This window comes from Oryctolagus cuniculus, chromosome 7 (assembly GCF_964237555.1).
Source record: "Oryctolagus cuniculus chromosome 7, mOryCun1.1, whole genome shotgun sequence".
Taxonomy (NCBI): Eukaryota; Metazoa; Chordata; class Mammalia; order Lagomorpha; family Leporidae; genus Oryctolagus; species Oryctolagus cuniculus.
In genome coordinates this window covers 9,184,799-9,455,918 of record NC_091438.1, presented here as the reverse complement: position 1 = coordinate 9,455,918, position 271,120 = coordinate 9,184,799, and the positions used below count along the sequence as shown (strand labels likewise).

At 49.7% G+C, this 271,120-nt stretch overlaps 1 protein-coding gene and 1 pseudogene across 1 annotated transcript; both read right to left on the bottom strand.

Annotated features, from left to right (window-relative positions):
• Positions 1-100,545: 100,545 nt before the first annotated feature.
• VIPR2 (vasoactive intestinal peptide receptor 2) lies at positions 100,546-202,682 on the bottom strand. Its single transcript, XM_002715014.5, has 13 exons — positions 202,378-202,682; positions 200,054-200,153; positions 164,447-164,554; positions 160,456-160,553; positions 130,074-130,171; positions 114,703-114,844; positions 110,065-110,215; positions 109,174-109,234; positions 107,757-107,826; positions 107,306-107,397; positions 103,669-103,798; positions 103,547-103,588; positions 100,546-102,761 (listed from the first exon to the last, which is right to left on the bottom strand). The coding sequence occupies exons 1-13, from the start codon at positions 202,423-202,425 to the stop codon at positions 102,588-102,590; spliced, it is 1,314 nt and encodes a 437-aa protein (XP_002715060.1). The 5' UTR covers positions 202,426-202,682; the 3' UTR covers positions 100,546-102,587.
• An 8,140-nt stretch (positions 202,683-210,822) lies between these two features.
• On the bottom strand, positions 210,823-223,531 carry LOC127493519 (hepatitis A virus cellular receptor 1-like; annotated as a pseudogene).
• Positions 223,532-271,120: the final 47,589 nt, after the last annotated feature.

Below are 271,120 nucleotides of genomic sequence, written 5' to 3'. Positions count from 1 at the left end.
GAGGCAGAGAGAGAGAGGGAAGGAGGCAGAGAGAGGGAGGGAGGCAGAGAGAGAGAGAGGGAGGCAGAGAGAGAGAGAGAGGGAGGCAGAGAGAGAGAGAGAGAGGGAGGCAGAGAGGGGGGAGATGGGGGGGAGGCAGAGAGAGAGAGGAGAGAGGGAGAGGCACAGAGAGAGAGAGGTGTCTTCCATCCGCTGGTTCACTCTCCAGCTGGCTGCACGGCTCTGCAGTGGCTGTGGGTGCTTTCAGGCTGTACTGGTGGAGCTGGATTGCTGCAACACGGCGTGGCCCATGAGGCTACAGTCGTTCACATCTGGCCTTGAGCAGAAAAGGTGTCTTCACCCCTGGTCTACCAGGAACTCCAGTGCCAGGGACTCAGGCCTCTTCCATGGTGGGGACTGGGCTCCACCACTCTGAGGGACACATTCCTGGACTGTGGCTCATCACCATGCCCGCGTTTAAAGCAGTCAGGAAGACACGGAAGGAACGTGGAGGAGAATGGTAGATGCTCTCCCAAAGGGGCAGAACCTTAGTAGCCGGACCCTTCTAGCTGCAAGGGAGGCTGGGAAATGAGCCTGCCTAAAACCTGGAGACCTGCTACTCCTGTGGACGGGAACCTGTGCCGGGAATCTTCAGGAAAGCCAGAACTGAGTCTCCCACACTCTGAGAGAATCGTGTATTCCTTCTCTTTGCTTCGACTTTTGTGCCACACAGCACAAATGGTGAGAGGTTTTGGAGTCAGAAGACTGAAGCTTGACTCCCAGCTGCTTGCCCAGTCGCTTGCTGGCTTTGGACAGGTCAACCCCAGTCCTCGCTTATAAAATGGGGGGAGCGCTTGCCTTACAGGTTGTTGTGAGTGCCTGTGAGTTTAAGAAGTGGACAATACAGCGTGAGCTGTAAAGTGTTAGTAATGTGGGAGGGGTGGCTGTTAGGGTCACGGGCAGCTGCTCCGTTTCTCATCAGATGATGGACGCATGCGTCTCTCTCAGCTGGAGTCTCTGCTGGAGATCACGCTCACTGGAGACCAGGAGGGGACAAGTGAGGATCACCTGACTTCATACCAGGTGTCCTGAGATTGGACTTTTTTTAAAATATAGGTGAAGGTGTATATACTTTGTGTGTGTGTGTTTTTTTTTTTAAAAGATTTATTTATCTATTTGAAAGACAGTTAAAGAGAGGGCAGAGGTTGGGGGAGGGAGGGAGGGAGAGGAGGCAGGGGGAGAGGGGAGAGAAGAGACAGATCTTCCATCCACTGGTTTATACCCCAAATTGCCGCAAAGGCTGGAGCTGAACTGACCTGAAGCCAGGAGCTTCTTCCAGGTCTCCCACGTGGGTGCAGGGGCCCAAGGACTTGGGCCATCTTCTACTGCTTTCCCAGGTCTTAGCAGAGAGCTGGATTGGAAGTAGAGCAGCCAGGCCTTGAACTGGCACCCACATGGGATGCCGGCGCTTCAGGCAGCGGCTTTACCCACTACACCACAGCTCCAGCCCCAAGGGCTTCTTGACTACGACAGATTTCCTTGTTCATTTCCTCCTGTACTCTGAACCTTGGTCTGGGACCTCACCATACTCGTGTCTGTTTCTCAGGTTCACTGCAAACTCGGGCCTTCCTCCAGGCCCTATTCTGAGCTTGTCCCATTCTGGGCCCCGGAACATCTGCCCCTCCCTGACTCGGGTCCTGTCCTCCGTGCTCCATATCAGTCATACTCGGTTGAGTTTTTACCATCTTCTCAATCTAGGAAATGTATGCTTTTGTAAATAGACCATCCAAAATTCATATCATCTTATGATATGATCCAAGCTTTAATTGCACATTTTGTTTTTGAAAATAACTTCCTTTTTAAATCCTGTTTCCCATGGTATTGACCTAAGGCTCAAATCACTTGCAGAATGGAGATCAGAAATATTTATTCTCTCTTCTGCTCCTTGGCTATGCACTGCGGTGAGTGGGCCTGGGAGGATGACGTCCAGGGAGGTGCACAGGACGCAAGGGATCCATGGCCCCAGGAAAACTGAGCAAAAGAAGGGGTTTTGGACAAGCCACCCCACCTGCCCCTTCCAGCCTTATTTCCTACCCACCACCTCCACATGCAAACTCCGTTCCCACTTCCCATCCTCACCCCCAAGCTGTCTTTCCTTCAAATGACATTCCCACCTCCATCTCCCATAGAAATCACCTAATCGTGGGAATTCTCCATTTTCAAGTAATACATTCAATGCCAATGAGGTTCTTCATTCTTTTACCCAACGTTTTAGTAGGGATGAGTCAGAAAAGGGGTGGTTCACCATTCATAGTGGTGAAGAAATGGATCTGAAATCTCACACGACATGTTTAATGAAGATTTAGAACAATCCATTCATAAAGACAGGAGCATTTGTATAAAAATAAATGCATACTTAATTCAGGAGAAAAGAGGCTTTATTTGTGATTAATGAAGAAAAACACCTCTCTCTCTCTCTCTCTCTCTCTCTATATATATATATATAATTAGATGACTGAAGTTAACAAATATATATATATGTGTTGGATGTTTACTTATATATGTAAAATACTTCATTCATGGCTTATGTTTTAGATTGTTTCAATATGTTCCTTGAATCAAAATGTAGAGTGCCCATCAAAGTAAGCTTTCTCTTGATTTTCTCTGAATTCCAAATATTTTTTTAAACTGAAAAGGGATTCATAGTGAGTATTTCGCAAGTTACCAAATCAGAAGAATGCTACAGAGAAGATGTGGGCAAGCAGGCAGGAGCCAGGGGAGCCTGGGGCAGGGGCACTTTGACCAGGGCATTACGGCTAGGTCTTATTTTTAGATGTCTACTTCTGCCTCTGGGTACTGAACAATTCCACACCACCGGATCCTGGACACCAACTGTGTACCTGAAAATTGGCCATCCTTCCTCTGCTTCATGGGCAGTGCCAACCATCCCCCACAGAAGGATACAAATGACTGATTCCAGGTCACATGACAGCTGACTGGGGGCCGGAAGACCGGGAGAGGGACCACCTGGCCCCTCCCCCTAACCTAGCCCTGTGGTTTGGGAGGAAGACTTCAATGCACAATCTTGACTGGGGAGGTGATCTGCCACGTCTTGAATATTTTAGGTTTCTGATGGATGAGCCAAGGATTAAAGGTTCTGTTGGGTCTCTTCCCAGGCCATTTTTTTGGTGTGGTGTTTGCAGGGAGCGGCCCTGGGGGAAAAACGATACTGTCTCCCTTTGGGCAGAGAGCAGGCCACCGACAGCTCCCTCTGCACACCTTGGCTTCTCCAAGCTCCGTGCATCTCAGCTGCAGCGCGGTGCCCTGTGTGTGCCATGTCCTGCCTGCGGGGCTTGGGGGCGTGGGGCCAGCCAGTGTCCATAGGGTGCTCACCCTATTTGTGCACCGTGAGTGATAAAGTCCTTTGTCTCTGATTGAGGCGTCTCACGTCTTCCACCCGTGTCCGAGAAACAGTCATAGGTTAGAACGCGGGCTCCTAAGTTAGGGTGAGCCTGAACTCTGAGTGCCCTTTGGTAGATCTCAAGTTTAAACAGCCTACTTGCTTGTCTTATCCGTTTCTCAGGACTGTAGGCTCGGTTGAGCCTATTTAAATACTCACTTGTTATATCCATTGCTAAGTACTATAGGTTCAGTTGAGCCTATTTAAATACTCGCTTGTCTTATGTATTTGTCAGGACTGTAGGCTCAGTTGAGCCTAAGATCTTCTAGTTTTCCTGGCGATTTTTTAACCTTGAATGTGTGCAGTGTGAAGAGGCACCTTAAGAAAAAACCATGAGGTTCAGTGCAGAAGGATGAACACAGCCCTCCCACCGCTGAGAGCCTGTCGCTTTACAGTAGGACTGTGCCACTCCTCTAACCAGGAGAAGTCTCCAGGGCAAGTCGAGCGGTTTGCCTTAGCAGATGTGATTTTTGACTGATATATCCTAAGCAAAGCAGAGGCTTCAAAAATGCCAGCACATTGAGGCCTCCCCTCCTCGGGCTTCGTCTGGAGCCCTGAGCCCACGCTGTGAGAATCGTGAGTCTGTCTCCTGGGGGGGCACACGGAGAGCTACAGCTCCTCCCAGCTTCCTGCCGGGCTTCACTGACAGTGGTCTCCAGCTGAGCTGAGTCTGTCCGCAGAATGTGAGAATGGTTTAGGCCAGAGTGCAAATGAACCGCACAGTTGAGCCCAGCGCTTGATTGGTGATCTGCAGAATTAGAAGACAAGTAATGGTTGTCCTGTTTTTTTGCAACAATGCATAACCAAGGCATGTGGTGAATTAACATCTCAGTAGATTCTAAGGTGCTCCTTGGAACATTTAATAGTTCTAAAGTCATAACGTGTCCTAAAATTCCATGGTGTGTTGTAGTGTCAACAGCCATGACTGTTTGCTTGTTGTTACTTGGCTCACAAAATAGTCATGTATGTTCTAGCCAATGGCTTCTTAGCGTCGATGAAATACAATGGGCTTTGGAAGTAGTGGGCTAGAGATAAAGAGCTTATTGTATTGTAGGTCTCAGAGACCTTAGTAGGTTAATGTGACGTGTGAGTCTCTAAAAATAAATAGTCATAAAGTAATAAATACTATGAAACATATATGCACATTACATAGGTGCATGCTTTGTGTAAACAGCGCTAAAGTGAATAAGATGATTAAAATGCCTCAGATCACACGCGCCCCCCCCCCCCCCCCGCCCTCTCCTGTATATCATTCTGACTCAGCAGAGACATTCAGGTCAGGAAATAAGGACCTAATATTTGTTCTCCTGTGCCACTCCTCTAACCAGGAGAAGTCTCCAGGGCAAGTCGAGTGGTTTGCCTTAGCAGATGTGATTTTTGACTAATATATCCTAAGCAAAGCAGAGGCTTGAAAAATGCAGTTATACTGGTTTTTTGACTGGGCTTAAAATGTCAGACAACACATTCTGAAAACAAGGAGCAGTAAAAAAAAAAAAAAAAAAAAAAAAAAAAGGAAAGAAAAGAAATCAAACTTGAAATGGGAAGGCCACGCCTTCCTTGCTTAGAGCTAAGATATCAATATACAATGTTTAGAAAATATTTACTTATTTTAAAGTCAAAGTTAGAAGGAGACACACACACACACACACACACACACACGAGGACAGAGGAATCTTCCATCTGCTGGTTCACTCCCCAGGTGGCTGCAATGGCCAGAGCAGGCTCCAGGCGGAAACCAGGACCCAGGAGTTTTGTCCAGGCCTCCCGCGTGGGTGCAGGGGCTCAAGCACTTGGCCATCCTCTGCTGCTTTCCTAGGAACATTCTGGGAGCTGAATTGGTGGTGGAGCAGCCAGGAATTTTTTTTTTTTTTAAGATTTATTTGTTTATTTGAAAGGAAGAGTTACAGAGAGAGAGAGAGAGAGAGAGACAGAGACAGAGAGACAGAGAGAGTGGTCTTCCATCTTCACTTCTCAGATGGCCGCAATGGCTGGAGCTGTGCTGATCTGAAGCCAGAAGCCAGGAGCTTCTTCCAGATCTCCTACGTGGATGTGGGGGCCCAAGCACTTGGGCCATCTTCTGCTGCTTTCCCAGGCCATAGCAGAGAGCTGGATGGGAAGTGGAGCAGCCAGGACTTGAACCGGCGCTCATATGGGATGCCAGCACTGCATGCGGCAGCTTTACCCGCTACATCACAGCAGCCAGGACTTGAAGTGGTGCCCATATGGGATGCTGGCGTCACAGGTGGCAGTTTTACCTGCTATGCTGCAAAGCTGGCTCCAATATATGAATTTTAAGGGGGGGAATACAAATGGTTAGTGATTTTTGTTGCTAATGTTCTAAAATATGCTCCCTTCTGCAAACAAAAACCTAGACTTCTATATTAAAAATGGCACCAAAACTCCTACATTATCTCTAGCTCCTCAGAATTCTGAGATGAAGCCTTTACTGTCAGTTAATAATAAATAAGGCCGGCGCCGCGGCTCACTTCGCTAATCCTCCACCTGCGGTGCTGGCACTCGGGGTTCTAGTCCCGGTCGGGGCGCCAGTTCTGTCCTGGTTGCTTCTCTTCCAGTCCAGCTCTCTGCTGTGGTCCGGGAAGGCAGTGGAGGATGGCCCAAGTGCTTGGGTCCTGCACCCGCATGGGAGACCAGGAAGAAGCACCTGGCTCCTGGCTTCGGATTGGTGCAGTGCCGGTCGTGGCAGCCATTTGGGGGGTGAACCAACGGAAGGAAGACCTTTCTCTCTGTCTCTCTCTCTCACTGTCTAACTCTGCCTGTCAAAATAATAATAATAACAATAACAATAACAACAATAATAATAAATATAAACTATCCATAAGGCAAATGTTTATTTTTACAGTAGGAGAAAATTCAAATTGGTTGCTAGAAGACAAATTCCAAATTAAAAGCATTTTTATTGCAGAGGAGTAAAACCTAAATGATGTCCCCAATTATTTTTGCTATGGGCCAGAAACATTATTTCTAATTTACAGAGTCCTATTCGTTAAACACCAAATATCCTTATGATAATGGAAAATAACATATATTAAATTTCAGGATATTAGTAGTGGAAGGCATCTACTAGCTGGCTAATCTGACTAAACCCTCAGGTGGCTCTCATTGACCCTTCTGGGATGAGAAACCCAGCATTTCCTTGTGTAACAAAGTCATCTTTATCTAGTTGATTTTTTTTCTCTTCATAATTTCAACTTATTTTTTGAATGACTGTTTGCTTTTGCATTATAAAAGTGAACGTGGTCATCATTACAGAAGGTTTACAGTGGCAGGAAAGGGGTGGGCATTTAGCCCAGCCGTTAAGATGCCTGGGTCCCGTATTGGGAGAATCTGGTTCAAGTTCCAGCTCTGCCCCCTATTCCAGCTTCCTGCTCATGCAGACCTTGGAAGGCAGCAGGTGATGGCTCAAGTGATTGGGTCCGTCACCCACCTGGGAGACTTGAATTGAGTTCCTGGATCTCAATTTTGGCCTGACCCATCCCGGCCCTGGCCAGTGTGGGCATTTGGTAAGTGAGCCAGAGGATGGGAGTTCTCTGTCAATCTTTCTCCTTCCCACGTCCTCCATACCCCCCCGAAAAATGAATGACAGCTCCCTGGTGGCCTCGGTCTGCAGCTTGGCAGGCTGTTCCCAGCCGTGTTTTCCAGCTCAGCTTCCCTGCGACGAGCTGACGGCTGCCCTCCGGGTGCAGCTGTGTGCACTGAGCTGTCTTCACACTTGATCCGGGGCTTCCATGCTTGCTCTGCACTCGCCTGCGTCAGCTCCACACGGGCTTCCCAAGGAGCCTGGAAACCTGCAGCCCCGATCCGTGGGAGTGTGGGTCATTCCCTTCCAGCACGTTTGAGGGTGATGACGGTCATTATTTCAGCACCCTAGCTTCTCTGTGCGCAGTCTGAGCAGGAGATGGTCAAATTAACATCTACTGTGCTCCTGCTGAGACGCCCTCCGCCGAAATCTCCCTGGGGGGTGAGCCCGTCCACTGCCCGGGCCCTGGGACTTGGGAAGGCTGCACGGTTGTGCAGGGAGAGCCAAGATCCTTGTCCGGCTCTGTCTGGATTTGGACTCCGCCACCCTCGCTTCCTTGCACAGCCCCACGGCCCCATAGATAGTGAGGCCCCTTCCTGAGGGTTCCCTTCGGCCTCTTTGATCAGAGATGGCTGGAGTGCACGAGCCACAGGAAGGGTCCTTTTCTTGCTCCCTACGGCCCAGGCTGCGGGGTACCCGTGTGCGCACTCATCCCGCCTGACCCACAGCAAGCGTCCCAAGCACCCCGGCAGCTGCTTTACTCGGAACACCTGCACTTTGGGGGCGGTCTCTGCTAGTTTCCACGCGTGCCAGACTGGCTGGCTGGCTGGTTTCATTCCCACGGACGCTGGGCCGTTTTGGTGCCGACGCCGGGTTGCCTCGCTGGGGGAGCTGCCCTGGGCTGATCAAAGGGGGAACAGAACACCTCTCCAACACTGAATATTAGCTCCCAAATACCTTTCGTAGACACCTGAGGCTTCCCGTAGAATCGCCTCATGGGACAAATCAGCTCACAGAGTAAACGGGACCCCAGCACTCAGTCTTCCCTATGGCTGTTTTATGCAAATACAGTGATAAGTAGAGAAGGAGTGGCTGCAAACGGACCTCATGCTGATGAGAAGACTCACTGTGAGAGCTGCAGGGGCGTGTGAGTGAGGCAGCAGTCACTGGTTCCACTTCTGAGTCGCAGCAGAAGTGCACCAGGTCCTCGGTCCCCCACTGTAGACACTGCTGGGACTGAGGCCCTTGGAGTCAGCGGCTTTGGCTTCCGGCAGGTTTGGCTGCTGGACCACACCGCAGAGGCGGCCTGGTGGTCTCTCTCTGTCTCTCTCTCTCTGTCTCTCTCTCTATCTCTGTCTCTCTGTCTCTGTCTCTCTCTGTCTCTGTCTCTCTGTCTCTCTCTGTCTCTCTCTCTGTCTCTCTGTCTCTCTCTGTCTCTGTCTCTCTGTCTCTCTCTGTCTCTGTCTCTCTGTCTCTGTCTCTCTCTGTCTCTGTCTCTCTCCCTCTCTCTCCCCCTCTCTGTCTCTCTCTGTCTCTCTGTCTCTCTCTGTCTCTGTCTCTCTCTGTCTCTCTCTCTCTGTCTCTCTCTGTCTCTCCCTCTCTCTCCCCCTCTCTGTCTCTGTCTCTCTCTGTCTCTCTGTCTCTCTCTTCTCTCTCTCTGTCTTTGTCTCTCTCTGTCTCTGTCTCTCTGTCTCTGTCTCTGTCTCTCTGTATCTGTCTCTCTCTCTGTCTCTGTCTCTCTCTGTCTCTCTGTCTCTGTATCTCTCTGTCTCTCTGTCTCTGTCTCTGTCTCTCTCTGTCTCTGTCTCTCTCTGTCTCTCTCTGTCTCTCTGTCTCTCTCTGTCTCTCTCTCCCTCTCTCCCCCCTCTGACTGCATTGCCTCCCCATGGTGACTTCTCCTTCCTTTCTCACCTGGCAGGGCTCAGTCCTGTCGGGCTCCTGGAGCTGCTGCCGCAGGTTATGCAGAACAAAAGGCCCTTTGCTATTAGCAGGTGATTTCTGGCAGTAAGAGAGGGCAAGAGAATAAAATGATGGAAACGCATGCTTTGCCCACGTTCGTTCATCCTTTCCTGGCTGTCACTTTAAATCCCCTGCACCCCCTGCTCCAGCACCAGCAGCAGCTTCTGGGCTGATGGAGGAGCTGTTTCAATCGCAGGGGCTCATGGCCCAGGGCTGGTGTGGGCAGGAGCGCGTCTCTGCTGAGGGAGCACCTGGAGGCGGACGCCTGGCCCCGGCAGCTGTGCACTGCACTCTGCTTCTGGAGCAAGCTTCCAGCCTCTCTGCTCAGGGATGCCGCTCTTCCTGCTTCCCAGGGTCTTTGTGAGCATCAAAGCAGTGATGCTGGGGAGTCTGAGTGATGTGGTCTCTGTGTGGACTCCATGGTGTCCACACCACAGGGATTCAGATTTGGGGAAGGCCAGGGGCTCCCAGCATGGGCTCCACATTCACTAAATGCCAGTCTGTGTGTTCCCCTTCTTTATGTCTCAGCCCAGTCCTGCAGGAGAACCCCCAAGACCCCCACATGGCACGAGGCTGTGATGGAGGTGTAACGGCTACTCCATTTCTCAGCAAAGACACTGGAGCTGCAGGTCGTGTTCCTTGTCCCAGGATTGCACTTCCCAACAGCTGGGGGAGTCAGGTTGCCCTTCCTCACTCACTCACTCTCCCAAGTTGGAGCCAAGATAAACACAGGTAAAAGTGGGTGCACTGGAAACGTGGGGCCCTTTGCTGGCGTGTTTGATCAGCAATGAGCCAAGCATCCGCAAAGCAAGGGCTGGGCCTGGGCAGCACTTGGGGGTAGAAACCTGCTCCCCAGGGACCCTGCCCTGGGAGTACCCCTAGCACTTCCCCCTCTCTACGAAAACCTCCTTGCTTTGGGCTCCTTTGAGACTGCTGATCTGAGAAATTGAGTCATTACTAACAAATAAGCAGCTGTTAACAGGTTGATGTGTGATACATTAGATGATGCACATTTTTTTTATTTGTTTATTTGAGAGTGGAGTTATAGACAGAGGGAAACACAGAGAGAAAGGTCTTCCATCCACTGGTTCACTCCCTAAAATGGCCACAATAGTCAGAGCTGGGCTGATCTGAAACCAGGAGCCAGGAGCTTCTTCCGGGTCTCCTACACAGCAGAGAGCTGGATCAGAAGAGGAGGAGCCAGGACAAGAACCGGTGCCCATATGGGATGCCAGCGCCACAGTTCCCAGTTGCTCCTCTTCCAGGCCAGCTCTCTGCTGTGGCCTGGGAAGGCAGTGGAGGATGGCCCAAGTGCTTGGGCCCTGCACCCGCATGGGAGACCAGGAGGAAGCACCTGGCTCCTGGCTTTGGATCCGCGCAGCTTCAGCCTTTGTGGCCATTGGAGAGTGAACCAATGGAAGGAGGACCTTTCTCTCTGTCTCTCTCTCTACTCTGTCAAATAAAAACAATCCATTCCTTAGTCCCAGGCCTTTAACATTTTAGGCCCATCCTTTTTATTCTGCTTGGAGTCCCCCTCATCATGAACACACATAAGCACATAAACATGCATACCTATGCACAATGGGCACACATGGACATGTGCTCACATTGATATATGCACATACCCACACAGATGCACACATGCACACACATGTAAATGAACAAATACACATGCAGATACTCATGCAGGTGTATGTTTGCATATACAATCATAAACATGAACACACACCCAAAACAGCACATGCCCAAACTTGCAAGGCATGTGTAAGCACATATATGCACTTACCTGCAATGCATGCACAGCAGGCACACATGCCCATACAAGGACATACATGTGCACAACACACACACATATGCAAGCATAAGGCACATATGCACACACAGAAGAACAGGCCTGCACACATTTGCACACAAGCACAAATGCACACACATGCAATAAGACACACATGCACATATGCACACACAGGCACACACAAAATCCTATGCATGTGATCACAGGCACATATCACACACATGCATGCATGCATACACAGAGGACACATCTTGTTTGCAAGACTGGTTCCTTGGCCTCCGTCAGCTCTCAGCTCATCACCTCACATGACTCTCTTTCCCCGGTCACTCTGTCCTGTTCATTTTTCTATCCGTTTTCTGTAACTTCACAGTCCTCACCACAACCTGTAAGCTCATATTTGGTCAGCTCTGGCGTGGCACTGTTCCCTGCTCTTGGTGCCGTAAGCCCTGTGAGGTGGAGCAGGGTCTGGGTCTCTGCTCTTGTTGACTCAGCACCTTGGTGCCCCAGCACACAGGAGAGTCTCAGTGTTGATTGCTTGAGAGCTCAGCATGCAGAAGGCAGACGGTTGTACCAACAGCAGTAAAAATCATGCAACAGGCAGGCAGCTGGGCTTTGTCTGTAAACGATAGGTCCCAGCAACAGCTAACACGCAATTTCATTCTCAGGGACCGTGATTGCAGGATGAGAACTGCCCTTTGCGAGCGCAGTCAGAAGCCCTCGCTGACCGCCACGTTCCTGCTGTTATTACTTGTCGCTCCCCCTCTTTGTGGAGGAACGACACAGGACCCTGCGCTGTTCTTTCGTCTGCTCGGCCCTCCCTGGGTTTGCTGCTGGTTCTTCCCGGGTTGGCTACCGACCCTTCCACCTCCGTGGAAGGGCGGTTCCCCCTGCCACATTCCCCACTTCTGCGGGGGAGCGGCACACCGCCGGCCGGCTCTCTCGGGGGCTGCACAGGTGTTCCTTCAGATAGATGTTCCCCTTAGATGTTCCTGGTGCATGTTGTCTCTCTCCTCCTTTATAGTCCTCCTCCACCAATCGCAACTCTGCTACCCACACGCCGAGTACGCTGCTCTCCTCCAATCAGGAGTAAGTCTACAGTTTATTGGTTGAACTGGAGGCAGCTGTGTAGAAGCTGTTTCTCCCTTCTCAGCGCCATATTGTGGGAGAGCAGATGCATAGAATAAGTCTTAATTCCAGTAACTTAGTCTAGTCCGAGTTGCTCCCCACAATTACTGACTGCTCACTGCGGGTTCCGGGCAGCTGTACCCTTTTCCAAGCCATCTGGTCTTAGTCTAAATGTCTTTTCAGGTCTATTTTTTTTTAACACTTTAGATTAATTGCAAACACAAAGTTTGGCTTTTCGTAAGTCTGAAGAGCCCCTGAAAATAACAGATAGAAATTTGGATCCAAGGGAGTCAACATTTTATAAGGCTTTCAGGGTCAGGTGCACCTTGTCCTTGATGGGTGAGCTGGAAGTGACGAGGACACTCCGAGGGCGTGGCTGTTAGCATGGAGCCCAGTGACAGCACAGCCAATGCTCATTGGGTTATTAGGAGGCCCTTGCATGATTGAGTCTTTGAAGGGAAACAAAGGTGTGTATCTGGAAAACAGGTGTTGTTTTATTATTTTTTTGACTTCTGCTTTTCATTATTGTCCTGCTATCAACATTGATCTACAAGTCCTGGAGTCCTTGGTGAATTGTTGAGTTGTATGGTAATTTTATCTTTAAGGCATTGTTAAACTATTTTTATAATAGCTGCACCATTTTCCGTTACTACCAATAATGCACAAGGCTTTTAATTCCCTCAGATCCTTGCCAATACTTGCCACTTTCTATTTCAAAAATACTATGTATTCTGATAGATGTGAGGTAGTATCTCATCAGAGCTTGATATGCACGTTTCTTTTCTTTTGTTTTTCAAAGATTTATTTGAAAGGCAGAGAGAGAGATCAAGAGATCTTCCATCCACTGGTTCACTCCCCAAATGGCCGCAACAGCTGGGACTGGGCTGATCTGAAGCCAGGAGTCCCATCTGGGCCTCCCATATGGGTGCCATCTTCTGCTACTTTCCCATGCACTAGTAGGGAGCTGGATTGGAAGTAGAACAACTAGGATTCTGACACCCATATGGGATGCCGACATGGCAGGATGTGGCTTTACCCACTGTGCCATAGTGCCAGCCCCGTGATTTGGGATTTTCTAATGTGCATATGTTTTAATGTGTTTATGGGCCATTTGTATATCTGTGTTGAAGACATTATCTATTCAGGTCTTTTGGCTACTTTTGAGCTGGGCTGTTTTTGTTGTTGTTGAGTTGTAGGAGTTCTTTATCCATTCCTAAAGGCTTATTTTTTTTAAAGATTTTATTTATTTACCCGAGAGGCAGAGTTATAGACAGAGAGGGAGGGAGACAGAGAAAGGTCTTCCAATTGCTGGTTCACTCCTTAAATGACCACAATGGCTGGAGATGGGCTGATGCAAAGCCAGGAGCCAGGAGCTTCTTCCGGGTCTCCCATGAGGGTGCAAGAGCCCAAGCACTTGGGCCATCTTCCAGAGCTTTCCCAGGCCATAGCAGAGAGCTGGATCGGAAGAGGAGCAGCTGGGACATGAACCGGCACCCATATGGGATGCCGGACGCCTTGGGTGGAGGCTTAGCCCACTTTGCTAGGTTTATTTTTTATGGTCCAACATTTGTTCCAGTACTAGGCACTAACTAAGGTGATGCTAGGATTGCAGTGGGCAGCGTCACTGCCAAGGGTGAAGCATGTCCCTATTTGATGGCTTAACCGATGCCTCTCGGTCCAGTAACCTGAGTTCATCTTTTTAAAGGCCAGAAGATTGACTTTACTCTTCCTATGGAAGATTCCAAAACTTCAGTCAAATCTCCAGCCTTAGTGTTTCCAGGGCTAAGCACTGTCCCCCGGTGCAGCGGTCAAGCTCAGTGAGAAATCCACAGATCTAGAGATTTCAAAGGCTGGACCCCTGGCAATGGCAGAGTAACAGTGTCGCGGGTGACAGCACTGTGTTATATAGTTGATAGATCCAGTACATATTTGCTAAAAGCCAGGAAAACCCCCTCAGTGACAGGAGAAATGATGTTCATCAAAATGACAGCAGGGCTGGCGCTGTGGCGTAGCGGGTAAAACCGCCGTCTGCAGTGCCGGCATCCCATATGGGCGCTGGTTCTAGTCCCAGCTGCTCCTCTTCTATCCAGCTCTCTGCTGTGGCCTGGGAAAGCAATAGAAGATGGCCCAAGTCCTTGGGCCCCTGCACCCTTGTGGGAGACCTGGAAGAAGCGCCTGGCTCCTGGCTTCCAACTGGTGTAGCTCCAGCCTTTGTGGCCAACCGGAGAGTGAACCAGCAGATGGAAGACCTCTCTCTCTCTCTCTCTGCCTCTCCTTCTGTCTCTGCATAACTCTGACTTTCAAATAAGTAAATACATCTAAAAGAGGAAAATGGCAGCTGTTTGCTCTGTAATTAAGCATTGTTAGCAAAGAGATCGACACTTGCACGTGCTCTCAAGGCAGAGCCACGCAGCGTAGAGTCGACCCGAGAAGTTCAGGCTGCCCCGACATCCATAGGAAACTCAAGCTGCAAAGTGCTGATGGCCCTAAAGCCTCCACACATGAGGTGCCCAAGGCCCGGAAGCCCGTGGAAGATGCATATTCACGGTCCCGTTTAGGGGCATGCCGAACCAGACCCTTTCCATTCTGCTGTAGTCAAAGTCAACACGGAAGGTTTTCAATGCTGTTCTCTGAGAGTCGTCTTGGAACATTCCCTAAACCCAGTCAACGTGCAGAGAAGTTGTTCTCCCTTCTGCCACCAGAGGCTCCATGGCTCAGTGCTCTCTTGCCTCTCCCGGGAGCAGAGTCCTCGCCTGGGCTTCCTTCCACCCAAGGTGCCTGTACCCAGTCTGTCTGATCCTTGGTTTTCAGCCTTTTCAAGCCCCTGTCCCTTTTCACTTATCAAAGCCTCCCCAGAAGCTATGCAGAAGAGAGAGACACTTTAGTGATCTGGAGACACCCCCATCTACCTTCTCTTGGTGCTTAAAGATTTTGAAAGGATGGTTCATAAATTGGAAGATGCTATGATGCTTTTTTTTTCGGGCTCCTGTGGAATGACTCAGGTCTCTCTCTCTCTGTCTCTCTCTCTCTCTGTCTCTGCCTCTCTCTGCTGTTGCTCCCTGGGTCCTTCCTTCATCCAAAAAAACCAAAACAGGAGCCAATGCACCCTTTGCCTGACGACCCTTGCTGGGCTGGGCAGCTGAGACCTCTCCGTCTCCTCTCGATCAGAAGCGGTGGCATTTCAGCCTGCCTGGGTCCTTGTTATGAACCCTGTGACTCTCTTAGGCCAAAATTTACATCATTTTTTCTAAAAAGGGCTGCTGGATGCCAACCGATAGAAAGATCATTTAGGATCAGCCCCGTGATCTGATGTTTTTATTTGCAAATTCAAATGAAAGCCATGAGTGAGTATTCCAGAATCCTTATCCCAGTTCCAGGCAGGGAATCATGTATTTGAGAGTGAAGATACCAAAGAGAAAATAAAGGAGCGTAAAGAGGTACCCATCAAGGTCACAGGGAGACCCTCTCCTTTTGTGTTCTTAGAATACAGATCAGGCATGAGAATCAGAGTCCCCAAACCCTGCCTCTCGAGTGGGCTTGTCGATGGGGTGAGGGACCAGGCCGGGGCCCTGAGAGCCTGCAGATCAAAGGTTGCCCTCCATTCAGACCCTCCCAGAGCCATATGCTTTGCTTGAAGGTCACGGGCATTGACCTTCCCACATTCATTCAGTGCACTGAATAAAGACTTACTGTTGACCTACAGGCACTCTGCTGGGCTCCACGAAAACGAGATGAGACTTGTAGAGGTCCAAGCAGGCTTGCCTGTTGGATGACCCTGCACACTCTGTTGGGGTGGCTTGGCAATGGGCAATTTGGGCTTTTGTCTAGCCAGAGGCATTAGTCTAATTTCCTGCAGGACGCCCAGGGATTCACCTGAGCTGGTGCCTCAAGCCTCCGTCTGGGTCACCTGCATCTCCCTCTGTGAGGCTGTGACCGTGCTGCCTGCCCCAGGGAGCAGCCCTGCACCTCCTCTGGGAGATGGTGAGGGCACAGACCCTGGGCCTTACCTTCCTCACCTCTGCTCCTAGGCTCCTCCCATAAAACTCTCATCCTAGCCCATGATGGGTGGGCACTGTCTGCCTCCTGTTCTCCATACACCATAGTGGAGGTTCTCCAAAGGATGGTCATCACGAGGAGGAGGCGGACAGAAGCAAAAACACAGCAGGGCTTCTGGGTGCTGGGGAGACGGCAGCATCGGGTGAGGCGCGGGGTGCAGTGGGTTTGAGCTCTGTGCCGGGGAGACACTTCTGAAAGTGAAGTGAGACCCTGGAGTTTCTGGAGCCAAGCGCCTGTGAGGAGGCAGGGGAGGGTGAGGGGCACCTGGCTAGGCTCAGGGCCACCGTGTTATCCTGTCAAGAGAAGGGGGCCGGCCAGCGCCACGGCTTACTAGGCTAATCCTCCGCCTTGCGGCACCGGCACACCGGGTTCTAGTCCTGGTCGGGGCTCCAGATTCTGTCCCGGTTGCCCCTCTTCCAGGCCAGCTCTCTGCTGTGGCCCGGGAGTGCAGTGGAGGATGGCCCACGTGCTTGGGCCCTGCACCCCATGGGAGACCAGGATAAGTACCTGGCTCCTGGCTTCGGATCAGCGCGGTGTGCCGGCCGCGGCGGCCATTGGAGGGTGAACCAACGGCAAAGGAAGACCTTTCTCTCTGTCTCTCTCTCTCACTGTCCACTCTGCCTGTCAAAAAAAAAAAAAAAAAGAGAGAGAGAGGGAGAAGGGGGCCACAGAAGATGCTAATATTGGGCAATACTGTGGCCTGACGTGTGTTTGTCTTGAGCCGCAAGAAGGAAGGGTCCCGCCTTCATTGCCGGGGAGTTGCTTGGGGAGGAGTCTCCGGTATAGACGGTATAGACGTGTGGGTCGGCCATCCGGGAGGGCATTATTGGCTAGGGTGATGATAACTGAGCCCCAAATGCGCTAGAAGTCTTGGAGCACAACAGCCGGGCTGCCACTTTTGTGATGGTAACTAATGTAAAGGCAGCTACTGCACAATGCTTTGTACTCCTGTTTACAAAGCTGTTTGCTGTAAGATAGGGCATCTTGCTGACACAGTTTACCTCCTGGCTGTGTGGAGAGGCCTCATGGAGGGGCTGCCTGGACTGTCTAGGTGTGGACGAGGGCACTCTGTGACGCTCTGGGATGACAGACTTGCCCAGTGTCGATGGCATCGCCATCGTTAAGGGACACAAGACCACACTTCCACGTACGAGAGAGGAGCTTTCCTTCTGGGAGACCTGTAGCCTGGGTGACACCTGTCTCCCCTCCTCAGAGTATTGAAGGGGGAGGTGGGCACTGGTGGCAAAGCTCAGGCAGCTCTGGGGCCTGCTGGGCCCCTTTGGTGTGTTGGGTGTCAGGGACCCGGGGGGCCAGGGAAGAGGCTGAGCACAGACCATCGGCCTGAGCATGTCCCAGGGCCATGTCCTCTGGATTCTGTGCAGGAGTTAACGATGGTTTTGGACAGCTCCTGGCTGCAGAGCCCCAGGACAGAAGAGAGTTTTGAACAGTGGTCCACGTAGCTGATTTTTTCTAGCGAGGAAACTGAAGCCAGATCCGTGGCCAACTCTGAGGCCAGGTCCACCCACTCAGGGCCAACCAAGGCTGCCCCACAACTCTCCAGCTGCCCTAAAGAACCCCAAGTCCCACTTGAAGACATTGACAGCTGCCTGGTTTATCCCAGTGAAGCTGAGGACAGAGTGAAATGCTGGCGCCTCTCTCTGTGAGGTATGCCTCAGGCCCTGATGTCGGTGGGAGCACACCAAGGAAAAAGGCCTGTTTGCTTGTAGACACAGCCCACATGCCTCACACAGACTGCCTGCTCGGGAGAGCTGCTCAGGGGATAGTCACTCAGATGATGTTGGGAGAAACTCTCTGGGTACTGCATCTCCCTGCCTCCCTCCCTCCCTCCCTCCCTCCCTCCCTTCCTGATTTATTTATTAGAGAGAGAGCAAGAGAGATCTTCCAGCCACTGATTCATTCTCCAAATGGCCACAACAGCCAGGTCTGGGACAAGCTGATGCCAGAAGCCAAGAACCTCCATCTGGGTCTCCCATGTGGGCAGCAGGGACTCAAGCACTTGGGCCGTCTTCCGCTGCTCTCCCAGGTGCATTAGTGGGGAACCGGCTCAGAAGCAGAGCAGCTGATCTGATGGCAGGAGCCAGGTGCTTCTCCTGGTCTCCCATGGGGTGCAGGGCCCAAGTACTTGGGCCATCCTCCACTGCACTCCTGGGCCACAGCAGAGAGCTGGCCTGGAAGAGGGACAACCGGGACAGAATCCGGCGCCCCGACCGGGACTAGAACCTGGTGTGCCAGTGCCTCAAGGCGGAGGATTAGTCTAGTGAGCCGCGGCGCCGGCTAATTTTTAATGAATTCTGTCAGGTTGATCATGTTGACAATACAAGGCATTATTTGTCCAGGGCCTTAGAAGCAGAGGCCAGCACCAAGTGGCAGATGGGTCTGTGTGGGGGCTGTGAGGGGTCAAACCCCAACCGGGCACTGCCTGAGAGGTCTCCAAGTGGAGCCCATCTCTTGCCAGGCACAGAAAGGTTCTTGGTTCCTTGTATGTCATGTCACTGTCAGGATTGTCCTGTCTCATTCTGTCTATAGACTGCATTGCATCCTTGCGGGCAAGGGCCAGATTTTAATTACTTGAGGCTATGTGCACATGGCTGCCCAGGCACCAAAACCTTAATGTGCTCCTCTAATTAAAAATTAATGCTACAAGTTTAATTATGGATTCACAATGAATATGCAATTAGAGAAGCTCTTGGCGCGTTTGCGGAGCCTTGGCTCAGAGTCCCATGCTCCGGCGCCTCCTGCGCTCCCTCTGAGCCATGGGGGTGGGCGGTTCAGAGTTCACGGTCTTCCAGTAGCCAGCGAACTGCTCTGGTGGTTTCAGAAATGACCTTCAGCTGTTTCCTCGGCAAAGGCGACATCGATTGAGTCGAGCTGCATCCTTTCACAAGAAGAATCGTGATTACGCTGGAGCCACCGTCTCTGTTAAAGGGCTTAACTACGTTTAAATTAACTTGGTGAGAGTTTGAAATTGTTGGCTAGTAATGTTCTGAGGGATTATTTGGACTCTGGTTGGGGTAAGAGGCTTTGCCTTCGGTATACAGCTTAGAAATAGACACGATCCGTTTACAGAGAGGCGAGGCACCGTCGTCCAGCCAGCCAGTCCACAAATCTTTAAGGCCACAGCAAGACAGGAGGACTAAACCCTGCCGTCCCGGAACGTGCCTTCTAGCAGTAGCAGCTGGACGATTATAAGACAAATAAGTTGGTGGCTGGAATGGGGAGGGTGAGGCAGGAAGCAGGCTGGGAGGGCTCGGAGAAGACCTCCCGCGAAGATGTCTGAGTTGAGAGCTGCAGACAGCGAGGGCATTCGTGCATGAGGGTCTCTCTCTCCCTGGCGAAGTGGGCAAAAGCCAGCCGAAGGGACGGCAGAGCCCGGGCACTCAACGCAGTCCGCTCCTTGGGGTTGGGTGTCAGGTCGCACCGAGCAGGGAAGGTTCCAGCCGCCTCCAAACCTAGGGCGGTTAGGAGGCTCCGCCAGCTCCCTGGGCAGCCGTTCTCCCTGTCTCTGCTGCAGACTCGGTGCCTGGAAACGCAGCTCCAGGTGCAGCCCCGGGGTGGGCACCTGGGGTCTGCAGCATGTGTGTGCCGGCCACGACTCGAGGTGACGAGGAGGCGTTGGGGCTGGAGCGGAAAGGATTGCATGGGATGGAGAGTGGGTCAGGACATGTCGCTGAGAGTGTGAGCCCAGGAGCAGCAATACACAGAACCTACTCCAACAACAGAGTTCGTAAAGAGGGGAAATGTGTGAGTGGTACAGATAGTCACTGACTCTTTGGAGCTCCTTCCATCGGCAAAAGGGAGTCCAGTGTGTGGAAAAGACCAGCTGCCCGCAGCCATTGGGGAGAGGCGTTGTCTTTGATGCTGGTGGTGGGAGAATCTCTCTGGAAACAATCTAGCGATGTCTCTTGAGAAAAAGAACACACACATTTTGTGGGGTGGGCTTTTGAAGCAGTGGTTAAAACAACACTTGGGATGCTTGTATCCCTCATCAGAGTGCCTGGCTCTGGGTCCAATTCAGCTCTCTGCTAGTGTGAATCCTGGGAGGCAGCATATGAAGTCTGGACTAATTGGGTCCCTGCCACCCACGCGGGAAACCTGGATCATGCTCTGGGCTCCTTTTTTTTTTTTTACAGGCAGAGTGGACAGTGAGAGAGAGAGACAGAGAGAAAGGTCTACCTTTGCCATTGGTTCACCCTCCAATGGCTGCCACGGCCAGCGCTGCGGCCGGCACACCGCACTGATCTGATGGCAGGAGCCAGGTGCTTCTCCTGGTCTCCCATGGGGTGCAGGGCCCAAGCACTTGGGCCATCCTCCACTGCACTCCCTGGCCACAGCAGAGAGCTGGCCTGGAAGAGGGGCAACCGGGACAGAATCCGGCGCCCCGACCGGGACTAGAACCCAGTGTGCCGGCGCCACTAGGTGGAGGATCAGCCTATTGAGCCGCGGCGCCGGCCGCTCTGGGCTCTTGGCTTTGGACTGGCTCAGCCCTGGCAGTTAGAGCAGGCATTTGGGAAGTAAATCAGCAGATGGAAGAATTCCCCCACCCCCTTTCATATAAAATGGAAACAAAATACATTTTTGACCTATCAGTCTCACTTCTGGGAACTTGTACCATAGAACAGAAAGTACCAATGTACAAAAAATAAAGTCTAGGAAGAAAAACCTGACATGCAAGATATAATACGATTTATATAAAATTATGTGTGTATTGGGAAGGTCTCTGGCTCTAGAAATGATGTAGTTCAGTTTCTCAGGAGAAAGGTTTGCTAACAAATCATAAGCATCACACCCACACACACCTGGCTGGATTCCAAAACCCCCACAGAGAGCACCAGTCTGAGCCCTGTTCAGGGATCTTGCCTTCCACACGTGAGGACAGCATGACCCGGAAAGAGGTGGGAGTTCGTTACATCCTGTAGAGGCGCTGTTTTCTTTTCTGTGTTTTTTTTATATCCTTTTTTTTTTTTTTAAGATTTATTTTATTTATTTGAAAGAGTTACAGAGAAAGGTACAGACAGAGAGGTCTTCCATCTGATGGTTCACTCCCCAATTGGCCGCAACAGCCGGAGCTGTGCAAATCCAAAGCCAGGAGCCAGGAGCTTCTTCCTGGTCTCCCACAGTGGTGCAGGGGCCCAAGCACTTGGGCCATCCTCTGCTGCTTTCCCAGGCCACAGCAGAGAGCTGGCCTGGAAGAGGAGCAGCTGGAACTTGAGCCAGTGCCCATATGGGATGCTGGTGCTTCAGGCCAGGTCATTAACCTGCTGAGCCTCAGCGCCGGCCCTGGGTAGCCCACTTTCAAGGATGCTCGCTTTCTTTGTCCTGGCTAAGCTGGTGTGTTAAGAACTCACGCCAAGAGTGTCGAAGGAAGCCCCCGGTGTTACTGCTCTCCTCGTGCTACAAACGCCTTCACTCGGCTGAAATCCACTCCATCCTCTGCAGTCCTCGCCGCCCACCGAGGGCGAACACTCTCTCTGCCTGCAGGAGAAATCTCTTTAAAATGTCCACAAGTGTAAACCGTCTCGCTCAAAGCAGCCCCTTGGATCTGTTTCAGGGGCTTATGGGGATCAAATGAATACTTCAAGGCTTTGCTGTTAGCATCCAAGAGCTGTGTCTGCCTCATTTATTTACTGCCTATGAGCTGCGAGAGCCAACTGCTCCTCCCAGCCCTGCCTGCCTTCTGTGAGGTCCACTGCTGTCCACTTGCAGGTGCTTGCTGAGTGACGGAGGAGCCCCTGGGTTCTGCAAAGACCCAGGCAGAAGGTGGGGCGCTGTCAGGCACTTCCTGTTCCCCATGGCTTCTGCTCTGCGGCTTCCGCAGAGCCCGCCCAAGCCCCCAGACCTTGGTCCTTTCAACCCCACACAGTCTCTCAGATCCCTCTTATGAGGCAGTGGTAGCCAAACTTTCCTGAGCACATTGCCCGTTAGTTAAAAAAAAAAAAAAAAAAAAAAAAAAAAAAGGGCTGGGGCAGGCGCCGTGGCGCAGTGGGTTAATCTTCCACCTGCAGCGCCGGCATCCCATATGGACACCAGTTCTAGTCCTGGCAGCTCCTCTTCCAGTCCAGCTCTCTGCTGTGGCCTGGGAAAGCAGTAGAAGATGGCCCAAGTCCTTGGGTCCCTGCACCCACGTGGGAGACCAGGAAGAAGCTCCTGGCTCCTGGCTTTAGATTGGCACAGCCCTGGCTGTTGTAGCCATCTGGGGAGTGAACCAGTGGACAGAAGACCTTTCTCTCTGTCTCTACCTCTCACTGTCTGTAGCTCTACCTCTCAAATAAATAAATAAAAATCTTTAAAAAAAATTGAGGCATATATCTCCCCAACAGACATAAATTTATTTATAAATTATTAATTGGTACTACTGTATGATATCTACTATAAGTGTAATATCTACATATGTTCTGGATTTGTTATTGATGGGATAATTACTTGCTATGCCAAAGACAATTTGTTGTGCTGTCTTCTTCCCGGGGAGCTTTGGGAAGGGGGAGGAATGTCCAGACCTGCAGGGCAAGAGCCCTTTGCTGCCTGTACCGATGAGCTGTTGGGTGTGGGCTCTACACCACGTAGGCAGGAACAGGCAGAGGAATTGGCTGATCGGCGGGAACACGTGAACATACAGTTGGGCTCAGGGAGAGAGTTGGGAGAGCGGGAAGAGGACATGGATGAAAGCACAGGGCTGCTGTTGGCCTCCTTCAGAGAGACAACGTGAAGAGCCGTGTTCTGTTGCAGAACAGGCTCCAGTCTGGCAGCAAAGAGGAACCAAATGAGGAGTAATGCGAAAGGCCGAGAGCTACTTACTGCAAAAACCAGGGTTCCAAGGGAAAGGGGCTTTTCAGAGATACGAGCAGCAGGCAGAGGCACAGAGGGAAATCATTTTTCTGAAGACTTCCATGGCCCGTGTGTACCCCAACGTGCTTCTCACCCACCCCTCGGGATATGCCCCCTGCCTCTCCTTCCCACCCCCTACCCCTCATGCCTTAAAAGCCCCATCCACGCTCAGCCTCTGGGAGCGTCATCTGCTGAGGCCGTAGCCCGAGGGCTAGAGTTGGGAGGCAGACCGTGCACAGGAGTGTGGCTTCCCCCTGGGGTGGACAGACCCCAGTGTGTCCCCCTGCTCCCCACCTTTCTCAAACCCTATCCTCTTGACTGTGCACAGGACTTGGGACTATGCATGCGGTGAAGGGATGGCACATTGCTCCCGGGGTGGCGGCACCTCCCAAGAACTCCATCTCGCCAGCAGTCTCGCGCCACAGCCCCCCGCAGCAGCTCTGTTGCCAGCTTTGAAGAAGCAACCCCTGCAGGAGCAAGGAGATGGATTCGGCTCCAAACCAAGTAAACAGGGGGCAGGTGCTTCCCAGCCCTGCCCCCAGGTGGATGCGCAGACTGGCTGGCACTCTGACTGTGGGTTTGTAGGACCCAGGGGAGCCACGCCTGTACTCCCGACCCACAGAAAGTGTGGGCTATTAAATACGTGTTACTTTGAGCCACTAAGCCTGTGGAAATTTGCTGAGCCATGCATACTTGCACATACATGTTCCACGTGGCTTCTGGGCTTGTGCCTCATTCCCTTCCCCCCTCTCTGATGCTAGGCACACCCAGCTCCCCAAAGTGCGTTCTGGATACTAAATGTGGCTTTGCTGGAACTTTCCCACCTCCGTGTGCTTCCTGAACCACCACCTGTATGCTTTCCCATAAAAACCCAAACAACAAGTCTCGTTCAACAAGGATCTGCTTCTCATCCAGTTGCTGGTTTGCAGAGTTTCTTAAACATGTGTTTAGATGAGAATACTGACACGTGATAGATTCAATTTGCTGCACTTGCCAAGGGTATTGGCACTGTAAAGAATATTCTACTCAAAATCGCGGTTCTAGACGGGAACGTCCGTGCTCCATGACAGTAGCTAACCTCGGGCCGTTGCTCTCCCTGGTGCTCAGACCCTGCACCTTGCTGGACAGCTGCCTGCTTCCAGGCAGAGCAACCCTTCCAAGTGCCTTCTCCCCTCAGCCTCTGCTGCCCCCCAGGGAAGAAAACAAGAGCTGAAAGAGGCTATAAATAATTCCACCCACTAGGAAATGCCAGGGAGGCAGAGAATGGGTTGGGCAACTGTTGGGTCTGTTTAGAAACAGTGTTTTGCACCATCTAGTAGCTGGCTGGAATAGAAGCTGGGAGACCAAAGTTTTATTGTATCTCAAGGATAACTTTTACAATAAGCAGGTTTATCAGGAGAGTGTGGAGGGCATGTACCTGCAATGATTTAATCAAAGAAATGGTTAAGAAAGATGTCAAACACTTCAGCCAGCTCCTTGTTTGTTGTTGGGGGTGGGTGGTGGCCCGCCAGGCCAGGTCAAACGCCACCTTGGAAGTGGGTGGGTAAGCTCACACCCCAGACTTCACACAGAACACAGCAAACACTCTCGTTCTCCCTAGTGAGATTAATGAGATGGGACATGTGAGTGGGCCCAGGCAGGATTTTGCTGTCCGCCTTCTTTCTGCAGACATGCCTTCATACCTCTGGATGTCTAGCTCTCTGGGCAACTTGTCCTCTTGGACTTACTCGTGGGCGGGCATGATTCGGGGTCCCGTTTTAGACTAAGCTGTCCAGCACATGACCATGGTTCCATGAAGCCCTGCCCGGTTGAGGTCCATAAGATCCCGCTCCAGGGGCATCGGGCATGGCACCCTCAGGACTTCTAGCCCGCTCTGCTTCCTGGATGGCCTGATTGCTCTCTGTCACGTCACTGCGCCCCCACGAGGATAAGGACTGTAGCCGCATTGTCGGAATGGGAATCATGTTGCGTGCAACTTCAGGTAGTAAGGCTTTGCCCTCACAGTCATAGTGGGCACAGATTTTGTGGGATCTCCCCTTCTTCCTTTGATGCATGCTTCCCCCCTCTCATTTCCTCTCCCTCCTCTTCTCCTCTCTCCTAAGCTCCAGACCAACAAGGAGACTTTAAAAAGTTCATGGAAAATGTCTATGATGCAAAAACTATGCATGGATTTCATTTTTTTTTTTTGGTACCGGAATAAGCATCTTTTAATTCCATTTTCCATGAGTTTTTTTTAAGTACCCTCATATATTTTCCATTGCTAGCTGTACAATTTCATTAAATGTTCCAACGGCTCCCCAAACTCAATTTGCCCCAGGAGAGCCAATGAGCTCCTCCGGTACTGGGTTCTTGCTCTAAGATTCCCAGGCTTGGGGAATGGCGCTCGTTAGCCCAGTCTAAAGGGCAGGAGCGGTCCTACATGACGTCTTTCTTCTCACCTATGCCGAGCCTTGCTGATTCTACGTGCTCACTTTCCAAGTCTGCCTTCCCCGGGGCCGTGTCTGAGCCCTCATTGATCCTAGAAGTCCTGAAGCAGCTTCTGTTATGTTACTCACCTTGCCCCAAATCTCCAATGGTCGCCAGCATGAAATCCAGACGCCTTGGCACGGGTCTAAGTTGCTTCGTGAACTTGACTCCCTGTGTACCGACAGCTTCAATTCTCACCACCTGTGCACACATTCCATGATCCATTCATTCGCCTCTCAACAAACGTGTTTTGAGTCCAGGCACTCCACAGTGAGCATCAATGAACAAGAGTACCCCTTCCTACTAAGGGGTCACCATCCAAGATTGAGCTGCTGTGTTTCTCAAATATCCCTTGGCGTTTTCTGCCACGTGTTCCTGGGACCCTTTCTTTCCATTTTCCTTTGTGTAGCTTCTGCTTGTCTTTTTAAAAAATATTTATTTATTATTTAATTGAGAGGCAGAGTTAGAGAGTGGAGGAGAGAGACAGGGAGAGAGATAAAGAGAGCGATATCTTCCATCCATTGGTTCACTCCCCCAAAATGGCCACTATGGCTGGGGCTGTGCCAGGCCAAAGCCAGGAGCCAGGAGCTTCTTCTGGGACTCCCACATAGGTGCAGGGGCCCAAGGACTTGTGTTTTCCTCTGCTGCTTTCCCAAGTGCATTAGCAGGGAAGCTGGGTTGGACCGGGTCTTGAACTGGCACTCATACAGGATGCTGGTGTTGCAGGCAGAGACTTAATCTGCTGTGCCACAATGCTGGCTCCCTGCTTGTCTTTTAAGATTCAGTTTCACATTCCCTTTTTCGGCATGTTAGCTGCAGTTCTTGTTGCTCCTATGACCTTGTGCACATCTGATTCCCATAGCACATAAATCCCCAATATTGACATTCGGAGTTGTTTTTTGTTGTTGTTGTTGTTGTTAAAGATTCATTTATTTATTTGAAAGGCAGAGTTACAGAGAGGCAGAGAGAGAGAGAGAGAGAGAGAGAGAGAGAGGTCTTCCATCCACTGGTTCACTCCGCAATTGGCTGCAACTGCAGGAGCTGCACCGATCCAAAGCCAGGAGCTTCCTCCAGGTCTCCCACCCGGGTGCAGGGACCTAAGCACTTGGGCCATCTTCTACTGCTTTCCCAGGCCATAGCAGAGAGCTGGATTGGAAGTGGAGCAACTGGGACATGAACCAGCGCCCATATGAGATACCGGCACTGCAGGCAGCAGCTTTACCCACTATGCCACAGTGCCAGCTCCCTGAATTTATGTTTATTAGATCATATCAGGACATGGCTCCTCTTGTGAGGGAAGCTGCTGGCCCACTAAGATTTAACTGGAAACCTGTCTTAGAGTGGCTCAGGACAAAGATATACCAAGTGACTTCAGAGACAGAATGTCCCCAGCAAAGATTTGACGGTAACTTGATTAAAGTGGATATCCTCAACTAAAAAGCTCACCTGTTAGAAGAGGGAAGAGGCAAGAGGCAAGAAAAGAGAGGTGTCCCTGGTGCCCTGCACCAGCCTTGGAGAGGGGCTGTGTCTGCCAACCTGGCCCATGGTTCTTGGATCTAGTGTGTCCCTTGAGGGGCTGGGGTCTGCAGGCTGCTGCAGCCGTGCCATCAGTCATCAGTCATCTGCTGGTCCAGGCTGACCATCCTTGTCCACCATCCTCAACCCACACTGCCTTCCTGGAGGAAGGGGGTGTCCTGATGAGAAACGCAGAGTTCTTGGCCCCTGGCATTTTCATTAAGGCATCGGTGGCCTGGTTTGTGAATAAGTCTCTTGTGTGCATGATCTGGTAACCTCCCTTGGAGGGCAAAAGCCAACGAGTGAATGTTTTGGAGTTGCCAGTTCAAGCTGGATGGTCCTAGTTTGGGAGCTGCCCACTTCATGTGTTCTCCACATGTCTCCCTACTGCGTTCCCCTCGGGTCTGGTGTTAGGCTCAGGAGCATCGCAGATGCCCCAGGTCCTCCTAAGACTCACCCAAGTGCTTAGCACTTTTCCTCGGCTCTTATCTATAGCACCTGGTAACTTCCCGCCCATCAATAATACACACAGAGTCACTTTTGCTTTCAGGAGTCCATCAGGGGCCTGCCATGACTCGTTGGTGTGGGCTCCTCTCGTGGGAAGGGCATTCCGTGTTTCCTAGACCAGCAAAGGTATTTGTTTCCCCACATTTTTCTTAAGTCCTCATGAAAAATTCAAGCCTTCAACTTGGCTTTCTGCTAGTAACAGAAAGAACAAATTCGCTCAGTATTTAAGACACTTGCCTGCTTGCTAGCCTACAAAGTCTTTCCAAACACATACACATGAAAGGAAAACTCTTCTTTGGCTTGGGATCACAGAGCAGTTAAGCTGCCTGACATTTCAGGTCGCCAGTCACGTGTGAAAAGTTGTCTTCCCATCCAACAGTGGTCCCCGCTCCCTCCTATATTTGGCTTATTAGCGGGTCATCTGCTGTGTGTCTTCTACCACTGCGTGTGCTGTGAACGTCATGAGCCTTAGAGTTGTGTTGTCTGCCTTTGGGAAATTTGTAGGAAAATTTCCAGGCTCTGGAACCACACTGTTGGAACTCACCTTCCATCAGGCAGTGTTCTGTGGCTGTGCCTGGTCTCCCCATCCTTAAAGTCAGGATGATAGTAGACCTTCTCCACGATATGATTGTAAGCCAGAGTTGTCTCTGCTGGCTTTTTAAAATGATATTGGCAAACCAAGGACTGTGAAATTTCAGTCCATTCAACTCTCCCTGTCTTGTCTTCATCGACAGCAACCAAAACCTTTTGTCCTGCAGAGTCAATCCCGAGGTGGACTTGTTGCTATAGGTTTCTGATTATTTCATGTTTTTAGATGAAAACTAAGAGACACTCCTTTTCCTGCCTGGCAAGCTCATGAATCATATTTTTCAAATGGACTCTTGGGAGAACGTAACTCCTGGGAAAATTTTTTGCTGAGCTCAAATGTCTCACTTGGATTCTTGTCCGTTCACATTTCAAGTTTTGGGAGCTATTATTTTTCTGATTTTACTTCCAGCAGCTTGATCCTCTGTCTTACAAACATTTGTTGAGAATTTACTATGTGACAAGTGCTGTGGATAGACACTGTGTTAGGAAACAGAGGAGCAAGATAGAATCTCAGGGGTCTTGAGGGTTCAGGGAACAGAGTTTGGAGTTGGTGATCATGACACTTGCTATGGTTTGGTTGATTAAGAAAGGGTCCAAGAAGGGCTGGCTCCTTGGGCACATGAGAGTGCGGGGTAGACAGGACACTGAGAGGCCCAGCCCCTCAGCTGACAGAAGGTGGAGGTGGGACAGCCGCTTTCTCTGAGGTTAGGGTTAAAATGCCCAAATCTGCGTGGGTGCACACCACAGACAGCAGAAACTGACTGTTGACCAGCCCTAGCCATTGTAGCTATTTGGAGAGTGAACCAGTGCATGGAAGATCTCTTTCTCTCTCTGTCTCTCCTTCTCTGTCTCTATAACTCTGCCTTTTTTTTCTTTTTTAAGATTTTATTTATTTATTTGAAAGTCAGAATTACACAGAGAGAGAAGGAGAGGCAGAGAGGGAGAGGGAGATGGAGATGGAGAGAGAGAGAGAGAGAGAGAGAGAGAGAGGTTTTCCGTCTGCTGGTTCACTCCCCAAGTGGCTGCAATGGATGGAGCTGTGCCAATCTGAAGCCAGGAGCCAGGAGCTTCTTCCAGGTCTCCCACGCGGGTGCAGGAGCCCAAGGACTTGGGCCTCCTCCAATGCTTTCCCAGGCTACAGCAGAGAGCTGGATTGGAAGAGGAGCAGCCAGGACTAGAACCGGTGCCCATATGGGATGCCAGTGCTTCAGGCCAGGGCTTTAACCCACTGCACCACAGCACTGGCCCCAACAATAATTGTTTAAAGATTTTAAAAATTAACTTGAAAGGCAGAGTTAAAGAGAGAAGGGAAGAGACAGACAGCCAGAGAGAGAGATCGTTTGCTGCTGGTTCATTCCCCCAATGGCTGCAAAAGCGTGGCTGGGTCAAGTCAAACCCAGGAGCTGGAAACTACCTCTGCGTCTTCTATGTGGGTGTCTGGGAACCAAGCACTTGGGCCATCCTCTGCTGCTTTCCCAAGTGCATTAGCAGGGAGCTGGATCAGAAGTGGAGCAGCTGGGACTCGAACTGGTGCTCATATGGGACGCACCAGGGGCTCTTCCTGGGACCTCCTGGAGAGTTTTGTGAGTTGATCTAAACTTAAGCCATCTCATCACATATGTAAAAGAATAAAATCAACATTGAACAAATGTTTCAATGCAAAAAGTGAAACCAAAAAGAAAACGAGGGTAATTAAATTTTGTGGCAAAATAATTTCTTCTGAAAATGACAAAACTTCTGAAGCCCCCAAACACCCATCCCGGTCAAATTTATTTATTTATTTATTTATTTATTTTATTATTTTTTTTTGACAGGCAGAGTGGACAGTGAGAGAGAGAGACAGAGAGAGAAAGGTCTTCCTTTTGCCGTTGGTTCACCCTCCAATGGCCGCCGCTGCAGCCGGCGCACCGCGCTGATCGATGGCAGGAGCCAGGATCCAGGTGCTTTTCCTGGTCTCCCATGGGGTGCAGGGCCCAAGCACCTGGGCCATCCTCCACTGCACTCCCTGGCCATAGCAGAGAGCTGGCCTGGAAGAGGGGCAACCGGGACAGAATCCGGCGCCCCAACCGGGACTAGAACCCGGTGTGCCGGCGCTGCTAGGCGGAGGATTAGCCTATTGAGCCACAGCGCCGGCCAAATTTATTTATTTTTAAAGATTTATTTATTTATTTGAAAGAGTTGCAGAGAGGCAGAGGCAGAGGCAGAGACAGAGAGAGAGAGAGAGGTCTTCCATGTGCTGGTTCACTCCCCAGATGGCCACAACAGCCGGAGCTGCACTGATCTGAAGCCAGGAGCTTCTTCCAGGTCTCCCACAAGGGTGCAGGGGCCCAAGGACTTGGGCCATCTTCTACTGCTTTCCCAGGCCATAGCAGAGAGCTGGATCAGAAGTGGAGCAGCCAGGTCTCGAACCAGCGACCATAAGGGATGCCAGCACTGCAGGTGGAGGTTTTATCCACTATGCCACAGTGCCGGCCCTGTATTTATTCTTTAAACAATAAACTTGGCTAGAGTGAGCATTTGATCTAGTGGTTACAATACTAGTCGAGACTCCTGTGTCTCGTATCAGGGTGCCTGAGTTCCGTGTCTGGCTCTGGCAGCCATTTCCCGCTTCTTGTCCGTGTAGAACCTGGGAGGAAGCAGGTGAGGACTCAAGTATTGGGGTTCCTGACACCCACATGGAAGCTCAGATTGAATTCCCAGCTCCTGGCTTCAGGCTGGCCCAGTTCTGGCCATTGCTGACTCCTGGGGAGTGAAGCAGTAAATGGACACTCTTTCTACCTTTGGAATAAATTTATTTTATTTTAAAGATTTATTTATTTATTTGAAAGAGTTGCAGAGAGAGGGACACACACACACACACATCTTCCATTTGCTGGTTCACTCCCCACATGACCACTAAAACTGGGGCTGGGCCAGGCTGAAGCCAGGAGCCTGGAACTCCACCTGGGTCTCCTCTGTGGGTGCAGGGGTCCAAGCACTTGGGCCATCTTCCACTGCTTTCCCAGGTGCATTAGCAGGGAGCTGGATTGGAATTGGAGCAGCTGGGGCTTGAACAGGTGCCCATATGAGATGCTGGTATTGTAGACAGTGGCTTAACTTGCTGCTCAACAATGCTGGCCCCTTTTTTGAGTATATTTGAAAATTAAATTTGGCTAATAAAGATAGAAAATTCTGCATAACAATACCTTAAAGAAAACGAAACAGTGAAGTTCAAGAAGAAAAATCTTAAAACACAAAAGACAAAAGTGTAACTTCCTTAAAGTATATAAAGAGTGCATTCAGATCTGTAAGAAAACTTGTAAAGCTGTAAAAACTGTAAAAAAACAACTCAGTCTAAAACCAGTGGGCACAGAAGAGACAGTTCAGGGAAAGAAATACTGATGGCCCATACACATGCCAAAATTTACAGCTTCATGCATAATTTGATGAATGTTTATCAAAGAGTATTGATATGCCATTTTTAGCCATCTGATTGGCAAAAAAAAATGCTAATGTTTGATAAAATCTATTGTTGGAAGCAGGGTGAGGAACAAGCTCTCAAATTATGCCATCAGTGGGCCGGCGCCGCGGCTCAACAGGCTAATCCTCCGCCTAGCTGCGCCGGCACATTGGGTTCTAGTCCCGGTCGGGGCGCCGGATTCTGTCCCGGTTGCCCCTCTTCCAGGCCAGCTCTCTGCTGTGGCCAGGGAGTGCAGTGGAGGATGGCCCAAGTGCCTGGGCTCCTGCACCCCATGGGAGACCTGGCTCCTGCCTTTGGATCAGCGCGGTGCGGCCATTGGAGGTGAACCAACAGCAAAGGAAGACCTTTCTCTCTCTCTCTCTCTCTCTCTCTGTCCACTCTGTCTGTCAAAAAAAAAAAAAATATGCCATCGGTGTGAGTCTAAATTACTTCAGTTCTTTGAATGTCAGTTTGACATCAAAACTGAAGTTAGTATTTCCCCTGATGGAGTCTGTGGACTCAAGAGGCTTCCATAGCCTTGACACTCATGACAAGAGCCTCGGGTGATCACTGACGTCATAAATAATAGTGTCAGTTGTTAAATCAGCAACAGGAGTCACTGTGCACTTGCTTCCCATGTAGGACCTCTTTCCTTATTGTGTTGTACTATGAGAATTAATGGTAAAATTTGTCTTCAAACAGTACTTTACACTTTGTGTGTCTGTGTGGGTACAAACTATTGAAATCTTTACTTAGTATAGAGTTGGTCTTCTGTATATAAAGATAATTAAAAATGAATCTTAATAAAGAGTAGGATGGGAGAGGGAGGAGGAGGTGGGATGGGAGTGGAGGGGGGAGGGCGGGTATCGGGGGAAGAACTACTATATTCCAAGAGCTGTACCTATGACATTTGTATTTATTAAATAAAAGCTAAATTTTTTTTAAAAAGTCAGTATTTCAAGGGACAGTCCTCTGTTAGGATTTGTTTTTAAAGATTTATTTATTTTAAAGTCAGAGTTACATGGAGAGAGAAGGAAAGGCAGAGAGAGGTCTTCCATCTGCTGGTTCACTCCCCAGTTGGCCACAACAGCTGGAGCTGTGCTGATCTGAAGCCAGGAGCCAGGAGCTTCTTCCAGGTCTCCCACTTGGGTGCAGGGGCCCAAGGACCTGGGCCATCTTCTACTGCTTTCCCAGGCCACAGCAGAGAGCTGGGTCAGAAGTAGAGCAACCAGGGCATAAACCTGGGGTCCATATGGGATGCTGGCACTGCAGGCGGCAGCTTTACCAGCTACACCACTGCACTGGCCCTCTCTGTTAGGATTTTATCCCACGGCTGTACTCTGACGTTGTGCAGAGATGTTCATGTGATATGCACGTTGTGCAGGCCTAGTTAAATATCAGGATTTTAGTGGCACCCTTTCTCTGGCTCAGGAGCTGATCCAGGACCCTGCATTGCATTTAGTTGTTCAATCTCCTTGGTCTCCTCCGAGCTGTCACATTCTTCCATCTTTCCTTTGTGGCACCGATGCTTTTTCAAATAGTGCTGACCAAATAATTTGTAGGCCCTCCTTCAATGTGGGTTTGTCTGCTACTTGCTGAAGATTAGACTACATTAGTATTTAAAAATTTTTTTAAAAAATTTTATTTGAGAGGTAAAGTTACAGTGACAGGGAGAAACAGAGAGAAAGGTCTTCCATCTGCTGGTTCACTCCCCAGATGGCCACAATGGCTGGAGCTGGGCTGATCTGAAGCCAGGAGCCAGGAGCTTCTTCCAGGTCTCCCACACAAGTGATATTTTGTGTAACAGCAATTTAAGTGTCTACGAGTGGAGGACCCATGGCAAACATTTTTGCATGACATTGTAGCCATTTACAAGTGCTTTAGATGAAAGAAGCTCCACAAATATCACATGAAAATAGCAGATTAGATTGCAGTGGTATTATGTGACCTTGTTTGTGTTTTAAAAAATTCAAACCTGGGCCGGCGTTGTGGCGCAGCTGGTTAACGCCCTGGCCTGAAGCATCAGCATCCCATATGGGCCCCTGTTCAAGACCTGGCTGCTCCACTTCCAATCCAGCTCTCTGCTATGACTTGGGATAGTAGTAGAAGATGGCCCAAGTCCTTGGGCCCTGCACCCGCATGGGAGACCCAGAGGAAGCTCCTGGCTTCAGATCGGTGCAGCTCTGGCCGTCGTGGCCAACTGGGGAGTGAGCCATTGGATGGAAGACCTCTTTCTCTTTCTCTCTGCCTTTCCTCATTCTGTGTAACTCTGACTTTCAAGTAAATAAATAAATCTTTAAAAAAAAATAAAAACAAAAAAATTCAAACCCTGTAATTCCATCAACATCAGTGCCCTTGCTGGGTGGGCTTCTTGATGGATGGTGGTAGGAATGCTTGCTTTTCTCATCTACATACATTTTTTAAAAAATAAGAATGTATTCTGTCATTTAAAACTCCACATTTTTGGTTTTGTTTTGGACGGATTATAATCTCCAAACAGAATCTGAAGCAAATACAGAGGAACACCACCAACCCTAATGAATTACAGACCATGCTTAGTGGGTCAGAGGTTTCTAACAGCTGAGTCTGGTATCGATTGGTTTTGTGCCATGTGGCTAGCATGTCCTGATCAACCAGATGATAAAGATGCACGGAACAAACACAAGGAAAACCAAGAAACCCAGCTTCTCTCTGGTCCTTTTTCTTATTTTTTATTCCTCCTCCTCCTCCTCTTCCTCCTCCTCCTCTTCCTCCTCCCCCTCTTCCTCCTCCCCCTCTTCCTCCTCCTCCTCTTCCTCCTCTTCCTCCTCCCCCTCTTCCTCCTCCTCCTCTTCCTCCTCTTCCTCCTCCCCCTCTTCCTCCTCCTCCTCTTCCTCCTCCTCCTCTTCCTCCTCTTCCTCCTCCTCCTCCTCTTCCTCCTCCTCCTCTTCCTCCTCTTCCTCCTCCTCCTCTTCCTCCTCTTCCTCCTCCTCCTCTTCCTCCTCTTCCTCTTCTTCTTCTTCCTCTTCCTCCTCCTCCTCCTCACTCTTCCTTCTCCTCCTCTTCCTCCTCCTCCTCTTCCTCCTCCTCCTCTTCCTCCCCTTCCTCCTCTTCCTCCTCTTTTTCCTCCTCCTCTTCCTCCTCCTCCTCTTCCTCCTCCTCCTCTTCTTTTTTCAGATGAATCTGAGGAGGATTGTTATCTAGGGTAATGCCTGTGTGGCCTAGCTAAGTTTCCTCCCCAACTCGCACAGTGTTTATCTTTGCAAACAGAAAGCTTTGCAGTCAGAAGCTCCTCTTCAGGCTAACTGGCCAGCACCAGCTGATCTAAGATGACCACCTCAGCGACCTCCAACAGAGCTCAGAGTGCATTGTAATGTAATTTCCTTGCTAAATAGCACACCCACTCTCTGCCAGGACTGGAAACATCAGACCATAAAAGGACAAAAAAAAAAAAAAAATGGCACCCAAGTTCTGAGACAGCCCCACCTATTCCAAGAAACAATGTTTCGTTAGCATGTTCCACTCTCCACGTCCTTTTGCCCTATGTCTACATCTCCTCTACCCTCAGTGAGCTGAGATGTTGATTTGTGAGCTAAGCTCCCACTTCCCCATCCTTTGGCTATTGAATAAGCGTGTTTTCTCTCTGACCCTGAGCGGATAAAGAAGCTTCCCCTTTGAGAGTCTTCCCCCACACAGGGGACTAGCACCGTGCTAGTAACAGAGCGATTTTTGAAAACTCTGAAATAATTTTAGATTGACAGAAAAGTTACAGAAACAATGCAGAGAATCCGCATACACTTGAATGTTAACATCTTACATAAGCATCACGCAATGATCTAGACCAGAACTTAGGAGGGCTACAACACTGTTAACTAAGCTACAGGCCTATTTAAATATCATCAGGATTTTAGTGGCACCCTTTCTCTGGCTCAGGAGCTGATCCAGGACCCTGCATTGCATTTAGTTGTTCAATCTCCTTGGTCTCCTCCGAGCTGTCACATTCTTCCATCTTTCCTTTATGGCACCGCTGCTTTTTCAAATAATGCTGACCAAATAATTTGTATGCCCTCCTTCAATGTGGGTTTGTCTGCTACTTGCTGAGGATTAGACTACATTAGCATTTTTAAAATTTTTTTAAAAATTTTATTTGAGAGGTAAAGTTACAGTGACAGGGAGAAACAGAGAGAAAGGTCTTCCATCTGCTGGTTCACTCCCCAGATGGCCACAATGGCCAGAGCTGGGCTGATCTGAAGCCAGGAGCCAGGAGTTTCTTCCAGGTCTCCCATGCAGGTGCAGGGGCCCAAGGACTTGGGCCATCCTCCACTGCTTTTCCAGGTCACAGCAGAGAGCTGGATCAGAAGAGGAGCATCCAGGACTAGAACCGGCACCCATTTGGGATGAGGACACTGCACGCAGAGGATTAACCTACTGCGCCACAGCACCGGCCCCCATTAGATTTGTTTTAGGAAGAGTACTTGGTGGGGCTGTTTCTTTCCTAACATATCAGTGCTCCGTGTGTGGAGCTGAACTTACATCCTCTAGGTATCGGCAGTTAGGTTGCTGTCAGGATTTTGCAGTTCAGATGGTTCTTTAATCAATTTTTTTGTGCTGATGGAGGCATATTTGAAGGGTGGATTCTTAGAAGTGGAATGACTGAGTCCAAAGGTCATAGGGTGAGTGAATTTGTTCGGTGTTGACAAGACTCCCTCCTGAGGGGTTGATCCAATTCACATCTCCACAGGCCTCAGCAACAGCGTGTGTCACCACATGTTTTAAACACACATCTCTTTGGCAAATTGTTTGTCTTGTCCCATGTTTCTGCTGGATATTAGGTCCTTCAGTCTTTTGTTTTTAAGTTCTCGATATGTTAGATTATCAGCCCTTCATCTGTATTGAATGTTGAAAATATTTTTTCCTTGGTTGTCTGTTGCCTTTTGATTATTTGATTAAATAAATTAAATAAATAAATAAAAATAAATAAATTAAAAAATCAAATTCCATTTGATTAAATGGAATTCTTGCCATTCAAATAGAAAAGGATTTTTTTTTTCCTAGTCAAGTTTCTCTCTCTTTTCTTACATCGCTTCTGGTTTTTGAGTCATAGTTACAAAATCCTTTCTCCATGGCTAAAGAGGAACTCACTCACATTTTTTCTGGGATTTGTATGACATTTTTGTTCACATTTGAGTCTATCCTTGTGTATGGTATGAAATATGTTATGAGTTATTTATCTCCTGGCTGACTAGTTGTTACAGCGTCTTTTATGGGAAAGTTTATCTTCGTTCCAGTGATTGGACAACCACCTTTGTCATATACTAAATTTCCATGTCTGCCTGGGTCTATCTCTGGGACTTTTCATCTATTCCACTGGTCTTTTTTTCTAGTCATGTGCCAGTTGGACACTGTTCTAATGTTAGAAGCTTTAAAGTATCTTTAAGATATTTTCTAGTGTATGACTGGGTGAGAGTTTGGCATGATGGTGTTTGCATGTTTGTGTAGTATCAACTTCTCTGACTTTGGAAGGTGATTTTTTTTTTTTTGGAATTGCATTAAATTTCTAAATTAAGAGAGCTGACATCGTTATGTTGTTGAATGATCCTGTCCAAGAAGAGGGAATACTTTTCCATGTGCTAATACCACCATTTTTTAAATTAGCAAATAGGATGATTTTACTTCTTCTTGACTCATTCCTATGCCTCTAGTTGATTTATTTCATTGGTTAATAGTAGTAGAGACTGTGGACATCACTGATTTAAAGGATGGATTTTTACAGAGCTAAATTCTGTGTTATTATTGTATTGAGTTCAGACATATTTGGTTAGGCACTGCAAATTTTCACAAGATGCAATGCAATGCAAATAGTAATAGTCACACGGCAGTAGAAATTAGGAACGTTTTTAGAGTGATAGTTCACTGTGGCCCTGATTGGTCAGATAAAGCTAGATGAAGTATATGGAGGAAATGAGAATGTGAAATAATGGAATTCTTGCTTTGGAAGAGGACTTTAAACTCAGTTCATCTAAAGGTCTGCCTGAGGCACATATTCCCATCCATCTTTTAGGAGTAAATACTCAAGAGTGCTCCTAGCTCCATAAGAGGATGTTGGAGAATTATTAAGGAAAATACAAACTCAGTGGTATGATGGTATCAGGTTGGCAACGCTCAATAATTGGGAAAGAATCTGAGTATTTGAGAGTTGAAGGGCAAACTTATTTCAGAAGCAGCATTTTTGTTTTGAATTTATTATAGTATACATTGTTAAAATTTACATAATTCTATATCACAATGTCAGCTTTACTGTATAAATTAAAGGTTATTAAAAATGAATATACAGAACAATATGTTTTAAAATGTATTAAAACTTTCATAGGTTTGTCCAGATCATGTGTATGTCTTTGTATATGAATTAAATCATTAACTGAGCTTGATTATCTTTGGAGAATGGCACTATGAAGGACTCGTGATTCTTCTTATTAAAATTTTTATATTATTTGAGTTAAGCAGGCACTACCAGTAAACACAGAGTAACAAGTTAAAACTTAACTAAGAGCTGGAAGCTGCCTGACCTAACAGCCTTTGGGAATGGTGTCACTCGCCCACCAGCAGGGCTTGAGTTCTGAGTCATCGTGTTCCCATTGTGTTGCAGGTTGGCTTCCACCCGTCTACAAACTCTTATCTCTGCTACCTTATAATGCACAACTGCCTGCCATTGCATGTAAGAGTTGTATGCAGACAGGGAACCATTTCCACCTGTCAATATGGAGTGCACAAGGCCACGGTGGTCACAGGGTAGACCTAGGTTTGTCTTAGGACCTGTGTTTTACTAGGCATGGTTATTTGGGCTTTTAAACGAGTAGGCTCATATAGGTGTTTGGAGTATGTGTTCATTTGCAAATAGCTCACCTATCCTCTGGAAATTAAAAAACAAAAACAAAACAACCCAAAAAACAAAAAACCAAATCTCCCAAACCAAAAAACAAGATGAGGCAGGTGCCGCGGCTCAGTAGGCTAATCCTCCGCCTTGCGGCGCCGGCACACCAGATTCTGTCCCGGTTGCCCCCTTCCAGGCCAGCTCTCTGCTGTGGCCAGGGAGTGCAGTGGAGGATGGCCCAAGTGCTTGGGCCCTGCACCCCATGGGAGACCAGGAGAAGCACCTGGCTCCTGTCATCGGATAGGCACCATGCGCCGACAGCAGTGCGCTGGTCACGGTGGCCATTGGAGGGTGAACCAACGGCAAAGGAAGACCTTTCTCTCTGTCTCTCTCTCTCACTGTCCACTCTGCCTGTCAAAAAAAAAAAAAAAAAAAAAGATGAAAACTCAAGCCACAAAACCTTAGTAACCAATGTCTGTGTTGATTTTGGGGTAGGATGAAGAACTAAACTCTATCAGGTGTCTCACAGTTCCTGCCCGCTGAGTGACATCAGCAGCTTACAATCGTGGTGGTATACTGATCTGTATATATTCTCTTTCACAAGTGAACCCAAATAGTTAGAATCACGTTGTAATCCTTGAATAGTAACCAATTAAAAAAAAGCACTTGAAAAGTGTAGAACTTAACATCACACAATGGCAGCCAAATATTGATATGATTACGAGTTTACCATGCACTGCTTACTGTGTTCCAAACTCTGTTTTTCAAAATTTTACTTATTTATTTTATTTTGAGACACAGAGAAAACAGGCAGAGACAGAGAAAGAGATCTCCTATCCTCTGCTGGTTCATTCCCCAAACGCCTGCAGCAGTCGAGGCTGGGCCAGGCCGAAGCCAGGAGCCAGGAACTCCAACCGGGTCTCCCACATGGGTGGCAGGGACCCACATACTTGAACCATCACCCACTGTCTCCCAGAGTGCACCTTGGCAGGGAGCTAGAATCGGAAGCAGAGCCAGGACTCAGAGTAGGCACTCCAGTATGGGCTGCAAATATCCAGTGGATCGTAACTGCTCTAACATACCGTGTTCCAAGTTCTTAAGAGACTTCTCTGAATGCTGTCACCCTGAACCTCATGGGCATCCTTCCCACCACAGAGGTGTTTGGGTGACAATTGATTTTGTCCTAGTTCTCCCTAAGAAGAAATGTAAGCACTGCGTTAAACTATGGAAAGTGCCTCTCTACTGTAGAGCAGGGCTGTGTGGCTGTGGACCAGCGATGGGTCCAGGAAGCTGGGTCTGTGCAGCACAGCCCCTGCAGGGAAACACAGGAAGCTCATGGAGGGAGGGAGGAACGTGGGTGCTCCTGAATGACCTTGACCACAGAGGGACACAAATTGTGGTTTACATAATTTAAAAATAATGCCCTTTGAATGTTTTTTTTTTAAAGAGAGAATAATGTTATTTGTATTCAAAATTAATAACAATGAAAGGCTAATCTGCTCGATAGAACCCATCTCCTTTCCAAAGCAAGGAGAGAAAGAGTAAATAAGAAAGTGAACAAGGGAAGAGAGAGGCATGAAAACAGAAAGGAAGAGATAGATACAGAGCAGCCAGGTGGGGGAGAGGTGGACGAGCGTTCTTGGGCCCCTGCACCCTTGTGGGACATCTGGAAGAAGCTCCTGGCTCCTGGCTTTGGATCAGCCCAGCTCCAGCCGTTGCAGCTGTTTGGGGAGAGAACCATCAGGTGGAAGACCTCTCTCTCTCTCTCTCTCTCTCTTACTCTCTCTGTAACTCTGCCTCTCTAACTCTGCCTTTCAAATAAATAATTTTTTTTAAACAAGATTTACATCCTTAATCTTTCCCTTAGCTCCTGGGGACAAATGCATGCTGTTGAGAGGGCAGAAGGACTTCGCTAACACTGTTGCAGGACACAGATGTCAGGATAGCTGGGCAATGGCACAGGGCCCGGAAGAGTTAGGACAATGGGTAGGCAAATCATGGTGCAAACGTTGGGAGTGGAATAGAGGTGAGATAAAGGCACACACTGGGCCTGTATGCCATTTTCTAGGGTGCACCAAGTGCAGGCATTACAGGTGAGATGGGAACTGGAAGTTGGTGCTGGTTTTCTTAGGATCAAGGAACCAACTTAAGGCACATGGTTGTAAACGTAAAGATGCCTATTAAAAATTTCTTGATTTTTAAAATTAGAGAAATCTAGACACTTGGAAGGTCTTCCCTGTATAAATTGTTGTGGGCTTGGGGGCCGGCGCTGTGGCTCACTTGGTTAATCCTCCGCCTGCGGTGCTGCCATCCCATTGGGGTGCCGGATTCTGTCCCAGTTGCTCCTCTTCCAGTCCAGCTCTCTGCTGTGGCCCGGGAGAGCAGTGGAGGATGGCCCAAGTATTTGGACCCTGCACCCCATGGGAGACCAGGAGAAGCACCTGGCTCCTGTCTTCAGATCAGCACAGCGCCAGCCGTAGCAGCCATTTGGGGGCTGAACCAATGGAAGGAAGACCTTTCTCTCTGTCTTTCTCTCACTATCTAACTCTATCTGTCAAATAAAAATTGTTGTAGCCTTGTCCTGCGAGGCCCACATGCTGTCAGGATGGTGGGGAGACAGTTTTAGTGAACATATCCACTTACTAACAGTCAGGCACAAGCTTTTATAGGGCAGGCAAAGGGGAGGAGCTAGCTCAGGGTAGCAACATTAATTCTATAAGACAAAGCCGACACTGGCACCACTATGCTTCTCCAATCAGCTTGAAGGTCACATAGCCTAGGCAGCCTGCCAGGTGGTCTTACAGGTCTGGGCCATACCCGGGAGCTATTTCACAAGGCTCCTCAACAGGAAGTGCCTGGAGATGTGCCTGGGGTCCCTGCTGCCTGCCAGCAGCCAGGTCGTGTGTGGGTCTCAGTGTGCTGAGCCCCCGACCAGGGTCTTTACTGGGAGGCATGGTGTGCCATGCCCTCTTAACCTCTGGCATGGGTTAGGCAGTCTCCCAGCCAGGCATCGGATCACCCACAAATTGTTATGACAATAGAAATGCAACTAGGAAAGGAAAAATTTGTGGAACTGTTGAAGGAAAGAATTGTTTGCAGCAATCCAGATCTCCAGTGTGAAGTGGAGGCAGAGTGTTAAAAATCTACCCAGTGCATCCCAAGACTTAAATTGTTTCATACTCTTCTTCTTTTTTTTTTTTTTTTAGTGCCATCAGAAACTGAAAATGTGTGTTTGTACTTCAGTGTTGTGTTAGCAGCTGGGGATTTGGAGCAGGAATTCCTGAAGTCAGATGTTGGTGGTGTGCAAAAAAATGCACCTGCTCAGAGCACTTGCCAGGGGGAGCAGGTGCCTTTGTGTGCTGGAGCGTGGCCTCTGTGTGCACCGTGACCAAGCAGCTCAGCTATACCCCTTCACTCCTGTCCCTTCCAGCCTCGCAGAAGATGGGCTTTTCTGCTCTGCTAGCTCCACAGAGGGCAGTGTTTTCTAGGCTGTTCTTATGTGTCTAGACCCATTACATCTTCCTCATCACCACCACACAGCCTGCTGCAGACCTATAATTTCATCCAAGGATACTGCAACTTTTCCTGTTGAGCTTACATAGAAGAGGAAAGAATTTTTTTTTTTCTTTGACAGGCAGAGTTAGAGAGAGAGAGAGAGAAAGGTCTTCCTTCTGTTGGGTCACCGCCCAAATGGCCTCTACCGCCGGCGCTGCGCCGATCCGAAGCCAGGAGCCAGGTGTTTCCTCCTGGTCTCCCATGCGGGTGCAGGGCCCAAGCACTTGGGCCATCCTCCACTGCCTTCCCGGGCCACAGCAGAGAGCTGGACTGGAAGAGGAACAACCAGGACAGAATCCAGCGCCCCAACCAGGACTAGAACCCGGGGTACCGGCGCCACAGGCGGAAGATTAGCCTAGCGAGCCACGGCGCCGGCCAGAACAGGAAAGAATCTTGGAGGGAGTGGGCTGAGCGTGTGATTTGCTTGATCTTCATAATCAGGCACACTCAGAACATGCCATATCTCTAAATGTTGGGGGGTGGTGACAGTGTCATGGATGTAATGCATTAGCGGTCTCAGGACATTTGTCCTTTCACTTAAAAGCTTATGCTTTTATGAAAATATTTTAAAACTCACCAGTCCTAAAAGGCCAGGACTATTTTTCAGAAGATAGCAGCTACTGCTTAACAATATCAAACCAAACCAATATTTCAGAAATAACTTGTGATGGAGACAGGAATGATTATTTCCTGCCAAGAAAGTGAACCCTGGACGCCTTCATGGTGAGAGATGAAGGGCATCTTTTATTCCATGACCTTATGACTTGGCTTTCAGTGGAATGCAACGTCATCCTACCTAATTACAGAGGAGTCCAGCGTCCTCAGTTATTAAAGGACGATTGTTAGACATGACCCAGTCTGGTGATCAGCACACTGGAGTACACACTTCAATAAATCGGTGACTGTGCAATCACAGTTCTCCTTACAGACGTTCGGAAGCAGACACTCTCATCACTGATTCACTTTCAGGCCAGTGGGCGAAAAAACCTCTGTGGAGAAAGGGCTGTCCATGGAAACTTGTGTTTCTCAGACACCATCTTATTTGAGGGACCCCCACCCCCACCCCCACTCCATAGTTATATTGTTTGAGGTTGATTTTCACAAAATCATAGGATGAGGTTTTGAGGTTCCACAGTCTTTAGATCTGAGATGTGGGTTCCTAGATACAAAATGTATTTGCTTATGTCATTTTTTTTTTGACAGGCAGAGTGGACAGTGAGAGAGAGACAGAGAGAAAGGTCTTCCTTTGCCGTTGGTTCACCCTCCAATGGCCGCCGCGGCTGGCGCTGCGGCGGGCACACCGCGCTGATCCGATGGCAGGAGCCAGGTACTTCTCCTGGTCTCCCATGGGGTGCAGGGCCCATGGACTTGGGCCATCCTCCACTGCACTCCCTGGCCACAGCAGAGAGCTGGCTTGGAAGAGGGGCAGCCGGGACAGACTCCTGCGCCCGGACCGGGACTAGAACCCGGTGTGCTGGCGCCGCAAGGCGGAGGATTAGCCTAGTGAGCCGCGGCGCTGACCTGCTTATGTCATGTAGCTTGATGCCTTCCGTAATGGGGAACTCACTCGCGAGACAGCCCACTGAGTTTTGTTCAGTCCTAATTGCAGGGAATATCTGCTATTTTCTATGCCAGAATCTTTCTCCCTGAGAGAGGCCCCAATTCCTCCTCTGCTTGTAGGACAAAAACATTGATAATCTCTATACATTTGAATATAATTGATATGACCTGTTCCTCATTATTTCTCCTAAGAAAGACCTTAAAACTCTTTTCTTTCCTGTCTAGGATTCCCCAGTTTCACCAGGTACTCTTCGCAGGTGTTGCTTTCCCATCCTGGCACTGTCTTGTCTTGGTTTTTCTGCTCTGTGATTTGGTCAATGCAAATAATCTCATAATGTGGTGAAACCGACACATTCACGGAGGCCACAAATTAAGTGCAATGGGAGACATCATGCTTCCTCTCTGCTTAACCATCCCTTCTCCTCATCAGTCCAGCTCACTTATTCTCCTCCAGATTTATAGCCATTACTGTCTGCATCTTATATCAAAACTTGGACCACATGGAGTCTTCCGACCCAGCTACGCTAGGATGCCAAGTCCAAACACCATCTTGCAGATTACTGCAGGAATCTCCTGCTGCTTGCCTGTCTCAGCTCTGTCCTGTCCTCTGGATCAATCCATCCATCATACTGAAACACAAACCAGGCCGTTTCTCTTCTCTGCTTTGCACCTCACAGTGGAGGGCAGAGGCTGGGGTCAATCCTCTTGGTTCCTCCTCCCCTCTTCACCCTGCTGGCCCCAACTGCTCTGCACACATGCCCATGTCACTGTAAGAACTCCCCCGACATCCAACTGAAATCAGCCCTCCCAGCGCTGGGTGTCTCTCCTCCATTTCATTTTGTTTTCCTTGGCACTCAACACGGTCTACATCCTCAATTATTTATCTTATTTGTTGCCTGCTATAAAGTAGGGATCTGTGTCTTTTGGGGTCAGTGTTGTTTCTATAGCACCCGGGGCCGTGTCTCACACACAGGATTCAAAAAATGTGATATGAATGAGATGATTGTTGAGGCACTGATTTGCATGGCTATTTGTTTCTTGAATTGGTATTTGAGGTTTTCTGTATTGGCACAACACAACAGTGACCTTTCTGTGGCTAGAAAGATCTCTCCCTGGACACTCACCACCCCTGGCCACATCCTACATGAACTCAGGTCCAGTGACTTAATGAAGAAACCATCTTTTATGGGACTAGACTGGAAAAGGATGAGCCGAGAGGGTTGGTAGACCACAATGAGACGTATGCCAGAAAAACAAGCTAAGGAAGCAGTTCCTTGTGGAGCCCACATGAATGAGATAATCAGAGGTGGAGACTCCAAAAAACCTCCCCTGAGGAGAAGTTTGACCATGGAAAGGTGGGGAGTTAGCAGGTGGAAACTGCAGGTGCACAGGGCAGTGCGTGCAAGGTACAGAGAAAGGATTAAGTACTTGTGTGATGGAAAATGTACCACTATGCATGTGAAAGACTTAGGGAAAGACACATGTTAGCAGGGAGAGGGTAACAGGTTGGCTGGAGGTGTGAACGCAGCTACCAGTTTGTATTGTCCCTGACTTGGGAAGCAGATGGCTGAACGTTTGTTGTGAACACTGGGGAGCTCTGTAGAAGGAAGGCAGATGTTCCGTCACTGGAGTGTGTCTCAGAGGCCCAGGTCCTAGGTGAAGGGGTCCAGGCCAGGATGACTGATGGAAAGAGGAGGCAGATAGGAGAGGCCGCAGGGTGGAAAGCGCGTGGATTGCAAAGCCAGAGGAAAGAGCAAGGAATCATTGGCAGCCCAGGAGGACAGTGGCTGTTCCCAGACGCATGAGCACAGGGAAGAGGGGAGTGGAACACAGCTTCTGGGGGAGCAGAGTCAGTGCACCAGGCAGGCACAGTATCAGGACGGCAGATGGAGAGATCTTCAAAGCAGCAAGCTGATTTTGAAGTGGGTTGGAACAATTTCCTTTTTAAACTGCCTTCTATCCAACAAGTGTTCTGGTTCTGGTGTTCAGTGAAACGCAAGAGATGGATGATCCATAACACAGAAGGTTGTTTTTAAAAGAAAAGTGGACGGAATGTGTAGTGTGTGTCCAGTCAGGACAGCCTGTCACCAGCAAGGTCTGTGAGCTTCACAGGGCTGAACACCTAATCTGAACCACCAAACATCTCCAGTTGCCACCCACAATCCCAGCATTTAACAAAGACCAGGGATTTTAGGTCGCTTTCTTTAATATCAGATAAGTACGTGAAAAATCAAAGCTCCGGTATGAGAATGCAATCCCAACACTCACTACATTTCATTGTTCATCACAATTCGCAAGCTATTGAGTGTTTTCTTAACAGCAGAACATCACTGTTGCTACTATTAGAGAAGCCTAACATGAAATGGAGAAAAACCTGTGTAGAATTAGTAAGTAGTGCACCTTTGCTATTTCAGTTTCATGCAGAAAGTCAAATTGGGCCATCAACGTGATAATTAGGGGTGGATACTGAGTAAGAGAGAGGCAAGATTGGTAGTTAGCATACTATGGATGTCACATGTGACCATTGCCAGACCCACACTGGCAGCCAATCACATGCTGAAATGCTCTATAGGTCAAATGTCAACTCTAGGAACAGTTATTGCTTAGTAATGTGGTCAGATTTTGTTCATTTATTTATTTATTTTTAAAGATTTATTTATTTATTTGAAAGTCAGAGTTACACAGAGAGAAGGAGAAGCAGAGAGAGAGAGAGAGAGAGAGAGAGAGAGGTCTTCCATCTGCTGGTTCACTCCCCAACTGGCCACAACGGCTGGAGCTGTGCCAATCCGAAGCCAGGAGCTTCTTTGGGTCTCCCATGCTGGGTGCAGGGGCCCAAGGACTTGGGCCATCTTCTGCTTTCCCAGGCCATAGCAGAGAGCTGGATCAGAAGAGGAGCAGCTGGGACTCGAACTGGTGTCCATATGGGATGCCAGCATTTCAGGCAGCGGCTTAACCTGGTACGCCACAACACCAGCCCCTGTGGTCAGATTTTAAAGTAGGCCTTAGCCTTATCTCCCACAGTTGACATTATTAACAGGTTTACTGTTGCAATTTTATTAATGCTCCTTTTTATCACAAAGCTTCATTTATTTCAAAGACAAACTTTAGCCTGTCTACATGTTCACCATTTCTAGATAAATAGAGGGTCCAAAATCAAAAGGCTTACATGCTGAACCGTGAACCTCAGATGTTATTTGTAGATAAGGAAAAGTCAAGTTAATCTGCAGCCATGCCTCTTCAAATATGCTAGGTCCCAGTGGAGCTCTAAGTCAGTTTCTGCATTTTGCAGGAACCCCGTGAGTATAGGCATCGTGGACCAGAGCCCATACTTGCCACAGCAAGGGGCTTGCTGAGAAATCAGAAGTCCCAGTGAGCTCCCATTTTATCAGCTTTATGGACTGACTGTTAGAGCTACAGCAGATTGGTGGCCTGCGGCTACTCATGTGCTCTTTCCCACAGCTTGTGTGGACGACAAATTAGCATGTTCCTTCTGAACTGTACTGGGGAAGCCACGTTTGCAAACTTCTCATAAGGGCATCTCATCACATCACAGGCACGGGCGTCTGCCTGCAGGGAGTCCTTTTGTCAGGAGCTACCTGGTCCACAGGGCAGTCAGGAGGGGCTGCCAGGGAGGGCACAGGCACACAGCAGCGAGGGGGAAGAGCCCTCGTCAGTCCTTGGGGGTGTGTGTGTGTTGGGGAGGCATTCCTGCACCTGTGGATTCGCTTTTTTTCTGCCTTATTTCTAAAGACTTAGACAGTATTATCTTGGTATATTTAAATTTTTTAAAAAAGCCTTTATTTTAGAGAGAGAGAGAGAGAGACAAACAGAGAAAAGGGGGAACCCTTCCATCTGCTGGTTCACCCCCAAATATCTGCAACAGCCAGGGCTGGCTGAGCCAATCCAAAGGTGGCAAAGGTGGGAGTGGAGAACTCAGTCCAGGTCTCCCACAAAGGTGGCAGGGACCCAAGCCCTTGAGTATCCTTGCTGCCTCCTGTGGTCTGCATCGATGGGCAGTTGGAATCAGGTGCTTGGGTCAACCGCTGGATGGTGAGGCTCTCTGCGGTATCATTCCTCAAAGGGTAAGAGCCCATCCGTTGGGGTCAGGAGCAGGATCTGAGCACAGCAGGGCAAGGATCCCTAGACCGAGCTTCTGCCATGTCTTTGTAGGGGAGAAGCGCGGGTGAACTACCTGGGTAAAATAAAAGTGAGTGTGTGGCTCTGTATTCTGTTCGTCTGCCAGAGATCACCCCACAAGTTAGTCTGTCGTTTGTTAGGTCTCACGGTTTCTGCTGGTAGGAATTTGGGAGGCACCTGGTCAGGGGATCCCACGGAGCTGCAGGCAGGTGGTGGCTGGAGGCAGCTGTGGGCTGGACAGGCCCTTCTCATGTCTCTCTGCCTCTGTTTCTCTGTCTTTGTTTCTGTCTCTCTGCTTCCTGTCCATCCCCACACTGCTTTGTGTCTTCCTGTGGCCTCTCTGGGTGGGTTGGCTTCTGAGACAGCGGGCAGCTTCCATGACAACTGGAGGCCACTCCCTGGAGGAAGTGGCGTCTCTGTTCATGATCTAGGCTCAGAAAGCACAAAGTGTCACCTGCACCTTAGCCTCTCGGTTCCAGCCCTGTCACAAGCTCTCAGGTCAAGGATGAGGACTCCGTTCCATTCTTGGCAATGCCGTGGAGGTTCCTGTGGAGACACCATGAGTGAAAGGGACAGGCAGGTAGGGGCTGTGGCCAGGGCAGACCAAGGACCCAGGATCTGTGCAGGGACGGGGGCCTCAGCATTGCCAGTGTTGCAGGTGGGCGCGTAGCTCTCCAGAGCCCTCTACTAGGTGCCACAAGGTGGATTGTTGTACCCCATTTTAGGGAAAATGAATCTAAAATTCAGCTGTATTAAGGGGCTGGCTGCATGCCTTGAGCCGTGCTGTCAGGAGGCTGAGCTGGAATCCAACTTGGGTGGTTATGACTGAAGCCCAAGGCCCATCAAACAGCATCTACAAAAGTCAACGGGACATTAGCTTTTGTGAGTTTTACCATCTGCATTCTGTGGAGTGCAAAATGACAAATGGATTATTGTCCTGACGAGCGCTCTCCAAGCACTCCTACAACCCCAGCCTCCAGTCATGATGACGTGTCTGGCATGGAAACAACATCCATACCACCAAACCTGACCTTACTTCCTGCTTAAACTTCTTTTCTCAACTCAGGCTGAGTCTGGGGATGAGAGCTTGGCCAGTTTGGTATTTTTCCCCCTTTCTTTCTCATTTTTTCCCTCTTTCTCCCCTGCAGGGTGGGAGGGGAGAGACAGGAGGAGGAAGAGGGCTCAATCTTCCTCTTCCAGCAGCCAAATATTTGGTGTCAGCTTAGCCTCTGGAACACCCTTGTACCCCATTTGTATAAACTAGAGGGGAGCAGGTGCACTAACCTGACCTCCTGCCTTCTCTCCCTGCATATTTTTTAGAAGGCAATTATTTAATGAATACAAATTCCATATGTACAGCTTTTAGGAATATAGTGGTTCTTCCCTCCATTCCTGCCCTCCCACCCCCACTTCCATCCCACCTCCTACTCTCTCTCCCAATCCATTCTTCATTAAGATTTGTTTTTAATTAACTTTGTATACAGAAGACCACCTCCATAATAAGTAAAGATTTCAACAGTTTGCATGCACACACACACAGTATAAAGTACAGATTGAGTGCAACTTTTACAGTTATTTCTAATAGTACAACTCATTAAGGACAGAGGTCCTACATGGGGAATAAGTGCACAGTGATTCCTGTTGTTGATTTAACAATTAACACTCTTATTTTTGACATCAGTGACCACCCGAGGCTCTTGACACAAGTTGCCAAGGCTATGGAAGCCTTTTGAGTCCACAGATTCCATCAGTATTTAGACAAGTCCATATGCAAAGCAGAGGTTTTCTCCTCCCTTCAGAGAAAAGTACATCCTTCTTTGATGGCTCCTTCTTCCCACTGGGGTCTCACTCACAGAGATCCTTCATGCAGAACATTTTTTGTCACCATGTCGTGGCTTTCCATGCCTGAAATGCTCTCATGGGCTTTTCAGCCAGATCTGAATGCCTTAGGGGCTGATTCTGAGGTCAGAGTGCTGTTTATGGCATTGTCATTCTGTGAGTCTGCTGTGTGGACTGCTTCCCATGTTGGAACATTCTCTCCTTTTTAATTCTGTCTATTATTATTATTATCAGACACTTGGTCTTATTTATGTGATACCTTTGACATTCCTCCCTCTCTTATTCCTACTCTTATTTTTTACTGGGATCTATTTTCAATTGGATTTAAACACCTATGAATAATTCTGTGTTAAGTAAAGAGTTCAACCAATGGTATTAAGTAGAAAAAATGAATAAATTAAAAAAATGAAGTAATGAACTGTTCCTCAACAAGTAATTGCTTCTCATAGTGTCAGTTTCACTTCTACAGGTTACTTTTTAGGTGCTCTGTTAGTTACCACAGGTCAGGGAAATCATATTTTTGTCCCTTTGGGACTGGCTTATTTCACTCAGCATGATGTTCTCCAGATTCTTCCATTTTGTTGCAAATGACCAGATTTCATTGTTTTAACCTCTGTGTAGTATTCCATAGAGTATATACCCCATAATTTCTTTGTCCAGTCTTCCGTTGACAGGCATTTAGGTTGATTCCATGTCTTAGCTATTGTGAATTGAGCTGCAATAAACAAAGAGGTGCAGATAACTCTTTTGTTTACTGATTTCATTTCCCTTGGGTAAATTCCTAAGAGTGATAAGGCTGGGTCGTATGGAAGGACTATATTCATATTTCTGAGGAATCTCTAAACTGTCTTCCATAGTGTTTTACCAGTTTGCATACCCACCAATAATGGGGTACCTTTTTCCCCACATCCTCACCAGCATTTGTTGTTTATTAATTTATGTATGAAAGCCATTCTAACTGGAGTGAGGTGAAACCTAATTGTGGTTTTGATTTGCATTTCCTTGACACCTAGTGATCCTGATCATTTTTTTGTGTTTCTGTTGGCCATTTGGATTTCCTCTTTTGAGAAATGTCTGTTTAAGTCCGTTGTCCATTTCTTGACTGGGTTGTTTGTTTTGCTGTTGTTGAATTTTTTGATCAATTTATATATTCTGGTTATTAATCCTTCATTAGTTACATGGTTTGCAAATAATTTCTCCCATTCTGTTGGTTGTCTCTTTACTTTCCTGACTGTTTCTTTTGCTGTACAGAAGCTTCTCAATTTGATGTAATTCCATTTGCTAATTTTGGTTTTTATTACCTGTGCCTCTGGGGTCTTTTCCGGGAACTCTTTGCCTATGCCAATGTCTTGCATGGTTTCTCCAATGCTCTCTTGTAATTTGATGGTATTGGGTTGTAGATTAGGTCTTTAATCCATTTTGAATGGATTTTTGTATAACGTGTAAGATAGGGGTCCTGCTTCATACCTCTGCATGTGGAAATCCAGTTTTCCTAGCACCATTTGTTGAAAAGATGTCCTCACTGCAGGGAATGGTTTTAGTTCCTTGGTCGAATATAAGTTGGCTATAGATGTTTGGATTGATTTCTGGTGTCTCTGTTCTGTTTCATTGGTCTACCCCCCTGTTTTTGTAGCAGTCCCAGGCTGTTTTGATTAAAACTGCCTTGTAGTATGTCTTTAAATCTGGTATTGTGATGCCTCCGGCTTTGTTTGTGTTGTATAAGATTGCTTTAGCTATCCAAGGTCTCTTATGTTTCCAAATGATTTTCAGCATAATTTTTTCTAGATCTGAGAAGAATGTCTTTGGTATTTTGATTGACATTGCATTGAATCTGTAAATTATCTTTGGAAGAATGGACATTTTGATGATACTGATTCTTCCAATCCATGAACATGGAAGTTTTTTTCCATTTTTTTTGTGTCTTCTATTTTTCCCTTCAAAGTTTTGTAATTATTGTCATAATGATCTTTGACATCTAGGGGCTGGCGCCATGGCGCAGTGGGTTAATCCTCCACCTGCGGCGCCAGCATCCCATATGGGCCTGGTTCTTGTCCTGGCTGCTCCTCTTCCAGTCCAGCTCTCTGCTATGGCCTGGGAAAGCAGTAGAAGATGGCCCAAGTCCTTGGGCCACTACACCCACATAGGAGACCGTGAAGAAGCTCCTGGCTCCAGATTGGCGCAGTTCTGGCCTTTGCGGCCATTTGGGGAGTGAACCAATGGAAGGAAGGCCTTTCTCTCTGTCTCTTCCTCTCATTGTCTATAACTATGCCTCTCAAATAAACAAATAAAATCTAAAAAAAAAGATCTTTGACATCTGGTTAAATTTATTCCAAGGTATTTAATTTTTTTGTAGCAATTTGAATGCTATTGATCTTAGAGGTTCTTTCTCAGTTGTGGCATTGTCTGTGTATACAGAAGCTGTTGTTTTTTGTGTGTTGATTTTATATCCTGCTATTTTCCAGACTCTTCTATGAGTTCCAGTAGTCTCCTAGTGGAGTCCTTTGGGTCCCCTATATATATAATCATGTCATCTGCAAATAAGGATAGTTTGACTTCATGATTGCCGATTTGAATCCCTTTGATTTCTTTTTCTTGCCTGATGGCTCTGGCTAAAACTTCCAGGACTATATTGAATAGCAGTGGTGAGAGTGGACATCCTTGTCTGGTACTTGATCTCAATGAAACGTTTCCAAGTTTTCCCCATTCAATACAACACTGACCGTAGGTTTGTCATAAATTGCTTTGATTATGTTGACCCAATTTGCTTAGAGTTTTCATCATGAAAGAGTGTTATATTTTACCAAATGTTTTCTCTGCCTCTATTGAAATAATCATATGATTTTTGTTCTTCATTTTGTTAATGTGATGTATCACATTAATTGATTTGTGAATGTTGAAACATCCCTGCATACCAGGGATAAATCTCATTTGGTCCGAGAGTCTATCTTAATGGTTTTTGTGTTAATGTCTATTTTGTCTGATATTAGGATGGCCATACCAGCTCTTTTTTGGTTTCTGTTAGCATGGAATATCTTTTTCCACCCTTTCACTTTCAATTTGCCTGCGTCTTTGTTGGTGATAGGTGTTTCTTGTAGGCAGAAAATAGATGGGTTTTGTTTTTGAATTCATTCAGCCAGTCTGTGTCTTTTAACTGGTGAGTTGAGGCCATTTACACTCAAGGTGACTATTGATAAGTACCAACTTTGCCCTGCCATGTTTCTGTAAATAGTTCTGTTTATGTTCTTTGGATTTCATTTGTGCTTTTGCTAGATCATTTTCTGCATTCATTTTCTTTTGTAGTGATGTTGCTGTGTCTGTGTTTCTGTGTGTAGCACATCTTAGAGCATGTTTTGTAGGGCTGGGCAAGTAGTTAACAAATTCTTTCAACTTCTCTTTGTGTGGATCTTCATTTATCCTTCATTCATAAATGAGAGTTTTGCAGGGTGCAGTACTCTGGGTTGACAGTTTTTCTCTCTCAGGACTGGGAGTATGTTGTGCCAAACCTAAAAATTTTATATGTTGTATTGTCATCTTCATTTATTTCCAGGATTTTTTGATTTCTCTTTTGATTTCTTCTATGACCCACAGTTCATTCAGTAACATGTTATTCATTCTCCACGTGTAGAGTTTGTGATGAGAATTACAGGGTGAGTTTTATTGGGTTTCCTCTGAATGTGATTTGTCGTTTCTCTTGTTCATAGTTTAGCATCTTTTCTTTATGTGCTACTGAGGAGAGTTTTGCCACTATGTGTCGAGGTGACAATTTTTCTGGTCGTGTCTGTTGGGGGTTCTGTGTACTTCCTGTACTTGGATGTCTTTTTCTTTCTGCAGAAGGGGGAAGTTCTCTGTTCTTATCTCATTAAGAAGTCCTTCTAATCCTTTCTCTGTTTCGATGCATTTTGGAATTTCTAGTCTCCATATGTTGGATCGTATGATAGAATCTTGGAGATCTCCAATTGTGTTTTTCAATTTCCTGATTTCTTCTGCTTGTGTTTGGTCTGTGTTATTTCCAGAAATTTGTCTTCTAATTCTGATATTCTTTTTTTAAAAGATTTTATTTCTTTATTTGCGAGGTAGAGTTATGGACAGTGAGAGGGAGAGACAGAGAGAAAGGTCTCGCTGGTTTGCTCCCCAATGGCTGCAACGGTTGGAGCTGCGTTGATCTGAAGCCAGGAGCCAGGTGCTTCTTCCTGGGATCCCATGTGAGTGCAGGGGCCCAGGGACTCGGGCCATCCTCCACTGCTTTCCCAGGCCACAGCAGGAACTCCTGGAGATTTTACACCAAGAGGAACTCCTGAGATTTCACGCCGACAGAAGCTCCTGGGATGCTCATGCTAACGGGAACTCTTAGGGAATGTCACACCAACAGGAGCTCTTGGGACTTCACACGAATTGTTTCCAGTTTTGAGGTCTAGTCTCATTCAATTCTATCATAGGACTGAAAAATGAAATTTTAGCACTTCAAGATTTAAGTGGACAAAGGTAAAACTAAAGCAAAATAATGATGTCCAAACATGAACATTAGATAAAATAAGAGCAGTAGTAGTCAAATAAAATATACTGTTCCTTGGGGAAGGATTAAGCTCTGCCATTTAGAGAAATAACAAGAAAATTTCTTGATCCCTGATACCAAAGGCAGGACGTCTTACAGAAGAGCATGGGCGGAGGGGTGGGCCTGGCTCTGTTGTCTGTGGGTTCAGAGGGGTCACAAAATGCAGGAGCCTTGGCTGATGTGTGTGTCCTGGCTTCAGTTGGCTGATGTGTGTGTCCTGGCTTCAGGGGGCACAAGCGAGGGTTCAGTAGCGGAGGCGGGTGCTCTGTTCAGTCCCTGAGCAGGGGCTGCTGTCCAGCATCTCTGGTCTCACACGTCCCTCCTCCTGCTTTGTTCAGGACGTGCTGGGACAGTCCTGCAGTAGGTCTCGGTGAGAGTCAGCTCACACGTGGGAAGTGTCCCTGGAGACGAGGATAGATGAACATTTTCTTGCAGGCTTAGCCTGTGAGGGGCCTATCTGTGCTTAGGAGAGGGCAGGACAAGGGCTGTCGTTGAGTGAGCTTTACTGACCGCACGAGAAGGAAGTTCTTTCTATTGGGATTAACTGCGGCCCCCATACGTCACCCTGCATGCAATGCGGCAGCCATGCTGTTTTCTCCTGGCCCCGAATCCTCTCAGTGCCTGACTCAGAACTGCTAATCTTGTGGATTTCTAAGAGTGTATGGTTTGTGAGTTATTATGAGCTCTCTCAGGGGAAGAAGGATGGGGCATGCTTTAGAGCCAAGTCAATACTTGCGGGAAACGTTCTGGGGACACCCATGGTCTGACGTTGCTCAAGAGAGGTGACCTGTGTCTGATGAGAGGTGACATGAGGCTACCCACGTCCCCATAGGCCACCCACACAGATGGCTCCATTGCAGCTCGGGGGTCAGAATCAGTCATTTCTGCACATCTTGAAATCTACTAATGATCTCACTTCTGGAACCTGAGAGTAACCAGGGACCCGTGTGATGGAGAGAGGGAAGAGTACAAGCCGGGGGTTTCCAACCTGGGCGCTCTTAGGTGCTGAAGGGAGATGATGAGCAGCCTGGGGACGTGAGCAGACAGCTCTCAGTTCCCCTAAAATTCTGCCCCAGCTGGCACCAGACATCCAGCCACACCCGTGGGTTCACCACCCAGCTCCACCACACTCAGCGCCCAAGCTGGTCTTACCTCCCTTTCCCTACTGCTCTCAACAGCCTGGTTCAGGGAACCAGAAAACCAAGACCTGTGCTTCCTAGGGCAAGTCTGAAGAGGGACACGAAGACTGTGTTCCAGGCAGAGAAAAACAAGGAGAGAGGTGTTGCAGGTGCGAAGATGTGAGAAAAGATGAACTCCCTGGACTGGGCCACCTGAAATGCGTGGCACCTGGGACTGCTCGTTAGCGGTTTCATCTCAGTGTTCTCATGGTGGCACAGGGGGTCTGTGGTGCCAGCATCCCGTATGGACCCTAGTTTGAGCCCCAGCTGCCCCACTTCCCATCCAGCTCCCTGCCAATGCACCCGGGAAAGCAGCAGAAGATGGCCCAACTGCTTGAGTCCTTGCCACCCATGTGGGAGACTTAGATGGCTCCTGGCTTCAGCCTGGCCCAGCCCTGGCTGTCGGGGCCATTTGGGGAGTGAACCAGTGGATGGAAGAACTCTGTCCCTACAGCCCTCTGTGGCTCTTTCAAATAAATAATTCTTTAAAAAATAAATTTTATCAACATTCACTCGAGAGAGAATGATTTATAAACAAAAAATGCAGATGCATTTTCAACAAGGGAGTATTTCTGGAGACCAGGTGACCATCTCACACCCTCACTCCTTGGTCAGAGTGAACCTAGGGAGGCAAGTCTCCCTTCACACATGTCACTGAGGATGGGAAAAACCTAGCAGTGGGGTTAAAATGTGAAGGTGACTCCAGCTTCCTGCTGATGTGCAGACCCCGGGAGGCAGTGGGTGATGGCTCACTTAGTTAAGTCCCTGCCACCCACATGGGAGACCCAGATACAGCTCCTGGCTCCTGGGTCCAGCCTACCCCAGCCCAGACTGCTGTGGGCATTTGGAGAATGAATCAACAGGTGGGAGATCTCTCTCTCTCTTTCAAATACATTAAATAAATAATTAGAAGTATTTTAACATGTGAGGATCCAGCTGATCGCCCCTCCTATCTCTATCTCTATCTCTCTCTCTCTCTCTCTCTCTCTCTCTCTCTGGGTCAGCATCCCTGTGGCTAGTCCTGGTCAGAAAGTTGTTTGTGCAAAGGCTCAGCAGATCAGTTGCCTTATTGAAGCATAATTTCCATAGAAAAGAGGTCTAACATGCATGCTTGCTTTTAGAATAGGCAAACTGACACTGCAGGGGGTGTCTACTACGCATTCTGCACTTGCATGCATCGACACGGCTGCTTACTGAGACACAAAACATTTTTTATTTGAATTTATTAAAAAATTATTTAAGTTATACAAGCTTCATGTAATTCATATATACAGATTTAGGAACATAGTGACATTTCTCCCCACCCCCACCCCCTGCCTTCTAACCCTCCCTCCTGCTCCCTTTCACATTCCCACTCTTAATTTTTACAAAGATCAATTTGCAGTTTACTTAATGATCACATAGTTAACCCTACATGAAGTAAAGGAGTTCAACAGATAGAAAGAAGGAAACAAAACAAAACAAAACGCTGTTCCTCAATGGAAGAGACAAGGGCTGTAAACAATCATCGAATCTCAAAATGTCCATTTCACTGCAATACATTACATTGTAGGTACTCTGTTAGTTATCTTGGACCAGGGAAAGCATAGGATATCTGTCTTTTGGGGGACTGGTTTCTTTCATTAAGTATAAATGTTTCCAGTTATGTCCATCTTGTTGCAAGACAGGATCTCATATTATTTTTTACAGCTGAGTAACATTCCTTAGTGTATGTATACCATAATTTCTTTATCCAGTCATCAGTTGGTGGACATCTAGGTTGGTTCCATATCTTAGCTATTGTGAATTGCACTGCAGTGATCATGGGGGTACAGATAACTCTCATATGCTGCTTTCTTTTTGTTGGATAAATTCCCAGGAGTGCGACGGCTGGATCGTATGGTAGGTCTATATTCAGATTACTGTGGCGTCTCCATACTGTCTTCCACAGTGGCTGCACCAGTTTACATCCCCACCAACAGTGGGCCAGGGCACCTTTTCCCCCACATCCTCGCCAGCATTTGAGGCACAAAGCATTTAAGGCTGTACTGTCGCCAGCCACGGTGCATGGCACAGACTTGGCCGGCCACAGCTCACCCTGAGGGACGGCTGGACCATCTGTATAGAGGTCACTGCGGGACAGCCCAGGCCAACTACTTCCCACATGTCTGGGTCTCACAGATGAGGAAAACTCCAGATGAAAACCCTGGAGGATAGCAAATGGTCACCTATTGTTTTATTTTGGCTGGTAAGGGCTCAAAATAGAAATTTCCAACTTTTACCATATTATTTCAGAAGCACTGCTAAAAACATCTCTGTTGACGAAGCTTCCGAGGCCCCTCTCCCAGTGGTGTAAGATCCTAAGCAGCTCCCAGGTCAGTGTCCTCATGGGATTCCCCCGAGAGTCTTTGCCACCAACAACATGTTGTAGGCAGCACTGCATTTTTCTGGGGGAACCTGAAGCCATCTGGGAATATTGGGGGTACAAGGACATCAACCCTGGGCCAAACTAAAGCAGCGTACACCTCCCACAGGGGGATGGGCTGACAGCAGTTCATACAGACTTCCTTTGGTGGGTAGCTAACTATGCCAGGAAAGGCAGGGTGTGGGGTCATGCTTGGACCTAGGTGGTATCACACATCCTTCTAGGGAGCTCAGAGGCCTGGCAAGGTCTCCAAGGCACTAGGCCTGGCCTCCTGGAGAGGGGAGTGTGGGCCCTGAAGTGACATTGAACTTAGAGGCACTAACAGCTGTAGACCGCACTGCCCTGACATGGCCACACATATGCAAGGGTAACAGGCCACGGCAGAGTGTCTGATGGACTGGTGAAGCTGCTGCAAACCTAAGGTTTAGTTGTAATGATAATTTATTGAAAGCTCTCTGTTTCAAATGTCTTCACCCAAGCCAGGTGTCCAGGAAGGATGATGTCATGTCTTTTCTCTGCCTAGAAGTGGGGCCCCCACCCTGCCATGCCGCCACGGCCTGCAGCATGGCCTATCAGAGTGATATTGAGCTTCATAGTCCCTGGAAGATGGGAGGGTCCATTTCAATGTCAGACCAGTCTAGGAATTTTTCTAAAGACTGATTTATTTTATTTGAAAGGCAGAGTGACAGAGAGAGAGAGAGAGAGAGAGAGAGAGAGAGATCTTCCATCTTCTGGTTTACTCCCCAAATGGCTGCAGCAGCCAGGGCTGGGCCAAGTCAAAGCCAGGAGCCAGGATCTCCATGGGTATCCCACATGGGCAGCAGGAACTCAAGTACGTGGGCCATCTCCTGCCTCCGGATGCATGCGCTGGAAGCTGGATCAGAAGCATGGAGTAGCCAAGACTTGAACCCGGGCTCCAGTATGGCCAGTGGTCTGCCGCCAATCTAGAATTTCTGAGCAGGCACTGACAAAGACCCCCCAGCATACTGAAGATGCCAGAGCTGGGGTCTCCCCTGCTTCTTGGCTGCCCTGAGACTGAGGCTCCTGTCTCCAGTCTCCAACTCTTGAGTTTGAAGAATGACTTCTGTATCGCATAACGTTCTTGCACATGTTCAATCTGACTACCTAGGAAAGGAAGTTGACCATTTAATGGATTGGTAAACCAAGGCAGCTTTTGAGGATTTGCTGAGTCACGGCTAAGGCTATCATTTTAGTGACCTCACCACCCAAACAAAAGGAACCATAGCCCTAAAGCAAATTCTTTCCTGAATTATTTTTTCTTTAAATTTGTTTATTTAAAAGGCAGAATGCTGGGGCTGGTGCTGTGGTGCCGTGGGTTAAAGCTGCCGCCTGCAGGGCCAGCATCCCATATGGCGCTGGTTCAAGTCCCAGCTGCTCCACTTCCAATCCAGCACCCTGCTGTGGCCTGGGAAAGCAGTAGAAGATGGCCCAAGTCCTTGGACCCCTGCACCCTTGTGGGAGACCCAGAAGAAACTCCTGTCTCCTGTCTTTGGATCGACACAGCTCCGGCCATTGCGGCCAGTTCAGGAGTAAACCAGAGGATGGAAGACCTCTCTCTTTCTCTCTGGCTCTACCTCTCTCTATAACTTTGTCTTTCAAATAAATAAAATGAATCTTTAAAAATAAAAAAAGAAAAGGCAGAGTGACAGAGAAAGATGGAGAAACAGAGAAAAGGAACTCTTCCGTCAGCTCTTTCACTCCCTAAATGGTTGCGACAGCCTGTGCTGGGCCAGGTTGAATCCAGGAGCCAGGAGCTCAATGCTGGCCTCCCACATGGATGGCAGGGCCCGAGCACTTGGGCCATCCTCCTCAGGGAGCTGGATTGAAAGTGGAGCAGCTGGAACTCAGGACTCGAACTGTACCCTGTGATATGGGATGTTGGCATCAAAAGACAAGGCTAAACCCATTGCTGCACAAAGCCAGCCCCTTTATTGAATTTTTATTTTAAGGGATTTATTTATTTGAAAGTCAATGTTACAGAGAGAGAGAGAGAGAGAGAGAGAGGAGAGACAGAGATCTTCCATCTACTGGCTCACTCCCCAAATGGCTGCAACGGCTGGGGCTGGGTCAGGCTGAAGCTGGGTCAGGGTACTCTTTTGGGTCTCCCACATGGGTACAGGGGACCAAAGACTTGGGCCATTCTCCACTGCTTTCCCAGGTGCATTATCAGAGAGCTGGATCTGAAGCAGAGCATCTGGGATTTGAACTGGCGCCCATATGGGATGCTGGTGCTGCAGGCTGTGGCTTAACCCGCTGTCCCACAGCGCCGGCCCCTTTTCTTGAATTCTTTTTGAAAAAGCTCATGGTTTTAAAGAATTGAATCTTGTTTGGTTGTGTGTTTCATGAATTACTTTAATGAAATGAATAGCGTTGGTGTCTTGGTCAGCCTTTGGTCCTTATAACTAAAATACCCGAGAGAAGCTACTCATGATGGTGGGTTTGTTGGGGCTCATAGTTTGGGGGGTTCAGTGTCCAGGTCCTGGTGGCCCTGTTAGTCTGGCATCTGATGAAGAGTGGCAGAAGGCATGTGGGGGGTGGGGTACATGGCCAGTGGAAGGCAGACAGCGACAGGGAGCTCACTCATCCTCTGAACCGTGTGTCTCCCTCAGCACGCAGTTCATCAGCATGGTCTAACCTCCGGAACCTCACCACTCTAATAGCACCTTCAGACACCACAACCAGATTAAGCCTCCACCCTTGTTCAATTCACCATTAATATCAGATTTTGGGGACCAAGCCTACATGTCATGGGCCTTTGGGGGCACCCACACTAGTATCCACCCTACCACAGTTGGTAACAGCATCTGACTTCTAGTTTGGTATTTTTTCTGCAAAATATACAGTGTGTCCAACTCAGGACTCTGCAGAGTAAGAAGTGGCAACAGTTATCTCAGCTGGACAGTCCTGCGCACAAGGACTCGGAGACCCGTCTTTCTGAAGAGGAAGTGCAAAGTGGCCTGGGGAGCTGGCACCATGCCTGGTCCTCTCTGGGCCCTTGGCTGGCAGCCCCACACAGGAGCAGCTTCCTGCTGTGCGTCCCCAGCTACTCTGCCACTCACACATCAAGTCACCTTATCTCTGCCTGGCCGGCACGGGGGCGCTCTCTCTCACTTTTGCACTTTGTCCTGGCATTTTTGACAGGTGACTGCACTTCCGTCTCCTCCTTTCCCGACTGCTGTCTCCATGGAGACTTAGATGCAGGGCACAGAGCAAGTGGAGCTGTTAGCCCAGCCTGCCCCAGGCCGCTGCGAGAAGACCCTAGGGTGTCATTCCTGCAGTCCGAGAGGCTGTGTTTCACATTGAAACTGCTGTAGGGTCTTGTAGGACTAACGAAACGAAAAAATCGGCTCTTAAGGCAGGTTTGCAGAGCTGCCACACAGATGTCAAATGGAGCTGACTCTGTAAGCTCTTCCTGTTTTCTTCCTTTGGCTTCCCCACTGCAGCAGCTCCTATATCTTGGGGATTTTTTTTTTTTTTTTGATTTTGTTTGCTGTCCCAAATTGCCGGCCCAGAACTTCTGCTGTTCACTTCTGCTGAGTGAAGAGTTGCCGTTTTGACTGAATTAGAGATGGCTTCTGTCTCTCTGCACATCAAGGGTCCCATTCATCCCGAATTCCTGCCTGCAGCCTCTGATAAAAAGACAGCTTCCCACCTGCAGAGGGGCTGACTGAGTGAGCTGGGCACGGCACTGGACACTGGCTTCCTTCCTGGAGACAGGAGCCGTGGCCCACAGTCAGGTGGAGTCTGGCAGAACGTGTCCAGTAGGTCCAAAGCCTGGTCATGACCTCGGGGGAAGCAGCCCTGTGCAAGGGTCCTTTCCCCCTACTCCCCCCTCACACCTGCCCTCGTCTAGTGAGCATCCGCTTCACGTCTGGCCCCCTGCAGGGCTCCTATACAACCTTGTCCTTGACCGGAGGACCTTAAAACCAGGTGGGGAGGCCGAAGACAACGCCACAAAGCCCGGCAGCCAGTGGTGGAACACACAAAATGCTGACTCAGCAGGAATTGGGAAGAAGGGAGGGGTGGCTCACCTGCAGATGAGGCCAGGCTGGAGCGAGGATTACGAGTGGGATCTTCTGGGCAGTGGGGTCGGGGCCCAGGCAGAGGCTGGAGGGCCCTGGAGGACACGTGGCTGGAGCCCGGGCCCTGCATCAGACTGTCCGGGCCGGGGCTGTGAGGGTGGCTACCATAAAACATGAGCATGTGGCCCTCTCTCTCTCCAGGGTAGGGGAGCCGATTCTGGGGTGGGTGTGAGTGTCCAGAGAATACAGAACCTCAGAGGGTGATATCCATATGCTGAGACATAGCAGAAAATACAAGGGACTTCAAAAAGTTCTTGGAAATTTTGGTGCCAAGATTTTTGAAATTCACTCATAGTTTTTGCATAATACATATTCTCCATGAACATTTTAAAAACCATGCCTATTCATGAATTTCAAAATGTTTTTTTTTGGCACCATGTTAAACTATTTTCATTTCCATGAACTTTTTGAAGTACACTTATTTATGAAAAGCGTATTTGACATGACAAAGAGAGACTGAAATTAATCAGTTACAAGTGACCCTTGGGGTGAGTACAGCAGTTAAGATGTCACTTGGGGGGCCGGCGCTGTGGCGCAGTGGGTTAATCCTCTGCCTGCTGCGCCAGTTCTAGTCCTGGCTGCTCCTCTTCCAATCCAGCTCCTGCTATGTCCTGGGAAAGCAGTGGAAGATGGCCCAAGTGCTTGGGCCCCTGCACCCACGTGGGAGACCCAGAAGAGGCTCCTGGCTTCAGATTGGTGCAGCTCCAGTTGTTGTGGCCATCTGGGGAGTGAACCAGTGGATGGAAGACCTCTATCTCTGTCTCCACCTCTCTCTGTAACTCTGTCTTTCAAGTAAATAAAATAAATCTTTAAAAAAAAGATGTCACTTGGGACCACTGCATTCTATGTCAGAGTGTCTGGGTTTGCACCCCAGCTCTGCTTCCAGTTCCAGCTTCCTGCCAATGCCAGCTCTGCAAAGTCCCTGCTGCCCGTGCAGGAGACTGTGTCAAGTTCCTGGGCTCTGGCCTTGGCTAGCTCAGACCTAGCTGTTGTAGGCATTTGTAGAGTGAATCGACAGATGAAACATCTCTCTCTCTCTCTCTCTCTCTCTCTGCCTTTCAAATGAAAATGGGGAAAAATGACACTAGAGGATGCTACAACGATCCCACGACTGGATATTTGTCCAAAGGAAATGATATCAATGGGCTGAAGAGACGTCTTCGCTCCTAGAGTTACTGCCGCAATGTTCACAATAGCTGGAAAATGGAAACAACTTGAATGTTTGTCCACTGATGAATGGATACTGAAAATGTGTGCGTATACACAATGGGATATTTCTAAGCCATAAAAAGGATGAAATGCTGTCATCTGGGACAATATGAATGAAACTGGAGGACATCAGAGTCACTGAAATAAACCAGGCACACAAAGACAAATACTGCATGATCTCACCCACATGTGGCGTCTGAGCAGTTGTTCTCATTGAAGCCGAGATAGGAGAGTGGTGACCCAGGCTGGGGACGGTGGTGGGGAGGGAGGGAAGGGAAGGCTGATCCATGAGCACTGAGTCACCGTTAGGCAGGAGAAACAAGTTCTAGTGTTCTGTTGGACAGGGTGACTACAGATGAAAATAATGGGCTGTATAATTCAAAAAAGCCAGAAGAAAGGATTTTTTTTTAAAGAAAAGATTTATTTATTTGGAAGTCAGAGTTAGAGAGAGAGAGAGAGAGACAAACAGAGAGATCTTTCATCCACTGGTTCGCCTCCCAGATGGCCATGACAGCCAGGACTGGACCAGGCTGAAGCCAGGAGCTTCTTCCAGGTGTCCCATGGGAGTGGCAGGGGCCCAAGTACTTGGTCTATCTTCTGCTGTTTTCCCAGGCCATGAACAAGGAGCTGGATTGGAAGTGGAGCACTGAGGACACAAACTGGCACCCGTACAGGATACTAGGCCACAATGCTGGCCCCAAAGAAAGGATTTTGAATATTTTCATCATAAAGAAATGATGAACGTTTGAGTAGATGGATGTGTTTGCCATTATTTTCACATTATGCAATGTTTATAGGAATCAAGATGTCACATGGTACCCCCCAAATTCTAGGGCTCTTCAAAAAGTCCACAGAAAATGCATATTTTTTTTCATGGAAAAACAATCCATGATTTTCAGTTTTTTGCATCAAATTAAACATCATTTAATTCCATTTTCCATGAACTTTCTTTTGAAATCCTCTTGTATTTTATTTGTACATTTAAAAAATTCAGTAAGTGATACTAGAGAGAAGAGAGAGAAAGCAGGGGCAGGTGCATCCTCCCAAAGGTTTCAGAGGATATTACACTGACAAAAACCAGAATGTTATGCCACAAAGGAAAATAATTAGGCAATTGGAAAGGACTCTTGAAAATCAGAATCTTGACTTTCAAAATAATAAATTCAGTATAAAGTTTGGGAGATAACATATGGAAACAGCCAAGAGAGAAATAAATGATAAGAAACTTTAAAGAACAACTCGTGGTTCCAATATCTTACTAACAGGAATTATGGATTAAGAATAGAGAAAATGGGGGTGGGATTGAAGCAGTGTTTTGATAGTATTTACAAAGGGATGATTTCAGATGTGACAGTGCGTTCAAGTTATTTTGCATATTCATGACTGCACATTATTTTTCTTTGATGTAGTCTTTTGTATTTTATTTACTTAGAAAGCATTTTTATTTATTTGAAAGGCAAAGGGAGACACAGAGAAAGAGAGAGACAAGGAGAGGCCGAGGGAGAAAGATCTCACATCTGCTATCCACTCCCCAAATGCTAGCAAAAGCCCAAGCTGGGCCAGGAGCCAGGAACTCTATCCAGGGACTCAAGCACTGCAGCCATCACCTGTTCCCTCCCAAGGTGGGCTGGAATTATCAGGAGCTGGAATGCAGAGCAGACCTGGGACTGAAACCCAGGTCCTCCGACGTAGGGTGCAAGTGTCTCAAGCTGTGGTCTAATTACTGTGCCAAATACCCACCCAGCTGTATTCTGTTTTAGAAATATACTTGAGGATGTACCTGAAGGAAATAGAGGAGCCACTCCACAGACAGAAGGCGTGACTCAACATAGAATTCAAGAAATAACCTAGCCCAGGCCCCTGAAGCTAGAGCCCATGAGAGCCACGCTCTGCACTGGAACAGACCACGGTCCTGCAGTGTGGGGGGAGAGGGATGCAGCTCCCAGGAAAGGATGATCTCTGTGCTGGGTAAAACAGAGTTTATAGAAAGGGCTGAGAATACACAGATGGCAGGAAGTGCAAGAGCGAAATAGATAATTTAGAAAGAAAAACAAGAAGCTGAACATCAAAGGGAAAGGCAATCTAAATACTACCCAGCTATGTAATGAACTTTACATTTTTATCATAACGCCAATACTGTGTTCAGTTAACATCATGATTTAAGGAGGTATAAAGGCGAAGTCTATTCTCAAAGCAGAAGTCAATATAAGAATACACCACTGGCAGCCGGCACCGTGGCTCACTAGGCTAATCCTCCGCCTGCAGCGCCGGCACACCAGGTTCTAGTACCGGTCGGGGCTCCGGATTCTGTCCCGGTTGCCCCTCTTCCAGTCCAACTCTCTGCTGTGGCCCAGGAGTGCAGTGGAGGATGGCCCAAGTGCTTGGGCCCTGCACCCCATGGGAGACCAGGAGAAGCACCTGGCTCCTGGCTTCGGATCAGCGTGGTGCACCAGCCGTAGCTGCCATTGGGGGGGTGAACCAACGGAAAAAGGAAGACCTTTCTCTCTGTCTCTCTCTCACTGTCCACTCTGCCTGTCAAAAAATAAATAAATAAATAAATAAATAAATAAATAAAATTAAAGAATACACCATTGGCAAATCAAGAAGCAGTATTCGAAGACTATCTCTCGTTAGGCATGCGATGATAATGATCAGAAATACTGGTGATGAGGGTGCAGAGGTCGCCTTTTGGGGGTGGGTGGGGCTCCAGATGGACGGGCCGAGGGAGGGTCTTCTACTGTGTTCCATCTTCACACTGTTTGGTGGTGTTTTCACAATCCCGGCTGTGCTTCGACTTCCTTAGCATTTCCCAGAGATCGTTGCGGCTTCTGTGATTGGTCTTTATGGTGATGTTTTTGTTGTTACCATTTTTGGCTCACTGCAAGCCTTTTAGCCAGAAGACAAGTTTATGGTTCATGGCGCGTGGTTTGCAGTCTACGGCTCCTGAGGCGGTGCAGCTGGCGCTCTGAGCAGTAGCCCAGACACGTCACAATGAGAAATGAAAAATGGCTGCACCCATGTGGGAGGATGTGCTGGCTTGCCAAACGTGCTCCTCCCGAGCCACAGGCAGGCCTCAGGCAGCCCGTGAGCCTATGGTTGTGGGGCAGACATCACTGGGGCTCCTGCCCCTTCCTCGAGGCAGGTGGAGGGAGCCATAGGGATCAGGGAGTAGGCAGTGCAGGGTCGAGTGTTCCTGCCTCAGAGCAAAGCCACTGGGTCCTAGCATCTGCTTCTCCAGGAAGGCTAACCTTTAACCCAACCGCCTCCTTGCCCTCTACTAAATTACTGCTCATTCATAGGGAGACAGCTGGGAGAACTCCCTCTGTGTTCGCATAGCCTGGGGTCAGTTCCCTGCTGCAAGCTACCTAACTTCTCAAAGCTTGGTTTCTTCATCAGCAAAGTGGGTATAATGACAGTGCTTCCTCCCAGGCTCCCGGGGTGACTGAGGGAGATAGTGCATCCATGGCTTTCTTGGTGTGTAGAAAATCTTCAGCGAGTGTTGCTTGCTATTACTGATGTTGTTATGTTTCCCAAAGGCTGTCAAGTGTAGAACATTGTGTACCTGTGGTTGGTGTGCAGAGAGAGAGAGAGTGGACAGCCCCTGTCCCCAAGGAGCTCACAATTCATCTGAGATCATTGGCTTCACCACACCACATGGTCTTTATTCACTCAACACACTTTGGTTGGAGGGCCTCTGCTTTCAGACTGCAGGGCAGGTGCTGAGAGCCACGGAGGAGCTGGGGGTGTCGCAGAGGCATGGCCTCAAGAAAACTGGGAGGCTGGGACCCCATGGCCCAGCAGGGAGGACAGACGCGTGGGTCTCTGCTGCCGCTCGTACTTACAAGTGAGATTTGGCCTCAGTGGCGTACAGATCAGGCTCATGTCAGCTCCAGCATGCAGAGGAAGCAAGTGCCTGCTTGGGCGCTGGTGCTCGGTCCCTGGGCAAGTCCTGATTGCTCACTGGACTATTTCGGGCATTGCTTTAAAGGCCACATGCTCTGAGCTCTCGCAGCAGGAATTCAGTAGGAGGATGGTTCCTTCTAGAGTTTACATTTTTCTTCTCCTAAATATTCGAGACGGAGTCTATAGTCTGGGGCCCCACACACTAAAAAATAAGCTCCCACTTGAACTTTGTAAGCTCTCTGGCTTTATATTTATATAAGCAATGGTTAGACTATGCAGAGCCCATCAGAACCTGTAGGTAGAGGACCTAAGCCCAACAGACTCAGAGGCCTGGACTCTTGGACGAGAAGCTGTTGCCCTTGGCGGCTGGTTCCTCCATGATGCCTGGGGTATGTGCCATGGGGAGCCATGTGGGGCGCTTTGCCAACAATGAGATGGTCCAAGGTTGGCTGGGCCCAGGAAATCCTGAGGCCAGTTTTCAGCATGGGTGTGTGGAATTTGGTCTTGTATATATTTGCCGCTGTGATTGGTAAGATTTTTCATATATTCAGACATGGTCCAGGCTGCAGTGAGAAGCTCAGAATTAAACAAAAAAGAAAAAGAGTACAGAGGAGATTAAGAGGAAACAGATAAGTAAGCAAGAGAAGGCAAGCGTTGAGGACGGGAAGAATGTCACAAAGGACTGCAAGCACTTGAGAGGTTGCATGGATCTTGGCACGTCTGCTACAGTAAGCAGCTAGATCTGGGGTTGGAGGACATGGCTTAAGGTCTAGGCCTTACCACTCAGGGATGATGGGAAAAATATGTATAACCTCCTCATTTCTATTTAATTTTATTTGAAGGGGGAAGGGAGAGCAAGCACTCACACCCACTGGTTTACTCCCGGGGTGTCTGCAACAGCCAGGGTGTGGCCAAACCCATTGCCACTAGCCGAGAGCTCAGTCTGGGTCCCCCAGCTGAGGGGCAGGGACCCAGGCACTTGAGTCAACACCTGGCTGCCTCCCAGAACATGCATTCAAAGGAAGCTGGACTTGGGATCAAGGATCTAAAACCAATTCCTGGAGCAAGGACAGTCTATTCAATAAATGGTGCTGGGAAAACTGGATTTCCATGTGCAGAAGCATGAAGCAAGACCCCTACCTTACACCTTACACAAAAATCCACCCAACATGGATTAAACCTAAATCTACGACCTGACACCATCAAGTTATTAGAGAACATTGGAGAAACCCTTCAAGATATTGGCACAGGCAAAGAGTTTCTGGAAAAGACCCGGGAGGCACAGGCAGTCAAAGCCAAAATCAACTATTGGGATTGCATCAAATTGAGAAGTTTCTGTACTGCAAAAGAAACAGTCAGGAGAGTGAAGAGACAACCGACAGAATGGGAAAAAATATTTGCAAACTATGCAACAGATAAAGGGTTAATAACCAGAATCTACAAAGAGATCAAGAAACTCCACAACAACAAAACAAACAACCCACTTAAGAGATGGGCCAAGGACCTCAATAGACATTTTTCAAAAGAGGAAATCCAAATGGCCAACAGGCACATGAAAAAATGTTCAAGATCACTAGCAATCAGGGAAATGCAAATCAAAACCACAATGAGGTTTCACCTCACCCCAGTTAGAATGGCTCACATACAGAAATCTACCAACAACAGATGCTGGCGAGGATGTGGGGAAAAAGGGACACTAACCCACTGTTGGTGGGAATGCAAACTGGTCAAGCCACTATGGAAGTCAGTCTAGAGATTCCTCAGAAACCTGAATATAACCCTACCGTTCGACCCAGCCATCCCACTCCTTGGAATTTACCCAAAGGAAATGAAATTGGCAAACAAAAAAGCGGTCTGCACCCTAATGTTTATTGCAGCACAATTCACAATAGCCAAGACCTGGAACCAACCTAAATGCCCATCAACGGTAGACTGGATAAAGAAATTATGGGGGCCGGCGCCGCGGCTCACTAGGCTAATCCTCCGCCTAGCGGCGCTGGCACACCGGGTTCTAGTCCCGGTCGGGGCGCCGGATTCTGTCCCGGTTGCCCCTCTTCCAGGCCAGCCCTCTGCTGTGGCCCGGGAGTGCAGTGGAGGATGGCCCAGGTGCTTGGGCCCTGCACCCCATGGGAGACCAGGAAAAGCACCTGGCTCCTGGCTCCTGCCATCGGATCAGCGCGGTGCGCCGGCCGCAGCGCGCCGGCCGCGGCGGCCATTGGAGGGTGAACCAACGGCAAAGGAAGACCTTTCTCTCTGTCTCTCTCTCTCACTGTCCACTCTGCCTGTCAAAAAAAAAAAAAAAAAAAAAAAAGAAATTATGGGATATGTACTCTTTAGAATACTATACTGCAGTAAGAAACAACGAAACCCAGTCATTTGCAACAAAATGGAGGAATCTGGAACACATCATGCTGAGTGAAATAAGCCAGTCCCAAAGGGACAAATATCATATGTTCTCCCTGATCAGTGACAACTGACTGAACACCAAAAAGGAAACCTGTTGAAGTGAAATGGACACTATGAGAAATGGTGACTTGATCAGCATAGCCCTGTTAATGAACAACTTAATACATTATCCCTCTTAGTATTTCTTTTTGTCTGTTCTACTTAATATGACTGGTTTAATTCTGTAATTAATACACAGTTATTCTTAAGTGTTGAAATTTAACTGAAATGTGATCCCTGTTAAACATAAGAGTGGGAATAAGAGAGGGAAGAGATGTACAATTTGGGACATGCTCAAGCTGACTTGCCCCAAATGGTAGAGTTAGAAATATACCAGGGGACTCCAATTTAATCCCATCAAGGTGGCATGTACCAATGCCATCTCACTAGTCCAAGTGATCAATTTCAGTTCACAATTGATCATAATGAAAGAACTAAGAGTCAAAGGGGTCACATAAACAAGTAGTACCTGCTAATACTAACTGATAGAATAAATAAAGGGGAGAGTGATCCAACATGGGAAGCGAGATACACAGCAGACTCATAGAATGGCGGATGTCCTAAACAGCACTCTGGCCTCAGAATCAGCCCTAAAGGCATTCCGATCTGGCTGAAAAGCCCATGAGAGTATTTCAGGCATGGAAAGCCAAGACACTCTGGCAAAAAAAAAAAAAAAAAAAAAAAAAAAAAAAAAAAAAACAAACCCTAAATGAAAGATCTCTGTGAGTGAGATCCCAGTGGAAAGAACAGGTCTTCAAAGAAGGAGGTACCTTTCTCTGAAGGGAGGAGAGAACCTCCACTTTGACTATGACCTTGTCTAAACAAGATAAGAATCGGAGAACTCAAAAGGCTTCCATAGTCTTGGAAACTCATGACTGGAGCATAGGGAGATTACTGATGCCATAAACAGGAGTGTCAATTGGTAAAGTCAACAACAGGAGTCACTGTGCACTTACTCCTCATGTAGGATCTCTGTCCTTAATGTGCTGTACATTGAGATTTAATGCTATAACGAGTACTCAAACAGTATATTTCACTTTGTGTTTCTATGGGGGTGCAAACTGTTGAAATCTTTACTTAATGCATACTAAACTGATCTTCTGTAAAAAAAAAAAAAAAAGAAATTATCAATTCCCAACTTGACTCTCACTGGGATTAAACATGACAATAGGTCTGATCTGATTTCATCATCATTTAAAAAATCATCTATTATTTTTCACTTTATGTTTCTGTGTGGGAGCAAACTGTTGAACTCTTTACTTAATGTATGCTAAACTGATCTTCTGTATATAAAGAGAATCGAAAATGAATCTTGATGTGAATGGAAGGGGAGAGGGAGTGGGAAAGGGGAGGGTTGCGGGTGGGAGGGACGTTATGGGGGGGAAGCCATTGTAATCCATAAGCTGTACTTTGGAAATTTATATTCATTAAATAAAAGTTAAAAAAAAAGAAAAAAAATTAAGCACACACACACACACACAAAAACAAAAAAACAAAAAAAACAAAGGAAGCTGGACTTGGAAGCAGAGCCTTGAACCTAGGCCTTCCAAGGTGGGAAGTGGGTGTTCCCAGTGGCATCTTAACTGCTGAGCCAGGCTCTGTCCCTGTAACTAAATCTCTGTTATTGAATTTGGCTGGTACGAACCAAACAGAAAGCAAACAGTCAATGTGAATTCTGCTGCTCCCAGCCGAGTAAATGTTAGGTCCATGTGGAGGTGCAGCTCCTTTCCCACGTGCGGGAGACTCACGACGACACTTTCTCTTCTCACCGCTTGGCTCCTGCTCTGGGCTGCCCCCTCACTTCTCTGGATTCTCCATTACCTTCTCCGGGACCTGGCCTAGGGACTGTGTTGAGAATTTCCCTTTCAAAGTCCCGTCATCGTCTTGATCTTTCTTCCCATCAGAGGATCGAATTTTATCTCCTTGTGGGATAGAAAACTTCTCTGTTCTTTCTGGCTCCGTGATTTATGATGCGAGCTCAGTGCCTGGGAACATCTTGGCCCTTCAGTTCGTGGAGCTCAAGAGAGCAATTCTCTCTTAAGGAGACTGGTGCTTCAGCTCTCAAGATTCCGAGCCGGAGAGGCGATTTTTAAAAAACCAATTTAAAAACCGATGAACTTCTCTTCCCAGCTTGATCAGACTCCCTCTACCCCAAGCCTTCGGTAGCAAATTCCAGGACTCAGTTGGCCACTTTGGGAAAATTTTCAAGGAGAGAAAAATGCTCTCGGTTGTTTTGCCATAGCCCACTTTGGTGACTTTGTTCCTTTTCTTTTTCTGAAGTAATGAGACTGTATTGGGGACAAGGCATCCTTCAGAATGGAAGGGACAGAGGACAGAGCGCCCAGTCACTGGGACTGGGGGAGAGCGAGGTTACGTGGTTGAGTGGAGAGAACACACCTGGGCAGGCCAGGTGGGCGGCTCAGCAGAGAGCAGAGGGCTGGGGGCGCCGTCTGTTTGGACTCCCTAGGTTTTTAAGGGAGCCTGTTTACCCACCTCCTCCCTCCTCCAGGACAAAGGATGGGGAGTCCTGGCAGAAGGGTTTGCTGGGTGAAAATTAGCAAATTCCTCCCCAGATTTGCTGGCTCCCACAGAGTAGGGGGGCTTCCCTTAGGGCTCTGTGAAGGTTTTATTGCCCCATGTTATCAGGTAACCCCTTTGGTCCTGAGGAGAGAGAATTCTCCCGGGAGCTTTCCTTGGGGGAAGGGCTGGGACCACCTGGGAGGTTATCAGAGTCTGGGCAGGACTTTGGAGTACCAGATGGGGGGCTTCTGGGGCTCCCCCAGTGGGTGCTGGTCTTCAGGCCTGTCACACACACACACTGACTTCCTACCTAACATATCCCCCTCAAGATGAAATACCCATAATCTTATGGTGATTAATGGTCAGAGGTCTGTCTTCTGTAGCTACTTTGAAGTTGACAAATGGGCGTAGAGATGGATATGGGTATTTTTCTCTTGCTATCTGTCCTATGGTGTTTGAGAGTGACCTCAGGAAGCATTGTCCTGCTTGGTCCGGCGGGTGGGGCACCTTGTCTGAGGTTGGCTGGAAGCTGTGTCCTAGAAGCACCTGGAGCCAGACGGCTTGTCTTCTGTTAGAGACAGAGCAAACAAGGATGTTAAAGCAGAATAGTCTGCAGAGAGCAGAAAGAAAGTGGCCGCTCTGTCGCCAAGGAGAGGCCATGACCAGGATTTCCATGACCAGATGTGATGCTAGGCTGCGTATTTTAGCCTTGTCTGACCTGGTCCTGGAGTTGTCTGGCCTTGTCCAGGAAAGCATGGACAGGGTCTTGTACCCATCTAGTTTGACCCTAGTTTGGGGCACTTTCTTGGGCAGCAGGTAGCAGCGGTAGGGCCTGCCTGTTTGAAGGACTGAATTAGCAATCCCTTTGGGAGAGCCCTAGTCCTGGCAGCTTTGCAGTGGATGAAAGCTGTGTGCTGTTTGTTTTTCCCAAAGGAGGGGGCTCTGCTTTGGCTCCCTGTTGAGAGGTGGTTTAGGAACTGTGCTGTTTCCCTGTATTTAGGAGTCTATAACTTGTTAGGGAAATGCTGGGACTGCCTGAAGTTTGCAGAGGTAGGAGTTTGCTGCATGGCCCATATCCTCTCTGAGGCTAGTTTTCTCTCCCCAGAGATGAGAATAAGGGTTAAAAATTAACCCTCTAGTGACTGGCTATACATTTTTCTCTGGATACCGAGTAGCTAGTTTTGTTAGGAAGTTAAGATAATTTATAAGACCAGAGTCTCAGTCTGGGGAAGGAAATAGACGAATAAATCACTAACATTTAGCCATCTACATTTTGGATTATTGTGCACCCCCCTCAAGAGATAGGTCCTTTAAGTCCTTGGTGAGGACCCATCCAAATAGGCGCAGGACTAAGTTAACTGTTACTCAAAGCCCTGTTTTTAGGAACTGGCAGGAAGGGCTTTTTAAGCTTAATAATATTTGGATAGGCTCTAAGGCCTGGCTGGATGTGAGGCCCAGACCTATCCATGGGGTGCTGGAAGAGAATTGCAAGAGATGTGCATCTCCTTGAGGAGGCACCCTGTTGACTCCCATCGTGTGGCTGGACTAGGAAGAGACATGAATAGGAGGCTGATAGAAATAGGCAACTTGCGTTTCACTGACCCTAGGCCATCCCCTCAATAGCAGTGGCTGGAGCTGGAAACTGGGCAGAGGCTGGGCAGAGCCAATGGCGTTTTAGCTCGGGGCCACAGGGTCTGCGGTTCTGAACCAGGAGTCCTTTGACCCCCAGGGCAGTTCCGTGTCCAGTGACCGTGCTCTTGGCAGAGCTGACAGAAGGCAGTTTCTGTCACAACAGCTGCTTGCCCAATGCCCTGGCTCCTCATATTGGAAACAGGTGCCATTTGGGGTGCACTGGCCTTGCTGGGTCTCCTTGATGGCAGATCACCATGCAAAGCAGCCATTGATTGGCCTGTTGCCTATCCTTACATTGCTCCTGGTGCTAGCTTGCTCCTCGTTCTCCTGGTTTCTAATAAAGTAGACCACGGAAGCAGCCTCTATGATGTCAGTCAAGGGGGTGCTCAAACCAACCCTGATTTTTGAAGATTTCTTTAATATCATCAGGGTGAGCTAGAAAGCTATGGTCATGGGCAAATTCTGATACTTAGTATTTTCCTGTGAGTTAAAACTGTGCCCATGAGGGGAACTATGGCCTTTCAGGTAAGTTAAATGTGGTGACCTGTTTGTATATATTTTGAGGTCATCAGAACAACTTTCTATCTTCCTCTCAATTTGGTTTAAAAGTAGAGTTCTGTCGATTTACCATGTACACAGAAAAATCGATGTAGCTGTAACATTATTTTATAGCTTAACCTCTCATTTTCTGGCTGTGCTACTTGGTCCACTCTACTGTGGCCAGGCATTATTACAGAAAAGGTCAGTCATCCTTTATACAAGGTCGGGGGATCAAACCGTACATCACAGTGAAGAGTCCTGCAGAACAGTAGTAACTTCCCTTCTAGAAGAGAAAAGAGGAGAAGGGAGGCAGCGAGTCGGGTCTCTCTGGTTGCTTAGCCTGACTTCCTGGGCTTTCAGATTTAACTGGCATTTAACCAGCACTTACTGCATAGCCTGACTTAGAGGAGAAATTGTGGCAGACGTCTCTGCCATCCTTTGGCTTCCGGACATTTACCATGTGGCCAGTGGGTTATGGGCCTGGGTTGCTGGGTTTAACTAGTGTTACCGTGTAACCCATAAGTTTAAGTTTTTGGGCTTCTGGGTTTTCACCATGTAGCCTGTGGACACTAGAGCTTTCTTAGGCTCCTGGAACCCAGTTCTCTAGCATCTGCCACATAACCATCTCCAGCTGTCTCTAAGTCTCTTTTGGAACACTTTCTCCCTTTTGACTGGACCTCTGATCCACATTTTGAACTGGTAATGCCTGGCTATTCAGCGTTAGCTGGATGGAGACTTTGTCAGACCCTCTTTGAAGAATCTGGCTTCTGAGCCAGAGACTGGAGCAGCTAGAAAGAAACATGTTTCTAACTGAAGTTTAGCATCATTCACATCTTGGCAACACCTTTAATCCAAAGAGCCCGATTGGTTATTATCCCTGCAAGATGAGAGATATCTCTTTTGACTTCTCCAGGGGCCCTCTGGAGATGTCAAAAGTCCAGAGAATTTTGAACTTTGATTTTCAGAAAGTCTTTTAAAGATGCCAAGAGAACCTAAAGCATCCAATCAAAATAGAATTCCTTAACATCCTGAAGTGATATCCATCCATTTAGTCAGGGTGATTTTAACACTTTTAGACCAGATTTAATCATAATGATATTTAAAATAAAACTTTTAAGACTCAATGCTTTTCATCAATCAGAACTTAACAGAGACAGTAGAGTACACAATAGATTACTTTGGCAGAACACAAATTTTATGTCTCTTGTTGTCAAATAAACCAGAAATAAAAACCCTGAACATCAGAGTTAGCACAGGAAATCATTGCATAACCTGGAACAATTTAACAGAGTCAAAAAGAACTCACAGGACCCAACTCCAGAAATGGCACAGAGTAACCAATTAGACAGGACCTAACTCCAGAAATGGCACAGAGTAACCAATTAAACAGACACTGTTCAAAGGAGACGTTACAGTTTTTGTAAAAACAGATTTTGGGATTTATGATCAAGACCATTTTTAGATATTTACTAGCATATTAATATGCATTTTTCAAAAACCTTGTCATAACAGAAGATCGGACTTCAATTTTAGGTCAGTGTAACTTTGGCATTAACACTCAACTTATAGAAAACTCTGTTAACAATATTTTAAAATCATGGATTTTTCCTCTAAGGTTTATTTCTCTCAAACTTTTTGTGACTTGCTCACACCTTCTGAAACTTAAACCTGGAGTTACTTTTAAGCAGTCTTGAATTGTCATGTATGGACAACCTATGAGGATACATGTTAACAAGCCCGAACAATCTCCCTTACAGAGTTTAAGATGTTAAAAGTACACATAATACATTTTCTCAAGTTTTACTTAGCAATGATGTTTAGATGACTTAAGACACAGTGATATTAATGAATCACACTATTATTTGAATTTTTTAAGGTCAAAGTTAATTTCCATGTTCTTAAGTAACTGATAAGGATAACACCTCTTGAACAGTAAACACAGATACTAGTGTATGTTTATAATTTTGAAAAGATCTTCATCTTTTAAAGAAACAAGTTTAAAGCATATCAAAGACACATAAAACTGAGCGAACCAAAGGGCGTTTGGATTAACCCAATTTTCTGAACCAATCTGTATTGACCTACTTTAGTTAACAACATAAAGGCTTGTATACACAGAATTTACTCTCATTTTTATAAAACCACTCTACCTGGAAAGCAATAACATGAATACAACATAGGTCTGACATCATTTATAACCTTTTAATGTACTTCACATAATCTGAATTGACTCAGACAGCTGTTATTTTTAACAAATTTGGAGTCTCATTCTTTTATTAGAGTCCGAGGGATCTGACTGGAAGACTCGGTTTAGAACTTAAACTGTTAAACTGTTTAGCCAAAATAGTACATTTAACCTGAGCATTTTAACCCAGGCTGTGGGCTAGATCTGATCAGAGTTAAGGTAATGACTCAAATAGGCAGGTAACGCAAACAGCTATGAGCAGTTCTCTCAATCAAGACTCAGTACTGGCAATAGAAAAACACGAAACCTCAAGACACGTGGAAACTCTCATCAGCTAAGTCAGCTACAGCAGCACAGATAAGAACTGATTATCAGCTATGAGCCCATTACTTAGGACAGTGAAACAAAGAGGCAGAGAAGGAGGGACTCCCGTGAGACTGAAGGAAAAGTTTCCATTAACTGCAGAGAAGAGAGAAACCCATCCATCGGGTTGAGGAGGGGAACTGAACTGGAAATGGAGAGTGCTCATCTCTCTGCAGAGACAGCTGGCTGTGCCTGCGTGGGTGCAGCGGCTGTGCCTGCGTGGGTGCAGCAGCTGTGCTGACTGGGCGAGAGCACAGGCAAAGGCCGTGGTGCCCAGCTTACAGGGGAGACCGGGCACGCCTGGGCCTCGCAGGCTGGCTGTGGGGTTGGGTAGGCACACTGCTTCACCGAGTGCTGGGAACCTCCTACCGCTCACGATTGCCCACTACCTAGTTGTCCGAGTTTACCTAGGCGACCAATATTGGCCTTGACCGTAGCTAAGCCCCGCTGGCGTAGCAGTAGGCAGTGTGACCAGGCGTCCCTCCAAGAGAGAGGCAGGTCCTCGGGTCGCAGCCCGGCTGCTGGAAAGCCAAAGTGAGCTCAGGGCGTCTCCAGGCTCTCAGACAACTGCCCTTCCTAGTTGCCCTCACGCTTTCTTTACAATCCTGAAGCTACACGGTGGCCAGGGGGACTCTGCGTTCTCGGAGAGCTGTGGGGCGCCAGACGATCAACGGTCGTCCCCACAGATCTGTCCTGCTTGAGGGACCAATACTGACCTCTGATGTCTTCTTAAAATTCCTTTGTGGTTACCAGAAATGTCACCAGAGGAAAGGCCGTGGAAGCCGTGGGGTTCTTGTTTGCATGCAAGAAAGAATTCAGGCGTGAGACAGAGAGCAGAGCCATAAGGCTTTACTGGGGACAGGGCATCCATCAGGACGGAAGGGACAGAGAGAGAGGGCCCAGTCACTGGAACTGGAGGAGAGCGAGGTTACAGGGTTGAGTGGAGAGAATACACCTGGGCAGGCCAGGCGGGCGGCTCAGCAGAGAGCAGAGGGCTGAGCGCCTGAACTTTGTTCCTTGTAAAGAATCTTAACTTCCATTTAGTTATGTCTCCACCTAAGAAATGAAAACCATCTGTCTATTCTGATTCTTCCCCTCAGTCTCCTGTAATACCGCAGTTACGACTTCTTCATCTGTTGGTGGGTGAAGTGCAGACTCTTCTCCACTGATTGTCAGCTGTCCAGCTACCTGCACAAGGCCAGAGCACTGTAGGAAGAAAGGGTTTTCATGAATGCCATAGGAAAGATGTATGTCTTTGCCAATCCCATCCATGTTCCTCCCTTGTAATATGGTGTAGCAGAGGTCCCAGGAATCCACAGTTGTTTTTCAAATATGCCAGGTGATCCCGATCTTTGAGAAATATTGTTCTATTTGGTGACGATTGGCCAATCTAAGCACAGCTTCTCTCTTAAGGAGTTTGAATAGGATATATGCAGAACATACACGCAGGCAACAAGGTCCCAGACACTAAGGGACACAGAACAGACGGCAGCAAACCCAAGTTATGAGGTGGCGCATGCCACGTAGGTAACACAGGATGGAAAGCAAGGTGGTTGAAAGAAAAGCAGAGGTGGGAGAGAGGAGTCGTGCGGGCGGTGGAGTTTCAGAGCTGCCTGTTGGTCACCGTAAGTGCTAGGTAACTCCTGGGCTCTCCTTATGTCCTGAATGGGCCATGGACCACGTCTGAGTTCTCTGTCAGATCCTACAGAGGCTACCTCACCCTTGATTTCCATATCATTTCAATAAATGCTTCAGTTAAGAGCCCCAGGAGGTCTCTAGTGCCTGTCAGTAGGACGCACCTAACTCATAAGTGGATTGAATCCCTTCATAAGGGATGCACTGGTTGGAAATGCTTTTGGCAGAAATGAACAGGATTGCAGCTTTTAATAGTGTCAATGAGTAAAGGTTTATTTTTATTTATCTTGTACTAAAGAAACCCTGGAGAAGGTGACGCTGACACTGGTCCGGTGATTTGATTTCACTGAATTCTTTTGAAATTCTCCTAAGTTTTTCTTCAGGCTTCTTCCCACCAAACTTTGTATGTATCATCCAGGCAGGAAGAGAAAAAACCAGAGATAGACGTTCTTGCTTATCTATTATTGAAAAAGCAAAGATTCTTGGGAGTCACACTTAGCGACTTCTGTTCACTTTGCATCAGTGAGACCTGTGTAATGTGGCTGGCTCCCCTGGCGAGACCAATACCAAGCCAAGGTTAGATCAAAGACTAGCCAAGGATTGACCAGTCCCTTGCTAGAGCTGGCTCATGCTGGCTTACAAGAGCCAATGTGAAGTTTTGAAAGCCAGTTGTAAAATACAGTCATAATTAAAAATCAAATTCGATTACCCTGAAATAATTATAGCAAGAAAAGTATATGAATAAATTTAAAGCAAGCATAAGAAATACTGAAAACTCTTTTTTAAAACTATTTATGTTTTGGGGACTTTTCACATCTGTTGCAGCCATATGGTGGAAAGCTGGGTGGTGAGAGTATTGAATCATGGAAATTGACAAATTTACCAATCAGGCTCATCCTGTGCAATCAGGGATTCATCTGGCCTTGGTGTTAGTTCCAGGAGGCAGCCTCTAAGTCCTTGGAATTTCATGAATGATGGGAATGACTCCTCTCAGTTCAGGCTAACAAGGTGACTCATGGTGCACCCTCTGATAGTTTATGCCAATGAGATGATTTAGGGTGCGGACTGGTCATGCCAGAGAGATTACAGCACTCAGGCTTTGAGCCACATGATAGCAACCCAGCGTTCTGGGAACAACAGGGGCATGAGACAGCTCAAACCCATGACCAGTGATACAATTGGTCATGATTGTGTCATGAACCTCGAAAAAGCCCAGGACACCAAAGGTCAAAGGTGAGCTTCCTGGTCATGTCATGGGGCTGCTGCTGGGGCAGACTGTCATTGGATGGCTGAGTGCAGGTTCTTGTCTACAACACAAGAAATAATTTGAGAACAAGTTTTATTTGCATACAAAGCAAAGGTACACACTCCAGAGGGACTATGGGTATGCTTGGAGGTGAATTTCACTCTAGAGGCATCCTTTTGTATGATCTGGAGGCACAGAGCAAGATGTATGGGGCAGGTTTAATTGAATATTCACAGATGGCAGAGTATTGCCCACTCACTGCCTTGCCCATTTTTGGAAATTTTAGAAGTGTCCTGGTGCTAGGTGCGTTCTGGGAGTAGGAGCGTCAGCCATGGTAATTTTATTATAATGACAGTATAATCAGCTAAATGTCAGCACAGGAACACAGTAGGCAGCCACGTTGGTTATTTTGGCTGGCACCAGTTGTGAGTAGTGGTTTTGCAGAAGTTGCCAGGGTCTGGTTTGATTGGAGAAGGCAGGACTGAAAGTAGGGGCTGGCAACCTCAGCTCCTTCTTGCTAGCTGCCTCTTTGCCTATATCAGTTGGAAACATTCTCAGTGTTGTCCCAGGTCACTTTGCTGGGCAGGTGACGCATCCTAACTCTAAGGGACCCCTTTCAGGCCTCACCCTTGGTGGTTCTTCTTTCTGCTGATTCTTTGTTTTGTTTTTTTTTTTTTTTTTTAATTAATTAGTTTATTTGAAAGGCAGAGTTACAAAGAGGCAGAGAGAGAAAGAGAGAGAGGTCTTCCATCTGCTGGTTCACTCCCCAGTTGGCCGCAGTGGCTGGAGCTGTGCCTATCTGAAGCCAGGAGTCAGGAGCTTCTTTCAGGTCTCCCACATGGGTGCAGGGGCCCAAGCACTTGGGCCATCTTCTACTGCTTTCCCAGGCCACAGCAGAGAGCTGGATGGGAAGAGGAGCAGCCAAACCGGTGCCCAAATGGGATGCCGGCACTGCAGGCAGCGACTTTACCTGCTATGCCACAGTGCCGGCCCCTATAATAATCATTTATGTGCATATATGCATCCACTTGTTCCCCAGAGAGCTGATTGCTAAATATTTATCAGTGCAGCACTGGCAACAGATAAGGAGAGGGTCGTATTTGGATTACTGGACCAATCACGACTTATCTTGTAGGGTCTAGGGTAAGAGTCTCCCCTCTCTGTTATCAAAACATCCCCCTGTGACCTGCATAAACAGACTCTTCTTATCAGGTGAGAAGGTGGATCTGGACATTATCAATAATCACAAAGTTTGGCTGGCGCTGTGGCTCAAAAGGCTAATCCTCCGCCTTGCGGCGCCGGCATATCGGGTTCTAGTCCCAGTCGGGGCACCGGGTTCTGTCCCAGTTGCCCCTCTTCCAGGCCAGCTCTCTGCTGTGGCCCAGAAGTGCAGTGGAGGATGGCCCAGGTGCTTGGGCCCTGCACCCCATGGGAGACCAGGAGAAGCACCTGGCTCCTGCCTTCGGATCAGCGGGGTGGCCATTGGAGGGTGAACCAATGGCAAAAAGGAAGACTTTTCTCTCTGTCTCTCTCTCTCACTGTCCACTCTGCCTGTCAAAAAAAAAATAATCACAAAGTTTGAATGTGTTGTGCCTTATGTCTTGGTCTCAGGTTTTACCAGCTGTGTTCGATTTCCCACAGTGAGCAGCACAAGGTGGGGGGATGGGCATGGTAGGGTGAGAGAGAAACAGACATCATGCCAGAACTCAGTGGGTTCTTTGCTAAGTCCCTGGGGTGCCTTCTGCCAGTGATGCAAGCCTCTGGTCTCCTTTCCCTCACCCGTGAGAGGAAAAGACTGTAGCAGTCAATCCCTGGAGCCCCTCCTGTTCTGAAGCTGTGGGTGCCAATGAGATTCGCTCCCGTCCCACTCCCATGTCTGTGTGGGGTGGCTCCTGTCCTGTGTCAGTTACCCCGGTAAGCACTCATCCAGGTGTCGCTCTGAAGGTCTTCCAGCTCCCATCAGCGGATTTTAGGTAAAGGAGCGCGTCTCTATAATTGCAGGACTTCATCCAGTCGGTAGAACAATCGTAAAAGCAGACGTTGAGGCTTCCCTGAAGAGGGAGAGACTCTGCCTCAGGACGGTCACACAGATGTCCTGCCTCGGTTTCCAGCCCATCAGCCTGTCTTGCAGACTGTGCATTTGCCAGACCCATAATGGCAAGGCCGAGTTCCTGGGAAGAATGTCTCCACCCCCCCCACTGAGATGGAATCCACATCTACATTGACATGTACGCCTCTGTTGCCACCTCTGTCTTCTGGATCTAATCCACATCCACGTTAGCACCTAAGTAGCCACAGCTCTTGAATTTCTCTCTCTCTCTTTTTAAGATTTTATTTATTTACTTGAAAGTCAGAGTTACCGAGAGGCAGAGGCAGAGAGAGAGAGAGAGAGAGAGAGAGACATCTTCCTCCTGCTGGTTCACTCCCCAGATGGCTACAATGGCTGGAACTGTGCTGATTTGAAGCCAGGAGCCAGGAGCTTCTTCCTGGTCTCCCACATGGGTGCAGGGCCCCAAGGACTTGGGCCATCCTCCACTGCTTTCCCAGGCCAAGCAGAGAGCTGGATCGGAAGTGAAGTAGCTGGGATTTGAACCGGTGCCCATATGGGATGCCGGCACTGCAGGCGGCAGCTTTACCCGCTATGCCACAGCGCCGGCCCCAGCTCTTGCGTTTCTCTTGCTTGCCGGCTTTGTTTCTCTGGAGGATGCTGACTGATACACAGTGACTTGTGAGAGTGAGACAGCATTTCATTCAGGGAAAATGTTCTGTTCATAGCGGTTAAGCTGGAAGGATTCTGTTTAGGCTGGTTTGCAATCTGGGGTGGGGAAACTGGAGGATTCGCATATGCTTTTATGGTTTGTCCTCGATTCAGTTAGGCAAAAGCCAGAGATCCAGACTTCCAGCCACAGAGGTGCAGTGGCTGGAGGAACAAGTACTCACTTGGAAATCCGAACGTGACACTTCGGGCCTGGGCAGCCTCTCCGACACTGTGTGATGGCAGAGCCTGTCTCGTGACCTTTTAGTTTTAGCCTCACTTTTGAAGGAACCGAGTTAGCCATGCAATGAAATTACACACACAACCCACGACCCCGCGGTAGAGACAGCAGCCACTCTGCAGACAGAAAACACACACACGCACGCTGTTTCTACTACAAGAGCCCTCTGGAGGCCCAGAGCGGTCAGATGTGTGAGACGTGGTTGTGCGTCTTCTGAGCTGAGCTTCTGAAATCTATAAGATGGATTGTTGCAGAATTACTGTGCAGCGTTGCTGTTGAGTGATGGCACGGTCATTATGCAGGCCAGATTCCATGTTAGCAAATTACTGTATACATAGTTTGGGTATGACCACAAGCTGATTCATAATCCTTAGCGTAAGACCCTCTAACTGGAATATCCACATGATAAAATTCTGGGAGTCACTTGTTTTCAGGGTCAAGGATTCCTAAGATAAGAACACGGGTTAGAATGCAATGACACGGGTCAGGCTAGGCTGGGCAGGTTTCCTCCCTTCCCCGCATCAAGGGCAGGGGAGTAATTTAAGTTTTCTTTTATAAACTTGGACTTTGTATGGTTCCCAGAACAGCTACTCATATGGTGTTTAGACACCCTCTGGGGTGACCATCTGTGCCTTGGAGGTGGGAGCTACACAGGAGCGAGGGAGGAAGCTGGAGGCAGCACATGGAGCCGTCATTCTAGCTGGGGTGCCCGACCCTGAGTGCACGTTAGAAGGACCTGGGAGCTTGGACCATCCTGATGCCTGTGCTCAGCCCCAGCCCACCTCAGCCTAAACACAGAGAGCAGCGGGGCTTCATGTGGGGCCTGCAGGTGGATCCACGGAGCAGCCAGCGCAGAGGGGCAGCAGATGGTCACATTATGTTCACTGCATCCCACCCCTTGGCTGCCTGGCACCTGTTCATGCATATTCATCTCCCTGTACATGAAACCTCTAGGCCCCCTCACACCGCAGGAGAAACCCGAGTCTAGAAAGCAAGGCTCAGGAGGAAGTACCCTGATGAAATGCACGGCCCATCAGTGGCAGCCCCAGTGCTGCCGACGGCAGTGAGGAGGGGGACCAGTTTGACAGAGAACAGGAGTCACTCCGATGGGACCCCTTCCAGAAGCACAGCTCTTGTTGTCCATCAGCAGGGTGTACTTGGTGTCATGGAGACTGCAGGCCCTTCCCACGAGCTCTGTGTCAGGTGGGAGGTTGCCTGTGGTCCCTGTCCCCCTCCGCTGTGGTACTTTGTGGTTGAGGCACCACGTGACTGGACTGGAGGATGTGTGTTGCTGGCATCTGGGGTGTGGGCTGGGTCTTGTCTTAGGGGAAGAAGGGAGTATGTGATTGCTTGTAACTGGGCTAAGGACATTCCTCAAGACCCATCCGTCACCGTGGGTTACCTCTGATTCCAAGGCCCCACCTGGCACGTGGCATAGCGGCATGGGTGAGGAGGCCGGAGGGAGTGGTGCCCCTCTCAGCCCTCAAATTGGTCAACAATCTCTCTTTTTTTCTTTTTCTTTTTTTTTTTTTTTTTGACAGGCAGAGTGGACAGTGAGAGAGAGAGAGACAGAGAGAAAGGTCTTCCTTTGCCGTTGGTTCATCCTCCAATGGCCGCCGTGGTCGGCACGCTGCAGCCGGCACACTGCACTGATCTGAAGCCAGGAGCCAGGTGCTTCTCCTGGTCTCCCATGGGGTGCAGGGCCCAAGGCACTTGGGCCATCCTCCACTGTACTCCCTGGCCACAGCAGAGAGCTGGCCTGGAAGAGGGGCAACTGGGACAGAATCCGGCGCCCCAACTGGGACTAGAACCCCATGTGCTGGCGCTGCAGGCGGAGGATTAACCTAGTGAGCCGCGGCGCCAGCCGACAATCTCTCTGTATTTAAAGTTCCTCCGTGGTAAAGAGGGGGTTGAATTACCTGGCCCCTGAGGATTCTGCCATGGTAGATTCAAGCCAAATTCCTTTCCACCCCCAGGTTCTAAGAAGACAGGGTACTGTTCGTTATTACACCCCTAATGATGTCACTGCGGATGTATCAACATTATAGTAAGTTCACGTGATCACAATAACTAAACATGGAAACCCGAATTGGAGAAAGATACCTCCTTCTGGCGACTACTTGTGGAGTCTGAGCAGTGTGTCTCCATCGGTCCTCACGCAAGGCGTGCTGCAGGTGGACTCCTCCAGGTGGGGGCCTAAGCACCCTGTGCGTCTTGGCTGTCACCTGCATCTCATCCTGCCTAGGGGTCAGGATTGTTCCTGGCTCTCTCTAAAATGCTTTAGTGCCTTTCCCTTATTTGCCATGGAAATCCTTCCACCTCTTAAACTGCGTGCTCACTCTCTGTGGGCTGTGAGAGGAGTGAGCCCAGAGGGCCTAGGCAGGACAGCCTCTTCAGGGCCATGTGCAAGGCCTGGTGCACCTGTCTGGAAGTCATGGCTTGGGGCTTCCTTGCTCCCAGACCTCCCTGATCTGTGGGTCCCAGCCCTGGACCTATGGATGGGCTTCAGGGAGTCCCTGATCTCCTTTAAGCTGATGCTCCCCAATATATGCGTGTACCCTTGCCTGGGGATAAGGGATGCAGGTTACACCTAGTGGTCTCTTACAAGGGCAGGTCTTGTTGGACATAGCAAGACACCGGGGTCAACATCACACAGGATTGTTGGACACGGGTCTTGTTGGACATAGCGAGACACCAGGGTCAACATCACACAGGGTTGTTGGACACAGGTCTTGTTGGACATAGAGAGACACCAGGGTCAACATCACACAGGGTTGTTGGACACGGGTCCTGTTGGACATAGCGAGACACCAGGGCCAACATCACACAGGGTTGCTCTACATGGGTCCTGTAGGATATAGCGAGACACCAGGGTCAACAACACACAGGGTTGTTGGACAGGGGTCTTGTGGATATAGACACTAGAGTCAACATAATACAGGGTTATTGGACATGGGTCTTGTTGGACATAGGGAGACACCAGGGTCAACATCACACAGGGTTGTTGGACACGGGTCCTGTTGGACATAGGGAGACACCAGGGTCAACATCACACAGGGTTGTTGGACACGGGTCCTGTTGGACATAGGGAGACACCAGGGTCAACATCACACAGGGTTGTTGGACACGGGTCCTGTTGGACACAGGGAGACACCAGGGTCAACATCACACAGGGTTGTTGGACACGGGTCCTGTTGGACACAGGGAGACACCAGGGTCAACATCACACAGGGTTGTTGGACACGGGTCCTGTTGGACACAGGGAGACACCAGGGTCAACATCACACAGGGTTGTTGGACACGGGTCCTGTTGGACACAGGGAGACACCAGGGTCAACATCACACAGGGTTGTTGGACACGGGTCCTGTTGGACACAGGGAGACACCAGGGTCAACATCACACAGGGTTGTTGGACACGGGTCCTGTTGGACACAGGGAGACACCAGGGTCAACATCACACAGGGTTGTTGGACACGGGTCCTGTTGGACATAGCGAGACACCAAGGTCCACATCACACAGGGTTGTTGGACATGGGTCCTGTTGGACATAGGGAGACACAAGGTCAAAATCACACAGGGTTGTTGGACATGGGTCCTGTTGGACATAGGGAGACACCAGGATCCACATCACACAGGGTTGGCCTCAGCCAGTGCTTTCTGAGCTGGGGGTCAGGGCTGGTGTGCACTGGAGGCAGGTGCAGACAGAACTGCCTAAGAAGAAAACACTGCTCAGGAGAGTGAGCTCCCCTCTTCCTCAGGACGTAAGCGTTTTTTTTTCTTTCTCAAAATAGGAAAAATTCTTATTATTTCTCCTGAATCTTGAAGTCTGTCTGCTTCCTTCTCCCGCCCTCTTTCTCTTCCCATCTCTGAATGTATGCTTAGTGCAGCTCTACCAGGTGTCACACTCTCGTGAACGCTGGGGAAGAGTACAAAGTCCTTGCCATCACAGAACTAACATTTTGGTGGATTTACTAATAAAACACAATTATGTTATGAGTAAGCTAAATCATTAATACGTTATTTTTCAAATGAGGATTTCCTTCTAATCCTTCCCTCTCTGCCTTTCTTCTTTCCTTCCTTCCTTTTTTAAATTTTTTTTCTCTATATTCTTTTATAAATTGGCTTTAAACCTATAAACTCGTTCTGGGAGGGGATCTTCCTTTGAGACTATAAAGGAGCCCACAGTATTGCCTGGTTTAATTCCCCACCAAGTCCGTGGGACCGCTGGTCCTCCCAGAGGTTCTGCAGAGTCTCCTACAGGGCTGGGCCCAGACCCCTGTCCTGGAGGAGTTGAAGAGTGGGGAGGGGTTTCCCAGGGGAGGGGGCACACTGCAGTGAGAAAGCTGAGCCTGCACGGTGCAGGCCCACACAGGGTGTGCTCCAGAGACCCTCTCTGCATCCAAGTTCCCTCCTTGGTCAATGGGATTGAGTCAGGCGGTCCCCAAGGACCCTGCCATCACAGAATGCAGTCAGATGCCCCCCTCTCTCAGACTCTGGGAAGACAGGCTCCTTGCTCTGACACCCCTGAAGATGTCATTGGAGAGGCATCAAATTTTCACCAGTTGTCCTTGCACTTGAGCACAATAATAAAAAATGAAAACCCAGCTCAGAGAAAGATGCTGCTTTTAGCTAACACTGGTGGAGTCTGAACATCTTCCATCTGCTGGGTCACCCCCCACCCCTGAATTGCCCCCAACAGTTGGGGCTGGACCAGGCTGAAGCCAGGAGCCAGGAACTGAGTCCAAGACTCCCACGTAGGTGGCAGGGGCCCAATCACTTGAGCCATCACTCGCTGTCTCCCAGCGTCTGCATCAGCAGGAAGCTGGAATCAGAAGCCGGAGCTGGGTATTGAACCTAGGCCCTCTGATGCCGGACATGGGCATCTTGACTGCTAGGCTGACTGCCCACCCACCGCGGGAGGCCATGGTGAATCTAAATGTCCCCGTGCATCGGTTCGTCTGTTCAGTGACAGCTTCCCTACCTGCTGCTGCTACTGCACACTCCTGGTGTACTACAATTTAAGCCACGGAGTTCCTACGCTGGATCCAAACATCCCTCCCTTTTCTCTCTTGCACTTGTCTTCAAACACAGGTGGATGGGCTTTGCTATCTTTTTCCTTTGTTGCGCTCCGAGAAATTCTTGCACTCAGGAGTTAACACCAGAAGTCTTGTCCTCAAAGCTTTCTAAGTCCCCCAACACTCTCTTCTCCTCTCTGATACTGTTCTCTGCTATTTTGGAAAACACAGTGCACAGTGCCCAAACTGTCATTCCTGGTGTTCTAAAAGCAGATGTCTGAGAAGCAGGAGTGCATAGTTTCCTTCACAAAGATGACTAATCCTTACATGCTTAGATGGAAAGATAAAGCACCCATTAATTGTCTGCACTCTGCAACGGTTTCCCAATCAGCTGGAAGTTGTCAGCGGGAAGTTACGTGAGCTCTGGCTCTCTCAGCTGCTTAAGTAGGGCAGACACAGCGGAAAGCCGGCCTGCGCGGGTGCTGCTGGTGCCTCGGCTCCCGCGTTGTTGTTCGGGGCCCACGGGTCTCACTGTGCAGCCCTCATCCGTGTTCTGCGCTGGGATGAGTTTTGCAAGGACTGAAGAACAGGGGAGATGCAAGGGGCCCGTCAAAGCCAGGAAGTCCACCCTGACTTGCCTTGCTGCAAATCTTTCAAGGATGTCAGAGCCAAGGACTCCCTGGAGCAGCCACATCTTTGTCTCCAGTGTTCTCTTCTGGGGAGGAGGGAGACAGTCAGAGACTCAGGTCACGTGAATTCTTGTGAGAGAGCTCTTCCCAGCTGGAGGTGGGTGAGGTCCACATCGTAGACCCGGAACACATGGTTCTTAGCAGAGCACTTGACCTCCAGGGGCTTTTTCTGGCCAGGAAGCTGTGAGGTTGACCATCCTTGTGTGGCATCGATGAGGCTACCCTCTGGAGCGGGGGCTCTCGGTTGACTGCTTGGTCCTGATTAGGACTTAGGTGCACCTGCTGTTGGGGAACCTAGCGCTCCCTGGCCCCAAGCCCTATACCTGCGGAATGTCCAGGGTGATTCCACTCCTGCTGCTTGCTTTTCTAAGATTTATTTTCTTGAAAGACAGAATTGGGGGGGGGTAGAGATGAAGAGAGAGAGATCTTCACTGTTGCCTTACTCCCCAAACGGCCACCATGTCCTGGGCTGGGTCAGGCTGAAGCCAGGAGCCTGGAACTCCTCCCAGGTCTGCTGTGTTGGTGGCAGGGACCCAGGCACTCAGGCCACCCTCTGCTGCTTTTCCAGGCACATGAGCAGGGAGCTGGATTGGAAGTGGAGCAGCCGGGACTCAACTGTTGCCCATATGGGATGAGAGCGCTGCAAACAATGGCTTTAGCTGCCTTGCCACAGCGCCCGTCCCTAAACTTATCTTTTAATTCCACTTTTCTACAAATCCTTTGATGTACCTTCCTGTTGGTAGCCAGACACCCCACATCTTGCCTATGTGTTCTAGCAAGAAGACTAGACAGAATGTCTGTTTCCTGCACTGATAATCCTTTTGCTATTTTTTCTTGCATCTTTAAACTGTTTTTCCTTTTTAAAAAGTCTTCATTAGGAATATTTGACTTGTATTAGCATAAAAATTCTCTTTGTCAAGAGAAATGTTTTAAGACTTTAGTTATACTATATTACCATTAAGAAAATCTTTGAATTATTTTCACTGCATTTGCCTGTGTAGAGTGATAATATATAAATGTGAAAGTGAAGTGTTCTAGTGCCATTTATTTTAGATAGCAATTTTAACAACAGCACATGGTTGAATTTTGTGTTTAGAGTCAATCTGAAGTTTTTCCCCTAAAAGACATTAACCTACTATTTTAAAAATTGTATCTAAGAAGTAATTCCTCCCTTATCAGTAATTACTTTAAATATAAATGGACTGGCGCTGGCGCTGTGGCATGGAAGGTAAAGCTGCTGCCTGTGGTGCTGGCATCCCATGTAGGCGCCAGTTCAAGTACTGGCTGGTCCACTTCCCATGTAGCTCCCTGCTGGTGCATTTGGGAGGGCAGTGGAGGATGGCCCAAGTGCTTGGGCCCCTGCACCTATGTAGGAGACCCGGAGGAGGCTCCTGGCTTCATATCGGCCCACCTCTGGCCATTGTAGCCATTTGGGGAGTGAACCAGTGGAAGGGAAACCTCTCTCTCTCTCTCTCTCTCTCTCGGTGTCTCTCCCTCTCTCTCTGTAACTCTTCTTATTCAAATAAACTTTTTTTAAAAAAGGACTATACTCTCTGATCAAAAGTTAGAGATTGTCATAATGGATAAGAAAACCATGATCCAGTCATGTGCTCTCTATGAAAGTCACAAATAAGTGGAAAGTGAAGTCAAAAAAGATACATAAAAGATGCAACCAAAAGAAAGGGTGGCTATCCAACTGTAAGAACACAGACTTTAATAAGAAGATAAGCTGGCTGGCGCCGCGGCTCACTAGGCTAATCCTCCGCCTTGCGGTGCCGGCACACTGGGTTCTAGTCCCAGTCGGGGCGCCGGATTCTGTCCCGGTTGCCCCTCTTCCAGGCCAGCTCTCTGCTGTGGCCCGGGAGTGCAGTGGAGTATGGCCCAAGTGCTTGGGCCCTGCACCCCATGGGAGACCAGGAGAAGCACCTGACTCCTGCCTTCGGATCAGCACGGTGCGCTGGCCGCAGTGCACCAGCTGCGGCGGCCATTGGAGGGTGAACCAACGGAAAAAGGAAGACCTTTCTGTCTCTCTCTCTCTCACTGTCCACTCTGCCTGTTAAAAAAAAAAAAGATAAGCTTACAGGAGACAAAGAAACACATTATAAATTAATAGAAGATATAAGATACAAATACACACTGATGCCTGTGTCCCAATAACCAAAGCGTAAATGGATGGAATCAAAGGAGGACATAGCTGGTCCTACAACAGTGGTTGGAAACTTAATACCCCACACTCAGATACTCCCCCTCCCCCCCATTCATCTGGAACCTCAAGAGAGTGCGAAGTCAAACAACCAGTGAAAACAAGAGCAAAGTGGGAGGACTTGACACTTCCTGATTTCTTTATATTTTTTTTTCTTATTTATTTATTTATTTTTTGACAGGCAGAGTGGACAGTGAGAGACAGAGACAGAGAGAAAGGTCTTCCTTTGCCTTTGGTTCACCCTCCAATGGCCGCCTCGGCCGGCGCACTGCGCTGATCCGATGGCAGGAGCCAGGTGCTTCTCCTGGTCTCCCATGCGGGTGCAGGGCCCAAGCACTTGGGCCATCCTCCACTGCCCTCCCTGGCCACAGCAGAGAGCTGGCCTGGAAGAGGGGCAACCGGGACAGAATCCGGCGCCCCGACCGGGACTAGAACCCGGTGTGCCGGCACCGCTAGGCGGAGGATTAGCCTAGTGAGCCACGGCACTGGCTGACACTTCCTGATTTCAAACCTGCTGCTGCTACCTGGAGCTTGCATAGAGGCAGACACAGAGACCAACAGAATGGAACAGACAACCCGGAAACAAACCCTCACGCGCGTGGCCGGACGGAACCAGGACCAGTCAGGGAAGCAATGGTCCTGGGAAAACTGGACGTGCCCTAATGCGCTCACTGCAGCCCGCCTCTTGAAGACTTGACTTCCTAAGCCAGGCGCATCCCCAGACAGGAGGGTTAGGACTTCCATGTGGATCTCGGGCAATGCGGCTCAGACCCGTAGCAACCCCAATCCCTGTTTACTTACTTGCACCAGCAAGATTTCCTCTTTTTAAACAAGCCACGTGTATACATTTTTACATGAATTGTAACATAAATAAGGCAAATAGAGGGCTAAAATATGTAAATACCCACATACCAAAGGCAGTCACAGGTTCGCCCTTGTCATCCCTATTGGTGCTTTGCTCTATGCATCTCCTCTTGTGCAAGGGGAAGCCTGCATTCTCTAATGAGGAGCGATTGGAAAGGAATCCCAAATCCCCCCCCCCCCCCAACATCATAATCCCTGGCTCTCATGGATGTGTTTATTCTCAGGGAGGAGATAACGGATGATTTGCCATTAGGGTGGAGCCCAAAACTGCAAGTAATAAAGTCTGTAATTCAGCTCTTGGGTGGGAGTAAATCCCTAACAGGCAGGCTGCTTTGGTCACGCTGAAATGCTCAGATTCCATTCCCACGTAGAAGCGTGATGATGGCTCTACTTTATCAAGCACACCCGGTGATTACGAAATTGCTCCAAGAGGCCAGTGCTGTGGCGTAGAGGGTAAAGCCGCCGCCTGCAGTGCCGGTATCCCGTATGGGCGCTGGTTTGAGTCCCGGCTGTTCCACTTTGGATCCAGCTCTCTGCTATGGCCTGGGAAAGCAGTAGAGGATGACCCAACTCCCTGAGCCCCTGCACCCGTGATTTCCAATCACTGGGTGTGCTTTTCCTTCTTCTCATGATGTCAGCGTTGGGGAAACCTCCCTTTTCCTGTGGGGAGGGACTCCCTGACCCCGATTCCTGGCCGTACTGGAACACCTACTGTACCTGTAGCGACAGGACGTGTTCCCTCACCTCCTGTCTCCCTGCCCCGTCTGTCTGCCCCCGGAAGCCAGGGCTTTGCTCTCTGCACATGCGTGCCCCCAGTCCCACCCTGTAAGAGAAGACACTTACACTTAACTGTATTAGCTGAAGCAGGGGAGGATACATTGATGAACACGAATGGATAGTCCTTGGCCCCCAGTCATAGTCAAGTTAATAGATTATGTATTTGCTTCCGGTATTTTTAATGCACTTACTATGAATAAAGGACTATATATATTTATATATAATTTGAAGTTCTCATTTTTTTTTCACTTAATCGCATGCACATTATCTTTTCCAATTAAAAATCCATAAACATCCTTTATTTTTTCCCACAGAAACCTTTTATTTAAGGAATACAAATTTCATAAGTACAGCTTTAGGAATACAGTGATTCTTCCCACCATACCTGCCCTCCCACCCACACTCCTACCCCTCCTCCTCTCTCTCCCCTTCCCAGTCTCATTCTCCACTAAGATTCATTTTCAATTAACTTTGCACACAGAAGACCAACTCTTTACTTAGTAAAGATTTCAACAATTTGCACACGCACACGCACACAAATTGTTTGAGAACAAGTTTTACAGTTAACTCTCATAATACAACTCACTGAAGTCAGGTCCTGCCTGGGGAATTAGTGCACAGTGACTCCTGTTGCTAATTTAACAATTAACACTCATAAGTATCTTTTTTTTAAAAAAAAGATTTATTTATTTGAAATAGCTACAGAGAGAGGTAGAAACAGAGAGAGAGGTCTTCCATCTGCTGGTTCACTCCCCAGATGGGCTGCAATGGCCAGAGCTGTGCTGATCCGAAGCCAGGAGCTTCTTCTGGGTCTTCCACATGGGCACAGGGGCCCAAGGACTTGGGCCATCCTCTACTGCTATCCCAAGCCATAGCAGAGAGTTGGATCGGAAGAGGGACTAGAACTGGCACCCATATGGGATGCTGGCGCTTCAGGCCAGGGCATTAACCCACTGCGCCACAGTGCCGGCCTCTAAGCATCCCTTTACTAGCCCCATTATATCCCAGTAAATGGATGTTCTATATTATTCCTTCCCCTCTTGTGTTCAGTTTTGGCTATGATGTGAATCCTTGTACATAAATATTATTTTACCGGCTTTAAGTGCAAGTTTACACAACTGATTTATTGAATTTTCATTTGAAATATCTTTGCTTGTCATTAACTTTCAAATGTTGAGATTTCCCTGGTTATTTCTTCTTTATTTAGGTGTGAGTTGCTTACATTTTAATTATTTGGTATTTTCTCGTTACCTTTTTGTTATTAGTTTCTAGTTTATTCCATTATGGCCAGAGAAATCTTCTCTGCATGATTTTATTTCTTTGAAACTCAGGAAGCGCACGGTCCATTCTGGCGAAAACTACACATGTGTTTAAAGCAATACACATTCGACAACTGTTGTGTGAACTGGTCTGCTGATTGTACAGGCTTAACATTGCTGTTTCAATGTTCATCATCCTCTCTGGACTTCTTTCCCAGTTTGCTTTTCTATTGATTAGAGAGAGACAAGCATGTTTACAAAACTCCGATTATAATTACGGATTTGTCTGTTTCTTTCTAGCTCAGTTTTATTCCATGAATCTTGAAATAAATGTCTCTGTTCCTAGGTGCATTGCACACTTAGGATCCTGTGTTGTCCAGATGAGTTGACCCTTTACCACAAAAGAGGAGGGACGGGATATGGAGGTGAAGGCATCCAACGTACAGAAGAGAAACAAACAGTAATCACATTGTGCCAATTATTTGCATTCTGATAGAGAGCTGGACTTTTCCCTTTTTCCAGTTCATTTGACCAAAGAGTGCTTGTCCTAAATTTTATTACTCAATATCCTTTGCTAGGTGAGTAATTGGATCATGTAATTTGTGCTGCATTATTAATGGTTTACTTGGCAGAGTTAATTACAGCAAGGAATGCATGATGGTGGGAATTTTAGGTTGCAAGTTCCAAGAGAACTATTTTGAGGTTGGTAAATGCCTCTCAGATCACACAGGGCAGTTAACTCTTGCCTCTGCTTTCAGTTACTTTTTTAAGGCTTATTTATTTGAAAGAGAGAGCTACAGAGATCGAGAGATCGAGAGAGAGAGAGAGTCAGTCTTCCATCTGCTGGTTCACTCCCCAAATGGCTGCAATGGCCAGAGCTGAGTCAATAGGAAGCCAGGAGCCAGGAGCTTCTTCTAGGTCTTTCACGCAGGTGCAGGGGCCCAAGCACTTGGGCCATCTTCTATTGCTTTCCCAGGCACATTCGCAGGGAGCTGGATCAGAAAAGGAGCAGCCAGGACTTGAACCGGTGCCCATATGGGATGCTGGCACTGCAGGCAGTGGCTTTACCTGCTACGCCACAGCGCCAGCCCCTATATAACATATTTTAACCTGACCAATGTTATAACTGCATGTGTGCCATTTTTGTAAGCAATAAAGGTACCTAGTTTTAATGTTCTTTTTCTTAATAGAGGATATAACCTTTTCCTTATAGAGTTTGTCCTTTATAATTTTTTTTGTACACTGGGTAATGGCTTTCCAACTCCATGGCACAAGGTTGGCCCTGGACAGATGGACAGCTGGCCCTCGTGGCGGCCAACTCCAAGGCACATGGTGGACCCTGAGCAGGTGGACAGCAGCTGCTCAGGGTGTCAACTCCAGGAAACACAGTGGTCCTTGGGCAGATAGACAGCAGGCCCTTGTGGTGGCCAGCTCCAGGGCACATTCACACCCAAGGCTGAATGAGCTGTGCTCTCTTGGGCTGTGCCAAGGACAACAGGGTCACCTCTTCTATAAGGCTGTCGTCAGTGAGATCCCGATGGATAAGGCAGCAGCTGTGGCTCGGTACAGACACAGGTTTCGTCCAGGCGGGGGCCCTGTGGAGAGTGCTCAGTGCTGTCATTAATACTCTATATTGGTTGCACAGGTGCAGATCAGTCATGCACCTCCCGTACATCTCCCCGTCTTCTCCCATTGCTCCCGCGGTTACATCTGTGCTGCGGGGGTTTTGCCAGCCAGAGTTCCTGGGATCTGCTGTGGGGGCTAACAGCCTTGCTCCCACCCAGAGCTCTTTGTGTGCATAAGTACACGCTGAAATGCAGTTAGGTCCAGGTGGCAAAAGAAAGAATGAGAGGAGCCCTTGGACAATGCCCTTTGGTATGGGAAAGCTTCTATAGGATAGGAAAAACTTAAAGCTTTTAGTTCCTGAAAAAAAATTCCCACAAGACAGATGTAGGCATGGAATGATTCTGCAGACTAATATTTTAAAAACCAATGTACCAGGGCCAGTGTTGTTGTGTAGTGGGGTTAAGCAGCTACCAGTGATGCCAGCATCCCATATGGGCACCGGTTCAAGTCCTGGCTGCTCCACTTCTGATCAAGGTCTCTGCTAATATGACTTGGAAGGCAGCAGAGGACGGCACAAGTACTTGGGCCCCTGCCCACCCATGTGGGAGGCCTGGATAAAGCTCCTGGCTCCTGGCTTCAGCTTGGCTGGGCTGGACCATTACAGTCATTTGGGGAGTAGACCAGAGGATGGAACATTTCTCTCTCTCTCCTCTCTCTCTGTACCTCTATCTTTCAAACAATTATTTAAAAATTACTCAAAAATAAGCTGCAATGTATCTACTGTATTCTAGAAACATTAAGGGCAAAGGGCAAACTCCATTTTAAGGTCTATTGTGGGCAGGAGATGAGATTGCAATGGTCATTATAGCTTTAATGTGTAGGCAACCCCCAAGTCCTGGGACACACATTATCTTCACATTGTCTCTTTCCTTTTTAAAGATTTATTTGAGAGAGAGAGTTAGAGAGAGAGGAAAAGACAGAGAGGTCTTCCATCGGCCGGCTCACTACCCAGATGGCTGCAACAGCTGGAACTGGGCTGATCCAAAGCCCAGAGCTTCTTCTGGGTCTCCCATGTGGGTGCAGGGGCCCAAGGACTTGGGCCATCTTCTGCTGCTTTCCCAGGCCACAGCAGAGAGCTGGATCGGAAGTGGAGCAGCCAGGACTTGAACTGGTGCCCATGTGGGATGCAGGTGGCAGCTTTACCTGCTACACCACAGTGCAGACCCCGACATTGTCTCTTTCGTAAACTACCCCTGCTCTGTGGCCTGCAGACCATGGCCAGTGGACGGATGCCCGCCCCTGTCTCCCCCTCTCTCCATCAGTCAAGGAGCTGCTGAGCCAATCTGCCTCGACTCTGTCCCTCCCCTGAAGCCTTGCACGGCCCCCACCTCCCTTAAGAAGCCAGCTTTTGCCTCCTACACAGCATGGTCCCTCCTGCCAACCTGACCTGTCAGTCCACGCATGCCTCCTGTCACTCCCCTTCAGGGACGGAGCATGGCCCCAGATACCTGCACCCCCCTCCACACTGCCCTGTGTTGAAGTCTGTCTGTTCATCAGCTCCACTCATCCTCTCGCACCTAATTCAAGTTTCGTGTTTCCTTCCAAGCCTCTTTTTCCCTCGCTGAGAATGGCCACAGGCCACAGGCTCTCAGTGCTGTTTTTCAATGCTCATGTGCTATCTCGTGGTTAGATGGACAGACGGACAGTGATGAGACACTGTAGACAGACGTGGGTGAGCACAATATGTGCTTGGTGATCCACGACCACTGACTCCATTCCTAGAGTAGTGGATGAGCAAAAGAGCAAAGTCCACGAGGGATTTTTTTTTTATTGGAAAGGGAAGAAGGGGAAGAGTCAGAGAATGAATCTTGCCAAACACTTGCAGCAGCTAGGGCTGGACCAAGCTAAAGTCAGGAGCCAAAAACTTAGTCTGGATCTCCTATGTGGGTAGTGGGGATCCAAGCACGGTTGCCATTACCTGCTGCCTCCCACAGTGCACGTTAGCAGGAAGCTGGAGTCAAGAGCCGACATCAGAACAGGGACTCCCATTTGGGATGCAAGTGTCTCAAACGGTATCTTTTTTTTTTTTTTAATATTTATTTATTCTGAAGGCAGAGTTAGAGAGAGGTCTTCCATCCTACTCCTCAGTTGGACACAATGGCCAGAGCTGCGCTGATCTAAAGCCAGGAGCTTCTTCCAGGTCTCCCACGCAGGTTCAGGGGCCCAAGGATTTGGGCCAGCTTCTGCTTTCCCAGGCCACGGCAGAGAGCCGGATTGGAAGTGGAGCAAACGGGTCTCAAACCGGGACCCATATGGGATGCTGGCACCTCAGGCGGTGGCTTTACCTGCTATGCCCCTATCAAGAAGAATTTTCAGTAATTTGGATCCCTTGGCTGGTGCTTCCTGGACAGTGCAGAGGCACCCATGCATGTGGTAGCGCACACCATTCGTTTCCTTCTTTGTTCTCTGCTCGCCTGCACGGGGCTCAACTTTGCCTTCCCCTGGGCTGTGCCACCAGGAAGAACACGCTGTGCAGTCCAGCCCTCAGACTCTCCTTCTCAAAGCCCAGGGTGGACTGACAGGCAGAACACTTTGGAGGGAGGGACCAGACAGAGACAGAGGAGACGCCAGGGCCCTTCCGGAGGGCACGCTTGGATGCCTCCCTGCACGCAGTTCTTACCTGGTGTTCATGTGCACGTTAAACACGTTCTGGGGGGCCAGTGCCGTGGTTCACTTGGTTAATCCTCTACCTGCGGCGCCGGCATCCCATATGGGCACCGGGTTCTATTCCTGGTTGCTCCTCTTCTCTCTGCTGTGGCCCGGGAGGGCAGTAGAAGATGGCCCAAGTCCTTGGACCCCTTCACCCATGTGGGAAACCAGGAAGAAGCTCCTGGCTCCTGGCTTCGGATCAGCGCAGCTCCGGCCGTCACGGCCATTTGGGGAGTGAACCAACCGAAGGAAGACCTTTCTCTCTGCTTCTCTCTAAAACTCTACCTGTCAAATAAAAAACCAAAAACCAAAAACCAAAAACAAAAAACAAAAAAACAAACAAACAAAAAAAAACCCCACAACAACAAAAAACCCCAAACACATTCTGGTCCTGTAAAAGCTAGGCTTAGATTAGACTGTGTCTGCACATGATCCAGCCATGCTTTGCAGGGAGGTGCACACTGCTGAACCACTGTGCGTGTGTGTGTGTGTGTGGGGGGGCTTACATATATGGCATGCTTGCAAAAGTGGGAGAAGCAAGTACTTATTTCATGGCTTGGAAGTCAGATTTTCCATGACTGAATATTTAAACCACCGTGGGTTGGGTCTTTAAGGTGCATTACCTTGAAGTGTAGCTTTCTTAGGCTTTAGTCTCACGTAGCACCTCACTGAGAACAGGCAAAACCTAAGATCTGAAAAAAGAGTTTGGACCCTCTTGGTCTCATTATTTTGTAGTTATATTATTTTTTTTTAAATATTTATTCATCTGAAAGAGCTACAGAGAGAGAGAGGGGTCTTCCATCCACTGGTCATTCCCCAACTGGCCGCAACACCCAGAGCTGTGCCAATCCAAAGCCAGGAGCTTCTTCCTGGTCTCCCACATGGTACAGGGACCCAAGGACTTGGGCCATCTACTGCTTTCCCAGGCCACAGCAGAGAGCTGGATCGGAAGTGGAATAGCCGGGACTTGAACCAGCGCCCATATGGGATGCCGGCACTGCAGGTGGCAGCTTTACCCACTACACCAGCCCTAGCAGCTGGTTTCCCCTTCTTGTTTCCTCAATTCGTGCTGTTGGACAGAAGTAGCTTCACAGGCAATCCCCACAAAGCCCTGTGGGGCGGGAGTTGACACTAGAGTGTGCATCCCGGGGAGGCGGAGCGGGGGCTGAGAGTCCTAAGCGAGGACACCAGCTGCCGCCCAGAGCCACCTGCTCCACTTTCCTTATTAAACCTTCAGGGAGCATAAAGGAAGCGAGCGTCCCTTCCCTCTGCATCTTCCAATCAACACTGCCCTGCATAAAAGAAGCCCTACATCCTTTGTACTGTTCACATCCCCACGCGGTGGGTGCTCGGGCACCCGGCGGTTGGCAACACAGTGCCGATGACGACAACAACGCAGAGAACACCAGGCCTCCGCTGGGCAGCGGCTCCCGGCCCCGGCCCCCCATTTCCCCAGAATAAAAGAGTTCATTTGTAAAATCCAGCTCCTTATGCATACCAGAGAGGGCAGGTGGTGTCGTTCCTGGGGCAAGGCGGGGGCTCGGCTTCCAAGCGGAAACAAAGACAATTTCTGGAAAGGTGAGGCGCTCCTCGTCCCCCACAATAAGACTCGCAGATTAAAGCGAGCGGTGTCCTAGAACCCACCAGGAGAGAGGGAAGCATATGGCAGTGCTGGCACGAGGCACCGGCATGGGCTTGGTGGGAAGGTGACCTGCGCTGCCACTCTGGCAGCAAACACCTGTCCAGCAGGCATGGGCACACCTCGTGACTCAACACTCTCAAGAATTTATTCTATTTGAGTATCTGGGCAAATGAACAAATATTTGTTAAAAATAAAAAAACCTCAAACATGTAACAACAGGGAATTGCATGCTGTGGGATCTCATGCAGTGTTAAAAGTAATGCAGCCCGGGGCCGGCGCTGTGGGGTAGCGGGTAAAGCCGCCGCCTGCAGTGCCGGCATCCCATATGGGCGCTGGTTCGAGTCCCGGCTGTTCCACTTTGGATCCGGCTCTCTGCTATGGCCTGGGAAAGCAGTAGAAGATGGCTCAAGTGCTATGGGTCCCTGTACCCATGTGGGAGAACCGGAAGAAGCTCCTGGCTTCTGATCAGTGTAGCTCTGGCCGTTGCAGCCAACTGGGAAGTGAACCAGTGGATGGAAGACCCCCCCCCCCCGCCTCTCCTTCTCCCTTTGTAACTCTGACTCTCAAATACATAAACCTTTAAAAAAAAATAATGTAGCCCAAGGGTAGGACCGCCACATTCCCACGCCCTGTCCTGGTTGAGAAAAGCAGGTGGCAGCGCCTACACACACTCAACCTGATTTCCATGGGTGAGAGAGAGGGAGGGAGGGAGGCAGGGAGCAAAGGGTGGGCGTGTGGAGCAGTGGCAAGGCCTGCGATCAGAATCCTGCATTTGCTGTAGTCACCTCTGCGGTGGGGATGGGCGTGGCCAGGGGATTTCACCTTCCAGGTAGTATCTGCCCCTCTACTTGACATTTTATAACTCATTTGTATGATTTCTGCAACCTGAGAACCCGGGAAAGTAAGCCATCTAAAAAACTGCCGTTTTGGCAAGAAGTGGCTTCCTCTGGGCGGCTCAGACCCCGCCGCGTGCCTTCAGCCCCCTCTGCAGGCTGGTGCCCCCTCCACCTGTTTGGGGTATCTCCCCACATTAAGCAAGGTGGCGCTCAGCTCAGCCAGCAGACGTTACACAGAATCCCTGGAGGGCCCCATGCCCCACCTCTCTCCTCTCTCCCACCTGCGCTGCTCTTAGGAACCCAGAGTGCTGCTCCTGGCTCATTTCCAAGTGCAGGCCCTGGAGAATCTGAGCAGTGTGTGTACTCCTCTTGCCGATGCGGCAGTGTGGCTGAGCACGGAGTGGAAGCAGGTTTTACCTGCCAGTGCTATAAACGTGACTAAGGCTCAGCACACACACACACCCAACAGGCATGCTCCTATGTGCACAGTTGTAATACACAAAGTCTCGCATGCACACGGGCCACACCTGCGATCACGCATGCTTGTACTCCTCTCACAGACATGCACACATCCATGTACATGCATCCACACACACATGAAGTCGGTCACGCTATGGTTCTTGGGCAGGGCCCACAGCCCCAGGGCTGCCACTCATACCTCACCATCCTCTTCTTGTGTTGGCAGGTGCCGGTCACTGTCCCAAGGGAGGGGCGGCTGCGTCCACTGTCCTCACGGGTGCTGTGTTGCACACCGCCCCCTCCAGGTGGGAAGACTTCTCGAATGTAGCAGCATGCAGCTGCAGGGGTGAGTACACCCTAGGTCCCAGGGTCTTGAATCGGGGCCAGACTGAACTCTTAGTCGGTGTACAGACAGGAAGTCAGGTTTATTGAGTATGTACAAGGTTCACTCCCACGACCCAGTGGAGTCTGCAGACATTCCACACACACTTAGGACATCTAAACCCCCGGGACCACCGGGGCACCATTCCTGTTAGCTATTCGATGCTAAGGACGAGGCCTCAGGCTGCAGTCTTCCCCTTCCCCAGGCAAGCGACTGCTCGGGCTCCAAGCAGCCCCAGCCCGTGCCTGGCTGAGAGCCTGCTCTCTATGTACAGCAGGAATGACAGATAACCACCCAGCGACCACCCTGATGACCACACCCCCAGCTGGCCGGCCGACTGCCTGTGCACCCTGGCGGCTGCTTACCACTCGATGACCAGTGGCCCCCAGGTCCTTGGGGTCTGCTCAGGGTCTCAGCGCACTGGCCACACCTGGCTGTTGACACTGCCTTTTCAGGGGAGGAAAACTGCATTTCCTCAAAACCTGAGAGCAGGCGGGGGACACGCTGATGGGCCCCTGTCTGCCCAGGTCCTACTGCGCAGGAGCGGCCAAGAGGCAGGGCTGGACCATGGTTTCTGGCTTCCACCTGCTTTCGTCTCTCTGCCAGGGTCAACAACCCTTTCCTGGGCACTTGGCTTGGGTCATCTGCTCTCCATCAGCACTCCCACCCCCCTACCTCCATCTCCAGTGGAGCCGCTGTGGCCCCAGGTGTCTTCCACACCCACTGATGCTGCCCAACCCACCCACGGCCCTAGATAGACTTGGCCAATGATTGGTCCCTGCACGCCCACTGCTGTTGCACCTGTCTATCCTCTATCCTGCCATACTTTTCCTGGATGTGGTCTTTCCCCACCAAGGAGATACTGGCAGGGCAGGAGGCCTCCATCCTCGCCACTCCCTGCTCTGGCATGCGGGCGTCTACAGTGCTACAGAACAAAGGTTTTGCTGCTTCCATTTGCAGGGGGGGACAAGTAGGGACAAAAGTGCTCAGAACACAGAGGCCGGCGGCTGAGGTGTCTGCACTGGGCTTGTGCAGTCTTTGGGGTCTGCAGGGACAAGGACTTGACACGGGGAATGGGGACAGTGCCCAAAGGCCCCCCTCCTACCCTGCACATCCCCTCATGTGGCTGCTGCAGCCATATCCCCCGGAACCACCTCTGCAAGCCTATGAAAATCCAAGGGAACCTAAGCTAGGCTGCTGCTTGCCCACCAGAGAGGAGCATTTGATGCAGTTTGATGTGTGGATAAAGTAATTCTCCATTTAAACAGAAACGCCCTTAATATGGTTTTCACCAAAAGGAGAACAGGCCTCCCGTTTCCACCTGCTAGTGTCCCTGTGCCCCCAGGACCCCACCCCCGATGAGGATGCCTGACTGCAGCTGTGGCTCCTACAGGGTGGCAGCGGAGGCCAGTGAGGGGCCCCCCTCACCACCTGCAAGGCCACGAAGGTGCTGGACTTTACCCTGTAAGACCACTGCCCTCTGGCTGAGGGACCCCGCCGAAGGGTCAGTGCCCTCCCGCAAAGATCTCACTGTTACCGTCTAGTGGTCTTGGGGGTTTTCCTTGGGGAGGCAGAATGGCCCCATGGGAATGCTGGGCTGGGGTGCTGTGGCGCAGAGGTAGGGAGGGGACTGTTAGGCAGGGCAGGACCCTGGGAGAGGCGGGGCTGCTCCCCTGCTGATTTTTCCTGGCCCACCTTGGGCACTAATACCCCGTCCCCCCAGTTCAGGCCTTCAGTCCCACTGACCGGACGTGGGTTTTACAAGAGGCAACACACCAAGTCCAAACCCTCTTGTGTTGCTTTAGCAGCCGTGGGCCATGGCTCTGGGCCCCCTCCTAGCCCCTGTTCTCTTGACAACCGATCCATCTACAGGGCTGAACATCATCATGAACAAACTCATCTACATGCTGGAGTTTCACAATCACCCGCCAAGTCAATGACAAGGTGACCCCAGTTCCGCACACGGCAAGCAGCTGACAACCTGATGGGCAGGGCCATCGCGCCCGCGGAACAGGAGGAAGCGAGCACACGACGCATGGTGGAAACTCCACGCAACACGGCAGGGCCTAGATGACCGAGGTCTCTGTCTGCAGGAAGGACTGGGCGCGGGAGCCTCGGTGGAACTGCAGGGCGCTCTCCGAGCCGTGCCGGGACATGGACGAGCCGTGGAGTCTGTAGTCCCGGCTCCTTGGCTGGGTCGGGCACAGGCCTCGCCACTTTCTTTTGAGCTCACTCTGCACCTGGGGGAGGTCAAGGTGTCAGCACACGGCCCAGATAATCACCCACCAGCTCTCCCCCTTCTGCCTGGGTATGTGTCCCAACCAGATGGGTGGAGGCAGAGGCTGGCGCGGGGGAGGAGAGATGGCGGCGGCAGCCAGGACTGTGCTCCTACTACTGGGTGGGTGGTGAGAGACCACAGCCAGGGCTGCTCAGCTTGCAGCACCAGGGTCGGGCAAGGGGCTTGGAGATGGAGTGGGGTCAGCTCTGGCAAAGTGTTTGTCACTGATGGGTGGGGCGAGCTGTGGAGCAAAGTCAGGAAGGGGCAGAGGCTGTAGCCACGTGCCCGAGAGAGGCGGGCATGGAGCAGGTTTAGGGGGGTGGATTATGGGGGCTGGTGAGATGCACTGCATGGGGGCACAGAGACCCCCATGCTTTATCGGCAAAGACCCGACTCAGGCATCTCCCAACCTCCTGGGTTCAGAGCAGTAGGGGAAGTGTCCAAGCCCCCATCTCCACCTAGACTTCTTGGGAATCCCATGTCACGGGATCAAGGAGCCAGATGTGGCCCCCAAAGAGGGATCTGCACGGGGCTGGGCATCCAGCATGCATGGCGTGGCGGGGGTCTAGGGCTTGAGGATGGACACTGGGAAGGACAGCAGGCCGCTGTGCCAGGCTGAGACAAGCCAACAGCCTGGGCAGTGGGGCTGGCCCCCGGGGAGCCAGCCCCTTCTCTGGGTGAGGGATGTCTCTGAGCCCTCCGACAGACCGAGTTGTGCCCGGTTCTCCAGGCAAGGAGGGGGCGTACCTCGCTGTTCAGGAAGCAGTAGAGAACCGCCACGACCAGGCCCTACAACGAGAAAGGCCGATCAGTGCCGCCACCACCCACACCACTGGGGACTGGCCGGCTCCGCCGCACGCCAGACGCACCTGGAAGGACCCGATGCACAGCTCGAACAGGATCTGGTACTTGGAGGAGATGCCGATGGGGAACACGGCAAACACCATGTAGTGCACGCCAAACAGCGGGATGAGCAGCAGCGTGGACTTGGCGAGTCTCCTGCACCGGGGAGGAAGAGAAGCCCCGCTGAGCGGGCAGCCGGCGCACGCCTGTGGACGGCTGCTGTCTGCTTTGCAAGTGGCCAAACTGCTGGACGTGGGGGCCAGGCTCTGAGGCTCCGCTCTCCCTGTGCTCAGCTCATTCTCCCTCTGGATTTATGGGCAGGAGATGCAGGGCCCCGGGAGGCATCTGGCAGGACCCACCAAGGGCAGAACAGGACCTATTCCCGATGCAGCTAAAAGCGGTGTGCTCACAGCACAGGGCAATTCTCATCAGCACCACTGCAGAGGGGATCCTGAAAGAGAGGGTGGGCCTGGCAGGTGCCACCCAGAACCTCCCTTGTCGGCTGGGACACTCTGAGTTCTGCACGGTCAGGTGCATGGGGCTGGAGGCCACGTGTTGTCCACTCCACTCCAGAGTTATCACTGCCCCTCGTCAAAGTGGATTTTCTGCTCATTATATTCAATGTTGGAAATGAAACCACCACACTCGATTCTCCCACCCCTACAGCCCCAGTCTTGGCCTCTGTTCCCTATGCCCCAACCAGGCAAACGCATGTCAGTTTATCTAAACTGGCGCTTCTCAAATGCCAACCATATCCGAATCCCATGGAGGCCTTTGTTACAAATGCAGGTTTTCCTGGGGCTGGCGTTGTGGCACGGTGGGTTAGCCCACCGCCTGCAACACAGGCATCCCATACGGTGCTGGTTGAGTCCCCGCTGCTCCATTTCCAATCCTGCTCCCTGCTAACGTGCCTGGGAAAGTAGCAGGAGATGGCCCAGGTCCTCGGACCCCTGCATCCACGTGGGAGACCCGGAAGAAGCTCCTGGCTCCTGGCTTTGGCCACCTAGCCCAGGCTGTTGTGACCATTTGGGGAGTGAACCAGTGGATGGAAGACCTCTCTCTCTGTCTCTCTCTCTCAAATAAATAAATAAATATTTAAAACAATGCAGACTCCCAGCCCCACCGCCGAGTTGCTGGTTCAGACGTGGGGGCTCTGGCCCGAGAGTGCATTTCTATCCAGCTCTGAGGCACATGGCAGCCACCTGGGGGCTTCCTCAGGTCCGGCCCTCGCTCCTCCAGTTACATCAGGGGACCAAGGTGGGCTGGGCATCAGGAGCCGGGTTACCTGCAGCTCCAGCCCTGGTACCCAGATGCTCCCTGAGCCTCTGAATAAATATCCTACTATCAATAAACACCTCTGAGTCACCCGGGCTGGCTACTGTGGGAAAACTGGGAGCTGAAGGGAACCGAACAGAGAGGCCCTGGCCTCCCACTGTCTCTCACTGGTCACCTCCCCAGCATGCAGGACAGCCTGAAGCTCTTTCTTGAAGCTCTTTCTGAGCTAACTTCCTCCAATCTAGCACTCACAGCCTGGGAGGGTAAGTTCTAGAAGTGTGTGTGTTTCTCTTAAACCCCCCTCCCAGGAGAACACGCCATCTCCTGTGGACTTCACAGTAAATAGGATCTTCCCCACATGGGGGGATGTGCATAAACCCCAGAAGTGCAGCCCCTTCCAGACAGGAGTGGCCGAGTCACAAGCACGCAAGTCATGGCCACTGCCCTGCTACCAGCATGCACGTGGACTCCCAGCAACCCCTGGGCCCTGCTAATGGCTCAGCAGGCTTAGCTGGGGCACAAAGCTGGGCTCCTTGGGAACTGTGCCTTTAAAAAATTTTTTTTGCGGGGGTAAAGATTTATTAGAGGCAGAGGGAGAGAGAGAAAGATATACTCCATCTACCGGTTCACTCCCAAACTGGCTGCAATGACCAAGGTTGTGCCAGGCAGAAGCCAGGAGCCAGGAACTCCTGCCAGGTCTCCCACATGGGTGCAGGGGCCCAAGGACTTGGACCACCACCTTCTGCTTCCCCAGGCACATCAGCAGGGAGCTGGATCAGAAGCGGAACAGCCAGGACTTGAACTGGTGCTCGTATGGGATGCCAGCATCGCAGGCAGCTTCTCAACCCACTGTGCCACAATGCCGGCCGGGGGAGCAGATGTTACAGAGGACCTACTCACGTTCCCATCACTAGCGTGCCCCAAGTTTCCTATTGCACAGTCTCTAGAGAAGAGGTTTGGGCGAGGCTGTGGCCCTTGGCCCCGGTCCAGGCAGGCTTGGCTGGACAGAGAGCAGACAGAAAGGACAGCGCAGGGCCCAGGGAGCGGCAGCGCCGAACCCTCTGCCCTTTCTGCCGTCTTGGAAAAGAACCGATTTCATTATCCCCACTTAATTTTGTTTCCAAACTAAAAGCATCCATCTCGGAGATCTGCTTAACTCACATTCTCACAGAGCCCAAAGCAAAGGTCAGCACAGTAGCTAAACACGATTTGCAGAAAATCAAAATTCAATTTCAAGGGCGGCCAAGAATGCTCTTATCCTTGTTTTTCCCGCAGCTGCAGGCCCAGCGCCCAGGCCTGGCCCGGCCCACACCTTACCGCTCACGGTGGACTTGGAATCCCGTCTCCTTGGGCGGCTGCGCAATTAGAAACACTCCTTGGCCTCCACGTACCGCACGGCACAGCAGTATTTATCTGCTCACCAAAAGCCTCCACAGTGCTTCCGGTGCCAGATGCTAAGTGCCTCTCAAACCCTCACTCACTGAACCCTCATACACTTAGTGCCAGACACAATGGTTGTTCCCATCTTAAAGATGAAGAAACTGAGGCACACAGACCCCCCTCCCGCCCCTGGCTGCTACGTGAACTCTGCACTAGGGCCCCTTGCCGGATGCACCGCTGTGTGTTCTGGAGGAGGGGAGGAGGAAGCTCTGAGCCAGGCCTGGGTGACCCGTCCAGGTGACGACGCTCGGCTTGGTTGCTATTCCAGCCTGGTCTGTGTGAGCCCGAGACGCCTCGGCTGGGCCACCACTGCCCTGGGGAAGTAGCTTTAGGCTGCACCTGAGTTGTGGACTGGATGGAACTTTCTGGAACCTCTTTCTTTCTAGATGCCTCAGAGCGTCACTGACTGTGGTTGTGGGGGTTTACTTATCCCAGGCTCTCTTCCCTCACCCACTGGAGAGGATGACGACCTTTCCCACACCGTCACCGAGGCCACAGACACCGACTGACTTATTCCCAAGAGCAGGGCCTGGTGGACACACGGCCAAGGGACCGTGGGATCTGCTAGGGAGATGACAGCACACACACAAAACAAGGTGTGGCCAAGGAGAGAACACCGACCCCACCACAAGAAAGTGGCCACCAAACAGGATGTCCTTGTGGCTTCTAAGATAAAAGAACAGGTGCACCCTACGCATCAGCACGATGCAAATGCTGCCACGTGACCTTGGATAAAAGGAGAGCCCTGGATACCAGCCGAGGGCCACGCCTGGGACCACTCAGACCCGGGCCCTGGACCCCTGTGCCCATCTCTCTAGATCGCAAGCCTTCAAGGACCTTCCTGGCCAGTCAGTACCGGCTTCTTTTTGATTCCCACACACCTCCCCTCCCCAGGGCTGCTGTCCACTCCGGGCAGTGGGGGGCAGCGAGAGACGAACACATACTCACTTATACTGCGACTGGTCGTTGCCGCCCACGTCAGGAGACGTCAGCTTCTGCAGCAAAATCCTTATGATACTAACGAAAAGGACAAAATTGACCTGCACGAGGGAGGTGAGATTTTAGTGCGTGGCTTCCCACGGCAGGGCAGTGGGCCCACAGTCCTCTGCTGGGCTCGCTGCCACCTGCCGCGAGCAGGGCTCCCACACGGCCCTTCCCAAGGGCTGGGCACCCAGCACCTGCTCCGCCCGCCACACTGGAGCTGGACAAGTCACCACTGCGGGCCTCACGAGGCAGCACAGTTCAGAAAGTCAACGAACAAATGCAAATCCCCTTTGGCCCTAAAATGCAGCTGCTCTCGATTCGCCACCCAGCCCCCTCTTCCTCCCTTCTGGGGTGCTCTCTGCCCAAGGGTGCAACTCAATAGGCTACTTCATGTTTCCATACAGACGTTACTTACTATAATAGAAATTAAAATTGGTATTCGTATAACCCACCAGGGAACACTGTGGTCGTTGGTATCCCAGCAACTGTGGAAGAAAAGGAAAATTGTGTCACCGCTGACTTCATCCGCAAATCAAGTGCGCAGGGGCCTGTGTGCACCTGTGGGTTTGCTGCTCACACAGGGCCTGCAGAACAGAACCCTGCCAAGCACCAGCCACCGCTCCCACTCGTGTTGTCTGACCCCCCGAGCTGCTCTAAGACACACTGTCACACTGCACGTAGGAATCCTGATGCCACCTGTCCCACACTCAACTCTCCTCCGTGGGCCAGTCTGTCACAGAAAGCCTAGCCACTCTGTGGGTTGCTTATTCATGAGAGAGAGAGTGAGAGAGAGATCGGGAGAGAGCTCCATGTGCTGGCTCACTTCTCAAATGCCAACAGCCAGGGCCGGGCTAGGTTGAAGCCAGGAGCCCAGCATGCCATCTGGGTTTCACACTTGGGCGGCAGGGACCCAACTACTTGAGACATCACCTGCTGCCTCCCAGTGTGTGCATGGGCAGGAAGCTGGATTTGAACCCAGGCCCTCTGCCATGCGGTGTGGGCTTCCCAAGGGTCTCATAACTACTGCAGCATTGTTGGCTGCTCTGTGTGTCCTAACTCACAAGGGGACAAAACCCATGCTCATGCCTGCTCCAAATAGCATCACAGAGTTTTGTCACCAGAGAATCAGTTTCCCCTCATTTTCCAAGTGGATTGTAGCCGTATCTGAGAGGAAGGTTCCAGAACTGTCTTTGAAATAACGGAGATTGGCACAGTCAGGAATGTCCCACCCAGCAAGGTTTTCGGTTGTGACTTTCAGCGTAGGCACTGTCCCCGCAGGAAGCCTCAGCATTGGCTCCCGCAGCCACTGCTCTGGGCAGGGTCTACTTCCTCAGACCCTGGGCCCTGTTTGGCAACAGGATGCAGCCAGGAGGTCCCTTCTAGGGTGTGGAGCCAAGTCCCGCTCCCTGTGGACACACAGCGGGGGGCTCTGGGCCCTGCGCCCCGCTGCCCACTTCACCCGATCGCCAACACTTGCTCTGGGGAACGCCACTTGCGTTTTGCTCGATTTCTTTTTGTGCATTAGCACACCATCTGAGAGGCTGACCCCTTGTCTGTCCCTGCCTGGTTTAGACCAGTGTTACTGGGCTGAAGAACTGACAGCTCTCATGGGCCTTCCTTCAAGTCCTCCAACCCAAACGACTCCCCCCCACCCCCATGGACCTCACTCTCACGTACACTTCCCATGCACACACGCTCACTCCCTGGACACTCAAGCCTGTGCCTCCCAGGGCCAGCCGCAGAAGCTTCCTGGCCCTCTACCCAGGTAGTGCACCTCTCTCCCGGTGCCAGATGCATAACCACGGTGCGCTACGTCCTCTGCCAGCACTTACCCTGTGTCTTCTAAAGACAGCCTGGCCACGGTCCATGCGCCTATGCAGACGGTGGGGACTCCTGCAGAGAGACGCCTGGTTACACCACCCTGGCGTCTCTTACCACGAGCAGCAGCTCAGACCCCAGTGTGTGCCTCGAGAACCAGAAACGGCCAGGGTGAGTTTCCTGAGCCACTCTGGCTCCAAGTTCTCACCCCCAGAGCTGAGTGCAAGCCCATGTCTTACTCAGCCGTGCTTGAAAGCCGAGCATCTGTACAAGACGGGTTGTTACTGCAGACTCTGCAGGTGTGTGTGAAAGGGGAGGAGGCGACGGCTGATTCTGCCACAGCCTCAGGAGTTCACTGCCCTTTGCTGCTTCCCAGGACAGGGCTGTGCCAAGCTGGCGCCCATTCCCGGCTCTGTGCAATATGAGGACAGCACCTGCCCCGCCCCCCTCCGGCCCCTTCTTATCTCTGCTTTTCCCACCCCTGACATTAGCTGGGCCGGGAACAGGACAAACTGTCGGCTACTTGTTAGTGGCTCAGATTCAATTTGGGATGAAAGGGATGGGAATGGGTGAGGAAAGCAGTTGAAACGTGGTTCTTAGTTACCAGAAATATTAATGAGTTAATTATATATATTAATATATGTACATAATATTAATATAATTATATTCCATCCACTTACAGATATTAATATATTGGTATTAATGATGAGAAGCACTAACATGTTTCTCTGTGCAGCCCTCCAGGTAGCCTGGAGACCATGTCCATTCGAATGACACTGAAGGGCTCCCTATGTGGGCAACCACCGAGCACTGCCCCTGTGGGACAGGAGCCAGGGACCTGGAGGGTCTGTGTGCTGGCCGTGGGCGGCAGGGGCACTGCAGGCTGGGAGCCCAGGGGTCCTCACCCCATCCGATCAGCAGATAGGCCAGGAAGCATCTGTTGGGGGAGAATATGGCCACCAGGAGGGTGTGCAGGTACAGCCCCTCCACCAGGAGCCAGTAGAAGTTCGCCATGATGCAGTACTGGAAGAAGACCAGGCTCAGCTTGCAGCCAACCTGCAACACAGAGGGCGAGCGTGGGACGGCCGTCCCATGGGATACAAACAGCCCATGGCTGCACAGCTGCGCGGGGCACACACTGGCGCTGTGTGTTTGCACAAGGAATAATGGACAGACCAGGGTGCCTTCCCACGAGAGAGATGACAAATCCAGCAGCGAGAGCATCCACCGGGAACGTGGGTTATGTGAGAGCGAGGCCCACTGTATCCAAAAACACCAGGGGACCTTACACAGAGCCCCTGAACCCCCTTGAGGATAAACACGGGGCAAAGAGGTGGACGGATGCAAGTCTCCCTGTGAAGCGTGGCTGCTAACTGTGGGTGCGCTCCTGAGCTCAGGGTTCTGCACGCTCCTGGGGCCCTGCTCCCCTCCTCCCTCCCAAGGCTCCACCTTCTGCCCTTTATCACCGGCTCCTCCAACCCTCCCTTCTCTATTCTTCCTCTGCTATCCACTCAAGGCCCTCTCCAGCCCAGGATGCAGCCCAGGACGCAGTGCTGGGGACGTCTGTACCAGGACGCCTGGCTCAGGGCGGCTGGGGCTCTGCCTGCTGTACCTGCAGCTCCGGGGCCTTGGTCTCTGCACCTGAACAGAGGTTGAGAGCAGGAAAAGGAGGGAGGCACAGTGGCAGCCGCAGGGGAGAAAAGTCGGGGCGGGGGGAGAGATTAACGGACCAGACCTAGAGTCCTGTGGGACTTCTCTTCATACTTGGTGACAACCTTGTGAGTCCCCCAGTTGGAGGAGAGTGGCTTCAATTAAAATGAAAACAAGAGAAGCCCGGCAAATCAACTATTTTCTCTGGTGGGAGTTTCCAAAGGATCTTCCCTGGGAAAAATGACAGATTATTCACAAACACATTATTTTAATGTCTCAAACTCACACAATTAAACATACCCGGCATTTCGACCTCATGAGCAAACACAAAAGGGCTGCATTTAATTGTTAGGCTTATACAATGTGCCCTGAAAAGGGGGAATTCTTTGATTTCCACTCTTTTTATTTCTATATTGTATGCGGTTACATATCAGCACATCAATACAGATGTGAACATATGAGTACCTGGAAATGCTCTATTTGTTTATATGAGATTGACATACTTGTATAGATAGAGGTGGCCATGCTTTTTATATACACATATGGGTTGCAGGCATAATAAAGCTGAATATACTTAGTATGCATAGATTTCAAATTTGTTTGCAACAAAAGAAACAACGTTTAATTTTACTTTCTTCGACTCAGGGGTATGGGATGGAAACACATGTGGGAATCTCATGGCACAGCCCTGGGAGTTGGCCTCCAGGGCTGTAAGGGGCGTGCTCCTAACAGCGCGCTGAACCCTCCGCTGGCCTCCGTAGCACTCCCCGCTCCCTCCAGCTCGTTCTAGTTTGCCTGCCTGTCTTAAGAGATCAGAGCCTCTTCAGCGGGAAGACGCACACAACCGGGCAGCTATGCAAACAGGAAAACTAACGTCAGATGTGTGACTTCTGAGCGGCACCGTGGGAGGAACCGGGTGTTGAACGCTGCGGGAGGTGGCATCCTGGGACTGGCTCCCACCCTGCAGGTTTCTTACCTGGATGCTCCCATCCTCAAACATACGAGAGTAAACTACAGACTACTGAAGACACACAGGGACAAGCTCACAAATAAAACTCCTAACCAAGACAGGGAGTGTGATGGGAGAAGCGTAGAAGGCACTTTCGATGATAGAAACATTGGAAACTTGTTATGTGGCAAAATACCCCAAAAATGACACAAATGGAATTGTATCTACAGGAGAAAATAGAATTCATTTCTATAACGTATAGGGCCACACATGGGAGTAAGACAAAGAAGTACAGTTATTTTTTTAAAAGATTTATTTATTTGAAAGTCAGAGTTACACAGAGAGAGAAGGAGAGACAGAGACGGAGAGAGAGAGAGAGAGAGAGAGAGAGAGAGAGAGAGAGAGAGAGAGAGAGAGGTGTCTTCCATCTGCTGGTTCTTTCCCGAGTTGGTTACAATGGCCAAGTTGTGCTGATCTGAGTCCAGGGGCCAGGAGCTTCTTCTGGGTCTCCCACGCAGGTGCAGGGGCCCAAGTCCTTGGGCCATCCTCCACTGCTTTCCTAGGTCATGGCAGAGAGCTGGATCAGAAATGGAGCAGCTGGGACTTGAACTGGCACCCATATGAGATGCCAGCACTACAGGCAGCACCTTTACCTGCTACGCCACAGAGCCGGCCCTAGGAGTACAGTTATCTTTTTAAAAGGCAGAAAGGGGGCTAGCGCTGTGGCACAGTGGGTTAAAGCCCCAGCCTGCAGTGCTGGCATCCCATATGGGCCCCCGTTCTAGTCCCGGCTGCTCCACTTCTGATCCAGCTCTCTGCAATGGCCTGGGAAAGCAGTAAAAGTTGACCCAAGTCCTTGGGCATCTGCGCCCACATGGGAGACCCGGAAGAAGCTCCTGGCTTTGGTCGGGTGCAACCCCAGCCATTGTTGGCCATCTGGGAAGTGAACCGGCAGATGGAAGATCTGTCTGTCTCTCTGTAACTCTGATTTTCAAATAAATAAATCTTTTTTTAAAAGAACCCCAGTATGTAAAGACACATCCAGCGCTGTCTGTAGAGGAAGTAAAGTGTCTAAGACTGAGAGTCTGCTCACGCCTGGGCGATGTGGTTAAACACCTTGTGCTTCACCCACCAGATGGGCACTGTGCCACTGCTGGGATGGACAAACCAGTGGACTTGCAGTGTTTCTAGGATGACCCGTTGAGTGGGGGAGAAAGATGCAGGAAAAGCATACTTAATACAATGCCATTTTCTTGCTAAAACCCCTTGCTAAAAGGGGACACAATACTGTCTCTTCTTTCATTCACTGATAAGCAAACCCAGGACAGGAGGTTTGGGGGAACAATTAGCTCTATAGCAATTTCATCTTCTGCAGCAGCCACGTTCCACAGGGTCAACAGTGTCGTGGGGGGAGGGAGGTGAGCCAGAGGCACCATGGGGTCCTCCAGGGCCTGCTGCCCAGACAGGCTGGTGTTAGGACAGCAGGTCAGGAGACTCACCAGGACCAGGCGCTATCAGCAACAGATCCCTAATCAGAGCTGTGGCCTTATGTGGGGGCCTGTGAGTGAGTGTTGTTTGTGGATATGTACGCACACATGTGTTTTTCTGCAAGTGTTCCCTCTGGTGGGCATGTGTTTGCGAGTGAACACATCTATGTTCACACGTATGTGTATTGCGCCTGTGGGTGCATGGATATGTGTGCCCACGTGCCTGTGTGTTTTGCATGCACATGTGAGCTTGTGAGCAGGCGATCCCTCGCTGTGTTCTGTGCACGTCCCTGCCCCTGCTCCCTCTGCCACTCCGGGACCTCTGTGGTGTGGTCGCTAGGATGCCGACTGGGAGGGTGCCCAGCCCAGCCTGCAGCTGGAATCTTCGCTCTGAAGTTCTTTCCAACGAGCTGTGCCAGGTCGGGGTTCTGCCTGGGCTAGGTGCAGCCTAGGACTCACAGCAAGGCCCAGGGCTGCCATGCCCATCCACTCCACCACCAGTGGGCAGGATCAGACAGAGAGAGGCCGAGGATGGCCATCTGAGTGTCCCTGAAAAGCCCGCGTGGAATCTTCTCTGGCCAACAGGGACAATAATCTTTGTGTTTGCTCCACTCCACACTGGGCACCCAGGAACCCAAGGAAACCAGAGTTCCCTGCAGGCCAGACACAAGGAGAGACTGCACCAGCCCCGGGGCCCAGGGGGACCCTTTCATAGTCTTGGCTTCTCCCCGTGTCTCGAGACACCCACTGAGGGGGAGAAGCCAGCCCAGGAGTTCTGCTTGGGAGAGCAATGTTGGTTTGGTGAAACCCAGCTGGGTGCAAAAATGTCTGAAAAATACAACCGGAAGGTCCCTATCTTGCGTCTCAGTTAGTTAGCTGAACTCTGTTCAGTCCAAGCAGCTGTGCAAGGGATGAATCCATCTGCTTGGAATGTGAGAGTTGAGTCCACTTCCTGACTCTCTCGGTAGCTGGGATCTCGGATCAGGACTGGACTTCCAGAAGCCCACGTGCCGGAGTGCTAACCACTCGTGGAGAAAAAACTCAGGACAATGGCTTGGGAAGTGTGAGACAGCCTCTACGACATTAAACTAATACTTAAGGATGAAGTCCCCTTGCATCCCAGAGTTGGACCAAGCGCATTCACACACTTGTGGCTGGGCCCCCAGCTGGGCGCTGCATGGAGTTTACACACGACCCAGACTGACTTCCCTTAGCAACCTGGAGGGACACGTGCATGTGCTCAGAATCTGGGGGATGTAGCCAGAAAACAGCAGCGCTGTTGCAGGCTCATCCATGTCAGAAGTTTTCAACTGGGAGCTGCTGCTACTGGGTGCTGGGCTCAGGGCTCAGGGCTCGGACCCCGCTCATCCTCTCTGCCTCTGCAAGATCCTGCCCACCTGGGCCCACTCTTTCTGCACATCATCACGGGAGGCCCCATCCTGGGAGGACCGCCTTACCCAGGAGGACGGCTGGTCGGGGCAGTGCAGCGTGCCGGAGCTGGAGTACAGGATGTCGTCTTTGACCAGCACCGACACAGCTCTCAGCATGAAGGAGAGGAACAGGTTCAGGTGGATGTAGTTCCTGGTACAGTGCAGCTTCCTGTGGGGGCAGGGAGAGACACAGTCCACCACACTGTTGACTGCTGACAACCTTCATCTTAAGGTTTTCCTCTTTTTTAGGGAAGTTATTCAATTATCTAGCTACCCCTCTGTTGTCGTGTATCTGTTCTTTCCGGTTCTGCTTTATGATAAAGATTGTTCAGTATAAGCCTTCCCCCTTGTTTCAGGCTGTTTCCTACGCTGGGATCCTAGGAGCAATTTCAGGACACAAGTTTAAAGCCAAGCTGTGCGTGAGCCTGCATGGCAGGTGTGCAGCCTTGGCCGCTGCTGAGCTGCCAGCGCGGGGCTGCTCCTTTGCCCCTAGCGTCCCCGACGTGGCTCTGCAGTCATCAGCAACCTCCCCCCTCTCCTGCCTCGTCTCTGTCTACCTCGTGCTCGGATTCTTCCACCCAAGATGGAGGGCAGCACCAGCCACGTCCGTTCTGCGGTGAACCGATGCCTGGGCTCGAAGGCCTTGCCTGCAGCTGTCACGTGACTTCCTCCGTCAGGTGGAGGGGCTGCCTTCCATGAAAACTGATGTTCTCCTGGTCACACTCCCGCCACGCAAGGTGGGCCCCACGCCTTCCCTCCCCCGGGAATCCCACCCCTGCTACAGATGGGTCTCCCTGTCTCACGCACACAGCACAGCCACCAAGGATGCTCGGCACAACCAAACACCAGGTGGGTTCCCTCCCACCACAGCTGTGCCCCCTCTTTTTGTCACATGGGCTGAAGCCTGCCCTCTGACCCACTCTTGACCCTTGACCTGTGCTGTCCATGTCTGCACATCACAAATGAGAGTGAAATGTGGCTAGTCTTGGGACTGCACTCACATTTCAATGTAATTTAAGTTTACAAAGTGGAAGTAGGGTGAACTATTTTGCCATTATACATAACTTCCTTGTCTTGGTGATGCTACATTTTACTTCAAATGTAGCATTCTGTGTCTTCTAATATTTCACTCACTGGCCTAGTTGACATCAGGTTAATGATTTTTTTTTCTGATTCATGAATGGAACATTGTAATATATGAGTATTTTCTAGAGACAGCATGAAGTTTTAGTAACAACTGTGTAAGTCGCAGTCAGCTATTAAGTGGACACACTTATGTTAATTGTAACTATTCTCCTGGTTTGATTATAATTATTTTTCTGGTTTAAAGCAAAAGCAAATTTTAGAATTTCAAATGAAGAAATATTATTATATAGAATCAAATGAAGGTGAGCAAATAGCACCACGACCAGAGACACACAGACCCCGAGAGGCGGGAAGAGGCTTTTCAAGAGGCCTCATGGTGACGGTGGCTGCAATCCGCCATGGCAGAGACAAATGGAAAAGCTCTTCATTGTGTGCGGAAGACGTCTGCGACAAAGTGGATGGGCCGAAGGGATGATTTAGCGAATAGATGTTGGATTTGATAAGGAGCTTCCCATCTACTGTGAACAAATTTAAAAACTGACAAAATTAATCATCTGAAATCAATTAAAACTCCATCAAAGGTGGTCAGTGAACACAATGGAGCAGGTGCCCCCAGAACCTTCTAACACACACCCAAAACACTTGACAAAAACTGCTCCAATCAATGTTATTGCAACTCTGGGAGAGAATCAATGGTATATATAGTGGCTTATACTTTATACTTATACTCTTATATCCTGGCTTCGGATTGGCCCAGCTCTGGCCATAGCAGCCATTTGGGGAATGAGCCAGTGGATGGAAGTTCTCTCTCTCTCTCTCTCTGTAACTCTGCCTCTCAAATAAATACATAAAATTATTTTAAAGATTTTTTATTTATTTTATTTGACAGGTAGAGTTAGACAGTGAGAGAGAGAGAGAGAGAGAGAGAGAGAGAGAGAGAAAGGTCTTCCTTCCGTTGGTTCACCTCCCAAATGGTTGCTACAACTGGCGTGCTGCGCCGATCCGAAGCCAGGAGCCAGGTGCCTCCTCCTGGTCTCCCATGCAGGTGCAGGGTCCAAGCACTTGGGCCATCCTCCACTGCCTTCCAGGGTCACAGCAGAGAGCCGGACTGGAAGAGGAGCAGCCGGGACTAGAACCTGGTGCCCATATGGGATGCTGGCACCGCAGGCAGAGGATTAACCAAGTGAGCCATGGCGCGGGGCCCAGTACATAAAATCTTCAAAGATAGTTTAGAAAAGTCATTAAATAAACAACTGTAACCCACAGCAAGGGACAATAACAAATCTTTGAGAGGAAGAGAATTTGATTTCCAGAGTTATGACAACATAATATCAAAAATGCACAGTTTCATCAAAAAGTATGAATCATGAAAAGAAACAGGAAAGTATAGAGGAATTACAGGAAGTGGGTTGATTAGGAAAAGAATAAGTTAATTGTCCTAAGTATATTCAAAGGAAACCATGGAAAAAATAAGTAAAACGAATCACGAGACCGATGTCTCAACAAAGACTATCAACAAAGGTGCAGAGATCAGAGGAAGTAACCAAGCAGAAAGTTCAGCGTTGCGATGTGTAACAACTGAAGTGGAAAACACACTAGAGAAGATCACAGTGGACTTGAGCAGGCAAAGGAACCAGTGACCTGTGGACGGGTCAAGTGAAATGATTCGATCTGAGAAGCAGAAAGAACAAGAATAAAGCAACTTGTGGCATACCACAAACACACCAGTGTATGGATAATGGGAGTCCCGGGAAGCTAATCCCAAATGTCATGAAATTACAAAGGATCTCAATTAGCCAGTCTCCAACAGAGGAGAGTTGAAGGAGTCATTCTCTTCATTTCAAAACCTACTACAGACTACTGTAATGTACGGCAGAGAGACCCACAGAGCATAAATGAGGGTCCAGAAGTGACCCGCACATCCATGGCCGACTGATCTTTGACAAGCGTGGCAAGAACTCGACAGGGACAGAACAGTAATTTCATTTTTTAATTTTTAATTTTTTTTATTTATTTTTATTTTTATTTTTTGACAGGCAGAGTGGACAGTGAGAGAGAGAGACAGAGAGAAAGGTCTTCCTTTGCCATTGGTTCACCCTCCAATAGCCGCCGCGGCCAGTGCGCTGCAGCCGGTGCACCGCGCTGATCCGATGGCAGGAGCCAGGTACTTCTCCTGGTCTCCCATGGGGTGCAGGGCCCAAGCGCTTGGGCCATCCTCCACTGCACTCCCTGGCCACAGCAGAGAGCTGGCCTGGAAGAGGGGCAACCGGGACAGAATCCGGCACCCCGACCGGGACTAGAACCCAGTGTAATTTCAACAAATTGTGCCAGGACAGTCACAGGGGGACATCACAGCCTACATAAAAATTAACTCAAAATCAAAGGCCTAAATATAAGAATTAAAATGGTAAAACTTTTATGAAAAAGCCTAGGGATTTGGCAATGGTTTCCCAAAAGCGCAAGCAACAAAAGCAAAAAATAGATGAAATGGACTTAATAAAGATTAGAAAGTTTTATGTATCAAAGGACATTATCAAAGCAGTTCAAAGAGAACTAAGAACGGGAGAAATATTTTCACATGGAATACAGGTGGTTCCATTTTTTTTATGGTACTGCAACAAGCCACACATATTCAGGAGAAACTATACCTCAAATTTTGAATTTTTATTTTTTCTCGCTACATTCGCTATTCTCTCATGATACTGAGGAGCATCTATATCTGATGAGGGTTAATATACAGAATTTATAAAGAATTCTTAAAACTCAGCAACAAAGGCCCAAACAGCCTCATTAGAAACTGACAAAGATCTGACTGTAGATTTCGGCAGAGAAGATATACAAACCAACAAGCACATGCAACCACAACAGGATATCACATCACACTCCCCAGGAAGGCACCGGTAGTAATAATAATAATTACAAAAAGAAAACAGAAAATATCCAGTGTTGCAGAGGATGTAGCAGAATTGGGACCTTCTTCCAGCGCTGGTGAAGTGGTGTGGCCACCGTGAGAGCAGCCTGGTGGTTTCTCCGATGTCCCGGGAGAGCACCCCCGGGCATAAGCCCCAGAGCTGGAACCAGGTATTCAAGGAAAACTTGTTCACAACAGCTCTACTCACAACAGGAAAAGACAGAACAACATCACTGCCCAGCAGATGGATGGATAACCCAAAGGTGGCGTACTAATGTATTTAAATAGCAGTCAACCACGAAGACTCAAAGGGACGGACTGGCTACAGCATGCATGGATTCTTTTTTTTTTTTTTTTTTTTTTTTTTTGTATTCATTTGACAGGTAGAGTTACAGACAGTGAGAGAGACAGAGAGAAAGGTCTTCCTTCCATTGGTTCACCCCCCCAATGGCTGCCACAACCGGTGCACTGTGCCGATCCAAAGCCAGGAGCCAGGTGCTTCTCTTGGTCTCCCATGCAGGTGCAGGACCCAAGGACTTGGGCCATCCTCCATTGCCTTCCTGGGCCACAGCAGAGAGCTGGACTGGAAGAGGAGCAACCAGGACAGAATCCGGCGCCCTGACTGGGACTAGAGCCCGGTGTGCTGGCGCCGCAGGCAGAGGATTAGCCTAGTGAGCTGTGGCGCAGGCCTCGCATGGATTCTTGAAAGCATTATGCTGAGTGGAGGAAGTCAGGCACAAAGGCTGCATGCATTACAGGATCCTACTTCTATCTCGCAGGTGGACCCCAGAGTCGGAAGGCAGCTCAGTGGTTCCTGGCTCTGGGAGGAACACGCACAGGCGGCTGGATGTGCTGGGGTTTCTCTCTGGGATGGTAACTCTGGATCTACAGAGTGGTAACAACTGGACAACTGTACACTTTCAGATGGGTAAATAGATTTTACAGCACATGCACCTTACACCATTTAAAAAAATTCCAACAAAGAATTTTAAACAATTTTAGCTAGCTGTAAATCAATTTGGATTCCCCCCCACACAACTAATTTTTATTTAGCAACACAGTGAAAGAAACTCTTATTTATGAAAATGTTGCAGAAAAATATAAACAGCAGACTAAAAATATTTTACAAAAAAGTGAAAATTTTTCAATTCAGCCAAATTCTTGGCCATAAAATGCCAGCCCTTTCTAACATCATAAAAGATCAATTAATTTAAAACTTGAAAAGTAGCAAGTACTTCTCTTTAGTTTCAGATGATCTGTGTGGTTAAGATAAAGTCACTGGACAATGAATACTTTGAACACATTTCATTTCAGAGGACTTCTAAATTTTTAAAACAAATTCCTCCTGGTGGCCTAGAAATGTGAAATTTTAGTATAAAATAATTTTTCAGTTATCATCTGTCAAAGATAATTTCAGCTGCATATGAAAAAGAAAAGTTTCTAGCACAACAGATACTGTTCCAGCTACGTGGGTCAAAAATCTGAATTTATTGAAATTCATTTAGCACTTAAAACACAGGAATGCATTTCCTTTGTTACTCGTTTCCATTACGTGATGCTTTTGAAAATATGTATGCTTGGTTTTCTGGGGCATACTCTATAAAAACCACCAGGAATGTGATAAAATCTTTCAGTACATATGTGAAATGCTATGATCATATCTGAGAGTTTGTGGAACAGCTAAACAAACAGCACACAATGAACTTAATGATCTCGTGTGCTTTGCCAACACTGTGGGTTGAGCCGCGGAAGAATTTTATAAGTTTCACTCTATGGTACTTTCCAAATATTCAATAATCAAAAACAATGCAAGAGTAATTATGTTTTCTCATTGCAATCTCATTCAATTTGATGCCTTGAGAAAAGGAAAGCTCACTTATGAGGCAGCTAGGCATGAAAAAATATGTTGGAGGGGCTGGTGCTATGGCACAGCGGGTTAATGCCCTGGCCTGTGGCGAAGGCATCCCATACGGGTGCCGGTTCTAGTCCCAGCTGCTCCTCTTCAGATCCAGCTCTCTGTAATGGCCTGGGATAGCAGTGGAAGATGGCCCAACTCCTTGGGCCCCTGCACCCACATGGGCAACCCGGAGGAGGCTCCTGGCTCCTGGCTTTGGATCAGCACAACTCTAGCTGTTGCAGCCATCTGGGAAGTGAACCAGCGGATGGAAGACCTCTCTGTCTCTACCTCTCTGTAACTCTTTCAAATAAATAAAAATAAATCTAAAGAAAAAAAATATGTTGGAATGAAAACTGATGGAATATATATTATTCTAACGTGAATCAATATTTAGACTTTTAGTTGCAACAGAATCACATAAATTGAAAAATACTGTAAACATTTGGGGCAATTTTTTTTTTCATATTGAAGAACTTAGAATTGTTCACCGACTTAGGCATTATGACTTTGAATTTGATGTGAATTAACACTGACCTGAGACAGTGACTGGTAAATCCACTGAAGTTGGGAAGATGTGATTTGAAAACAAATGTCGTGTGGCTTCAGAGTTAAACACCAGTTCTTCTAGAAAAGATAAACTGGGTTTCTCCAAGTGGATGTGACTATCAAAGAAAAGTGACCTTTGGCACCCCCCAATTCATTTGATGGAAACTTTTAAGTATGTTTGGACAGCCGAGGTATGTCTGAAAAACGCTTCCGACTGTAATTTTTAAAAAATCTGAATACAGATCAAGTATTTACAATAAATTTGGTACCAAATTGAGATTCTGCAACTGGTAAACCGAGACCCTGGCACAGGAGGGTAAGGCCCGGGGGTCAACACGGGGAACCCCCACTGCAGTGCCCGATTCGAGCCGCAGCTGCTCTGCCTCCCATCCAGCTCCCTGCTCATGGTCTAGGAAAGTAGTGGAAGATGACCCAAGTTGGGCCCCTGCCACCTACAGGGGAGACCAGGATGGAATTCCTGGCTCCTGCCTCTGACCTGCACCAGCCCTGGCCGTTGTAGCCATCCGGGGAGTGAACCAGCAGATGGAAGCTCGCTTGTTCTCTGTTACTCTGCCTTTCAAATCAATCAATCAGCCTTTCTTAAAATATTGAGTTCTGACTACTTATTGTAGACATAAGATTGTAAAAGTTATTAATATTCTTCATATTGATCTTTTGTTGATTTGGCAATATTTTGGATCTACTTATTTAAATAAAATATATTGCTAAAATAAATTTCAGTGGTTTATGTTTTTATTTATTTATTTAATTAAAGATTCATTTACTTATTTGAAAGGCAAAGTTACAGAAAGAGAGGGGAGGGAGAGGGAGAGAGAGAGAGAGAGAGAGGGAGGTTGGTCGGTCGGTCGGTTGGTCTTCCATCTACTGGTTCACTCCCCAGTGGCTGCAAATGGGCCAGAGCTGGGCCATTCCAAAGCCAGGAGCCAGGGGCTTCTTCCAGGTCTTTCATGTGGGTGCAGGGGTCCAAGTATTTGGGCCATCTTGCACTGCTTTCCCAGGTGCACTAGCAGGGAGCTGGACTGGGAGTGGAGTAGCCAGGACTTGAACTGGCGCCCATATGAGATGTACAGGCAGCAGCTTTACCAGCTATGCCACAGCACCGGCCCCTTTCTTTTCGTTTTCAAAATATGACTACTGGAACCTTTTAAATGATAGGAGTGGTTTGTCCATGGTTGTGTTGGACATCGCTGACCTGGCCCCCATCAGAGTGAGGGAGTCTGGGTAGTCTCATTTCCCTCGGGCACCGTCAAGTTGCTCAGAGCCACAGCACACTCCCTGGTCAGCTCTTCATGAAATCCTGCCCAGCTGTAGCTCCACAAACCTCACACTGGCTCCATCTGTCCAAAAGGCTGAGGCTCTTTGTCTCTCACTCATAAAATCTCTTATTTTAATTATTTTTCAATAAATACGCCCATACCCTTTCTTGCATCTGTGTGATAACCACTTTGTATATATTTAACTTGCACTTTGTTCTTCTGCCTGGAATGTACTCCCCATAAAATTCTAGCTCTTGGAATTCTGTTCTTCCTGCAAGCCCCTCATCAAATGCCAACGTGAACTTTTTGTTGAGCTTATCTTTATAGGATGCTTGCTTCTCGAAAAAATGCTGCGGACCTTTGGTTTACAACTCTCTCAAGCACTTACACTCCATTTTTGGATACTTGATGTGACTCTGAAGGCAGGGCCACCTCTAATCCATGTATCCATTTTGTCAGCACCTGCTCAGTTATTTCAGTGAAGTGAGGCAGGGCAGACGCTCATTTTATCTCTGTTGGCTTTTCTTCCCATGAGTTGAAAATTGTGAGACATTTACTTTTTTTTTTTTTAAATCTTACAGAAAAATGTAGGTCTGATTTTGATGATGTGCACTGATCTCATAGATATGATTTTCAATATTTCCTAAATTACAGCAACATTTAATTGGATCATTAGGAAGCAAGATGTTCCACACAAACGCACTTTCACAGTCATCAACTTTTTAATTAACTATTAACTCTTAACAAGTCTGAAGCACATTAAAAATACATACTAGGGGCTGGCGCTGTGGCATAGCGGGTAAAGCTGCCACCTGACGTGCTGGCATCCCATATAGGCGCCAGTTCGTGTCCCGGCTGCTCCACTTCTGATCCAGCTCTCTGCTACGTCCTGGGAGAGCAGTGGAGGATGGCCCAAGTGCTTGGGCCCTGCACCCCATGGGAGACCAGGAGAAGCACCTGGCTCCTGGCTTCGGATCGGCTCAGCTCCAGCCATCGTGGTCATCTGGGGAGTGAACCAGCAGATCTCTCTGCCTCTGCCTCTCTGTAACTCTGCCTTTCAAATAAATAAATAAATACATAAATAGTTTTTTAAAGGACATACTGGAAAGACTTTGAGTGAACAGCTTATCTGACTACCTTCCCACTAAGGGGTCAGCTCGAGTTTGAAAAGTTGTCTAAGAGATCTGGAGAGCTGCAGAGGTGGTTGGGACCTGAAGGACCAGACCCTGGAGGGAGGTAAAGTCAGGCGGAGGAGCTCTTCGGGCCTCCCCAGGGTTGAGCAGACAGCAGAGGCCCAGAGCCCACACAACTCTCCCTCCACAGAGCACACAGAAACGCACAAGGGGGCCTTGGAGGTAGCAGGCGGAAGCAGCTATGACCGGTAGCACACCAAACACGGAGACGAATGCCTACAGCCCAGCCAGGGCTTGTGTTTTCCTTTCCAACGTACCCATACATTGGCTGAGGCTGAGAAATGAAGCAATGGGCAGTGGCTAACCCATCAGAAGTCCTGGAAGACATTTTAGCATCTCATGGCACTGGATGACAAAAATGGTAATCTGCCTGGGTGGCGGGGTTCCAAACTCAAGACTCCTAAGGAGCTGGGGCCCAAGATGAAAGACAAACCAGAAATAAACCACTGTGACCGAGCCTGAAATACAGCCTCGAATCAACGTAATCCCTAATTGGCTCAGGCTGCCCATTTCACCATTAAAGAAAAAAAAAAAACTATTAAATCCTCTCTAATGAGACAGCATCCAAGGCTCTACAATGTAAGTGTTTGTAATTCAGAATTAGTAGGTGTGCTGGAAACCGAGCTAAATTGAAAGCCAAGTTAAAAACAGATCCGGACATCAGAAGATCAGATACTGGCATTTTAAGACCTGGCCTATAAAATTATTCTGATATGCAAGAAAATAGATGAAGTGATGGAGAATTTTCTTAGCGAATGGAATTAAGAAAATAAAACAGAAATGTTAAACTTTGAAAAACCCTGAAACATGGGATCAGCATTGTGGAGCAGTGGGTCAAGCTGCTGCCTGCTACACTGGCACCTGATAGCTCAGCTGCTCGGCTTCCCATCCAGCTCCCTGCTAATGTGTCTGGGAAAGCAGCAGAAGACGGCCCAACTATATGGGCCTTTGCCAGCCATGTGGGAGACCTGGATGGAGCTCCTGGCTCCAGACTTTAGGCCTGGCCCAGCCCTGGCAGTTGTAGGCATCTGGGGGAGTGAACCAGTGAGTGGTCAATCTTTTTCTCTCTCTACTCTCCCCCGTCTCTGTCACTCTGCCTTTCAAATAAATAAATCAATAACTCATATATATATATATATATACACACACACACATACATATATATGAAATAAATAGGGCCAACTTTAGATTAGACACTGTAAATGAGAGCATTATGAATTGGATCAGTAGAATATGTCTGGATTAACGTAGAGAGAAACAAAATAATGGAAAAATAGAGGAGATACACAGGAAATCATGAAAATACTGAACCTAAGTCAAAATGGAGTTTTGGAAGGAAAGAAGAATGAGGAAGAAGCAATATTTGAAGAGATACCAGCCAAGAATTTTTAGAAACTGATAAATGACTGTAACAGATTAAAGAAATTTCATGAACTCCAAGGAGAAAACACACACACACACACACACACACACACACACACACACTTAGTCCCATGGGAATGAAACTGCTGCAACCTAAAGACAAATAAAAAAAGGCTTCCAAGCCCCTAGAGAACAGGACATATTACTTCACAGGAACACTGGTAAGACTGGCAGCTGACCTCAAAGCAAACAAAGACAGCATCTTCACTGCAATGCAGGTACCTGCCCACACACAAGGACAGCATCCACTGCAATGCAGGTACCTGCCCACACACAAGGACGGCATCTTCACTGCAATGCAGGTACATGCCCACAAGGCCCTCAGCACTTGGAAAACATCCTCAGAAATCACAGCAGACCAAAAATCCCACTTCACTGCCGGCAGGACTGTGCTGAAAGAACTACTGAAGGGAGAGCTCCAGGAGGGAGAAAAGCAACCTCAGGTAGAAACAGGACTCCAGGAAAGACTAAAGGGTGCCAGAAGAGATGAATGTGTGCGTGACTCTAACGAAACACTGACTTGTAAAACAAGCACCGTCCTCATCCTGTCTTCTGGGATTTAGAAGAGATGTGGAATTGGAATATGTACCAGAAACACAAAAGGCAGGAGAGGGCAAGTGGAGTTACAATGTTGCAAAGTTTTTGAGTTGACTGGGACACGGTCAAAGTAGTAATTGGAGGTTAATTCCTAGGAGAAAGGATGCCTGGTTGCATCTGAGGTGATGAGGAGGAAGCATAAAAGGTATAATTAGCAATCTAAAACGGGAACACTGGAACAACTTAAACACCCAGGCGATTCAGAAGAAAGAAGAAATGAATACTGAAGCAACAAAGAACAGTTGAGACAATTACAAAGCAAAGAAACAGAAGGTATGTTAAAGTTCAAAGTTTTCAGCAATTAGAATAAATACCAGTGTAAAAATGCTGCATTTAAAAATAAAGATTGCGAGACTAGAGATAAAAAGCAAATCCCACTTAACTGGAGCTTATAATGTTTCTCAATTAAACACAAAACACGAGGAAGTTGAAAATGATAGCATAGAAAACAATACAAAATAAAAGAAAGGTAATATATTAATACCAGGCAAAGTAGATTTTTAAGGCAAGGGGCATTACTAAACATGGTCAGTTTAACTTGGTGTGCTTCCAAAACCTAACCTTAGGTTACATCCAGCAGTGAAGGAAATAAAAGAAATAGACAAGCCTACACTTATAGTTGGAGCATAATTCTATAGTAGTGATCTAATAAGCACTTAAAACAATCAGGAGAGATTTGAAGATGAAATAACATGATTGACCAACTTGATAGAAATGATATATGGCATACCAACCAATAACTGCAGGATTTACATTGTTTTGAAGTAAAAACAAAGCTTGTACCAAAATACATCACATGCAGATTATAAAGCAAATTTCAAATAACTGAATATTGGTTCTTGGAAAACATTGATAAAATCGATAAAGTTTTATCCAGTATTCATCAAGATGAAAAAAAGATCACCAAGATCACAAGATCACCAGTAATGAAAAAATAAAGATTGATATAGGTCTTACATATATTAAAAATGTTGAAAATATAGATAAAATGGACAGATTCCTTGAAAAGAAAAATGCAACATAGGTAATGTAAGAAGAATCAGGAAATTTGAATAGTCCCATGTCTTGAAATATTTGAACTCCCAAATCAAAACCTTCTCAAAGAAAGCTCTCTGCCCAGCTGGTTTCTCTGATGAGTTCTTCCAAACAGTTAAGGAAGACTCAACCCTGCATCTATCCAAACTATTCACTTTCCTATTCGCTGGATGGGTCATTGAAACTGTTGCATCAAATAGACCTAGAACTCACAAGGAAGGAAAATTTCATGCATATAGATGCAAAAATCCTCAACAAGACCCCAGCAAAGTAAATGAAGCGTATGTTAGAAAGATACTCCATCACAGCCACGTAGGGTTAGGTTTACAGTGAAAGGTGTATTTAATGTCTGAAAATCCATCACACAACTTTTCCATATTAAATGAACAAATGATAAACAATGCTCATCTCAATATATAACTAAAATTATGATAAATTCAACAACCATTCATGACCAAAAACTCTCAGGAAATTGGAGAATGAAAGGAACTTTCTTCAACTGTCAAAGTTATTTGTTTTCAAAGTATCTATGGCAAACATTGAGTTGACAGTGAGTAACTGAAAGCTCTCATCCTGAGATCAGAAATGAAGAGCAGGATCTGCTATCACCACTTCTATTCAATACTGGACTTCACAATCAACATGAATTCCACTTAGGAGAACCCAAATGAAGTTACAGAATAATTAAAGAATTCACAAAGGAACTCAGCAAGATTGCCAAAGCAAGGTTACTGTAAGGAAATTATATTTTTCTAGAACATTAAAATATACTTTTTTAAGAAACATAATTTAACAAGTTATTTACAATAGCATAAAAATATCTATGAATGACAATCAAATATGTACATGCCTTCTACTCAAAATATCAACACATTGAGAGAAATTAAACTCAATAGGAGGATGCACTGTGATCACAAGTTGGAAGATTCCAAGTGAGGAAGACGGCCAGCATATCCAAGCTGACCTGCTGATTCAATGCAATATCAAATGATATCCCAGAATTTTTTTTTACTGCAGTTGAGTAGCTGATTTTTTTTAAATGTACACATAAATGCAAATGGCAAAGCTCTTGCCAATGAACAGGAAAAGAGTTGATGGACTTAAGATTTCTAGAACTAAAGACTCATTAAAGGTAGGGTAATTACAACAAAAATTGGACAGTGACAGACAAAAGGCAAATGGAACAGAACAATCTAGGCTCACACCTATCTAATCACCTGCTTTGGGACAAAGACGCTGCTGTGTCTTCCCAGAGAATAGTCCTGGATAATCTGAATACACATACAGAAAAAAGACAAATGAAAACCCCTACCTCACACCACACACAAAATCTACTGCAGATGATCATAAATATCAACACAGGAGGCTTAAATAAAATTTCCAGATGATGCCATGGAAGAACACGGCAAAGATTTTTTCACAGTAAGAGGAGATAAGACGACCGGAACGTGCTCAGTGGTCATGCTGGAGATGTCTCTGTGGGCATGGAAGCCTACCAGTGAGCAGGAGATGTGGCTGTAGTGCCAGGAGCCTGGTGTCGTCAGTGCTCTGCACTCCACAGCCCCGTGACCCTGGGGGCCCCCATTCTCTGCCTGGTAAACCTGGGACGGCAATAGTACTTCTCTGATGAGGATAGAACTAAACTAAATAAGCACCTGCCAGTAGCCCAGCATGGTGCCCGTTTAGCAACCCCTACCCCTTCCCGGGGTCACTGGGACCACTGTTGCCAGGCAACACCTCCCAAACAAAACTAGGTCTTGTTTCTTATCGGGGCCTACATGGCACATTTGGACTTTGTTTTCAAAGAAAGAAGCCGCTCTACTTCTCTGGGTGCAAAGAAAGAATGCAGTTACTTAACGATTTCTTAGCCATGCGTCTATCATGGACAACAAATTTTCAGTGACTGCGACAAACTGCGTTTCCTGTGTGCAATTATTGGATTGGGACAATGGAACACGTTATTTTTACATCCTAGCAAACATCACATGTTTAGTCATTGGCAAAATGACATCCAATACAGTCATGTCTTTTTCAACTGAAAAATGCCACTGACACGTGACTAGTGATGTCACCCTATAGAAGACCCGTCCAATCATTTTGCACTTACAGGACCGACATCCACACGGGCAATGATTCCAAAATGCTATTAGGCTGGCTAAGTGAATGTATCGTGCTGTACAAATGATGTATGTCAAGAATGCTGATCGTTCCATGTAGGGAAATAAGCAGAGAATTTTCTAGTTCAGCTATCCTCTGCTAGCTTTATCATTTTTTAATAAAAGATTGATTTATGGGGCTGGCGCTGTGGCATAGCAGGTGGAGACCCCACCTGCAGTGCCAGAATCACATACGGGCGCTGGTTCAAGTCCCAGCTGCTCCACTTCCAATCAAGCTCCCTGCTAATGTGCTTGGGAAAGCAGCAAAAGATGGCCCAAGTCCTTGGGCCCCTGCACTCACATGGGAGACCCTGATGGAGTCCTGGGCTCCTGCTTTCAGACTGGACCAGCCCCAGCCATTGTAGCCATTTAGAGTGAACCAGGAGATGGAAGTGTGCACTCGCTCGCTCGTTCTCTCTCTCTGCCACTCTTCTTTTCAGATAAACACAGAATGAATCTTCAAGAAAAGCCCTGATAAAATAAGCTATAAGTCATTTTATTTAGCACTAATGATGCTGAAGACATGAATTTAATCCTAATACACTCAGTAGGTTTTGCTCTAAAAAATTCTGTTCTGGGACCAAAGCCTTTATCCTTTAATCCTGATCAAGTACTTGTAAAGCAGTCGTTGATTATCAAAGAGAATAAAGGTTCATGTGGGCAGGAAACACTCAGAATTCACTACGAGCGAAAAATGAGGCAGAGTTTCAGCGCCCTTTGCACACAGTGTGTCCTGTAAGCCCTCTCCAGCCACCAACACACGGAGTCCAACAATTGTTTGAGGTAGGCTCCACCTTTTACAGCTGCACAGAGGGGTTAATTAATTTGTCCAAGGTCACACAGCTACTAAGAGACTGACTTAGGGCTTCAACCCAGGTAGTCTGACTCTTTCCTTCTTGCTCTTGAATACATTTCAGCATCTTTCAACACCAAACCCAAACCTAGGAGCTTCTGAGCGCCAGGGCAAGACCACATCAGTTCTGTATTTTCTAGCCATTTGCATAATAACTAAGTCTTTGATAAATGAGAGCCAAGCAGAATTCTCATCCAAGGCCAGTAGGGCGTCTTTATCTAAGTGCAGATTATTGAAATCAAGACATCATATTACATGCTAGCATTCTGCAAGGGTTGTTAGCACAGAGAGAGGGTGGCTCCAGGCTGGGAGGCACTGATCTGCCCCTCCTCCCTGACCCCCCAACACCTGCCCCGACGTACCCAGAAAGCCTAAGTGGGATTTGCACCTGTCTCTTGGCACCGCTGGTCATTTCCACTCCTTACCTGAACAGGCAAAGAATTATGCTTCCGGTCGCAAGGGACATCAGGGAGACACTGTAGCCCAGGGTGTAAATGGCCTTCACCAGAATATAAAAGGTGATCTACAAAGAAAGAAAAACGCATCTGTAAGCTGTCGCTGATGGCCAGCCAGCCTCGGGTCGGGGGAACCGGTCTGAGGTTTCACCATGTGTTCCCCGCCACGGACAGCCCTGGCCGGCTGACTGCCTGGAAGGCAGGGAACAGACCATCATACAGACCCACTCCTGTCCTGAGCAAAAAGATGACATTCACCACGCTGAGCATCACAGATGTCCTGTGATTATGCATGACTTCGGAGGGCTTCCTGGAAGCCAAGGGAGGAGGGCAAAGCTAGGCTGAAGCCAGGAGAGTCAGCTACGGTCCCCAGGCTGTGCCTTGGGAACAGGACCCGACCCACCTTCCGGGGGACACGTTTCCATCAGGCTCAATTGGCCCTCGGGTCTTGGTGCTCTCGAACCAGTGTGACCTCACAGGTGCACAGCTGAGGTTCTCAGAGGAGCGAACCCCCTTGGCCAGAGCTGGGGAAGGGCTGCAGCGCCCTGTACTTTTAATTTCCGTAGCATTTCTTGCTTTAGCAGACTGCGTGGCTTGATACTTTTAATCCCCACGAAATCATGGCACACAAGAGGGATGAGTGACAATCACTGGGACAGGGCTGTGGGAAGCTCTGACACACAGGGGACCCGGCCCAGAGAGGAGTGGCGTCTCGTGGAAGACGAGCCAGGCTATGTCTTCACGCCTCCCAGGGCCTGGTTCCTGGTGCACCCTTTTCTCCATGAAACCAATTCCCACCCCACAGCGAGGCCAACAGTCCATGAGTTCTTGGATCTCAGCCTTGCAGGGAGGATTGTGTGCCTCAATGGTCTGTTACTGTAACTAAACGCTTGAGGCCGGGGAACTATAAAGAAAAGAGGTTCATCTGGGAGGTCCGAGTGCCCACACCTAGCGGCTGTGTTCCTGCTGGCAAAGGTGAGACAGTGGCAGACTGTGGGGGCTCTGGTCTCTCCCTCTTCTTCTCTTCCTTCTTATTTATTTTTTTAAAGATTTTTATTCACTTGAGAGGCAGAGTTACAGCAGACAGAGGGAAAGACAGAGATCTTCCATCCTCTGGTTCACTCCCCAAATGACTGCAGCAGATGGAGCTGGGCCAACCTGAAGCCAGGAGCTTCTTCTGGGTCTCCCACATCGGTGTGGGGGCCCAGGCATCTTCCACTGCTTTCCCAGGCCATCGCAGAGAGCTGGATCAGAAGAGGAGCAGCTGGGACACAATTCAGCGCCCATAAGGGATGCCAGCACCACAGACAGAAGTTTAGCCCACTGCACCGCAGCGCCGGCCCTGGTCTCTCCCTCTCCTTATGAGCCACCAGGATTTATCAGGGGACTCCACCCCGACAGCCTGGCCTAGTCCTACTCCATAGGCAGGGTGGCGAGGGGTGTGACGGGAGAAAATCGTTCTCAGCCTCAGAGGCCCCTGGCTGAACTGCTCCTTCCCTCCCCATCGTGTGAAAGGCACTCCCTACCGCGGGCACAGAGCCCTCCAGGATGGGGCCTGGAGAGGGAGTGAACCAAGGAAAGAGTAGGAGGGTCCTGAGTGAGCAGAATGTGGGGTCATTATTTAGTGGCGACCCGGGGACACAATGGAAATGAACGTGACTGGAATCAGAATCTCCATAAACTGTGTACCTGAGCTGGGAGGCTGGGCGATCAACCACTTTGCCACAGGGGCTGGTCCCTCATGGGTCGGTGGCTGGGGCAGGTGCAGGGGCCTGGGGGTCCTGGGGGCTGGCAGAGACAAGCACTGCAGAGAGCCTGGCAGGACTGTGTCCGGCTGGGCTGATGGGGCCACCATCCCTCCCCGCCACCCCCGTCCTCACAACTCTTGCCATAGCATTGTGGGAGGGTCAGGCTTAGGAGCAGGGGAGGGAGACACCCAAGGCAGAAAACCACCTTTCAGAGCTCTGCAGGTCTTGCCCACTCTGCAAACACCTGATGTTTTCCCCAGGGGAAATTCATCATGGTTCCAGCAAGGGGCTGCTGACCCCATAGATCAGAGGCTGTGGCTATGACTCCACCATGCACCAAGGCCAGGCTATTGCTTCGGGAGCCCTGCTGCCTGGGGATGGAACACAAGCCAAGAAAGCTGGAGCGACTACAAGCCAGGGTCCCCGGAAGCCCACCGGACTCCTTCCTGGGTGGAGAAGACCTTCTCGGGTCTCCTCAGTGCTGGGGTTCTAAAGAGGCAAGGATGGGAGTGGCGGGAGGGAATTTCATTCCCTCTGGGCATGTTTCGATGTTTCTGAGCTGTTGCAGAGCCTTAGTCCTGAGAGCCCAGACCAGCGTCCCTGCTGGTCATCTCTCTGCCACTGCGCCCCCCGAGTTCCACTTGTCCCCTCCTCCCCTGCAGCAATGGCCTCAAGTCTCCCTGGGCCTGCCTGGGGGGAGGGGACTGCCAGGAGGTCCCTGCAGGACAGGGGCATGCAGGAGGGTGTGGAGGGGGTTCGTTCTCCTGGGCTCCCTGACCGCTCAGAGCTCTAGGGGGTTCCCTCCTCCAAGCTCTTTTCTTGGCATGGGATTGCTGGGAACAGGCTCTCCCCCATGGCCCTCGCTCCTCTGTCTGCCTGAGGGGTTCTGGGGGCCACGCCACATAGCCAGGCTCTGCCCCGGGGCAGCTCAGTGCAGGCTGACGTGCGCTGCCTCCCCCAGCCATCTGTGCACCGTTCTCCGCCCTCCCTACACTGAGAACTGGACTTCGATGTGATGGTATTTCAAGGATGCTTCCTCCATCCTCGTGACCACTTACAAAGGCTTCCTGGCTGGCTCATCATATTTTAGAAAGATTACATTGGCTAAAATCAACCAGCAAATTCATTAGTATGATTCGCTCAATCGGTCAAGCAATGAAGGTTAGCACACACCGTGACCTGGCACACTAATGTATTAATACGGTTACTAGAAAGGGATGCTCTTTATTTTCTGCCTTGTTAAACCTCAATAGGTAACCGAGATCCCTATTATGTGAACTGAATACTGGCACTTCCCATTGTTGCTGTATTGGTTGCTTAAATCTGAATTAATTCAAGTCCAATAAAATTTAAGCCCAGTGACTCAGCGGCAGCAGCTTCTTGTGCCAAGCTACAAGTGGCCGGCAGCTTCCAAGCTGGACAAGTGGACCAAGACTGTGTCCGCCCTCAAAGAGAGCCCTGTGAGCAGAGACCACGCGACCACCACCCATTCCAGAACTACCCCAGGTGGCACACGTGTGCTTTCACACTTCAACCTCATGACAGGAATGAAGCAACATGGGACCCCCGAACACAAGGCGTGTCGAGGGAACCACCCAGAAACGCAACCACAACCAACAACTGGGGCTCGGGTTCTGCAGTCTTGCTCCTTGTGCCCAAAGTGTGCCCCGTTCCGAGCAGCTCTGACTTTTCCATGGATGGCCCGGGGATCAGCGTGAGTGGGGAGCCCCCGCCACCCCGACACGTGGACATGACGCTCCTCTCGTGACCTCCACGCTTTCAACAAGAAAATGCTCGGCTCAGTGTGGCTATTTTAAATTTCAAAAAACATACAATAGCTCCGCTCATTACAGGCTTCTAAAAACGCCATGATTTCCCACTGGAGAGGAGGAATGAGGCAGCAGGAAGTGCACAGACACGAGAAGAAAGGGCGTGATCTAACAGCTGTGACTTCAGAGAAAAGAAAGTCATGGTCACAGCAGAAGTTAATTCCAGCACTGATTCTGGAAAGAGACGTTTGGGAGACCTTGAAGTTCTCTCTGTAGGTCCAAAGAGCCTGCCGAAACCAAAGAGAAGGGCCAGAAGTCGTGTCATCAAGCAAACGCCATCGCTTGCCCTGGCCAAAAAGCAGCAGGTGCCTCGCCAGCGGCACCGAGCCCGGGGTTATGGCACAGCACAGCAGTGGTCGGATGGTGCAGGTGCGGCCCCTTGCAGGGTTGCTCCACGGCACAGGCCCAGATGCAGGTGCCCGCTGCTCACCTGGGGTACCCACACTTGCATAGCAGCTCGCTCACAAACCAAAAAAATCAGCACAAACAGCCATGTCGCCTGAACTACGGAGCTCATCTTGTGCTAACTTGAAATACCATGGGCGCTTTTTACAAATCGGTCACACGCTTTGCCTACATTGTTTCCTTAAAGGGGACTAGGATGCATTTAAAATCTGTCAGGGAAATCCTGAATGTTTAGTCTGATAGCAGAGCCATCCGACCCCCAGGTCCGAAGTCCCTTCCCCAAGACCACCCTGCCCACAGACACACATTCCAAGAATGGGAAAAAGTCTCCCCGAGAGAATTGTGTGATTGTGTGTGTGTGTGTGTGTGTGTGCGCGCGCGCGTGTGACAGTCTGGCCTTCCCTAGCCTCTTAATTAATGCTTGGGATGATCTGGATCTTCCGTGGGTGACGGCAGCAATGGTAGGTTCAGCAGAGCCCTGGCAGGCTCACAGCAGAGCCAAGTGTGAAAGCGGCAGAACCCCTGGCCTCCGCCGCCGCCTCCTCCCCAGGCCGAGGTGGCAGGCAGCAGAGGAGCCCTCTGCCCGGGCCCCAGGAGCCCTCCAAGCATGGTCCCCAGAATAAAGCAGGTGACAGCTAGGTTCCGAAGACACTCTCGACAATGCTAATTTCGGCTTTTGTCCATTTTCGACTTCTCTTTTCTGCTTCAGGCATTATAAATAGGACGAGGGTAGAAAGGGCAGCTTTCTGACATTGCAGCTGGTGACGGAATCTGGGTTGAATGGTAGCAATGGAAGCTTTCGGCAAGGCAAGAGCGGAGATGACGATACAGTGGAGGCACGTCACCACCCACAGGTGCCAGGAGCAGTGCCTGGCGCACCTCCTGGCCTGAGCTTGGGGACTGTGGTTCCCACGCAAGCCTTCGTGTGTTCAGGACATGAACTATCTTACACACGACTCGGTCATGGTTGGTGTTGCGTCATTCTATTTTAATTAAATGGCTTTGCTCTGCGCATGGAGTCATATAATTTTGGGCCATTTCTATACTGTATTTGCTCCACCTGTCTAGCTACCACCTCCTCTCCCCCACCTGATTTTATTATTGCTTTAATTTATCAGTGTTTGCTTGGGTCTTGTCTTGCTAACATTTCTTTTTTTTTTTTTTAATTGTATTTGGGAGGCAGACATAGAGCGACAGAGATGGGAGCTTTTGGTTTTACCACAATTGTTTGTTGACTTCTCAATCTCAATGCTGCTAAGATAGTTTCGTTGTATCTATCCTCTACACTCCAGGATTCTAATTGCAGGAGTCTAATTTCTTGTTGACTATATCTATTTGATTTTCATTTTTTTTAAAAAAAGATTTGTTTATTTGAAAGTCAGAGTTACAGAGAAAGAGAGGAGGAGATGCAGAGAGAGCGAGAGAGGTCTCCCATCTGCTGGTTCACTCCCAAATTGGCTGCAACAGCTGGAGCTGCACTGATCTGAAGCCAGGAGCCAGGAGTCTCTTCCAGGTCTCCCACGTGGGTGCAGGGGCCCAAGGACTTGGGCTGTCTTCTACTGCTTTCCCAGGCCACAGCAGAGAGCTGGATAGGAAGTGGAGCAGCCGGGACTCGAACTGGTGCCCATATGGGATGCCGGCACTGCAGGCAGCAAGTTTACCTACTATGCCACAGCTCCTTTTTAAAGTGTTTTATTCTGGGCTCATATTTTCAACCTCTCCCCTTCCTTTTTTAAATTTTAAACATATGTATTTACATTCCGTGCCTGATAACTTTGTGATCTGAACTTCGGGGTGTCATTTCGCTGGTTCTCACGGGCAGGCTCTGTTCACGGTGCTTTTCCCTTGTGTACTCTGTGAATCTGGAGCACGAGCTCACGTCTGGAGTCTGCCTCCTCCCCAGCCTGTGAGGCCCGGGCCAAGATGCTTCCCTCCAGAGAGAACTGGTGCTCCCCCTCAGGTACCCACGGAGGCTACCAATTCAGTGCCGCTGGAGTCCGCGTCTCGGGCCAGGGCTTCCCGAACCAGTGAGAGAAGACAAACAGGGAAACCCACCCTGCAGGAAGGCAAGGGCCCCTGAGAAAATGTTCTTGTCATCTCCACGGTCACACGTGGACCCCAAAGGCTGCTGACCCCAAGCTGTTTGTCCCTGATTCAACAAGTGGCCAGGAGCAAGGCGCCAATGCCTGTCACCCTGGCTCTCAGGGCCTTTTGTTGCAATTTCTTAGTTTCTTGAAATCTCAGCCATGCATTTTAAAGAATCATTTGGGGTGATGTGCAGTGAGAGTTTGCAATTCCAAATTTCTAATGTAAGAGTTGTATTTCTTGCTGAATTAATTTAATTCCTTCTATTCAATGCATTACAGAACACTCCAGTCAGTCTCGATACTGCGCACAGTATTGTGGGAAATACAAGGAGGACTGCGAGATGCCCACCACCAATAAGCCACATCCCCACTCCACAAACTTTGTCCCGGGAGGCAAAATATGAGCTAGCAGTTGAGATCCGTGCGAGTTCAAAGTTCTATCTCTGTGTTCACCAAAGGAACTAGGAATGTCCACATTTCCACTGACACGGGTTGCTCAGAGCCGGTATAGATTTTACACACCCAGGTAGGCCAGCGCTTAAGGAGGCTGAATCGGGTGACTCAAACGCGCTGCTTTAGGGCCTCCGGGAAGCTGAGCAGGCTGTGTGGCAAGCTGGAAGCCTGTCACCCTGCGGGTTGGGAAGGTCTTCTGGACCTCTCAGAGAGACAGGGCCTTCCCAGCAAATGCCCGGCTCTGAGGGTCTCCGTGGTGCCAGTTCCCCAGGAGTCTTGGGCATCAGGATTCCCAAGTTCTCTGCTTCCCCGGCCCCTGCTCGCCGATGCACCTGGTTTTAACCCAACAGCTCAAGGAGCGGTGAGCCGGTGAGCCGTAAGAAGTACACCCTTAAACATTAGCAAGATCGTTTCTAATATTTACAAGAGAAAAGACGGGGAGAGCTTTCTTTTTTAGCTTCAGAAAGGGCCAATGAAGAAGTCAGGTGCAAGCCCAAGCCTCCTGGTAAACTGGAATTCATCACGTATGACGTAGGCACAGAGAAAGCTGAGTTGGGTTGCCTGCACCAGGGGTGGGAGCCTTTTTTTATTTTCTGCCAAGGGCCATTGGGCATCTGTACCGTCATTCACGGGCCATAGGAAATTATCAACCTGAAAAATTAGCCTGCCACCAATCTACTGACTGTCAGGAGCCACCTGCGGCTCTGGCAGGGCCGGGCCAAGTGACTGCACAGGGCTCCGTGGCCCGTGGGCCAGCTGTCCCCACTCGGGGACAACACCTGGGCAAGGAGATTTATGCCCTGATTCTGCAAGGCTTGCGGAATACGATGCATACGGTGATCACATTCCAAAGAGCCGTAACACTGACGAGTGGCCAACTTATTTTCTAAACAGGCAAGAAACTGAAAAAACAGCACACTTATTTGAGAAATCAAGACAATGGTAACATTTCCAAAACCATAATCAGTGGCATAATTACGGCCTGAAGTGCCTTTGTTATTAAATTTAAGAAAATAAAGCACTTAGCTAAAGAAGCCAGAAAGGAGGAGGAAAGACTACGATCAAGCCCAGAAGGAGAGGGTCAGGCTGGTTCCTTCCAGGGGGCGGGGAGGGGGCCAGAGCCCATCAGGCCAAGGCTTTGTGCTGTGTTTACTGATGTCCGGCCAAAGCCCGGCACAGCGCTGGCATACACTGATGCCCAACAACTCCTTATTACAGTGAGTAAATTAGCAAATGCTCAGACTTACAACGGACCCACAGAATGCTTGTCTGTTTTTAGTAGTGGCTAATACAACAGATTATGTTCACTCCCAAATGGCCCCAACAGCTGAACTGGGCTGATCTGAAGCTAGGAGCCTGGAGCCTCTTCCAGGTCTCCCATGTGGGTGCAGGGACCCATGGACTAGGTCCATCCTTTGCTGCTTTCCCAGGCACATTGGCAGGGAGCTGGATCAGAAGCGGAGCAGCCAGGACTCACACCAGAGCCCATATGGGATGCCGGCACTGCAGGCGGTGGTGCCGGCCCCAAGGAACTGATATCTTGTTTCTGTTTTCCCAGCAACTTTTTGAAGCCCCTCACACATTTTTGTTGTAAAACTGGTGAGAACGGAGAACACATGAGGCTTTGTGCTGTCGAGTGCGTGCTGTGGTTTGGAGGTTTGGGTCCCCCTTCTCCCAGTTCACGGGCTGACATCTAACACCCGCAGTGATGGCGTTAAGGGCACGGCCTTCGAGAGGGGAAACAAGGAGTTTGTGTTTGTCGAAATAACTTCCTGTGTGTCATGCTGTCTTTATCATGTCTTTCATTACATAAGCTTCACCAGTGAAAGACCTAAAGTTCATTGATTTATTTTTTAAAGAATTATTTTTATTATTTATTTGACAGGCAGAGTGTGTGTGTGGGGGGGGAGAGAATATCTTCCACCTTCTGTCTCACTCCCCAAATGGCCGGGATCGGGCCAGCCCACAGCCATGAGCCTAGAACTCCATCTGGTCTCCCATGTGGGTGCAGGGACCCAAGCACTTGGGCCACCTTTCGCTGTTTTCCCAGGCACACTGGCAGGGAGCTGGATCAGAAGCAGAGCAGCCGGGACACAAACTGGCGCTCGGATATAGGATGCTGGAGTTGCAGGTTGCAGCTTAACAGGTTGTGCCGTAAAGCCAGCCCCATTTACTTATTTACTTATTTAACAACTACGTAACTCTGTTTTTGCCTTTGAAATCCTTGTTACTTTCATTAAAAACTACCTACCTGTGATCTTATTTAATCAAGTGTTTTGAGTCTGTTGACATTTTTGACAAACTTCTCTGAATCAAATTCTAAATGAAATCTTTTTCCATCTCAAACTAAGTTTAGGATTTTCCAGAGGGTCCCTGGTGAATCTCATAATAATTTGTTCTCTCACCTTATAGGATTAGAGATGGTAAACTAATTAGGCTTATCTGATGTTCAATTGCATGGAAATCCTTTTCCGATAAAGGTGACGTATTTGTGTAGCTATCCTATTAACATAAATGTCCCCAAAACTGTGTGACCTTCCTGGAACTCTGATATGACCCGGTATAACGTCAGTCATAATTACAGATGTTATCCTAAGATGCTAATAATGAACCCTTATCAGATCTCCCACCACGGCCATTCTAGGTATCATCCAGAGAGTCACTGTGTTGTTCTGCAGTTTCTCTGAAAGCAGCCATGATGGCAACTTGCAGGAAGCCTCATGGAAAAGACCGGCACGGCTTTCACGTCCCCATGCCGCTGGGTGCCCCCGGACTGGGTGAGAATTTCCAAGACTTTATTGAAAAACCAATGAATTCATCAAAGTGCTAACCCAAGACCACGCAGCACGAGAAGTAACCACGTGGAACTAAATGAACTGATGGGGACACCACAATTTTCCTGTTTTTTTTTTTTTTTTTTTTTTTTTTGTTAGAAATGCTGCTGGTTCTTTAATACTTTGCTTACCAGATTTAAAGATTGTGTTCCCTCTTCTCGTTTAATCTACCTATAATTCTGAGTGCATCAGAGAATTTTGCTTTTGTAAACAAAAATGGAGCATTTATATTTTTTTTCCGTACCTGACCACTCCAGAGTTCAGAATCTCTTACCGAGTAGTTTCATTTTCAATATAGTTATTGATATAAACTCAAAAAGGATCGATCTGCTTCATAAACAGGATCCAACTGCTGAGTCCTTGGCTTGCCTCTTAACCTAGGGAGGCTTTCAAAAGTCTAATTTGGGGCCCGCGCTGTGGTGTAGTGGGCTAAGCCTCTGCCTGCAGTGCTGGCATCCCACAGAGAGGTCGGTTTGTGTCCCAGCTGCTCCACTTCTGATCCAGCTCTCTGCTATGGGGTGGGAAAGCAGTGCAAGATGGCCCAAGTGTTGGGCCCTTGCACCTCCATGGGAGAGCTGGAAGAAACTCCTGGCTTCTGATTGGCTCAGCTCCAGCCACTGCAGCCACCTGGGGAGTGAAACAGTGGATTGAAGATTGTCACTCTCTCTGTCTCACCCTCTGTCTGCAACTCTATCTTGCAGATAAATAAAAATCTTCACACACACAAAAATGTCTAGTGTGAGGTTTCTTAGAGAGTTCTAAGGAACCAGTGGAGCTAATGATTCTCCTTGGATATTATCAAAACTTTGACTGGAATGTCATATTTGAAAATGTGCATACTCACTCACCCCCTGTCACTGTTAAAGTGATCAGCCCAAGTTCAATGAGACTAGATGATCCTGCAACATGATTGTATCTGGTACAAACAGAGGTGAATGCAGAGAGAATAATTATGTCCCAGAAAACCAGAGTGCACCTGTTACCATATTCTAGCCCCGTCCAATGTCTGAGGTCTGTTGTCCATCTGACGTGGGCTGGATCTCAAGTTTTTCTGTGTTCCTCTAATGTCAGGCTATGACTTTCCAAATCACCAATTCCAATTTTCTTCTACCCTTCTCATGTGCAGTTACTAAAAACTAAAACTGCCCTTTCTCTTCAGCCCTGCAAATTGAAGGGAAGCTTAATATAAACTTCAGAGGAAACACCCTAACAGCCACGTGTGGACACTTTCATTCCTGTTGCTGTGTGAGCCACTTAAGACTTCCAGAATCCCTGATGAATCACCAAAGACATTCAAACTGGAGACCAGGAGAAGCTATCAGATTGAAATTGCAGCCCAGCCGGCGCCGCGGCTCACTAGGCTAATCCTCCGCCTAGCGGCGCCGGCACACCGGGTTCTAGTCCCGGTTGGGGCGCCGGATTCTGTCCCGTTGCCCCTCTTCCAGGCCAGCTCTCTGCTGTGGCCAGGGAGTGCAGTGGAGGATGGCCCAGGTGCTTGGGCCCTGCACCCCATGGGAGACCAGGAGAAGCACCTGGCTCCTGGCTCCTGCCATCGGATCAGCGCGGTGCGCCGGCCGCAGCGCGCCGGCCGTGGCGGCCATTGGAGGGTGAACCAACGGCAAAGGAAGACCTTTCTCTCTGTCTCTCTCTCTCACTGTCCACTCTGCCTGTCAAAAAAAAAAAAAAAAAAAAAAAAAAAAGAAAGAAAGAAATTGCAGCCCCAAGTCCACTACCTAAAGATGTGTTGAGGGGCCGGTGCTGTGGCATAGCAGGTAAGGCCGCCACCTGCAGTGCTGGCATCCCATAAGGGCACCATTTCAAGTCCAGCTGCTCCATTTCAGCACCGGAAGGCGATATTCAAAGGATTATTCTCGCCACACATAAGAAGTTTCCTGTGATCTGCTTCTGACAGAAAGCAATGTGTCCCATCCTGTAGCGCTTGGAGATTAGTTTACTGGTTAACACACCAACAAGAGACTGTTCCTCTGCTGGCAGGGGCCTCTCCTACTACAAAATCTTTTTAAGATTTTATTTATTTGACAGGTAGAGCTACACAGTGAGAAAGAGACAGAGAAAAAGGTCTTCCAACTGATGGTTCACTCCCCAAATGGCCGCAATGGCTGGAGCTGTGCTGATCCAAAGCCAGGAGCTTCTTCCTGGTCTCCCACGTGGGTGCAGGGGCCCAAGGACTTGGGCCATCTTCTACTGCTTTCCCAGGCCACAGCAGAGAGCTGGATTGGAGGAGCAGCCAGAACTAGAACTGGCGCCCATATGGGATGCTGGCATCGCAGGTGCAGGATTAACCACGTGAGCCACGGCACTGGCCCCTCCTGCTACAAAATCTTACCAATTCCAGCAGAATCTGTAAACCATTGTTGCCAATTTGTAATAAACAATAACATGGCCTGAGAGGATTCCTAACTAGATAAGGACCACGTGTGACACCATGTTGCGCTTATGGAAATAACTAATGGAAAACTAAAACTCAATTAGCCACTTTGCAGAACAGGCACACTCACTGGCTTGGAAAAGTGAAGTGTGACTCTGGCTACAGCCCACTTGATCTTTCTGGCTGGTTACACCGGAGCCAGCGGGCACCCTGGCTTCAGGGCCACAGGGGTTACCCGGACAGCAACAGTCAGGACTGGATCCACTTGAGCGTCCACTGATGTGGCAAATGGTTTCCACGAGAATGAAACAATGAAACCCATCCATGAAAAAAGCTGTCCGAAAAACCTGCCTAGATTCTGGTTTGCGACTTTTGGATGTCCCTGGTAGAAGGAGCATCATGTGGTGACCGAGAGTAACGCCAGGTGGTTGGCTGCACTTTCAGTCCCAATAATCATTAAAAATAAAAATCAAAAACAAAGGGAGAATAGGAACTCCTCCTCTGATGGTCAGGCTCCCAGCAGTGCATCAACGATCACACAGATCTGACCCCACCGGAGAGACACAGCTTGAGTTTCTTTCCCTGTGAGCGGGGCTCAGCACATCGGGGCCCGTGGGTAACAGCCTAGAGTCGCCCAGCTCAAGTGCCCGCTTCCACAGACTGTAAGCTTTACCGTCACCTTCATGAGACGAGCTTCTTCGCATTTTGATTTTGAGAGCTCCATGTGCACAGCTTTTCTCGCTCAATAAAACATTCGCTATCAAGCAATGCTCTGTGAATTCTGTCTTGACAGCCCTAGGCTGTTCATTGTACCCATCCGGAGCCTGGCACGGTGTTCAGAGAGGATCTGTGGCTGGATGCTTTTATTCTGCAGTCCAAAGCAGAGTTCACTATGATCAAACAGAAAGCCTTTCGTTATACCCCTTAGTTACATTACACCGTGCTCAGGGTTATAGAACTGGGTTTCAGACTCAATCCAGCTCTGTGAGCGAGCTAGGGAAAGCTAATACTTGGGGTGTTTTGGCTGTTTCTCCCTGGAACCATCACATCCCTTTTGGACAGGACATTTTGAAAGGAGTAAAACAGCCTAGGTGCAAATGACATGAAGAAAACCCTTGCTAGCTGATTATCTGATGCCAACGTCAGTTTCCAGCACGTTTCTAGGAGACAGCAGAGCACTCCCAGCTCCTCTTAGTTACCCGATTTGCTCACCTACTTCCTCCGGACTTCTAAGAGAGTAGACAGGTTGTGCATAAAACAGATGGACAGGCAGAATGTGCTACCATGGAGTGTGGGCGGAGGCCATTCCCCCTGTGGGCACCCGTGGTGTTAGAGAGATTAAGTCCTTAATTAAATGCAAACGCACCTAGCCAGCCACCTGCAAAGTTTTGGTGTGATGACACAGGATGCCTTCTCAACGCTGACGTCAACTGTGTCGGTTTCCACAACAGAACAGACAGGGAGAGTTCAGGGCTGCGATGCTGAATGTGGACACACACGTCCCCAGGTCTTTGTGGAGCACCTGCCCCCCGGCCGGCCCTCAGATGCTGGACACAGTCACTGACCTGGTCTCCATCCTGGACCAGCTCTGCAGCTCACGTGGCAAGGCCCAAGCCTTCTCCTTGGCTCCCTGGAGCCCCCGGGCCCCACCTTTACTCTGAACAAAGACCTCTCCTGCTGCATCCAGAACACTGGATGAACATCTGAACACAGCAGGTGCTTCGATTCCTGTCCCGCTTGCAAACGTGCCTTCCACGTGCCTGGCCTGTTTTCCTCCCATGTCTGCCGCTGCCCCCTGCCCTGGTCCCATCCAGTCTCCCCACGGGTCAGCCTCAGCTCAGTCTGAAATCAGGTTCAAGAATCCCACCCTCCCCTCTCCCACCAGCCTCGGTGCCTTCCTGCACACCCTGCCCTTGGCGGGGCACCTGCTGCCACTCAGGTGACAGCTCCATCGTGGGGCTCACACGAGGCCCCTGCTGGCCCACAGAGCCTCAGCGTGCACCCAGCGCTCCCAGACACACGGCGCTCCTTGTCTCTTTTCCTGGCCTCCACGTGTTCCATTGGCAGCCTCTCTGGGCCACCCCTGTCCCTGTGGGACCTCACGCTTACGGGGTCCTGAGGACAGTCAGACCAGAGCCCCCAATCTCCCCTGCCCCTCCAGACCTCACTCCTGGAGGCCTCTGGACAGCTCCACCTCCACGCTCCTGAGTAGCACAGACACAGCAAGCTGAAAACCCAACGCACACAGTGGTGTTTCTCTGCCCACTTCCCCGTAATCCACACACCACCTGTCACCGAACAGAACTATGGCGTCTTCTCCATCTCCGTCCTCCGTGTGGCCAGCAAACCCTCCCAGGTCGGGCAGGGCTGGTTCTTCCCCAAACTCCTCCTCTCTCCCTGAGAATCAGATGTGACCTGGGCTCTCAGTGGGGCAGCTGGCCTCTGCGAGTCAGAACTGCCAAGGCCCAGACCCCCATGCACAGACTCCAATCCAGGGGTCTTGCTTAGGGCCTAGACACTGGCACAGCCTACCAGGTCCCCAGCTGGTCCCTGCTGAGCTGCCATGAGAGAACCATGTCCTTATAATCCACCCAGATCAGTGGCTCTTACGGGGTTACGCTGGGTGCAGCAGGATCAGCCTCACTCGGAAGCTTGTCAGGAATTTGAACCTCGAGGAGGCCCACAGCTTTGCTGGAGGGGGCCTGCCCATCAGCTTCTCAGCAAGCTCCCCAGGTGACCGAGCCAGCCAAGTTCAAGGTGGTCCACACAGCACAAAGCTTGAACCACAAACCCTCCAGGCAGCCCCATCCCTCCCGAAACAAACACTGCCCCAACTGGCTAAGCCACCATTTGGGAAGGCCACACCCCTTACCAGGGTGCCTGGCGTACAGTCCTGCCTCCATGTCCAATCCAGCTCCCTCTGGTGCACACTGTGGGAGGCAGCAGATGAGGCTCAAATGCTTGGGCCCCTGCCACCCTGTGGGAGACCCAGACGGAGTTCCTGGCTCCGGGCTTCAGCCTGACCCAGCCCCAGCTGTTTATGGGCATCTGGGTAGTGAACCAGCGAATGGAAGATTTCTTTCCCCTACCCCTTACACATAAATAAAACATTAAAAAAAAAACCAAAACAAAAGCCCATGCTCTTTAAGGAGGCACCTGCTCCCTGGTCCCAGGCCTTTGCCACGGCCCCTCCTCCCACCATATCCTGACAGTGAGCCGTCTGCATGTCCACGCCTCCTCACTGCCTCTGTCCACCCAGACCTGGCCGTACTCCTGCCACCCCTCAGCATCTACCACAGCTCACGCCCCCAGGACACCTTCCTGCCCCAGCTCTGTCCCTCACTCCCTGGCTCAAGCTGAGGAGATGGGGGGCTCTGATGCAGACGCACCTGCTCACCACCATCCCCGTTCCAGCCCAGTTCTGGACACGCAGCAGCCCCAGTGTGCAGCCACGAGGCTGACAGGCTTCAGAGTCCCTCTTGTGTCACGTGGTCTTCACCGCAGAGGTGAGGCGAGGAGGGCTGGCATGGATACCGTCACTTGGCGGCCACAGCATTCGGGCAGATGGAAATGCTAACCAGCCCGATTGGATCGGCACATATTAAAGGTATGTGGAATGATCAAGCTGTGTAAAGACAGGAAACTCAGGGGCAGCAGCGAGCCCAGGGCTAATCTTCCCCTCCCCTACTCCCCAGGGGCCACGTGGCTCTCCTTGCCCAGGGGACGTCTGAAATGGTAGTCACCGCCTCCGGGCTCTGTGCATCTCTCAGCTGCTGCCTCTCACTCGCCCTCCGGGGCTCCCGGCTGGGGTGTTCAGGCCGGCAAGTTGCTGCCTCCTCTGAAGACATCATCCATCCATTATCCGCCACTCCGGAGTGGGAAAGCGAGGGAGGCGCGGCCGGCTTCAGTACGTCCATAAAATGTGACTGCCCAGGAAATGACCATAAACCCGTCAAGGCTTTTCCTCCCCATGCAGGGTGACAACTTAAAGCCCCGCTCAGCCAGCTGGGCCAATCAGGGGCCAGGCTTGCCTTTTATTCCAGTGAACAGATTTAACACATTTCCTATCCTTCGACCACAGGAGCCAACTTCAAGCCTGGATTCTGGCTGCACCTGTAATCCTGGAATGACACAGTGGCCGGAACGATGCAGAGAACCTGCGTCCAGGAGCCAGGAGACCTGACTTGACACAGTCAGACTGCTGATACTCCGGGCCATAGCTTCCCAACCAGCCAAGCGATCAGTCCAGGAGCCCTTGCTGCTGGGACCCAGAGCCGGGAAGTGCACAATCAGGAGGTATTGCCATGGAAATCTCTGGCAATCACCTGGAGATATTGTGATGTTCCATGCTCCAGTAACCTGAGACTTCAGTTTTTAACCCCTAATGTTCAGTTAGAGAGAAAGGGAGTGATAGAGCGCCATCTTCCACCTGCTGGTTCATTCCCTAGATGGCTGCAATGGCCAGCCCTGGGCCAGGCTGAAGCCAGGAGCTTCACTGGGTCTTCCACATAAGTGTAGAGGCCCAAGGACTTGGGCCATCTTCTGTTGCCTTCCCAGGCACATGAGCAGGGAGCTAGATTGGAAGTGGAGCAGCCAGGATTGAAGTGGTGCCCATATGGGATTCCGGTGTTGCAGGCAGTGGCTTTATCCGCTGCACCACAACACCAGCCCCTAATTTTGTTTTTTCAATATTGCATTCTTTTCCTTAAAAGAGATTTATGGGGGTGGCTCTGTAGCATAGCAGGTAAAGCCACTGCCAGCAGTTCCAGCATCCCATATATGCACTGGTTCGTGTCCTGGCTGCTCCACTTCTGATCCAGCTTTCTGCTATGGCCTGGGAAAGCAGTGGAAAATGGTCCAAGTTCTTGGGAACCTGCATCCATATAGGAGACCTGGAGGAGGCTCCTGGCTTTGGATTGGCACAGTTCCAGCCATGTGGCCATTTGGGGAGTGAACCAGCAGATGGAAGACTTCTCTCTTTCTGCCTCTCTGTAACTCTGCCTATCAAATACATTTAAAAAAAAAAACAGCTTTGGGGGGGGGGGCCGGCACCGTGGCACAGCAGGTTAAGCCACTGCCTGCAGTGCCGGCATCCCATAAGGGCACTGTTTCAAGTCCAGCTGCTCCATTTCCAATCAGCTCCCTGTTAATAAGCCTGGGAAAGCAGTGGAGGTTGTCCCAAGTGCTTGGGCCCCTACACCCATGTAGGAGACCCAGAAGAAGCTCCTGGCTCCTGGTTTTGGATTGGCCCAGCTTTGGCCATTGCCATTGTTTGGGGAGTGAACCAGCGGATGGAATATCTGCCTCTCTCTTTCAAATAAATAAATCTTAAAACAAAACAAAACAGCTTTAGGCCCTACTGGCTGGTTGCTGCAGGTGCAGCTATGGCCTAGGGGAAAAGAGCTGAAGAGGTTCCTGCCCAAGTAGTGTGGAGTTGAGGACGCCTCCTGCTCATCTGGCAATGGAGATGGCTATGAGGCCAGCCAGAGCAGCTCTCCCTGTAGGCCTGTGCCACTCTGGGGCATCAGAACCTTCCAGACACTGGCGCGGGCTCTGTGGAGAGAGTGACCAAGTGCCCGCATTCCCTCACGCTCAGCATGGCCCAGCGCGGTGTCGCCACATCCCCCGCAAATGCGAGCAGCAGGTGTCTTGGCAGCGCACAGGCTCAGCAGGTGAGGAGCTCGCAAGCAGAGCCCCCGTGCTACAACCACGAGCGTGGGGCTGTCATGCACCCAGAATCGCCATGGAACATGCGAGGCCAGAGTCCAAGGCGAGTGTCCCCTTCTCCGCACCTCCAGGGGCCCTGCAGCTCACAGCTCAGCATCAGACAACTTCATACCCAGCCCTGAACACCAAGGACCTCCCTGGAGAGCAGCCGGGGTCCCAGAAGCAAAGTGGGGGGCATCTTTTCCTCACTTGCGACCCTGAGCAGCTGGCCTTTGGGGCTGTTTCCCAATCTCTAAAATGAGATTAGACAAGGTGCGCTCTGAACTTCCCACCCACTCCTGACTTCCCAGCAGAATGACAGCGGCAGAGCCCTTCCCAAGATCACTGGGCTACACTCACGGCTCCCAGCGGGCCAGAGGTTTTCCCAGGCCAGGCACGGTCCCGGGGAGTCATCAATAGCTCCCCTTCCTCTCTAGACATGCTTTACTGTCTCCCTATTTATAATCTTGCTGTCAGTTTGTGGGTAACGGGTGATGATTAAAAAGGAGGGGCAGGTGTTTGGCCTAGAAGTTACCCTGCTTGGGACACCCACATCCCTTATCACAATGCCTGGGTCCGAGTTCTGACGGTGCCTCCCATTCCAGCTCCCAGACCCTGGGAGAACGTAGGTGACGGCTCAAGTAGTTGGGTGCCTGCCACCCACAAGGGAGACCACCACTGAGCTCCTGGATCCTGGTTGTTGGCCTGGCTCAGCCCCAGCTGTCGTGGCCATTTAGGGAGTGAACCTCTCTCTTCTGTCTCTAAAATAAGTTAAAATTGATTAATTAATTAAAGTGAGCCAGGAACGACAGTCCGTGCTTGCACTGTGGTGAGTGTGTTTCTAACCATGGGTCTCACACAAATAGGTACAAAGCCCCTTGGCAAGGCCACCAGCAGCGCCTGAGGCTTCCCACCTGGTGCTGTGGGTGGCAGGGTCTCCGCCTCACTCTGCCCTCTCCCCTCCTCCTCTAGCTGGTCTGCAAGTCGGAGAGGCGGACGCTGCGATGCGTCTGACGGGGACCTACTCTGTCTGCCCGTGGTGGCCCTCATCACTGGGTGGAAAGTGACCGCTTTCAGGGCCCTGCAGGTGTGAGCAAATCTCTACCACCTGACACTGCCACATCCAGCTCACAGATCGAGAGCTGGCCCACTCTTGGACAAACCAGACGGACATACGCCATGACGCAGGAACAGGGGCCGAAGCGCTCTCTCTGCTGAGTTCTGCAGCAGATCAAAGGTAGGCGGAACGTTCAGACGCCATGGCCAAGGCACAAGCAGGGGCGGGAGCTCGCTTCGGGTGGCAGCCACCTCAGGAGCACTTAGCAAGTGAGGGGACAGGTGGCCGGGAAGCCTGGGGCAGGGGCGGCACAGGCGGGAGGAGACAGGCGGGACGTTCAGGCTCCCCTGGTCCTGCTTCTGTTCCCTCTGCCACGTCCTGTCCCCAGACACCTGCAGAGGTGCTACTGAGTGGGCTCCCTGGGCAACAGAGGGCCAAGCCTGGTCAGCGTTGGCAGGGGCCCTGAGCACTCAGCTTCACGCTTGCACCTCAGTGGGGACCCCCAAGGGTGGAGATCTGTCCGGAGGCCCTCGCCTTGTATTGGCTTTGGAGCAAGCTGCAGGATGGACTGACTCTGGGAGCCCTGGGGCAGCAGCTCTCCCTGGAGCCTGTTCTAACCAGTTCCAGGGGGCGGGAGACTGGCAAAGGCTTGGCAGAGCCGGAGCCCTGCCCTGCATAGCTTCTGCCCTTACGGGAGCCACGGGAGGGGGGTGGGGTGTGGCACATGACCTCGTGGCTTCTATGAGTCTGGGAATAATGAGACACGCTCGCAACCCCAGGGTGGGTCGGTGTGCAGTTCCTCTCTACACGGGCCGTCTGGGCGGGGGATCTAGACTGATTTCTCGTCAGCAAACCGCACAGGCCTCTCAGACCAGCACATGCTGCGACACTGGCCGTGCCCTTCTAACAAGACCCTGTTCCTTGGACCGGATCCTCCTCCCACGGTTCCTCTGGCTCCTTATCGGTACTGTTATCGACAATCACGTCAAAAGTGCAAACGTGACGCGTTTCACTTAAATGGCAAAAGTGAGTCTTGGACATCGGCTTATGATGCCAGCAGTTTGTCCCTAGCTCCTGCTACGAAACAAATGCCAGCGTTCATCTCACATGGCCTAGAGGACGGCCACAGAGTTGTGAGGTGGACGCTGTCACAGCTCTAATGGCTCAAGCAAGCAACACCCAGGAATGCAGGCAGTGACGAAGCAGACGGAAGCCTGCGTGGAATCCCAGGGCAGGGCAGGGCAGGGCGCAAGGCCCCCAGCTGTGTCTCCACTCCTGCAAACGCTGGGAGCTGCTGTGCCCGAGAAAGACAGCAAGGATCCCCTGGTTTTCCGGATAAGCTGAGGTTGGTTCTTCCTCTGCCTACTACCCCAGGGCATCGTCCATTCGCCTCGGACTGCCACTCAGCGCTGCCAGGCCACAGAGCACGGCTACGGCCCGGGACACAGAGGACACATCTGCCACTGGGCTCAGCAGACCGCCAAGCAACCACATCACGGTGAGTGACAGGACGGCACAGCGTCTCCCAGCCGGGCTAACTCCTGATGTGAGGAGGGGCTTCTCCCATGATGAACCTGACCTTGATTATCATCTTTGTTCCAGGCTCTGGGACATCTGCCCTGACTGGGAACAAACAGGGTGCCACTCGGAGGGTGGGGGAGCACCACAGGGTAAGGGCAAAGCGAATGACAGCCGTGACGCTGGAGTCCACTCTGGGTCAATCACTACCTGGTAACCCCGGCCTGTCTCTGCCTTGGTTTCCCCATCTGAGAAATGTGGACAGCTCCCGTCTTGCAGCGTTGCTGGGCATTAAATCATACACTGCAAAGAAAAGTGCTCAGAATGGAATACGTCCTTCATGAATATTACTATCATTGTAGCTAACGTTATTAGTGCATTCCAGACGTTAAAGAAACGCTACTGGTTTTCGCTAACAAGGAAACATTTTACAACTCATTTTTCTCCATCTGTAAACTGAAACACCGAAAAGCACCGGGCTGTCCCACGGCCTCCAAGAGTAAACGGGAGCCTAACAGCTCACGCTGATTTACTGGCTGCGTGCTACACACAGGGTAATGATGAAGCCTTCCAGGCACACACGGGCTGACGCCGCCATCGGCACAGGGATCGCCGCAGGGAGAGGGAGAAATCACCGTGCAGGGGATGGAAAGGCACCTGGGAAAGAAACCAGACCTTGAGCCAGGAGCGTGGGGCCATCGGGCAGTTTCCAGGCCTCATCACTGCCGGATCGAATCTGGCTATGGTTATTTAGCAGGCATGGCTGAGCTGGAGGTGAAGGGGGGGAGGATGTGACAAACTTCACTCATCACTGAAAAAAGACACGGTGTGTATGGTGTGTATGGGGGGCAGTCCTCTGCCTCGAGCCCCCTCCCGCAATGGTAAAGCCCCCCAGGCTCAGCACTCGGCAGCTCTTATGATCTGAGATCTCAACCCTCCCCCAGGAGCAGGCATTGGGGCACAGTGGGTGGAGCAGCCGCGTGGGGACGCCCATACCCCATCCTGGAGTGCCTGGTTTGAGTCTCTGCTACTCCGTGCTTCCAATCCAGTCCCTGTTAACGCGCCTGAGATGCAGTGGAAGATGGCCAAGTGTTTGGGCCCCTGCCACCCAGGGTGGGAGACCTGGATGCAGCTCCTGGCTTCAGCCTGGCCCAGCCCCAGTTATTGTGGCCATTTGGCGTGTGAACCAGTAGACGGAAGATCTCTCTCCCTTGCTCTCTACTTCTCCCCTAGTCCCTCCTCCCTCATCACTCTGCCTTTCAAGAACACAAATTAAAATCTAAAAATATATAGCCCCTGTTTAGCTTCAAAAACCACGCCACGCCCGTGTGAACACTGTCTGCTTCTCTTATGTCCTCAACCCAAGAAAAAGGCACCTGGACACTAGTGCCACTGGCTCGCCTCCGTGGTCAGATACGTGGAACACCCCACTCTCTGCTGTTCTTCCTGGGACAGGACGCCACGCTTTTGTGACAAGAAGAGACAAGATACGGCGTGACCATGGCAGAGCTGCTGGGCTCACATTCTGTTTGCTTCTCTCTCCTTGCAGAGACAGAGACCAGGGTCCCACACTAACCACACCTGGCTTGCCTAGGGGGCTACCATTTACCCAGGAGCCCGCGCCACCCGGCAGAGAGGTAGGACCTCGAGCCGGGCAGCGCCACTCTGAGCAGGTGGTGCAGGGCGCAGGGGTGGGGCGGGGCGAGGGCCTCCGGCTGCAGCTCCAGTTCTCCTGTAACTGACAAGCGCCACGGGAAGGGGTTGGGAGCCGGGAGCCCTCCGATCGACAAAGCCACCCTTTTCATCCCCCTGACAACCTGTGCTGCCTGGGGGGAGTTGGGGGGAGCCGGCGGGAGCCTGGGCTGCAGGCAGTCCCAGTGGAACTGGATGTGAGGGAAGCCCTGGTGCTGTCTCGTCCTCCCACTGCCAAAGCCTGACTCTGCAGGCTGAGCCCAGAGCGAGCAAGACCACGAGGCCGGCGTTAAATCAGGTAATCTCGCCCGTGAGGCAGCTGAGAACACCACGTGCAAAGGCCACAGGTGCCACGCCCTGCCGCCTGGCCGAGCGCCGAGTGACCTTGTCAGAACGGGGACCAGCCACTACTGACACCATCGCTCCCCCCACCCTTTCCTCTGGGCTGCTCTGCTCAGAACGGAAGAGTGGCAGGTGAGCCTCTGGATTCTGGCCTGCCACTGTCCGCTGCCAACAGGGACCTTCTCACGTTCACTGGCTCTCCCACCCCGGCCCTGTTTAACTACAGAGTTGTGACTCCATCCCTCACACATCACTGTGCCAGCACAGCCCGAGCCAGTGCACCCAGACAACCCCCTTCCATCGGAGCTCCCGGATGCTTCTTGCCAGACTTGTTTCTCTGAGGTTTTATGTAAGAGGCACATGGTCCGTGTGCGATCAAGTTCAGGGGTGTTTGCAGAGGCACGGTAGCCACCCAGGCTGTGCGCTGCCTCTGGCACACACAGTGAGTGAGCTGCAGCTTCTCCCAGGGAGGAGGTGACAGAAGCCTGGGGGCAAGTCAAGGTCAATCCACGCAAGACAAAGATGCGGCTCCAACGTCCAGGGAGGCAGCCGGGGACCAGAGCATGGCAGGTGACAAAGCGCCAATCTGCAGTCACCCCTGCAGTTGTCTTGGGCTTCATGAAGTCATTGAGGGCGCTGGTGGAAGGCGCGGAGGGCTCATGTCACCCCCAGCTCCCGGCTTTGTCAGCCGTCTCTCTGCCCAGCTGATAGGTCTTGTTCAAAGATGGGGATTTCTCCGCTTTTCCCAGCATCTACACACTAGCCCACGGTCCGTGACAATGGCCACATCCCCGGGCTGCAGGCTCTGCTCTTGGGTCTCCCAGGGCAGAAGAACAGAGACATTGTGGGGCCCCGGGGTGCCCCCGGCAGGGGAGGGTGCCGGCCCAGCCCCGCTCTGAATGAGGACCGACTGCACGTGGGAAGGCCCGCACCGCAATGACCCCACCAGCCGGTTTCCGTGCGTCAGGCCCGTGGCGAATCTGCGGCGACACTGGCACGAGGCAGAGCCCCGCGCAGACAGGGGCTGCGACTCCAGGCGGCGTGTTCCTCCTTATTTTACGTAGCTACCCAGTGTGTTCCTCCCCTGCTGTGGCGGGGTGAGAGGGAGACCTGATTTCTTTTACCATCCGACTTTGCCACGGCTGAGGTAAAGAAACAGCCACAGTGGGTTACCCCACTGAGATCTATTTTAAACATTAGCCTTTATGATTATAAAAAAAGAGAGGGAAAAAAAAAAAAAGGCAAGTGACCCAGGGACTGGGAACTCTGCTTTGCTGCCTAGAGTGTTCTTACCTGGGCTTAAAAAAAAAGTGCCTGGCTACATCTCGTCCTGAGATGATGCCACACAGTCCCCCAGCAAAAGCCACTCTGGGGCCAAAGAGGCCTAGAGTCTACACACACTCAGATACCATGAGACACTCCCTGGAAGGTTCTAGAATAAACAAGCCTACAAAACAGGTTTTTACAAAGATACGGCAGAGAGAGAATGCGATCAGTGGTTTCTTCACTGTCTTGACAATGGCCAAGGTTAAAAGACTAACTGGGCATAACCTTGACTGGGTCTTTTTTAAAGGACCTCAAATATTATTTTATATGTTCATTCTTTATCTGAAAGGCAGAGAGCAACTGAGATCTTTCTATGCACTGCTTCCCTCCCCAGATGCCGGCAAAAGCCGGGGCTGGGCCAGGCCAAAGCCGGGGGCCTGGAACCAAGCACTTGAGCCATCACCTACTGCTTCCCAGGAAGCTGGACCGGCAGCAGAGGAGCGGGACCGAGACCAGGCACCCTCATACAGGACGTGGAGGTCCCAAGAGGTGCACCTTTTCCTCTATGTCTCACCACCTCTAGAACGTCCCTCTCCGTGGACGTATCCCAGTGGGCACTCCTTGCATACCTTGACTGCCAACTGCTTCACCTTCATCCCCCTCCTTGTGGGACAATCTGTCCTAAAAGGTTCTCTCCTAAAGAACTGAGAGACTCACTTGCCTATCCTGGGGCACGAGTATCTGCAGGACTTCCTTCTCAAACCCCTCGCCCTCATCCTGTCTCTCCCTTGGCCTTGACAAGACTCATGCGTTTATTGGGAAAGCACCATGCACACAGGTGCAGGTCAAACAAGTGTCAGAACAGCTAACGAGGGTGCTGGTCCTGAGAGGTAACTTCTGAATCCCACCTCTGCAGCAGTAGGTTCCTGCCTCCATGCCCTCCCCATCAGCCGCGGATCCAGCTCTCAGCCCAAGCCACCGGCTCTTGTCGGAGTCACCCAGCACAGCTTGCCCGTGGCTGGTGGCCCTGCCACCCCTGCTCCATGTGTCCCCTGCCAGCGCACAGCACTCACTGTGTCCTCAGCTCCCCAAATGCAAAGGCCTCCTTCTGCCATGCAGTGTGAAATGAGACAAAGAATTGACCTTGCAGCAGCCTTGAAGCTGAACCGATGAGCCCCCATCCCCCACGCACACCTCCATCCCCTCACCTGAGCTGTGCTGTCACTGTTGGGGGGTTCCTGTTCTGTTTTCCACACAGCAAATGAGGGTGTCCCAGGACTTGTGGGCTGGTGCACCCTCAAGACTGACAGCCAGTGGGGTGCTCTGCTTCCTTGGGTCCTGACCGTGAGTCCTGGTTGGAGTGATCTTGGGCAGGTGTCTGCTGGGACCCAGGGCATCCCCAGGGTTACCAGCAGTGATTGGTGTTGTCAGCACTGGGGAACCCTGGCAGAGTGAAGTTAGTAGCCAGTGGTCTGGGTGCTGGGAGGAGAGTGCATAAATATTTTTAGGAATATGGCATAATATGGAAGAAACGTGTCCACGTGACGCACGTGAGGGCTGCACTTCCAAACAGCTCTCTTGTCTAAATTTAGCACAAGTGCCCTTTATTTAAGAATTATGCTAGCAAATATTTAAATACAGAGGGAGCAGACCCCTCATGTGCCGGCCGTCAGCGCGCTGCTGGGGCCCAGCACGACCCCTGACCTTCTTGCCATCTTGGACCACAGGAGTGAAGGTGGCAGGGGCGGGGACGCCAAGTGCTGAGGTCTTAAGAGATTTGACTGCTTTGTTCCCGCTGGACACTGACTCGACGAGGGCACACCCCCAATTCCACGCTCTTCCGGCCCCACCTGAGATAAATCTTCAAATCCCCGCAGGTGAACTGCTGCCCCTTCAGGTTTTGGGGGGAGGCGCCCAGGCCTTTGGCGAGCAGGGCGTTCTTTTCAACGTCTAAAGTTCAAGTGCAGGGGCCTGAAGGGGAGCTTTGAAGACGCTGAGCAGCACTTTAAGGCAGTCCAGAGGTCTCTGGGGCCAGGAGAATTTGTCCAGAATTACTTGGTGATGGGAGACAGCTGGAAGGAGCCCAACCAAGACCGGACTTGCGAGACCAAGGCTCCTGCCTCTCCTGTAGGACTTGAGGTCTTGCGCCCATCTGCTAGGAACCTTCTGGAAACTCTGGATCTTGGGCCCCCCTGCAGACCCTGAGCTAGGACCTACATGTTGACAAGACCCAGGGGTTCCGTGTGCACCTGTGGTCTATGCACAGCCCTGTGGGGGCCAACCACCACCCTTGCCTCCCGTCAACTGGCTGCTACAGCGTCCATGCCTCTACCTTCACTTGGGCTGTGCCGTCACTACGGGGGTTCCCATCCTGTTCACGCACAACATGAACCCCAGTCCCACCTGTTGGCTCTGCCCAGCAGGCTAACGTTCCTGTAAATCCTTCCATCAGCTTGACCCATTGTTCAAGCCCTGAGAGAGACAAGGCCTGCTGTGACAATGTCCCTGCCCATGGAGTGAAGAATCCGGAATGTGGCTTTGGAAGAAGGACTCAGATGTGGAACAGTGTGGACGTGGAAGCTGGTGACAGAAGACGGCCGCTAGGGCCGGTGCCATGTGTAGTGGGCTCAGCCTCCACCTGCAGTGCCGGCATCCCCTATGGGTGCCGGTTCTAGTCCCAGCTGCTCCTCTTCTGATCCAGCTCTCTGCTATGGCCTGGGAAAGCAGTGGAAGATGGCCCAAGTCCTTGGGCCCCTTCATCTATGTGGGAGACCCAGAAGAAGCTCCTGGCTCCCGGCTTCAGATAGGCCCAGCTCCAGCCATCACTGCTATTTGGGGAGTGAACCTACAGTTGGAAGGCCTCTCTCTCAGGGGCTTCCACCATGGTCCTCGAGGGTCTCCACACCCCTGCTCCCTGCAGAAGACCCCTCCTCACTGACTATATCTCATCTTTTGAATTGCCCGCTTTTGTGACTTCTGCAGAGGTTAATTTTTCTCTTGGATTCAATTAAGTTCCAAGCTACTAACGACTGCATATGCCATACCTTGAGTGGGTGTGGCTGTGTGTGTGTGTGTGTGTGTACGCATGCCCGCACAGGAAATCCAATTTAGAATCTACATCTGCCATCTGCAGTGGAAGAGATACTGATGAGACGAAGCTTGGGCCACAGGGTGGGAGAAACCCAGTCTGCGCCCCAGGAGGCTGCCCTGTGCTTGCTGGACAGGCAGATGCCCAGCTTCGGGCATTGCAGGCCCCCTGGAAACCGCGCTGGTGCTTGGGGCGTCTGGCGTGGCCTGCAGTGGGTGCTGTCTGTGAAGACAGCCAAGCATTCGAAGTGTTCGGGGTGGAGAATGCAACCCGGAAGAACTCCTCATTTTGGTTTCGTGCCATCCCTTTCTTCACTTTCTCACATGAAAATATTTTGACTTTCTAATCCATTAGCAAGGAGTATGCACTTAGGATATCTGCGTAATCTCTGGAATGTTTAATTAAGGAGAAAAATCGCTCTTCAGGCTGGACGCAAAGCATCACGGATCCCGGCCGCTCTGGGTTTCACGCAGGCAGGGACTGGGTTAGGGGCCCCTGCGAAGCACCAGACGGACTTGGAAGTGTCCCAGTGTCCTGGGAGTGCCTCCTGGGCTGCACCAAGGGCAGTGCAGGGACAAGGAGCTCAAGTGTGACTTCCGACAGGAGCCGAATTGCCACCATAGACATTGGACTCTCAGGGGGAGCTTAGAACAAGAGGTTCCCAGGAGATGTTCATGCACAGGATGACTGAATGAGATAACGAATGGACAGCAGTCCTGCTGTCCAGGCCTCGGGACACTGCTCTCCACCAGCATGGGTCCTGATGCCCCCTAAGAGTAACAATGGGGCCAGCGCCGTGGTGCCCACACTCCGCATCGGTGCTCCAGCGTGGACGCTGCGATTTCCCCACCTCCACTGTCCACGGAAGCTGTGAGACTCCTGGTTGCTGCAGCCTTCCTCACAGCTCCTAAAATGGTTTGGCCATGTCCAGGCAGGGCCAGGCCAGGCATCTCCCATAGTGAGATACACAGGGTGTGACAGGTTCCGTGGACATGATGCTGGGAGAGGGCAAGCAGTCTCTGCTGCTGTCAAAATGCAGGGTCCCAGAACGGGACCTAAAGGCTGGCATTGTGGTGTAGTGGGTTAAACCTCTGCCTGCAGTGCCGGCGTCCCATACGGGCTGGGTTCATGTCCCGGCTGCTCCTCTTCCAATCCAGCTCTCTGCTGATGGCCTGGGAAGGCAGTGGAGGATGGCCCAAGTACTTGGGCCCCTGTACCTGTGTGGGAGACCTGGAAGAAGCGCCTGGCTTCGGATTGGTGCAGCTCTGGCCATTGCAGCCATAACGGGAGTGAACCCACAGATGGAGGACCTTTCTGTCTCTCCCTCTGTAACTCTGCATCTCAAATCTTTAAAAACAAAACACAAGGCCTAAGAGCGTGTCTTTCCCCCAAACAGTCCTTTCTGTGGGGTTAAAGTTTTCCAAGAAAGCCACCAGGGTGGTTTCCCGAGTTGAGCACTGGAACCCAAGGCACCCCACCCCCACCCCCAGAGCCGTGTTCTCAAATCCAGGCTCAACACGGACGCGCTGGGGACCGGGCTGCACACAAGTGTGTGGCGTGGGTGGCATCTGTCCCCCACCTTCCTGAGGGGACAACCGGAGTTGAAAGTTAAACAGATTCCAGCCCGGCCCAGGGCTCCTGCTGCTTTATGCTGCTGTCAAGTGGACTTGAATAAAAGCTCACCCCCAGCCTGCCCGGGTAGGAGCAGCTGGGCCTTATCCGTGGGATCCGAGGAGACAGCGCTAAACACACCCGATGCGGACCTGGGAGGTGGCCCCGGGGCGACCACGAGGAAAACAGGATGTGACTAACTCTCCAAACCTGTCCAAGGATTTAGGGATGAGGGAGGGGATGGGAAGGAGTGGCCAGCCCGCAGCACAGGGCCCGGTGCGAGGGGGGCGGACCCACGGGCATTCGGTTGCAGCAGGCTGTCAGCTCTGTCCACTGCCGGTGCAGCGGTGGCAGCTTTTCCCCTGTGCCTCAGTTTCCCCAGCTCCCCCGTCTGGCTGAGGCTGCTGAGGGGCCTCCCACGTGACCTCGGGGCTGTGTGGGTGGAGTGGATCGACACTAAATTCCGGGGTTGTGCCCACAACATCACCTCCTGGTGCATACAGCAGGCTGATACGGCTCAGGGCAGCTCTTCCTGTGCCCCAGGGGAACCGGGTGCCACTCAGGGCCCCGCTCACAACCGAAGGGTGACAGCCACGGAGAGCATTAAGCACACGTGTCGGAGCCAAGCTAATACCGGCGATGACGCACAGCGGAAACAGGAGAGAAGAGAACAAAGCACGTCTACTGAGACCCTTGCCATCCCTCTCATCACCACGGCCTAGCAGGAAGCTCCCTTGCCCACGGAAGCCGGTGCAGGCGGCCCCGCCCCATGACAGCATGAGTGACAGAACCCAGGGACCAGCCCCGAGGGAGGTCACGGAGTGCTCTTCTCTCCATAGCTGAGCCGAGGGTTTGGGCACGTGTGCCCAGTGAGCATCCTCCTGGCGGGCTGTCACGATCCCCCCAAGGGCTGGGAGAAAACCTTGTGGGAGCCAGTGCCAGACGCCTCATGGCAGGAATCCCAGCAGGGCTCTGACCAGGCACTCCTGCATGTGTCCGAAAGGCCAGCGTTGTCCTAGGCTGGGCCACTCACACAGGTGCAACCCAACCCACGGCTGGGGCCTTCAACTGCAGAAGTCAAAGCAGATATGGGCAGCTAGCAGCCCTGCTCTGTCATCAGACCCCCGAGGCTCTGCCGTGAGTGGGGAAGCAGGCCACAGCATGACTGGAACCCTCAGTTTCTCCATCTGGGAAGTGGGTTGCTAACAATTCCCAAAAGAGGAAATACTGGTAATCACATCCAGCTCAAGTGCACACTCGAAAAAACGGCAGCTGCACCAGCCCCACTGCCCTTAGTAACCAGGGTTCAGTCACTCGCATGCACAGACCTGGCTCTGAGTGGAAGCTCTTAGGGAAGCGAGCTGAGACAGCCCTGGGCAGGAAGGGAAACAGAGAAGATGGGTCAGTCCCACACTGAAGCCGCGCTGCTGAGGGCTCCCTGGGGGACTGGGAGGCCAGGAGGGCACCTCTGTGAGGACGGGGAGAGCCGGGGAGCCTCAGCTACACAGGTGGAGTATCTCACCCAGCACTCTGTGGTCCTGCGAAGGCGTGTGTGTGTGTGTGTGTGTGTGTGCGCGCGCGCGCTCCGTATTTCCCCACGCTCTCAGCCACACCTAACGCCTCTGTAGGAGGACGTGTCTACACACACCTCCAGCTGCAGGTTTATTTGGTGCGCACGTCCACATAAGACAGCGATGTGAGCAACACAGCTGCACAGACATTCATCAGTATGCCATGCCCCACGGCGCTGCGGGGTGCTCATGTGGACGGAGCAGCCTCCGGGTCCCTGGGCATACATCATGCAAAGGAACCTAAATCCGTATGTCCGAGGGATGTTCGAACTCCCACGTCCATTGCAACATGATTCACGGTAGCCAAGATATGGAGACAAGACCGCCATTCTAACATGCGTTCATTGACTGCCTTGTAGTTCTACTGATGCCTGAACCTGTTGCCTATTTGTATCTCTCCTACTGTTGTCTTGCCCCAACTCTGGTCACAGCTGTTGCAGAATGAGGGCTCAGAAAACCCTGTGGGATACATCAGAAAGGCTGGTTCCAGCAGGTCCAGCCCATGGTCACGTGTCTCCCTTCTTCCAGACACAGTGACGGCAGGTAAAGGACACCTGCTTCTCCCCGTCTCAGAGCCGATGGAGTACTCCGCTACTCCCCAAGGCCAAGCAGCAGCATGGAAATCGAGACTCTACACTAGTCTGGAGAGACAGGGTGCTCTTAAGAAAGGGAATTTCAGTAAAACCTCGGCTGCTGGCGGTGTGCAGTGCCGGGAAGTAGATGGTGACATCGCGCGGGGCCATGACGGTAACCTACCTTGCCCTCGTCCTCTAGGTCACTGTAGCCACAGGCATCTACGAAATCCGGGAAGATCTCCGACCAGCCATCGCTCGTGCAGTTTTTGCTGATGTTTCCTGGAAAGAGAAGTTTAGATATTTTATAACCACAAGTGTGCGAAAGCCAGGCTTCCTGTGCTGTCTTAGAATGCTTGCTCTCGCCCATGGCCACAAGGAGCCGGGGCTGCCATTCGGTCCTTCCTCAGCTGCCTCGCCTGGCCAATGAGCCAGCTTGGGGGGCTGCTGGGGCCCCGAGTGCTGCCAGTGAGTGCGTTGTGCCATGAGGCAATGCCAAAGATAGAAGCTGTAATCCTCAGTAAATGACTGCAAGTGTGAGCGCTGGTATTTTGGAGCAATTCTTAACAGACTCTCAGATTCTGTCACCGTAAGAGACAGCGATGGCCAAGCCCCGATCATTCTGGGGCCAGCTGGCCTATTCCAGCTCACTGGACCTAGCTCTCACAAGCTTCCTCCTCACTGCCCATCAAAGAGCACAGGGCAGCCTCCCACTTGCTCCCGGACACTGGAACAAACGACAGCAATTCAGGTTTGAACTGCCCACAAGGAAGGCACCTGTCATCTTACCATCCCATTGTTCGCTCCTAAATGATCTAAAACCATGCATTAAGATACAATGGTCCCTGTGCTGTCCAAGACTGTGTCCTTAGCAGGTGACAACAGGGAACAGTGAGTGACAAGCCAAGTGGGAAGGCATGAGATAAGGATACTCATTTCCTGAGCCAACCACGCCCCAGAGCACCTGTCCTGGGCAGCCCTCACTGCAGACCCTCGCACGCCGCCTGCCCTGGGCACTGCCGATCCGGTGCCTGTCTCTGCAGCAGCTGCCCTCCCACTGCGCTGCAAACGTCTTCCCCTGTGTGGCAGCTTCTTGCTTTTCAGGGCAGATTTCATGGCATTGTATCCCCATGTTACAGATGGGGAAAATAAAGGTTCGGTCACTACCGAGCGGGAGCGACAGGTTTTCTGAGCCCTGAGCTCCGTCACTTCTCCACACTACAGCGGTCCCCCGGTCACTTGCTCTGATGAGTAAAACCCACTCCCTTCACGCTGGCAAGAGGCACCAGCATTCCTTGTCACGCAGGATGGTGGAGGCAGGGGACAGCCCAAGGCCCAGGTGCCAAGGCTACAATTTTAGGGGGATTTCAAGTCTTCTTCAGTCTACACCAACCTCCACTGAGGTCCCGGGGATGCCCTGGAGCTGCCCCCGAGTCCATGCATGCTCGCAGGAGGCTGACCTGCTCCCACCAGGCTGGGCACAGCCTTGCGTGCCAGGTCAGCAGGTGGACACCATGGAGTAAGGACACACGCACACAGAGTATGGCAAGGAGGGAAACAGACAAGGACACACACACACAGTATGGCTAGGAAGGAAACAGACAAGGACACACACACAGTATGGCAAGGAGGGAAACAGACAAGGACACACACACACACACAGTATGGCAAGGAGGGAAACAGACAAGGACACACACACACACACAGTATGGCAAGGAGGGAAACAGACAAGGACACACACACACACAGAGTATGGCAAGGAGGGAAACAGACAAGGACACACACACACACAGGGTATGGCAAGGAGGGAAACAGACAAGGACACACACACACACACACAGGGTATGGCAAGGAGGGAAACAGACCAGAGCTGTTAGTGCTGCCTGCTGGTAGCTGTGTGCAGATCAAGAACAGGCACTGTTCACAGGAGGCTGTCTGCAGAGAGAGTGAACTCTCGCCTCCCCCTCCCCCGCCCACTGTCCCTTTCCCCTCCTCCTGCTCTGAGTGGACAGCTGGTTCACTGTCTCCCGCAGAGGTGGGGGCAGGAAGTGCCCAAAACACTCTACAGCTAGAGGCCAGCCAGGCCAGGAGCGAATGCGCCTCCCAGGTCCCAGCACCACAGGGCAAGCGTGGGACCTGGAGGAGGAGCTGCCGCCATGCCTGGGCACAGAGACAGCGGGGCGAGTGCTGGGGCACTGGCTGCCATGACAACACGCCAGGCTACCTGTGACTATGCCACCAGAGGCCATCTGAGCTGTGCAGGGCACCCGAACCTTCCACCTGCTGGCGGGATGGGAAGTCGAAGGGGAGAACGACTTTTTGCTGTGGCACAGTCTGAGCCTGGAACCGCTGCATCTGTGGGCTGACCTCATTCTGAGCGTGCCTGACTTCTCCTCCCGGCTCCCTGGGAGAGGCGGGAGCGGCTGCCGTATGGGGCAGAGTCTTCTGCAAACTGGAAAGCACCGGGCTGCATCGAGTCCTACTTCTGTCCCAAGACTCCCAATTTGCCCCTGAGCAATTCTGTTCTAAGTCCTCAGCCCCTGGTGTACAATGCCAACAACAGCGGGCACCCAGCCCAGCCCAGCCCAGCCCAGCCCTACTCAAGACAGACAGAGCTGGATTCTCCAAACAAGGACCCACGATGACTCAAAGCAGAGGCCGAGAGTAAACACCTGGGGCTGGGACCCCAGATGGCACCCGTCTGGCAGAGGCTGGGCTGGCTGCACCAGAAGGCCCAGCGATGGCGGCTCTGCCGCCTGCCAGTGTGAAACTACCAGGCTGCTGTGTGCGTTCTGGAAGCAGTCAGAGCCATACGTCCAATTAGGAGACGCCTGGGACCGCGCCAGTTCATTTAGAATTTCCAGGGGGAATATTTATAGCCCAAGCCATTCAGCAGAAATGGTGCTGATTGGCTGGGACAGATTTTCAAGCTCAGGCCCTCTGGAATATTGCAGGTTGTACCCTGGAGAGGGCTGGGACAGGGTCTCACTGTGCCCGTCCCCGAGCGGAGAGGAAACCTTGCGTTCTGATCCTCCTTTGGCTTCATCCCAGCCTCTACCCCACTGTTCGGTGCTGAAGAACTTCCACACGCTCAGTGTGCACGGCTTCACCTTCGACATCTGCCCAAGACACAGGCGAAGAGTCCCCCAAGCAAGGTGCTTAGAAAAGTGGGATCACTTACGACCACAGGGAAACAGACAAAATTCCCAGGACCAAGCGGGAGACGTGTGGATTTCATTTTGAGAGCACACCCTGGGCACGGAGGAAGGGAGCCGGGGGCATCCTTTGAGTCTCTGGGAACTCAGCAGTCGCAAGTCTCCAGCGAAATCAAACAGGTGACACGAGGTGGGCTGGGACGACGCCTGCTGATGGTCACCAAGCTGCAGCTCTGGCGGCTGCTCCCCCACCCCACCCCCGTGCCATCAGGTCTCCCGGAAGCCGAGGGGTCTCCCCTTCCTCAGAGGTCCCCCTCCGAGAGGTGTCCCCCCCTCCGGGGGGGGGGGGCTTCTGGGAGCCTCTGCAGGCATGAAGGGAAACTTCCTTTGTTCTCCTCGCCCCTAGTCCAGCCTCACCTGGGCTCACCGTGGTTTTGGCGCTTTGATTCCCAGGTGTCGTGTCCCTGAGCACAAATCACCTGCTCTTCCATACCCCCTCCCCTGCTCTCTCCTACTTGGTTTCAGGTGGACACTGGCCTCCTGCTCCCTAAAGCCCGTGCTCGGGGCCGGCACTGTGGCGCAGTCAGTTAAAGCCCTGGCCTGCAGGGCCGGCATCCCATGTGGGGGCAGTTCAAGTCCCAGCTGCTCCACTTCCGATCCAGCTCTCTGCTATGGCCTGGGAAAGCATTAGAAGATGGCCCAAGTGCTTGGGCCCCTGCACCTGCATGGGAGACCCGGAAGAAGCTCCTGGCTCAGGATCAGTTCAGCTCTGGCCGTTGTGGTCATTTGGGGAGTGAACCAGTGGATAGAAGATCTCGCTCTCTTGCTCTCTCGCTCGCTCTACCTCTCGCTCGCTCGCTCTTTCAAATAAATAAAATCTTAAAAAAAAAATGTGCTCACCCTAACATGGCCCAGCTGCTCTTAGACTCGGTAGCAGCAAGTTCCAAAGAAAGGGTAAGCCCCCACTTCTTGTTGGACAAAATCAGCATCCCCAGACGCGAGCCCCCGGGGAGGCAGTACCTGGCTTGCTGTAGAAGTTGCTGAACACTTTCGGGCAGGGCACGGTGACGGTCTCTCCCACGTCCGCAGGGCGCCAGCATGTGATGTTGTCCCAGACACCGCTGCAGGCTAGAGGAGGGAGAGAGAGAGGGACGCCAAGACCTGAGATTCGAGATGCTGTGAGGCTGAGATGCAGCTTGGGGGGGCAGGGCTGTTTTCTTTTAAATGCCTTACAAGTAGAAAGCCCCCTAATTAGATAATTATCTTGCAAATTACTTTTCTAGGAAACACACTTGCGCCAACAGTATTCCCAAGAATAGAGCTTGCATGGTCATTTTAATTAGCTTTGCAGAAATGAGCAGATCCGTGGGAAAAAGTTCTCAAAGACTTCCAAGTGCACCACATTTTAAAAAACATTTCCTATTTTTTTAAAAAAAAATATTATTTATTTATTTGAAAGGTAGAGTTACAGAGAGTAGAGAGAGAGAAGAGAGACATCTTCCATCCACCGGTTCATCCCCCAAATGGCTGTAACACGTGAGGCTGGGCCAGGCCAAAACCATTTAAACTCCAATATTGAGGGCAATGTGCTCATCTGGGCAAAAACAAAACAAAAAAACTATCACACAGCAGCAACGGCTTTCCTCTGTCCACCCAGACCTGCAGGATCCTTGTCCAAACACATCAGCGGGGAGTACACAGGTTTTTGGTTAGAATGCAGGGGTGTTTTACCTCTGAGAACAAGGATATGTCTCTGAAAAGCTGGCCATCAGTCAGATTTTGCAGAAGACTTACTAAATGTTCTCTTACAAAACTCAAAATATATTCATCGCAAAAATTCGGTTACATAAATCCATGTATTAATGCTCTTACATACTGAAAGCAAACGCTTGTTCTCTTTAAAAGTGTTTAAAAAATAAAAAAGCAAGTCATTGAGTACACAAGCAGCCGGAGAAGCCACACAGGTGTGTGCAGGGCTCGTCAGGTGGCCTCCGCCGCGGCTGCAGCAGGTGAGTGCTGAGCTGGCCAAGTGCACACCTCGGGGCACTGCTAACCCTAGGAGACTGCCTGGGGGGGGGGGCGGGCCAGGGCGGGGCTCCCGGCAGGGAGTGAACAGAGCCATCAGGAGAGTGACGATGCCCAGACTTCCAGGGAAAACCCCACCCGCAATAGAGAAAGGTCACCCCACCTCGTAAAACACCACCTTCTGACGGCTTGTGCTCGGCTGTTTTGAGCTCGGCTCTCCCTACCAGAAAATGGCAACTTGCTGCTTTAATAAAAATAGTCACAAATAAGATCAAGTGACTTCAAAGGAACGTATGAAATATAATACGAAGTGTACCGTAATAATTACGTATTGCCTAGTCCTGATCATTTCTGCTTTAACCTCTCACAGCCAGATGCCCAGCTCACATCAAGTCAGGCAATCTTCCTATTAAGGCAAGACTTGACTCAAGTGTATAGAGTTTAATTTGTCATCCCAGTCATCCCCAGCCATTAACTAAGTGCTCCCTTTACTTGTTCCTTAATTGCCACCCACCTGTGAGGAATGTGCTGGAAGTGGTGAGGCCATAAACAGACTGGAGAGGCTGACACCACGACCACTGTGGCGGAGAGGGGGATGCACGTGGACCCCTGCAGTAGCAACAGTGTGCAGGCCAGGGGGTGCAGGGCTAGCTGGCTGGGAATGAAGTGGCAATGGACACTCAGTCTCCAAGAGACTGCCCGTCCGCGGGGAGTGACTTTCTCTTCTGCTTCTCCAACCCCACAAAAGTGACAGCCAAGACGCTGAAAGGCTGCACCGAGAGGCGTCCAGACGGCTCCCAAGCTATAAAGCCCATGTACTCAGGAACTGGGCAGCATGGCGAGACCTGCAGCCACTGCCTGGGGGGCTGAGAGGCTGGCCCTGCTGCCCATGGCACACCCGGACGCCGGGCACCGGAGAACCACGTCCAAGAGGATCATGTCCAAGTTTGAGTTCTGAACTCTGAGACCCCGGCCAGCGTCCCATACTAGAGGCCCAAGCTTCCCAGACTGTGCAGCCAGGAGGAAGAGGTCTGACCTCCAAGGAAGAAGCAGAATTTTGAGGCTGGCTTATGAACCTGAGTGAGTTTTGTGGTTGCTGTCCTGATGCACTGACCAAGCAATGGAAAACGAGGAAACCGTTATTCCAGGCAAAGCATAAAGTCATAAAGAAAGCGTTGCTTCTTAAATGACTCAACTGTGATTGCAATGATGCAAGCCAGCACTATGGTATCAGGAGGTTCATGGATACGTGGATGATGAGAACGGCCCGAGAGAGAGAGAAATCTCCATGAGCAGTAGGAGTTTAATGGACAATGATGTAAACTGGGACAAACTCCAGCCACATACGCATTCTGTTTAGAAATAAGAAAGCCCATGCTGGAGAAAGCACCTTGCACCTCATGGGTGAGATTCGGGGAGTGAGGAAGGTGGCCTGGACATCGTGATCTGTGTTGAATACCTTGTGCACTGTTTGCCCCACACAGCTTTACACAGGTACCACCTTGCTGAAAGCTAAAATCTGAAGTCTATGATAACATTGTGGAAACTCAAAATGATCAGCTTGGGGCCAGCACTGTGGCGTAGCGGGTAAAGCTGCCGCCTGCAGTGCCGGTATCCCATATGGGCACCTGTTCAAGTCCCGGCTGCTCCACTCCCGATCCAGCTCTCTGCTATGGCCTGGGAAAGCAGTGGAAGATGACCCAAGTCCTTGGGCCCCTGCACCCACGTGGGAGACCTGGAAGAAGCTCCTGGCTCCTGGCTTCAGATTGGCGAAGCTCTGGCCATTGTGGCCATCTGGGGAGTGAACCAGCAGATGGAAGACCTCTCTCTTTCCCTCCCTCTGCTTCTCTGTAACTCTGCCTTTCAAATAAATAAATATTTTAAAAATAATAATCAGCTAATATTTAAAAAAGAAACTGTGTGAACAGGTCCCCCAGGGGACAAGGTGGAAGAGTACCAATCAGGTGCTGCCATGGTTCAGAGTGGGGTGACTGTTTCTGGTCAGGATCCCACCCCAGGCAGATCACAGCTGTGGGCCAATGTGCAACCAGCAGATCCCCTCCCACAGGAGAACGTCGCGCTCACAGACTGCAGATAGAACCGTCCAGAAAGCACTGGACGGCCTAGCTTTTGTGAAACAGAGCGAGCGGCTCAGGTGAGGCGGGCGGGGGCACTGGGCGTATGAAACTCTGGTAGTACCTTGCTGCTGCTGAAATCCAAGGTGGTCTGAGAAGGGAAAACCTTCCCCGTGCAGACTCCACAAGCCACTGGGTGAAATTCAGCAGCCAGACCTAATTTTTAAAAACCCCATATTTATAATAAGAGACTCCCTTAACAAAATAGGATATTTGTTTAAAAAAAAAAACAGCAAGTAGTATTAGAAATGTTTGACACACGTGCGTGCCTAAAATCGGGAGCCAGACCAGATGCCTCTTACCCTCATTATTTACTGAAGCATCACAAATTTTAGCAAATATAGTAGATGAAGGCAGGTGAACCAAGTGGTGTAAATTGGTATAAAGAAGAGAAAGACAAATCCTAGAATAGTAGGGACATCCCTGCCCTACCGAATTTCCACTGTGCCATGGTGCGCACACAATAAGCATTCGGTGGATTGCGATCACTCCCCAGCTGTGGATAATGGCAGCTGCTGTCTGCCCGCCCCACGGTCCATGAGTGGAAACAGCTGAGACTCCACAGACTGCCGCTGAGCTGTGAAGTCCCGCCTCCTAAGTGCACGCATGACTCACAATAAGTTTGCTCAGGATGGATTTTATCAGGGCAGGCATTTGGCGCAGCAGTGAAGGCACTCCCATATCGGAGTGCCTGCCTTCCAGTCCCAGTCACTCCCAATGCCAGCTTCCCGCCACTGTGCACCCTGGGAGGCAGTGGTGATGGCTCAAGTAGTTGGGTTCCTGCCATCCACGTTTGAGTTCCTGGCTCCCAGTTTCAGCCTGGCCTAGCCCTGGCTATGGCTGGTATCTGGGGAGTGAACCAGCAGATGGGAGCCCTCTTTCTCTCCCTCTTACCCCCAACCATGTGTGCATGTGCATGTGTATGTATGTGTATGTATATAAGTATATGTGTGTGTCTCCCTCTCAAAGCAAAATGAAGAGAAAGGACGGATTTATTGGGACATCCTCCATCATGAGTCAATGAGCATTTGTGCTGTCCAGTTTGGGGCAACCATTCACCTCATGTGGCTGCTGAAATGAAGTAAAACCAGATCCAATTCTACATTCAGCCCCTCCTTACAGCAGCCATGTGGGGCTAGGGGCTGGACATTGGACAGGTCCTCAAGATGGGCAGTTCTGTTGGACAGCACAATGAGAGAGGTGGCCACAGAGACAAGCTGGAAGTAAAATGAGTGCACCAGCCTTGACAACCAAGAGGCTAAAAGCACAGAGAGAAAACAGTGAGTCCATCGTTACCGTACACTGACGGTGAAGGTAAACTCGCTCAGACATAGCAATGGGCTCTCCAGGTCACGGCTCTTCAGCTACCCACGTCCTGTACACGCCTTCTAAAGTGACTATGAGGGGCCGGCGCTGTGACACATCGGGTAAAGCCACTGCCTGCCTGCAGTGCCGGCATCCCATATAGGCACCTGTTCAAGTCCTGGCAGCTCCACTTCTAATCCAGCTCTCTGCTGTGGCCTGGGAAAGCAGTGGAAGATGACCCAAGTCCTTGGGCCCCTGCACCCACGTGGGAAGACCTAGAGGAAGCTCCTGGCTCCTGGCTTCAGATCGGCACAGCTCCGGCTGTTGCGGCCATCTGGGGGAGTGAACAGCGGATGGGAGACCTCTCTCTCTCTCTCTCTCTCTCTGCCTCTCCTCCTCTCTGTGTAACTCTGACTTTTGAATAAATAAATAAATCTTTTTTTTTTTAGGCAGTCTTCTTCATTTATCACCCACCTCTTTCCCATCAGTCCAAGCCCAACAGGGAGAGTGGCTGCAGCCCCCCGCCCCCATCCAAAGCAGGGGTCATCAGCTTGGGCTGAGCATGAGCAAAGCAGAGAACTCAGGAAATACACTTTAAACATCTCACTATAGTTTCAAAGACAAAACGTGGGATTATTTCTTAAGCTTGCGATGTGCAGCCAAAACCATTCGGTACCGCGTGGGGAGGAGCCAGCCCCTGGGTCCTACAAGGCCTGGGAAATCATGTGGTGTAGTCCTGCTGAGGCAGCTGCAGGTGATGTTCCGAATTCAGCACACCCTCAGCAGGCTGATGTTCGAGTGGGTAACTGTGATGGCCTTTAATCAAGCAGGTAGCAGAGCAGAACGATGTAGCGCTGTTCATAGACCCCACAGTCTCCCAGGGCTGCAGTGAGCACTTCCCCTCCTCTCCACCAAGCACAAGCCAGGGTCTTCTCCCCACGCTGCAATGGGGGCCTGTGACCTGCCCTGACCACGTGGGCACATGTGGGCTGCAGGCGGTCACAATCCTGGGCCCCCAGGCTCTGCCCTCTTGTCTGGAAGGTGGTTTGCGTTCCAGAAAGGCTGGCGCTGGGGGTGTGCAGGAGCCAAGGGCAGCCAAGGTGAAGACAGCCACGTGGAGGGCAGGGGGTTTCTCCAGCCTTGGAGAACACGGCTGAGCAAAGACCCCAGCGGGCATCATCTGGTCAGAGCACGCAGCGTGGGAGAGAGCAGATGGCTGGGTTTGAAAGCACTGTCTCAGGTAGCTCACTGCATAGCCACACGCTCCTAAACAGGAACAAACTCTACTTCTTCCTGGGAAGCCTCCGGCCAGCTTGGAGCACAGGCGCTCGGTGTCCCAGTGTGACAGTGCGGTCAGCAGGACGTACAGGGCAGGAGGTGGGCAGTGCCTGGTGGGTCACCTACAGGGAGGCCTCTCAAGGAACCACGCTTCTGGAGAACTAGCCACATTGCAGTGTAGACCGACACTGACGGATCCCTGAATTCTTGTGTGCAAGGCCGTTTAGTCTCCTTGTAAACCATGTGCTGGACTAAGGGGTTCACAAATCCTGACCACATGCGTGATGCAGATACTGACCTCACACATTATCCAGAGAGACTGATAAATACGGAATGCACGCATGGTGCAGAAATACAAACGTGACGCAGAAGTACTGACCCCGTACGTGACGCAGGGGTAGCGGCCGCACGCGTGATGTAGAAGTACTGACCACACGCATCTGTGATGCACCCTCCAGGCATCTCCAAGCGCTCGTGGCACCCTCAGCGGAATGTATGCAGCGAACTAATGATGGGATTTAGGAAAAGGCTGCTCTTAGAGGGTGTTCTCACCGACACCAACGTGCTAGAGATTCAAGGTACAGAGGGCACTGCCTCTTCCCAGTGGAATCCCAAGGGAGACAGCTGTAATTCAATTTTGCGGAATCTTCTAGCCGGAGGGGGAAGTGGAGGAATCTGCCACAGTTAAAAGGAAACGATAACCTCATGGTACCCAAAGAACACATTTTCTCTCCAAAATGTCCCCAGGCAAGTCATAATTCTCACAGACGAGGGTACAGGTGTTATGTTCAAGCTTTGGGTTGATTTTCTTGTTATTTCTATGATGTAGACATCAGTTCACTTCAAGCGAGTCACAACCTGAATCTCTCTATGTTACCGTTTATTTACGAGGTAGCTTTCATGAATATTTTGGCTTCCTCTCAGAGCAGCTCCTAGAAGGAGGCACAAGCCCCTATCCTCAAACTCTACGGTGAGGTGACAAGGTTCACAGAGGTGGAGACACCTGCTCCATGCCACGGGACGAGGGGAGGAGGGGGACAGAGCCCAGGTGCGCGACCAGGTCACCAGCGGAAGGTTACGGTTCCCGGCTGGCTCATGCCCACATCTGCTGACCCGGACATCATGGGACTTGCTGTATCACCCCCAGGTACGGACGCTACCCGGAGAAATGTGAGGGTGAGGCTAGGGTCTCACATGAGGAGCCAATGGGTATGTGTTTAGCCCTGTTTCCTTTTTAAATCTTAAGTGCACTATGACAACGCATCCCCTTGCATTGCCACGTGTGAACGAGTGGGAGAGTACCGTCAGGGCAGCTGTGCCATTGCAGGGCCGCGTGTCAGCAGTGTGGCTGCGACTGTTCATCTGACACTCGGACGGCTGCGACGTCCCACACTCTCTCCGGGGGAGACTTCTGGTCGTGAACCTGCTGGCCTTGCAACACAGGCTCTGTTTGGAGAACAGGTGGCTACGGGAGGCAGGAACTGAATGCCCTTCGTGTTCAGGGTCACCCTCACATCTCGCTTCTATCTCGGGAGAAACATAGTCCATCTCTTTCCTGTGCAGCCCCATAGAGATGGGCAATGCGGAGGGGGAGCCCGCGGAGGGCAGGCCGGCCTCGCTGGGATGAGGCTTTGCTCGTCTTGCTTGTCCAGCTGCATCGGGAGTGCGTTTGCCTGTGTGCTGAGGTAGCACACACACTCAGAGTGGAATGACTCGGAGTCCAGCCTGGCCTCTGCGCAGGGTCACAGGCGCATTTCTGAGTGTTCTCTATGTTATATGGGTGTTTCAAAAGGGAACCAAAAGGGAACGGTCCAGAAGATATGTTCAATGAAGTAATCACTAAAAACATTCCGAATCTTGGGAAAGACATGGCTGCCAGGTCTAGAAAACTCCGAGGAGCCCTAAAAGCTTTGACTGCCAAAGGTCCTCATGGAGGCATGTCATAGTTAAACTGTCCAAATAAAGACAAAGAGAGAATTCTAGAAATACCAGGAGAAAAGCATCCCACCTCATATAAGGGAACCCCCACTGGATGAACAGCAAACATCTCAGCAGAAACCTGACAGGTCAAGCAGAAAGTCCTAAGAAAAATTTCTGCCAACCAGGAATACTGCAAACAGCCAAGATACGCTTCAGAAATAAAGTCTTTCCAAGACAGGCAAACACAGGGGCAATAGGCTAATCCTCCACCTGTGGCGCCGGCACACCGGGTTCTAGTCCCGGTCGAGGTGCCGGATTCTGTCCCGGTTGCCCCTCTTCCAGGCCAGCTCTCTGCTGTGGCCAGGGAGTGCAGTGGAGGATACCCAATTCCTTGGGCCCTGCACCTGCATGGGAGACCAGGAGGAAACACCTGGCTCCTGCCATCGGATCAGCATGTTGCGCTGGCAGCAGCGGCCATTGGAGGGTGAACCAACGGAAAAAGGAAGACCTTTCTCTCTGTCTCTCTCTCTCTCACTGTCCACTCTGCCTGTCAAAAAGAAAATAATAAAATAAAAAAATAAAAATAAATAAATAAAAACACAGGGAATTCATCACCACCAGACCAACCCCAGGAGAAACACATCACAGAGGCCCACCCTGGAGGCAAAAGGCTAACAACCACCACTGTGGAAGCACACGAAGGGACGCAACTCACCCACAGAGCAGGTGCACAGACGAGAAAGAGGAGGATCCAACCGTATCAACACAGAAAACCCCAACACAGAAAACAGAGGGACAAGAAAGAACAAAGCTGCACAAAACCACCAGAAAATAATTGAGAGAATGAGTATGTCTTCATCAATAGTAACCCTCAGTGTAAACAGATTATGTTCTCCAATTAAAACATTTAAACATACTAAATGGATTAAAAAAGATCAAGATCCAATGATAGGCTGCCTACAAGAAACTCACTTCACCAGTGAAGACACACATGCGCTGGAAGTGAAGGGATGCAAACAGGTGTGCCGTGCAAATGGAAACCGAAGGCAAGCAAAACGAGGCACACTTAGATAAAATAGGCTTTAGGTCAAAAACTATAAACAGAGACAAGCCCACTATAGAATGCGATCATCCAGGCAAAAAAATCAACAGACGCATGGGAGCTGTACTTCAAATGAGCCTAGCAGGCATTTACAGAACCTTGTGTCCAGGTGCTGCAGAATACACGTTACTCTCAATATGTTAGGTCATAAAAAATGTCTCAACAAGTCCCCCAAAATCTAAATCACTACGGTGGAATAGAAGTAGCAATCAAAAGTAAGAGGAATGGTATAAATTAAACGCATGGAAATTAAACATTATCGTGACAGTGACTCAAGGAAAACATGAACAGGGAAATTGAAACCTTTCCTGAAACAAATAAAAAGAGAAACATAGCATACCGAAATCTACGGATGCAGCAAAAGCAGTACTCAGAGGTAAGTTTATAGCAGTAAGTTCATACATCAAAGAAACAGATTCCAAATAATCTAGTCTTGCAACTCAAGGAAGTAGAAAAGCAAAAAATAAAACAAGTCTAAAATTAGTAGAAGGAAAGACATAACACAGATTATAGGAGAAGTAGATGAAACAGAGGCTAAAAAAGAAATCAAAAGATTGATGAAACAAAGTTGGCTTTTTGCAAATTAAACAAAATTGACAAAAATCAAGCTTGACTAACCAAGAAGATCCAAATGAATAAGGAATGAAAGGGAAGAATTGACCACTGACGCCACAGAAATACAGAAAATAGCCACTGGGGACTAGTATGAATAGCTATATGCAAACAAACTGAAAAACCTAGAAAAAATGCACAAATTTCTGGACACTTAATAACCCACTGAAATCAAACCGTGAAGACAGAAAGCCCAAACAGACCAGTGACAAGTAATGAGACTGAGTAAATAATGGAAAGTCTTCCAACAACCACAAAAGCCCAGGACTGGACGGTTTCACAGCTGAATTTTACCAAACCTTTAAACAACTCATACCAGTTTTTCTCAAAATATTCCAAAGAACTGAAAGTGAGGGAACCCTTCCAAATTCATTCTACAAGGCTAGTGTTATCCAAATACCAAGTCCAATAAGAACACAACAAAGACGACTACATTCCAGTATCCCTGAAGACTATACATGTACAAATTCTTTAAAAACAAAATACTAGCAAGGAATCCAACAGCACATAAAAATGTTCATATACCATGATCAAGTAGAATTTATCCCAGAGGTGCAAGGATGATGCAACATATGCAAACCAATAAATGTAGTACATCACATCAGCAGAACGAATAGCAAAAACCCTGAGCGCATCTCAATAGATGCAGAAAAGGCATCTAACGGAATTCAGCATCCCTCCATGGTAAGACCCTCCACAAATCAGGTGCAGAAGGAGTGTGCCCCAACACAGGAAAGGTGACATCTGACAAACCCACAGCCAACATCAGACAGAATGGAGGAGGCTGGAAGTGTTTCCTCTACCATCAGGAACAAGACAAAGATGTCCACTTCCATCACTCTTACGCAATGCAGTAAGATGAGAGAGGGAAATAAAAGGCATATTCCTAGGAAATGAGAAAGTCAAACTCCCCTGTTTGCACGGGGCATGTTTATATGGAAAAATCCCGAAGACCCCACCAAAACACTGGTTCAAACTGACAAATGAATTTGGGAAGGTTCAGAGATACACAATCAACATATAAAACTCTATAGCCAGGGCCCATCAAAGAAGGAAGTACTTTTCTCTGAAGAGAGGAGAGAACTTCCGCTTTGCTTATGGTCCTGTCTAAGTACTGACGGAGTCTGTGGACTCAAAAGGTTTCCATAGCCTTGGCAGCTCATGACAAGAGCCTCGGTGATCACTGATGTCACAAATAAGAGTGATAATTGTTAAATCAACAAAAAGGCCACAGTGCACTTGCTCCCCATGTAGGACCTCTGTCCTCAATGAGCTGTATGTACTACCAGAATTAACGGTAAAACTTGTCTTCAAACAGTACTTTATATTTTGTGAATCTTGTGGGTGCAAACTGTTGAAATCTTTATTTAGTATAGAGTTGATCTTCTGTATATAGAGATAATTAAAAATGAATCTTAATGAAGAATGGGATGGGAGAGGGAGTAGGAGGTGGGATGGAGTGGGGGTGGGAGGGTGGGAATGAGGGGAAGAACTGCTATATTCCAAAAGCTGTGCTTATGAAATTTATATTTATTAAATAAAAGCTTTCTAAAAAACTCTATAGTGTCTTAAACACCAATAACAAAACTGCTTATAAGTCAAGAAAAAATAATACAATAACTACAAACAAAACAAAACAAAATTTAGGAATCAACTTAGCCAAGGAAGTGAAGAATTTCTACAGTGAAAACTACAAACACTGAAGAAGACTGAACAATGCACACACAGACATGGAAAGACATCCCACGTTTACAGATTAGAGAAATTAATATTGCTAAAATGTACATACCACCCAAAGTGCTTTACAGATTCAATGGAATTCTATGAAAATATCAATGACATTCTTCACAGAAATAGAAAACAACACTCCTCACATTTGTATGGAGTCATAAAGATTCCAAACCCCCAGGGCAATCACAAGCAAAAAGAATATAACTAAAAGCATTGCAATACTTGACTTCAAGACATACCGCAAAGTTAATAGTAACCAAAATCGTATGGTGCTGGCATAAAAACAGACACATAAATAAATGGAACAGAAGACAGTTCCCAGAAATAAATCCATTTATGTACAGCCAACTTATTTTTGACAAGGGCAGCAAGAACATATATTGGAGAAAGGAAAGATCTCTTAAATAAATGGTTCTGGGAACACTGGATATTCACATGCAAAAGAATGAAATTAGATCCTTCTCACCAGACACCAAAGTCAACTCAAAATGGATCAAAGACTTAAAGGTAAGACATTAAACAATGGAACTACTGCAGAAAACATAATGGAAACACTTCAGGACATGGGTCTGGGCAAAGAATTTTTTGAACAAGACCCCAAAAGCACAAACAGAAGCAAAAATTGACAGAGGGGATTGTATCACACTAAAAAGCTCGCAGCAGCAAAGGAAACACCAAAGAGAATGAAGAAACAATCTACAGAATGGAAGAAAATACTGATGAACTCTTCATCCAATATGAGATTAAAGTCCACAATACATAAGAAACCCACACAACTCAACAGGGTGAAAATCCAATTTAAAAATGGACAGATGACATGAATAGACATTTCTCAAATGAAGACATACAGATGGCTAATGAGTGTAGGAAAAAAATGTTCACTAATCAAGAAGAAAATAAAATCAAAACCACAGTGGCATTCACCCTAGTTAGAACAGCTATTATCAAAAAGACAAACAATAAAAAACATTGGTAAGAATACAAAGGGGAGCTCTCATCCACTGTTGGTGAACATGTGAACTAGTACAGCCATTATGGAAAATAGTATTAAAATGCCTCAAAAAACTAGAAACATATGATCCAGCTCTCCCACTCCTGGGTATATATCCAAAGGAAATAAAATTGGTATGCCAAAGAGACACAATTTTTATATTTATTTGCAACACTGTTCCCAAGAGCCATAGAAACTTAGGAATCACTCAACAGATGAATGAACAAAGAGAATGCGGCATATATACACAATGGAATATTATTCAACCACTAAAAAGAATGAAAGTTTGTCCATTGCAGCAATGTGGATAGAACTAGGGGACATTATATGAAGTGAAATAAACCAACGGCTGAAAGGCAAACCCCAGATGTTCTCGCTTACGTGTGGGACTTAATGTACTGACCCCACAGATAGAGAGTGTAATAGTGGTGACCACAGCCTGGTGCCGGTGTGTACAAGAGGAGGATGGAGAGAAGGTGGTTAATAAATCTTGGGGTATGCAAATAGCAGGAATAATTTATGTTTCATAGCACAGGAAGGTAACCATGGGTGCCAGCTGCCAGTTGTATATTTCAGAATAGCTAACAGAGACGATTCTGAGTGTTTGCAACACAAAGGAATAATAAATGATGGAGGTGATGGATATGTCTGGTCTGATCATTACACACTGTGAAAATGGACTGAAATGTCACCCTGGGGCCAGCGCTGTGGCGTAGCAGTGAAGTCACCGCCTGCAGTGCTGGCATCCCATATGGGCGCTGGTTCGAGTCCCGGCTGCTCCACTTCTGATCCAGGTCTCTGCTATGGCCTGGGAAAGCACCACAGGATGACTTCGATACTTGGGCACCTGGCACCTGTGTGGGAGACTTGGAAAAAGCTCCTGGCTCCTGGCTTTGGCCTGGTCCAGCCCTGGCCATTGTGGCCATCTGGGAAGTGAACCAGAGGATGGAAGACCTCTCTCTTTCCCTCTTTCTCTGTAACTCTTTCAAATAAATATTAAATCTTAAAAAAACAACAAGAAATGTCACTTTGTACTCCATACATATGCGCAATTGCCATGTGTCAGTTAAAAATAAAAATATAATAATCAACAAATTAAATTTAAAAAAAAATTCAGGTGTGTTTCCCAACACACGAGGAAATGGTGAACAATGAAGCTGGTGACCGATGCTGTGAGGATCCAGGAGGGAGGGGAGGAGAGGGGCTGGGTGGCTGACGTCAACATCGCAGTGCCGCTCTCCAGGTGGAGCGAGAGGGCTGTTCTGCAAGACGCAGGAGTGGAAACAAAGTGCTCAGACAAGGAGGTGTCAGGTCACGTGCCTCCCTCTGCACTGAAGAGCAAATACTCCCGATCACATCCTCCCTGCAAAAGGTTAATTTAAGTTTCAAGTCCCAGCAGCAAAGCTGCTTCCAGAAACCAGGCAGAGCAGGAGAGCCCAGAAGGCCCCCGCAGCGGAGCCCGAGGCGTTCCGAGCCAGGCTTCGTGATTCAACAGCTTACAGCCAAGCGACAGGCACCGATGAAGGAAGCCGTTCTGTATCTCCTCCAGCAACGAGCAGCCGCAGACCTCGTCAGAGCATCAGCCAGGCGTGTGCAGGGCTGCAGCCTCTGAGCCCCCACTGCTTCTGTCCCCACAGAAATGGCCAGGTTGCTTCCAGAAGACAACCCCTGGAGCACAGTGCCCCAGGAGAGCAACTTAAATTGCCTGTTTATAATGGCGCATACGACCAGATACTGTTCTCCTTGTTTCAAGGAGCCACAGGTGTACAAAAAACCAACCAGTCAGCCAAAGCCATCTCAGTGAACAAGTCTGATGAGCTAAGATGAAGACGGGTCAACAGTGTGCACATCCCGTGCTGGGCTTCTGTCTCCCATGTTGTGCAGTTTATTTGAAAGGCTGGGAGAGTGGGGAGAGAGAGAGAGAGAAGAGAGAGAAAGAGAGAGAGAGAGAGAGAGAGGGAGAGAGAGGGAGAGAGAGGGAGAGAGAGGGAGAGAGAGGGAGAGAGAGGGAGAGAGAAGGAGAGAGAGGGAGAGAAGGAGAGGGAGAGGGAGAGAGAGAGAGGGAGAGGGAGAGAGAGAGAGAGAGAGAGAGAGAGAGAATCTCCCATCTACTGGTTCACTCCCCAAATGCCTGCAACAGCCAGAACTGGGCCAGTCTTAAGCCAGGGGCTAGGAGTTCCATAGGGTCTCCCATGCGGGTGGCAGGGACCTAAGCACTTGCACCATCACCTGCTGCCCCTCAGGGCGGGTATGAGCAGGAAGCTGGAATCAGGAGTGGCATCGGAACTCCAAACCACTGTCAGGTGTCCTGACATGGGACGTGGGTGTTCCAAGTGGCATCTTAAGCGCTATCCAAGCACCCACCCACAGCGGGATGTTTTAATGTGAGAAGATGGAAGGGAAAATGAAGAGGAAACAAAAATAATTACTCAATGGCAGGAAGAAATGTTGTAAAGGCCTCAGCCTGGGATCAGTTTGGCTCATGGTGCCCCCCACCCTGCCCCCGCCCATAATGGAGGCACATGGTCAAGCCCAAGTTCTTCCACTGTAGAGTGAAGTTGCTCTCCTACCTCAAGAGAAACCAGAAGAACAGCGCTTCTTCTGCCCGGCCCAGTCCTTGCAGAGACCACGACGGCCAGAACACAACGGTTCTCGAGGGCCACTGGACGGGATACCGAGTCTCGCTGCTGCGAGGCCACAGTTGTCACCAGCTCCCCTGTGAGCGACCATCTCCCAGAAGACCCAGGAGCTCGCTCCGTGGCATCCCGTGCACTTCCAGGCGTGCACCCCACGGGAAAGCAAGGTCAGGAGCCCCCCCACTTCAGACATGGACACTCAAGGCTGTGGGTACAGGGCTGGAGGTAGCTGAGCGGCCTCCCCTGGCAAGCACCCCCCAGGACCCTCCGTGTCCCTTCCTGCTCCCACCCCCCACTTGTGACGCAGGTGACAACGGTTCAGCAGCCCCCCTACTGCACACTGGGAACCGCTGGTTCTGTCTCCCAGGGCTCTGGTTTAATGCGCCTGGGTAGTGTTTTCATCTTTTAACGATTTCTGGGTGGCTCCAAGGCGACCCTGGCTGAGACCCCATCTTGGGGTGCACAGGCTAGACAGGACCTGAGTGTGACCTGTGGGCTCTCAGTGTGGTCCCGCAGCAGCCATCCTGGGAACTTGTCAGGGATGGTCTCAGGTTGGCCCCAGACCCTAAGCTGGAAACTCTGGTGGGGCTCAGCCATCTGGTTTTTGTTTTGTTTTGTTTTTTTTTTAAGTTACAAAAATGAAAGACAGAGTTACAGAGAGAGGTAGGAACAGAGAGTCTTCCACCCACTGGTTCATTCCCCAGATGGCCGCAGCTGCGCTGATCTGAAGCCAGGAGCCAGGAGCTTCCTCCAGGTCTCCCATGTGGGTGCAGGGGCCCAAGGACTTGGGCCATCCTCCACTGCTTTCCCAGCCCATAGCAGAGAGCTGGATGGGAAGAGGAGCAGCCAGGACTAGAACCGATGCCCATATGGGATACCGGAGTTTCAGACCAGGGCTTTAACCCACTGTGCCACAGCGCCAGCCCCAACTGTCTGGGTTCTATCAAGCCCTCAATCCCCAGTTGGAAGGCACAGGAAGGATGGAGACAGGGTCACTGGTGGGCTTCCCGGCTCGGACCGTGAGCACATCACTGGAACCAAGCCTCAGCTTCTCCCTCTGTAAAATGGGGAGAATCCCCCCCCCCCAACAGTGTCTGATCTCATGGGTAATTACGAGCACGCTTGGCACGGAGCTTGGTATGTAATCTGACGTTCCCATGATGGTGATGAGTGGCCTGGTGCCTCTGGACTTTGCTCTTCCTTGTACTGGTGCCATCCCCCCGCCCCCACCCAATGAGACTGGGGGCACAGGAGCCCAAACAGCTGACCCTGTCCCATGTGACTGCTGGAAGAAAATGGACGGCACTTCAGTGCCAAGGGCAGCAGCGGACACCCAGGACACCCCCTGCAGGCACTGCTTAGTGAAACAGACACACGAGTCCACTTAACACCTAAAACCCCAAGAGGCAGGTGTTATTATTGGCCCCATTTCACATACGGGAAAACTGAGGCACAGAGTGCTTAACTAAAGTGCTGGAGGCAAAATGGAGAGCAGGTGGCTGAGGCTCATGGGTCAGGCACTGGGACACCAACACCTGCCTCCCTAGGGGTTCGGGAGGGCATTGACTGGGACATGCCCCAGCCCACGGCACCTCTCAGGAGGTATGGAGACCCAACAAGGGGCTGTGGCTGCCTAACTGACCCCACACTGTGGGCCCCTGCATCTGTGGGGGCAGCTGCCCAGCTGCGAGAGCCCCGAGGCCCGTCCATGCAGCGAGGCCACAGGCCAGGAAGCCGCGCACCTGTCAGCAAGTTCATTGTCAGCCACTCCTGTGTTCTGCCTCTCAGTCTGGGCTGGTTCAGGTCAGACTTATCGCTGAGCAGCCCTGAATGGGAGACTGCTTACAAATGAAGGCCATGTTCTTCTCACTGTCTGTGTCGTTCTCCTCCTCAGTGCCTAAAAACAAGCCGACTCTGGCTTAGAGGGTCGGCCAGCACGCAGAACGGCCGCAGGAGGGCAGAGCGGCAGTGCGGGAGGCAGCCTCCGGGCTCAGCTGGTGTTCTCTCCTATCTAGGGGGTCCCTGGCCAGCCCCAGGTCATGAAGCCACGGGGACACACAGATCACGCTATGGTCAACTCCCGTGACACACGCTCTGCCCACGAGTTCCTCCCGTGACACACGCTCTGCCCACAAGTTCCTCCTGTGACACACGCTCTGCCCACCCTGAGTTCCGTGTCCTTGCTGCAGGACAAAGCTCAGAATGTCTCATGACCTAAGGTGACACTGAAAGGCCTCTGTGTGTCACTGCGGGTTAAGTCACTGCTCACAACGACGGCATCCCCCATCTCCCCTGTTGGAGCACCAGTTCAGGTCCTGGCTCCTCTGCTTCCACACCAGCTCCCTGCTGATGTCCCTGGAAGGCAGCGGGACGACACCTGCCATCCACATGGGAGACCCGGAAAACGTTCTTGGCTCCTGGATTGGGCCTGGAGCAGCCCTGGCCAGTGCAGGCATTTGGGGAGTGAGCCAGCAGATGGAAGACCTCTCTGTCTCTCTCTTTCTCCTATCCCCTCATCACTCCACCTTTCAAATAAATAAATAAGTGAATCGTTTTAAAAAATGCCTCACAGATAATATGCATTTTCCACAAATGTTTTGAAGATCCATCGTGAGTCTTTAAAATCCTTTTTCCCCCCCAAAGATTTATTTATTTATTTGAAAGTCAGAGTTACACAGAGAGAGGAGAAGCGGAAAGAGAGAGAGAGAGGTCTTCCATCTGCTGGTTCACTCCCCAGTTGGCAGCAATGGCTGGAGCTGTGCCAATCTGAAGCCGGGAGCCAGGAGCTTCTTCTGGGTCTCCCACGTGGGTGCAGGGGCCCAAGGACTTGGGTCATCTTCTAATGCTTTCCCAGGCCACAGCAGAGAGCTGCATTGGAAGTGCAGTAGCCAGGATATCTATATGGGGTCTATATGGGATGCCGGCACTGCAGACGGTGGCTTTACCTGCTATGCCAAAATGCCAGCCCCAGGTCTTTAAAACTGTACACTTTTCCAGAGACAAATTTTTAAATTGCAAAAGTAGTCTACACCCACTGGCAACAAATCCCAACAGGACCTAAGTAGGTGCAGAGAGCATGATGGCCCCGTGTGTGCAGGGTCCGATGCCCTCACTGATTAGGCCAGATGCCCACGCTCACGCCGAAAGAGCACCACCCCTCCCCACCTCGCAGGGCACGGCCAGCTGCCTCTGGCCACCTAGCAAAGGTGTTTCCTTGGCATTCTGGTCTCAGCTGTAGTCTGCTGTCCTCATTTTAGAGATGCGGCTCTGGACTTCAAAGCTTAAGCCTGGACTTGGTTTGGGCCGGAAGCCGACAGCAGCGGGGATGGGGGGGGTGGGGGGGGTGGCAAGGCAGGGGAGTCAGGGCAGGGGAGGCGCCGGGGACAGGACACGGGCATGCTGGGGGCCTGCCGCTGCCTCTGGGCTTGCGGGGTCCAGAGCCCTCCTTCTCCACAGGGGCTGCTGTTGTGTTTCCTTCTCCACTCCCGCCCTGGGGGCTGTGTGCAGGGCAGAGGCAGAGAGCTGCAAGCTGGCTCCTCCCACGTGGTCAGCAGTTCCCAACGTCGCTCCTCAGTGGCCCTGTCCACCCAGCCATGCTCATTTCTCCAGCGGAGGTTCCCGAAGGTCTCTGAGCTGGTGTGTGTGTGTGTGGGGGTCCGCTCCATGGGAGAGGGGGCAAGGACACAGCATCCCAAGAATGCACCCTCATCTTCACCAGCAGAGGCTGGGACCAAGGCGACAGACACTGCCTGTGATGAACTGAGACACGGCGAGTGCACAGTGATGCCCTGTTACACACGCTTACACACACATGCACACACGCATGCACAGAGACGCTGCACGGAATCTGCCTTTACCAAACCAGGATGCCACACTTGTTAACATCTGCCTTGATCTTCCACTGAACGTACGACTCCTATTTCTTGTTATTCCAGTACAGAAACACTGTTTCTAAAGGCTGCATAATGACCCACAGGGTGAGTAACCAAGTTTTGATTCCCTACTTGTAAACCCTCACCAGCTACCGCATGGATGCCATAAACAAACAGCGATGAAATAATTGTCGGGAAGGAAATAAGACTTATTGACTATGCAATGCTTGTATTTTTAGCCTGCCCTTTTAGGAGGAAAATTAGTTGATGAGGAACGCTGTCTTTATGGGGAATGCTTATTAATAAATGTATGGAGAATAACTAGAATTTGAGAAGTCAACCTACCTACACACCCCAAGACAACTGCATCTACAGCCACCCTCAGCCACCTGCAGTCAGGTTGTGCCACTGTGGCTTGGACGGTGTGGATACAGATGCATGGCACGGGCGGTATTTCTGGCAGCCGTTTCTAGCACCACACTGCAGAGTGCATGGCTGTAGCTCACAACAACCTGTTACACATGGTTTGAAAAACAGGAAGCCAGGAGCCGCTGCGCTCCACACACAGAGACAAGGCAAGGAGGTAGAAATGCCAATGATGTGATTTGATCAGCTTAGGCTGTATACCTGGGTTGCAGCACTGTACATGAAAATGTACGAGCGTCACATGTTAATCCAAGATAAAGAAAATTTAAGGGGGCCAGCATTGTGGTGTAGCGTGCTAACCTGTCCACCTGCAATGCTAGCGCCTATAAGAATACTGGATCGAGTCCCAGCTGCTCCACTTCTGATCCAGCTTCCTGCTCACATGCCTGGGAGTCAGTAGGTGATGCCCCAAGTGCCTGGGCTCCTGCCACCCATGTGGAAACCCAGATGCAGTCCCTGGCTCCTGGGTTTGGCCTGGGCCAGCCCTGGCCTTTGGGGAGTGAACCAGCAGATGGAAGATCTAACTCTCTCTGTCATTCCTTCTTTCTCTGCGGCTCTGCCTTTCATGTAAATCTTTAAAGAAAATAAACAAAATTTAAAATTCCTTTTCTTTTTGAAGGAAAAGATAACAAAACTGTGGGCTCCCTCCCCTGGCATCCATGCCCCTGAGTGGCAGTGGCGCACCCCATGGTCTCACTGTCTTTTTTTTTTTTTTTAACAGAGTGAACAGTGAGTGAGAGAGAGAGAGAGAAAGGTCTTCCTTTTGCCATTGGTTCACCCTCCAATGCCTGCCGCGGCCGGCGTGCTGCGCTGATCCGAAGGCAGGAGCCAGGTGCTTCTCCTGGTCTCCCATGGGGTGCAGGGCCCAAGCACTTGGGCCATCCTCCACTGCACTCCCTGGCCACAGCAGAGAGCTGGCCTGGAAGAGGGGCAACCAGGACAGAATCCGGCGCCCCAACCGGGACTAGAACCCAGTGTGCCGGCGCCGCAAGGCGGAGGATTAGCCTAGTGAGCAGCGGCGCCAACCGGCCTCACTGTCTTCAGAGTTCACTGTTTGAGTGGTTCAGTCTCCACAGCCAGTCCATACCCTTCCTACCAGGACTCAGGTCAAGGGCAAAGGTCACCCAAGAGAAAAGAGGTCTAGGAGCCCTGGAATCACTTCCCAAGTAGCTGTTCTCTTGCTCCCACATTGCTTGCTTGCCTTGGGTTCTGCTGTCTTCTCAGGAAGAACCAGCTACTACAGAGGGACGCAGGCAGCAAAGCAGGGTGGGCCTCCTCGGTGGGCTTCCTGCCGTGGAAATGAAAACCCAGGGAGCCACGGGTAGGTGCAGGGCGTACCTGTCTCTTCTCAGGTAAGGAGGATGCTGGGAGGCTGGTTCCCATGACGGCTGTGAGCCCCTAGGTTCTGATGTTGTAGTCTTTTAGAAACACGACCCGTCTTCCTCTTGGCTGTCAAAGCCACTGATCCTCTGTGCCTGCTGTCAACTGAGAGGACTAAATGCCGGGCAGAATGACTCACCAACCGAACTGAGGGAAAATCGTTTTTCATAAGAGCTTCGCCCTGCTCTGAACTCCGGCCATTTGTTCTGACCTGAATCGCTGCAGACGGGCGACTGCCCCTTGCTGGCCTCACGGTCATTCCACGGTTCATGCCCACAGGACGCTACTGTCTTCACTGCAGAGTTCACCAACACGCCAGCGGTCAGTGACGGGTCATTGTCCCCGCGGATCCAGGAAGGGGGACGCAGGTGACCACGGCTCCTTCCTCACTTAAGAGAGCCCCAGACGCAGAGGACCACAGAGCTGACCAGGGACAGCCCTGGCCCTCTGTCACTCAGAGCCTGAAGGCAGCTCCTGTAGCAGGCAGCCCCCGTCATGGGCCCCAGCTCTCCCACAAAAACCTCCCCAACCTGGCTCCTTGTCACATCCACCCTGGGCCCCTGTTCTGCCTTCTGGAGCCTTCCAGGGCAGCAGTAGTGAAGCCCGGCCGAGCAGTCCGGCCCTAGAACCTCACGACCTTGCTTGGACTTGTGGCTCAGGGACCCTCACCATGATGCCATGCATGGACCCCTGGTGCTTCCTGCATGGACACTCAGGGCCACGGTTTTGCAGCGACCTGAGCTGACCACACAGGGCAAGAAGGACCCCACGGCATCCGTTTCCTGAACTGAGACAAGGACACCAGCCTCTGAGGGGCTGCCCTATTAGGGAGCCATGGCACAAAGAGAAACTCACTGTTCTCACCGCTGCATTCCAGGATGCTCGCGTCTTAGTGCTCAACCCCGCACCCTAGGAAACAACCCTGCAACAGTACCGGCAGATGCTCCGTGCCAGGCTCCTGTGGACTTAGCTCCCCACTCAGACATCTCTATCCAGGTGACCAATTATAGACCAGCCTGTTATTCTTTTATTATTATTATTTTTATTATTTTTTGACAGGCAGAGTGGACAGTGAGAGAGAAAGAGACAGAGAGAAAGGTCTTCCTTTTGCCATTGGTTCACCCTCCAATGGCTGCCACGGCTGGTGCGCTGCGGCCGGTGCACTGCGCTGATCTGAAGCCAGGAGCCAGGCACTTATCCTGGTCTCCCATGTGGGTGCAGGGCCCAAGCACTTGGGCCATCCTCCACTGCACTCCCGGGCCACAGCAGAGAGCTGGACTGGAAGAGGGGCAACCGGGACAGAATCTGGCGCCCTGACCGGGACTAGAACCTGGTGTGCCGGCGCCGCAAGGCGGAGGATTAGCCTATTGAGCCATGGCGCCGGCCATCCTGTTATTCTACAGCCTATTAAATCCCAGGGACTACACACATTCTACTAAATGAATGATTCCTCCTTTCTCCTCATTTCTCAGGATGTAAACTTACATCCTCTCCTTGCCACGAAGGTAAGGAGAGCCGCATCCACCACGCGTTAGCTAAGCTGGGCACCGTGCCAAATGTCGTTTAGAAAGGCTGCAATTAGGAATGATGACGAGAATTGCTATTGGCAGATGCACAGAGGAAAAGAAGCCTTTGGAGGGAAACACCCAAAGCAGCAACCTGTCAAAACTAATACGAGGAGCGTACTTGGAGTGCACAGCGCACAGAATGAGAATGCGCTCTGTGCAGGGGGCGATCGGTGCCGGTGCAAGACGACCACAAGCCAGACGGCTCTTATCTGCAGCGGTTCCAGAGACAGGGACCAGAGCAAGCTCAGGATGTCACGATGACCCAAATACCCACAGGGACAGAAGCGAAGCACTCTGTTGTCCTGCCAAGAGATCGACCTGTTTTTCATGATTTGACACTGCTTCTGAGAGATAAGCTGAAACCATACATCTTGTCGTGTGCGGTAGTGAATATCCATCTCTTCAACGAATGTTTATCAAACATCTACTACACTCCGACATGCTCGACTGCACTTGGGGTTTCCTGCCGTGGCCTAGAAGCCCCTGAGGACAGAGCGTTTCCTGCCAGGAGGAACAGTGGGGGTTTAGCCACACCAGTGCAGCCACTGACGCTGGGGCTTGCTCTTCCACGGTCCGTCAGCATGTGACGTGCCTGTCCTGGGTTCCCGGGCATGAGGACACCGAGGCCCCACACAGTGTTGACTCCAGATGAGTCTGGAAGGCTGCGAAGAATATTTTACAGGGAACCAGGTTCCCTAGAAGACTCCAGAATATGACACAGCCTGCTTTCCTGGGGGGCTGCAATCATCCCATCCCCAACAGCCAGGGCTGGGGTAAACCGGAACCAAGCGGTGGGGAAACACCAGTTCCTGGGACACTGCCAACAGGAACCTGGATGACGCTGGGGTTTTAGAATCCAAGCGACAGCAGCTTTATTTTGGGGGTGAGGGTTCAGTGAACTCCATAGGTGGGAGCCCTATCTTGAGACTTCAGCTAAGTTTAAACCGAGACTCCAGACCCAGAAATAATAAACAATGCTATTGGAGGAACCAAAGAATATGTCAAAGTAACACACAGAGATCCAGTGAGAACTGATATATTAAAAAAAAATTACAGGCTAAATTCAATAAAAGCCGAACATCAAAATACGCTCCAGTGAGCCCAAGGCCACCTGATGCATGTGGCTGGGATCCTGCCCAGCCACTGCTGCCTAAAGCCAGAACCCCCTGCAAACGCCTCCGAGACAGGAGCCCGTCCTGCACCTGCAGGGTCGTCCGGGCCCCCACACAGAGACGCACGGCAGCACCGGCGGAGACTCAGGGCCATCTAAGGGCGACTGTGTAGAAAGATGGGTGAGCGTGCACGTGTCAGGCCCTTTCACCGTCGGTCTGCCTGTGCCATCTTCCAGGCACACTGTTACCTGACACTTTACATCGCCTGTAAACCTTCTGCAACGCTGGCCACCCCTTGGGGCGCTGCCGGTGCCACAGGAGCTCCATGACTGGGCAGAGCCGCGAGGCGCTCCTCCTGAGGTCTCCGGGACCAGCCCAGTTTGGAGAGGGTGAGCATTTCAAGGACGCGCCGCGTGGGAAATCCTGCCACGCCGCTCCCAGGATAATCTCCCGCAGATTTATGACCAGGACTTGGGCGACTTCCCAGTGCATCCCAGAACACGGCTCTGCAGTGTGCGGACAAGGCTGCTCATGTACCCAGCGGATTCCGCCGCTGATCCAGGGAGGCACTGAGCAGTGTGGAGACCCTTCCTGGAACTGCTCTCTCCCCCAGGCTCCGGCTACGTCCCACCCTCGTGGGAAACAACATGGTGCCGCCCTCCAGGCTCAGCTGGGAGCAGTGGCTGTGCCTAAGCTCTGAGCTCCTCGCTCTGGGTCCAGTTCTGCTGACTTCTCCAACACTCTGCCCACCCCTGCCCAGGAGCAGACTCCCCGACCCTCATCCACCCCCAGTGCCCCGGCCCCCTGTCCACCCTGGGCCTACTCCTCTCCTCCCCTCAACCTCGTCCTCCCCTGAACTCTGTCTACCCTGCACCCTGGGACCCGTGCTGAGCACACAAGGGCCTCTCTGGACCCAGACATCCCCAGCACATGAGAACATCCACCTCCTGAGAAACAGAGGTGCAGTTGGAGGTCTTTCTGCATGCTTACCCCGCCCCCAACTCCTGTGCCAGGTCTCACCCTGGGCTCTCCTCCCCCTTCCCTGCCCCCTCACCACCCCTCCCCGCCCATGGAGGGCCACGTGCCAACAGTCCGCGCCCCAAGGCACTTTTCCTTGGCTCACCTGTGCTATTCTTTTCCCTCTATTGAATTTCCGAAAGAGCAACAGGCACACACTGCCCAGCCCCGGGTCCCTCCCAGCCTGCATCTCTGCACTCTGGCCCTTGGAAGGTGCCTTTCCCATCACTCCCCACAGGGGGCCTCACAGCTCTGCCCTCAGTGGCCTGCCTTGTTCCCCCTGGGGGTGCTGAGCTCAAACTCCAGGACAAAGCCAGCTCCCAGCCCCAGGTGGAACTCACTCTCTCCCTCCCTCCTTCCCTCCCTCTCAGGACTCCCATTCACATTTTGGTGCAAGGAGACCATCTCCTGTGCACCTTTTAATATTGCACAGCACCCAGCACGGGGCCCTGCAGCCGTGTGGCGGTTGCTCGCAGGTGCACGGCGTGAAGAGCACGCCTCTTCCTCACGGCCCACCTCAGGGCGCTGGGGACCCAGCCTCACCCTCAGCATCCTCTCAGGCTGCTATCTCCCCTCCCTTCTGGGCACAGGGGAGTTCGATGGTTTAGAAAGTTCTATTAATAATCCCCTGGCTTGGGAGCAAGGTTGCCTTTGATATCAACAGTTAATGCCTGATCTATGGGGGTGCTACCAAGGGCACAATATCTATAGTGGCTGCAGACATCTGAGAATGTTCTTGGCATTTAACATCTTGTCCACTTCCAGAGGGAAGCCGGCTGCCTCCGAGGAGCCCGTGTTAACCACAGACAGGGAGGGGACGCAGGGGTTTGCCAGGGGAGACGAGGGAGGCTGTGGTCAGAGGAGTAGGAATCCCTCAACCCTGAGGCTGAAGGACATGAGGTGCCTCCCTGGGATTTCAAAGATCTCAGCGGAGGCCAGAGAGAGAAGGAGAGAAAACGCTGAGCTCACCATGCAGGTAGCAAGCCAGGGAATCCTCAGCTCCACGGGGAGCTCAAGCCGAGCATGCTAATGATTGGAGGGGACAGGCCAGGGCCAGGCGAGATCTCAGCCGTAGACGCCGGAGCGCCCCCAAGGCTGCCCCTTGCCTGTGGAGAGGAAGCCAAGCCCCTACTCAAGCTCCCCCCAGCACCCAAAAGGATTCTGCAAACGGAGCACTTGGTTAGCAGCCTGGGGTTCTGGGGTGAGGGAAGGCTAGGCACTCCCACAGCTCTGAGCAAGCCAAAGGGGTCTAGGGACATGGCCGCTGCAGTGAGCGTCCCCCCTTACCAGGCTGACCCCGAGAAGCCCCTCGGTGACATGACCACGCCCTGCACCTCCCGTCCGCCTTGGGCACCAGGCAGGGCTCACAGGGCTTGGTCCTCATCTAATCAACCCCCACCAAACAGGAAGGATTCTTGGCTGAGGCCCAACGGGAGGACCCTGGACTTCCAGGAACAGAAATTCTATGAGCAAAATGACGATTTCCACACTGCAAATACAAGAGGGCACGGCACCTGCCCCATCCTGACAGTGCCCGTGCAACCACAGTGCAGAGGAGCACAGGGTGGTGGCTGGGGGACAACGGCCAGGACGGAGGCCGCGGGCTTGCACAGTGGTGCTGGGAGGGGTGTGTGTGTGTGTGTGTGTCTGTGACTGTCTGTATGTGTGCCTATGTGTGTGTGTCTGTGCATGTGTGTCTGTGTGTGTCTGTATGTGGGTCTGTGTGTCTATGTGTGTGTCTGTGTATCTGTGTTGTGTGTCTGTGTATGTCTGTGTCTATGTGTGTCTGCATGTCTGTGTGTATGTTTCTGCATGTGTCTATGTGTGTGTCTGTGTCTGTGTATGTGTCTCTGTGTATGTCTGCACATGTCTGTGTGTGTGTGCATTATGTTTGGGTATGTGTGTATCTGTGTATCTGTGTCTCTGTGACTGTGTGTATCTGAGTGTCTGTGTGTTGTGTGTCTGTGTGTTGTGTGTATCTGTGTGTGTGTCTGCCTGTGTGTGTGTCTGTGTGTTGTGTGTGCATCTGTGTGTGTCTGCTGTGTGTGTGTATCTGTGTGTCTCTGTGTGTGTTGTGTGTGTGCGTGTCGGGTGAGGCGTTCACCGGACAGAAGGAAGACGATGGGTGAGATGCAGCAGGTGCAATGATCAGGATACATACAGCAAACCCCAAAGCAAGGCCAAGGCCCTACACAGCGAGCACACCACGCACAAAAGACCCGCAGGAAGTCATGCTGGTGGTGACCGCCGATCAGCTTAGGATCAAGCTTCCTTTCTGTGGGGAGCTTCTCCGCCCACCTCTTTTCCGTCTTATCTCTGAGTAAAGACAAAGTTGGTTCTTAATCATCATCAGTCTGTCACTGTCAGTTCTCCATTCCTGACAGCTAACAGTACCACACAGCCACCTTCCAGCACCCTCTAAGAAACTCTACCCTCTGTAGTCTTTCCGTGCTAAGTCCCCTTCCCCGAGAAATCAAGAGACACTGTGCGAAGATCTGCTTTTTTTTTTTTTTTTTTACCCTGGGTTTGGGGCTCCTTGAGGGGAGTGACCATGTCCTGATGAACTTTGCATCACTCAGTCCACGTGGTGTGTGCTCAGTACAAACGCTGAAAATAGAGAGGACCAACCAGCACATCAGCGAGTGATTCCATGACACAGGCAACTGTGCAAAACCAGAGGCCCTGGCCACGAGGACTGGAGCTGCTTCTTGACCCAGAAAGCCCTACAAAGCCTTGCAAATAAAGAGATTCAGATCTCGAACCCCCTTTGGGAAAAGCTGCAATCTGCCCAGGCAACCAAAAACATGCAAAACCGAAAGCCACCAGGAATCCGAGAGCGGTCACAAGGAGGCGCGTGTGTTTCTGTCCACCCAGAAAGGACAGTCATGGCCACATGTCCGTGACAACCGCGGTGGCCCAGGGAGGAGCTGAGATGTCATCTGCCCACAGAGGATACAAGAGCTGTGTGTCTGCTTCTCACAGAGGCTGCCCAGGATCAACCTCCATGCTGTCCTAAGTGCCCAGCCAGAGGAGACCCCAGAGATAACAAGCTGTGAGTATCAGGGTTTGCGAACAAGGCGTAGGACATGGGTGTGTAAATACGCCATCATATGAAGTTAGGCTGGCTGGAATTTCTCCTGCCACAAGCCATGTGCAGAAGGGGCAGCAGCCTGCTAAGGATGCCCGAGGCACAGGCGACACACTTGGGAACCAGAGCTAGCAGGGAGGGAAGAGGAGTGAACAAGGGAAGGACTGTGTGCAGAGGGGAAGCGGCTTCCACGGGAGGCTGCGTGGCCGTGCCTTGGGCTCGCCAGAACCATGCTGAGCCCTGACCTTAGAGGGAGGGAAGAGGAAACGGACTTCGCCCCAAATCAGCAGCAAAGTGACTTGAAAGAGCAGGTGCATCCACTTCAGAATTCCTGCATCTGATCTCCTAGTCACAGGACTTAAGAGCTTCGTTCTGACAAACATCAGCAATGAGCCCCAGAGTCACCGGCCAGAAACTAATTTCTTATTCATAATTCCTCTTAGGAGCCTCTATATAAAAATGTATTCAGGACACAATTTATTTCAATGGGCTTCGCTTCTTGTCAAAAACAAATTTAAATCCATAACTTCCAGAATAAACTGTTCTTGATTATTTAAGTGTCCAAGTCTAGGGCTTGATCTTAAGGAGTTTAGCAATTAGAAGAAATCTAGTGCAAAAATACCATAGAGAAAAAACAGATCAGCTGTGCCCTCAACGGCCCAGAGACCCCTGGGTTAGAACACCGGCTACTTTCACTAGAGAAAATGAAGAGGAAAGGAGTGTGCATCATAAAGGAGCTCTGGAGGTGGGCGTTGTGGCGCAGGGGGTTAAGCAGCCACTTGGCACACCTGCATCCTGTATCGGAGAACGTGGTTCAAGTCCCGGCTACTCCACACATCTGATGCAGCTTCTTGTTAATGTGCATCAGAGGCAGCGGATGACAGCCCGAGTGCTTGGGTTCCTATCAGCAATGCGGAAGACCCGTGTGGAGTTCCTGGCCCAGCCCCAGCTGTTGAGAGCATCTGGGGCGTGAACCAACAGATGGAAGATCTCTTTCTCTCCCACTCTCGCTGTCAGCCTGCCTTTCAAATAAATAAATATGCCTCTTTCTCAAAGAAGGAGACCTACATTGTCAATATGCATATCAGAAGCAGCCATCTATTCCCTGTTCTCCACCGGGAACTCCAAACCTGCTCGCTTCAGACCCACACAAGCACAAGACAGCGGGCAGCTGTACATTCGGTTTGCATGTACAGGTCCAGAACACCTGCTAGGGACCAGGAACAGCAAGCTGGCACAACAGCCTCACTTGTCAAGTGCCCAGGCTCCCTGGGGGACACTAAACCACAAAGCGAGATGGTGCACACCCCAAGCATCACAGCACGGCCTCTGGACACCTCTCCAAGCTGGGATGCTCCCCTCCCTCCCCTGTGATATTCTGAAAGAGAACCCATTCATGGAAACTGCCTAAGCTTCCTCTGTGACAAAGACATACAAGAAAGCAAAGACCAGGTGGCCAATGGGATGTCATCAACTATACTCCATGTGACACCACCACCAGAGAAATGAGGAAGTGGTTTGACATGGTGTTCTTTGGTTCCAGGAGAAGGTGATTCCAATGGTATAGTTAGTGGCTTGAAGTTGACCCTCAAATTTGGTGAAATACTTTATGCCCATGAACAGCATAGTCAAAGAGGCATTGTTTGTAGTAGCAAAATACCAAAAGCTACCCTGAAGTCCAGGATTCTAGGAGGGATTAAGAAATCCAATAGAATACTACACAGCTCTCAAGTAGATGATGAAGACTAAAACAGGATAGTCTCCAAACACACAGTTAAAGTTAAATAAAAAAAGAAAACCAAATGCAATATTCACATCAGAGCAAGTGTGCACAGAAGGCCAGCTCCCATTCTACAGAAGAAAACGGGACAGGTGGGCATTGGGTGCAGTGGTGCCATGCTACTCGGGACTTCTGCATTCCCCATCAGGGGGCCTGGTTCAAGTCCCAGCTCCTCCACTTGCAATACCCCTCCCTGCTAATGCACACTCTGGGAGGTAGCAGATGATGGCCCAGTGACTGGTCCCTGCTACCCAGGTGGGAGACTAAGTTCCGGGCTCCTGGCCTCAACTTGGCCCAGCTCTGGCTGTTGTGAGCATTTTGGCAGTGGATGGAAGAGCTGTCTATGTCTCACTGACATTCAAATAAAGTGAAAAATAAATAAATAAGAGACTGTTTTAAAAATTAAAAAATTAGGGGCCAGCATTACGGTGCAGTGGGTTATACTGCCGCCTGTGATGCTGGCATCCCATCATAATTTGAGTTCAGGCTGATCTACTTCTCATCCAGCTCCCTGTTAAGGTGCCTGGGATGCAGCAGAAGATGGCTCAAACATTTGGGCCCCTGCCATTCACGTTGGAGACCCAGATGACTTCCAGGCTCCTGGCTTTGGCTGGGCTCTGTCCTGGCTGTTGCTGCCATTTGGGGAATGAACCAGTGGATGGAAGATAACTCTCTCTCTCCCCCATCCTCCGCCCCCCCATGTAACTCTGTCTTTCAAATAAATACAAAATATTTTTTTAAAAAATTAAACAAAAAGAAAATGAGAGAGCATACCTACACGTAGACTTAGACAAAAGGTCTTCAAAAAGGTTGTTGAAAATGTGTGTGTGTGTATATATATATATATATATTTAAAGGTTCTATTTATTTATTTGAGAGGTAGAGTTACAGACAGAGAGAGGGAGAGATAGAAAGGTCTTCCATCCACTGGTTCATGACCCAAATGGCCAAAATGGCCAGAGCTGTGCCGATCCAAAGCCAGGAGCCAGGAACTTCTTCCAGGTCTCCCACACAGGTGCAGGCTCAAGCACTTGGCCATCTTCTGCTGCTTTCTCAGGCCACAGCAGAGAGCTGGATTGGAAGAAGAGCAGCTGGGACTCAAACCAGAGCCCATATGGGATGCTGGTGCCGTAGGCGGAGGATTAACCTACTGTGCCACAACGCCAGCCCCACGGAAAATGTATATTTTTAAAAAACTATACACGCATTGCAAAAATGTTTGCCCCGTAACTTATCTTTTCATTCCATTTTTTCCACACAGACTTTTTAAAGCACCCTCCTATGAGCACAGGCTCTGTAGGGGACTACATGAGAACCCAGCGTGGAAAAGCCTACAGTGGGGACACTTGTCACCACATACATTTCTGGGTGACATCCTTCCACGTGAGCACATCACTTAATATCTGATGTGAGTATTTTCATGAATGTGTTCAGCAAGAGCTTTTAAAATGCCTTTTCAAATGTCAAGCACTGCGTACAGTTCGGGAGATGGAAGGGGAGACGAGACGCTGCCTTTTCCACGGAGAACGAGGGAGCAGACGGATGGACTAGTCACGCCGTGAGTTAGGATTGTGTCATGGAAAACGAGAGGAGGCGGCCACCAACCCTGGCTTCGGGGATCATTCTCCACGGGCATCTTGTGAGGTGGCGTCGGCAGCCTTGTTCCAAACTCCCTTTCTGAGCAGGTGCACATAGCCAACAGCCAGGAAGGCGGAGACGGCGTGCGCCCAGGGCTGCCATCTCTCTCTCTCTCTGGAGTCAAGGTCGGCAGGTTGAGCAGCGGAGCCTTCGCTAAGATTGGGCTCCTCGGCGCTGACACAAACACGCTGCCTGCATGCGGGCTGCTCCCCACGGCTCCTGGGGGACTCGGGGTCAGAGGCAACCCTTGGGGACATGGAGCCCACGATTCTGCAGCGCTGTGGGCCATAAAGCCTCCTGCTGCTGGCCGTGTGTCTCCTGCCAGCACTGATGGGACCAAGACAAGCTACCTTGCAAGCAGGAACCATATCAAACCTTCCCCAGTTCCTGACAGATCAAACTTGGCTCAGCAGGATTTGTTGTGAGCTTTCTTTTTTGTCTAGCACCTTCTGTGACCTAGTCCTGAGCCGGCATTTGCCATCATCCCCAGGTCAGCCACGCACATTTACATGTGGCCCAGAAAGTAGAACAAGAGAGAGCGCCCAGGCACCGCCCCACTGCTCCTGGTCACAGCCGCTGATCTCGGCATGAGATGAGGCAGAGTCACGTGAACGCACCCACCTCGCCTACGCACAGCAGGAAACCTGGGCAAGACCTGAGCCTCTGTCCCTCCCACCTACAGTCAGCAGGTGAGCAGGGGCCAAGTGTCAGTTACACCTGTTTTTAGACATCTGCAGCCTAGGCTGCCTCATGTGCACAATGGCCAGACTGAGTGAGCCTCGGCGATGGAACCATGGTAAGTCTCAGAGAGCTAAATACCCCTGAAGCTTACTCAGTGAGTCCTCTGGAAGACTTTAGCATTGAAAGTAGGTTTGGGGGCCGGGGCCATGCTCACTTGGTTAATCCTCCGCCTGTGGTGCTGCCATCCCATATGGGCACTGGGTTCTAGTCCCGGCTGCTCCTCTTCCAGTCCAGCTCTCTGCTATGACCCGGGAGGGCAGTGGAGGATGGCCCAAGTGCTTGGGCCCTGCACCCGCATGGGAGACCAGGAAGATACTCCTGGCTCCTGGCTTCGGATCAACGCAGCGCCAGCCATAGTGGCCATTTTGGGGAGTGAACCAATGGAAGGAAGTCCTTTCTCTCTGTCTCTTTCTCTCTCACTGTCTAACTCTATCTGTCAAATAAAAAATAAAATAAATAAAATCAAATCAAAAAAAAGAAAAAAAAAAGAAAGTGGGTTTTGAGGGGCGGTGCTGTGGCATAGTGGGGAAAGCCATGGCCTGCAGTGTTAGCATTCCACATGGGTGCCGGTTCAAGTCCCAGCTGTTCTACTTCCGATCCAGCTCTCTGCTATGGCCTGGGAAAGCACAGAAGATGGTCCAAGTCCTTGGGCCCCTGCACCCCTGTGGGAGACCTGGAAGAAGCTCCTGGTTCTGGCTGTTGCAGCCATTTGGGGGGAATGAACCAGCAGTTGGAAGATCTCTCCCCCCTCCCAACCCTGTAACTCTGCCTTTCAAATAAAATAACAAAATCTTTAAAAAATGGGTTTTGTCTAGATGTGTTATCTTTTTTTTTTTTTTAATACATATACAGACTACCTCACTGGAACTGAAGACAAGTTTTACTTTTCCCATTTCTGGAGCTCGTTCACACCCATTTCTTAGTCCTTCGAAACTTAAAAGCAGCCACTGCAGACCCTTCGCGGCCCATCTCACACTGTTTCCTACCGACTCCCCCTCACCTCCGTCGCTGGCAAGAACGCCCTCTTCCCTCGGCCCTGGCAGGTTGTGGGTCTGGTTCCCATCACCTACAGGATCTTCATTCTGGCAACTTACTACTATTTATATCACAGGCATTTGCACCACGCATATTCCAAAGAGCAAAAAGAAAAAAAAAAAAAAAGGAACCCTCCGGACACAAGCTGTCAGTGCACAGTAGCCGAAGCATGGCCAGACCAGGTCATGCTGTGTTTCTCCCCCGAGGGCCACTGGCTTGTGACCAAGCGGTTCCTAATGTCAATTAGGTGAGAGACTCAGATACCGCTCACAGGCGAAGTGAGAGCCTTTGATATGAAAGGACGCTCAGGGAGACATCCAGGAGAGCGGAGACAGGTTCCCACTGTTCCAGCCCAGGCAGACCTCTCGCAGTCTTGCTCCAAACCGGCCAAGTTCCCTCTGCTTCGCCTGCAGCCAGGCTGAGCTGAGGGGTGTGTGCACTCTGCCCTTGGAGGCTGTGACCCAAGACATCTGACATTGTTCACACACAGGACACCTCTGCGGAGGAGCCCAAGAAGTCTTTTCTATTTTTAAGGTTTATTTTATTCATTTGAAGGCAGAGTTAGAGAGAGACAGATAGAGTGATCTTCCATCTGTTGGTTCACTCCCCACATGGCTGCAACTGCAGGAGGATGGGCCAGCCTGAAGCCAGAAGTCAGGAGCTTCTTCCAGGTCTTCCACGTGGGTGCAGGGGCCTAAAGACTTGGGCCATCTGCTACTGCTTTCCCAGGCCACAGCAGAGAGCTGGATCAGAAGTGGAGCAGCCGGGACGCGAACCGGCACCCATATGGGATGCCAGCATTGCAGGTGACAGCTTAACCTGCTGCGCCACAACACCGCCCCCTCCCCCCAAGGAGTCTTATCTTAAAAGGCTGGCTTATCTCTGGCAGGTGTGCCGCAGGAGTTTCCAATCACGGGATGAAGCTTGCATCCAGTCACCATCCACAGCTCCGGGCAGTGCTGATCACACAGGAGTCTGCCCAGCTCCTGTACAGCTCTGGTTTTCAATGACGCACCATTTGCAAACTTAAAAAGCCAAGGGGTAGACATCTGACGCGGCAGCTAAGACAGCACGTGGGGTGCCTGCACCCCGTATCAGAGCACCTGAATTCAAGTCCCAGGTCTGCTTCCACTCCAGCTTCCTCCTATTGCATACCCCGGGAGGCAGCAGGTGATGGCTCAGAGATGGGTCCCTGTCACCCACACAGGAGACCCAGACGGAGTTCTGAGCCCCTGGCTTTGACCTGGCCCAGCCCTGGCTGTTGCAGGCATTTGGGGAATGAACCAGCAGGTGGGAGATTGTGTGTCTGTGCCTGTTTGAGAGACAGGCAGAGACAATGTCTTTCAAATAAACTGTTTTTTAAAATGGAAACATTTTACGTAATGGTTGGTTGCATTTCTGATGCCTCCCTAAACAGGAAACTTCACAATTTGGAATCCATCCTCCAGAATTTGAAAGTAGCTGCCGCAGGGGCCCGCACTGTGGCATAGTGGGTAAAGCCGCCAACTGCGGCGCTAGCATCCCATAAGGGCACCAGTTCACGTCCTGGCTGCTCCACTTCCGATCCAGCTCTCTGCTGTGTCCTGGGAAAGCAGTGGAGGATGGCCCAAGTCTTTGGGCCCCTGCACCCATGTGGGAGACCCGGAAGAAGCTCCTGGCTCCTGGCTTCTGATAGGCACAGCTCTGGCCGTTGAGACCATCTGGAGAGTGAACCAGCAGGTGGAAGACCTCTCTCTCTCTGCCTCTCACTGTGTAACCCTGACTTTCAAATGAATAAATAATCTTCAAAAAAAAAAAAAAAAAAAGAAAGAAAGAAAGTAGCTACAGCAGCCCCTTCATGTCCCACCTCACTTTTCCTTTCCTAACACAAGTGCACTGTTTCCTGCAGACTTGGCTGCACCCAGACAGGGGCAGGGGACACTGCTCCTTCCCAGGACCCCAGGACCCCGGGCCCCTGATGGTCGGTTCTCAACGTCTCCCTTCTTAACCGAGTCGTCCCTGAGATGGCGCTGCTGTCTCCCCCGCCTCCCCAGGTCGGCCGCCGGCCACCCTCCTCACAGGCCTCTCCCAGCTGCTACTCAGGGAGCTGAGCGGCTTCATCTGCTGTTTTCTGGGCAACAGGCAAGAGGCGGCCACTGGAAGGTGTGTGTGCCCCAGGGTCACAGGTTTGTCACGTGGAAGCCCAAGCCCTGGTTTTTCAGATGAGGAAATGCAGGCTTGGCTTGGCTGGGGGTGGGGGTGGGGGGCAGGAAAGACAAGGGATGCCTGTTTGGGTAACAGGTGGAGGCGCAGCGGCCAGCATGGGGAGCTGCAGGTCACCCATGCTTCTGCAGCCTTGAACCGGGATCCCAATGGTGACGTGCCATGAGCTCAATACACACACACTGGGTTTCTAAGACTCGGGATAAAATGGCATGTAGAATGGAGATTTCTGTCGATTATAAGTTAAAGATGCAAACATGCACGAATAGAGTCTATAATTAAAGTCGAGCTTGCATGTTTTTTACTTCTTTTCAGAGAGTCCCTAGAAAACTCGAAGTGACCTGGATGGCTCACGTTCTGTTTCTACTGCACGCGGACGTGTCAGAACAAAGCCCACCATCGCGATGCCAGGGTATTACTTTGATTGTCACCTCTTTCTTGAAAAGGAAAAAAGTCATGACACAGAGCAGACAAAGCACAGGAAAGGATCAAAGGCTTTGCTGCTATTTATGATCCTGGTGTTACCCCACAGCCCTTCTGCGTTTATAAACACCTGGCTCCAGCGTCTAGCGTCCCAGCGTTCCCTCTGCCGACCTGGAGTGGCCACCACCGGCTGGCTCCCGCTATGCACAGCCAGTCAACACAAGTCCCGCTTCCCCGTTTGCTCTCTGGTCAGTTTTCATCATCCAAATGACCTGTGATCTAACTACGATTTTTAAATTCAAGAATTCAGACAAACGTTCATTCCACAGCAAACTGGAGCTGCCTCTGCAAAGCATAACAAATCCCAGGAAATTATTTTAGGAACTGCTGCTGTTAGCTCACGCCATGGAAACTGTGTCTGCGAAGCACTCCCAAGTTTCCTATCAAAAGGGGTGTGGGAAGACCCCCATACAGTGAGCACCATGTGATTTTCCGAGTCCTTTTGCAAGGTGCAGGTGACCGTGGACCACCAGTGATGCGAGTGAGGCATGAGCCACGCCGTGCAGAGCGCCATCCGGGAGGGGGGTTGGTCCCCAAGCCTTCCACCTACCTTTGTACTTTTCTGTCTGAGCGCTCAGGAGCTCTGCACATTTGGTTTCTTCCTCCTGTATTTCCAGATGAAACCGGCATTCTGGGTGAATGCTGCTCACCTGTTCAAGGTGAAAAGAAAGGAAATCAGCGAAACTTCCGCCATAAACGTCAGGCAGAGGTTCTCCCAGTAGCACCGGAGCGTGCACAGTTCTAAACTGCTTCCAAACTAAAGTGCCCAGCGTGGTCACTAACAACAGCTCTGCCATTTACTTCACAAAATTCTACAAGCCAATAATAACTATTCTCTAAGAAAGAAAAGGAACTTACTACCATAACCCCGCTGTATGCTGTTAGTACTAACTGGGAGGCAACACAACTCTGTAATCCAATAATCGCTCCACGTTCTTCATAGCCCTGGATTTGACTGAAGGAAACACAGGTTTACTCCTCAGAACGTTGCTTTGCTTATCACCTGCACCTGAGGACCATCAGGGTCGGGCAGAGCCCTAAGACAACACATCTGATCTTGGGAGCTAAGCAGGGTGGATCTGGTTAGAACTCGGATGGGAGACAGCCTCGTGTCAAGGCTTCCACAGGCTTCTGCATCTTAGCCCTTTGGAAGCAGAGCAAACCGTGCTCACTTTGACTTTGAACCTGGTGTGCAGAAGCTTTCCAGAAAGATGACAGGGTAAGGGGCAGGGGGGAGAGAAATGCATCACCCCACTCTGCAATGTGGGGGTGCGGGGGGCGGCAGTCTGTAGTCAGGGCTCGTCACCGGCTCTTAAGAGGCGACGGTGCTGTGCACAGCGTCTCAGTCTTGGTAGAGACCACTTTCCAAGCTCTGTTTTCACAAAAATACAACAGTCTCTGATTTTATGCCCCTGCTCCATCTCAAGAAATACCCACAGGATGCGCTAGAGCTGCCCCTTCCGGGGCTTAGCGAGACCTTGGTCCCTATCTGTCTCTCCATCTCTCTCTCTCTCTGCCTCTCTCTTTCTCTCTCTCTCTCTCTCTCTCTCTCTCTCTCTCTCACACACACACACACACACACACACACTTTGTCTAACCAAACCTGTTCTCGTGCAGGAGTACTACTACCAACCAAAGAGAATTACACTTGGCAGGTGCTCTGTATTTGGTTAGCCTGCTACTGGTACAGGTCACCTGTTCCAGCCACCAACAGTTTTCTAACAGGAAAAACCGAATGCTGGGTCCTGCCGCCACAGTCAGCCCCACTTAGCAAGCTGTCGGTCTGTTTGATTAACCAGCCCAATACCCACCAACCACCTAAAAGTTAGATTCTTGATGTCCAGCATGCCAGCTCAGGAATTTCGGAAGGAAGGAAATGACACTGATTTTAAAAAGAAACTAAGCAGTGGCCTCTTTGGAGACGTCTCAGAAACTAAGGCAGCATTGGCCGCTCGCTCCTGCCCGCGGCCACCTTAGCGGCGGGGATCTGATTCTCACCGGGGCAGACCCGCTGCGGCTCCGCGCGAGACCGGGGAGTGCGGCGACCACAGAGCCACCGGCACTGACAACTTCGCCTCAACAGCTCCGGGCGCGGGAGGCCAGGCTGCCACCCGCACACAGGAAGCACGCGTGCGTGCACACGAGCGAGCGCGTCTCGGTCCCGCAGACAGGAAAGCAAAGCGGGCCAAACTTTTCTTTTTAGAAATGGGCTTTTAGATAAAAGGCGGAAATCTTGATTGAGCACCGCGTAACGTCTTAGTGCACCGATCTAACCAACTTCTGGGCAGTGTATCATCTCCTCCTGTGCAATTAAAAAAACCAAAAGAGGACGCATATTTCCAAAAGGAAACTCTTCAGCCAGGCCACTCTCTCACACACTAAAGCAAACACTAAGGACAGCGAGTACCGGGAGGAGCAGCAGAAGCAGTTAATGACAAAGCAAACTCCGGGTTCCCCCGGGACGCCAAGCCTGCGCAGGTGACCGGGACGACACAGCCCCCGGGCTCCGGGCCTGGGCCGCCGCGCGCCCCGCGCGTCTTAAGTGCCCGGGCAAGAAGAGGATCCCGCTTCCAGCAAACCCAGGACGTAAGCGAGGGAGGGAGGAGGCTCCCGCATCTTCCCGGCCCCGGAGTCGGTGCGGCACGCGCCATCGGAGAAGCGCAGGAGCTCGCCAGGCGACCCGGTTCCCTGTCCCGGGCCCCGGCCGGACGGGTGGGTCCCCCGCCACCCCCAGCGCAGCCACCCCCCTCTAGCTCTCTGCTCCCCGGAGCTGGCGCGGAGAGCGCAGCCCGGCAGGAGGGGTGCGCCTCCTCGGGACGTGGGCGACGCGGATCCCGGTGGGGTGGGGGTGCGGGGGTCGCGGGGCGCACTCACGGGGACCAGCAGCCAGCCGCAGCAGGTCAGCAGCGCGGGCGCCCTCATCCCGGGCTCAGCGCGCCGGGGGCCGCCCAGCGCCCGCCGCCTCCGTCCCGAGCGCCTGCGGCTCCGCGGACTCCACCATGGGCCAGGCCGAGCGCGCAGTGGCGGTGGCGGCGGCGGTGGCGGCGACTCCCTGGCCGGCGCCCGGGGCTCAGACTGTCCGTGCACGGCGCGCCCAGCAGCGGCTGCCCGGCGGCCGGAGCGCGTGGGCCGGACCCCTCCGTCCTCGCTCGGAGCGCGCTCGCCTCTCTCCCGCAGGTCCCGGCTGCGCCCCGCCCTCTCGCCCCCTGTCCCCGCCCCGCGCGTCCCCCTCGCCCCTCGCGGCTCCCTCCGCCCTCTCGCTCGCGCTCCTCCGCCCGGCGCCCTCCCTCCCTCTCCTTGGAGCCCGCCCGGTGCTGGCCCCCCCCACCCCCCCGGCCTCGTTCTCTGCGCGACCCCTTCTCTCCTCCTTCTCTGCTCAGGCGCCCCCGCCTCCCCCAGCTTCCCGCATCCCTTGGCCCCCTGACCCCTGCCTCCCTCCCCACTCTGGGCCCCTGCGCGCCCCCTCCTAGCCCTTGTCTCCCACACTCTCAAGTATTGGTAGGAGCAGGTGAGCGGGGGTGGGCGAAGGGCTCCCCCCAACTCGCACTGAGAATTCGAGGGCAGACGCAAGGTGTGCGCCGACCTTGGAAGTGCACCCGCCAGGTTTGGGGCACCTGCGCCTTCCCTCCTAAGTGATTCGCTGAAGGCGCCCGAGAAAGCGGTCAGAAACCCTTGGCTGGGGCGTGGGGAGCTGCCTCGGTAGCCAATGGGGTGGGGTTGGCTTGGGTGGCACTAAGAATTAAGGAGTGCGTGCTGGGGCAGGCGGACTGGGCACCGCCTCGCGGAGGGGTTCGGTTGGACAGAAAGACGCGGGGTTCGCACGCGCTGGGCCCCGCGAAGGTACTGGAAGAAGGCCATTTGCATCGCCGGACTCAGTGGCTGGCTGGGTCCTGGGTCGGGACCCCGCCGCGCGCCCCAGGCGCCCAGCGCCTCCCGCAGAAGGCGGGGACGGAGGCGCTTGGGGGTCTGAAGCCCCCAGGGTGACTCTGTGCCCAGGACTCCTGCCTGAGAGCCGGTGGTTATGGACCAAGCGGAAAAGCCCTGCAAATGAGAAACACGGCAGGTCAGTGTCTGCTGTTACAGCTCTACATGTCTGTTGCATGTTGGCGAGGGAACCGGGAGTTGAAGATCCCTTGTCGCTCTGCACACACACACACACACACACAGAGTCATAATAAGGGGGCCTGTGGTGTAACTTGTTGGAGTCCCGGCTGCTCCTCTTCCGATCCAGCTCCCTGCTAATGGCCTGGGAGAGCAGCATAGGATGGCCCAGGTGCCTGGGCCCCTGCACCCGCATGGGAGACCTGGAGGAAGCTCCTGGCTCCTGGCTTCGGCCTGAGCAGCAGCCATTCATGGAGGGGTCCAGCGGATGGAAGACATCTCTGTCTGTCCCTCCCCGACCCTCTCCCAGTAACTGTATATTTCAAATACATACACAATTAAAATAAAAATGACTTCAAACTTACACGGAAGTTAAAAGAATAAATACAAAGAACCCCATTTTGCTGTGTGTCTAGACCCGGTCGTTAACATTTCCACACGTTGTCGATGGCCTCGCTCCCAGCCTCCTGCCCCTCTCAGGATGGATTCCTGTACCCATGCATCATCTCTGTGTGTCTACCTGCCATCCGCCTCTCTCACCCCCAGGCACCCGCTCGTTCTCTGATGGAGAACTGGTTGTCAGGTGTGCAGCCTTGGATTTTGATGAACAAGCCCTTTCCACACTGTCCTACCCTGGGGTCAGCCCCTGGGCTGCAGGTTGTCTGAGCCCCTGCCCCACAGAGGCACTGGGAGAGCCGGGGTTCTCGGGGTGCAGTGAGCACTTAGCTGATGCCTGCAGTGTGCACAGCATGGCCTGGGTGCAGTGACGTGGGACGATGCGTGTGTCTCTCCCCTCCAGGTGCTCATGGCGCAGTGTGTGAGCACGTGACCTGGGACATGACTGTGATGTCCCTAGCTACAGGCGGACAGAGACAGGAGCAGTGATTCATTTCAAGGGAGGGCCTTGGGGGACAGAAGGTGCGGATGTGCCAGGAGGAATGGCTGGAAGTGGAAACCTCAGCCCAGGCACCTTGGACAGACACGAGGAGCAGGACATGTGGCGAGCGCAGAGGCCTGAGGCCCTGCAGGTCCCCGGGGGGCAGAGAGTCGGAGCAGCTCTGGCATCAACTGTGCCACACCGCATTATCGGGCACACACAAAGCGTCTTCCATCCCCACTGTTGCCACCTCTGTTCGGAATCCCTGTGTTGAGGTGAGTGGGGCACATATTTTTAAAAAGATTTTGTTTAGTTGAAAGGCAGGAGAGAGAGAGAGACAGAGAGAAGGAGATCTTCTATCTGCTAGTTCATTCCCCAAATGACCACAACGGAAGCCAGGAGCCAGGAACTCCATCCGGGTTCCATAGTGGGTGGCAGGGACCCAAGCACGTGGCCATTATCTGCTGCTTTCCCAGCGCAGTAGCAGGGAGCTGGATGGGAAGTGGAGAAGCCGAGACTTGAACCTGTGCTCGTGTGGGATGCTGGTGTCACAGGCAGCGGCTTAACCTGCTGCGCCCCAGTGTCTGCCCTGTGTGCTGGCTCCTGTGGGGAATGCCCCCACTTCCAGGGATTTTCTGCACTTCCTCCTCCTGAGCCAAATGACCTCTTCAGGGCAGATGGGCTCCGCGCCTTCCGCAGCCTCTGCTGGTGGCTGGTGGCCGGGAGCTTTGCTGGGCACTGCTAAGGTGACTCCGTGCTGTGCTCACCTGCCCAGCTGCGGCCAGGTCCTAGCCCTGGGCTCTGCCTCCCCCTCCCACGCAGGTTCCCTGACCACACCTGCACCGGCTCCTCACCTGCCTGTGTCTGGGTTCATACCCTGTGGTCTGCAGGTGCCCTGTGTCCCTGGCACCTCCCATGCCTGTGAATGTCCGGGATTTTGCAGGCTGCACTCTGAACGGGAGAAACCACATCTCTAAGGATGGGTATGTGTTGTCCGCATGGAGCAGACGCCTAGACGTCTAGTGACGCATCAAGGGGAGCCTGGGGTGTTCCTTGTCGGGACAGTGACACTGTGCTGCTACTTCATACTCCTCTGGAAGCGGAAGCCTCTTCTAACCTCCTTGCCCCTTCCAGATAAGCAGTTTGGGTTCTGGAGCCTGACACCCTGGGGAGAACGCAGTGGCTTTGGGCCATGCCCAACACCCCGCAGGCCGTTGTCACTGAATCCTTCTTTTTGTCTTTGGCAAGCCTGAATGTTAGACTTAGATAACAAATTTATTTTCCCTAACCCCTAATGAAAGCTCGGGATATTGGAGTCAGTGTATTTTATTTTAACATTTATTCATTTGAAAGTCAGAATTGAGAGAGAGTGAGAGAGCGAGAGAGAGAGACCTTCTGTAGGATGGTTCACTCCCCAGATGGCCCCAGTGACCAGCAGGGGGCCAGACAGAAGCCAGGACCCAGGAGTTTGATCCATCTCCCATTTGGGTGGCAGGGGCCCACACACTTGGGTCATCTGCTGCTGCTTTCCCAGGCCATCAGCAGGGAGCTGGATTGGAAATGGAACAGCCAGGACATGAACTGGCCCCCATATGGGATGCCAGCCTCGCTGGCAGTGGCTTTACCCACTAGGCCAGTTTTAATTCCTTTCCCCATCCCAGCTGCATCCATCAGGGGACTCAGCAGGTGGCTGGGGAGTTGTTGATGGCGGCGTGCGGCCTTTCTGAGCCTGTGCCCTGGCTGTGGGCCCCGTGGAGGCTGTCACATGACACAGTGTTAGCTCGCAGGCTGTGTGCGTGGCCTCTTCCATTAGACACAGGGCATGAGACGCCGTCACAAGACGTGTGACGCGCTCCTCTGGGGATGTGCGCCATCCAGGTGGATGCAGACCGTGGCCCAGGGCTCCTTCTCGGGACAGGTGGCTGTGTCTGCAGGGTGCAGTTTCCATCCCCAACCCCCCCACCCCCCGCCGAATTCCCACCATAATCGACACTCAAGTGATCCAACCTACTTAGGGCGTGTTCTGTACATGCTGGTGAGTGTGCATGTGATTCTACAGCTGTCAGTCCTGCCTCAGGCCTTGAACCTGCCACAAGGAGCTGTGTCCTGATGGAGGGGTGGGGGTGGGGGAGTCTTCCCCATCTCTGTTTCACCCCTGCGCCCCTGCTGGCTGTCCTGGGCCCCCCAGGTCACAGGGAGCATGGAAAGGGTGATGGGCTGTATTTGTGGGCTCACAGCAGAGGCGCCATGGCATGACGGGTTCTGAGTGGTGCCTTGGTGAGTTCTGCAGGTCTCTCTGGACTCTGCACCGCTGGAGACCTCCCATTACAGGCCCCTAGATGCAGGAGTTCCCCTCTGAATGGGCCCTTGTCAAGTCTGTGGCCTCTCCTTCTCGAGGGAGGCTGCTGCTTGCTAACTGGGCTCTGCAGGCATGGGGGGGGGGAGGGCTCCCGGCCAGCTGCACCCTGTCACCTGTGGGGCCTCTCAGGGTGAGACTGATGCCATTCCTGCCTCCCCCCACATGATGGATCTTGAGGTGGCTTCCCTTGGCGTGAGGGAGGGAGCAGCATCACCCCAACCTCCCCCATGGCAGGAGTGGGGGGGAGGGAAACAAATGGATAGCTTCTTGCAAAGCACACTTGTAGCACCTTGGAGGCCAGCCTGGAGGAGGGTCCTGGGCTGACACTCGCAGACCACGTCGGGGTCACTCTCCTTACAGGCTCTCTGTCATGGGCTAGCACCTCACTCTGGCATGATTGTGATGTGTTGCTACACTGTTGCCAACATTATTAAGTAACTTTTGTCGTTTGTTACTGGGGTGTACTCCTGATGTCCATTCTGTGGGTTTGGACAGACGTGCGACATGAATTCATCATTGTACCACGAATCCTTTGGGGAAATGCCAAGAGTGAGACTGACTGCCGGATCATGTGGCAAGAGCGTGTTTTGTTTGCAAAACTCTACCTACAGTATTCTAGAGTGGCTGTACCCTTCGGCGTTCCAGCCAGCAATGAATGAGAACACCTGTTGCTCCACGGCCTCACAGCACTTGGCCTTGTCATTGTTCTGAATTTTGGCCCGTCTAGTAGGTGTGCACTGACATCTCTCTGTTCTAATTTGCGGTTCTCTGGTGACACATGATGTGGAGCGTCTTTTCCTATGCTGACTCTGCTGGTAAATCTGCAATGTCCCTGGTGAGAGATCTGTTTTGCAAAGATTTTTCCGCAGTCTGTGAGTTGTCTTCTTATTCTCTTATCAGTATCATTCACAAAGCTAAGTGCTTTATTTTAGCAAAGTGCAACTTATAATTTTTTTCTTTGATCATGCTTTTGGTGTATCTGAAAAGTCATCACCAAAGTCAAGGTCATCTAGATTTTCTCTTGGGTTATCTTTTTGGAGTTTTGTAGTTCTAGATTTTACATTTAGGTCTGCGATCTGCTTTGAGTCAATCTTTGTGACGAAGTGTAAGAGATTTGTCTAGATTTACTTTTATTTGCATGTGGATGCTCAGGTGTTCCAGGCTGTTTGTAGAAAAGTCTATCAGGGGAGCTGGCGCCGTGGCTCACTTGGTTAATCCTCCGCCTGCGGTGCTGGCATCCCATATGGGTGCTGGGTTCTAGTCCCGGTTGCTCCTCTTCCAGTCCAGCTCTCTGCTGTGGCCCAGGAGGGCAGTGGAGGATGGCCCAAGTGCTTGGACCCCTGCACCCACATGGGAGACCAGGAAGAAGCACCTGGCTCCTGGCTTTGGATCAGCACAGCGCCAGCCATAGCGGCCATTTGGGGGGTGAACCAACGGAAGGAAGACCTTTCTCTCTGTCTCTCTCTCACACTGTCTAACTCTATCTCTCAAATAAAAAAAGAAAGAAAGGAAAGTCTATCATTGTTCCACTGTGTTAGCTTTGCTACTTTGTCAAAGATCAATTGACCATATTCATGGGCGTCTTATTTCTGGGCTCTCTATTCTGCCCATTGATCTGTTGATTATTTTGCTAATTCTGTTCTGTCTTGTTCATGGCAGCTTTAGGGTAGGTTGAAGTTGAGTCATGCTGTTTCTTCAACTTTGTTTTTCTCTTTCAACATTGTGTTGGCTTGCTGGGTCTTTTGATTTCTCACATAAACTTAGAAATAGTTTGTTGTTACCCAAAATGATTTCCTGATATTTTTGAATGGGTTTGTATTGAATCTATAGATCAAATTGGGAAGAGCAGACCACTTGACAACATTAAGTCTGCCTACCTATCTTTCCATATTCATAGATCTTTCTTTAATCAGATTTTTTAAAAAGATTTATTTATTTTATTTGAAAGGCAAAGTTACAGAGAGACAGAGGTCTTCCATCTGCTGGTTCACTCCCCAGATGGCCGCAATGGCCGGAGCTGTGCTGGTTGAAGGCCAGGAGCCAGGAGCTTCTTTCGGGTCTCCCATCTTTGTGCAGGGACCCAAGTCCCTGGGCCATCCTCCACTGCTTTCCCAGGCGTGTTGGCAGGGGCTGGATCAGAAGTGGAGCAGCCGGGACTCCAGCTGGTGCTTAGATGTGGGATGTCAGCTTAGCCTGCAGTGCCACAGCGCTGGCCCTGGCCTATTCCTTTCCACGTCCACGTGACCCCCAGCTGTGCAGCAGACATCCGATAGCTGGTGTTGGGTTGAGCATTCGGACACTGCGCCATTAGGTGAGCGTTGTCCCTGCCTCCTGAGGTGACCACGATTCTGCCATCTAATGGAGGTGGGCTCCATCCCCCACCCAACTCCGTTCACCTGTCCCTGAACGTGCTCCCCACTTCATAGGGTGCTGTCAGGAAGGAGCACAGAGAACGAAATCCCAGTTTTCCACCAACCAAGACATCCAGAGCAGGAGCATCAACCTCATTCTTTTCTCTGTGTTGAAGATTCTGTTATGAACATGAAACACCAGCTGTGACAAAGAAAGCGAGCCCCACCTTCCAATCAGGAGCCCTGGGGGGATTATCTATCATTTCCTCCAAGAGTCCCTGCCTGTGTTCTGTCTTCACACCTACTTCTCATGTTTTTGACAGGTTTCATTGCACTAGAAATCCAGGATGGAAACATCGTGCAGAGAAAGGCTTGGAGCGTGTGGCGGAAACTTCTGGCTCCTCTGCCTCTGCTCTCATCAGAGCTTCACCGCAAGTGCTGCCTAGGAGGGCTGGAGGGCTGGGGAACGCACACACCACGGTGGACTCCCTGCAGCTGCTGGCGAGGAAAGGGGCGAGGTGCTGGTGGGGACCTGGCGCTGCAGGGGCGCTGGCTCTGGGCTCAGGCCCTGCACAAGCTCCCCCTCCTGGGAGGTTTGCCCTCAGACTGGCAGCACGTGCTCCAGGTGACATCGTCCTGCCTTGCTAATGATTTCAACATGGATAATCCTGTAGGCTCTTGCCACGTATTCAGAGAGCAATTCTGAGTACTGGCTCCAATAGACCAGACAACATGGTATTACTTTTTTTTTAAAGGATTTTATTCAGTGATTGGCAGGTGGGCATCCAGGTGAGATCAGGTGGGGGCATGAGATCACACAGGGGGCGGGGTGGAGGGCGTGGTCTCCAGCTTACAAATCTAATCATTTTATCCTCTCTGCCTGCCTGCATCACAGGGTCCCCTCCCAGAGTTTCTTATCTGCTGGAAGCCAATCATTTTCTGACTTATGTTGTGTACCCTGATTTTCATTCAAATGGATGGCTTTTCCAGGAGAAGAGAAATGTGTTTAAATTGCTAATATTTCAGCGTGAATTGGTAAGCTGGGATGGCTCTCATGTGAGAGGAGAAAGCTGGGTGGGCCTGGCGGGATGACGGACATGGTGTGGTGCAAGATCCAGAGTAAAGGGGACACCCAGAGGCATCGGGACGGGCAGAGGTGTCCAGGAAAGGCCTGGGGGGTGGCACCAGAGAGGAGGACTCAGGAGGGTCCCCAGTGTGACCCAGAGGCCGGGGAGCGCCTGGGTTGGACCGCAGTCAGGGCAGGCCTGGGAAGGACCCTGCGCAGGGAGGTGCTGCGGGCACGAAGCCTCTGGGGCTGGAAGATGTGCCGGCTTTCACATCGGCTTGTTTTTAGGGAGAAGAGAAGGGAATAGACGACTTTCCAGACACAAACTGGAGAGCTATTTTTAGCTGTGTATGAAGCAGAGAGAGAATCTAACGGAGGAGTCAATTGGTGATGGGACTAAGTTGAAAAGTTTGCTTCGGTAAACGGGGGAGGATAGTTAATTACTCAAGTAACCCTTTCAATAATTAATAATGTTTTGGTGGTAGTAACTAAAGTGTCACATGACACTGAGGGATTTCCTATGTCTGATGGTTCTAAAACACCAATTCCTCTTACTCACAAAACCAGAGTTTCTGAAATACCGGAAGTCTTGTACTTGGATTTTCATTACCGTGTTGCTGTATTTCCTCTGCTTTCGGTCTTTCGTCCTCCCTCTGACATACATGGTTAGGTCCTTTCCTTAATTCCAGCTGCACCTTGGGAGAGGAAGGGAAGAGGCAGGTTATGGTGAGAGGGAGGAGTATGTTTTACCAGTTACACTCTGAACATGGTGGACCTTCAAAGTGATGCCTACCACCAGGTCCTAAATAACAAGACACGCCGTGTGGAGGCTGTAGAGGCCCTGGGCTGTGCCAGAGCTGGGGCAGGGGTGAAGGGGATGTGTGTGGGCTGACAGCAGTGTTACAGGAGGTGATCAGGAGTGGCTGGATCCAGACACAGGCTCTCCTCTCTCACCTGCTGATGGGGCAGTGATGGCAAGTGACCAGCAGCCCAGATCCTCGGCCTGGAAACCACACTCACCACTGCTGTGTGGCCCTGAGCTAGGCCTCGGTCTCCTGTGCCCCTCTTCCCCCACCTGTAAGCTGGGAGGATACTGACAGGACTTACAGGGTTGCTGAGAGGACTCTGTGAATGACACAGTGAACCACACAGACCTCTGCCTCGCACGTGGTGGCAGGCTGTCTTTGCTGTTCAGAAATGACACAGATTTTGAGGGAGATGGGCAGAGAAGCAGCCCTTCACTCTGTGGTGACAAAATAACAGCCTTCACTGGCCTGTGCTGGTGCCAACCACAGCTTTGTCCACTGGCGTGAAGAGGTGGCCGACCCAGGCAGCTCGAGGGGCTGTGGAGCAGAGAGCTCCAGGCAGGGGGTCTCTGCTCCTCTGGGCACCTGCTGTTAGCCAGGGTGAATTCCTGTTCCTAATTTAAGTGCTTTGTTATTTTAATTTCTGAGCAAAAAAAAAAAAACACATTTGAATGTGTACATCTAAGAAATTATTTTCATGTAATCCCATAAAATCAACTAAGACCTATGACAAAGTGAATGTTTAGATTACATGTAAATACACAGGATCAGTTTTCTGCCTGTGAGAATCACATGTGGATATATCTCATACTTCCTTTGATTATACAGAGATACGGTGTTTAAGCCAGGACACATGAAGACGGAGAGTCAGATCTGCAGAATTCTCATGCTACTTAATTGGGGTTGACTGGTCCAGCAGCTTATATGACTGATTTTTAAAACTTTAAATTCATTTAATAGACTTAAAGTTACAGGTGCTTTGGTTTTGGTTTATCGTTAATCTCCATGCCCTCTGAATTTAGAGGTACGGGATTTGTACAAATGACTCAGGACAGACAGGCAGCTACCTTCCACTGCCCTGGTGGGTGGGTGAAATCCTGGGTTGGCCAATCAGAGGCTGCCACCTAGAAAATGTAGGTGTTGACACAGTGCCCCCCCACCAGGTGCTACAGCCCCTCCTGACCACTGGAGGTCTTGGGGAACAAGGCCCCCAGATTCATAAGGCCCTGAAGCCCAAGCATGGTGAGAGATGGTCAAGTGTACCTCTCCCCACCTGCCTGAGGCCACGGGCAGTGTCCTGCCATGGCTCTCTGGCTGAGCATGAAGCCACAGTAGTAACAATGACAGACATGTCCTCGGGGCCTGTGCCCCTTGCCTCCAGGTTGGTACCCATGGAGGACACACCTGACCCTTGCCACCCCATCTCCTCCTGGGAAGTTCACCCTGCTCTGTGGAGGCGGCTCACCATGAAGTAGCTGCCCGGGGGCTCCCAGCGGCAGATCAGGGGCTGCTGCCACCAGTGTACCCATCAGAACCCCGCATGGCTTGCGTGGGGGCTCCCAGCCCTGGGCTGAGCTGTGTGTTGCTGGGGGGTGACATCCTGTTGTATCCTTTTGTTAAGCCTGGAGTGGTTGTTTTAATTTCAAGGGGAAAAAGGTCCATAGCTCACACAGCCCAGAGGGGAAATGCAGCCTAGAACTGACCACTTCCGTTTGACTGGGCCACGTTTTCCCACCCTAGGACCTGTGGGCAGGTGCATCTCCGAGAAAAAAGATCTGCCTCTGGTGACCTCCAGCTTACATCTGTGCCGTGATCCGGGCTCCAAGTCCCTTCTGGGTGTCAGGTGGACAAACCCTGGTTGCTGCAAACCTGAATCCAAGTATTTGGGTCATTTAAACATCTTACTTGGACCTAGCTGACTGTTGTATCATTAATCAGAAAGACCACCAAAGGGAAACTTACTGGCCATGACCACAAGGGACCCTGGATCCTGGTCACTGCCCGCACCCCCAGTTCTTTCCAGCTCCCAGGATGGGTGCCTGGAATTCCACTCTCTTAGCCTAAGGCTGTGAGCAGCTGAAATGCGTATGCTCCTGGGGAAGGTACCGCTGGTGCCCAACAGCAGATGGGCCCTGGGGAGCGGGGTCAGGGGACGGAGGTTCTGAGGACAAATTTACCAGTTTCAGAATTCCGCCAGGACGTTCCTCTCAGCTGAGTTCAGTTTTGGCATAGCCAGCTTTACACGCCAGAGTCAGTGTTTTGATGTGGATCTTTGCATTGCTATTTTTCTATATTTGCTAACGTTTCTAAACTATGACTTCAAAAGCAGAAATAAAGTTACTTTTGAAGTTCGTAGAACCACGCATACCTGTAGAACCAGATCTTCCTTCTGCCTTTCCGCTGTAATTCCTACTTAGAGTAAGTCTCTGTTTGTTGAGCACGTGGTACGCCAGTCCTGGGAAGTGGGACTAAGGAGAGGCCTCCCCTGCCTGCTAGGGACCCACAGTCCAGGGACTAGCAGAGTCTCATGATGTCACTGTATTAAGATTCTCCAGAGAGGCAGAACCAATAGGACACACACACACACATGCACATACACACATGACCATGCAAGGGGTCTCCAAAAAGTTCATGGAAAATGTATTTTCTGAAGAAACTATACATGGATTTCAAAATTTGCACGACGCTGAACTAGTTTTGTAATTCCGCATTTCCACACATTTTATAAGTCTCGGGAGAGGACCTGTTAGCGCATTGGCCTAATTTCCAGCTGTGTTCCTGCTGTCAGGGTCCAGAGGTGGCATGGGGCAGCACATGGCAAGCAGCAGGGAGTGTGCCTGACTCTGTCTCTTTGTAAAGTTGCCAGTGTTTAATCCTGGGCTCCACACCGATGGCCTGATCCAATCTGACCATTCCCCGAAGGCCCCGTTTCCAAACACCTGAGTTGGATCCCATTTCCACCCTCTTAGTACCTTGGGGTTCAACTTCTGCATGAGTTTGGGGTCCAAATCACAGCGGTGGAGGGCTGCAGTTCTCACGCCCACGGGCAGGAGGTAAGGGTGTCCCAGCTCCGGAAGACAGTGTGGGAATTCATTTTTCCAGGGCAGATGTTGGGCCTGGTGCTAAAGAGGCCACTTGACCTTGCACCCCATAACATAGTGCTTGGGATTGGGCGCCAGTTCCATCCAATTCTAGCTCCCTGCTGGTGCACACCCTGGGAGGCTATCAGGTGACGGCTCAAGTAGTTGGGTCTCTGCCACCAACATGAGAGACCAGAACACCACTTCTGGCTCCCGGCTTTTGCCTGGTCCAGCTCTGGATATTGGAGTCATTTGGGGAATAAACCAGTGGATGGAATCTCTTTCTTTCTCTCACTGTCAAATAAGCCAAAAGAATTAAAATCTTAAAAATAAGAATTCATTCTTCCTTTGCCTTTGTGTTCCATCTGGCCCTCAGCTGGTTGGATGGTGCTTGCCCATGGCCCACAGTCTCACAGGACTGGAACCATCACAGACAAACCCAGGAGCAATGCCTTACCAGCTACATGGGCATCTTTGAACCAGTCAAGTGCACATCCAAAACCAGCCATCACATGGACGTACCCCGTGTCATTAAGAGGATGGAGAACTTTATCCCTCATGTCTTAGAAAATCCAGAACATCCAGTTGCTAACCAACACGGTCTTCAGCCTCAAGCTACAGCAAACCGCTTTCCCTGGAAGAGGGTTAAAAAATGGTGTTAAAAATTGGAAGGCAAAATTTATTTTTCAAATATTCCGTTACTCCATTAGTGACCAGCTTTGCGTTGAAGAGTGCCCCATGGAAAATTCTCTACACAATAAGAGACAGCAGGTGCAACGTTGTCAGCCAAGGTGCCGGGAGAGGACTTTCAACAGTCTCCTCTCTCTCGCTCTCCCTTCTCCTGCTCACAGTGGCTTCCCCGATGTGCCCAGTGAGGTTCGTGTGCCAGGAAAGAAACCTGCAGATGGGACAGAATGGTGTACCTGGCTGCACTTTGTGACATTTTTTTCCTCTTTATTTTTTGAAGTTGAAACGTAACTTATGCATGGTAAAGTTTACAGTTAGGTTTACACCCACTGGTGGAGCCACTTTGTGAGTGAAGACCCAGAACGCTGAGAGCCCTCCCATCACCACCACCGGACACAGCTGTCTTAACTCCAAAACTCCAGCTGTGCAGTTGGAACACAGCTTGACTGGAAATCCAGCACAACTCCAGGATGTCTGCCATGCTCACTCTGACATTTAACCACCTGTCAATTTGCACAATTTATTATTTTCCATTTGCCCATCCCCGCTAGGTTGCATGCCTGTCAAGTACAGGACCCGTGACCTGCCTTTCTCTCACCTGCTGAGGTGCCTACAGCAGAGCTGCAGACGCGATGGAAGGTGCTAGGGTTTTAGCATGCGACATCCCAGCCACTCACCACTCTGTCTTCAGATGGCCTCCACAGTAGACAGTCTATATGTTCAAGTGGTTATCCGATCAGTTAGCACGAAGTTAACACTCAGTGGGTGTAAGCTGCTCTGCTTGGCATCTGAGCAAACGGCCATGGCTGTGCCAGGAGAGCCTGCTGTCCACTGGGGAAGACGAAGTATGAAACCCAGTTACAGGGCTCGCCAGGTCTTCATCAGGGCCTTGTTTACATACACTCCCCGGACCCAATCTATGCAATTTAGATAGATAGATAATGAATGACATACTTAGCTTTAACTCAAATGACTTTGTGAGTCCATCTAACAGCTATGCACATCGCTTGGACACATTGTAACTGCAGAAAGGGAGGATCTGTTAAACCCACAAATCAACCCACATTTCTCCTGAAAGAATGTTCTTTGTTATAATTGGGAGCACTTTAGCTGATTGCTTTAAGATATTTCATTCCTCAAATGGTCATATCCTGCTTTAATTTTCTTATGCAGTGCACTCCCCTTCCAGGCTGTGAAAGATGTTCTAGGGAGGATGTTAAAAATAGACTGAGAGGAAACTGGAAGGAGATACAAAAAAAGCAAAATGCAGATACAATGATTAAATTACGCTGGTGTTGATTTTTCCCACTTGATCCAGATGAGGCAGGAAGTTTTTAGGAAAGGCAGTTTGTCTTGTCACCCAAATGGCATTGTGTGGGGGTTGCTGTAACTGAGTTACACGAGACGGGTCGACTTTATACCGCTGTCACCTGTCCAAGGTTTGCTCCTCAGAATTCGGCAGCAGCTGGCGCTTTTACAAACACCCCTAGTGTAGTCACAGCCTCTTAGACTTTAGAGCTCCTGGGGACGCCAAGGACCACCCAGCACCTCACCACCTCTGAGTAGATGCCGTTACGGAAGGGCACCCCATGAACTGGGGAAGCCAGGACGAGGGTTCCAGTTCCTGTGTCTCAGTGCCAGGTCCAATAAGGTCCATCGCATCTCCTGCAGCACCTCAGCAGCCAGCTGGGGACAGCGACCCTCGTCCACTGTCCCTGACCGACTGGCTGCAGTCTGGGAATGCTGCGTTGAGTACTGGGGCAGTGCTGAGTCACTGTTTCTGTTAGGAGGGCGAAGAGGGGTAGGGTCCAGTGTGCTGAAGCCTCATTCAGGGCAGCCTCTGAGTGCATGTCTGTTCGGGCAGCGAGGGCAAGTGCTTCAGAGAGGAGCGACCTGTGCTTTCAGCCACTGCGTCCACACAGGCCCTGTCCCCGTCCACTTCTGTCCTGAGAATGGCCATCACCCGCACTTATTGAACGCCTGCTGTATGCCAGGCACTGCATATCAATACTTCATGCAATCCCACTAATGCCTCAGGGTAAATGTTGTTAGTAGTCCTGTTTTAGTGACAAGGAAACTGAGATATTTGGTGATAGAGCCTGATGGGGGAATTCCAGTCTAATTTTCAGGACCATAATTTATGCTCTGTGCTCATTCTAAGGCATTTGCTTTTCCAGGGTTCAAAGAGAAAGGCCCTGGCAATTTAACAATGTGCCAATGAATCTCTGCTGTCTAACCAGCCGGACTGAAGCTGGGGCCCAGGAGGGAGCGCACGGGAGCAGCAGACACGCTTGCTCAGCCTGTGTAGACGAGGTGCAGGCCAACAGGGAAGGAACAGCCGGCAGGTACCCACTCTGGCCTCCCGACCTGGTGTTCTTGTCAGAGACAGAACATGGTATCTCTAGGACTCTCTGATTCCAAATTCAAGTCCTTCTCCTTCGTGGAGGAAGAAATCATCACCTACCCACGAATGTTTGTGCACTTGGACGTAACTCGGTCACCACGACAAACACGTAGACCCATGTGCTTCTTTGTAAGTGGAAGGCAAGGACGATTTCCCGGTGATTGATTTCCCTACCAAAGTAGACAGGAACTTAAGAGGATGAAGAGCTTGTAGCAACCCCCTTGGTTTCGGGATCAGAAAGCTGAGCCCATCAGGGGAGATGAAAGAGACCAGAGAGGCCCCTTTAAAAACAGGCCAGTGTGGCCTTCACTGATGCAATTTTGCCACTTGACATCCTTATTGCTTTCAATAAGAAAATATTCCGTTTAATATCTTTGATTCCTGACAGTTCTGTTGACAATATTCTTTTGAAAATATTACCTTAATGCAATGTCCTGGGAATTTAATTCCTAAGAAAATGGAAGCGTGATGTGCTGCTGAGTCATTAGCCAGAGACCACAGCTGGGGGCTTGTGGGGTGCCAGTGAGGGGTGGGGGGTCTTTGGTGTGCCCTCTCTGAGGTGTCCCCCTGGGGCTGTAGAACCCCCTGGGGCTCGATGCCAGGAGCCACCCTCTTCTCAGTGCCAGAGACGACTCATCAATTCACCACTGCACCACTCATTTTTGTCATCTTCCAGCTCGGATACACTGATCACACTGAGTAAAAAGGGCTTAATCCCCCTGGTAGCAACTTCTCTAGAGCCATTTCCCACCGAGGTCCCTACCCGCCTTCCCTTCTGGGCACTGTGCTCCCTAATAATGCTCAAAACCATCCCCTCTGAGGCCAAACCCACCTGACTTCAAATGTTAACTCTGCCTTGCAAATAGATAAAAATAAATCTTAAAAAAAAAAAAAAAGAAGATTGCCATTTGGGAAAGTAAAAAGAACGGAAAGAATTCTAGAGGAAGAAGCTTTATGGAAATCAATGAAATGGTTACTCTTAAAGTTCACAAGCTCATTTGGATTTCTGAATTTCTTTTGTCAGCCTTACTTTTGAGTTGTCTGCTCATTTGTTCTTAAAAGTCAACCCTGTGAATTTTTTGCTTATGGAAAACCAGGTCATTGCTATGGTTTCTGCCCCTGAACCCGTGTAGGCATTGAATCCCCAGAGGTGTAGTTAATGGCAATGAGGGTGGAAGAGGAATGTGACTGCCATACTTAGAGGCGGGGCCATTTGAAGTGCTTAGGTTTCAATAAGGTGCACAGGGCAGAGCTCCTGTGACTCAGTCCTGATGGCTTTATATGAAGAATATCATCACCCTGCCAGGTGATATTCTGGTCCACGTTGGGGCTCTGCCAGCAAGAGGGCATCAGCAGGTGCGGGCGACTTTGCACCTCTGTAGCCCTCAGCCTAACTAAAGATCTTTTCTTGACAAAGTGGCCTGCCTCAGGTAGTTTGTCCCAGTAGCCAAAAGCTAATTAATACAATCATCAAGGGATTCTACCTGGGCCGTTGGGGAGCCTCCCACGCAGGCTCCCCAGGAGCAGTAAGAAGTCGAGCTGGCCTGAGCCTGCCACACTGCAGGGGCAGGTGTGCTTGGGTTGTCTGTCCCACTGAGCAGCCAGACAGGAAGTATGTATGGCTGACCCAGCAGTGACGTGCCAGTCAGATGTGGCCACAACTCCATTAAGGACTGTTAATTTTAAGTGTCAACTTGATGGATTAAGGATACTCACAGGGCTGGTAAAGCATTCCTTCTGCATGTGTCTAGGAGGGACTGGCATTCCAATCAGTGGGCTACATGGGGAGGATTTGCCCTCAGGGGTTACATCATGGCCTAAGTATCCTAATCTTTGTTGCAGGTTCTTCATAAGAACCCAGGGAAAGGAATTCAAAGTGGAGGCATCAAGACAGTGCACAGTGAGAGCAGGGTTTGTTTAAGAGAGAGTGAGTGAAGATGCAGGGGTGTGGGCCACCCCACACAGAGCAGTGCCCATGAAGAGCAGGTCCCGGAGGAGGCTAGAGGAGGAGCCATAAGCAAGGTCAAGAGCAGAAGAATGTCACTTGTCACCAGCCTCTTATGATATAGACAGTGCTTACCCTAATTGAATATGCAAATAGGGTAGAGTTTAGCACGTGTGAGACTTTCTGGGGGTTTCATGCCACTTCCATGTGCAGTTCAACCTCCATGTGGCCATGATGGTGCCTCCTCACTCCCGGCCCTGGATGAGACACAGATGCATTATGGGAAAGTGGGCCTATTCAGTGGACAGGTAAGGGTGTAGGGTAACAGTGCAGGGCTGGCAGGAATTCCAGCGCAGGCTTCCTGTCTAACTCCCTGTGTGCCATTCCATCAAGGAACAGGACAGGAAAGGCAGAGGGAAGGGGAATCTGCCCTCGTTTCTGACAACACTGGTCCTTGCAGATCTTTGCTTCTCAGCCATGGAAACATGACTGAAGATATCCTTACAATAAGCCTTTAACTCTCTTGACAAAACCAAAAATTGAATTGTGAAAGTAGGGTTAGGTAGATGGAATAGATTTGGAAAAGGATCTTCACCCTTCTGGAACAAAGTTAAATATGTAAGTAGTTTGGAGACAGTTAGGAAATGTACACTGCTGGTTCAAATATTATTATAATCACAGCATAACTTTTCTAAGGCCCCTTTCATTTCTGCTCTGCCTCATTCTAAAAATCAGTTAAGATTCTGACAGTTACCTATGGAAGTATCTTATACCAGAGTGCGGATGGAGTAAGTGGTACAAATGTAGTAGAAATAGCATGAATGTGTAAAATCACAGGGCCAATTGGGGTCTACTCTATAGTCACTGCTACAGTGTCACCTGATCACTACAATGGCCTTCCCGACCCAAGGGTCAAGCACTTTAATATGTCCAGGGCCATAAGGAAGTATCTACAATGGTGAAATTAAGCCCTATAGGAAAATAAAGATGTGTGCACTCCTGTGATTTGAAACCCCTGAAGGACCTAAGAAACATAATATTTGACATTACAATATGAAAAAAAGAAGTAATCAATAAATGCTTCCAAAAGAAGTCTCAAATTGGATTTTCTGATTTTGTTTCCCCTCCTCTTGATAATTTCAGGGACCAAATTTTAATCATTTCCTGCTTTTCCAGTTACCATTTTCTTTGATGGATATATGATTCATGGGGTCTAGAGAAAACAGTAACTCTAAAGTGCTCTTATTTGAGAGAGATCTTTGCAATGACTACAACGATTGAGACAATTTTAGTATAAAAACTGGAACTTAATTAGCAATGACATTGACATTGACTATATAGAGTTTTCAGTTAGAGTCCCTGGTCCGCTGTGGCGGGCATATTGGAATGTTGGATGAAACTGACACAGGAAAATAGGCTCGTGACATGGTGACATCTGGTCACTGTCTGCTGTGGCCACACAGGCGATGTGTGAGAGCTCACCAGGTGGTACTCTGTCACATAAAGATTATCCTCAATAATGTAGACACCGTCTTCTGCCTGGATTCACATTTCATTTGCGGTTTGCAAAGCTCCAGTTTGAGGGCCATTCAGTGAGACCATACTAGTGGCTGGATTCTCTTTCTAATGTAGAGATACTTTCTGACAATTATGACAACAAAAACAGTGAACAATACCAAGGCAGAAATACGGATTCCAATGTACAGCTTTTCCTGGGGGTCATCCGTGGGTTCTCTGCTGGAACACTGGAGTTTGTCCAGTCAAAGGCCATCTGAAGACTGTCATGGTGCCATTCCCATCTGTTGGGCAAGAATGTGAGGAAGGAGAGCTGGTGGGTTGTGTTCCTGTTTCCTGTAGTGTTATGGGTTGGATTTCTGTTTATGAGTTGGAGAAGATGAAGTAACCACTGGTTTGTGGTTCTCTGTGGGTGCTGGCATTGGATGAGCATAGGTAGAGACCCTAGGTGATGTTGAAACACTGTATCCCTGGCTGGTGTAACCTCTTATCATTGAACCTTCCCCTGTGCTCAATACAGCAACAGTGTAGGCCACTGTCAGCCTCAGCAGCATTCTCTATGGTCAAAGACGCAGTCCCTTTAGCTTATAATGTATGTGCTTCTGAAAGGTGACACGGCATCCATCAGTCCAGACAAGCTGCTGTGAGCACTGAAATGGAGAAGATACTCCTCACAACACATGACTGCCCCATTGGCTACCAAATAGGTGCAGGGTCGTGTGAGCGGCCAACCCACCACTCCACTCTCCTGAGTATAAGAAACTACAATGGAAAGTAGTATGAGGCCTAAAGAGAATACCCCGGGGAGCATTATGTCAGCCTGAAGGAAAATGAGCAGACCGGCTGGCTGGTATCTGAACACATCGTAATTCTCAGAGTGCAACTTCTCCCTTCAGCTAGACTGGAAGAATCACGTGAGCCTGCCGTGCTGCAGATGAGAGAAGACCACTCCTAGTGGCTTCATTGGCCTCTGGGCTCTGTTAGCTTCTGGTGGCTGAGAGTTCTGTACCAGTCAGTCAAGAGGCACTTAGTTCCTGAGCTCCCCCTTAAAGCCCCTCCTCCCTTCTCTGGGTCTGTCTCATGGTGTGACTTTTGAAGTCCAGGTCTTGGCCAGTGGCTGTTGGGGTTGTCGGGCCTCCAGCCTGAGGCTGAGGGTGAGTTTTTGGCTCTCCTGGTCCCAGTGGCCTATTGGCCTTCTGAGAATCCTCCCCATCCCGGGTGTATGAGTCAACTTTCCGAGTAAATCCCCACTCATCTCTGTTTATTTACGTATCCTATCTGTTCCATCTCTCTATAGAACTCTGATTAATGCAAACTCTAAAAGAGAATTGCTCAGCAGAACTACCACACTACTGACCCACAAAACTTTTTTTTTTAAGATTTATTTATTTGAAAGTCAAAGTTATGGATAGAGGGAGAGGGAGAGAGAGAGAGAGAGAGAGAGAGAGAAAGAGAGGGAAAGAGAGATCTTCCATTTGCTGTTTCATTCCCCAGATGGCCACAATGGCTAGGGCTGGGTCAGGCCAAAGCTAGGAGCTACGAACTCTATCTAGGTCTCCCACATGGGTGACAGGAATCCAAGCACTTGAGCCACCTTCCACTACTTTCCCAGGCCATGAAGCAGGGAGCTGGATTGGAAGTGGAGCAGCTGGGACACAAACTGGTACCCATAGCAGATAGTGGACTTACCTGCTATGATGCCACGACGCTGGCCCCTGACCCGCAAGATTTGTGTAAGCAAAATGAAATGCTTGTTTTGAGTCACTGAATTCTGGAGTAAGTCGTTACACAGTAGTTATAGCTGAAGCAACTCCCCAGTGAAGTGAAGCACCTTGCAGTATCTAAAAGAATGTGATCAGTGATAGTCCTCCTCAACGGACCCTTCAATCAGAAAAATGGTCCTGCCAGTGTGTGTTGAAAGCCCACAGGCCATGGTCACACACACGGGGAGCTTCTCTGTGAACAAAAGCCAACGCTTTCTCAGAGAGCTGTGTGTTAGTCTCCGTTTCCAGATGCGGCATGGGATACCGTAAGGACGGACTCCACACTGGAATCTCTACTTCAGGTGAGGAGCTGCTGCAATGAACGGACATACCTGTCACTCACGTCAGTGCCACGGTGTGCCAGGCACTGCTCCCAGCCCCTTACTCCGTCTGCACGTGAATCTCTGCCCCACAGGAGGTGACTGCTCTTTACCTTCCCCGCGCAGGTAGGAGGTCACCTGTGGGACGTGGTGGAACTCGAGCTAAGCCGAGCAGCTCCATGGGGCGGGAATAACTCCAGCCCGCCCGGTCCAGAGGCCACAGGTTGAGCCTGATCCTTCGTGTGGAATCTGAATGATTCTTCTCGAATGTAAGCTCCATGGCATCGGCATTTGTGTTTTGCTCACTGTTTGAGCTTAGAAGAGAACGTGGCTGGGTACCCTTCCTTCCCCCTCTTCCAGTTTTGATCATCTATTGCTGTGCAACAAACTCACAAAACCTGATGGCTTCAGACCACAGTTTTACTTTGGATGTGGTGCTGGGTGTGAGGGATTCTTGGATCCCTGGTGCTGGCTGGGCTTCAGAACCAATCTGCTTCTCCTGTGGCTGCCGGCCCTTCTCCCAGTCCCCATCCACGGGCTCTCTGTACTCTTGGAGCTGCTCACGCGTGTGGTGCCAGCATGGTCGTGCGTCTCACACAAGCTGGCTTCCCGAAGGCTGAGGAAACCACCACAGGCCAAGTGAGGGAAGTGAGTGCAGTGGGCAGAGTCATACCTTATACGTATCCTTGGTCAAGGCTGCCCAGGTGTGAGAGGTGAAGATTCGGGAGCTTCTCCTGATGGGTGGCAAGGGCATCTTGTAGAAGAGAAGAGGGGATGGGAGACGCTTTGGAAAACGCCGCCTGTGAGCGAGTGGATGAGGATGTGGTGTGCCGTTTCCCCACGAGCATCCCAAGGAGGGATGCCTTGGGGTCTTGCTCCAGCTCCACCATGGAGATCCCTCAACTCCACGTGGGCAGGAAGCTGCCCTTTCTCTTTCTTTACAATGGAGGTGCTTTCCTTTGCACCTGTCTCCAATGTTGTTACACGGATCAATCACGTATGATTGGGGCTGTGTTTGGACAGCATTATGCTATGGATGTGCCAACTGGTGTTTTCTGGAAGGATGCCGGGGCCCCGTGGGAGCAGAAATGGGTGGCACTGTGCGCCCAGCTCCTGTCTCTGGGGTCAGCACTGTAGCTGTGAACTGTGACTTTTCCAAGTGGAGAGGAGCTTGCATGCAGAAAGTTCCTGGGACTGGCCAAAGACACAGAACAAGCGAGTGGCAAACAGGATGAGAAGTCTACAGCTCTCAAACCAGGCTGAGTCCAGTTTTGTGCAAACTCTCACTGATGGGGGCTTAGTAATTCATTTGTGACTGTTTATGCACAGGACAGATTAGGATGTCAGCCTATTTTTATTTTTTATTTATTTTTAAAGATTTACTTATTTATTTGAGAGGCAGAGTTATAGAAAGAGGGAGGGAGAAACATAGAGAAAGGTTTTCCATCTACTGGTTCACTCCCAAATGGCTATGATGGCTGGAGTTAGGCCAATCCAAATCCAGGAGACAAGAGCTTCTCCTGGGTCTCCCACAGGAGTACAGGAGCCCAAGCACTCGGGCCATCCTCTGCTGGATCAGAAGTGGAGCAGCCGGGACACGAACAGGCGCCCATATGGGATGCTGGCGCTTCAGGTGGAGTCTCAACCCACCGCGCCCCAGTGCCTGCCCCAGGATGTCAGCCTAGTAGCCCAGGTATTTTCAGGATGATATTCTTAAACAAAGAAATTACTTTTAAAGGTGGTTAGCTAATTTTTAAAGATGAGCTATGCTTCATGTTTTCATCTTCAAACTATATTTTCTGGAGACCATCTTTGCTTATGGCATAGTATTAGAGAATACTATTTGGTATTAAAACATCTGTTCTATGGATAGTCTTACAAAAGGGGATAGTCAAGTAGCCCATAAGCACATAAAAATGTATACAACGGGGGCCGGCACCATGGCACACTTGGTTAATCCTCCACCTGCAGCATCGGCATCCCATATGGGTGCTGGGTTCTAGTCCTGGTGGCTCCTCTTCCGGTCTGGCTCTCTGCTGTGGCCCAGGAGTGCAGTGGAGGATGGCCCAAGTCCTTGGGCCCTGCACCCACGTGGGAGACCCGGAAGAAGCTCCTGGCTCCTGGCTCCAGATCGGTGCAGCTCCGGCTGTTGTGGCCATTTGGGGAGTGAACCAATGGAAGGAAGATCTTTCTCTCTCTCTCTCACTGTCTGTAACTCTACCTGTCAAATAAATTTTAAAAAAAGTGTTTACAATGTAATTGTTCTTCGTGATCTAGTGGGAAAATTCCCTTCCTCCCCCAGGGAGTGATTGCAATTTTAAAATGGACAGTATCAAATCTTGGCAAGCCTATGGAGCCAACAGAACTCACATTCTGCCTTGATGGGGGCATACACTGGTGCAATCACTTTAGAAAACCATTTGGGAATAGCTACTCAAATCTGGCCATGTGTCTACTAACGACTCCACTCCTAGGTATGGACCCAAGTGAATGCATTTGTCCACCAGAATACGTGTGCCAGAGCACTCCTGCAGTTTTATTCATCGTAGACAATAAATTAGAGACAACCCAAAGATCCATCGGCAGCAGGCTGTGCTGTAGCCCTCTACCAGGACACCACGTGGCAACACAGAACACGCTGCAGGCACCCACAACATCACGAGGGACATCACATTTGCAGTGACGAGGGCAGGAGACCACACACGAAGTCCTCCGAGACTGAGCACCATCGTAGGCAGCTTGGGGTCAGACAAACTGGACAGCACAGGGACAACCTCTGGGGGTGGGGGCGTGGAGTAGGAGAGACACAGGGGACTGTCGGGTGTTGGAAATGTTCTCCATTGTTTTGGGGAGTGGTTACAAGGGGATGTGTGTAATTGTGTGGTGTGTATAATATGTGCTCGTGTGTAATATATGTGGATGTGTGTGCATTGTGTGTTGTGTCTGTGTGGTAGGTGTGTGGCAAAATGTGGTGTGTGTGTGTATGTGTGTGTGTGTGTGTATATGTGTGTGCATGTAAAATTCACTGAATCGTATACCTAAGATTCGTTCACTTCATTACATTATTATTTTCAGCAGTTCTAGGAGTACGTTTTATTGGAGAAAGCTTCATCACACAGTAGATAATGGTGTACAAAGGTCCTTTTGGAGAAATACTGAAACTAACACTGACCTTCTGGATACTTTTCACCAGCTGATGGATTTTCTTTTATACTCCAGTTTATGTGGATCGAAGCAGCAAAAGCTGAAAGTCCACCGAAACTATTCCTCAAGGAAAACAGCAGGCACCATTCTCAACAACTCTCTTGGCTCCCTTGCAGGAAACTGTTAACACTCGCGAGTATATTACATGAATGATGTGTTAGATATCATTAACACTCGCGAGTGTATTACATGAATGATGTGTTAGATGGCTAACACCGTGAGTGACTGTGGTTCATGGGATCTCGCAGCCAACAAAACAAACACCCAGGAGTCGGCTCCTCCAGACCCCTTTCCCTCCTTCAACGATGCCTCCCTTGGCTCCTCAAGTCATGTGTTAGAAAAGAGAAGCAGTCACTGTGCCCGAGTCGGCTTCCTGCACACAGGGATGTGGAAGGGTGCCTTAGCCTGGCTCCTCCTGCTGGCTCTGAGCAAGGGGTTTGTTAGGCAGGTAGCCCCAGCAGCACTGATAGGAGAGTGGGAAGAGAGACAGGCAAGGAAAGATGCATTGATAAGCAGCTTATCACTGTGGACAACTGGGGCTTGACCCCACTGGGCAGCTCTGGGAGATGACAGAAAACACATCTCAGGTGTACTAGCCAAGGATGCGCACATACAGGCACTTAGGGTCCAGCTCCAGCGTGTCACTGGCCGCTCCAGGACAATGACTCCTCCTCCCACCTGCAGATTCTGGATGGAGAGACGGGCTCACACTGGGCAGACATGTCCTGAGCACTGAAGGCTGGGTTGATGGAGGCAGTGCACCAATGCTGTCTCCTGTGCACCAGCAGCTCAGAGCATCAGAATGGTTCCTACGTCATCTTTGAAAATTAAAGTAGATGGCCTTTTTCTTTCAACACTATTTGGTCACAAAGTCAATGTTTAAAACCAAAGTGAAATCGGATAATTATTCAGCTATTTTGGACAAAAACCTCCCGACTCCTGATGCAAATAAGTGACAGATTTGGTCAGAAGGAAGCCCTTTTCTCTTTAACATAATGAAGAGACAACCAGCAGAAAATACCTGCAAATCATACATCTGATAAGGTGTCAATATTCAAAATATATAAGGGACTCAAACTTAATAGCAAGGAAACAAAAAGCCCATTTAAAAAATGAGCAAAGGACATGAACAGACATTTCTCAACAGAAGACGTACAAATAGGCAACAGGTTAATTAAAAAATGCTCAAAACAAATCACTAGGGAAATGCAAATTAAAACAATGCAATCAACTAAAACATGTTAGGATAACTTTTATCAAGAAGATGAAAAATGAGTGTTGGCAAGGATGTGTGGAAAAGGGACCCCTTGCACCGTGTTGGTGGGAATGTAAGTTAGTACATCCATTCTGGCAACCAGCATGGAGGTTTCTCAAAACACTAACAATGACCATGTGGCCCAGCAGTCTCACCAGTGCGTACATATCTGAAGGAACTATGTCAATATGTCACAGGGATGTTTGCACTCTCATGTTCATTGCAACACTATTTGCCATGGTCAAGAGAGAAGCAACCTAAGTATGAAGGGATAAAGAAAATGTGATTTATACTGTGATGTATATGCATAATGGAATATTTATTCAGCCTTAAAGAAGTAGGAGATCCTGCCATTATAACAACATAGATGAACCTGGAAGGAGTGAAATAAGGTAGGCACAGAAAGACAAATCCTGCATGGGTCTCATTCATGTGTGGAATCTAAAACAGTTGAACTCCTAGAAGCAGAGAGTAGAGTGATGGCTCTCAGGGGCTGGGGTAGGGATGGGTTGGGCTTCAGTTAGAACAAACATGATGCAGAGAGATCTATCACACAGTAGGGTGACCACAGTTCACAGCAGTGCAGTGAACATTTCAGAATTGTTGGGAGAGCAATGCTCTTAATTTTACGTGCTCCCACTTTAAAAAAAAAAAAGGCGTTGAGATAAAGGAGACAATAATTAGCTTGATTTAATCATTCCACATTGTGTAGTTGTTAGGGTATTTTGAATCATGGAAGAATGGGATTAAAAGACAAGTTTATCTTTAGCGCAAACATTGTTGAGGGATGGGCAGTTGGCATAGTGGCTTACGTCACTGCTTGAAACACCTGTGTCCCTTATGGAAGTGCCCAGGTTAAGTCCTGGCTACTCACTTCCGGTCCAGATTCCTGATCATGCACACTTTGGGAGGCAGCACTGATGCCTCAAGTACTTGGGTCCCTGCCACCCACGTGGGAAACCCAGACAGAGTTCACGGCTTCTGCCTGTAGCCTGGCCCAGCCACGACTGTTGTGGACATTTGAGGAGTGAACCTGTGGATGGAAGCTTGCTCTCTTCCTCTCTCTCTCTCTCTCTTTGTCCTTTTGCATTTGAAATAAAAAATTGAAATCCATGCATAGCTTCTTCATAATGTATATTTTCTATGAAAATGAAGACCCCCTTAATCACACTGTACCTCAAACATGTACACAAAAATAGTAGTAATACAAAAAACTGAAAATCTCCCTCCCACTTATAATTTCTGCTACTTTACACACAAAGCTGTGTTGTAGGATCAGTGAAAAATCCTCTCATAAGCTCGAGTTTTATATATTTCCAAAATAGGGGAACATTTTTGAAATGTTTCCATTTGCTGTTACAGCCAAAACTCAGTTCAGACTTCAAACGCCAAGCTAAGGATATGGCAGGGCCCTCCTTACCCGTGTCTGCATCTGGGGGATAGGAACCAAGGGCAGAAGACCAAGAAACACAAGCGATCACTCTGAGAGGTGCATTTTTTGGGCAGATGTCCCAGAGAGGTTTGGGTGGTTGGAAGTGAAGCTGGCCCTGGGAGATTTATTGTTGCCTGTTCTCAGATGGTCGCTGTCACATTCGGGGATAAACTGTGTGTGGTTTGGGGTGGAGGAGCGGTTTACACAGCTTCCATTCCATCTACCAAATGAAACCAGGGATCTGATGCTAAGCTGGTGTTTAAGTCTGCTATGGCACTGGCTGTAACTTGGGGTGTCACTGACTGTGCGTGGGAAGCCGACAGTCCACAGAGTGGGCAGGAAGCAAACATCATTGAGTTGCCATTCACTCTTTCCCTGGCCCCTTCTCTACTCTGCTTTGGCAGTGGAGTGGAGTGCAGTGACTGAGAGCGTGAACCTGAGTTCCAGTCCCAACACTGCCTCATCCCTTTGAGTCACCTCATGCCTGCTACACAAGCAGAGGTTCTCAGCTGCAGAGAACAGGGTGACACCATTGACTCGGGCTATGGGGAAACGTGAATGAGAAGAAACTCAGAGAGGCTCTGGACCATCCCAGGCGTCCAGTGCTGAGCAGATGTCAGCATTCCTGGGGTGGGATTGCTCCTGCTGGTGGTGCCACCTGTGTCCCACAGTGCCTGTACCCTCAGCATAAGGTCCCCACCTAGGGCTGAGCTGGCCTGATTCTGGCCCTGGTTCTTCAAGAAAAACTTCACCTTCTCGAACTGGCATCACATGGGATGCTGGAACTGCAGGTGGCGGCTTTACCCGCTATGCCACAGCGCCGGCCCCTCCCAACCCCTCCTTATGCAGGTGAGAGGCCTGGATAGGATGTGGAGGGGAGTATACCAGGGCCAGAACTGACTCCCCTCTGCTGGAGGATAGTCAGCAAGGAGCTAAGGTCATTCATTTTTCCCTCTTCTTGAATAATTGGGAGTCCCTGAAAAGCAGTGTTTTCCCGGACCCTTGGCTAAGCCAAATGCTCCTACACACCAAGCCAAAATGACGTGCTTCCAAATTTCCTGTGGGTGGGTTGACCTGTAGGACCAGGATTTATGATTTTATTTTCCAGACAGAAAAATTCTACTTTCTTATTTGCAGACTTTCAGCCTGAGAATGCAGGGGAGTCTTGATTTATTCCAGAGTCACTCACAGGTACAATTTTGAAGTAGGTCATTGTGACTTCAAGTTTTTTTTCCATTCTGAGCTGTCCCTGAGCCTTCACTTCAGGAATGTCCCTGGAGGAGCCCCAGCCTGCACTTCTCACTGTCCCTCTCCCTTCTCTGGGTATCCTGTCAAAACTGCTCTGCCCTGTGCCTTCTCTGCAAAAAACATCATTACTGGGATACAAACATCTGATGAGGACTTCATAGCATACATTCTGATTGAGCCTCAGTTGGCATTGATCATAATGAGGTATGCCTCCTTTTTATTACCACATTCAATGCAACAGATAAAAATACATAATAACCCAGGGGAGCTAAATATTAAGTGATGGTAGATGTTTTAATAAGCTTCCCATTAAGAGGTGGGATCTATATCCCCTCTGCTTTTTTTTTTTTTTTAAGATTTATTTATTTGAAAGGCGGAGTTAGAGAGAGGCAGAGAGAGAGAGAGAGAGAGAAAGAGAGAGAGAGGTCTTCCATCCACTGGTTCACTCCCCAAATTGCCAGAGCCTAGCCAATCCAAAGCTAGGAGCCAGGAGCTTCTTCCAGGTCTCTCATGTGGGTTCAGGGACCAAGGACTTGGGCCACCTTCCACTGCTTTCCCAGGTGCATTAGCAGGGAGCTGGATCAGAAGTGGAGCAGCTGGGACTCAAACCAGCACCCATATGGGATGCTGGCGCTGCAGATGGCAGCTTAACCCACTAGGCCATGGTGCTGGCCCCGTCTCCTCTGCTTTAATCTGAGATGACCGTGACTGCTGTGGCCAGGAGGATGTAATGGAAGTGATGCTATGTGACCTGCAAGGCTGGGTCATCACAGGGCTCACAGTTTCTACCTGGCTTTCTTGGCCATGTCCTCTGAGCACCGCCCCTCCTGGAGCCCAGTGCCACACTGCGAGGAGCTGAGCTACATTCCAGGCCAACAGTCTCAGCTGAGGCCAGGCTTCTGTCACCCAGGCCAGATGCCCAATACGTGGATGAAGTCAACTGAAGTCAATGGTAGGTGATTCCAACCCCTGGATGTTCAACTCTCTGAGTCTTGGTAAGGCTCCTGGCTGAATGGAGCAGGCATTGTGTCCACTATGCCCAGGTCCCTCAGTCTAAGAACCACTGAACAAAGCAGAGTGGTTATGTCTCACAGCACCGAGTCTGGGGTAGTTTGTATGCAGCTGAAGATAATAGAAACATAAGCCCGAATTTGAATCTTCAGTAAAGCAGTGCTTTTGTTTAGGTAAAACTCGGGTCATCCTTAAACTTAATGATTTTGTACTATTTTATATTTCCTTAAAGGAAGCCTGTCTGTCATTTCTCCCAGACTCACAAATTACTGGAGTCTGGGAAGAATCAGCATCTGGAACATAAAGCCAATGTTCTGAGGTTTTTAGAATATTAACTGCAGGATATTCCAAATACATATGGATGATGAATTCTACTTACTAACCATATACTTCTCAGGTAACCTCACTTATCATGATTCAGAACTGAGGGGTCTGAGATTTTACCCTGCTTGCAACTAGCAAGTTAGCCTCTCGCTAGTTTCCTGTTTGCTGGGAGAAAGATCTCCTGGGCCAAACATAAAGGGCATAGCCAGAGCATCACAATGTGTTGCTTCCCCAACTCCAGTTCCCAGGTGGTCACGGGAAGAGGTCAGTTGACCCCTCACACGGCAGGGACATTACAGGAGGGCAACCTTGAGCTTGGGAGTCCAGTGTGTTCCCAGAGGGAGATGTCTTTATTCTCTCGGACAGTGAGTGACTCCTGTTCTCCAGGAGTCATTATCCATCTTCCAAGGCTGCTTACCATACAAACGCCCTAGAAGGGTTAATCAGCAATAAAGGCGATGGGTGCCATGGCTCACCAGAGACGCAGCTCACAGGAGACCATGGGCGGCAGTCATCCCCTAGGTTTAATTTCGGCCGCTGCTTAGCCTATGTCGTCACCCAACAGAGTTCAGCTGTGGACTTCTCTGGGCAACTGTCACTTCTGGTACTTTTGGAGTACGATGATTGTAAATGTCAGAGTCTCTCTCTCTCTCTCTCTCTCTCTCTCTCTCTTTTAAAAGCAAGATTTATTTAAGCCAGAGACCACCAGCCCATAATGGAAGGAGCTAGTAGTGGTTGGGTTTTTAAGCACAATTTTGGGGAAAAAATGGTCAGTACACAGCAGGGACAACCCCATGAAAAGACCTGATTTGTAATCTTATCTACCCTGTCTGGCTCAAGAGCCATCAGCAGGGTGGGAAACCTAGTTTGTTTTACAGTAAACTGGGAGCTCAGAAAGATGGAATCACCACTCCCTGGCTATTCTCACAGGAAGACTGGAAAATCCTAAGGAACTGACCTTGCTACAGGTCAGGGGAAAAGCAAGCATTTAGCACCCTCAGTTTCCACTGGGAACCACCTGCCTCAATTCGTCTCACTCCTCCCATTCCCCCTCAAGAGGAATGGACCCTAACTCTGTCAGGGGGTACAGGGTGACGACCACTCTGGCTTCTTAGATAAACTGAGTAGGGGCAGAGTAGGGAAAGTCTGTCAAGACCGGCGTTCTCTTGGTGTACTCTGGACTCCATAAAGGTAGCACTTTAGACACCTCCTGCTGTCCCCCAGCACCTAGCGTTCCCTGTTCTCTTCTGTTTGTCTCATCAAAGCCTGACCTCGGAAAGGCAGCTGATGGACTTGCGCACTTCATCACGTGGTTAACTAACCACAGGAAAACTCTATCCCTGCTAATGGTCAACAAAGTTCCAGTCATAAAATTGAATCTCTAGTTAATTATTATCAGTAGATAAATGAATAAGGGTTCTCTTTGGGGAGTTGCAGAGGGTATACCTGAGTTCCTGTTTTACCACTCACTACAACATCTACTTTGTTTTAGAAATCACTCGTGTGGGGCCGGTGCTGTGGCACAGTGGGTAAAGCTGCCACCTGCAGCACTAGCGTCCCACATGGGCTCCAGTTTGAGTTTAGGCTGCTCCACTTCCGATCCAGCTCCCTGCTAATGCACCTGGGAAAGCAGCAGAAGATGTCCCAAGTACTTGGGCCCCTGCACCCACGTGGTAGATTCAGAAGAAGTTCCTGGCTTTGGGTCAGCCCAGCTCCGGCCATTTTGGCCATTTAAGGAGTGAACCAGCAGATAGAAGATCACTCTCTCTCTCTCTCTCTCCCTATAACTCTGCTTTTCAAATAAATAAGTTTTTATATATAAAAAATCACTAATGTGCATTGCATTTTTTTTTCTTTTTTTTTTTTTTTTGACAGGCAGAGTGGACAGTGAGAGAGAGAGACAGAGAGAAAGGTCTTCCTTTGCCGTTGGTTCACCCTCCAATGGCCGCCGCGGCTGGTGCGCTGCGGCCGGCGCACCGCGCTGATCCGATGGCAGGAGCCAGGATCCAGATGCTTTTCCTGGTCTCCCATGGGGTGCAGGGCCCAAGCACCTGGGCCATCCTCCACTGCACTCCCTGGCCACAGCAGAGGGCTGGCCTGGAAGAGGGGCAACCGGGACAGAATCCGGCGCCCCGACCGGGACTAGAACCCGGTGTGCCGGCGCCGCTAGGCGGAGGATTAGCCTATTGAGCCGCGGCGCCGGCCACTAATGTGCATTGCATTTTTAAAATAGCTGGCAGATCTGAAACCTTTGGAGGGCTCTGTATTATATTTTTTTTCTTTGTACAAACATAGTGTAGATTCCTCTGTTGGCTATAGAATCACTTATGATTAAATGGTTAAAAAAAAAAAGCCAGTGTTGGGACCACACTGGGGCTCTTAAACACAGAGACTTTATTTCTACTTTGAAAAGTATCTATGAAAAGCAGTTTTTCTTGGTACCAATAAAAATTATGCTCATAGTTACAGCAATAAGAAGGAAGACATCCTGGCAAGTCTCACCTTACGTATAAAAATACAGAATAACCTAACCAACAAATCAAGAGGTTCAACAAAGAGAAAGAGAACATGTGTTCATGACTGAAGCTCTCAGCAAACTGAGTAGCAGAGAACTTCCTCATCCAGGGAGGTCACCTTCAATACACTCCCAGCTAACACAGGGCTTTGTGGGGACAGCATGAGTGTTGGCTCTTTAGGATCAGAAGCAAGGCAAGGTTATCTGCTTCCACCTAACACTGCACTCGAGGTTCTAGCCAGAGCAAGTATGCGAGAAAAAGAAACGAAAGTCATCCATGTTGGAAAAAGAACAGAACTATCTTCAATTGTAGGCAACACTTTCTTGAATATGTAATATCCTAAGATTCACAAAATAACCAATACACATGTTCAGCCAGATTGGAGGGGATAAGATCAATGTAACATTGATACACAAAAATCAACTGAGTGTCTGTATACTTGCAATGAACAATTAAAAATGAATTTTAAGAAAAAATTCCAGTTGCAATATCATGCAAAATAACAAAATACTTAGGCATAAGTTTAACAAAAGGGCAATGCTTGCATATTAAAAATGAGAAAGTACTGTAAAAAATTTAAATGCTGTGTTAATGGACTGGAAGACTTAATATTAAGATAATTGTTCTCCCAAAGTGGTCTGTACATTCAAAGCGATCCTTATCAACATTCTTTTGCAGAAATTGGCAAGCTGATTCCAAAATTCCTATGAAAATGCAAGATCCATGTAGCCAAAATGGCCTTTAAAAAGGAGAATAAAGTTGGCAGATTCAGAATTCCCAGTGTCAAACTTATCAAAAGGTACAGTAACCAAGGCAATGTGACACCGGCATGAGGATAGACATAAAGATCAGTGGAATCGAATGAAGAGGCCAGAAATAAACGCTTACTTTTCTAGTCTGTTGACTTTTGACAAAGGAGCTGAGAAGATTCACTGTAGAAAGAATAGTCTTCTTCAACAAATACTTCTGTGACAACTCAATATCCACATGTTAAAGAGTAAATTTGCATACCTACTTCAGAACATACACAAAAATGAGCTCAAAAGAGAGCATGTATTCCCAATATGAACTAAAACTATAACTTTTAGCAGAAAATGTTAGAACTACATTTTCTAGTCTTAAGTAAAACACTAAATGTACACATGACAAAAAATAAATTTGCCTATATCAAAATAGAACGTTTTGTGCTGCAAACAGTATGATAATGATGTCCTCAGCACAGTGAAAGGGAAGAAAATACAAAAGGTCAAGGTGTGCCACAGACTTTTTGAAGTCCCCTCATATATAAAGAGTTTTTGTAGTTCAATTATAAAAAGACAAAGAGCAATTTTTAAATGGGCAAAGCATTTGGGTAGACAGTTCTATAAGCAAGATCTAAGTATACAGTGGCCTATAAACACATGAAACGAGGCTAACTTCAGTAGTCCTTGTTAGGAACTCCACACCCTTGTCTTCCAAAAGTCCACTGCAATGAAACCCTAACCTCTGGTGGGACGATAGTAGGAAATGGGGTTGTGGGGGAGATAATTAGGTTTAGATGAGATCGAGAGGGGAAGCCCACGTGATGGGTGTCATTATAGGAAGAGACAGGGATGACAGCTCATCCTCTCTGGACCACAGCAGGTGCAGTGAGAAGGCAGCTGTCTACACGCCAGGAAGGGCCCTCACCAGAAGCCGCCAGTGCTGCCACTCTGCTACTGGACTTCCAGAGCTGTCAGAAATCAATGTCTGTTGTCTAGTCACCTGATCTATGGCATCTTGTTACAGCAGCCCAGACTGACTAAGGTGTTTACTCTGCAAATGCAAATCAAAATTAAAGTGAGTCAGCACTTGATACCCACCAGGGTGGATATAATGTATTTGCTATAATTGCAATATAACATAAAAGGAGAGGAGACAGTGCTTGCACAGGACATAGAGTAATGGAACATGCCTGCATTGTTGGTGGAAATGTGATGTGTGACAAATGCTTTGGAGAACTTTCTGGTGGTTCCTAAAAACGCTGACTGAAGAGTTACCAGATGAGCAGGCAGATACATAACCAAGAGAAACGAAAACACACTTCCACACAACAACTTGTCCACCAGTGTTCACAGTAGCATCACTATAGTAGCAAAGAATGAAAACGAATGGAACGTCCATCAGTATTGAATGGACAGACAGTGCGGTCCATCTACACAATAGGATGCTATTTGGCTGTAAAAAGCTGCGAAGCACTACTGCATGTTACGACATGGGGGAGGCTGGACAATGCCATGCTGACTGACAGGAGCCAGTCCCGAAAGAACACGTGCTGTGTGTTCTTATGTCATATGAGAAGTCTCAGCTAAGCACATCCGTAGAAGCAGAAAGTAGACTAGCGGCTGCCTGTGAGTGGTGGGAGAGAGCCAACTGCTAATGGGGGTGGGGTTTGTTTCAAGGGAAACAGAAATGTTCCAAAATGAGAATGTGGTAAACAACGTTTTTTGCAGCCTAAAAAGCATTGAATTATGCACTGAAAGTGGGTGAATGGCAGGTTATTACGGGAATTGTATTTTAGTTAAGGTATTCAAATGATGATATTTTTCGAGCCAAGTCTTACATTGTTCAGATGCGTATTTGGCTAGGCAGTTTTTATCCACCCTTACTTCAGTCAGTTCATCTTGTAGGCTAATATAGAGGTATCCCATTCTCATCGTTTTCACTACAAAATTCACTGTAAGTATTTATCTGGAAGATTTTTTTAACAGGTTAGGAACTTCAGCATTTCCATTTTCCAAGCTGTGCAGCAGAGGCACACGGTACAAGCACCTCACATCCTGTTGCTTGTAATTGATGCCTTTTTAAATGCCCATGTTCAAAATGCTCTCTGGCACACGTTTATTTAAACAGTCACCTCCCCTGCTGTGGCTGATGTGTTCGTCTTTCCCTTGAAAGGAGAGGTTAGAAGTTTGACGGACAAAACACAGCATTAGCTCCGTCATAAATTTATTGCTCACTCAACTCTGACTTTTAAATATCAGTTACCCGGGGGTCTTTTCGGCAACTTCTCCATATACTTCATGAAGCTGCTTACTCTGATTTGCATAAACTCCAATGCAGTAAAGCCAACAGAACGAATGAGCAAGAACCTCCGCTGGCGGACTCCTCCCTTCCCCGGGGCCTCAATGATTTGAACCTGAGACTGACCTGCAGAATTGTCAAGGTGGAAAGCCATACGCTAAATATTGCTGACCTCCTTCCACTTTTCAATAATTTTTTCTAATTTTTTTCCTTATACTGCAATGGATTATTTATTTATTTATTTATTTATTTATTTTTGTCATGTCTTGCATTTTGACCTTGCTTGGCCTCAAGAGATACAGAATTCAGGAAATACTTTCTCAAGACATTGGCATGGGTTGTAAATCTATGGCCCTATTGCACATTTATTTATTTTTTTTAACTTTTATTTAATGAATATAAATTTCCAAAGTACGACTTATGGATTACAATGGCTTCCCCCCCATACCGTCCCTCCCGCCCACAACCCTCCCCTTTCCCACTCCCTCTCCCCTTCCATTCACATCAAGATTCATTTTCGATTATCTTAATATACAGAAGATCAGCTTAGTATACATTAAATATGGATTTCAACAGTTTGCTCCCACACAGAAACATAAAGTGAAAAATAATAGATGATTTTTTTTTAAATGATGATGAAATCAGAGCAGACCTATTGTCATGTTTAAGCCCAGTGAGAGTCAAGTTGGGAGTTGATAATTTCTTTTTTTTTTCTTTTTTTTTTTTACAGAGCATCAGTTTAGTATGCATTAAGTAAGGATTTCAACAGTTTGCACCCCCATAGAAACACAAAGTGAAATATATTGTTTGAGTACTCATTATAGCATTAAATCTCAATGCACAGCACATTAAGGACAGAGATCCTACATGAGGAGTAAGTGCACAGTGACTCCTGTTGTTGACTTTAGCAATTGACACTCCTGTCTATGGCATCAGTAATCTCCCTCTGCTCCAGTCATGAGTTTCCAAGGCTATGGAAGCCCTCTGAGTTCTCCGACTCTTATCTTGTTTAGACAAGGTCATAGTCAAAGTGGAGGTTCTCTCCTCCCTTCAGAGAAAGGTACCTCCTTCTTTGATGACCTGTTTTTCCACTGGGATCTCACTCACAGAGATCTTTTGCCAGAGTGTCTTGGCTTTCCATGCCTGAAATACTCTCATGGGCTTTTCAGCCAGATCCGAATGCCTTTAGGGCTGATTCTGAGGCCAGAGTGCTACTTAGGACATCTGCCATTCTATGAGTCTGCTGAGTATCTCACTTCCCATGTTGGATCACTCTCCCCTTTATTTACTCCATCGGTTAGCGTTAGCAGGTAATAGACTTGTCTATGTGCTCCCTTTGACTCCCAGTCCCTCCACCATGACCAACTGTGAACTGAAATTGATCACCTGGAACAGTGAGATGGCATTGGTACATGCCACCTCGATGGGATTGAATTGGAATCCCCTGGTATGCTTCCAACTCCACCACGTGGGGCAAGTCAGCCTGAGCATGTCCCAAATTATACATCTCTTCCCTCTCCCATTCCCACTCCCGTGTTCAACAGGGATCAGATTTCAGTTAATTTTCAACACTTAAGAATAACTGTGCATCAATTACAGAACTAAATCAGTCATATTAAGTAGAACAGATAAAAAAAACTACTAAGAGGGATAATGTATTAAGTTGTTCATTAACAGTCAGGGCTATGCTGATCTAGCCACCGTTTCCCATACTGTCCACCTCACTCCAACAGGTTTCCCTCTTGGTGTTCAGTCAGTCATCACCGATCAGGGAGAACATATGGTATTTGTCCCTTTGGGACCGGCTTATTTCACTCAGCATGATGTGTTTAAACCACATCCACCAAACACTCTTCATAAGGGTACATTTATTTTTTTAACCAAAGGATCTGAATATTGTCTTTGTAAAACTGTCTAATACTTCATTCATTCCCCACCCCTACACAACCTCTACTGAAGAATGCCTTAGTGTGATTAGCATCTAAGAAAATCACATAAACATTTCCAAGTGTTTTCTCTGTTTCACGTTCTAATAGGAAAACTCTCGGAGCTGCCCATGGGGCCTTCCCCCGGTTCCGTGCTAACGACCTCCATGCCCAGCCGTGATCCTGCAAACATCAGAAAAGGCAGGAGGAGGCTTGAGCCAAGAGGTGGCCAGAGCTGCGCCCTCAAATCCTAGTATGGTTGTGCAGCCGGGAGCAAGGGCAGGAAGCACCCTGGTGAGGAACAAAGGTCACAGCAGCTTTTCAGGTGCACACAGTGAATGTCCAACTTTTGGATTCAGAAGCAAATGTGGGTCTAACATCACACAGAGCACTAAACTTTGAAGCATCAGTAAGGAAGCGACAACTGATTCTTCAGGCTGATTGAAAAGTATTTTCTTTCTTTATAATCTTTTTCTGATTCTTATGTTTTTTCTTTTAGTCCAGACAGATTCCAGAATAAGCTCTCCCTCCCTGCTACAAAATATTCTGCAACATTTAAGGTTCACAGAAAGGCTCACGTGGGACTGTCATAGTTCTCAGTAAGCCTTGGTAGGCTAGGTGGGTCCGTAGATAGTTCAAAAGGTACAGTTGGGCACCTAAAGTTCTGAAGACTTTATCTGAGCAGACAGCAGCTGGCAAACTGGGCAGCACCAGGCTACAAGTGACTCCACATATTACTAGGGGTGGGGAGTATGAAACAGGAAACTTCTGTAAGGAATCTATGGAAGCAAAACCAAGGATATGCATTTGAATGGTCAAAGTGGAAAGTCCCTAGTTAGAGGTTATGGTCACAGCTTCTGATTGGTTAAAGATTAAATCTGATTGGTTAAGATTAAATTTTGTTTTACTGGATCCAGTGCTGTGGTGTAGCCAGCAAAGCTACCACCTATGTTGCCGGCATCCCATATGGGTGCCGATTCGAGTCTGAGCTGCTCTACTTCCAAACCAGCTCTCTGCTGTTGCCTGGGAAAGCAGTGGAGGATGGCCCAACTCCTTGGGCCCCTGCACTCATACGGGAGACCTGGAAGAGGGCCTTAGATCTGGTTTCAGATTGGCCCAGCTCCAGCTATTGAGGCCATCTGTGGAGTGAACCAGCGGATGGCAGACCTTTCTCTTTCTCTTTCCTCTACCTCTCAGTAACTCTGCCTTTCAAATAAATAAATAAATCTTTAAAAAATTTTTGTTTTACTGATGACATTGAGCACCCGAGACACCAGAGATATTTCAGGTTCATGGACTCCCAGTTCAATGTTCTTTGACAAACACCAACACAGTCCTCACCCCAACTACCAGGCATAACTCAACGGCTTCAAGTGTGTGGTCCCATGACTTGTAAGCTGGTTTCTTCCCTAGACAAACTACCAGGGAGAAGTCCAGAAAGGAAAGGTTAAGCAGAGAGAAGCAAAAGGTGGGGACAGAGAAGGGACACAGTTCTGAAACCCAGGGAACGTGTAGAGAAGAGCAGGCTGACAGTCCTGGTCTGACTACACTGCAGGTGAGAAACCCCCGAGAAGACTCTTGGCGTCCACTTCCAGAGGAGAAGCCTCAGGGCAATGCTAGGTGTCAGCTTGGCTGGGGTGGGCCATGGGGTGCTCAGGTATTTGTTCAGGGTTCTGGGTTTCACCTTGAGGGTGTTCTGAATGAGGTTGACATTTAACCCAGTGGATTTTGAGTAAAGCAAATTTCCCTCCATGAAATAGATAGGCCTTGAACAGTCAAAAGCCTGAATACAACCAAGAGATTGGCCTTCTTTGAACCAGAGAGAGGTCTCCAGCCTGCCAGCCTTTGGACTGGGCTCTCCTGACCCGCAGGCTGCTGGCCCACCTGCAGACTGGGGTCTTGCCAGCCTTGGTCAGCCAACCAGGTGAGAGAGGTCCTGATCATAAATCTCTTTCTCTCTATGCACACATACTACTTGCTCTGTTTCTTGGAGAATGATGATTCCTTCAAGGGATACTCATGACTTGTTGTCAGCTGTTGTGTTGGAATTTGGTTGGTGTGGCCTGAGACTCAGGGATTGTGGTGGAGCTCCTCACTCCACAGAGTCCGCCTCTGAATTTTCTAAGTGTCTAGTGGTACCTGAGACCAGCTGGGGGCCCTAAGGCCAGACTAGAACCCACATGCCACTCCCAATTTTCCCATTTAAACACTGCCTAGCACACGTCCACAGCCTCCCCCCTACCCCCTGATGGGGTATGCAGGATTGTCCTGATGGCTAAGGAGCTTTGAACTTGAGCTTGTGCCACCTTGCTGATTCCCCAAGGCTAGGCCTTGGTTTCTGGAGGGTGACCTGGGGAGCAGGTTGCTTCCTTAAGTGTTTCCTTCCATGACCTTGATAAAAAAATACTACTAAAGGCTCATGTTGATGCATCTTCCATACTCACATATTAAATTAAATACACACAAAAATGCCCGCTGGCTGTCAAAAAAAAAAAAAAAAAAAAAAAAGCAAAGAAAAAGAAACTGGACCTGCCCATTCCATAAACTGTGTACCAAGTCAGTGTGAATCACCTGTCACACTCGGTAAGAAGAGCCCAGCTCGCAATCTGATTATGATGAGATCCAGCCTTATTAGCAAACTGTCACTCTAGGTGGCGTTGCTTTGTCAGTGGTCACAGAAACCACTTTATCTCAATTGAGTCACAGAGCCCCTGGTGATAAAGGAATTTGAAAGTCCACTCTAAATTTCTCAGCGTGTAAGTGCCTACAGGGCTCATTTTAAGTTTTCTTCCCCAATTTTTTCCCTTTATTCCCCCTGAATGGCAAAGTCAAATAGATATTTAAGAAGGAGCCAGGGGAAATGCATACACACGTCCACAGCACAACCTGGGTTTGAATCTTGGCTCTGCCTTCACTAACTGGCGAGGTCATCAAGTCACTTAGGACTCTCATTCATTGTCGAGAATGGAAGTCGTAGCTCACCTACCTACCGAGGCCGCTGTGGGGACGGGGACGGAGCGAGGTGATGCATGGGAAGCCCTTGCTGCAGAGCTGCCCCTCCCCCACCCCAAGACTGTCCGTGACTATTGCTGTTGAAGACTGCTCATCACCGCAGATTTACATATGCATAGGTACTCCTCAGTTTTAAAACCAGTATGAAGATATATAACATTTTTTTATATAGATAAGTGAACCAAAGTTCAAACCAAGGTATTTTGTTCATCACACAGCTAGGAAGCAGAGGAGCTGGAATTAGCCTCTTCCAAGAGCTGAGACTGAAATGTAAACAGCCCTGGGATAGGTACAACCTCTAGGGAACAACCACATAAATCAAAGGCTCCCAAGCCTCTGGCACAGCCCTGTCCAACAAAAATAGAATGTCAGCCATCTACGTGATTTTCAGTTTTCAAAAGTGAAGAGGAATAAGTGAGGTTAACTTGATAATACATTCTGTGTAGCCCACATGTCTAGAATATGAGTTCATCATAGAAACCATGTAAAGTTATTACTCAAGATTTTACATTGCCTTTTTTCTTTGAAGTCTAGGACACATATTGTACTCAGAGAGCATCTCAGTTTGCCCCAGCCATATTTCAGGCGATGTTCACCTTGCAGGAGGTTCTAGCAGAACAATGACCAGTGTGCAGAACAAGAGCATATCTGGCCTGTTTACTCTTCAGTGTGTGTGTGTGTGTGTCGGGGGGCGATACCCCTGCCATACTAAAGTATATTGTAACAAGATATGCAATAGCAGAGTTCTTCAAAAAGTTCACGAAAATACATGGATCGCAGCAATTCTGTAGCAGGATAAGCTCTTTATAACTTGTTCTTAGATGTCTCAACAGGATCTGGGTTGACACCCCGAGGAGGAGAAGGTGTAAAAGTGAAGCAAGAACAAACATTAAGTTAACAGTGAAGCTGAAGTGGATGAATGGTGAAACCATTGATACTTTATGAACAGTTCATGAGGACAAGTCCCAAAGAGATCAGCAGTTTACGAACGGAGAACTCATTTTAAGAAGGGATGAGGCACCGTCAGAGATGAAACCCATGGTGGCAGGCCACCTGCATCAGTCCGGGAGGCAGACCATTCACGTAGTTAAACCCTAATTGAAGAGGACCGATGGTTAACGGCAGAGGGAAGAGCCAACAGCACACACATCTCAACTGGTTCAGTTCACTCAATCCTGATCAAAAAGTGAAATCAGATTCACTGCTGACAGGAGCACAGCTCTCAATGAAAACTCAACAAATGGAATCAGGACCCTGAAGCATTTATTCCGATTGAAAGAGGAGACAAGACTTTTCCAGTGCAGACCTGAAGTCAGAGCACAGCCCAAGTGGTGGCTACCAAGAGGGAGAAGTGGTCCAGCCAAAGCCAAAGTGGGTGAAGAGCAAAGGCCATGGCAGCAGGTTTTGGGGATGTCTGTCTTTCTTATTGACTTTTTGGAAGGTCAAGAGCAGTAACTTCTGATTATTGAGGATGTTTCGAGAAAGCTAACCAAAGTTTTAGTAAAACAAACAAACAAACAAAACCCACAGAGAACCCTGAGAGACCTTGAGGGTCCACCCCTAGCACGTCAGCGCTCCTGCTCATTCCTCAGACAAGGGCACTTGGCTCGAGTTTTAATGGGAAACCACTAGGCATCCACCATACAGTCTTCGTTTGGCTCTTTCTGACCTATTTTTGTTTCCTAATCTTAAAATATCTTTAAAGGATACCCAATTTCTTTTTCCAGTTACTAATGTAAGAGACTGCATTGACATGGTTAAATTCCCAGAACTTGGCCGGCGCCACGGCTCAATAGACTAATCCTCCGCCTTGCGACGCTGGCACCCCGAGTTCTAGTCCTGGTTGGGGCGCCGGATTCTGTCCCGGTTGCTCCTTTTCCATTCCAGCTCTGTGCTGTGGCCCGGGAGTGCAGTGGAGGATGGCCCAAGTGCTTGGGCCCTGCACCCCATGGGAGACCAGGAGAAGCACCTGGCTCCTGCCTTCGGATCAGCATGGTGCGCTTGCCGCAGCACGCTGGCCACAGCAGCCATTGGAGGGTGAACCAATGGTAAAGGAAGACCTTTCTCTCTGTTTCTCTCTCTCTCATTGTCCACTCTGCCTGTCAAAAAATAAATAAATAAATTCTCAGGACCTCAGTTTTTTAGGGATGGACTTATCACTTACAACTTACATCATCATTACTTACTAAATAGCTGGTACGTCACTTCTGAGCTTAATACAGTGGGTGTTGAGAGAGTGTTTGCATTTTTTATTTTTGTCTTTTAATTCCACTTCCCATGAACAGTTGGAAATCCCCTCATATCATACAACACAGGCTGTAATACCAAATAAAATATATGCTACAATGCACTGTGCACTTCAGGCAGCACTGGCTTCAGGTGCAGCTACCTTCAGTCTTCTGCCCACGTCTAGCGTGGTGTCCCTCCTGTACCTTCAGATGGCTGATCTCCAGTCTAGGCAATCTGCAACCCCAGAGACTCTTCAGACTGCGTGTGCAGGATGCCATATTAAACAAAAACAGAGACACAGGACGAAGGCTTCACTCCAGGCTTCTCCTCCTCCTCCTCCTCCTCCTCCTTCCATATGGTTAGTCTGCAGTGGGACCTGAGGATCCCATCATCCCTTGCTCTCCCTATCTCTAGCCAAGTGAATCTGAAGTGGGATCCCAGGCCCACACTTGGGAAACACTGAAGAGAGACTGCTGGGGCAGCATGGCCTGTCCTGGCTGTGTGGGTGCTCCGGGTGCAGTGCGTCTAGGCGTGAGAAGGCTCCTACTGGGGTCCTTGTCACCAGGCACCTGGCCCATCTCTGCAGTCCCTGTGCAGCACTGCTTTCCATGTTCTGTTTGGAAAACGTCTCTCCCGCCGTAGGCCTCTCATCTAATGGAATTGAGGTTTCACTTAGTTTCATGAGTGGTTTGTGCCTACTGCTGGTAACCAATGCTACTCTCTCTGAGGCACAGAGGGGCCTGCCTGCGACAGCTGCCTTTGTCCCTTGTCACCTCTGTCATCAAAGACGGGCCTATGAGCAGGAGCAGATGGATTCTCAAGAGCCTTCCAGAATGTGATTAGCTGGATCCTGAGCACCCTGGCATGCAATGTTTCTCCCTGCTGGGCTGAAGTCTCAGGTAACCGTATTTTCCTGGATCTCCTTAGCTGGGAAGTGTAGATGCCAGGAACTGTACCAGATCAGGGTCCCCCGCTCTGTTCCTATTCCTGTGTCCCAGGCTCCAGCTCTCCCCTTCCTGGTGCTCACCCTGCTGTCTAGGGGCTGCAGAGATAACCTGCTTGTGGTCAGGGACAATCATGGACAATCGTGACCTACAGGGATGACTTTCTCTTGATCTCAGTGCTTCCCAGCGGCTGCTGTGGCCTCCCTTCTCTGGTTCCTGTGAGACAGCCGGGCTTACAGAAGCCCAGCTCTGTGCTAACCTGTCAGGGACTTACACTCTGCCAGAGAGCACCACCAGTGAGACAGCTGCTACTCAGCTGCTTCAGTTATTACGTTTTCTCCTTATGAACTCGTGTACATCCTCTGGGATTGTGCCAAACGGCAATCGGGGGGCCAAGATGCTCTAACTTCTGTCCTCTGCTGTCCCCCTGCTTGTGGATAACCAGCTGGTGACAACAGGCCAGGAGTATTCACTTTCAACTTTTTTTTTTTTTTTGACAGGCAGAGTTAGACAGTGAGAGAGAGACAGAGAGAAAGGTCTTCCTTCCGCTGGTTCACCCCCCAAATGGCCGCCACGGCCAGAGCTACGCCAATCCGAAACCAGGAGCCAGGTGCTTTTTCCTGCTCTCCAATGCGGGTGCAGGAGCCCAAGCATTTGGGCCATCCTCCACTGCCCTCCTGGGCCACAGCAGAGAGCTGGACTGGAAGAGGAGCAACCGGGACAGAACCGGCACCCCAACCAGGACTAGAACCCGGGGTGCTGGCGCCGCAGGCAGAGGATTAGCCTAGTGAGCTGCGGCACCGGCCCACTTTCAACTTTTCTCCCTCTGCAAAGGTTTACTCCCTAGCAGACTCACCTCCTGGGTGTCTCAGTAGAGGAGTAAGAACTGCAGTGGTCACACCCAGTTACCGCCCTGCTCACTGCTCTCATACGATGCCCACGCTCTCTGAGAGCCTCGCATGTTCAGACCACCTGCGCCCAGCCTTGTGCTTTGTCCTTCCCGGATCCAATTCTGATTCTGATGCTACTTCTACTTGCTGAGCTTGTTGTTGATGTTGTCTTTATTTTTTTCTTTTTCAAACCACAAAAGGAATAAATATTTGCTGCAGAAGCCTTGGCAGACACAAAGATAATAAAAATTGCCTGAATTTCTAATGGTCAGGGATTCTCTGTGATGTTGTTATCTACTTTTTCCCAAGTATTTTCATGGATGCATTCATTCTTTTATTTATTAGCCTGCATATAATTTTCAGATGCTTATTATGTGTAAGGCACAATCTGGAACTGTGAAAAATGCAATGAGCTTCCCCACAAAGCTAAAAGACCTCGCTAGACACTGTGGATGAACAGCCTTCCCCCTTTCAGCATCTGTCAGGTATCTGTCAGGTGAGCGCCCGCAAGTCGCTCAAAGTCTGGGGCGGGGGGATGCAGTAAGAAAGCAGTGAGACCTACAAGGGCAAGTGTGAGAGTCCACAACATGGGTGCTACCAAGATCACTGTCCAAACACGGGGAAGTGCAGGAATTCCTGTTGTTCCATTGGCGCACTATGCTACAGTGTTAAACAGGAGTCAGGCAGAAGAGGTCATGTGGCCAAGTGGTATAGATACCATGTTTAACTAAAGCCGAGGTTAAGATTTTTTTTAAAAAGTGGGCTCCAGGAGATAAAGAGGCAGAAACAGCAGAGTTCAGAGTTGTAAATGGGTCCTGATAGTTTGTTCAGCTGGAACTAACCCTGAGAAGAACTATGAAGTCCTTGGGCATTGACCCTTTGTTAGAAGTTGCTGGACTGGCTAATTGTGGGGAGCAATCCGGACTAGACTGAGTTACTGGAATTAAGACTTATTCTATGCATCTGCTCTCCCACAATATGGCGCTGGGAGAGAAGTAAACAGCTTCTGCACAGCTGCCTCCAGTTCAGCTAATAAACTGTAGGACTTGCTCCTGATTGGAGGAGAGCAGCGTACTCGGCGTGTGGGCAGCCGAGTTGGGATTGGCAGAGGAGGACTATAAAGGAGGAGAGAGACGGCATGCACCAGGAATATCTAAGGGGAACATCTAAGGGGAACACCTGTGCAGCCCCCGAGAGAGCCGGCCGGCGGTGTGCCGGTCCCCTGCGGAAGTGGGGAATGTGGCCAGGGGGAACCGCCCTTCCACGGAGGTGGAAGGGACAGTAGCCAACCGGGAAGAACCAGCAGCAAACCCGGGAAGGGCCGAGCAGACGAAAGAACAGCGCAGGGTCCTGTGTCGTTCCTCCATGAAGAGGGGGAGCGACATAATGGTGCCGTGACTCGGATATGAAGCCTAGGCAGGGCTTAGTGTCGTTCCTCCACGAAGACGGGGAGCGACAGCTAATAAAGGGTCGGCTGGCACACGGGGACAGCGAATCAGGAGAGGCTTCTGGGGAAGGGAAAGTCTGCGTGGTGTCTGCTGTGGGGTTTCTGGGGAGCTGGTGCTTAAAGCAGGGAGGGTAGGGGGCCAGGGAGGGAGACCCTGAGCGCTGAGACCACGTATGCCAACCTGACCTCAGTGCTTGTGCCAGAAGAGAAAGCTCTAAAACAAGAAAGGACGGTGTCAAAAATTGCCGACAGCTTTGTGTGGGTGAAAGGCCTGCCCACGTGGGCCAGCAGCTTTCCCATCAAATCCGCTGCATGAGGCAAACGTCCCACTCCATCTTCCGAGGACGCCTCTCAGCATGCTTGCATTGCTGTGGACTGTACTGCGGGAGCATCAGGAAACACAACTTCTCGGTTCCAGTCAGTCCTCTGCCTTGCAGGCTCCGGCTACACCACTGGAGGCCAGATTCCCCACTCTAAATAGCATCCTCCGATCTCTCCCTTCCAGAACAAGCCACGACCGACACTCGGTGACTCTGTCCAGGTGGCGTTTTCCTTGGCTGCGCTAACACTTTTCCTGTGGCTTAGTCACCAGTTTTCTTGGGGAATCTTGGAGAGCTGACTCACGACAGTCTTCAGGGTCTCAGGGAGATGCCTGCTGTTGCAGCCTAAGACCTTGGAGATCCTCAGCGATCCAGATCTTGTATGTAGTCCTGACTCCGATACTCTTAGTTCAGTTCCCAAGTGCTAAGTGAGATGACCTCAATCTTCAGGAATCTTTGCAATATTCAATCCGATTCTAAGACACTCTTCACTGGTGAGCTTGTGCCCTTGCTAGTAATATTACGTCTGCCCTGTGTGTCCTTGTCACTGTTTGCTGTGTGTCTGTAGGGGGAAGCCTGCAGGGAGAGGCTGCACCTGAATTCAGTGAGGTTGCGTCTGAGGACGGATGAGTTCAGATTTCCAGAGCGGCATTCTTTAGACAGACTCTTCAACACCTTAGGAGTGCTTTACTTCGGCCTGTTTTGTAGACCTGAGATCTGCTTTGTTTCGCTGTTTCTTCCTGCAGATGGAGACTCATTGGGCTGCCAGCTGGTGATGATGGAACATCATCCAGACCCAGACTAAGTGGTTCCAGGTGAGTTTCCTGCTGATGACTGGAGTTCTTATGGGTTGTCTCAGACTCAATATGTACACTTTTTGGAGCAGGATCCCCTGCTTCTTCCATGTAGCCACGCTGGAACGCTATTCTTTCCAAATGGTGTTAATTCCACTTACAGTGGCCAATTTGGGAAATGTTCAATGTACACAAAATTGCTCATTTGGGCATTATAGAACTAAAGGAGACAGAATCCTCCATATTTCAGCTGTGCTTTTCCTGGGGGGCATAAGGAGGGCTTTGAAAGACATCCGAATTCCAAGACTGCTTGCAACTACTTTTTGTTTTGGATTCCCTCAAACCACAACATGAACTTAAATGCCTTTATGCAAATGTTTCCCCCTATCAATCCCATACTGAGACTCATTAAAGCACCTGCCAAGTGCAAAGCCTTACCACTTTCTCAGAACTGCCGTTGTCTCCATTATTCTCAGTCTGTGAGGATAGCAGTCAGAGCTGCCAGCATTGCAGAACTCCAAGTGGCTGGACTGCTGACACTTCTGGGCTTCTTGAACAACTGTATTACCTCTACAGCCCCACCACCACGACACTCTCTCCAGCACTCCAAGTCCCTCCCTAAAACACAACCCGCCCTGATTTTAGAGGCAGCTGGTGACATTCCGGTTAGACATTTTAACTTCTCTCCCTACTTTCTCTGTGTGACTGTCATGAGGGCTTCCCACCCCATCCCATCATTTATTTAGCTTTTACATCTCACCTGGATCTAATCCCAACTCCTGCAGCTGAGCCTGAGGGTCTGCAGTTCTTAATGCAGAAGTTTAGCTCTGCTCACACCCCTGTCTCTACATCTGCCACCCACTTCAACACACTGAGGACTCCAAGGTACTGGGGACTCACTTCTCCTTAGATTTAGTAAGTTAATAATGGGGCTGGTGCTGTGGCTTAGCAGGTAAAGCTGCCAGCTGCAGCGATGGCATCCCATATGGGCGCCGGTTCTAGTCCCAGCTGCTCCACTTCCGATCCAGCTCCCTGCTGTGGCCTGAGAAAGCAGTAGAAGACGGCCCAAGTGCTTGGGCCCCTGCACCCACATAAGAGACCCAGAAGAAGCTCCTGGCTCTTGGCTCTGGATAGGCCCAGCTCCGGCTGTTGCAGCCATCTAGGGAGTGAACCAGCAGATGGAAGACCTCTCTCTCTCTTTCAAATAAATAAATCTTTTTAAAAAATGCTGGTTATGCATCCTCAGGGTACAGAGTGGCAGCGCTTTTGAAGGAAAACAAGGATGTAATTATGTGGAGAACACTGTCCTGTGTCGGTATATGTCAACCCGTTTCAGTCAGTGACGCAACCTTCACATCTAGGGCGATTTAGGGAGCTTGTCAAACAGAAGACTACAAATAGGGAACAGACCTGACAGGGAAGACAGACTCAAAAGTCATGTTAACATTTTAAGTAGCTTTTCTTTCCCCCTCAACACGGTATAAAAATTCAGATGCTTTCCTTTTTTTTTTTTTTTCAATATTTAATTGAAAGGCAGAGTTACAGAGAGGCAGAGGTGGAGAGAGATAGAGGTCTTCCATCTGCTGGTTCACTCCCCAGACGGCTGCCAATGGCTGGAGCTGTGCTGATCTGAAGTCAGGAGCTTCTTCTGGGTCTCCCATGTGGGTTCAGGGGCCTAAGGACTTGGACCATCTTCTACTGCTTCCCCAGGCCATAGCAGAGAGCTGGATCAAAAGTGGAGCAGCCAGGAGTCAAACCAGTACCCATAAGGGATGCTGGCACTATAGGTGGTGGCTTTACTCACAACGCCACAGCACCAGCCCCTCAGTTGCTTTTCTTTAAGGTTAGCTAGTCCTAAAACCTTCATGAGGCAATTATGATATGGTGATGGACATTCAATGGAGAATAAAGAAACTTAGTGGTACTCTAAGACCTGATGAGCAGAATAAGTCTCTGTTTTAACTGCAGAATTTACCATATCACAGTATGTTATGTCTTGCTGTTATATGATGGTGTTCAAAACTAAGAGTTGATAAAGAGAAAAAGCAGTGCTATAACTAATTTATGTATTGCCCTTGAGATGACTTTGAAAAATGTTAAAGGCAGAGAAGAGAGAAGATTTCTGTTGAGTTAGAAAAATGCAATACTTTTGCTGAAGGGAAAACATGGCTGACCCAGAAAATGGAGACTCTGTTAACATAAATTAGGGAAACAAGTGGCGCTAATATTTTCTTACATTCACCCAAGACTTCTTGACCTCCAGTTGTTTGAAAGAAATAACCCGCTAATTGGACTTCCAACAGTGGCAAGCGAAAGCTCAGATCTCTCCATAGAAAATCTGTACTTTCAGAAGGGCAAGGAGTGAAGACTTCACTCGAAGCGGGAGACCACCCAGGCAACCTCTTTGGCAGTAGTCTGTGCCTTTGGAACAGACTACTCTGATCACCAGGAAGTGTTCTTTTGAGTGAAAATGGGATTCTGTTGAAATGGAAAGGTAGAAGAAAAGCAGAGGTTTATATATATTTGAACCATATGGTGTGAAACGAAATGAGAGAAAAGACCTGACAGATTTATGCCGGGAAATTGAATGAACTACAAGGGCTTTCCAGCTAATCAAACCCAGAAGGCTAACCAGAGCTGTAACACAAAGTCTGATTTTCTTTTCAGCATTGCATTTAGCTGTATCTTCCAGCAGCACCCCTCCTTCTTAGTTGGTATTCTATGGACAAAGCCATCAAAGTCACCAGGAGGAATACACTGAGAAAATACTGATTTGTTTTTAAACGAGGAGGATTTTCATGAAAGTCTCATTTGCTTTGGATTTTTCAAGGCGTAACTGATTTAGACTTGAATTGCTATGTGTCACCTGTGCTAACCTGCTCCACTTCCTGAACAATGGAAACTGTCAGAGTTCCATGGATATCAAACTTGGAAGAGCATGTTTTTGCACTTCTTTTCAGTTTCCACATTTTCACATTTTTAGGATTCTCGTTAGGGCTCAAAGCTTTCAGCCTTTATCAAAGTCATTTGTAGAGTCCCTTACAGCACCAAGGAGGTGAAGAGTCCTGAGGACTCGTTAGGTAACCTTGACTTACTCCATAACCTCCCCTTCTCCCTGCGGCACTTTTCATTTCTCACCCTTCTCCTTGAAGGTCAGCATCTCTTTGTAAGTCCGTAACCTCAGGCTGTGATCAGATCTTTCACATCCCAGGAGGAAAAACTCAGGAACCAAAGGATGCAGTACTAAAGCAGAGGCTTAACCTGGTTGCCTCTCAGGCTCTGTTCTTAACCGCTCAGCACGGCTTCTGGAGAAGGAATTGAATGAAGCTCCTGTCTTCTCTCCCTCCTCACACAGGAGCTTCTCTGGCCCCTGAAGTTGGCTGACCACTTTACCACAGCCCCCGGTGGCCTCTGAGCCCTGGTCAGCCTTGGTCAACCTGCCTTCTTGGAGTCATTTGGCCTGGGCCAAGAAGGTTGGACTGTCTCTTGTGTTGGCTTCCTTCTCCATTCGCTCCCCTTTATCTTGGCTGACTTCTTGTGCGTCACTTTGTGGCCTCCTTTGCTGCTGATTTCTGCAAAAGTATCAATGTTTCTTGGGTTCTATTCTCTAATTTCTTCTTCTTTTGAATGAATTCTATATGCATTCCTTACCTGCACACCACCAAAGCACATACATATTTCATTACAGCACTACCATACCACAGTACGACTGCTTTCCTGTTTTCACCCCAGTTAAGTCACTTGCTTTTAAGTCTCTGAGGGAAGTGACTGCGTTACATCGGGGCCTCCGGTGGTAACTCAGGACACTGTCTGTATGGAGATGCTCACTAAGAACTGACTGGCCTGAGAGTGAGTTTTATGCATGGTCATGATTTTAGTGAACATTTACAGCTCAGTGGCTTTGAAATTTGCACTCAGGTCATGCTGTGTCCACACCTACCTCTGCCTGGACACGTCCCCCATCCTCACCAGTGTTTTCATCTGTGAGACGAGGTCAGTACAGCATGTGGTGTGAGATGGTTGTGAAAATGATGTGCCTAAGACACTGGAATGCGCCTGCAAAGACCAAGTGTGGTTGATCACCTGTTACTACGTTTATTCTTCCTTTTCTAGTGACATCGTAGCCTGGGAGTCACTGGGGTCCTCACACATCACTTCTTCTTCTCACTCACTTCTCAGCCAAGCGTGTTATCCTGCTGGTTCTGGGCTGAGAATGCATCTCGAATCTTGCCCCATCTTTGCTGCTGCAGCCGCATCTCAGGGACCGTCACGTCTCCTCTCACTGGGCTCAGGGACCGTCATGTCTCCTCTCACTGGGCTCCTGCCGGGATCTGCCGAGTCTGTCTCCAGGCTCTGCTGCACCCTCTACACTGCCACCACAGTGCCTTTCAGAAACAAAGTCCCCTAGCCGGCCCCTGCGGCAGTCCCAGCTGTAAGCCCCCTTCGTTACACAATCCCAGCTCAGCTCGGCATCAGGTGTCCTCACAAGCTGGGCCCTGCCTGCATCTGAGCTTCAACTTGAGCCAAACTCCTGTTTCACATTTCATTTGCAAGGAATGAGCTCCTTGCCTGGCCTGCCAAGAAAACACCTAATTTTTTTTTCCTTCAAAACACATATATTAAGGATTATCATCTGCAAAGGAATCCATTAGCTCATCTCAGCCCAAACAGGCCCTCCTCTCCGTGAACATTTCTTCTCATCATGGATTTGTAGCACTGAGTAATGACCAGTCTTCCCTACTATTTTGAGCTCCCATGAGTTTGGCTGCATATACGCATAACTCATCTTCTCATCACCAGTGTTCAACATAGCCCCTAGAGAACACAGACGGTACTTAGTAATGCTTTTTCAATTTATTTGAGAAAAAAAATTGAAATTAGTACTGCTCAGAAAATTAATCCACTTCCTCTTCTTAGGTTTGATCTACTCTTTGTCTCTGCTTTGAGCTCTAGTTCTACCCCGGTGACAGCAGCAGTGTTGCAATGAGTCTGGGGGTCACTGACTATCAAGGGGAAAGCTTAGGGCCTCTGGGTCGCTGCAGGCCTGACCTTTAATGTCCTTTATTCCCGTGTAGATGGTATGATGAGCAGAGCCTGGAACCTCCTCCTCTTTGGGGAAAAAGTATTCCTGTGTTCCTAACTTTAACCTCCCACTGGTCCCCAAGATCTTCAAAGGCCAAGTGGGAATCCATGATGGTTCAGGCCAGAGGAAGCCTGGGTTTAAAACCTCGAAACAGCTGTCAGCTGGATCAGAGAGGAAACAGGGTACAAAGAATCACCTACACAAGTGGTACCCAGGGCCAGAGTTGTGGCAGAGCAGGTAAAGCTGCGGCCTGCAGCACTAGCATCCCATATGGCTACCGCTTTGCTCCACTTCCCATTCAGTTCCCTGCTAATGTGCCTGGGAAAGCAGCAGAAGATGGACCAAGTGCTTGGGCCCCTGCACCCACACGGGAGACCTGGATGAAGCACCTGGCTCCTGGCTTCGGATTGGGGCAGCTCTGGCCATTGCGGCCATTTGGGGAGTGAGTCAGAAGACAGAAGGCTTCTCTCTCTGCCTCTCTGTAACTCCACCTTTCAAATACATAAATAGATCTTTAAAAAAAAGTGGTACACGTGACTTCTGCTCATGTTCCATTAGCAAACACGTGATCAAAAGGTCACACCTCAGTGCAAGGTAAGCTGGGAAATGAAGTCTAACTGAGGAGCTATACACTCAGTTAAATTCTTTAAGGATGAACAAAGTGGGACATTTTGGTGGGCTGGACTCTGCCTCAACGTGAGGCCATGGCTGGACTCACTGCGGGAGTTAGCAATGAGTTTAGGGGAGAGTATTCATGCTTACCACAAATGCAGGGCTCTTCACCATCCAGTTCAGAATCGGATTCCCGGCACCATGTGCGTGTTTTCTTATTTGGTACACTTGGCAAGGACTCCATGAATCTAACTGTTACCTCCGCTCTTTCTCTGTACCCACATGCACACCGTGGCTCATGAGCACCCAGGGGTGTGGGGGGTGTGGTGGGAAGGCAGTCATTTAGGAGTAGGACAGAAGCTAATGAGTTGAAAAGTTGTCCTCACGTAGAAGTGATGATTTCTAGAACTGGCGCTCTCACGTATGCCAGTCTTTTTCTTATGTTTTTAATCACAATAAACATTTCACTTTTTCCTCATGGACTAAAAACATGTAGTGTTTGCAGGCTACCAATCCATGGAAACTCCTTACCGCATTTTGTGTGGAGAGCTGGCTTGCTTCTGGCCCCATTTTTCAGTTATCACCAGTGACTGGAGATTATGCTTCAAAGCAAAATTTAGAAGCAGAACTTTCTCTTCTGTCATCTCTCATTGCCAGGTTTCCCTCATGAAACTCCCTGGTTTAAAAAAAAATGCAAGGCTTTGTGGCAAATTCTTTTTCCATCTGACAGCGTAATAATAAAACCTGCTGGAGGGATAGAGGAAAGCATTTAAATCATAATTTTCCTCCACATCAAAATTTCTGATCTGGTTTCTCACTCCCCCTAAGGCAACAGCTTCCACTGGCTAAGTTTTCCTCATCACTTTCGGCTCTGTGGGAGTCCTACGAGCAATCTTTCTGTACCGAGCTATAGAAATCTTTAATCTTGGCTCTCAAACCCATGACAAGCTCACTAAAGCGAAGTCATCAGTGAGAGGTAACAGGCTGTATCTCCTGGGTGTGCTCAGCCCCTGGGTAACTGCAGTTCTAAGTGCGTGTGTGAGGTTCCTTCCTTGTCCGCCAGTCTTCAGAAACAGGAGCCGCTCAGTCGCTGAGTTTTCAGGGCTCTCTCCAATCCCCCACCAACCGGCTCTTCTGGCTCCCCACTGTTCCAGCTCTTCCCGTGTGCTTCCCACCGTCCCTCAGAGCCCTCTCGTCCGTCCCGCCAGCTTTGCCAGTCACCTGGTCCTGAACGTGTTTCTGTAAACCCCTGTTCATGGCCGCACTCACCCCTTTAATCAAATGCAAACCCTACAAGCTTTTCAAGATGAGACTCGAATCCTTCTTCTCTGATTAAACGTTCAGATAACTTACAGGACTCGAATCGCCTCCTGTCAAGCTGGAACAGTGTGTGTGACTTACATCACTCTTCTGGTGCTTAGCAAGTGCTGTCTTGGATCAGGCGTCCTTTTTAAATTTCAAACCCCATTGTACATGATAGATACATACAATTATGATTTGTCAATTTAAGGTATTTTAAATATTTTCCATAAAGATAAATAAATAAAACAATAACACAATGAGAAAGACTGGTTGGAGTTGAGGAACTACTGAATCAGGCAAGCTGATGGGTGTTTTGAGGACAGCACTCAGGAGGTAAAACTGATTAGCCTTGATGAGGAGATAAAACATGGGGTTATGTGCTGGAAGAGAACTGGGAGATTTCCAGCAGGGGCAATGAGGACGGTTGATGAAATAGTTATCGAAAGAAGACTAAAATTAGGTATCCTTTGAATTGCTGCATGTTGGGGCCGGTGCTGTGGTGTAGTGGGTAAAGCCACTGCCTGCAGTGCTGGGATCCCATATGGGCACCGGTTCAAGTCCCAGCTGTTCCACTTCTGATCTAGCTCTCTGCTATGGTCTGGAAGGCAGTAGAAGATGGCCTGAGTCCTTGGGTCGCTGCAACCACATGGGAGACCTGGAAGAAGCTCCTGGCTCCTGGCTTCAGATTGGCCCAGCTCCAGCTGTTGCAGCCATCTGGGGAGTGAACCAGACTTCTCTCCCTCTCTGTCTGCCTCTGCCTCTCTGTAACTCTTTCAAATAAATAAATAAATCTTTTTAAGAAAATGATGTATGTTTCAAAGAGTATATCCTTTGTATTTAAGTACCCCCCCACACACATACACATACAGAGAGAGAGAGAAAGAGAGAGAGAGAGAACAACAGAAGCTTAAACGAGGTAGATCTTCATCTCTCTGGTAGTCTAACGTTGGCATAACGATGCGCAGTGTCTGGGAGCAAGGCCCCTTCATTGCGTTCTGTTGCCAGGAAGGGCTTCCACCGCCAAGGTGCTCTTTGTCCAAGACTGCTGTACTACTGTTGTCATTGTGTCTCTGCTCCAGAGAGCAACAGGGCAGGAGAAACATGGAAGGGCATGCTGGAAACTGCGCATCCAGCCCGCTGACCAGAGCTTCCCAGCCACAGGCAGCTGTAAGAGGGGTTGGAAAACTTAGGCCTCTATTTCTGAAAGGGAAAATGAAATTGGTCGCGTCTGGCACAAAGGGCAAGGCTCACTTTATGCTTTGCCCCTGCAGTGCGGCTGATGCAGACTCTTCCATCATCAACACGATGACTTGGGCAGGAGTTTTCTGAGTTAAATGTAAGTAATGTTTGAGGGACTCCACTTGCTTCAGGGGTACGTCGGGTGATTCAGACAAAGCCTACTGGTGAAAACAAGCAGAGGAGCTGGGCAGAGCAAGAACATTTGTTTGAAGTCCTGAAGAAGTCACCAGGAGCTGGGCAAGAAGGGAATCCCGAGGTGCCCTTTGCAGAGAGGCGTCTGCTGATTCCTGGGAATGACATCGGAAAACGGACCCTAAAATTACATGAAGACGTGGCCCCTTAAAGTCCCCCAGAAGCCATCAGGGATGCCACGAATGTTACTGGATTTTGGGGTACCATATGATATCACCATATGCTTATTAATAAATCCCCAATGTTAATAAGCCCAAGAGGGTTCTTGCCTAATATTTAGAGAAGAATTCTAAATACCGGCATAAATGAGGCAGGCAGCATGGTACATTCTAGGCTTTTTTTTTTTTTTTTTTTTTGGATAGGCAGAGTGGACAGTGAGAGAGAGAGATAGAGAGAAAGGTCTTCCTTTACTGTTGGTTCATCCCCCAATGGCCGCTGAGGCTGGCGCACCACGCTGATCCAAAGGCAGGAGCCAGGTGCTTTTCCTGGTCTCCCATGCGGGTGCAGGACCCAAGGACCTGGGCCATCCTCCTCTGCACTCCCGGGCCACAGCAGAGAGCTGGACTGGAAGAGGGGCAACTGGGACAGAATCCGGTGCTCCGACCGGGACTAGAACCCAGGGTGCTGGCGCTGCAGGCAGAGGATTAGCCTATTGAGTCGTGGCACCGGCCATTTTAGGCTTTTATTTCGTGAGAAAGATGCATAGGAGAGTGAGAGCTTTATCTAAGAGAGAGAGGGGTAAATCTGGGTTCATACCAAGCACCAGGAATCAGCCATGTGGAGGAGCATCTAGGCCAGGAAGCCTAGGGCGGGTGGCCTGAAGGCCACACACCCTGGAGGTGCAGGGCAAGAGGCCAGGGAAAGGAAGAGAAGGCCAGACGGTGTCCCAGGCTTTTAACCCACTTCCAAAGGGGAGTGGTTAGTTAACCTGATTGGCTGGTGGGCAGCCAGGTGTGGCCAGGTTGGGGCATGAGGTCACACAGGGGCGTGGTGAAGGCGTGGTCTTCCAGCTCACAAACCTAATCAGTTTTAGCCTGTATGCCTGCCTATTTCAGAGAGGCAAAGACAAATGAAAAAAGACCCTTAACAGAACCTTTGTTTCTTCTATCAGAGGGATGAAAATCGGAGTCCAGCATTTGTCACGGAAGTAAAGATCTGAGAAACCAGGGATTTGCAGAGGACAAAAGATGATCCAGAAATAGACTAGGTCTTGCAAAGCCCGAAGTCACACTCAAGTCCTCTCAGTCCTTAGGAATGAATGAGGTGAGAGATATGGATTGCTAATGCTCTCTGCCTAGCTCTCTGTTCAAAATAAACAGAAATTCGCTAACACCAACCGATAGAATAAATAAAGGGGAGAGTGATCCAACATGGGAAGTGAGATACTCAGCAGACTCATAGAATGGCGGATGTCCTAAATAGCACTCTGGCCTCAGAATCAGCCCTAAAGGCACTCGGATCTGGCTGAAAAGCCCATGAGAGTATTTCAGGCATGGAAAGCCAAGACACTCTGGCAAAAAGATCTCTGTGAGTGAGATCCCAGTGGAAAGAACAGGTCTTCAAAGAGGGAGGTGCCTTTCTCTGAAGGGAGGAGAGAACCTCCACTTTGACTATGACCGTGTCTAAACAAGATAAGAGTTGGAGAACTCAAGGGGCTTCCATAGCCTTGGAAACTCATAACTGGTGCATAGGGAGATTACTGATGCCATAAACAGGAGTGTCAATTGGTAAAGTCAACAACAGGAGTCACTGTGCACTTACTCCTCATGTAGGATCTCTGTCCTTAACGTGCTGTACACTGAGGCTTAATGCTATAACGAGTACTCAAACAGTATATTTCACTTTGTGTTTCTATGGGGGTGCAAACTGTTGAAATCTTTACTTAATGTACACTAAACTGATCTTCTGTAAAAAAAAAAAAAAAAAAGAAAGAAAGAAATTATCAATTCCCAACTTGACTCTCACTGGGATTAAACATGACAATAGGTCTGATCTGATTTCATCATCATTTAAAAAAAAATCATCTATTATTTTTCACTTTATGTTTCTGTGTGGGAGCAAACTGTTGAAATACTTACTTAAGGTATACTAAGCTGATCTTCTGTATATTAAGATAATCGAAAATGAATCTTGATGTGAATGGAAGGGGAGAGGGAGTGGGAAAGGGGAGGGTTGTGGGTGGGAGGGACGGTATGGGGGGGGAAGCCATTGTAACACATGAGTCGTACTTTGGAAATTTATATTCATTAAATAAAAGATTAAATAAAAAAAAAAAAACAAAATAAACAGAAATTCCCCGTTGAAGAAGTCGAACATTAGGGAGGGGCACAAGAAGTTGCCCAAGACATTCCACCTGGCTTTCCACAGAGACAACACTTTGAGCAGCTGCTCATGCGTCAGATCACCTTCCCCCCAGCCCAGGAAGCCAAGTGAGAGACCGCAGTGCCTGGATGTAGCAGAAGGAGAAGAAAAGAGGCACTAAAGGTGCAGAAGGAAAGAGTTGCCATGCCCAGAATGGAGAGAGTCGCCTCCCGCTTGGAGCAGGAGGAGGCACTAAATCCCAGCCTGCTATGTGAACCTTTGAGCTGGACAGGGCCCCCCATGCCAGCCCCTGTCCGGGAGCCCATCCTCTCCACCCTCCCCTCTGCCCTCAGTCCCCAGCAGACTGTGAAGCAAGAACCCAGCTACTGGGGAACAGGGACGGCATGTGACCTGAAGGCTCTGCACTGACGCTCGAGCCAAGGCTACTACCCCAAGACCCAGGTTCAACCTATGCAAATCCATAAACGACTGCATCAGTCCAATAACATGAAGGAGAAAGATCACATGATCATTTCAGTAGATGTAGAAAAAGCATTTGATAAAATTCAACTTCCATTTATGATTTTAAAAACCTTGAACAAACTAGGTATATAATAGTAAAGATGGGCCGGCGCCGCGGCTCACTAGGCTAATCCTCTGCCTAGCGGCGCCGGCACACCGGGTTCTAGCCCCGGTCGGAGCACCGGATTCTGTCCCGGTTGCCCCTCTTCCAGGCCAGCTCTCTGCTGTGGCCCGGGAGTGCAGTGGAGGATGGCTCAAGTGCTTGGGCCCTGCACCCCATGGGAGACCAGGAGAAGTACTTGGCTCCTGCCATCAGATCAGCGTGGTGTGCCGGCCACAGCGCGCCGGCCGTGGCGGCCATTGGAGAGTGAACCAACGGCAAAGGAAGACATTTCTCTCTCTCTCTCTCTCTCACTGTCCACTCTGCCTGTCAAAAAAAAAAAAAAAAAGGAAAAAAATAGTAAAGATGATAAATGACAATTCCACAGCCAATATCATATTAAATGTAGAAAATGGAAAGTGTTGGGCTGGCACCATGGCTCACTTGGCGAATCCTTTGCCTGCGGCACCGGCACTCCAGGTTCTAGTCCCGGTTGGGGCACTGGGTACTAGTTCTGGTTGCTCCTCTTCCAGTCCAGCTCTCTGCGGTGGCCCAGGAGGGCAGCCGGAGCATGGCCCAAGTGCTTGGGTTCCTGCACCCGCATGGGAGATCAGGAGGAGGCACCTGGCTCCTGGCTTTGGATCAGTGCAGCGCCAGCTATGGCAGCCATTAGGGGAATGAACCAACAGAAGGAAGACCTTTCTCTCTGTCTCTCTCTCACTGTCTATAACTCTCTCTCTCTCTCTCACTAACTCTGCCTGGCCAAAAAAAAAAAAAAAAAAAAAAGAAAGAAAGAAAGAAAAAGAAAATGGAAAGTGTTTACTGCAAGATCTAGAACCTGACAATCTTATTCAATTTTGTATTTGAAGTTTCAACCAGAGCCATAGACAAGAAAATGAAATAAAATTGTCAGAACAGATTTTGAAGGACTAAAATTATATAAAGTACTTTTCTGTTCACAGTTCTGCTAAGTTAGATGAAAGGAAGAAAGACAGAAATAAAAATTTCCTTGTATTTTTAAATGAAGAAATATAAGAACACTAAAAAAGTTTGAAAAATTAAAATATGTTTATTTTGGTGCAAAAATTTTGAAATACATGTATAGCTTTTTATAATACACATTTTCCTTGAACTTTATTTTCTTAAAAAAAAGATTTACTTAATTATTTGAGAGACATAGTTACAGAGAGAGAGAGAGAGAATCTTCCATCCTCTGGTTTACTCCCCAAATGGCCACAATGGCTAGAGCTGGGCTGATCCAAAGCCAGGAGCCGGGAGCCTCTGCGGGTCTCCCACATGGGTGCATCTTCCACTGCCTTCCCAGGCCGTAAGCAGAGAGAAGGTTGGGAAGAGGAGCAGAAGAGACACAAACCAGTGCCCATATGGGATGCTGGCACCACAGGTCAAGGCTTAACCTACACCACAGTGCCGGCTCCTCCTTGAACTTTCAAAACCTTCTCATAAAACTCCTGGGACTAGTTGGATATTTGAGGGTTTTAATAAATTATATTAATTTTTAACTTGTGATAAGTAAATTGTGGTCATGATTGAAAAGAATTCTTATTTTCCAGAGATACATGCTGAAATGACTGTGGATGAAGCTATTTGGTTTCTGGAATATGTTTCAAAAAATGTGTGTACATACAGATAAAACAAGACTGGGCTTAAGTTTATAATTATTGATATAGCGATCACTTTGTTTTATTGTCTTTTTAAATGTCTACAATAGAAGATAAAATAACTATACTTTTATTTAATGTGTGGGTCAAACCAATCAAAAGAGAGATTAGAAAGTATTCAGAACTGCAAAATAGTGAAAATACCATATATCAAAATGTCATATGCACACCCAAATAAGCATAGCACAAACGTCAACAAGTAAACTGATATTGCAATTGCCGCCTACATAAAGTGAGACCATTTGTATTTGGAACTTAATCAGATTGGTTGCCAAGTAAAACAAAATATCAACATCTCCAGAAGATTTTGACAAAACACGCAACACAACATGATCTCACAACATGATCAGCTAAATGCTAAGGATATCACTCAAAATCATTCAACATACCAGAAACTAGAAAATAGGTCCAATTCTCAATGAAACTGGTAACAGAGACTAGCCTTGAGATGTCCCAGCTGTTGGAATCACGAGAGGGATTTTAAGGCTGTTGTATGATGCTGTGTAGTAGTCCACCTTTTGAAGTGACAGAAATATAGACAATCTCATTGGGGGAAACAGAAACTATAAGAAAGAACTAACTGAATATTTTAGAGCTATAAAATGCAATATGAAATAACAACAATAATAAAGAAGAATGATACTGATTTTTTAAAGGTTTATTCATTTATTTGAGAGAGAGAATTATAGAGAGAGGGAGAGACAGGGAGAAAGGTCTTCTATCTGCTGGTTCCTCCCCAGATGGCTGCCATCAGTTGGAACTAGGCGGATCCAAAGCCAGGAGCCAGGAGCTTCTTCAGGGTCTCCCACATGGGTACAGGGGCCCAAGGACTTAGGCCATCCTCCACTGCTTTCCCAGGTCATAGCAGAGAGCTGGATTGAAGAGGAACAGCTGGGACATGAACAGGCGCCCATACGAGTCCCCAGTGATACTGACTTTAAAACCAACCTCACTGAATAGGTTTAATAGTTGGATTGAAATAACAAAGGAAAGAGAAAATGAAGAAAGTGGAATTTCTCCTATTGGAAGAACACAAAGAAAAATACAAGAAAAAAATTATGACAGCCCGAGGGCAACATCAAAATACATAATACTGAAGTGATAGGAGTTCCCCCAAAGGACCCTAGAAAGACACTGGTGAGAAAAAGAATATTAGAGGAAATTATGGCTGGAGTCTTGCCAAATGTGGTGAGATACGTAAACTCACAGAAATAAGGGGAGTAGTGCAGTCTACCCAGGAAAACATTAAAAGGAAACTGCACCCACATTGTACTGTAATCAAGCTGTTGAAACCCAAACACGCAGCAGCCAAGGGAAGCGACACACTGCGTGTAGAGAAACCGCAACTTGAACGACTGTGGTTTGCTTTTCAGGCACCATGGAGTCAGAGTGGGGGATGAGGTCTCTACAGCGCTGAAAGGGAAGAGCGGCCCACCCGGAGCTCGGTTCCTGGTGGGGACGTGCTTCCAGACCAGCAGAACTTCTCCGCGGCACTGCTCACATTCCAGACGCCGCTCAGGCTGCCGAGCAGTCAAACCGGGAAACGCGGAACTCCAAGAATGAGCAAGAGCAACTTAAATGGCAGACGTTTGGGAAGATATAATGGACGACTTTTCCTCCATGAACATCTTTAAAACAGATATACTTGTCGAAAGCAATGATTATTTTAAAATGTGGGGGTGTCAGTGTATATAGATGTAATGCATTTGGAAAATGTAACATAAAGACCTACATAGCTGTAATGCTTCTGCATTTTACTTGAAGTGGTGTGATACTGATTCTAAGTAGAGTTAAAAAAATCCCTAAAGCAACCACGTATCAGAGGCTGGAATTACGGCATAGAGGGTTAAGCTACCACCTGCAACACCAGCATCCCATGTCAGAGCGCCAGTTCAAAGTCCCAGCTGCTCTACTTCCAATCCAACTCCCAGCTAATGCACCTGGGAAAGCAGCAGGAGATGACACAAGTGCTCAGGTTCCTGCCACCCCTGCAGGAGACCCAGCTGGAGTTCCTGGCTCCTGGATTCTGCTTGGTCCTGTCCTGTATGTTGCAGCCATTTGAAGAGTGAAACAGTAGATGGAAGATATTGTCTCTCTCTCTCTCTTTCTCTCCCTCCCTCCCTCCCTCCTTCCCTCTCTCCCTTCCTTTCTCTCTGCCTTTTGAATAAATGCCTGTTTATAAAAATATATAACAAAAGAAACAGATAGCATGGTGTCCTAATATTTAAGTAACCCTAAAGAAGTCAAGAGAGGAGAGAGTAACAAAGAAGGAAAAAATAAATGGTAGACACAAATGCAAACATTTCCAACACTTACATTAAACATGCTAACTCAAGGAATGTTAATTTGGATGAATGAGCTAAGACCCCAAAACACTCTGACTACAACAAATCTACAATGCATGTGCAAACACTGATCAGAAAAGCTGTAGCAGTTATAAAAATAACTGAAAATTGGGGCCAGTGCTGTGGCGTAGTGGGCTAAGCCTCTACCTGCGGCGCTGGCATCCCATATAGACACCGGTTCTAGTCCCAGCTGCTCCACTTTCGAACCAGCCCTCTGCTAATGGCCTGGCATAGGAAAGCAGTGGAAGATGACCCAAGTGCGTGGGCCCCTGCACCTGCATGGGAGACTCAGAAGAAGCTCCTGGATCAGCACAGCTCTGGCCATTGCAGCCAGAGGAATGAACCAAAGGATAGAAGACCTTTCTCTCTGTCTCTCCCTCTCTCTCTCTAACTCTGCTTCTCAAATAAGTAAATAAAATCTTCTAAAAAATTATGAACAAGGAACACTAAAGGGCATAGGTGACATTACATTACTATTAAAAGGTCGATGCATCATGGAAACACAATAATCCTTAATGTTAATGCACCTAATGACAGAGTCTGAAATACCATGCAGCAAATACTGACAGAAGTAAGATCTAAAACCACAACTGTGCTTGGAGATTTCAAGACTCCTGTGTTGTCATTAGTTGAACAAATAGACAAAAAAGTCACATGTCTGACCAACACTGTAAAAAACTTGACCTGATAGCAAAATATGCATCTCCAGTGCATATTCTCAAGCACACATGGAACAGTCATTAGCATAGACCATATCTGGGGGCATAAAAGCAATCCTTAACAAATTTGGAAGAACTGAAATCACATACAATGTGTGTGATCTGACCTTGAGGAAATTTAAGAAATTTAACTAGAAGTCAATAATAGACAGTGAGATAAAAAGAATCTCCAAATATTTGTAAATTAAACAGCACATCTGTGAGTCAACAAGGAAATACTGAAAGAAATTAGAAAATATTTTGAACTAAATGAAAACAAAAATTAAACAAGTCAAAACCTCTTACTCAAGCAATGGTCAGAGGGAAGTTTTCTAACATTAAATGTTTATATTAAAAAAGGAAAAACAACTCTACTTAGAGAAAGAAGATAAAATTAAACACAAATGAAAATGAAGGGAAGAAATAATAAAGCTAAAAAGCAGAAATCAACAAAAATTTTTTAAAAGACAAAATCAATGAAATCAAAAGTTTGTCCTTTGAAAAGGTCACTAAAATTGATAAACCTCTGCTAATACTGATCAAACATGATGAGAAGGAATAAATCACTATTGTTAGAACTGAATAAAGTCCCTACACAAAATGAGAGGAAAATAAGTGGCCACTGTGAAATTTCTGCCCACAGATCTGACAACTTAAGTGAAATAGACCAATTTCTTGAAAGATACCTTATATCATTCAAGAAGAGATACGTAATCTGAATTAACTATGTGTCACTAAAAACTCTGAATCTGTAGTCTTCCAACAAAGAAAACTTCAGGCAAAGACAGTATACTGGTAAATTCTGCCACACATTCAAAGAAAAAAAAGTAATACCAACCCTGCATATTCTTGTCATGAAAGTAAAATAGGAGAAAACGTTACTAAATCATTTTTATGTCCAGCATTATACTGATGCCAAAACAGAAATTACAAGGAAACTATGGACTAATATCCCTCATGAACAAAGCAGCAAAAATTCTCAGCCCATTAAGAGTAAACTGGATCCATATTTAAAAAATGATAATACATGATGACCAAGTCAGGTTTATCCCAGGAATACAAGGCTTGCCTCAACAGCCACAAATCCAACAGTGAAGAGCACTGTATCACATTATAATCAAGAGCCATAAATCCAACAGTGTAGGGCATCGTATCACATTATAATCAAACAAAGCAATGCATCCAACAACGTTCCACAGCACATTATGGGAAAACAAACACACAGTCAATAGATGGTAAAATCCATTTGATACAAATCATAAAAACTCTCAGGAAACTAGGAATGGAAGGTAGTTCTACCAATTTGATAAAGGACAAAAACACACCATACTTAAGGGTGAAAGGCCGAATGTTTTCCTCCTAATACTAGAAAGACAAGAATGTTCACTTGTGCCACTCCAATTCATTGTTGTCCTGGAAATCTTAGTAAATGCAATGAAGCAATAGAAATAAATAAAAGGTACATAGGTTGGACAGGAACAAAAACTGTCCCTACCTGCGGAAGTCACAGTGTACTAGATAGGAAGTCTCCTGGGATACACAAAAGAAACTACCAGAAAAAAATAAGTAAGATCAACATATCGTAATTCTTGTAGAGAGGCATGCTTTCGGAAATGCCAACTGAGCAAATATGACTCAAAAAGTAGAAACCCTGAGTAGCTCTAGGGTTCTTAAAGAAATTTAATTCATGATTTAAAACTGGAGGTGAACTTGCTGGGATTTTATTAGGAAGCCCTCTTTGGGTCAACACCCGGAAAGAAAAAAGAAAGAGCAGGACTAGGCAGAGAAAGAACCAATGTGCAGATTATGTCACCAACCAGGAATGTGTATTCCAGTGCTACGTTTGCGTGGTGGTGAAATGACTGACAAGTGGGTCCACATATGTGTGCAGCAGACCCGTTGCAAGCTGGATCTTGGACGAGAGTCTATTTACCACTCGCTTCTCAGATGCTTCCGTTCCAACGGAGGGTCCTAGGTGACATTTCAGTTCAATTCCAACTTGGACTGCTGTGGTCAACAGTCTTTGAAATCATTCCCTTTCTCCTATTGTGCAGTGCCTGAATAACTGTCTGTAGGTTCTTGGAATAATTGGCCAAGGGAATGAGTACTGTACACACTTACTGTAGTGTATCAGTTTTATTCCTCTTGTGGTCCAGGCAGTTACTTTAAATAGTGGGTTTGTGGGTCTCCAGACTAGTCTAAGGCTGGGCACTGGGCAACAGTTCACGAGTTCTTGAGGGGTGATCATACGTCAGTTTCATGATCATCTTTGATTTCTTTCTGGCTCCTCATCTGTTTGCAGCTAGGGGGCGCTGTGTTCTATTAGGCTTCTCCATGACCCTTTGCTGTGAAGCCAAGTTCCCCTTGGCTGCCACTCCTGCGTTGTCACGGATTAAGACACTTGCACCCATTTGGCTCCTGAGGGGACGTGCAGTCAGTCTACACTGTTCAGGGCTCTACGGCCCCGTGGCTGTCAGAGAGCCCTGTTCAGTGATGCCCTCTGCTGCTGTGAACCCAGCCTGCACAGGGGGGCACATACCTCTGAGGCTCCCCAAGTGCAAGAACTGAATATTTGTGTTTGCCTTCAAGTTCATGTGCTAAAGTCTTTTTTTCTTTTAAAGATTTATTTATTTATTTGAAAGTCAGAGTTAACACAGAGAGGAGAGGCAGAGAGAGAGAGAGAGAGAGGTCTTCCACCTGCTGGTTCACGCCCCTGTTGGCTGCAATGGCCGGAGCTGTGCTGATCTTAAGCCAGGAGCCAGGAGCCAGGATCTTCTTCTGGATCTCCCACATGGGTGCAGGGGCCCAAAGACTTTGGCCATCTTCCACTGCTTTCCCAGGCCATTAGCAGGGAGCTGGATCGGAAGTGGGGCAACCAGGACTTGAACCAGTGCCCATATGGGATGCTGTCACTGCAGGCGGTGACTTTACTCACTATGCCACAGTGCCAGCCCTGCTGAAGTCTTAAACCCAATGTGAATGATATCTAGAGATGGGGCCTGTGGAGGGTAGTTAGGTTTAGATGAGTTCACGGGGGTAGGACCCCCACCCCAACATAGTGGGATTTGTGTCTGTTAGGAGATGTAGGATTTTGGGATAAGGGTGTGCTCTTGCTCTCTCTTCTCTTTCTCTCTCTCTCTCCACCTCCCGCTCCCTTTCTTTTTCTTCCTTCACTCCCGTGTGAAGAAGCAGTGAAGGAGGCAGCTGTCCACAAGCCAGGAAACACCAGATTTGTTGGAGCCCTGATCTCAAACTCACAGTCTCCAGAACATATGCCTGCTGCTGTAAGCCTTCCAGTTTGTGTGATCTGTTTTAGCAACCCGAGCTGACAGAGAAGCCATGAACACGATCCCACGGCTGCTTCCGTTCTGGTATGTGCACTTCTCTGAGCCGCACTTCACCAGCCCCAGGGCAGTGCTGGGATCTCCACCTTACCTGACACAGGCTTCAAGCTTTCCTTGCTCCTTGGAGCTGGCCTCACAGAGATCCCACCATCCCCCACTGCTCTTTCCTGTATCCCACCAGAGGGCTTACAAATAGATGAGCTGTGGCTTTGACATTGCACCCCCGGCAGGGTGAGAGTTCAGCCCTCTTGGGGACCCACCGCCTTGGTGGTGGAGCCCTGGGAAGGCTCTTGCCACCTGCAGGAGATGGGAGCTGTTTGCATGCTCTGCGAGGTGCCCTCTGGGATTCACTCTCAGGTTTCAGCCGCTGGCCAATCAACGATTCCTGTTTGCTAAGTTCTTCAAAGCATCCAAGTTAGCAGCAGTCGTGCCGCTCCGCTTTCTGATGGTCATTGCCCATTTTCCCCAAATGTCTGTCATACCACACTGCAGATACAACATGACAATTTCTTCACCTGCTGGAATTTAACAAGTGGCATTGCCACCTTCTGCCAGGGGCATTCTCTGCCTCACCTCATAATTAGCATCTTGTCATTCACTGGTGGTAGCTCAATCAGTACAAAACTACATCCCTGTATCCACCCTCTTGTATACTGCTGACGTGAGCTGTGCAGACTTGATTCCTGGGGAGGCTATGAGATGGAAGTGATAATGCTGGAGGCTGATGTTGGGGTGCACCTGTGGAATGGAAGGAAGTGGGTTCAGGCAAAGGAAGAATCTGAGCTTGGCTACAGTCCCAACACGAGGCTCACCTGAGCCTCTGGGGAGCCCTGAGGCTGGGGGATGACCATAGAGCAGTCCTTCATTTGAGCCTTACAGCCCACTTGAAAGGACCAATGGACGGGAAGAGCCCTGGCTAAAGGGTGTGGCCTTGGGTGAGACAGAGCTCTTTAGCCAAGCAATCCCTCAGTGTAGCATGCAGTTGTGGACCCTGTTCCGAGAGCACTTCCAGCCCCTGGGAACATTGAGAGAGAGGCTGTGGGGTAATCATCACAGCACCCCTATGGGGGTCATCAAAGAGGCTGGACCGAGAAGACTGCATGCTGTTCTGTTCCATGCCATGAGGTTGAAAGCCAGGCAAAGCCAAGTAACTTGCTAGGATTCCAGCGTGGTGCTACGTCGGGGAGCCGGGGCAAGGCAATCAATGCTTCCAGGATGCAGGCAAGAGTACTGGGGCCTCTAGGATGCAGGGTGGTGGTCCCAGGCGTGTGCACCTTGTGGTAACTCCTTGGTTGACCATTTATATGTGTGCCCTGTTTGCAATTGCACTGTAGACCTAAAAGGGCAAGACCACATGGAGAGGACACGTGCTACAGAGGAGCGGGGGATGCGCCACTGTTTCTGAATCCTCACTTCATTCTCCCAGATACAAACAGCCTAGAATTGCCTGGGTTTCTCACTGAGGAATTCTTCATCCAGGTGCAATGCATCTGCTCTTTCCCAGTCATTAAGTTGGACTCTCTCCTTTCCTCTTTCCGTGGTTGAAACGGCTAAAGCAGCGTGTGTTGTTTTTAGAATGGAGGATTTTGACTGATTGAAACCAAAATGACTTATTTCAAATCACACTGCAAGTTGCCTGCATTTTGGAATATATTACTATTAAAGGGAAGATATTCAGCCACTCTGGTAATTTTGCTGTTAAGATGAATCGAGACAATGCCTTGTTTCCAATATTTTTAAAAGCCTCTCACAGCAAGAGGGAATTTTGTAACAGGAGTAGTGAGACCAGGAGGATCCAAAATCATTCAGTTTTAACAGCTCTAAGAAAAATATTTCTAATGGAAGTAAGTCCAGATTAACTGTTCCCAAGGTTCTGTAAGGACCCAGTGTCTTGTACATAAAGATCAAGTTCTTTCCTGTAGTAACTGAGAAGGCAATTGAGAAGGGTTTTCCAGGTCAAGACCTTAAATTATGTCATCAAAGGTCCATGTCTTTCACCCCGCGATTTGAGGAAAAGAGCAAGCAGCCGCAGCAGAGCCGGCACACCGTCTTGGTTCCAAATGCTGTTTTGCACAGCTTGAGACTGAAGCTGAATTAGTGCACAGGGCGATGCTGCTTCATTTTATTAGAAAGAAGGACGGCAGGTAGACACCAGTAGAGAACAGAGGCAAATGTCTTCCAGACCTTGAGAAGATTAGCTACTGTCAACTGCTGTCGCCCCTGCCCCCGCCATGTGCCGTAGGACCCAGGGTGCCTTCCTTCCTTCCATCCAACTACTCTGCTACCCATTACCAGTCTGCCCGTCTCCTGTTCTCCTGGCCCTCCAGTCTCCAGTAATCACTGTTCTACATTCTGATCCACTTAGCTCTCTGTGAATATGTTCAGAGGGACACGCCTCCTCCACATTCAGAACTGAATGCCTCCGACCTCCTTAACAAGTCTGAAAAGAGTTGTAAATGAGCTCCACAGTGCTATTTTTTTTTTTTTTGACAGGTAGAGGTATAGACAGAGAGAGACAAGAGAGGAAGGTCTTCCCTCTGCTGGCTCACTCCCCAAATGGCCGCCACAGCCGGCGCTGCACCGATCGGAAGCCAGGAGCCAGGTGCTTCTCCTGGTCTCCCACGCGTGTGCAGGGCCCAAGCACTTGGGCCATCCTCCACTGCCTTCCCCGGGCCATAGCAGAGAGCCGGACCGGAAGAGGAGCAGCCAGGACTAGAACCCGGCGCCCATATGGGATGCCGGTGCTGCAGGTGGAGGATTAACCAAGTGAGCCACGGCGCCGGCCCCCACAGTGCTATTTATCACAGAAAGCCAAGCTACCTTAAGGAAATTGAAAGCACATTACAATAAGGGAGCAGGTATATGCAGTACAAAAGTGACAAGGGATTAGTATCTGTAATTTGAAGAACTAATATAAAGTATTAAGAAAAAACTGATAATCCAATGTTTAAATGTCCAGAAGACTTCAGCACACACTTCACAGAAAATGAAGCATATAATCATCAAATATATGCAGAGGGGCTCAATGTCACTGGTGATCAGGAAAATCCAAATCAAGACCACACTGAGATGCCAGTTTGTGGATCACGTAGGAAAAAAGACACAGCCTGATGGTGTCCAGGATGGATGTAACAGCCCTCAGACCCCTGCCTGGTAGGAGCAGAACTGAAACATCTCCACAGGGAGCAGTTTGTTGTTAATCCAGGCATCCGTAGTCCCTAAGACCCAGAGAAGCCCGTGCACCAAAAGACAGGGACAAGAGTGTTTCACAGGTTAGCAGAGATCTGGAAACAATCTGGATGACTTCTAACAGCAAAATGAATAGACTGTCAC

Coding starts and splice junctions, on each gene's coding strand:
- VIPR2 (XM_002715014.5), bottom strand. CDS start 202,425: ATGAGGGCGCCCGCGCTGCTGACCTGCTGCGGCTGGCTGCTGGTCCCC. Junction 164,555..200,053: donor TCAGACAGAAAAGTACAAAG/GTAGGTGGAAGG, acceptor TCCCTCCTCTAG/CCTGCAGCGGTGTCTGGGAC. Junction 160,554..164,446: donor CAACTTCTACAGCAAGCCAG/GTACTGCCTCCC, acceptor TTCTCTTTCCAG/GAAACATCAGCAAAAACTGC.